Raw genomic sequence first — 288358 nt, 5'->3', positions numbered from 1 at the left:
AACTCAACAATGACGCTACATTTTAAAACAGATTGTGTGGTAGTTGTGTTGCCTTTAGAAGGCTCAGCTCAGTCTCTCCCCACAGATGATTCTGTTCTGTGCTTTATTGACAAATATTTGCTCTTAGAGACTAGTACTCATACCCACAGGTTATTTACACTCTGACAGAGGCAACTGGACACTTTATTTACATAGGAATGACAGTAAAAAAGAGAGAGAGAGAGAGAGAGAACATAAGAAACAGTACAAACAAAACCCAAGATGCATTCCCTACAGAACAGAAGTACACGCACATGCCAGTGGGCAGATGCTTGGGGGTGCTTGTTCTTGTGTGTGTGTGTGTGTGTGTGTGTGTAGAAATACATGTGTGTACATATACGTGTGCATGCAGATGTCTGTAAAGCAGATGCTCCTATGCTAATGATGTGTGTGAAGCACAGATCATGTCTGTATGAACGGGAGTGTTTTTAGCTGTGCTAGAAAGAAGTTAATCTAGAGCAGCGGTTCTCAGCCTGTGGGTTGCCCCCTGGGGGCTGAACGACCTTTTCACAGGCGTTTCCTAAGATCGGCAGAAAACACGGATGTTTACATCATGGTTCACAACAGTAGCAGAACTACAGTTATGAAGTAGCAAAGAAAATAATTTTATGGTTGGGGTCACCACACATGAGGAACTGTATTAACGGGTCACAGCATTAGGAAGGTTGAGATCCACTGACCTAGAGGCTTGGGGACCCTGATCCGGATGCAAAGGTCGTGTTAAGCGCAGCTGAGGAAGGCAGCAGGGTTTCCTCCGACTCCTTCCTTTCTGCGCACTGAATGTGGCCAGGAGCCCCAGCGCCGTGTCCATGCCTATCGGAGCCTGCTCCTTGCTCAGTTCGGCTCATGGCATCTACTCCCGGCAGAGTCTGCTCCCTCTGCTCACTTTCCATCTTCCAGGTTTTGACCGTCAGTTGCTGCCCTCCCTGTGTGATGTCATCTCATAAGGCCTATGGTAACAGGGCAAGGCTGGGAGATTCGAAGCTTTCATTGCTTATTTGAGGGTCCGAAGAAGCGCCTACAGAGACCTTGCAATGCTGAAACAGAAGGCAGTTACCAAACCGTGGGTGGCCTGTTGGTATAGGCACGGTTATGGTTGTCCTTTGTCAGGAAAAGTCTATGCTTCCCAGAGCATGGAGCCCTGTTAATCATTAAAATTAGCAGCACAAAGTAGATTTACCTGAGCCTTTCCTAGGAGCCCCTTCCTTCTCCTTCACCTCCTTCAGGACTGGTATCCATCTGCAGAATACTGGCTATTGCTTTTCGTTTTGTTTTATGATGGGGGTCTCATCTAGCCCAGACTGGCCTCAGACTTGATAAATAGACAAGGATAGCCTTGATCTAATTCCTGATCCTCCTGCCTCCACTTCTATTGAGCTAGAATTGTAAGTTTATCCTGTACTGGGGATTGAACCCAAGGCTTCATGCATGCTGGGCAAGCGCTCTAGCAACTGAGCTACATTCTTAGCCCAGCACAGGGCAGTAGCAGCATCACATGCCTTTAATCCCAGCACTCAGAAGGCAGAGGCAGGAGGATTTCTGAGTTCGAAGCCAGCCTGGTCCACAGAACAAGCTCCAGGATGGCAAGAGCTGTGCAGAGAAACCCTTTTTCAAAAAAATTAAAGAGGAAGGAAGGAAGGAAGAGATCGTTTCCTACCGAAGATAAGAGTTGTCCAAATCTGTGTCAAGTGAAGATGGCCCAGGATAGACTAAGTTTCTATGCTTCCTCCTTACCCTATGAAACCATTACTTGGCTGTTTGGTTCTGATTTAGTTCTCAGAGCACGGGAGAGAAGAGAGCCAGATCAAGGAACGAAGGGCATGCACTTGAAATAGGAAAAGCCGATAAACACACTTAAGAACACCCAAAGAAGCTCTGCCTGCCTGCATCTCCCACAGCAAGGAGGGCACAGGCTTTCTGAGGAGCACTCCTGATGGGTGGGGGTGTTAAACAGTGCACAGAGCTTACCACAGGCGGGGCGCACTATTTCTGTGGGTCCTGAAGCTTGTACAACGTCGGGGACAAGGAGATGGTCTGGTGCACAGTCTGACACCTGAGCACAGATCCCTGGCACCCACGTAAAAAGCTGCACGTGGAAACGCACGTCTGTAATCCTGGCACTTCTTTGGGAGATGGGACATGGAGATGGGGAGATCATCCAGAAGCTCCCACTGCCTCGCCTTTAGGGCTGCAGCAGAAACAGCAACGGGATGAGCTAGCCTAGAGGACTGAAGGCCAGCGTGGAGACAGCAAGAGAGGCTGAGTCTCAGAGAAGGTGGAAGGCAAGAACAGATGGCGGAGAGTTGCCTTCGAACCTCCACACGGAGGCAACCTGGGCTCGCTCTCCCCTTCTCCATACAGACGCCATGAAACACACACACCGTGGATTTACAGAAGCTCATATTCAGGGCTGGAAAAAGTCCTGTGCACTGTGTTACCCTCACAAGGAAACTCCCCTCTATGACGTTAAGGCACAAGGAAGCCAGGTCCTTGTTTCCTTCAGGTTCCAGCATCTGCCGAACTTCCGTCATTGGGTGTGTACATGACTGTACTTCCCTTCTGCTGCAGACACCTCAGCCACCGTCTAGCCAGGCTAACCCGTTTGGTATGCTTGTGGATGACAGTGAGGGTGTGGCTTGGAACTGGAGATGGCCAGAGGCTACAGAATCAGACCTTTGCCAGGGGAGAATAGACGCCCCGAGGCACTCACTCACTAGTACCGCAGTAAACCCCGGGACTGGACTGGGCAGGGTCCTAACCGGCGTCATGACACCGCCCATCTCAGGAATACAAGAGGCAACACTGGGTTGTGAAAAAGACCGCTTCCTAAACAGGCCATCCAGCTGCCCTGTCTTCAGCTCATCGCTGTCTACAGGTGCAACCCCAAGCCAGCTTGGAGAGCTCCCTGCACACAGCCGAACCGGACAGCAGTCACACCTAGAGTGGACGTGCTGCCGGGTTCACTTTTATTAAAACCAAACAACCACAACTACAGAACAGTGCTATTCCAGACAGAGAGCCACCTTCCTCCGCCTCCCCGAGTGCTGGGATTACAATCGTGGACCGCCACACCCTCCTGAGGTCTGAACTCTTAAGTGAACAGTTCTGAGGCTCGAGTGTTCTTTTTCTAGAGCTGGTGGGAACTCCAGAATGACCATTTTGTCTCCTGTTTGTAAACCCATCTCATCAAAGGCTCAGGGTTCCCCGTGGAATAGTTCTTCGTAGTAACACTGGAAAAAATATACTAATCAGAAATCACTAAGAGAAAACACTGTGTGTATATATAAAAAAAAATTATATATATTTAATAATATATATCAACTATATATTATATAAATTATATATTATATAATTGTATATAAATTAATATACATATTATATAAATAAATATATTTCATTGACAGAGAGAAGGTCTTATACAGTAGCCAGGCTGGTCTTGAACTCATGAAAATCCTATCTCTGTCTCTGTCTCCCTCGTGTTATATTTACCATCATGTGCCATCTTGCGCAGATGAAAACACTGTTTTAAGGCTAGGTCATCTTGATTTCTTTTATCAAAGAAAAAATAGTTTCCTGGTTGTTGATTCAGATAGTACCAAGCGTGCTCACCCAGCATACCAAGAGTCTTTCTATGACTTTCTGAAGTTAAACAGGAGGCTGGCCACCTGTGAGTGACACACATGACTTTGCCAGGCCCCCACCAATGCCTGAAATTTGAGAGCTCTCGTCCATGGTTATATGCCCATCCTTATGCTAAGTAAACTGATAGCAAGTTCTCCTTACTCCTGACGACAACTCCCTCTGAGATGTCATGGTGAGAGGCACTGTCTTACATGATGGGGCTGTTTCAGGGTACAGAACAGACCAGAATCCCTACTCTACGGACCTGACCTTCCAGTGAATAAGCACAGTAAATAAGAGAGATAAAGGATATTCATCAGCGGGAAATGCAAAAGCACTGTTTTATACACGATGCGATGCAGTAAATTAGGGCAGGGCACGGCTTGATGAGGAAAGTAAAGAACAGAGAGGCCCCATTGTGTACCAAGGTCTTAAAATGGAAGGTACAGTAACATGGCTGGGGCCTGACGGGTGGGGTGCAGTCAGGTAAATGGAGTGGGGCGCACAGTGCGGATCCTGAGTCCATTATGAGAACGTTGGCTTTTCTTCAAAGCGAGCTGAACGCCATGAGAAGCCTCTATGACAAGTGAAGACATGACCTGAGCTATATCTAGTAAGAGTCGGCTGGCAGCTGTGTTAGCAGAAACCAAAGGCAGGAGCCGAGATCAAAGCTACTCAAGGTGACTCTATGATGGAGGCGGAGGAAGCGGCCCTGCGCTGCCTGTCATCTGAGGCTAGGGTGAGGTAGCAAGGTTTACTCTAAAAGCGGAGAAGGGTCAAGAATGATTTTTTAAGGGCTGGGGTGAAGTCAAATACACATATGCATACATAAGTACATACGTGCATGCCTACATAAGTGACTTTCAGAGGATTAGAGTGAACAAAACCAGAAGGATGAAGAAAACAAAGGCTGAAGTCTAGAGGTGGGGAAAGCAGGAGCTGAGCCTTGTATGTTACCGGTGAGATGTTAATTGCCCATCCGGGTGGAAACTGCAAGCAGGTGGCTGAGTAGAAGAGCACAGGGACCAGAAGAGCTCGGTAATCAGTCTCAAAACACAGTCTTGAAAATCACCAGGTGACACATGGAAATTCATGAACCTAGTTGGGAGAGCCAAGGGCGTGTTGACAATAGACAGAAAAGAGGTGAGGCCTGAGACCCGAGCCTTGAGTGACTTCTTAGTTCTGTAAGCAGAAGTCAGAAAAAGAGGGGAAGGATGAAAAGAGGTGACCTGTGACTGGAGGAAGGGCTCTATGAATTGGCAACCAAGAACAAATGATCCATGACTTTCAATGGTCCTGGTCAATGGGAGAAGATATCTGAGAGGCTTTGAAGTGGGTCTTGGGTTTGCACAGAGGTCCTTGAGACCTCAGCAAATACAGTTTGGGTGGTGTGGTAGAGACTAGTATAAATTCCAGTGGCTGGAGAGATTGGATTTTGTTGGTTTTTTGTTTGTTTGTTTTTTGAGACAGAGTCTCAGTGCGTAGCTCTGGCTGGCCTGGAACTCGCAGAGATCTTCCTACCTGTGCCTCTGGAGTGCTGGGATTAAAGATGTGTGCCTTTAGGAGAGAGCTCTTGAAGTCTGTTTGGTTTCAGGAATGATCAGATGCCAGATGCAGTGGCACACTCGTGTGAGCCCAGCACTTGGAAAGGCAAGGCAGGAAGATGACAAGTTCAAGGCCATCCAGGGCATGGGATGATGAGATACTGTGAGATACTGTCATGGGGTGGGAGAGCAGAAAGAAGAGCGAAATGGGGAGGGGGCGGGGGAGCAGAGATGAAGGGGTTCCGTGGATTATAGGCCTCAGGAGCTTGAGCTATCATTAATGCCTAGAGCCCTGAATGAGCATCACACACGAGGTGACCGAAGCAGAGACTTTGAAGAGATGCAGGTGCTCCAAACGGTAGCACCTGGGTAGCCGGGAGTGGCTGAGGGAGGGCGTGCTTACAATTCTAGGGAACTTAGTTAAGCGGGCACACTTTTGTCTCTTAGTTCTTGAAGCTACTTCAGTAACTCGGTGAGAAGTTTTGCTTTTCAAATGAAGCCTAATGAAATCTTTGCCTCCTGGCAGCCCGTAAGTCATAAATGACACATCATGACACACTGTGGCTCTTAGCATCCTGTTCACAGATACGTTAGGAATGCTTGGTGAGGCTGATGCAGAAAGAATAGATTTGATCCCCAAATGAGCCCCAGTGTACATACTTGGGGTTGGTGAAGTATCCTTGAGTAACTTCTGGAAAGCTAGTGGTCTGCAGAGGGTATTTAATTACTGGATTTCCTTTTGTGGTTGCCCCGTGCATTTGAGAGAGCTGGGAAACCCCGTGCCCATGAAGCCTTAATTTGACTGGACTTTTCTCAGTAGTTAAGCCAACTGGGAAGGGAAATACCTCATGAACATAAAGTCCTATTGACAATCCTATTTAAAAGGAAAAAAAAAGTTACCCTGAATTTCCATTAAGGCCCAAGAGTAAGCAGAAGCATGGTCTACACTGCTAAAAAATACAAAAACCAAAACCAAAACCAAAAAAAAAAGAAAAAAAATATGGTTAAGAAGGAATGAGCTCTAAAATCCCCTGAAAGACAACAGCAGGCATTTGTTAGGCATTATGGGGACACAGAGGAAGCACCCCATGTATTTGTGAAAGTGAAGAGCCACACTTTAAAGAAATTATTCATGGGCTCCAGTTGACCTGAAGCCACTTTTGGCCCCCGTGTCTTTTTCCTGGAACCTTCTGTTGAATCAAGGCCGTTCTTACTCACTCCCCCTACAGGTAGTCGGAACCTGACCCAGCTGAGCTAGTCATGATGGCTCTTTTTGAGACTAGTCACCCAGCAAGCTTTGGGACTGTTGGAAGAGTTGTTTGTTTTTTCCCTTTTTTCCTTTTCTCTCCCCTTCCAACCTTCAGTTCATTTTATTTACCTCTATGTGCGTTGGTATTTTGTCTGCATTTATGTTGTCTGCATCCCATGTTGAGCGTGTCAGATCCCCTGGAACTGGACTTACAGGCAGTTATGTGCTACTGTGGGGGTGCTGGCAATTGAACCCAGGTCCTCTGGAACAGTAGCCAGTGGTCTTGCCTGCTGAGTCATTGCTCCAGCCCCCTCTCCTTTCATTTTAATGGCCTGAGATCATAGGTCAAAATGAAGGCCTGTCTCCCTCAGGTGAGTGTGAAAGCTGGGCAGAACAGGACAGGACAGGAACCACGGCTGCTACCGCTGGGGAATGCGGTTGCTATAGACCGAAGAATGGGTAGGTTTCCAAAGAGATGTGTCACAGTCCCTGGAATGCTGTTCCCTGGGCAGAGCAGGACGGAAGGGGCACAGCAGATGTTTTCCTGCTTGGAGGTAAGCTTTGGAGAAATTTGCCAACACCAGCTGACTTCTGCAAGCCTAAGCTTTGGAGGACTTTTTAAAAATTTTTTGTTTATTTATTTATTTTAGGTGAATGGGTGTTTGGGATGCATTTATGTCTGTACCACGTGCATGTCTGGAAGGCGGCATTGGATTTCCTGGGACTGGACTTACAGACAATTGTGAGACACCGTGTGGTTGCTGGGAATAGAACCAAGGTCCTCTGGAAGAGCAGACCGTGCTCTTAACTGCTGAGCCATCTCTCCAGTCCCCTTTGGGACAAAAAATTGTGTCACTTTCACAGGAAAAAAGAAAGGAAAAGGAAAGAATCCTGGTAGAGTAGAGGTGATGGTGTCTACAGTTTCATCTGAGAGAAATAGGGAAAGAAACTTTACAGGCAGATCCAAGAAAAATCCCCCCGCCCTCCCCGACACAAGCACCCCTTTTATCCTTGCCTTTTCCCTTTTTATTTTTTTACATATTATTTCACTACCCAGTCCAGTCGGGCTGGAACCTCCAATCCTACTTCAGCATCCCAAATGCTAGGATTGCAGGAGGCATGTGCTGTCATGCTTGGCCGCTCATTTTCTTATAAATGAACAAACCCGAACATATTCTTTCTAATTTGAAGCAGATCCTCTCTCTAAAGAGAAGTTCAAGCAGATTTTTAGCTATTTGGCAAATTACAGTGATGCCGAGGTGTGATTTTTATGCTTGGGCTGTTGCTGGCCTGCGATTTTAGAGAGCTAATGCTAGGCCCAAGTGTGTTTTAGGAGCAGCATGAAGATAGTCTCCATCCCAAGTCGACGCAGGATTCCTGCCAAAAAGGGTGCCGATGGCCTGAAACCCTGAAAGCACATTTTCAGACAGGCAGCGGCACCAGTTCAAACTCGCCAGAGATGCTTTTCCACATGGCTCATAGCTATCCATTCATATTGGTTTTGACCATCCTACCTGTTTGGTTATTTTAATTCCGTATTCATTTTCAGGCCCTTCCATATAAGGTTAGCACAGGAATCGCTGACTCCAAAGCTGCCATTTGGAACGTTCAACTAAAAGATTAATTCAGGTTTTAAAAATCCCAGGCCGGGGGGGGGGGTGAGGGGGGAATTGCCATCTGTTTTCCCCCATGCCCAGCTTAAGGTTACTGTATTCATACTGTATTCAGTTTCTTCAAATTAAGCAGACACTAATGCTTAATCGTGGAAAATTCCATCAATGTGGAAGGTGTTGCCTTTGGATTCGTTTCCAGCTGTGTTGGGTAAAACTAAAATCAATTCATCTAGCAAAGACGAGAGGAGAAAGATGACCTGAGAAGGGGAGGGGGGGACATTTCTACTGCCAAAGAACCACAAATAATTTTATGTAGCTATTCTGCCCAAGACGCCTGAATGTGTTGTGGGATGCTGTGTGGAGCAAAGGGCCCTGCGGAGGCCTGAGGGGTGGAGCTCGTTCTGAGTGTGGAACGCACGCTCAGAATGCTGGAGTCCCTAGGTTCAAGCGCCAGCAAACAGACAGGAAAGACACGAGGTTAAAAAATAAATATCTTTAATAAAAAGTGAAGACAGGGTGAATTTTAGTTCCGATACTGGTTTATCAATTGTGAGGTACACGGCATGTTAGCGTGCGAACGAACAGGGACCAAGCATGGGTCATTTGAGAACTCCTCCTTACAGCCTCAGGTTTCTTTCGTCTACAGCTGCTCTAGAGGTAATAATAATAATAAAGTCCCCACGTGGCATGCTGGGGTTGGCTACCCAGAGGCTATTTAAGCTGTGGGCTGGCTTTCCCCAGGGTCAGATGATTGTTCAAGGTTCCTGAATAAACTGCATTGAAAATAATTATAATAATAATAAAGTCTACACCGGGCTTCTTGGTGAAACGCCATGATCTCAGCTACTCCCGAGACTGAGGCAAGGAGGATTGAAAGTTCAAGACGTAGGCAGCTGTAAAGCAGGGGCAGTCAGGGAGACTTAGCTGATCCATAACTCAAAATTTAAAACCTTTGTAACAAAAGGGTCATGGGGAATACAGCTCAGTGAAAGAGCACTTTCCTAGCATGCAAGAGGCCCTAGGTTCGATTCCTAGAACGATAACTAAGTAAGTGCATTTTTTAATTCTATTTAAGGAAAACACTATTCAACTTAAAGACAAAGCCCGCTGCTCTCACTGAATGAGTGACCCAGAAAGTCTGATCATAGATTAGACAGGTCTGGGTAGTTGGAACCCTTTCACTGCAGACTAGTGGTTCTCAGCCTTTAATGCCGTGACCCTTTAATTCAGTCCCTGTGACATGGTGACCCCAGCCATAAAATCACTTGTTACTGCTTCATAGCTGTAATTTTGTTAGTTACGAATCATAATGTCAATATCCGATATACAAGATAATCTGATATTCGCGACCCTCAGAGGACCCACAGGTTGAGAACCACTGTAATGCTATCTGCATTGTGAAAGGCTTGCGTTGCAGGCCCCACTTCCCCGTGCTGGACCCCTTCTCCTCGCACGGACCCCAGCTAACACCTCGTGTGTCGTGCTATATTCTAGAACATGCATTTCCTTCCACCATCATGCTAACCAACACTATGATGGAGGCAAGGGTTTTGTCAGCCTCATTTTATCCACCGTGGAAATGAAAGTTAGAGAGGTTAAGGGCTGTGCTCAGGTTTACTTTGCCTGAAAGAGTGGAACTGGGACTCTAATTCCCTAGCACTGGGCCCAGAGCTCTCCCTATTATCTATGCATGCTCCTTCCCCATCCCTCCTTCTTTTCTGGTCGTTTGGGTGGTGGGGGGATGTAAGGGGCTGTCTGCTTAGCAGGAATTGCCCTCAGGACATGAATAGCAGGGTTTCTTGCGACCTGGGGTGTTAACTATGCTGCTGGATTCCAGAGTGGAGCAGTGGAGGTGGGTGGCGGCAGCAAAGCCTAATTAGAGCGCTGGCACTCAGAAGGCTGCCAAATGCCATTCTGTGGTCAGTCCTGACCCACCTCCTGTCTCGGAAACAGCCCCACCAGGCTCAATTTCTAGAATGAACATCGGCAATCCCACTGGTGGGTGTAAATGAAGCCTCCAAAAGCCTGAGCAGACTTTCCCAGCCCTGTATTTCAGGAAGATTGGCTCCCTTTTTACTTACAAAATAGAGTAGAATTGTATGTACCAGTCCAAGTGAGGAAAAGGTAGGCCCCCTTTCACGTCAGCGAGAGTTTTTAGCGACTTCCATGTGCTGAGTCATTTAGGACAGTAGCCTCCATCTTTGCCTTCCCCACAGGTTTCCTTAAGTAGAAAGTTCACGGTTTAATAAAGATTTTTAGAAAAGATAGTCCATTAAGTAATTTCGTAAGTATAGGGGCTAAAAAAACAAATCCTTCATTATGACTTCCTGCTGGAAAAGTCAAGGTCAGTTTAGACAGCTTGCAGGAAGAGTACTTACTGCCTTCAGAACGCACTGATGTTGAAAGACTGCTGGCCAGGGATGGGGTGTGAGGGACGGAGACAGGCTTGTGTTGTATGTGTGTGTGTGTGTCTGTCTGTCTGTCTGTCTGTCTCTGTCTCTTTTTCTGTGTGTTGTTTCTCCCTCTCTCCACAATACCTCCGCATATAACTCAGGTTGTCTTTAAAATCACAGCCCCCATCCTGCCTCTGCGGCCCGAGTTCTGGGATTACCACCATCTGTCACACTCTGTTCTTTTTTCTTTTTCCTCGCTTCACAGAAGTGAGGTCTGTGTTCCAAATGTTTCCACACTGAAAATGCATTGCTCCTCTCATAATGAAAACTGAGAAAGGCTAGGGCAAACGAACAGGGCTGGCTGCTATTTGGGCCCTGAGTTTATCATCCGGGAAATCATGGTGGGAACGTACGGAGGGGACCTTTTGGCTGCACATACTGGGCACTGCCAAGCAGCCCTCCCCTGGTCCTCACGGCCGTCCATTCCCACTGAGGCAGACCTGATGCAGCCAAGCAGTGAAGCTCTGGATCTAGGATTATTTCTTCTGTGACTGCAGCAGGATTCTGAGACAGGTCACCTAACACCTGGTGGGTTGACCATCCAGCAGTCAGTCTTAGCAGTTTGGTTCCAGGGAAAAACACCAACACACCCAGACTAAACAACAACAACTGAAGACAGTTCTACCGAGAAGACAGGGCCAGGGCTGGAGCGGAGGCACAATGCAGGCGCTGACCCCGGCTGAGCTTCAAGATCAAGAACCACCTTAGAGACTTCTGTCACTCCCACCCTTCTGCTTTCCCTCGTTGCACCGTGCCTTTAACATCTCGGGAATTAGGCAGGGAGGGTCCAGGCTAAGCTAAGGCAGGGGTTTGGCAATCTTCAGTGGTCTCTGCCATAAGTACTGAACTCGGTGCAAATGTAGCCAAAACCCACATGAATTGGAAGATGTTGGCTATGTTCTGACAAAAGTTTCCCAGAGCATCTGGCAGGCGGGATGTGGCCACAGTCAGAGGATTTCCGGCCTCAGCCGATCATAGCCATTCTATGCCTCTAGCCCAGGGATTGGCAGGCTTAAACCCACCAGCACAGAGAGTTCGCTAACGGGATTACTGGACCTGAACTGTGCGTATGATGGTTGGCTCACTGAGGAAGGGAGACTGTTTCTGCTTGGTGTTTGTAGACAGTGTTTTGTGTTTCCCACCTACATGGACAAGGAAGTGAGGGATCCTGATGGCTCTTGCAAGCAGTCCACAGCCAGGAGTGAAAACAGCCTTCCTTTAAGATCTCTGTTAGTTAAACACGTGTATTCCGGCTGATATAAGACTTTAAAATGAGTTTATGGCTCTCAAAGTTTGCAAATACTGGAATGAGTTATAACACATACTGCCGTTAAATTTTCCCCACACCCTGAAAAGCAGCAAATAAAATCAATATGACTCAGCAGGGTACGGTGGAGCACACTGTAATCCCAACAGGCAGAGGCAGGACGATCACAAGTTCAAGGCCAGCCTGGGCTCCATAGGAGGAGCTTGTCTTAAAAATCAACAAACACAATCTAACAAAATCTAAGCTAACCAGCTGTGACAATGGCTAATCTTGGAGGTCAGACTGCACTGGAACCAAGCAAAACACGAGAGGTTTTCTTGATCAGCTTATCTGAAGCAGGAAGTGAGCCACCTTCCATGTGTGTGGCACCTTCCGTGACAGCCCAGACGGAGGGTCGAGGAAGAAGCAAACTGCTTTTTGCCTGCTAGCCCCCCTCACTCTCCCTGGCAAGCTCACCTACGCTGCAGCATTCTCTCACCAACATTAGAACCAGCTTCTTTGGAATTCCTTGTAGACAGAAGACCAGCAGCTCCCCAGGAGTCGTGCAGGCCTTCAGTGCAATCGGGACTGTAGAGACATCCAGCCTCGTGGGCTGAACAACTACCAGATTTTTAGGACAGCCAACAGTCGGACATTCTGTTAGCCAGTGTAATAACACACACACACACACACACACACACACACACACACACACGCACACACGCATGCGCGTGTGCGCATTCTACCAGCTCTGTTCCTTTAGAGGACCCAACTAAATACACCCACTGACTAGCTAACTAACCAAATATACTGGTGTGGTTCTTCTTGAATTATCTGTAATAATAGTTATGAACCTTCTTGGTTCACAGAGACATTTTCACGACACGACCTTCATGGAGCTATGTGAAGAAGCCTTACTGTCTTTGTCTCTTCTCCCCATGTCTCTCCCCTCTCACTGGCCCTTCCCCCACTCACTGTCCACTTTCTCTGAGTCTTCAGGGCAGGTTTCATAGGTCTCGTCCCTTGCAATCTTATTTATTTATCTGTTTGTTTGTTTTTGTAGCAGAGGCTGTCCTTGAACTCACAGAGTAGCAGAGGTTGGCCTTGAAGTGACCCCTGCCTCCACCCCTGAGCACTAGCTTCTCTTTGTAAAATTTATACCCTAAATGTAAGGCAGTGTTTTTCTTAAGCGTCATCTCATTTTGAAGAATACTTTTTCTCACACCATTCTTCTTTTAGCTTCACAGCATCCTTTCTTATTCATTCTAATCTCCCTTCATTGCAAAGATGCGTGAGTTCACTGTATTTTACTTAAAATAAGAACACTTGGGCTTGAGAATTAGTCTTTCCTCCAATAAGGTCCAGTCCGTATAGTATTAACTCAGTTATCTTCCTGACAATCTTAAGGGGCAATTTAGATAAAATGTAATTTCCCTCATCACATTAATGTTTAACCTGAACTGAAGAAACGTGAGTGATTTCAGCTTTGTAGAACAAGACTGAACATGTATAGTCCATTCACTCCAGCAGATGATCCTGAGGGCTTGCTAAGAGGGAGGCTTTGTGGTGGGAGCATGGGGCTCGCGGAAGCAGTCAGGAGTCAGTATTCAGAACGAGGCTCTGCTACAATCCAAAAGGCTTTCTCCCTAGACCTACTTCCTCTGGCAAAGCTCAGCCTCCTAGACGTCTCATAGCTTCTCAAATATTGTTGGAAACTGGGATTAAATGTTAAAACACCTTGGCCTAGGGGAGACAGTTCACACCTAAACCCATAAACACTTACTGATGAAGAGATTTTTCTATGTAGAACTCAAATAGTGTGTGTGTGCATACAATTTTTAGCATAAATAAAAGCCATTCTAAGATGTGACCCTATTCCATATTGAGGGTTGTAAAGCCAAGTAGCTACATTCCGTGGACTTTAACAGAGCTTCTAAGTAACTTCTAAGGAACATAGAATTGTCTCAGCCTCAAAGAGCACTGGCTGCTCTTCCAGAGGACCAGGGTTCAATTCCCAGCACCCACATGGCAGTTCACACCTGTCTGAAACTCCAGTCCCAGGGAATTTGACATCCTCTTCTGACTTCTGCGGGCACCAGGCATGACAAAGTGCACTTACCTGCACGCAAACAAAACACTCATGCACGTAAAATAATAAAATAAAACTAAAACATTAATTAAGCAGCTTCTAAGGGTTATGTTAACAGAAGACTCTGAGCAAAGACATCCATAGCTTTGATGAAATAATGGCAAACTTTGTTTGCTGTCTGCATACAGCAAAAATCAAACCATGAGTGCAATTGTGCAAATCTTTCAAGCCTACAACGTATTTACCTAAAATAACCAGCTCCTCCAGGCACATGTATCAGTGAACTGATTAAGTGTCTTAAAAATTCATCTGAATAGACACAGTGAAGCTGGGAGGACATTTTAAAGTAGAGACGCGTCTCTAGCTTCTCCGCTGACTCTAACAGCTCTCTGCAGTGCAGCTGGGCAGTTCCTCCTTTGAACCCAAATCAGATCCAGTCGTCTGTTAGGCTTCTTGCAAAAGAACCACCCGGGAATGTTTGGGGATTTCTGTGCAGCCCAGCCTTGGAAAAGTTGTGCTCTGTGGTATAGCTCCTAACTCCTTGAGCTTCTCCAGGTTGCTCAGGCTCTTTCCAACTATGCTAAAAATAGCTTAGGGTTAGTCTAGAGAGTTAAATGGAGTTATTTTGATACAGTGCTCTTACATCTGGATTAAGGTATCAGACTCTGAGAGAACCAAGAGCCGACTGGATGAGACAGGAGGATGCTGTGTAAGATCTGACGTCACTGTACCCTGAGGATTGACTAGAGGTAATACGGGAAGGAGAACGTACCCGAGGTAGACAAATCTTATTCACTGTTGATTTTGGGAGAAGAGTCACTGTAGCATATCATGTATGTAATAAATATCAGGCATTTCTTGTTTTACCTGATGTGTAATGCTTTTGTTGTTGTTGCGGGAGAGGGGTATGTTTATGATGTAAATTATTAATAATTCTCTAGCAGTGGTTCTCAGCCTTCCTCATGCTTCAGCCCTCTCATTCAGTTCCTCATGTTGTGGTGACCCCCAACGGTAAAACTATTTTCATTGCTGCTTCATAACTGTAATTTTGATACTGTTAACATAATGTGAATATCTGGGTTTTCCAATGGTCTTGGGCAAACCCCCGTGAAAGGGTTGTTTGACCCCCCAAAGTGGTTGTGACCCACAGGTTGAGAACCACTGCTCTGGAGTGAGGTATCGGTGCGGATTTGGGAATGGTGCTTTGTGGGGATGGTGACAAGGAGCACACTTCTTCATGCCTGTGCCGGCTCCGGGCACATCAGCATCCAGTGCAGTCTGGTTGGCCGTATCGCAGCTGTCAGAGATACTGCTATGACTTTAAAACGAGGCCAGTGTTTTCTGTTTAAGACAGAGCTTTGGACTCCAACAGTGACAGAGTGTTTCAGACTTGATCATTCAAGCTAGGAAAGGTGGGGATGCTTCCCGCGTAAATTCGGAAGAAACATCTTTTCCACCTTCCCTGAGCAAGATGGAGACACAGATGAAAGGGTAGCCACCCTCACTTCCAACTTGCCTTGTCAGGCTTGCGGGGGCTCAGTCATGAGCCCACACAGGCACCATGGTAACACGGGAAAATGTCACCAAAGTGGGAGCCTTGCCTCTCTTTCAAAGCTGTGTTTGAGGCCCCGATAGAAAGATAGCAGAGGAACTATTAACTACTGGCGTGTGCCATCTATTCTCTCTCCAAGACTGTTTACCCTCTGGCTTGGTTTGGGTTTCTTTGTCTGTTTTTGCCAATCTGCCTGTGTTTCCTCAGTAGGTGTACTGAAAATGAATATTCCTGTCTGAGATACATCAAAAGAGATGTAAATAAGGTGAGTGAGTGTGTGTGTGTGTGTGTGTGTGTGTTTCCTACCACTTCCCCTGGCTGAATGTACCACCCACCAACCTCACACAGAGTCGACCACCTCAGGCTCTGCTCTGGCTTCAAGGGAGCTCTGAGAACCTGCTGAGGGCACTTCCTATATGTTGCTGCACAAAGTAGAATTGTGCCACTTCAGCTAGGGTTCTGCTTGAGGGAACATGGTTCCCTGGAGTCTGGCCAGCCTCGGAGAATTTATGCAGCCGATCCAGGAAATGCCGAACCATTTCCATTTAAGGGCATTTTCCTTTGCCCATTAAGAACAAAGCCAGGGTTAGTTTTGTTTTTGTTTTCTATTTTCTCTTAACCACTGCATTTTTACATTTAAATTTTTAGTTTGAATGGCGATAGGATTAGAACTTCCTGGGGGAAACATTTTGGAGGGCGGGGAATTGGGGCCCACAAGTCGGTCTCTATAGCTGGCAAGCTCATAGCCAGTGCTTCAGTTTTTTTTTTTTCTTGTTTTTTTTTTTTTAAATCATAAGTGACTCTGAAAGCGGGTGACATGCCAGGCATTCCTTCGAAAAGTTAACTAAGGTAATGATGGAACTGGAGGCAAAAAAAAAAAAAAAAATCAACATGTCACTTGTAATTCTCTTTGTGGCTCTGGGGTCTTGGAGAGGTGACAGTTCTGTGAGATGATTTACACAGCATTGTAAAGAGAAAATTTCCTTGGGTGATGACTGACTTGAAAGTGCAACAACAGAAGAAGGGGACTTCCAGGGCTCAGCTGTGCGGGCCACACCCAGTGGGAATGCCCCAGACCCTTCCGGGACTGTGCCTGGACAGACACAAGTGAAGGTGGCAGCTCTGGGAACATGAGGCAAAAATCTAAGAGGCAATGGAAAGGAGAGTCCTAGCTGCTTTCGAAATTTAAGCAAATTTTCTAGAGAGGCATGGCTACCTTTAGAGGTCACCGAAATGAACTGGTTTCTGGAAGAGGGGTCCTCCCGCCGTTCCCAGATGCCATTTCTGCCACAAGGACCGAGATGGGAGCTTAGAGTTCCTCAGAGCAGCTGAGCTGGCTTCGCCACATCTTAGAAATTTGCTTATCTGTTTCCAGCACTGGCTCTGCTCTTGTACATTGGATTCTGATCTCATATTTAATGCGCAAACATAATTTTTATAGGCCCCCCTTCTTAATAAAATGAAATAAAATAGCCTTATTTTATTTTTATTTTTAATCTGATGTCTGTGTCTGTGGATCTGTGTGAGTCAGTGCCAGTGCCCCCAAAAGGCCACACATGTCACATATCTCTGGAGCTAGTGGTACATATAGGTTGTACCTTGCCTGATGTGACGCAGGGAACCAAACTTGGGTCCTCTGCAAAATCAGTACACTCTCCTAACCAATGAGTTCCCCCTCTAGCCCCACCCCTTTAAGACCCCTTTACCAACACTTATTTTACATACAATCAAGTTTGCCCATTTTTGAAGCACAGGGTGTGTAGCTACTGAATAAAACGTTTGCCTACCATGTTCCATGGTCAGAACGGCAAAAACTAAGTAATAAACGAGCAAGCCAAACTCACTGATGTCAAGTGTACAATGACTTTGCCTGTGTGTGTGTGTGTGCTCGAATGTGTATGTGTGCTTGGATGCGAGTGTGGGGTGTGTGACTGTATTTGAATGTGGAGGGCAGAGGACAACCTTGGGTATCGAATCTCAGGTGCCAGCTATTTTGTTTCTTGGGTTAGGGTCCCTCATCACCTAGAGCTGGCCCACTCACCTAGGCTGGCCATAGAGTCCCAGAGATCTGCCTGTTTCCACCTTCCAATCTTGGGACTTCAAACCGGTGCTACAGGCCTGGCTTTTTTATGTAGATTCTGGGAATCAAACTCAGGTGCTCCCGCTTTCAAGGCAACTACTTTCCCCAACGGAGCCACCTCGGAAACCCTTAGATTACTTTGGACTGAAAACGTATTTCAGAATATTTCTTTCATCCCCAAACAGTTTTCCTCATGTGCTGTTGCAGTCCGTCCCCGCCCGTGACGCTATTATCTGCTTTCTTGTCTTGCTAAATTTGCATTTTCTACAATTTCCTATTAATAGAATTGAATAGATTCTTTTCTTTCGTGTCTGCTTCCTTTCACTTGGCACAGAGTGTTGAGAGCCATCTGTGTTTTACAGTGGATCATTCTTTTCTATTGCAGAGAAGTATCAGTTCAATTTTCGTTTGATTTGAAAAACAAGAGACATTTCTGTGTCAAACAGAAAATCAAATAGGTTATATTGCCTTTTTGAAAAAAAAATCACAGGCTAGGCTTAATCATAAAAATATAGTGAAATCTAGCATCTCTTTATATTTCTCTTGAAACGTAAGAGCTCAGTCCACCTTCAAACTAAGCTCTAAATGGAAACAATGGACCTTTGGCAAGCAAATCTATGTAAGGGATTTCCAGCTTTAGGAGGAGGAGGTGTAGGCAGAAACATCTGGAGTCTCAGGGCATCCTTCCTTTCACAGTGAGTTCGAGGTGAGCCAGGGCAAACGGGGAGGGCAGACAGCTGCACATACGGTGAAAACGCAAGTCAGTCAACAACGAAGCAAATTTGGGTGATCTAGACATGAACTGGGATAAGAGGGTGCCTGGAGCTCGAAACTAAAATTAACATCAGTTAGCCAAAGTGTTGAAGCAAGGCATTTACCTTCCTCGTGAGGTATTTGTTAGCGAAAAGGGAAGACTGGCTGGTGCTCCGTCAAAGGTCACAGCAGCAAAAACACTATTTCACTGCAGAGAATGGGATGTGTGCCCGGTGCTGGGAGCCCGAGCTCTGTCACTAGCTCATCTACATTTCTCAGCAGCCTTCTACATAACTGCTGTGTCAGTACCCCCACTGCAGAGCGGAAGAAACCAACGCTCAGAGAAAACCAAATACCTTGCTTTGATAACGGTGAAGGCAGGATTCGGATTCTGGACCCAGAACCTTGATCTTGACCACTTTTAGCTCCAGCGATGCCCTGGAGAATTCTCACGTTGGAAAAGGGGACGAATGCTATTCCTAAGGTCATGGAGCCAGAGCAGAGGACTCAGCCCAAGGTGAAGGGTTGGTTGTTGGCACAGGTGAAGAGGGAGAAATGGAGTCAGCTAGAGAGTGCCTGCGTGACGGGGTGGAGTCCTGTAGCATCCACAGAAATGAAGGGCTGGTTGATCTGGACCAGGGACGCTTGCTGCCTCCTGGCTCCTCTGTCCAAGAGACCAGTGGGTCCTTTCAGAGCTAACATCTTGGGGGACCACAAGTGCTTGTGCAGAGTCCTATGTGGTTTTCTGGATGTACGCCAACACTCCACCATCCAGCCATGCCATGATGGCTGGTTTTGATTACACACTCAATTCATTCACTACTGTGAACTTACCTTTATGGCACTTTGTAATCTGGCCATCAAAGCGCTTCTGAGTTGTGGAGCCAGATCGCCTGGCTTTGCATCTTGCCTTTACCATTCTTAGCAGGTTACCTAACTTTCCCTGGCCTGTGGCATGGGGAATGAGTATATCTCATTCACAGGGTTCTATTGACTGTTTTAAAGGCTACTATATATAAATGACTTACAGCAGTAAAGGACAGATGGGTCTCTTTGCTATTATTTATTATTATTATTATCACTATAGAAATGGTAGTAGATGAAAAATATTTGTCCTAGCATCTGAGATGTGATAAAGGATGAAAATCTGTGCCAAAAGACAAATTTTGTCTTAAAGATGCTATTTTTCAGGGCCCTGTTCCTTGCTCCTCTAGCACTGTGGGCGTGGGCTTTTCTGAAACAATTAGTGTCAATGTTTTTCTGTGGGTGGTAGACAGAAAATTATCAAGGCACCCAGAAACAGGGTTTCTCTCTCTCCACCATGTAGCAGCTACTGGAAGAAAAAAAAAAATTCTAGATCCCTGATCTGAAGGAACTGAAGTGTTAGCAGTAAGTAGGACACTGATTTTGAGTGAGAAGAATCTTGCTGTAGGTTGGGCAGAGGAGAAGGGAATTAAGCCTGGGGTAAAAAACTTAGAATGTCCTTCCTATGGCTCATTTTTGCGCTAGATTTAGCGGGGATATCTGTGGCGCTCCATCTTGCCCCTGCTGTTACTCATTGCTTTATTCATCCACTTCCTGGTTACAGCCTGGCATCTACTTCAGGCTCCGTGTTCTATACAAAGCCATCCAGAGCTCTCCCAGTTGGCCCATGCTGGTCACTGTCGCGGGCAGAAACGGGAACTCTCGTACCTTTTGACATTCCGTGTGGATTACACTGATAGTTATCTTATGTGTTAGCGACAGAACTATCTATAGCACAGTCATTCGTTTAGTCAGTGACCAGGTGTTTATTGAGGGCCTTTGCAGTCCTTACCATGGAAAAAAGGGAGTGGTTATTGGTTGTGATGGATACATTGTGTCTATATAAATACTGGTAAGTCAAATCTCTAGCAGGAACCAAAAGCCTTCTCTCTCAGTCACTTCTAAATTATTCTGCTTAGAAGTCTCTGGAACATGCTAAGATTTTCACCCCTCCCCCACTTGTTACTCACGGTCAACTAGCACCGTGGGCTTGGCTGATACCATCCTGCTTAACATTTTTTTTTCCCCAGCAGGTCCAGAGAGAATGGCATGAGAAGTATGCTGTGAGATGTTAAAAGAGTAGGACATCATGGTCCTTTTTCTTTCTTTTCCTTTTTTTGTTTGTTTGTTTCATTTCATTTTGTTTTGTTTTCCAAGACCGTTTTCTCTGTGTAGCCTTGTCTGACTTGGACTCGCTTTGTAGACCAGGCTGGCCTCGAACTCACAAAAAACATCTGCCTGCCTTTGCCTCCCTGAGAGCTGGGATCGCAGGCGTTCGCCACCATGCCCGGCTCATGGTCCTTTATTTTTCCCCCCTTATGAACAAAGAGCTTGTTGAACATCAATTGTAAACTAGACACTACATCTATAATAGGGTCAACCTAGTCTTCCTGGGACACTGGCCTGCCAACAGTTAGTGACTTAGGGAGTTGCTAGCTCTAGGTTAGGGGGGTAGGTAGACCCAGCCGTTGGTCCACCCTGGTGGTGGTGATGGTGGTGGTGGGAGGGCGGAGGAAATGAGGTGTGAATAGAAACAGGTGGTGGGTATATGTGCTGTATCTCAGGGGGAAAAAAGTTTCTCCGAGAGCGAACAGCACACAGAGGGTAGGGGTGCAGAGTGGAGAGGGGGGCTTGGGGGCAGGCGGGGGATGGGAGGGGAGTGCTGTGTCTGACCCTTGAGACCCGGCTCCCCCATCTCTTTGAGGAGGGGGCGGCCGTTATCCACCAGAGTTGAGTTCTGCCCTGGAGCACCCCGGGAGAGAAGGGCTGTGGCCCGGGGACGTGGCCCGCAGCCCCTGCACCACGCCCACCCTCGGCGGGGCCAGGTGTGCACCCCGGCGGCGGAGGGGGGAGCCGAGGCCGCAGCGAGCGGGTGCGCAGCTCCGCGGGCGGCGCGCTGGGTGTTTGTCTGCCTCGGAGGGCTGGGTCCTCCTTGTTCACAGGTGAGTCACGCCCCGAGACACCGGCTCTCTTCCTGTCAGGACTGAGTCAGGGAGAAGAGTCGATAAAACCACCTGATCGAGGTAGGAGGAAGGCACAGCGGGGCGAGGACTCCAGCGGCCACCGCGGCGGAGAGCGCTCGGCCCGGCCATGCCCGCGCTCTGGCTCAGCTGCTGCCTGGCGCTCCTGCTGCCCGCGGCCCAGGCCACCTCCCGGAGGGAAGGTGAGTGCTCCCACCGCGCCTCCAACCTGCCCTTCCCTGCAGGCGGGGACGGCTTGGCTGAGCTCCCCTCCAGGGCTCCCGCTTGCTCTGCACAGCGCCCTTCTCCCCGCCCAGGGCTCCTGCAGAGATGGGCTGCAGAGTGACAGGAGTTTTCCAGAAAGCTCCCGGAGCTAAGAACAAAAACCCACGAAGCCTGTGGGCTGTGCCAGACAGGGCTTCCTCGCCCTGAAGCCATTCCTCTTTCGGTTCCCTCCCCCTCTTTTCTTTGACCCCTCCACGTCGGTTCCATCGGTGCCATGCTGGTCTTTAAACTCTCCTCTTGCTGTGATTTACCAGTGGGAGTTGGGTAAGAACTTTTCCATGCCAGGCAGCACCTCGCAGACTAAAAGAAAAAAGAGCTTCCGCAATCCTCCGTTATCCGCGGCGTGTTTTTGAGATGGAGCGTGAGCTCTGAAGCGTTCTATTGATACCCCGAACTGTGAATGTTACTCCTTTAAAACGGTTTTCACCTCCCAGATAGCAGACCCAAAAATCAAGCACCGTTTGCTCTTACCTTGAGCACCCGGCGGCTGACAAGTCTTGAGGCGTTAAGTTCACGTAAACAAAACTCTCGGAGAACCTACCAACTGTTTTTCATACGCATGTGTCCTGTCGACTAAGGTGACTCGGTGTGTGTGTTTCCCTGTCACTCAGCAGACGTGCTTTCCTCTAATTACCCCGACTTTTCGCGTTCATGTTTGCTGGTGCTTCCCATGCTCGGTGCCATCCCAGGCATCAATGCCATGGATCCAAGGGCACAGTGCATTGATCATGTACAATTGTCACCCCAAAGGGGTAACTGCGAAAGGATAGACATCTCATTTTCTTGACTAGAGTAACCGTTTCACTAGTTGCATCAAAACTTGTTGTGTACCTTAGATACGTAAAACAAACTTTTTTTTTTAATGTATAAAAGTGGTCATGTAGAGTGGGTTTCCTTTGAGTCAGGATAAACTAACCTATCAAGAATTGCAAATGCAGTCTCTGGATTAATTAGCATTAAAAGAATGGATCGACGACTAAGAAATCCTTTGACTGAAAAGGTCAAACAGTTGGCAGTGTTGCTTGCACAAGGCCACCCAGGCAGCCATTGACAGTGGCAGAACCTTTGATCCAGGTGTTCTCAGCTTTTTTGATCACGTTCTAAAAGTAATAAGAGAAAACTATATTACATTATGTGTTATATGTATGCCTTTTTCTTTTACAAGACAGGTAACCATTACAGCAATTTCCCTTTGGCTATAATGACGTGTGTGTGTGTGTGTGTGTGTGTGTGTGTACTGGATAACTAAAACAAATCTGTAGGATACCATCGATTGCTCACTGAAGTCAGGCTCAAGAGCTGTGCTCTCACAGCAGACTCTGTAGCCCTCCATTTCATCCAGACACAGAGTCAGACGCACCCTGTAGGCTCACTTTGGCACTTTCCCCTCCCTTAGAGACAAATTGCTTGAGGTACCATGTTCTCTCCAACAAAAGACTTTCTTTATCTGGGAGCCAAGTGAGACTATGAAAAGCTTGCCATCATGGAAGATCATTGATGTTTTTCCATTCCTGGAAAACTCCTAGGACTGGGATGTACCAGGAGTCGGGCTAAAAGTATGGTACCCGTCCTAATCCAAAGTGACCTGAATCCAGGGGTCCTCTGGGCTGCACCAGTGGGCTGTGAAAGTCTGAAGTCCTGATGTTGCTTCCTGGTTGCCTCTTGCAGGTGAAATTATGGTTAGACTATAATTACCAAGACTTACAGGGTTGGTCTCAACTAAAACACTAGCTTTAGAGTCAGCCTGACCTGGCAAAAAAAATTTTTTTTTGGTTTATTCACTTGTTAACACCTGTCTTGGTTACTTTTCTATTGCTGGGAAGAGACACCGTGACCAAGGCAGCTCATAAAAGAAAGCATTGGGGCTTGCTCCAGTGTCAGAGGGAGAGTCCATGATCATCAGGGCAGGGTGCAATAGCTAAGAGCTGACATCCCGAATCAGTAGGCAGCAGACAGAGAAAGAGAATGGCTTAGCTAGGGGTTTTAGAAGCCTCAGAGCCCACCCCTAGTGACACGCCTCCTCCAACAAGGCCACACCCCCGCAATCCTTCCAAAATAGTCCGCCAACTGGGAACCGAATATTCAAATATACGAGCCCAGGGTGGTCACCCTAGTTCGAACCATCCCAGTGCTCTCTCAGTAGCTTTTCGGGCTCTTCAAATGCTTGGAGCCTGCTTATCCATCTGCTAAATGAAGGCGCGAGTGCTGTGCAAGAAGGGAACGCTGTTGTGGACTGCCTTGCACAGCTGCGTCCACCTTTCTTGAGAGAGTCCAGAGGCTGTACAGGTTCAGATGACCAGTGAGCAGTAAGAAGCACGAGGGTTCCCATTTGGCATATCGCAGCTTGGGGAGAGACTGTGGCATGTGTCCCTGAAATGTCTGGATCATATCCCTGGGAGAAGGCTGGCTGGAGATGAGTGAGATGCGGAGAGGAGTGTGACAGAAAGGTAGCTGTGAATCTGGCTGTGAAGAGCTTTATGCTCTTGGTTGTATACCTAGGACGGTGCCTTACAGGCAAAGAAGAGTTGCGGAGAGTTGGTAAGCGGGAATGGCGTGACGGCGTTCAAGTTTTAGGAAGGCCACTGCGGCGTTCAGAGGGTAGAGTGAAATGGGGATAACCAAATAAAAAGCCATTGCAGTAACCCGAGTGAGAGCCGATGGTAGTGAAACAGCCAAGAAAGCGACGGCAGAAACTCAGAAGGTACAATCTAAAGAACTTGGCAACTCCCTAAGTGCGTGATAAATCTGTGAGGCCCTGCTACATTGGGTCTCCAGGGACACCCAGGGCTTTTCTTCCATCTTCTTTCAACAGTCCAAGAAAGGTGCTAAGGAATCAGTCCTGTTCAGGCTGACCTGCTCCAGGATTTACCCAACAACAAAGGTAAAATATTAGACAGAACTTAAAGCCTATTAGGATTTCAACACTGGCTCTCACGTCGGTCCTCCTTGCTTTTGGTTGTTCACAGAACACATCACATACTGATGATCAAACCTTCTGCTCCCTAGAGCATGTCCAAAACATGAAAGGCAGCCCTGCATTTTTGGATGGAAATTGAATCTCTCATCTCGCCCTAAAGAACAGCTATCGGGAAGCTTGATTCTGAAAACATTTAGTGGTGCATATGTGGTAGTTATCTGTCTCTTCATCTTTAGTACGTGAGTCACAGAAACATGTTTAAAGTCATATAACGTCCAAAGCGATGTGCTTCATTTCGATTTTTGTTTGCTTTTCATGAAATAGTTGCATTCGTAAACTAATTTGTACTCATCCTCAGAATTCAGGTTCTTGTCTTCTTAAAGCAACTTTTGCACAATTTCTTACTTCAAATAACTTAGATGTAATTCCTTTGGATTTTTTTTTTTTTTTTTTTGAGATATGGTTTCACTGAGTTGTCCAGGTTGGTCATGAACTCATGACCCCATTGCCTCTGTTCTAAGTGCTGGGGATCTAGGGATGAGCTACTGGCTTTGAATCTCTTTCTGTGGTCAATCAAGACCAGGTTTTCAAAAACAGTTAAAAGGTTTCAATACTTCTGGAGCACGTTGTGATCTTCACAGCACAGTCACCTTGAACTTATTTGTGATGTCTTCCAACACTCATGATCGTGAGCTAAGGGACAAGGAGTTACGTTAGATGATTTGGCGTTCTTCTTACTGGTAAGTATCCAGTGTATTGAGTGAGGTCATTCTAGCTTAACGTCTTCCCCAACAACACTTAAGTCATTGACGAAGTGCTCTGTAGTGTATAAGATTTTTTTCCTTTAAATTTTATTTATTTGTTTATTACAGTTTATTCACTTTGTGTCCCAGCTGTAGCCCCCTCCCTCATCCCCTCCCAATCCCAGCCTCCTTCCCTCTTCTCCTCCCATCCCCTTCCCCAGTCCACTGATAGGGGAGGTCCTCCTCCTCTTCCATCTGACCCTAGCCTAGCAGGTCTCATCAGGAGTGGCTGCATTATCTTCCTCTGTGGCCTAGTAAGGCTGCCCCCATCCTCCAGGGTGAGGCGATAAAAAAGCCAGCCACTGAGTTCATGCCAGAACTCAGAACAGCCCCTGTTCCCCTTACTAGGAAACCCACTTGGAGACTGAGCTGCCATGGGCTATATCTGTGCAGGGGTTCTAGGTTATCTCCATGAATGGTCCTTAGTTGGAATATCAGTCTCAGAAAAGACCCCTGTGCCCAGATTTTTTGGTTCTGTTGGTCTCCTTGTGGAGCTCCTGTCCCCTCAGGTCCTTCTTTCATAAGATTCTCTGCACTCTGCCCAAAGTTCAGCTATGAGTCTCAGCATCTGCTTTAATACCCTGCTGGGTAGAGTCTTTCATAGGCCTTCTGTGGTAGGCTCCTGTCTTGTTCCTTGTTTTCACCTTCTTCCAATATCTATCCCATTTGCCTTTATGAATGAGGATTGAGCATCTTACCCAGGGTCCTTCTTCTAGCTTAGCTTCTTCAGGTGTAAGTAGATAAGATTTTTAAAGGACTTCAATGTGCCGCTCCTCCCCCCAGGAATCATTCTTGGTGAGATGAAAAGTCTATATGTACAGTAAACAGGAAGAGAGAATTGGGGCACAGTGTATGCGGAGATGTCCTCTGGGGACATTGATTTTGGTGTTATAAACTCGGGCAGTTGATTTAGCTCTAGTGGTGGATGAGACTGTTGATTTACGATTGTGTTTATGGGAAAGTCAGGGTCTGAAATTACCCTGTTGAGGCCATTCTGGGAACGTTTTTCTGTTTAAGACGTTAGTAGTGCAGCCATTCTGACATTTGTTCTTTTCCTGGGGAAATTGCAAGGCAAGGGAGAAGACCTGAATCATCTCTCTCAGAGCAGTGCAGAAACAGGAGTCCCGTGACTCTGGAACTCTCTAATTTGGTCACAGATGAAGCTTAGCAGATTACTGAGGCATTCCTGGGGCTCTGTTGTAACATAAGCCCCAGATAGATGAGGTAATGCTTGAATCACCTCCAAAGCTAAAAGCTGTCTTTTTTGGTGTCTGTGGGTGACTATGTGTCTGCAGACATCCCTCCCTGAAGAAAAAACATATGCTTCTTCACATCACAGCTGAGAAAGTAGAAGAGTGTGGCGGCTGTACCCCACAACAGCAGCCAGCACAGGGCTGGAGTCTTCCCCTTCTGTGGCACGGGAGGAGAGGTGGAGATCATGGAGAAAGGGGTCTGTATCCCGGCCTTCCTCAGGCACTGCAGATCCAACACGGAACCCCAAGTGTGTCTCTTCCAGATTATATTTTTATTTACCATGGGAATACAAATTTTCATGTTGGGGAAAAAAAAATCAAATTGCAGCCAAATGAACTCAATGTTCCCACAATAAACGTGAAACAAGACAGATTATCTAGACGTTGAGCTGTGCTTTATATGGAAGACTTCTTACAACAAAGGTTGACACGTCTCTGTTTTTTCCTAGTGCTAAATGCTCATCTCCGTCCAGTGCAGGACAGCACAGAAGCAGGAGCCCCATTCCTTCTGGAGTAACCTTGCTTAGTCCCACAGGGCTGAGTGAGAGTGTATCAGACACTGTGAGTGTATGGGACACTGACTGAGAATGTGTCAGACATGGGCTGACAACGTATCAGACGCTGACTGAGAGTGGACCGAAGGGGTCACTAAGCAACCTCTTGTCTTATAAGAGAGGGTAATGATAATCAGGAAGGTAAAATCAGTGCCCGGATAACCATCACTGGGCATAGCGAAGCTGGGTTCAACAAATATAATGCACGTATGACAGGGAAGCTGAGAACCAAAGATTGTCTTAGCTAGAACACCACAGTTAGTAACAGGGCCAGGATTCACTTCTACATGAATGTTCAGTTCCCGAGATGGCTCCTTGACCTCCTTGGACTTCTCATTCTTAAAGCAAAAACAACCCCCCCCATACCCATTCATATCTTTTTTTTTTTTTTTAAAATAGGGGATTATGAAAGCTCTTTTAAAGATTTTAAAAGTTCGTGTTTGTGTGTGTGTGTGTATCAGTGAGTACATGCCACATGATTGTGTGGAGTGGAGAAGAAGGTGTCTGATCTCCTGGGACTGGAGTTACGGCAGTTGACCCGGGAATCAAACTCGGGTCCCCTGGAAGAGCAGCCAGCGCTCTTAACCACTCAGCCATCTCTCCAGCCTTTGGTTTCTCGTTCTTGTTATATACATTCATCTAAATTAATTTCAGTGGCTGGAGAGATGGAACAGGGCTGAAGAGCATAAGTTGTCCTCCCAGATGCCCTGATTTCAGTTCCCAGGACCCCTGTCGGGTTGCCTGCGCCTGCCTGTGACTCTAGCTCCAAGGATCTGATGGCCTCTTTTGGTCTTTGGGAGAAGCTGCACACACACGGCGTACGTACACACCCGTAAAATTTTTATTTTATTTTATTTGTTTGTTTGTTTTATTTTCCGTGTATGGATGTTTTGTCTGCATGTGTGTCTATACACCATGTGAGTACCTGGAGCCCTTTGTTCAGATCTGTTGTCATAGTCCCAAAGCAGTTGGGAGTCGACGCAGTGGCTTCATCAGAAAAATGAAATAAAGAAGAGAGTGGGGGTGTAGTTCAGCTAGTAGAGCACTTGTTTGGTGGCAGGTCGTGAGCTTCAAATATCTAGAAGATAGCCAAGGATGGTAACAGGCCTTTCTGTTTATACAGCTCCCTCCTCCCCCTCCTTTTCCTCCTCTTCTTCCTCCTGCTTCTCCTGTTGATATTTTGAATCTGTATGTGTATAATTGTGTCTAGAGGAGTCCTCCCCCACCCCCGGCTTTGAAGTCTTTCATGGACAGGCCAGTTTCATGGCTAGAGCACTGACTTCATAAATGTTACACAGATGGGTCTTTCCCATCACGACCCCCCTTGGTTTTGGTAAAAGTGGATTCCCGATGTTTAAAAATTCTTTCTCGTCTCAGCCAGATTGTCTCTCCCACAACAGTGGATCCAGCGGTGATCCTAACCCGTGCTCTCGCCTTATCCAGGAAGCAGGGCCAGGGTAGGAATCTTTGCCTGCTGAGCTCTGTGGAGCTCTCAAGCAAGGCCACAGCCCGTGTGATTAAGAGGCAGTAGCGGAAAAGCAGCATGCTCACCGCACTGACGTATAGGACAAGTTGCTTCTACCACCTGGTGGAGTTTTTATGGTCCATTCTCTTGGGATATTTGTTACTTCCCTTCGTGGGTGTATACATGTAGCTGGGCCCGTAAGAGCCCGTTCACGGATTCTTCTGACCTCAAGCAATACAAGTTTCTATTTTTCAAGTAAGGTTTTTACAGAAAGCCATCTCACGAATGCACCTCATGCACATTTTCCAAACCTCGTAAGCGTACAATAATTACAGCCATTCCTTTGATAAAGTTAAGAAGCATGACAGTTCGTGGTAGACGTCTACTTTTTTCTGTTTTTGTTTTTGTTTGTTTGTTTTGAGACAGGGCTTTTCTGTGTAACAGCTCTGACTGTCCTGGACTCACTCTGTAGACCAGGCTGGCCTTGAATTCACAGAGCTCCACCTGCCTCTTCCTCCCCGAGTGCTGGAGTTATAGGTGTGCACCGCTGCACCCCTCAATGACACATACTTAAGTGTATATGTAAAGGGATGTAGTGATACCTTAGAAATTGTAGCTGATATTTATTATGAAAATTTATTGCTCATAAAAGCAATAAGAGGTTTAGGAGGAACATTTGTCGGCTTGGGCTTTGGCGTCCCTGGGGGGTGCTTTGGGAGGTACCCCTCAGGTGAGAACTCCAGTTTAGCAGGCTGAATCAGCTGCAAGCCACATGTATGATTCCAAGCCTAAGTTGTGTCAATATGTTTAATGCGCTGAGAGGGAAAGTAGAAGCCTTATTTTAGCTCATAGTTATTCAAAGGAAGAATGTGGTGATGGGCATTTCGGTGTCTCGTGGTCACTTTGGACTGTTCACAGCTGACGAGATTTGCTCATGTTCTATCGTTCAGAATTGCTGACGTGATTACAGTCAAGCCCTGTCCATGCTCTGTAGTGCTTCCTACTGTGGCCTTAACCACACTGCATGGGCAGCACATGGATCAACAAGGGATGTCTCAGCAGTCTGGCTATGCTGGCTTAAAATGAAACTGAAAAGAGAGAGAGAGAGAGAGAGAGAGAGAGAGAAAGAGAGAGAGAGAGAAAAAATGAAATGAATTTCAATTAAAGGTCTCCTAGTGTGGGAAATAACTATTCTAATTATAACCTAACTGGTGTCATGCTTTAAAAGGGTTAAACTGGAAACAGACAGTCACACAACTGAGCCCTAAAGTTCAAGACAAGTTTGAATGATGAAATATTCATACTTTGTTTCATTTACATAAATTGAATATTTATTGAATTGTCAGAAAGAGACATCTCATTAAGGAGATTTTTAAAGCCAGGAAATCTTTGTGAATGTCTCATCATCACACTTAAATATAGTAGAAAGTAATATTTTCATCTTAAGTAGCTCAGATTTGAAGACTGAGTTTTTCAGACAGGATCGGAGATTCTGATGCGGCTGGTACCTAGTGGCAGCTGATGGTGCGTTTTGCTTTGGGTTTCATAAGGATTGTGTGATTTGAGCATTTGTAAATACATTTGTAAATACATTAAAATACATTTAAGAACACATTAGAGTAGATTCCTGTTGAAAGGACACCTTTGATCATTGCTTTTGTGCTGCAGGCAGCCTGTGGCAGGTGTTTTAAAAGTGAGTAAATGTTCTCAACCTAATCCTTATTCACCAAGCTTGGTGCAGGCCGATTTCTCCCTGCGCGACCTCATGCTGGGTGAGTTCTCAGAGGTGGGGATGACAGTTGTCTCTGCTTTTAATGTAAAAGATTGCTACTTTACAGGACAGCAGTCCTTTGACTCTGAAGTCGGGGTGGGGGGGAGGGATGGTGTCCAAGATGATAAATTAGCATCTAATGTTTAGTGTAATGCCTTTGAACAAAGGAAAGAGCTGTTTGAGATTTTCTTTTTTTAATATTAGTTAAAGTTTATTCACTTTGTATCCCAGCTGTAGCCCCCTTCCTCATTCCCTCCCAATCTCACCCTCCCTCCCTCATCTTCTCCCTGCCCCTTTCCAAGTCCACTGATAGGGGAGGACCTCCTCCCATTTCATCTGACCCTAGCCTATCAGGGAGATTTTCTTGCCTTAACTCACTGCTCCTCCAGTGATGGTTTCTCTTTATGAAGCAAGAATTGTAAGAAGAAGCAGAGAAAGAAAGATATCAACTAAACAGTATAAGCCAGGCAGATAGAAGTCCTGTAAACCCAACTCTCAGAACAGTGAGGCAGAAAGACCACAATTGCCAGGCCGGCTTGGCCTAAAGAGCAAGCGCAGGACTAGCGTGGGTAAGGGGCATGACCTTGTCAAAATAAAAGAATGAATGAAAGAACTGAGATTGGCTCAGTGTTAAAGCAGTCACCCAGCTGTCTAGGCTCAGTCCTTACTACAGGAGATACATACATACATAGAAGATAGATGAAATATATATAGAGAGAGAGATACATACATGCATAATACATAGAAGAAAGAATATAGATGTATATATACACATATATTCATACACATATATACATGTATGTTCATATATGTGCATATATGTGTGTGTTCAGTTGAGAGTTATATGAAACTAGGCTGGAAAAAAAATAGTACCAAATCATGTTCATCCTTGTAGGCAATGTAAATTGTTTTGTTTTTGAGATAGGGTTTCTCTGTGTGTAGCCCTGTCTGTCCTGGAACTCACTTTGTAGACCAGGCTGTCCTCAAGCCAGAAAAATACTGTCAAAATATAAATATTCTCAACTCCTCTATGTTTAAAGCTCTCTAATACCATTATTTCCTCTAATATTATACATTAGAATTCCTTCACCAGCACTTGGGAGGGAGAGGCAGGCAGCGCTCTGTGAGTTCGAGACCAGCCTGGTCTACAAAGCGAGTCCAGGACAGCCAGGCAGGGCTCTTGTCACACAGAGAAACCCTGTCTCGAAAAAACAAAACTACAACAACATCTTCAAGAGAGAGTTGTAGAGGGAGGGCTCAACAAGGCTCAGGACTGAGTCCTTAGAAACCAGTATTTGGAGATGGGGAAAGGTCAGGTACGACAAGGCTTGGTTGCAGAGATGAAGTGTCAGGCGGAAACCTGATGGCATGACCTCATACTGCCTGCGAGAAGAGGATTTGAGAAAAGCAGGGCGAGGATGTGGTGTCTTGGCATGGCAGCCAGAAGGCAGGTTCGGAGGCGGAAGGCAGGCACCTTTCCCCTAAATCAGGAGGACAACGCAGTGTCCGCCTCAAATGTTCCTACACGGATTCAGTCCCAGGCTATTACTGTAACTCACGCAGACCTGCGCCCAGCGGCTGAAACGGCCCAGCGAGGCTCGCAGAAACATCGGCCAGCACACGCCGCCGTCAGGTTCAAACTTGCCGCTGGGATGCCTAGCTCCTGAGGTAGTGCTGCTTACGGGGCAGGCTGCCCCGTCAGGGCTGCTGAGCTCATGCCATCCCGTCAGCCTGCTGCACGCCCCTGCCCCTCCTCCACACAGCCGTTGGCTCGCTGCCCAGCTGTGGCTCCTGTCTCAGAGGCCAGGGAGAGACGGTAAGCCTGGGACAGAGAGAGCTCCGCCGGTGCTAGCGGCAACCTGCCAGAAAGTTCCAGACCCCCCCCCCCCCCCTTTAATTGAAAAGGCCTTCCTAGCTGCATTCTTTGCTCATCCCGCTGTGGACGTTTTGAAATATTAGCCACAATGCCACACAGAAGCAGCAACCACAAGTGTGTATTGCATTGGGGAAATTTCTGTGCAGTTCCTGGGGTGAAACCTAAGGGTCTTCGTGTGCATGCTAGTAGGTACTGAATCACCAAGCTATACCTCCAGCTCTACATTCTGGAAATATCAAACTGCATTCTTGGACTTCTGGGAGAATTCTGTAGGTTCAGGTTTTTATTTGGCTTTTCTTCTTTTACACGATTTGCTTGTGTGTATGTGTGTGTGCATGTGTGTGTGTATCTATGCACATGCATGGCAAGCATGTGGAGAGGTCAGAAGACAACTTGAAGGAGGTATTTGTCTCTTTCCACCATGTGTATCTGTGACTTGAACTTGGGTCTTCAGGTTGGCAGAGCTCCTCTACCCACTGAGCCATGCCCACCAGCCCCTGATGGCTTTTCTTCAAGTCAGACTGCCTATGTGACACCCTCCCTCCCCTTTCTCCTGCTTCCTTTTCTGCGGTCTTACTTCTCTCTGTCCATCCATCCCCTCTGTCTTAGCAACGATGGTGCCAAGCACTGGAGCAGGTGCCATTGGAATAGAGAAGAGAGCAGTCCTGGACATGACCTGGATAAGGCCCACAGATGTGATGTCTATAGGAGCAGGGAGCTCTAGGGGTCGTGTGTGGACTGCTTCCGGCATTCACAGAGAAGCCGCTGCAGGTCCTGAGCATGGACGTGCATAACCTGCTTTATGTCTCTTAGGGTGCCCAGCCTGCCCTGTGGAAATGGTAGATCTGAAGGCCAGAGGCGGCAAAGAGCTCAGGGGTCTAGAATTCAAGCAAGGTTCTAGATGTAGAGGCCCGGGGGACAAGAGAACGGGAGCTGAAGGAGGGGCCACTCTACAAGGTTTTTAAAGGAGTTTGTATATAATCATCTTGTTACTGTATTGAAGGCACCAACAAACACAGCGATTTCGCGCACCATGCCGAGGTGAAAATTAGATTGCCCTGGTGAAAAGCTGTGTGTCTCTATTATTTGTTTTTGTGGGGTTTGTTGTTTGTTTGTTTGTTTGTCTGGAACAGATTCGGCTATGTAGACCAGGCTCACCTCTAACTCCCAGCACTCCTCCTGCTTCCGTCTCCTGATTGTTAGAATTACAGGCGCGAGCCCACACCTGGCTCAGAGCATGCTTTTAAGTTTAGCACAATAGAGAGAGAGGCTTTTTGTAACACGGGTGACCAAAGGTATGCCAAGTTATTATGACTTCTGGTAGCTGCTTGCTCCAAAGGTGATCTGGGAGGTTTTAACCATTGCTGGAAGAACCTGTGCCTGCCACTGCTGATTCTCCCCCAGCCTTGCCCCAACTGCAGCCCTAGGAAACATTTTCTGTTTCCTTTCATTCTCCTAAGTCTACGACTTGGAAACAGCCTTTGCCCCTTGGCTTCCTGTCCTGACTTGTCAGAGGCCATGTTTAGTGAGGGGTGGGAGTGCTGGGAACAGCCCAGAGGGATTCCAGGCTCCATTGTTTAAAGAGGCTTTCCAGCTCCTTTGATCTGCTCTCCTCAAGAGTGTGGGTGGTAGTGGGCGGACCAGCCTGTGTCTGGGTGCCTGGTGGGCCTCTCCTAAGAAGCACCTTGAGGGTCAGCGACCGAGCTATTATAGTTATCGTTATAATACACACTTACGCAGCAAAGAAGCAGGCCCCCAGCACACGCAGACACAAGCGCCGCCCACGCTTCTCTAGACTTAGAGAAATATGTGACAATCTTTGTAAAATGATTCCGGTTCAGAGTGTTTATTTAGGGCTGGAGGTGAACTTGATGAATTGCATTCCTTTATCCGTGGGGAGGACCTGGCTGTCTGTCAAGAGCTGGAGTGAGGGGACAGAGATGCAGATGAAATCTGAAGAGGTGTCTCTGGCTGGGAAACAGTGTGGTGTGAATGAATACGCAAAGAAATGATGAGTGAGGTGTAGCAACAGACAGTTTAGTTTGAGCCCCGTGTCCAGGGTTAATTGTTCTCTCTCTCTCTCTCTGTGTGTGTGTGTACCTATAAATACCATAGCCAATATATGTAAGTCAGAGGACAATTTATGGGAGTCAGTTCTCTCCTTTCACAATGTGGGTTCCAGACTTGGAATGTGGGTTGTCAGGCTTGGTGGCAGAGTGTCTTTACCTGCTGAGCCATTTTGCCAACTCTGATTTTGTGTTTTCTGATGCAATGTTTCATATCTCTTATCTATCTATCTATCTATCTATCTATCTATCTATCTATCTATCTATCTTTTATCTATCCATCTGTTTGTATGTATGTATGCATGCATGCATGTATGTATGCATGCAGATTTAAACTGAATATACGTGTTTCTCTGCACATCGTGTGTGTACTTACATGCATGTAGAGATCAGAGGGCAATATTGTTCCTCAGGAGCTGTCTTTTGAGACTATCTCTCATTAGCCAGAGACTCACTGGTTAGGCTAGGCTAGCTGGCCTGCAAGCCCCAGGAACCCAGCTCTGCCTCCCCAGTGCTGGGATTTCAAGTATGTGCCAGCAGCACACCCATATTTTTAATTTGGGTTCTGGGATAAAACTCAGGTCTTCATGCCTGCGTAACAAGCAGTTTACTGATTGAGCTGCCTCCACAGCCCCCCGTAATGACATCTTAATGCTGACTCCCGGACCCAGGCCTGCTCATTGGGAAACTGGAAAACATGGGTAATGTGATAAGTGCTTAATAAATATATACAAATTATATAAGTTTATAAATATATTTTATAAATATGAATAAAGATGATGTTGACATTCAACATCATCTTTGGAGAAATATGTTAATAGCTGTGTTATAAAATCTTACTGGCTTGTGAAGTATTAGTGTCCAGGTACCTAGTACAGCCTCCCCATTGGATAAGAAGTGATATTTATTAAATCAACGAAATAAAGCCAGGTTTGGTGGCTCACGGGTGCAATCCCAGCAACGGTGGAAGCTGAGATGGAAGATTGCCATAGTGACACACACACACACACACACACACAAAATCAATGAAGTAAATATGCATTTTCTTGATTAAGAACATAAGAGAGAAAAGAAGAATCAGCAAAACCAGCATCTACCAGTGTGCTGGGGTGTGGTGGCACACACCTGAAATCCTAGCACTCAGGAGGCTGAGGCAGGAGGATCTCAAGTTGGAAGCAGGCCTGGACTACACAGTAAGCTCTATCTCAAAACAAAACAACAACACAGTCTACCAAAGAGGAAAGAAAGGACTTGCCAGTAGGGGTAAAGGAAAATCTATAGTCTGCAATAAAATGATAGGGAATAATTTTATATGTTTCTATGTTTGAGGTCATTTACTAGAAAGTCGCTGTACCCAGGAAATAAGTGGGCAGAAAACATAAGCCAGACAAGTATTGATTAAAAAGAAAAAAAGAAAGAAAAAGAAACAGTAACTAGCACATAACACTTTCCAGCCTTCCCATCTTGCCTTATTCTCTGTGGTATCTTTACACGTGTTTATGTCTGCTGGCTTTTGTGTTTCTCCTTAATAAATATCACTATCCTAATATGCTCTCTCTGTGTTACTCATTTGCCTTGGTTATCTGCCTCCCAGACTCTCTCGGCAGCTCCTCGAGGGCTGGGACTCATGCAGGTGTTGTTTGCTGCCGGGTCCAGCGCCTGGACTAGCCTGGCGCACCTCAGATGCTCAGCGTGTATTTGCTCAGCGTGGAGGATTGAAAGGACTGTCAGTAAACGGCCTGCTGCTGCCTCGAGGGGTGCCCGAGAATCTTGTCTTACCTGCGCTGTCATCACTGTGTGCGTCAAGGCCTCCCAGTGAAAGCTCGTGGCATAGTTACAAGGTTTGAGACCTCGCCAAGCTTGGAAAAACAGCAACAGATTTGAAAAATAAAAGTGAAAAAAAGTTTTCCAGGCATAAAATCAAACACATCTCAACACTGGGAAGGAAAGTGTAACAATAAAGACATTTTTAGCATTTCTTCTTGTTTCAGAATCTAGTGTGGGCATCCATTTAGATCTGTTTCTCTAGGTAGACTGAGCTAAATCGGACTCCCATGGAGAAGAATAGGCCAGAGTAATTGCTAAATTTGTATTTTTCAATACGTGTGCCTAGAGGTGGGGATAAATGGAGCCCTTTCAACGGTAGAAGCACAAACATCTGTCTCCAGGGGAGGCGCTGGGGTCAGGTGCTTTCAGGTACTTCCAGGCCTTCTTATTCAAAAGCCTGAAATCAAAGCTCACACAGATCTGCCAACATAGCAAAGAAACACGATTTAAAGCAAAACAGTAAAAGAGATGAGAAGACATGGCAAGGGGCACCGAACCACACGAGTGAAGACGCTCACAGCCTGATTATGGTTTGGAGCCTCCTTGTGGAGTTCAAGAGGAGGAGGAATTTGGTTACTGGGGGGAAGTAGCAGAGGCAGTTTCCTATTTAGACTGATTGGATCATATAATCATTTTTCTGTTGTGCATCTCTCTTCCCATACGCATCTGATTTCAAACACATGCCTGCCAATATGCATAGACATAGGATGGCAAATAAAAGATTTTCCCTAAAAATTCACCTGAGGATGCAGTTTGCCTTCTTGTGTATGCTCCGAACCCAACCCAGGCTGAATCAATTTGCACTCCTCAGACCTGGATGCATTTCCAATAGAGAATGTATTTGAATAGACGCTGTCTCAGCGTGATGGCTGTTAGGAAAAGAGAAGTCTCTTACTGTCCAGAGAAGGGGGTGCATGTCCTTTGCTGCAAGGGGTGGAGCAGGGTAGCTGGGTACGTTGTTTGGAGAGGGTTGGGTTTACATGGTTTGTGCAGGTAAAGGAGCAAGGCTGCCACGTGCATTATTAGGGGAAGGGGGGCGGTCCATAACCCAAACCAACCAGAGTCCCAGATTACTAAGCTTTTACAGGCCTCCTTCACATCTGGAGCCAGTTTGCTTCTCTTTCTCTCCCTTTCCTTCTTTTCTCCTTCCTTCCTTCCTTCCTTCCTTCCTTCCTTCCTTCCTTCCTTCCTTCCTTCCTTCTTTCCTTCCTTCTTTTCTTAAGACAGAATCTCATTCCGTAGCCCAGGTTGGCCAAGAACTCCCATCGATCCTGTCTTAGCTCCCCAAGTGTAGCAGTTACAGCTATGAACCACCGCATTCAGCAACAGGGTCCCTAAAATTAGAAAGAGCTTTCATTTATTGGTTCATTGGCAAAAACTTAACAGCTGCTGCGGACCAGCTTCTAGCCCTGTGTGGTAACCCAGAACTCCAATTTTCCCATTTCCTACGTGTTGGAAGTAAGAAGCAAAGTACAGTACTTTGCCCTTAACACAGCTTTGTTTCAAAAACAAACAAACAAACAAACAAAAACACTTTAAAATATTTTTGGCAAATATTTAAAATTCAATAGATTTTCTACACAAAGCCAGATTTCTGTTTTCTTTGAAAAGCATAAATGGAAACCTTGACTCCAGCAGCCCTTCACCCTGGCTATCTGTCTGCTGCTGTCCTCTGAAGGGGCATAGTCACTCTACTTGTTGGCCTGCCTCTAGCCTTGGGGTGCCCTGTGGCCACCAGTGAGCTCTTGGTGCTTGTTAGTAAGAAATGACCCCAAATGAAAAAGAGTCACACAAGCTGCGTTATACTCATATTATTAAGCCCAGTTGTGAGAATATTTTAGAATTTAAAACAGGACTTTTTCCCACTCCCAGTTGTGAGAGTGAGTAGTCATTGGTTTTATAGACATCAGTCTAAGGAGAAATTTTGAAGGGAACCATGGTTCAAATATACACCAGGAGCAGAAAGAATAGTTCCGTGCAGAGAAACAGGATAAGTTTTCCTCTCAAGTCTGGATGTGAGTGTTTGATGTTTCAATGTTATATCAGTACAGTTCATGTAATCATAACCCAGTCTGGCGGCTGCAGAGGCCAACAGGCAAGGCAAATGGGAGTATTTGCACAGTTCTCAGGCAATGCAGGCCCTCCAGGCCAACACGCTCCTCCGGTGAAGTCTGTCCATGGGATGTGGTGGTAACTATCCCAATGCTTGGGAGATGGTCAGCACAAGGTCGTTTTCAGCTCACATTGAGTTCCAGGGCAGCCTGGGCTGCATGAGGCCCCATCTCAAAGACAGAACAACAGTATGCCTGGAACTAAAGAAGCACAGCGGAGTGTGTAGTTGCTTGGAGACCGCTCTGAGGAAGTGTGGAGCAGAAAGGGCATGGGATGGCACGGTGGAAGAGCCTTCCAGCAACGGCTGCCTGGTATGCATAACTCGTGTGATGGGTGTACCCATTCCTCGGTGGAAATTTCACAGCTCATGACAGCTGTGTGGCACATCTGTTGGAGATTTAAAAAATCCGTTTCACCAGCAGTAGTTGGGAAAGACTCAGCTTGGCAATGGTTCTGTGGGAAAAAACAAAAAAACAAACACCTCCGGCAGTTTGAACGGGGGACAAATTCAGTACACTGTAAACTTAATGAAATGTTGGTCTTTGTCTCTGGCATGAAGGTGTCTAGTCTCAGAACAGGACTTTGTTATGAGCTGGCTTGTTTAGGCCTTGAAGTACCATAGGCAAGTTTGCCTTTTAAATAAAGAGATTGAGAAGTTGGCTTTGGGCCAGGCATGGTGGTGCACACCTTTAATCTCAGCACTTGAGAGGAAGAGGCAGGTGGATCTCTGAGTTCAAGGCCAGCCTGGTCCTCAAAGTGAGTTCCAGGATAGCCAGGGCTACACAAAGAAACCCTGTCTCTAAAATAAACAAAGAAAGAAACAAATAAAATGAGATGAATGAAATAAATGAAAAAGGGAAGTGCGTGTGTGTGTGTGTGTGTGTGTGTGTGTGTGTGTTTTGTTTTGTTTTCCAAGGAAGTACTGGGGATGTAAAAATCCCAGAGAGGTAGACTTAAGACTCTATTCAGAAATGACTTGTGGGCCAGTGAGAGGGCTCAGTGGGTAAAGGCTTCTGCCACCAAGCCTGGCAAGGTGAGTTTGATTCCAGGACTCACATGGTGGAAGGGAAGGACTGACTTCTGTAAGCTGACTTCTGGCCTCCACGTGTGTGTTGTTGAATGTGGCACACACACATACAAATGTATAAAATGATTTGTACAGCCAATGTATGTGGTTGGTGTGTGTGTGTGTGTTTTACTAGACTGAAAGAGACTCCGGAAGAGGCCGTAGAAACCCCTGTACCAGACTAGATTCTTGAGAAGGGGAAGAGATGAAAAGACAGAGGCTTTGCAACCACACAGGCCAGCCATCACATTCTCCTGCTCTGCCACTTAGCTGCCTGTGTACCATAAGGCAAGATGCACGTCGCCTCTCAGCATTCATCTTCCCATCCCCTAGGCTGAGAGAATTAACTGAGTGGATTGCCGGAGCCAGCCGGGCAGAGTCTAACAGTTCTTAGAGTTGGGAGTGAGGATTAAAATTAATAAAATAAACAGACAGCACACAGGAAACTTTTTAAAGGTCCAGACTCGACAGCCACAGCAAAAGGCACAGCAAAAGGCAGGCTGCTTGCAGCAAGCAGTGCCAGCAGCAAATCTCCAGTCTCTGCCTCCTCCTCTGCCTCCTAGTGCTCTCTTCTCCTCAAGCTCCTCCTCCTTCTCACCCCTTCCTGTCCTCTGGCTCCTCCCATTGCACAACATTGTATCTAGTTGCTTTACTTGGGTCCTGTTTACACAAGAGTTGAGACAGGATGCTTGGAGCATCATCTTCAGCCTTCTGCAGTAACTGTCAGCCTGTCTTTTTATTGTAGAGTTTCTAAGCCAGAGTAGAAACATCTCAGAACAATGGTTAATTTGCACAAGGAGCCTGAGGAAGAGGTGTAACCCTCATAAGCTATCCCACCTATTGTCACAAACAAAAGGAGATGGACTTGCAAGTTCTCCTCTGCCATTAGTAAAGGCCTCCAAAAAGCCATCTCTCCGACGAGATTAAAATATCAAAGCAGGCCACTGAGTCATGGCTCCCTACAGCGGATGGATGTAAAGTCCCTAAACAGAGCAGCTTGGGTGTCAAGGTACCTCAGTAGGTAAAGGCACTTACTGCCAAGTTTGAGGACCTGAGTTGGATCCTTGGGTCCTGTGTGGTAGAAGGAGAGGAACTGACGCCCGAATGTGTCCTCTGTCCTTGACACGCATGCGGTAGCATGTGCACATAAAAGCATGAACACCGATGACAAAATTTAAATGAAAAGAAGCAGGGTGGCTCTGGGCTGCTGCTACATATTTAGGGAGCCAACGGGACTGATGAAAATACTACCAGGCCTGCACAGAACAGCTGTTTGGCACATGGGGCGCCCTGGCTGGCTTTATGGTTAGCACTCTGTTTGAATCTTAGTTCCAGACACACCAGAGACAGCTTCAGACTCACCAAGGCTTTGTGTCATACACCGAGGCTACATGGCCAATGAAGACAGTGTGGAAAGGTTTGGCCGCTTTATCGGGTCAAGTTTCCTCACCTTCAAGTGCTGTATTTAATGTTTCTTCTGAGGGAGGAAAAAGAGCTCATGCAAGAGTATTGGCTGGTCCTAATTCAGACGGATGCTCTTAAGACCCATTTCACATTTGTAGAAGAGAAAGCAAGGAGCAAAAGTCAAAGCGATTTGCCCAAAGGGCTGAGGATGAGCCCACAGGGATGGTGCTTGCCTGGTATATATAGAGCTCAGGGTTTGAGTCGAAGAAGCCACATACCCAGAAGGAAAAAGAAATTTCTCAAAGAAATGTTTCTGTTCTTTTGATTTCTAGGCTCATCACTTTTTGTAAGCCACGATTGAAATGTTGTGAGTGTCTACTGTGGGTAGATACTATGTCAGTTAGGGCTGTCATTTAGGCCCCTCCCCTCCATTCACACACAGAGTTGGCTGATGCTGGGTGATGATTTTCTTTGACAACTGGCTTTGGGAGGGACCTACAAGACACGAGTGAGGATGAGAAGGACCTATCCAGATGGTCATGTCAGGCATCAGCACTGACACTGTTGTATGTCTTCCCCAGTGGAGCTGCTAGCGTTGGATGAGAGCCCATGACTGGCTGTTCTTCTTCAGCTTGTTGACTTGTTCTGTTGGTTCAGACAGTGAATTCTCTGCAGATATTCAAATACCATTTTCATATGAAAGCATCACCTAAGCTTTTGGCTTCTTCTTTTGGTGACCCTGAATCCACGTTCCCCAGACAGTGATCACCCCGCACTATGTAACTGCTGCTTTCTTTAGGTGGAAGAAGAGTCTTCATTATTCCCCAATAGCCTGTGCCACTCCTTTCCATTGGCTGGTTTAAGTCAATTATGATACTAACCATCCGGGAGATTGTTCTGATTGTGTTTGTTTCTGACGGTGTCTCTCTTCCTTCTTCCCCAGTCTGTGATTGCAATGGGAAGTCCAGGCAATGTGTCTTTGATCAGGAGCTCCATCGACAGACAGGCAGCGGGTTCCGCTGCCTCAACTGCAACGACAACACTGCCGGAGTTCATTGCGAGAGGTGCCGGGAGGGGTTCTACCGGCAGCGAGACAGAGATCGCTGCCTACCCTGCAACTGCCACTCAAAAGGTAGGTGGGAAGAAGGCAAAGGAAGGAGAGAGAGGAGACAGGGGGAGAGAAGAAGGAAGGACAGAGAGAAGGAAGGGAAAGAGAGAGGAGTGGGAGCAAGCAAGCCGAGAGAGAGAGAGAGAGAGAGAGAGAGAGATGTTTTATAACTGGGTTCTCCCCTCCCCAGACATTAGTCATTTTAGCAACTTCTGTCTGCAAGGAAGTGTTTTTCTTACAGTGGGGGTAATGGAAGGAGCCAGGGTCATCAGAGCCAGCTGGTTTAGTTCTAGCTCAGAGGCTGACATAGTTTGGTTTTGGTACTGAGAATTTAACACAGAGCCTCGTATGTGCTGGGCCAGTGTTCTACCGTGGAGCTATACCCCCTTCAAATGTTTATAATTTTGAGATAAGCCCCTAAGTCCTCTAGGCTGGCCTCACATTCTTGATCTTCCTGCCCAAGGGTTAGCTGGACTTACAGAGAAATGCTACCACACCCCGGAGAGTTAAGTTGTTAACTTTTCTAGGAAGGTAGGTTAACTTTCCTATGGCCCAGGGAGAAAGAAAGTTTGGTCTCTTCACTCCGCCTTTGCTCTGACAAGCCTGGCAGAGGGAGACAGCTGGGTGTGGTGACATCTGCCTATAATCTTAGCACTTGGGAGGTGGAAGCAGGTGGATCAGGAGTTCATATGGGCATCCTCAGACACACAGAGAGTTGCCAAGGCTACATGAGACCCTGCCTCAAAGCCAACCAACCCAACAAAAAGGAATAAAAAGATGGATTGTAAGGACGTGTTTCTGCGACTGTGCTGTGTGCTAGTAGTTCAGAGAACCAACTGAAAAGCTAGAGAAAGACTAGAGCTGTTGACGGTGCTGTTAGCAAGAGCACACACCAGATAGGAAGCTCCTGTCTTGGAGGTGGATTCACAGAATCGCTATTGGTTTTATTAATTCTGTCTGTCTATCTATCTATCTATCTATCTATCTATCTACCTATCTATAAATCTATCATCTATCTTTCTATCATCTATATCTATCTATCTATCATCTATCTATCTATATCTATCTATCTATCTATCATCTATCACTATCTAGCTATCCTTCTATTGATTTTATATCTATCTATGATCTATCTATCATCTATCACTATCTAGCTATCCTTCTATTGATTTTTGGTATCTCCTCCAGTGCTACAGTCCTAAACTTTAGATGTCTGCTGTGCACAGAGATGTCCGCAGTGGGTCTGGTTCATCACGGGTAGACAGGGCATACATATTAGTAAACACATCGGGGGAAGCAGAGGGCTATAGGTTCGCTGAGGATTTTATCGGTGCCTCATTTGTCTAGTACCTTTCCTGGCACTGGTGCATCTTCCTGGTGGAAAGTGTTTAAGAGCCTACTGTGATGCACCCTCAGAGGGAAGAGTCGCAGCGTGGCCCTGCCTCGATGGAGCTTTGTGGAACCCATTCACAGCTGCAGCTGGAAGAATCTGAAAATGAGCAAGTTTAGGGGCAGCCAAGATGAGTTGTTAGTGGAGTGTGTCAGGAACCTTCTAGAAAACTGGAATGACCTGGAGTGATATAGATTTGGGGTCAGTCCCAGGTTCAGCTGGGTTTGCTGTCACAATGTGGTCTGAATCCAGCGTGTTTAGTTATGTGTTTACTTAACCCAACACCCAGAACCTCTTAGATTTATCAGTTCTCATCATGAACCAAAGGACTTTATAAAGAAAAGCAAGAGAAAAATTATTCGATGTTAATGGGTATTTGAGATTCTTGGGGGAGCCAAGATCCCCATAAAACATGCAGCTTTGCTGCACATCACTGGAATGGAGTTGTCCCCACAAAACAGTCAGCGAGAATGTAATCACTGAGGATTTGTCCCCACAAAATAGTCAGAGAGGATGTGAGCCCACAGAGACCCAGCGGGCTCCCCTCCAGAGCTTGGGCAGAATACAAGGTTCTAATTCCAGAGGAGATGCAGAATGAGCCGCTGAGCAGCAAGGGTAAGGAAAGGCTCCTCACTTGTCTCTCTGTATGGTTCCCTCTTGCCAAGCACCGGAAAGTCTGTCTCTTTCTCTGGAGCCATCTGGGACTTCACGGGATCCCGGTGGGAGGTTCAGAGAGACACGTGGTGATTGGCATCTAGCATGATGCTTTTTATGCATCAATTAACTTTCACAGATAACCTGCTGAACGGGGTTTCCATCTCAGAAACGAGGGGAGAAGGGATGGGAATACGCGTGTGTGAGGTGGTGGAGCTGGGGGTGGGGTGCAGAGCAAAGACTTTAGACTAGATTGGCTGACACCGCAGCAGATCGCAGAGGGCTTGGGAGCCGGACAGCCTGGTTCTTTGCTCGCCAGCGTGGCTCCCTCTGAGTCACTCGGGGCACACGGTGTGACCTTACACTGCACCAGTGTCCTCCTCAGATAAAAGGTCACCTGGATATTTGCATAGCACTGTAGTGCGAGAATAATCAAGCGCACGACAGACAAGTTAGTGAAGTGTAGTCAATGATTGATATTCTTACAATGATGGGGGTTGAGGGCCCGATTTCCTGGAACACTGACCTTTTATAAAATGATATCCTAACCAGGTGTGATAGCACAAGCTTGTAATCCCAGCACTTGGGAGGCAAGAGAATCAGGAATTCAAGACCAGTCCCTGTTACATAGCAAGGTCAAGGCTAGCCTGGTTCACATGAAACCCTGTCGACAGAGAAAGAGAGAGAGAGAGAGAGAGAGAGAGAGAGAGAGAGAGAGAATAAAATAATATCCTGGAATGACAGAAGCCTCATTAGTAACCATATATATGATTTAAAATGATTTGTTAACATTTTACTCATTATTAAAAACTCCAGTGTGTACTGAATATCTGCAAGTTTCTTTCTTTTCCTTTTTTTTTTTTTTTTTTTTTTTTTTTTAGAGAGACAGGGTTTCTCTGTGTAACAGAGCCCTGGCTATTCTGGACTCACTTTGTAGACCAGGCTGGCCTCGAACTCACAGAGATTCCACCTGCCTCTGCCTCCTGAGTGCTGGGATTAAAGGCGTGTGCCACTGCACCCGGCTGGAAGTGTCTTTTAACAGTGGAAAAGTTGACCTAGAAAGTTATTCAGTAGCCTGAAGTCTCCCAGGAAGGTACTTCGAGAGCTGCAAATGTAATCTAGGTCTTCTGTCTCCGGCTCTTTCCCATCCCTTACATATGAATGAAAAAACAAACAAAAAACAAAAACAAAAACAAAAAAAGCCCTCAGAATACCGTGTTTAGCTCCGAGGCAGACAGGTGCTCCCCTCCCCCCAAAACCTGGACTTCCTAAGGGCTGACTAATGCTTTCTACTTTCCAAAGCCTTTTCCTAGCCTGGCAGGCTGTGCGTCACACACCCACACTCCCTGCGGAGAGATGAAGAATCCAGAGCTTTAGGGTCCAACTGCCTAGGCTGAGGGATGATGCATTGGTGGGAGAGTCTTTCCACTGCTTGTTGTTCTTAACTATAGCCAGGCTTTGCAGATCACTAACCAGAAACCGGGCCTCAGGAAGGAGCGTTAGAGCCTGAACCTAGAGCCTCGGGCTTGCTGGGCAAGCGCCTTGTCCCTGAACTTTATCCCAATATCTCTTTGGATTGCTGTACTTTGAGACAGGCTCTCATTAAGCGGCCTAGACTGTCCTTCAATTTGCTCTGTAACCCAGCAGGCCTTGGGATTGCAATCCTCCTGCCCCTGCCTCCCAAGTGGGTGGAATTACAGGTCTACTTTAAAGTTAATTTCCTATGTAATTTCATAGCCTCTCAATCAACTGCAAGAGCATTTCCATTCTTAAGTAATTAATTGAAAGAATTTGAAATAGTTTCAAATGCAAAAAAAAAAAAAGTCTTAAAAAAGAAAAAAACTGCCATTATTTCAAGTGTGGTAAATGAAGCCAACAGTTGAATGATGTTCAGTGTAGTTTGGCCTTCATACCAATTTCTCATAAGTTTAGAAGTGAGCTTACTATTTTGCACCTTTGTAGTGTACATGTGTGTGCTCCGTAGTGTGTATATGTGAGGGCGTGTATGTCTGCATGTATGTAGGCACCGGAGCGTGAGGGTTGGTGTGCACGGAATGGAGGCCAGGACTCAATGTCGGTGTCTTCCTTGATTGCTCTCCACTTTATTTCCTGAGCGGGCCCAGTCACTGAAGAGGAACCCGTAGATTCAGCTAGCCTAGCTAGCCAGCCGGCTTGCTCCCAGGGTCACCTGTGAACAGAGTGAGTTCACAAGCAGCGTAACAAGACCTTGTCTCAAGTAAAACAGCATGAAGAGGGCTTGAGATCCAGCTCAGCCTCCCGACCCTGGGATTATGGTCACATGCTGGAGATTCAACCTTTGCTCCCTATGCATGAGCGCTTTATCTGCTGACGTCTCCCAACCAGAAGTGAGCTTATTTTGGGTGATGACTTAGGGGTCCTGGCCACAGTGCTGAGTGGTCATCACTTCCTGTATTCACATATCTAAGTCCTGCTGGCCTTTCACAGATACTTCAAAACGCGCTGTGTGTGCTTGCTTTTTCCTCTCGTGGCACCCATGGCACCCAGGTTCTTGAGCTGTGTGGTCATAAGCATCACTGGGCTTCCTTCATTACTTTTTTGCATATCTATGACACAGTATTACTCAGATTAGCACATTTCAATTCTAGTTTAAAACCACTTTAAATATAAGTGTATATGCATATGTGTGTGTGTGCTTACAATGTTGAGGCTTGAACCCAGGGCCCTGAACGACTGTTCTTCTAGTGAGTCGTAGCGCTTGTTTTTAAACTCTTTTATTTGGGGTTCCTTAAAGGCAGAGGCTTTAAGGAACCCGCCAACCCGCCAACCCTAGGTAGGAGAGGGAAGGTTAGTGGGGGGAGGGGTGCAGGCCTCCTTACTCCTGGGGCTGTTTAGGGTCAGTGAGTTCTTTTGGGAGGGTACATCAATCTCTGTCCTTAGCAAGCGCAGCAAGCAGTCTTCTCTAAGATGCTGCACCATGAAGTGTCTCTCCCAAGTCTCCCCAAACTGCCACACGCCACATGCCACCTTTTCTCTCTCGGGGTTCTCATAGTTGGATCCCTCATGTTTATATTTATGTCCTAGGCCACGCCCCTCTCCATGCTGCATGAGGCAGGTTGTTACCAGCTGGCAAAGACCATGCCTCCAGGGAGGCACTTATCAGCTGTGGACAAACTAAAGTCCCAAACTAAAACCCCACACTTGGGGTTAAAATAAAAACATATTTACATAACATAACATAACTGAGATTTTAAAGAAACCCAAGCTTCCATTACACTGAGCTATATCCCCCCCCCAACACACACACGGAGGGAGGGAGGAAGAGAGGGAGAAGACTCACATAGACACTGTTTTTGGCTAAATCGCTTCTGACACTTCCTGCATCCTCGGATGCACACAGAGACTGTCTACCTGGGCCCTGAGAACACTCCCTGAGAACCCTGGACCAGGGAAGCTGTTCTCCATTGATTCCTTAAAGCCAGTTGTTGACAGTCCCAGAGCCCAGCTTACAATGTAGACACTGGAGCAGGTGTTTGCATCCTCGAGAGGCACTTCAAAAACCCATTGCTGTTGTTTTAGAAACTCCAGAACGTGAATTAAATTAGTCATGTTTGCATCTGGAGACATCAAACAGCCCCACGCCAACTTTGAAGGCCCGAAGGCTGCCTCGGGGGTAAATCAACTAGCACAGCATCAGCGCTGTAACAGTCTATCAGTGCGGTGCTGACTGCAGTTTTTAGCCTCTACTAAACGGGAGGCCCTGGATTAGGCACCTCTCACATATCAGCTCTTAGTCTTACTGCAGCACCACAAGGTACCTGTTTTCAGTTTTCATCCTCATGTAAAAGGAAGCACGTGCAAACAGTTTGCCCAGAGACAAACAGCTAGAAGGGCCCCGTGTTTGGATTGAGATCTGCTGGACTCAACGCTGGGGTTGTTTTCTTCTTCCAAGCCTTGGTTCTCGGCCTTCCGAAGGCTGCGAGCCTTTACCACAGCTCCTCATGTTGTAGTGACCCCCCAACTTCATAGCTGTAATTTTGCTACTGTTTTAAATCATAATGTAAATATCCGATACACAGGACATCTGATATGTGGGACCCCTGCGGGAGTCACAACCCACAGCTTGAGAACCCCTGTTCCGTAGCGATACTCTGTAGGAAGGGTTCTGTGGAGATAGGGTCTCTCAGGCTAATAACAGGTATTGACATGAAAGTTTCAGATAGTGTTTGAGAACGCTGGCATTGAGAAATCGAAGCACAGGGGCACTGGAGGTTTTAACTCAGTGGTAGAACGCTGGCCTGGCACATGCAAAATCTTGACTCCATCCCCAGTACTCTAGGTATAATAACAGAAACAATTACTGCTTCCGGCACATTGAGTGTATGATGTTATAACTTCTCGAAGGCTTGCTAGTCTCCATTTTCCACACTCTTTTGAAAATGTCATGGGATAGATAACATTAGTGCCTCTTTAGAAGAATATTCTAGAGACTAAAATTTGGACTGTTTGGGCCAAGCCTAAGCAAGGTTCTCTTTTCTACCTTGTGATTATTATTTCTCTAAATGTGTGAGGAAGATCTCTTAATTAGTTTACATTTATTCACTTATGGGGTGGGTGGATTGGAGGGGTCTGTTCTCTTACCGTGTTGGCTCCAGGGATCGAACTCAGGTCGTCAGTCTTGATGGCGAACCCCTTTATCCGCTGAGCCCTCTTGCCAGCACAATAACAATCATTGCTGAGAAATGACTGGGGAGTTTTCTGAAGCTGAAAGCATGATTAACATTAATCTGAATGGGATAATGTTTGGAGATTATCAGATCATCCATTTATGTTTAAAAAAAAACACAAATTTTATTACAGAGGGACTTCTGTGTAATGCTATGCACCAGAATTCCAATAGGAATTTTCTTCTTTAGCTCTGTGGTCTGATTACTTTATTTTTCTAAATATTGTGTCTATCTCAGGCTGGCTTCAAACTCCCAATGTAGGTGAGACTGGGATTGAACTTCCGATCCTCCTACCTCAGTGTCCTGATTGCTGCAATAGAGCATTCCAGACTGAAGGAGCAGTCAGGGCAAATGTCTGTGGGGACCAGCACGCATGGAACCATGCTCTGCTGGACCTGAGGGAGCAAGAGGTGATGAGGAGGAAGGCAGGGCCTCGCAGGCCAGGATAATGGAGTTTGCATCTGATTGCTTGTTTCCGGGACTTAAACAAGACGTGATCTGAATAGTATTTTGCAATCATTCCCCATGGTCCTCTGGATGGAGGCCGAAGTGTGTCGAGGCAGAGGGGAGGGGCACATATGGTTTAGGTGAGGGAAGGTGGTGAGGCTCAGTCTGGGGTGGTAACTAAAAGTGGTGAGATTCCATCAGGCTTGATACCCCCGTCCGGAGTCATTCTCTGTGGCCATCTACATGCAACCTCCGAGGACCCACTTATACCTCAGAGCATGTCTGTGGGAAACTGAGTCATTATGATACTGCGTGGAAGCTTACCTCTGAGATCAGCCTCCGTGCCGGCAACAGAAGAACGTGGTCTATGTACATAGTGGAGGTATATTCAGCGCAGGAAGAGTGAGCTTGGGTTATATACAGGGAGATGGGCAGAACTGGAGCTCATATCAGTCCTAATAAGAAGGACACAGAAAGGCAAATATTAAGTTTTCTCTCATACATGGAACCTAGGTTTATATGCATATGTACATATGTATGACATGACTATAAAAGGAGGACTGTTTGGGAGGCGGAAGCAGAGTGGTGGAAGGGAAGAGTTGGGGCAGGTGGGTGAGTGTAATTTGGAATTAATGTGGTCGGAGGCATGACGCTCCTGAACAAGAATGTCATTGTGAGCTGAGGTGTAGCTCAGTTGGTAGAGCGATCGACTAGCATGCATGAGGTCCTTGTTCAGTCCCCAGCACCGCATAAACCAGGTGTGACATTGTACACCTGTAACCCTAGCACCTTTGGGAGCTGCAGGAAGGCCGGGTATCCAAGGCCGTCCTTGGTGATATACTGAATTGTAAGCAAGCTTCATACACATGGAATCCTAACTCCAGGATGTCATTATTAAACTCATCAGTGTACACAATGAATATACACTGTTTAAAAACAAATGAACAAGACTTCTGTAAGGCGGTAACTGCATGTTGGCATTTGGTTGCTAGATACAAGGTAGAAAGTTACTCACTCTAATATGCTGCTATGCCCATTCGTTGAGCTTTCTCCTTGAGTTTTCAAAGTCTTGAACAGGTTTTGAACTCGCTATGTAGACCAGGCAAACTGAACTTGCTGCAGCCGTTTTACTGCAACCTCCAGAGTACAGGGATTATAGGCATGCATCACCAGATTAAAGTACTGTGTGTTCCCTGAAGTCGAGCCGGAGCAAATGTGTAAATAGCAATGTTTTGTGAGTCGCTCTCTTCTCTCTGTGAGGCAGCCATCTTCAGGTGTCAGAATGCCCCATGCTGAGTAGAGGCTCCTTATCAAAGGCAGTGGATAATGCACACCCAGTGGGGCTTGAGCACCCAAGGGGAATCAGTCATTTTTTATTTATTTATTTATTTATTTATTTATTTTTTTTTTATCAGTTACATTTTATTAACTCTGTATCCCAGCCGTGTCCCGATCCCTCATTCCCTCCCAGTCCCTCCCTCCCGAATCAGTCACTTTTTAATGTCTTACAAGTATTTCCTCTTCTCTTCTTCTCCCCACCTTGTGGCTCACAGGTTCTCTCAGTGCTGGATTTCACTTTTTAATGTCTTACAAGTATTTCCTCTTTTCTTCTTCTCCCCACCTTGTGGCTCACAGGTTCTCTCAGTGCTGGATGTGACAACTCCGGACAGTGCAGGTGTAAGCCAGGTGTGACAGGACACAGGTGTGACCGATGCCAGCCAGGCTTCCATACGCTCACTGATGCTGGCTGTACCCGAGACCAGAGACAACTGTAAGCATCTGCCCTGGTTTGACAACTCGGGGTGGGAAGGGTTTGTTGTATCTTTCACTTCCAAGTAACAGTCCAGTCAGTGAGAAAAGTCGGGGCAGGAACTCGAGGCAGGAACATGAAGGCAGGAACACGAAGGCAGGACCTGAAGCAGAGACCATGAAGGAACACTTTCTCGGCTTGTTTTCCAGGTCATAATCAGCTACTTTTCTTATACAGCCCAGACCCACCTGCCTGGGAACGGTATAGCCTACTGTGGGCCAGGCTTTCCTACTTCATCAATTAGGCATCAAGAAAATGTCCCACAGACTCGCCCACAAGCCAATCTGATGGAGAAAATTCAACTCTTCCCACCTCTAAGTTGACAACCAAGATTAGCTGTCCCAGCATCCTTGCTCCACCATTGCTGCTGCCATAGGAACAATGAAACCCACAGGGTACCAAAGACTGTTGAGAATTCTTCACGTGGGGCTGCCTAATTTAATCCTTATACAAACACGGAGCAACTGGGATTGTCACTCATTTTAATAAAAGAGATACTTGAACTGTAAAAATGAAAATGCTCAGGGTTACTGGTGATGATGTGCCCGTTTTGGAGACTCAGAGGTTTGCCACCTGGAAGCATGTATTTGGCCTTCCTTAGCGAACTAGGTAGGAGGGCAGCTGAGTTTTCCATATTCCAATCGGGGACCCATCCGACCTCAGTAAACTTTGTGTGGATCTTTTTATTTTTGTTGCTGTTTTTTTGTTTTGTTTTGCACATTGGCGTTGGACTGCACATATGTCTATGTGAGGGATGGGTCTCCTGGAACAGGAGTTACAGACAGTTGTGAGCTGCCATGTGGGTGCTGGGAATTGAACTTGAGTCCTCTGGAACAGCAGTCAGTGCTCTCTTAACTGCTGAGCCATCATTCCAGCCCCATCTTTTCTGTTTGTTGGTTCCTTTCATCTGAAACATCTGCTTTCCATTCTTGGCTTCTTTTTGGAGGGAAGACAGAGACTATCTTTCTTCAGTGTATACTGTGCATCACAGAGCAATCACAGAGATGCAGAGCTGAGGGGTAGCAAGGGGAGCTTGGTGGTGAAGATGCCTCTGAAGGGTACTGACAGAGGAATTTCTGAAACTGTGGGAAAAGCTAAATAAGCCTCCAGACTTAACCTGCTTCATCTGCTGCTGACAGCCCATCACCTGCCTTCAGGTTCTTCTAGACTTCACCTGCCCTCGCTACTGTGCTTGACTTAGCCCCTAGCTGTTGCTTTTCTAAGACTTGATCTGTTTAGCTACTACTTTTCAAAACTCAACCAGTTCTTATTAATTTTCTAAACTTATCTTGCTCTTCTTTATTGCTTTCCCAGACTTAACTGCTCCTCTTTACTTGCCTAAGTTGCTTCTAAACATCACCCGTCTTTGGAAGGATAGGTAACACCTCTGTATGTGAGGGTTGTTGGGGGTCAGGAGGGCAGCAGCTGACAAACATTCTGACCATGGACTAACTTCCACAGCCTGTCCCCGTACCTCAGCCCGTAAATATCTCCAAAGTCATTTCCACATGTGACTGCCTCCTGAATAAACTCTTCCGTAAAACTCGCCTCTCCAGTGACTGTCATACTGCATAGCAGGCAAAATAAGCTTGATTTGGTAATAACCTGGCATGCGAGCCGAGAGCAAAGTCCAAATAGGATCCTGGCCGGTGGCTCATTGGCTGTTCGCTGGTATTGAAATATTGTTGATGAGTCTAGGCAGCCGTCTGGGCCACTTATCTCGGGGACTGTCCCCAAGCCCTTTCCTGGTCTGGCTCTGTTAATGTTGTATGCTTCACTTCACTTTTGCAGTAGAGGAACTGTCTGTGTTAGGAAGAGGTCTCCTTCAGTGAATGATTTCAGTGAAAGTTTCTCTTTTTGTCTCACTCACTCGCTCTCTGACTTTCATCTGTTTCCATCTCTCTCCTCTTCTACATTCTTCTCCTCTCTCCCTGTTTTTTTTTTTTATTTTTGTTTTCTTATTTTTTTGATGTTGTATATTTTATTGTTTTTGTTGTTGTTTTTTTTTTTTGTTTTGTGACAAGGTCTTGTTGTGTAGCTCAGGCGGGCTTCAACTGATCCCCCTGCCTCAGCCTTCACAGAGCCAGGCTAATAGTCTCAACACCCAGGTTAGAAATTCCCATTTTTTTCTTCTCTCTGGTTAGCCTTCACTGTGAGGGTCCTGGTTTGAGGACATGGACATTAGAAAAAGACTGGAGTATCACCATTCACAAGTCCGCTTGATCCTTTTTAGTTCCTGAAATCTGGTTCTGGCTTCAGCATGGATAACAAGAAATCCCATGCTCCTGGCCAGCTGTTTGCAGCAACGGAAAATGTTAATTCTGTCTCTGCATATAGACCATTGGATCGCAGCCTTCAAACCTGGGTGACCTTAAGCTGTGGATTCATGGAATGGAAAAAGAAGCTAATTATCTCTAATACCAGAGGGCTATGAAATTCTTTAGACTCCAGAGAAAAACAAAATGAAAATAGCCCAGACTTGATGGTATCACTTCCCTAATACCCCTATTACAGTCCCTTGCCCAGATAGGCACATCCTCCTGGCCTTACTGGCACTACCCTAGCTGTTGTCTGGGTTTTCTTTCCTCTGGGCGTTTATATTGAGTACTCTCTTCTAGCCTTCCCTGACCTTTTTAGATAATTTTCTCATCGATTTCCTGGTTCCCACACTCTAGCCACAGCCCCTGCTTCAAAGGAATCAGGGTGCCTAGCGTTCATCCCTTTTCCTAGAAAGCTCTGAAGCCCTTCAGGGGCCTCATGCATCACTGCAGCTCCTCTGGTGCCTCCCCCGCCCCCCCCCCCCCCCCCCGCACATTAGGACTCTGCTTTTATTTTGGCTCTGTCCTGTGCTAAGAGCATCTCTGTGTTCCTCTCACTGGAGCTTTGTCTTGTTCATGGCTGGGTGCAGTGCCTGGAGGTGAGGAGGGGGAAGGGGCACTTAGGGGTGTTTCAGCAAGGCTGTGGCTGCCATTATATACCACTGCTGTGGCTGTTCCTCTATCTGACCACCTTGAAACCCCAAGAATCAGACTGGTTCCTATTTCTCGTTGAATCCCTGGCTTTTAGAGCAGTAGACACTGAGAATGTGTTTGCCGGTTGGCCCAGATAAGCACTTCGGAGGAAGCACAGTACAGACACAAAGGAGGCCGTGGGAACCGAAAGACAGAGACTGGGAAAAGGATTCTGGATGTGGGCCTGGCTGGATCTAGCATTGGTTGGATGGGGAGTGTGAAGGTGAAGAAGTCAAGCAGGCTTTCAGGTTTGGACAGGATTCGATGGGGTCATAGGACAGGCAGAGGGGAACATTGTTCATTCGTTCTCCATTATAAGGTCTTTGAGGAGGCGGAGCGGAGTTTGGTTAGGAGGGAAGAGCTAACAACTTTGGTTTTAGAGTGATGAGGTAGATACGTGAGTGTGTGCCAAAAGGAGAGATGGAAAACAGTGCAAGTCATGAGACAGGATTAAATGACTGCACCAATGCCTCTGGTCAGTGTCTCACTACCAAGGAAAACAAAAGCCAACGGAAACCCAACAATTGCACTCTTAGGTATGCATGCGCGATAGATGAAAAATCTGTAATGTGCACAAAGCCCTGTGAGCTGAAGTTCATGGAAATGTCATTCGTTGTAGCTAAGACCTGGAAACAAACGAAACAGACATATCAGCTAATGACTAGATAAACAAACTATGGCAAATCCACACAGTGAGGTTTAACTCAGCCATCAGAAAGAAAATGGGCTCCATGAAATGACATGGGCAGACCCTGAAAATTTAGGACATAGGAAATAAGTCAGTCACAAATGGCCACATATGGTATGATTTCAATTACAGAAAACATCTGGAGTAGGGCAAAGGTCCATAAGTGGCCACATTCGGCTGGGGGTGAGAGTGAAAGGGAGGAACTGCATGGCTCTTTCAGGAGCAGTGAAAATGTCTGGGATCTGTTCTTTGCGCTGACGGCCAACTTTGAGAACTGATTACAGACCAGTGAACTGTTTACAACACACGGCTGAATCCCATGGCATATGAGTTCTATCTCAATAGAGGCCCTTACCGAAAGGAAGAACCTGAAAATAGTGCAATCACAAGGAGATGGACTCCACCATCCTAAAAGATTTTATTGAGTTAGACTGTATAGAAAGAAATTATATATCTGTTACTAAACAATTTAGTAATGAACTTGGCTTGTGCTCTGGCACGATCTTCTCATTCCAGGTAGGTAGCAATGGGTTCATCATTGGCCGCTGCCCCACTGGCTTACATAATTGAGTTGTTAAAGCCATGAAGGGTTCAGCACGGATGTGACTGCTGGAGAAGCTCCCTGAAGAAGGGCATCGCCAGTGGGATACCACACCCTCGGGACAGCTGACTTCTGTGTGTACGACCATGAGGCATGGAAACCTGCTCCTAACTTTCTTTCTCCCTCTTTCTTTCCCCCAGAGAGTCCAAGTGTGACTGCGACCCAGCTGGCATCGCTGGACCCTGTGATTCCGGCCGCTGTGTCTGCAAGGCAGCTGTCACTGGAGCTCGCTGTGATAGGTCTGTGGGCTTTCGAGAGAATGCCCTGGCACTTGGCATAAGGATTAATCCAACAAGTCCAATTATGGAAAGTGGATTCTGAACAAATGTTAAAGACATCTTATTTGCTGTCCTCAAAGGCTGAGTTTAAAACAAAACAAAACCAACCAACCAAGGACTGAGCTTCGTTGCAGTCCATTCCCTACTTTGGGTCCCTTTCTCTTCACTGTAGCGGAGGCAGAGGGCCCCAGAGAGTCCCCTTGCCAGCTGGCTGGGACTCCCAGGTGCTTGGATGCAAGGTGGTATGCAATAATGAGGTCATGTGACTGAAGTGGGTCTTGGGAAACGCCTGGCCTAATTAAACAAGTCGAGGAAAAACCTTGTAACTGGGACTATGGCAGCATATGGCCATATAGAACCATCCTGTACCGAAAAGGAACCTCCCCAGGGAGGGGATGGCAGTGACATGTACACACATGAGCTGGGCACCACGTCAGAGCCCTTTGGGCCTGGGCCATGTTGGGGCAGGTGGAGTAGCGAGGAGCCATTTGCCCTCAGTTGCTGCCCTCTGGACATCCCTTGAGTACATCCCTGTGTTCCGGCTAAAGGCTCCTCTCCCCGGAGATGGCTGTGAGCAGAGGGGCTACGAGGGTGGCCTCACAGCTCAAAGCCTCCTTCTCAATTCCTTAAAAGAAAGCAAGCGTTTTCCTGGCGCCCCGCCAAACACTTCTACCTGGGCGGAGGAAGTGCCAAATGCATTCCCAGCTTGTGTTTTCGGGTTGGTTTATTTTTTTTTTCCCCTCCTGCTGAAGAGGGAGTTAGAAATAAATAGCTTGAGTGTTAGGAAAGCAGCCACTTTTTTTTTTTAACAGCTCTTGTGCACATGCTGGAGGGAGGGACGCTGGACAGATGTCTCACTAGTTAAGACTGCTCACTACTCTTCCACAGGGTCCCACCTGGCTTCCCTGCATCCTCGTCCAGAGGCTCACAGCTGCCTGAAACTCATACTCCAGGGGCTCCAGTGCCCACCTACACATGGTTTTTCTTTTTTAAGAAAACATTTTGCAGCAAGGGGTGGGGGAGCAGAGGCAAACTGAGACAAGGGACTTGCTCTCTAATAGAGGGTGGCCTAGAACTCATTACTTAGCCGGGCTAGCATTGAAGTCATTGCAGTCCTCCTGCCTCATCCTCCCAAAGGCTAGGATTACACCACTTCCTGCTTGAAAGTATGTTTATTTTCTGTTTGTTTTTTTTTACTGTTTTAAGAGGGGGGGTTAGAACTTGCAGTAGCAGAGAGTGACCTTGAACTTCTGATCCTCCTGCCTCTATTTCCCAAGTCCTGGGATTACAGACATGTGCCACTAAATCTGTCCTTGGAAGCCCTTTTAAATCTAAAATATGAAATGAAATATAAGCAGCTATATAAAGCAACAATTGCCATCACCACAATTTGTAAATCTCTGCTAAGAATATGCTGTCCCGATAGCACTGGTTGGTAGCGGTGATCCTCGCTGGCCTGCAGGCTAATGGTCTTTGCTTTTCTTCATCATTAGTTATTCTCCAGCATCCTAAGGTGGTCTTCCAATTTCACATGTTTCCTTTCCGTCCTTCATCCTTCCTTCTCCGTAGGTTTGAATCTTGCCTCAGCCCTTCTGTCCTCCTCATCTAAGAGCATCAGAAGTAATTCCTATCTCATAGGCTTCAGGGGAGATTAAATGAAAGAATGGACATACGGTGCCTGGAGCAAGCCAGTGCTCGGTAAACAGTCACGGGGGCTGTTCTTGTTCCATGTGGAGAAAACAGGACTCTTCTTCCCTGAAGCCTCTACAGCTCAGCCTTGCCTGGCAGTTGTCCAAAGAGAAGCTGCCTGAGGGCTTGGACTGGGAGCAGGGGTGGAATGCCAGCCTACAGTTGGCTGTTCTAGGGCATTTCTAGGCTTCTTTTTCATCTGTTTTATGTCCTTACTGGCTTTTTCCTCCATGGGCCAGGACTAGGCTATGATGAAAAGGATGCTATTAAATACTCAAAGGTCTTGGGACAGTTGAATAGGGGCTGAGGTAAGAGCCTTGCTTTCTGGTCCCCACTTCCTTCCATTAAATACTTGCTCCAGGGTAGGTCTGCTCTGCGTAATCTTGTCAGGTCTCCCTCTGTACCCCCCATCCACCTCCATCCATTACCAAGAAAGGGTCGTTCATCAAGTTTCCAGACTGCGAAGGTTCTAGTGAAGGCAGAGAGAGAGTGAACACTTTCATTTGTGTGTGTGTGTGTGTGTGTGTGTGTGTGTGTGTGTGTGTTTGGGTTGGGGTTGTAATTGCCCCTCTGGTGGTCTGGAATGGAGGTGGCATGTGAACCCTGCCTCTGGGAATTAATGATGCCAAGCAGGAGAGAACACAGGAAGAAGCAGAATCAGCTGTGGTATTCTCTACAGAGTAGGAAATAGCCATAGCGTTGTCCTGACTTCTACAATTCTGCTGCAGGTGCCGACCAGGCTACTATCATCTGGACAGGGCAAACCCTGAGGGGTGTACCCAGTGTTTCTGCTACGGGCACTCAGCCAGCTGCCACAGCTCTGCAGACTTCAGTGTCCACAAGATCACTTCAACTTTCTATCAGGGTAAAGTATCTCAACACAGGGCTTTGCTTTTTTTTTTAAGCATTGTACAAGGACCAGTGGCTTGTGTTTGCTGACAGTGGCTTTCCTGCTCACAGGATAGCTTCTCAAGTGATCATTAGCAATTCTCTTATTGGTGTTTGTTTGTTGAGACAGGCAGAGTTCAGACTGGCCTTGAACTCTACGTGCAGCAGAGGACAACCTTGAACTTGTGATCTTCCTGCTTCTACCTCCCAGGTTCCTGGAATTACAAAGCTGTGCCTTCACACGCAGCTCGGTTCTGTGCCGGAGAAACCCCAGACCCAGGGCATGCTAGGCACCTTACCAACTGAGCTACATCTCTAGCCATCTTGAATTGTTTTTTAATGTGCATTATTTTGTTGGGATAAGAGAAACCATATGTCTTGAAAAATTACAGCTGAACAGCATAGAAGTAACTTAAAAATAACTACAAAGAGACCAGCTATTTATATCCCTGTATTTCCCACCCATAATATTTCTAAACTTTAAAGAATCATTCATGTGGAAGAGGAGTTTATAAGAACATCCCGGAATCCACATTCACTAATAATATCACATTCACATACATTGAGTTTATATATCTCCTGTAAAAGCAACTTCTATTCTTCTGAGGTAATTATTGCCTCTGAGGCTTACTGCCTCTGTCTACTAACTTAGGCCTTGTCCTGGAAGTTTCTAGCCTCCATACAATCTAATCTAGGCCTAGAATGTTTTCAGCCTCTGACACTGCTGAAAAAGCTCACTCTTTCTAGTTCTTTCTGAAGTCTGACCGGCTGGCTCAACTCATCTGTTTGGCTCACAACTCCTCTCCAAGCTGACTGATTCAAACTGTCTTCTCTCAGCTTCTGGCTGAGTTGCTCTGCTTGGCCTCATGCTAATTTTGGCAATGTATTCTAATCTTTTGGTTCCTTCTCATTCTCTGGCTCGTTCTGTCTTTAGCTGTGTCTAGTTTGTTCTTTCTGCATCTTGTCTCTGTAAAACTGTCCTGGTAAAAACTGCCTCTGAGTTCCACAAACTGAACTGTCACAGATTCAGCTCCATTGCACTGCCTCTCAACTCCCTGACTCACAGAACTACATGAACTTAACTCAGAAATCTGTCTCCTGGGTGCTGGGATTGAAGGCATGTACCATCACACCTGGACCCAAGCTTTTGTTTACCTGAAAATTGCTCTATACCCAGCTGGCCTTGACTCAGAAACCCGCTTACCTCTGTCTCCTGGGATTAAAGGCATGTTCCAGCCAAATGACACAGACCTAGAAGGTCTTTGGATGTGATCTTTTCCCAGAGTAGCCATGTTCTGAATTAAAATTCCTCTACCATCTCCTTAGGTAGCTTGCTTCAGAACACTGTAAAAATATTGGAAATTAATATTATTTCAGCTTGTTTGAGTTTCTGTCTCACCTCATTAAAGCCAGATCTTGTTTTTGTAAGTATGATAAAAAGACATATCACAAGCAGGTGAAAACAAGCCTGGAATCATAAGCCTTAATCATAGGAGTCCAAAGATAAGAGCCAGCCAAGGATAAGGCAAAGGGCCAGTGATAGAGCTCAGGAGTGAAAATGCATTTGCCACTAAGCCTGAGGTCTTGAGTTGGATTCTTGGGACCCTTGTAGTGGGTGAAAAGGACTTTTACAAGCTGTCCTCCAACCTTCGCACATACACACACCACATGAAATAAATACAAATTATATAATATATTATAATTATATATATTATATTTAAAAGCCAAAGCAGCTGTGAAGAAGAGCTGGTGGATAGAAATGAGTGGGGAATTCTGAAAACTGTAAAAGAATGCAAACATGCTGAGAAAACCCCCTTTCCACTCTTTCTAGGACTTTTTGGCCGGCAGGTCTTGCCTTGCTTATTTCAGGGGCCGAGGGGAGATGGCTCAGAGTGGTGTCCTTGTCTTGCAGATGCTGATGGCTGGAAAGCAGTTCAGAGGAACGGGGCTCCTGCAAAGCTCCACTGGTCGCCTCGCCACCAGGACGTGTTCAGTTCTGCCCGAAGATCGGACCCGGTCTTTTTTGTGGCCCCTGGTACGTGAGGGGTGATTTCTATGGAAGCCAGACTATAGGTCTGCAAAGCTAGCATAGAAAACTGAGTTGAAAATTGTGGTGCGGAATCTGCCCCCTCCCCGGAGCTGCAGCTCCAGTGGGCAGCGGGAGCTTAGGCCCGATTTGATAAGTCACCGTGCCCTGATACTGCAGCCCAGGCATCCTGGATGTCGGCCCCAGCTGGGTGTGTAACACCCCCGCCCATGCCTGTTAGCCAAAGGAGCGGTTTCTAGATTTCCCATCAGGGCATGAAATCAGATGGAAGAGCAGAAACAAAACATGTCTTTTTGAAAAGCTAAAAGCTTTAATGTGTGTGTATGGATGTGTCTGCGTGTGGAAATGCACACACGTGTGCAGGTTCCCTCAGAGGCCAGAAGAGGGTGCAGCTGGAGCTGGAGCTGTCTGTAGTTGTGAGCCAGAGTGTGTGTGCTGGGAGGCAGAACTCCATTCCCCTGCAAGAGCTGGGAGCACTCTTTAACTCCAACCACGAGGCACGTGTTAAAGCTTTAAAAATAATTGCCAGCTTTCTGAGCGGCAAAGGTCCGGCTGGGATTCGAATCCGAGTTCCTACCTCTTAGCTAATGAGCGCTTTCCAAGCAAGTTCTTTTAGTGTCTCTGAACTCCAGTCCTTTCAGCTAGTAACTACAGCGGGCCTGCTGACCCATCCAGTGTGTGCTGGGGAGCTGGGGCAATCAATAGCTTACTCCGTGAAGTGTTGCAGTGCGCGCATGGCCCGAATCTGAAGGCTAAGCACTCAACACGCGGCGCTGGCCATAGCAACGCTGGCCATAGCAACGCTGGCCATAGCGGCACGCACCCGTAACCCCAGCACTAGGACAGCGCGGACACGAGACTCCCTGGGCCTGGCTAGCAGGAGACGTTGGCCAAATTTGTGAGTTCCAAGTTTAGTGAGAGACCACATTTCAAAAACTAAAGGCGGGACATGACTGAGGAAGACACTCAACTTCCATATCCGGTCTCCGCATGCCTGTTCACATGTGCGCGCACACTGGTGCTCATCTGTGCACACATACGCTCACACACATGAACGCATACAAACAAATATGATGTCTGCTAAGCGGTCTCCAAAGTAAAACAACAAAACAAAACAAAACCACTCATATATAACAAACAGCACTCTCGTGGGATCACCTTGGATCATTGTACTTCAGCCTCTCTGTAATGGCCACGTCATGAGTCATCTAATAGGTAGAAATGTCTCATGATGCTCTTTTTCCCAGCCGAAATATCACACCCACGGCCCCTGTGTTCTGACTCTCCTGGCGGGGTGATCTGGGATAGAAGGGTGGGTGGGTCACGTGGGACTCTCACAGAAATCGACAACACTAATTTAGTTTGTTCATGGATTGGCCCTCCCAGAATACCACTGATCATTTGTTTTTTTAAATCTATTTCCTAGGCAAATTTCTTGGTAATCAGCAAGTGAGTTATGGGCAGAGCCTGTCTTTTGACTACCGAGTAGACAGAGGAGGCAGGCACCCGTCGGCTTACGATGTAATCCTGGAAGGCGCTGGTCTACAGATCCGAGCTCCTCTGATGCCGCTTGGCAAGACGCTTCCCTGTGGAATCACAAAGACTTACACGTTCAGGTAAGAAAAGAGGCCTCAAGCACACCCCAGGGCGAGCCGGGAGCTGTTTGTTCTGCGTCCATCCAGGCATGCATGCCGTCAGTAAGCTGTTCTGGACCACATGACTGACAAGGCATGGTGGCACCTGTAGACTCAGGATGCGGTTCCTTCCCCCTGGTAGCTGGCAGGACTGTGGGCATGGGGAGGAAATGATGACAGAGCAGCACCTAGGGTGACTGAGGTGACAGGGTGGACACAGGTGTTCTGATCACAGGCTGCGCGTACAGCTGCCCTGGGATGCTGGACAGAGGTGTCCCGAGATGAGGCAAGTGTGGAGAGAGCAGTCTTGAAGGAAAGGAAGAGGAAAAGGGTAGCAGGCAGAGGAAACGTGCTTGGAATTACCCGTACTTGAATGTGAGTGGGACAGGAAGCAGGATGACAAGAATGGCGAGGACAGTGTGTCAGAGAAACTGCTGTAGCTGATGTTGTAGAGACTGGATAAATCCTGTAGAAAGTGGCTTCGGGATGGTGTGTTCAGAGCGGCAGGGGAAGGAAGCCGTGCCCACTCAGTGGAATAAGATCTTGGTCCTCCAAGAGCTTGTGACCTGGTGAGACAGGTAACACAGCTCAAAGCAAGTACACACAGAGATGCCCTGTGTCCTCAGAGCCCAGAAAAGCTGTTGGATCCCCTGGAACTGAAGGTAGATGGTTGTGAGCCACCGTGTGGATGCTGGGAACCAAACCTAGGTCCTCTTAACCACTGAGCCATCTCCCCAGCCCCACAGAAGGTGTTTTGCTGGACCATAGCGTGTAGAAGGTGTCCTCTGACCTCTGCATGTGCCCTGTGACATGAGCTGCCCCCCCATGCACACACACATGCAATAATAATTACAGTTTGTAAAATTTATTTTCAACTGTGTATATTTGTGTGTGTGTAAGGGGGTGTGCACTTGTGAGTCTAAAAGGGGGTGTTGGAACCCCTGGAGTTAGAGTCAAGGCAACTCTGAGCTGCCCCATATGTGTGCTGGGAACCAAATTCTGGTCCTGTGCAGGAGCAGTACACGCTGAGCCATCTCTCCAGCCCCAATTATAAACGTATGTGGTGTCACCTGCACCAGGATGGCCGGAACTCAGAGAGCTGCCTGTTTGTGCCCTCTCACTGCCTAGCATAATTGCTTTAAAAAGCCTGTACGTGTGTAGATGTGTGACGTGTATGCACACTTATGTATGTGGGTGTGTCTGTAGGTATATGATGTGTATGCACATTTGTGTATATGAGTGTGTGTGTGTAGGTGTCTGATGTGTGTGCACATTTGTGTGTGTGTGTGTAGGTGTGTAATATGTCTGCATATTTGTGTGTGTGCATGTGCGGTTTGGAGGGCCACCTCGGGCTGGCAGTCCTCGCCTGAGACACGCCCTCTTTGCCGTTTGCAGTGACATACAATCACCGTCTGGCCACAAGAGCACTGTGATTACAGGCGTGTGCTACTGCGCTCAACTTCACATGAGTTCTGAGGGTCCGCAGCCCTGGGTAGAGTCCTTAGCCACAGCAGCAGAAGGCACTCACAGCCATCAGTGAGGGAGCTCGGGGCCAACCTGAAGTAAGACCAGTGGGCCCAGAGAGAGGCAGACCCACAGCGCACACTCAAGCTAGGCCCTTGAATAACCGCTGCTTGTTCTGATGCTCTGTCCACACCCTTCCTGACTGGACTCTCATGTCTTTGCTTGGTGAATTTATTCTTCGGGGTTTGGCTTACACACTTTCCTTGTATGAGCTCTCCGAACCCCAGGCAACGCCTCAGACATGTCACATGCTTCTGTGGTGTCCTGTTTGCGAACTGCTGACAGCACTTACGGCGTCTCGGTGTTACCATTCGCCCAGACTCCTTGGCTGAGTGTTAAGCAGCTCCGCCTCGTTTTCCTGCCCTCCAGTCCCACTATTTCTTGACCGAGCCGGGGGCACAGTCAACTTTGATTTTCTGTTCCTTTCACTGATTCACTCATCTCTTGTACTGGGATTGAATACAGGGCTTCCCAGGTCAGGCAAATGCTCCACCACTGACTTGCATCCCCAGCCCTGCAGGGTTTTTCTTACAGTCGGTGTCGAGTAAGAAGGAATGCGAAGGTTACCGCACCTACGCTAGGTAAAGGCACGTAGGCATTCCAATGGCAGACGCGGCTCAGTGACAGGGCCCTTGGCTCCTGTGTGTGAGTCCCCCGGAACTCACAGGAGGACTCGGGGAAGGCATGTATATACTCAGACGGGTGGAGAGAATCAGTGAAATGTGCTCAGGTGACAAGTGGATCAGTTAAGAACAAAACTAAGTGTAGCTCTTTGTCTTGTTTCCCGCCACTTTGGGGGTTCTTCTGACTGTCTCCTGACAGTGTCTCCTCTGGCCTGCTCTTCTAGCTCCACTCAATCTCCTTTCTTTCTGCAGCAGCTGTCTTCTCCACCCTACTCATCAGCCACCTTGACCCTACTCCAATCCTACCCCATCTCTCTCAGCCTCTGCTGGCATTTAAAAAAAAAAAAAAAAAATATATATATATATATATATATATATATATATATCCTCTCCTGTTCCCAGAAGTTGAATAAGCAAGTGGCGATCTTTTAAAGGGCCAGGCACACAAAATAAATCATGCTACCAGCAAGAATGAACGGCAACCCTTGGGGGCCAGCACTTGGGGAGGTCAAATGTGTTTATTCTTGGGTTATGCTATAGCTAAAAACACAGCGTGTCTGAGGGCTTGGGACCAGCTTTTCCAGTGACCCCCAGAAATACACACAGTAGCACACGGCTTCCTGTGGAAGGGAGAAAACTCCAAGCTTCCGTCTCCAGGGAGTCTTCCTCCAAGCGCGGCTGCCAAAGCTTGACTGTTCTCACGTTCTCAGGCATAACTTGCTATCAGGTAGCGCTGTGGCATGACTTGGATTTGTAAGCATTGAAAAAAAAAATGTTCAATTGTGCAGATTAAATGAACACCCAAGCAGTCAGTGGAGCCCCCAGCTGAGCTACTTTGAGTATCGGAGGCTGCTGCGGAACCTCACGGCCCTCCTGATCCGAGCTACGTACGGAGAGTACAGTAAGTGACTGCGAGAGAGCCAGAGACCTCATCCCTGGCTTTAGAGCTTCACCTGCCTCAGCACTCTGGGGATGGCCGCAGGCTCCAGTCAGGGAGATGGGTTTTCACTCAGTGATCCCTCGTCTGAGTTTTATTTTCCTTTTTCCTAAAAGGAATGTTTCTGTGGAGAAAGGTCAGTTCTCACGAAGGTCGGATGATGCTTCTGTGTTGAGAGTTCCTTCAGTTAGTGTACGTAGAGGGGACGATCTACAGCTAATGACCGCATTTCCTCAGCTCAGAGAAGGCATCACCACAGCCCTGTTTATCCCTCGAGTTGTTAGGCTCATGGCTACCGTGTTTGGACATGTCTTCTGTTAATTCCCTTTCTAGCTGGGCCTTCTAATCCCACCTGCAGTTATTTAAAGAGAAGTTCTTTACACTCCTGAACAGTATGTCTGAGGAAGCGTGGCTGACCTGCCATGTCCTTGTCCCCAGTGCCACAGAGACAGCGAGGAGCAGGGAGGGTGGCATTGAAATGTTACCATTTTCCAGGTAGATGACATCAGGTTGTGTCCCATTGAATTCTCACAACACACTAAGGGGCTAGATAGTACTATCACTTCTCTTCTAAACTGAGGATATAAAGTCTGGAGAGGTCAAGGAATTTGCCAATTTCACGCAGCTAATGTGGGTCCAGCCGCAATTTAGATCCTAATTTTCCCGACTCCAGAGTTACAGACACCGACTGCTCTAACTGTCCATGTGTGGACGCCACCTAGAGAGAGAAAATAAAACCCTGACTGGCCTTGAACTCATAAAGGTTGGCCTTGAGTTTGCAAAGGTTCTCCTGTGTCACCCTCGAAGTGTGCTGGGACTATAGGCCTTGGGCCAGCCACCACTCTCAATTGTGGTTTTAGACCTTGCCACGTCTAATGTCTGCTTTCTGTTGCAGGCACGGGGTACATTGACAACGTGACCCTGATCTCAGCCCGCCCTGTCTCTGGGGCCCCAGCACCCTGGGTTGAACACTGTGTATGCCCTGCTGGCTACAAGGGACAGTTCTGCCAAGATTGCGCCTCTGGCTACAAAAGAGATTCAGCGAGACTGGGGCCTTTTGGCTCCTGTATTCCCTGTAACTGCCAAGGAGGCGGGGCCTGCGATCCAGACACGGGTGAGTGGAATGACACCTGGACCAGGTGTCTGGGGGTAGAGGCAGGCGAGTGGGTCTCCTGCAGAAGCAAGGGCTGAGGAAGAAATCCCATGCCTGAATTCACCTAGGAGACGGGAGAAGAAGGGGGAGCGTGGGACCGAGGTCAAGGGAGACAGACTTGGTGACAGTATATACATGACCCCTTTCATTACGGGAATTCCATGGGTTTGAGAGAAAAAGGTGCCCGGTTACAGGAAATGACTGTCATGTTCAGCGCAAGGTGGGGGGGATTGGTGTCGAGTTTCGGGAACTGTGTGGGGAGATCAAAGGCAAATCAGGGTCTCAATGAGGGGGCCGGCAAGTGGTGTGAGCGTGAGGGACAGGGGAACGGTGCTATGCCATGGATGGTGAGAATGTGTGTGTGTCTACTGAATGCAGGGGTTCCGGTGACACCCAAGGTGGTGGCCGTGTTTATGTTTAATTCAAGGGTGGAGATGAACTCCAGGGTTCAGGCGCCGGGGGAAGCGTTGGGAAGACCCTATAGTCTCGTCCCCATGTTGCATCCATGCTGAAGGAAACATGCTGTCTGACTCTGCCATTTCTCTCTCCTACCCTCCAGGAGATTGCTACTCGGGGGATGAGAACCCTGACATTGAGTGTGCTGACTGTCCCATTGGTTTCTACAACGACCCACACGACCCCCGCAGCTGCAAGCCGTGCCCCTGCCACAATGGGTTCAGCTGCTCAGTGATGCCTGAGACGGAGGAGGTGGTGTGCAACAATTGCCCCCCTGGGGTCACAGGTCAGGCCTTCTTCCTGTCCCGACGCTGTGGACCTGTGTGAATAGCTTCCATCCTGGAGAACTTCTGGGTAGTTATAGTTTCTTTGGGTTAATCCTCATGTGCACATCCCAAAGGGAAGTACTTGTGGTGCCCAAGCTGTGCTCTGAGCAGGGGCTGGTGCAGTTATGGAGGGAAAAGTGTAGCGCTGGTTCTGTTGGTACTCTTCTGTATTTATTTAGGAAATGAAAGCTTCAGACCAAGTACATGATCTAAGTCCCCCTGACCCTCTAGAGTCTTCTGTAGCCCACGCTGGCCTTGAGTTTGGTATTTGAGGATGACCTTGAATTCCTTTTGAAAAAATATTTTTTTTATTTTTAAGTGTGTGGATGTGGATAGGGTATGTGTACATGAGTGCAGGTACCCACTGGGGCCAGCAGAGGTCGCTGGATCCCCTGAAGTTAGTCATATGTAGTTGTGAACAATCTCATGTAAGTGCTGGGAGCCTAACTTGGGTCCTCTACAGGAGCCACAAGTGCTGTTAACCACTGAGCCATCTCTCCAACTCTGACCTTGAACTCTATTCTCTTGCCTCCTCCTCCAAATGCTGGATGTATAGGTGTATGCCACCATATCTGATTTTATGCAATTGTGGGGAATCAAACCCAGGGTTTTGTTGATGCTAGTCCAGAATCTACCCTCTGAGCTACATCCCGGTCCTACTTTATGTTGTTTTTTAACGAACTAGGGTAAGAAGGAAAATGCAATGACCTCCGACTGCCACGTAGCATTGGGCAACAGCCTTGATGCCACTGACATTTCACGGCCTCTGCATCCCCGCTGGCCTTTACCCAGCTAGCTAATCAAGCCTCTCTCTTTGTGGGGCTGCAGTATTCTAATCTGTGGTGACCATGACCATGGAGTGGCAGTCTCAACTCCTGTCACATGCACTTGCTCCAGAGGTTACTGTCCGAGGGGTCTGGGATTAATACGTATCTCAGTTGGGGTTCTATTGCTGTGGAGAGACACCGTGACCAAACCAACTCTTATAAAGGAAAACGTTTAATTGGGGCTGGCTTACGATTTGAGGGGCTTAGTCCATTATCATCATGGTGGGAATCATGGCAACATCCAGCCAGATATGGTGCTGAAGAGGTGGCTGAGAGTGGATCCACAGGCAGCAGGAAGAGACAGTGACACACTGGGCCTGGCTTGAGCATCTGAAACTCAAAGTGACACATTTCCACCAACAAGAACACACCTCCTCATAGTGCCAGTTCCTATGAGTTTATGGGGCCATTTTCATTCAAACCTCCACAATGCCTTTGCCTGTTTTTGGTTTGTTTTTGTTTTTGTTTTGTTTTGTTTTTTGCCTGGTGCCTTAGGCCTCTTCTCCAGTCCTACCATCAACAGGGACCAATCTGGATTGATCACATGCTCCTTCCTTCCCAGGTGCCCGCTGTGAGCTCTGTGCTGATGGCTACTTCGGGGATCCCTTTGGGGAACGTGGCCCAGTGAGGCCTTGTCAGCGCTGCCAATGTAACAACAACGTGGACCCCAGTGCCTCTGGGAACTGTGACCAGTTGACAGGCAGGTGTCTGAAGTGCATCTACAACACAGCTGGTCTCCACTGTGACCAGTGCAAGGCAGGTTACTTCGGAGACCCGCTGGCTCCCAACCCAGCAGACAAGTGCCGAGGTAGGACCAGACCCTAGACAAATTATGCACCTATCTCTTCCTCTGTGTGTGTGTGTGTGTGTGTGTGTGTGCGCGCGCGCACGTAGTAAAGACACATGAGCTCGCTTTAGTGTATTCATGAAAGCAAAGGCAAGGTCAGCTAATATCATGAGGCAACCGATCCCTTGCGCAGCCTGACTCCTGAACAATCTGCTGCATTCACCTGCCGAAAGCCTTAAGACCCGTCTCCCCTGCACCAGATTCTGAAGACAACACTGGAGGCTCTCAAATGGTTAAACCTGGGTGGAAAAAGTTAAAAGAAAAAAAAAAAAAGTCAGGTTTACATTCCTGAGTGAAAGAGCAGATAAAGTGGGGCCACGTCGGATGCCCAACCCCAAGGCAGGTAGGCAGAAAGGAAGCTGCCAGCAATCAATGACTCGCCTGAACAAACCGAGGTGGGGCGAGGGGCAGGCCGCAGAGCCGTTTAGAGAGCCCTCTCGGGAAGTCGTGCTCGTGTGCGAAGGTTAACCACTGACACGTCTCCGACTGAGCTTCAAAGCGGCCCTCCCAGGGGGCTGCTCAGATCAAAGCCTGAGTGTGCATGCGGGTGCACCCCTCAGCTCAGCGCTCCTCTCAAACCTCTGCACGCCTTCGAGTGCAGAGCCACGCTCAGCCCCCACACACGGGCGCGCAGAGGCTCCGGAGGACCCCGGTGCCTGCCTGAGGCTGAGGCACAATGATCCTGAGTGAGGGGCTAGCCTGAGCTACTGAGCAAGACCTCGGGTTTTGTTTGGTTGTTTTTGTGTTAAAGCAAAGAAACACACGGTCCGTTGTTTTAGGCATCATTAATATTAGACAGCGTCCTTCACTCAGCCGCCTGCCATTGGCCTGCAGTTTGCACCTCAGGACTAAGGCAGCAGTGATGACCAAGTCCTAGCTCCCCGGGAGTCCGCGTGTTAGTAAGGGAAGAGGCATGGCAAGCACGTGCGAGCGGTGGCAGAACACGGAGCTCCGGGCTCTGGGATCTTTAGTGCAGCGCCTTGCCCACTGGTATGCCCCTGCCTCCTGAACAGAGCCTGGCACGCAGCGGGGCTCCGGCCTCCTCTCACCTTTCCTGTGGTGTGAGGAAAGAACAGTGGCTCCTCTGGGCTCCCACGGCTGCTTCCCTTTATTTGTTCTAGGACCTGAGCAAATTATTCAGCTGCTCTGAGCTCACATTCCTCATCTGTAAAACAGAGGGCAGTGTTTACATCTGGCTCAAAATAGGCCCTAAAAAAATGCACTTTACAAGCAAAATCAGGATGCCAACAAAGTACCCAGTAGGCTCTTGGTTCAATGAGAGGAGGAAAATTCTAACCATCCCGGCACCTCTCACACACACACACACAGACACACACACACACACACACACGTCACACTTGTGTGATTCCTTGGGCATCTTGTACAGGGATGTGCTTGAGGCCACAGCCACGGGACAGATTTGACACAGTATGAGTGACGGGGTGGGACGCTTGTTCCTCTCCCTTGCCATAGCTCCCTTTCTGGGACGAGCTGGCTGGGAATGTACCATTCATCCCACTTCTCATCTCCAGCTTGTAGCTGCAACCCCATGGGCTCAGAGCCTGGAGAGTGCCGAAGCGATGGCAGCTGCGTCTGCAAGCCAGGCTTCGGGGGTCCTAACTGTGAGCCCGCAGCCCTCACCAGTTGTCCTGCTTGCTACAATCAAGTGAAAACTCAGGTATGCCAGCTCCTCCTTCCCAGCCCCCAGCCCAGGCAGTCAGACTCTGAATGGCTCTGTGCCCCCATCCCTCACAGGTCTGGGCCCCCCAGATTTCCTGGGGATGGCTATTGGTGTTACTATCTTAAACATGTGTGTGTTTGTATATATGTGTGCATATACATAAAATGAGAGTTCAGTGCCCAGACCCCATGTAAAGGTAGACAGACAACTCCTTGATCTTGCCCTCTGACCTCCACAAGCGTACCCTGGCATCCGTGTAATGCACATGCATACACGCACGCACAACACTCATACACATATGCACACAATAAACACAATAAAAATTTTTAAAATTTTACTAAAAATATTGTGCATAATAATTTCACAGTAGGTTTACATTCTCATCTATAACCGTTTTCAGGATCTTCTGGCAGATCCTGTCTCCCCTGGTACTCGTGACAACTTAGTGAACCTGGGGAATTAAAGCATTCTAAATTCAGTTTTCAAGGGCTCGTGTCTGAAAATACTTGCAGTGTTTTTCAAAGTGGCATGGCCACATGGCACTGGGGGTGCCACTCATGTCCCCCACAAGTCCAGTGCTCTTTCCGTTTGTCCTGCTTCGATTCTTTGTTTCTTTGTTTGTTTCTTCCTTCCTTCCTTTCCTTTCTTTCTTCCTTCCTTTCTTCACTTTCTTCCTTCCTTCTTTTCTTTCTTCCTTTCTATCTTCCTTTCTTTCTTCCTTCCTTCATTTCTTTCTTCCTTCCTTTCTTTTTCTTCCTCTCTTTCTTCTTTCTTTCTTTCTTCCTTCCTTTCTTTTTCTTTCTTCCTTCCTTTCTTTTTTCTTTCTTCCTTCCTTTCTTTTTCTTCCTTCCTTCCTTTCTTTTTTCTTTCTTCCTTCCTTTCTTTTTCTTCCTTCCTTCCTTTCTCCTTCCTTCCTTCCTTCCTTCCTTCCTTCCTTCCTTCCTTCCTCTCTTTCTTTCTTTCTTTCTTTCTTTCTTTCTTTCTTTCTTTCTTTCTTCCTTTCTTTCTTGTGAACTTGAAACAAACTAGAGTCATCTGGATTGAGAATCCTCAGATGAGAACTTGCCCCCATCATACTGACCTGTAGGCAGGTCATCCTCTTTATTGATGATTAATGTGGGAGGGCTAAGCCCATGGAGGGTGTTTACCACCCTTGGTGGTCCTGGGCAGTGTAAGAAAGCAGACTTCGCAAACCATGGAGAGCAAGCCACTAAGCCGTGTTCTTCCGTGGCCTCGGCTTCAGTCCCTGCCCGGCGTTCCTTCTCTGGCTTTCCTTTGTTGTGGGCTGTAAGCAGTAGGACGAAATCAATCTTTTTCTGCTTTTGGTCATGGTGTTTATCACAGCAACAAAAAAGCAAACTAAGACCCCTCGGGGATGTGCTTCTCTCCTGCTGGGTTCCCTCCCCTCCAGAGGTGTCCTTATGCGTCCCAGAGTAGATCATGGTGGCTCATATCTGTAATCCCGGCATGCACGTGGGGCAATCCTGGGCTAACTAGTAAGTCCCAGACCAGCCTGGGCTACAGAGTGAGACCCTGTCTCAAAAGATAAAATGACAAAATGAAACTAAAATTTAAACTTCAGAGATGAGCGGACTTGGTGTTGTTAATTACTAACAACTCTTTTCTAGAGGGGACCATGAGGGGCAAGTTAAACTTCATATGTAGAACACACTCAATATGGTTTTTTAAATGTTTTTTTTTTTTTTTTAATGTGTGTGACCCTTTTGCTGGCATGTATGTCTGTGAAACCCATGTGTGCCTGCTGCCTGTGGGGATCCAAAGAAGTTCCTTTAGGACTGGAGTTACAGTCGGGCGGTGGTGGCCCACGCCATTAGTCCCAGCACTGGGGAGGCAGAGGCAAGTGGATCTCTGCGAGTTCGAGGCCAGCCTGGTCGACAGAGTGAGTCCCAGGACAGCCAGGGCTATACAGAGAAACCCTGTCCTGAAAACAGCAAACAAACAAAAAGTTTCAGATGGTTGTGCGCCACCATGCGGGGTTAGGACCTGACCCTGGGTCCTCTTCAGGAGCAGCACATGGTCTAACCACTCAAAAGTCTCTCCAGTCCCTCAATCTGGTTTTGTTTGTTTGTTTGTTTTTGTTTTTGTTTGGATCTTTAATTTACATAGGCTATTTAATAGCCTATGGAAAGCTAGTTTGAGACAGGGTCTTATGTAGCCCAGGCTGGCCTTAGACTCCCTATATAATCTGAGAATGACTTTGAGCCCAAAGGCTGAGATTATAGATAGATGTGTCCCATTTTGCTAAAAATATTACTTATTTTATTTTTATTTTTATTTCTTTGTAGCAGTAAGAACCAAAGCCCACATCTGCTGGGCAAATACTCTAACACTGAGACGTAGCTCTGGCCTCCGTAACCTTCTCTGGCAATTTCTTGGTGGCAGGCTCTGATCTTAGCACTCTCAAACATTAACCCACTCAGCACAAGGAAGAACCGTATGAGCAGTATGTTTTTATCACCCCTATTTTATAGATCATCAAATGACTTGCCAAGGTCACTGGCTAGGACAGCGGGCCAGGATCCGCCACAACAGACCAAGCATGTCCGGCTGCTGTCCCCGATATGGGCTGCAGCCCTGGGGGTGAGCTGTGTTCTTCACCCTCTCCTCTGATTCCTTTCCTGTGTACTTTCAGATGGACCAGTTTACCCAGCAGCTCCAGAGCCTGGAGGCCCTGGTTTCAAAGGCTCAGGGTGATGGTGGCACAGTCCCCAGTGCGGAACTGGAAGGCAGGATGCAGCAGTTGGAACAGGCCCTCCGGGACATTCTACGAGAAGCCCAGGTTTCAGACGGTGAGAAAGGCCAACTCTATCGGCCAGGAGATTCGTGCCCTAGAAAGAACTGTGATACTGGTCATAGACTCTTCATGGCATCACCTCTGTGGTATCTGTGGCCAGCCGTTGTCTGAAGATTGTCTGTGACATTCTCCTGGCACGTGGACGGCAGAGTGAAAGAACTGTCGCAAACATTTGTCACTGCTGTTTTTCTCATTTAACACTGTCAGTCAGCCTCATGGGTTAACTCGGGGCTTGTTTTCCTCTTTGTGTGCAGGTGCTAAGAGAGCCCTCAGTCTCCAGCTGGCCAAGGCAAGGAGCCAAGAGAACAGCTACCGGAACCGCCTGGATGACCTCAAGATGGCTGTGGAAAGGGTCCAGGCCCTGGGCAGTCAGTATCAGAACCGAGTTCAGGATACCAGTAGACTCATCTCTCAGATGCGGCTGGGCCTGGCGGAAAGCGAAGCTTCCCTGCAAAATACTGTATGTTTGCCTGGTTACAGTGTCTGCTCATTGCTGCATGTTGGAAGCTGCCCCACAGGTCCCACTGTCTCTCTCTGTCCCTGGATTTCTTGGTCTATCTGGCAGGTAGCTGGCTTTTCTTCTTTGTAACAGTCTCATTGTGCCGTTGGTCGCTTGAAGTGACATCATGGAGACCTGATTCAGATCCCCAGAACCCAGTAAAAGCCAGCAGTGGTGGTATATGCTTGTGACCGCAGTGCTGGAAGTGGGAACAGACGGGAAGATTCAGGGGAATTGCTGGGCCTCAGTTCAACCCAAGCGGCAAATTCCATGTGTCTCAAAAAATAGGGTAGAGAATAAAAAAGAAAGGCATCCAAGATGAACTTCTGGTGTTCATGCATGTGCAGGCAATTATGCGTGTGTACATGCAGCTGCACACACAAACACATATGTGTATATATTGTGTTTTTTTGAGGCAGGGTTTTACTGTGTATCCCAGGCTAGGCTCAATATCATGATCTTTCTTCTTCTTCTTCTTCTTCTTCTTCTTCTTCTTCTTCTTCTTCTTCTTCTTCTTCATTTATTTAATTTTATCTTATTGGTATTTGACTGCATGTATGTCTATGCAGGGTGTTGGATCCCTGGAACAGGAGTTACAGACAGTTGTGAGCTGCCATGTGGGTTCTGGGAATTGAACTGAGGTCCTCTGGAAGAGCAGTCAGTGTTCTTAACAGCTGAGCCATCTCTCCAGCCCCTAATCTTCCTGCTTCTGCCTCCAAAGTATTATAAGTGTGCACTACCAAGTCAGAGAAATATATATGCTTTCAGTTCATCTGTATTTTACATAAACTTCTTTTGAAATTGAATTGAATATCTACTTTGTTCTTGCCAACACACACTTTTTTTTTTTTTTGTATGGGTGATCATGGTGACTAGGGACCTTTGGTATGTCAGGGTAGGAACTCCTACATAGCTAGTGAAAAGTCCTTCTGGCACTTCTGTTTAGGCTCCAAACTCAAATGCAATACTTTAACTGATTCCTTTTCTTTTTCTTTTTTCCTCCATAGAACATCCATTCCTCAGAGCATTATGTGGGGCCAAATGGCTTTAAAAGCCTGGCTCAGGAGGCCACAAGATTGGCGGACAGGTAAGTGGCAGTGTTTGGCACCTCTGCTCGAGGCACGACTGTGGAACATGAGGACTCAAGCACTCCATTTGCCCCACTCCAGGCTCCTCTGCAGCCATCCCTCGCCTGGAAGCCAGTTTTGAGCCATTTAGCTTTCAGGGTATGTCAGGGGACAGTCCACAGGGCTGTTTGGCAGGAGCTGGTGAAAGCGTTCTCTTCCCAGCTTCCTCTGTGACGCACAGATGGCTTTAGGACATGTTTGATGTGAGCCTCCTGGCAGTGTGAAATGAACTAGCCGCTGGAAATGGGTGTTTGCAGCTTTCAGGGACTCCTCAACTCCCACACCAGGCCTGAGAACAAGCAGCAGCAAGTTGTTGGCTTGCTTTCTGGGGGCCGAGTATACAAAGAGCCCTGGAAACCAGCTCTGTAGGAGCCCACGGATCACAGGCGGAGCTCCCTTGGTTCTGGCTTTCCACTAGGAGTCCTACCATGTTCTAAAGCTTTGCTAGGTGGGGTGGCAGGCTCTGCTAATTTTGGGTGAAATTCAGTCCTCAGAGGGGCTGGCCTCTGGTTTTGTACTGTGAGCTGCCTCCTGAGTCCTGAGCCCATGGTTTTTGTTGTCTTAATGCTACTTCGTAGAACCAGGAGATCAGAAGTTCATAGGAGACTTTTATTGACTGACTTTCCCCCTGAGTTATAGACCCACTCTAAAGTTCCAGGGTAATTGGTAGGGAGCTGGACACTAAACCTTGGGAGTTCTGCTTTCAGGAAACAGCTCATAGACACAGTGGTCTGTCATTCTGAGCAAGCACTCACCTACTGTCTTCATACCGTCTTGGAGTATGGCATAAATAAAAATGACCACTGAAGGGCAGCAATATGAGGCTTACTCTCAAAACAAACAAACAAACCAACAAACAAAAACACTTGATTCTCAATGGTTCCTCTAATCCCATGCACTCAAGTCAGTTCTGTTTGGCTCTTACCAGCCAAACCACTTCCTTTATTCTTTTCTGAGTCTGCAAGAGAGATTTATGTTACTTACCTGTGCTAATTTTTCTATGAAAACCCTAATTCTCCACCTTTAATGTCTCCAGCCATGTTGAGTCAGCTAACACAATGAAGCAACTAGCAAGGGAAACAGAGGACTATTCCAAGCAAGCGCTTTCACTGGCCCGCGAGGCTCTGAGTGGAGGAGGAGGAAGCGGCATCCTGGACAGCTCTGTGGTACAAGGCCTTATGGGAAAGTATGTTCAACCTAGTCCTCATCTGGGTGGCCATAAAAGCAGAATCCTCCCAGCGTGTAATGCAAACAACACTTGAGAGGCACCACATTTCTTTGAAACTATACATTAAGTATAGTTAAAAGGGTGGTCTGTGGGGAGCCACGATTGTGGGTTTCTGTTCTTCGGGATGGTGGGCTGTGAAAGTTGTCAAGAATAAGGCCTACTGTAAGAGATAAGGCAAGCTTCCTCAGAGCTCAGGGACAGGCTGCTGAGAGCTAAGGCCATTTTCTATGAAGATCTTTTTCATAAAGACAATAAACTTACTGATCAAGCAAAATTAATAATAACAGCAGTAGTAATAGGGACTAGAGAATGAGTATTACTTTGAAGAAAGTAAACTTTTTTTGTGTTTGTTTGTTTGTTTGTTTGTTTTCCCAGACAGGGTTTATCTGTGTAACCTTGGCTGTCTGGACTCTCTTTGTAGTCCAGGCTGGCCTTGGACTCACAGAGATCTGCCTGCCCCTTGCTCCCTGAGTGCTAGGATTGCAGGCTGTGCTACCATGCTCTGTTGAAAGTAAACATTTTTAAGACAAAAGGAAAGCTTTTGAAAGCTAAGTGAAACTTGTGTTCTGACTGAGACATGGCAGTACAGGGAGAAATGGTTCCCCTTTGGTTTATGGGGGTATACAGAAACCCATCTGACAGGGCTGGCTACAGAAAAATAGTATTTATATTGTCAGCACCTGGGAAGCTGGAGTTGAATTTCTCTGACCAAACCTATACAAGCTTTAAGGTTATTTTTAGATTGTAAAGAGTCACATATTTGACATATAACCTAGCTTCTTTATCCTGCTCATTCTAACTACATGTACATGTGTGTACATCACATGCACACTTTATCCCCAGAGAAAAAGAGGGAGGGGGTGGGAGAAGGAGTGTGAATTATCATGAAGCCCTTGCTGGAACTTACCACGTAGACCAGGCTGGTCCTGAACTCACAGAGATCTACTTTTTCACAAAGAATACATTCTGCCATATGTGGTTGTACATACCCACAAACCTAGTTCTTCGAGGCAGAGGCAGGAGGATTGCAGTAAGTTTCAGGCCAGCCAAAGCTGTATCATGACACCCTGTCTCCAATATAAAAAAAAAAAAAAAAAAAAGAAAAAAAGAAAAGAAAAAAAGTAAGTTCTCAAGGCTTTTCCTCCATTATTACTATTTTTATTATAATTATTGACCATCTACTTTTCCTCCCTACAGATTAGAGAAAACCAAGTCTCTGGCCCAGCAGTTGTCAAGGGAAAGCACCCAAGCCGACTTTGAAGCTGACAGGTCTTATCAACACAGTCTCCGCCTTCTGGATTCAGCGTCGCAGCTTCAGGGACTCAGTGATCTGTCCTTTCAGGTGAGGCCACCAAGCCTGTGCACATGACACACAGACAGACTTTCTGAGGCCATGAAAACTTTCTTCTCTAGGGATTTCGTAAGGTTGTTCAAGCCCTCAGCTTCTTCTCCACGTTGACTGTATCAGTCAACATCACGTTACCACAAAGCACTATCTGAGGTAACTGACTTATCAGGAGAAAGGGTTTCTCTAGCTTAGTGTTTCAGACAGTTAAAGACACCGTGCCTGCATTGGCTCTGTTCTGCCAAGGGTGGCAGAAGGTCATCTCCAAAGGACAGAGGCAAGTGTGACCAATTCCTCTTGAGATCACATGGCCTAAAGACCTCCTCCTACCCCCACAAAGGCTCCATACAACCCCATGCTAACCAGATGCTTAATTCATGGGTGATGACTCCCATTCAAACCATAGCATCAACTTTTGGCTTTGTGGTAGGAAGAGCACAGGTGCTCCCCATCACCCATTGTCCTGTTGTTGACCCCACTGAACTCTGAAAGGGGAAGGGACTGGATGTTCCATCTTGACCCTGTTAGTAGAGGAAAGTTCCATATCTCCTCCCCAGTTCTGGGGACCCTCAAATTGAAACCAGTGGGGAATTATCATGGAGTTTGATGCATTTCTCCGCACTGCCAACAAGAAGACTTTTGCTATCAAAAGGTTCGCGTTTTGCCAGGAGCCGACAGTCATTCATATCTTTGTACCCACAGGTGGAAGCGAAGAGGATCAGGCAGAAAGCTGATTCTCTCTCAGACCTGGTTACCAGACAAATGGATGCGTTCACTCGGGTGCAGAACAATCTGGGGAACTGGGAAAAGGAAACACAGCAGCTGTTACAGACCGGAAAGGATGGAAGACAGGTACCTTCTGTTAATCCATTCACTCAGTCAAGAAGCGTGCACTGAATGGTGACTGTGTGAGTGAAAATGGCCAGAGCCACTAACAGAAACCCTCTGAAGGTCATGATGCCACTGGCTACAGAGGGAGTGACCAAGATTGGAGTTTTGATGAAATTAGCTTCACCCAGTGAGTCAGCATTTGAGCCTAGGAAGGGGACCCAGGCATTCTAGGAAATACCTAGTGTTGAAAATTGTGATTTGCAAAACTCTTCCCACCCCAGTGATGGGCAGGAGTCCAAGACTCTCCTCTCAAAGGCATGTGCTGTTGACTTACAAAGTTCCTTCCTGATCCGATTGTAGAGGGCTTTGCTCCAGCACCCCCAGACTGCGGTGAGTCACAGCACTCTGTGTCACGGAGAAGTTGTGTCAGGGTGATTGTGCTAGCAGGAATGCACTTATTCTAATCTTGCTCTATTTACAGAGTTCAGGTCAGCTGCTCTCCCGTGCCAACCTGGCTAAAAGCAGAGCGCAAGAAGCACTAAGTGTGGGCAATGCCACTTTTTATGAAGTTGAGAATATCCTGAAGAACCTCAGAGGTTAGTGCCATGTGCCCCAGGTTGGAATTTTGAAGGTACACTCATGACTCATTCAAGTCCTCATTTTCTGCCTTAGGGGTGGGTGTACCTCCCGGGTTATTAATAGCTGCTCAGTCATTGTTTTTCTAGGTAATAATGATCTCATTAATACTTGATGGAAATATTTCACCTAAGTGCCAGGAGTCTTGAGTTCTGATCCTTACTGGGCCCTATAACCAGGTCAAGTTCTCCATTTCACCTTTCCTGATCTTTATATCCTTCTTAAGGGGAACAGGAGACCTCTGAGGTCCTTCTTATCCAATATGTCACTACTGCGTTGATATTCTTTTCTTGGACAGCCTGGTTGGTTCCAATATGGGTTGCATGGATATAATATTTGGCTCCGAGGGGCTTTGGGGTGTGCCTTGAAGACATTTGGTTAAAATTTCAGCATTATTCATTAATAAAGAAAAGGGAAGTCTTCAGATTCTCTTTATAAAAAGTCCCTCTGACCACACTCCCAACTCTGCGATTACACTCCAATTCTGTGACCACACCCTAACTTTGTGGCCACACCTATACTGATCTGCTTCAGGCTTTGGCGAGTTACCTGCTCTTTCTCCCCTTTGCTTGTTGAAATCCTCGCAGTGGCAGGGACTTAGGACAGGCAATAGCTACCACAATGGCTCCTTTGAGAGATTCTTTCTCCTGGGAAAGAACAAGAAACCCCGGCCACAACATCCCACATCCCTAGCCAGTAATTATCCCCTTTCAGATTTTTTCCTCAAAACATCAGGCTCTCTCATTCAGTTTTAACTTAATGTCCTTGTCTCTGTGGCAGTATTTTCTTTTCTTCATTTCAGAGTTTGATCTGCAGGTTGAAGACAGAAAAGCAGAGGCTGAAGAGGCCATGAAGAGACTCTCCTATATTAGCCAGAAGGTTGCAGATGCCAGTGACAAGACCCAGCAAGCTGAAAGGGCCCTGGGGAGTGCTGCTGCTGACACCCAACGGGCAAAGAACGCAGCTAGGGAGGCCCTGGAGATCAGCAGCGAGATAGCACAGGTAAAGAAGCATGGATGTACAGGCTGCCACAGGCAGTGCCCAACATAGCCTTACCATAGGGAGAGAGCTTCAGCTCAGTTCAGCCCCTATGGCTCAGAGTCCTGGAGAGTCCACAGCAGTACCACACCACAAGCCCACATTTCTGCTGGATAGATCCAGTCACTGGCCAGCAGCTAACACACCATATTCAGCGCCCTCTTTGGACAGCACTGTGGGAACCAGCCACAGCTGTTCACTGTGGAGATTTCTAAGGCTGCTATCAGAAAATACTTTGTTTTGAAAAGCAGAAACGACTTTCTCACCATAATGGAGGCTAGCATCCAGAATTAGAGAGTCAGCAGGGCTATCCTCTTGATGCCTCCGGGGAGAATTCCTCCTTTCTTCTTCCCAGCGTCTGAGGACAGGAGTCTTTGCTTTTCCTTGGCCCATGGCTCCATCAGCATACTCTCTGCTTCTGCGGCCCCTGTCATCTCAGCTCTTTCCTCCTCCTTCTCCATCTGTCCCTCCTTCTTCCCCCTCCTCCTTATGAGAAGACATCCATCAAGCCAGCCGGTAGCGTCAAGAGCTTTTAATCCCAGCACTCAGGAGGCAGAGACAGGTGGATCTCTGTGAGTTGGAGGCTAGCCTGGTCTACAAAGTGAGTTATAGGATAGCCAAGACTAACCAAAGAAACCCTGTCTCAAAAAAACAAAAGGCATCAATCATGTTGTTGAAGGGTCCACCACTATACTCCAGTATAACGTCACTGTGGATAATTACATCTACAACAGTAAAACAGGCATGGTGGCTCACACCTTTAGTCCTAGTATGGGGGAGGCAGAAGAAGGCCTCTGTGAGTTCCAGGACAGCCTGGTCTACAAAGCAAGTTCCGGGACAGCATGGCTACACACAGAGAAAGACTGTCTCGAAAAACAAAAAAGAAGAAGAAAAAACAATCTATAACAGTCAGTTTTCAAATAAGGTCATCTTGTGAGTTGAGAGAGAATGTGCAAGGGACAAAGACTCCACCATATTGAGCTGGGTAAGCCCTTTGCAACAGAGAAACACCTGTAGCCGTTAGAACTTCAACATCTGATTCAGGGTGCTAAACTTAACTTGTAACAGTTATCGTGAGTGTTTTGCTTCTCAATATGAAATCCTGGAGCTCCAGAGCCCTCTCTGATCTCTGTCTGAGCTCACCCTCTTGCTTTGCCTCTGTCCTCCACTGTGCATGCGTGGTGCTGGAGACAGAGATAAGAGAGATCTAGTCCCTTGCTTGAAAGAGCACTTGGGGCAGTTGGTCTTCCAGCTGTTCTTCTGCTCTATGCCTAGAGCCCACGTTATCAGCTACAGGGGAAGGAATGCTTCTTGGTGGAAAGAGAGCTCCTTTGCACTTAAGCACAACTTCTAGAGAGCTGGTGCCACTCCAAACACCTCCTGAGGGAGCTCTTGGTAGCTAGACTGTTTGACCTCAATTTTAAATCACTTGGTAACCCACAAAAATAATTTCAAATAGTTTCCCTTGTTTAATGTACCTTTTTTATACAGCATCAAGCATTAAGAACTCCTGCAATTGTTTAATTGCAGCTTATGCATGAAGGAATTGCTGAGCCTTTTCCCAGCAAAAACAAAACCCCACCACTATAGCCGATTCATTTGTTGTCTGCACTCCAAGCACGACTGTCTTACGACTGTCTTAGGGTAATCCTTGTAAAGTTGTTATAGTTGTTCCAAAGATCAGGGCAGTAATGGACCATGACAGAGAAGGATGTTTCTTGTCCTCTGGATTTTCTCAAATGCTTTCCTGATCATGTTAAAAAAAAAAAAAAGTTTTCTAGGCACTGAACTGAAAGGGAAACAGTGTTTCTGCACTGACCCTCCTACTCTCTAGAGAGCTAACCTAGAACTAACTTGCTTGAGGCCCAGCCTGGGGAAGGGAGTGTCCTCAAGTCTGACTCTCTCATTGTTCATCTGGCTTACTCCATCAGAGCCAGGACTGCAGCTGTATTTTTTCTACAATTGTCCTCGGGATGTTTTGGGCCTCACCCTCTCCCTCCTTCCGTCCCTGGCTCCCTTTATTTTCCCAGGAGATTGGGGGTCTGAACTTGGAAGCCAACGGGACAGCAGATGGGGCCTTGGCCATGGAAAAGGGACTGGCCACTCTGAAGAGTGAGATGAGAGAGGTGGAAGGAGAGCTGGCCAGGAAAGAGCTGGAGCTTGACACAGATAAGGACAAAGTGCAGCTGGTGAGTGATGGCGTCTTCCCACTGTGAGCTCTCTGTAAAGTTGCCAAGCCGAAAATAACCTCTCAGAACACCTTTGTACTCATTGTCCTCAGGTGATTACGGAAGCCAAGCAGGCCGATGCCAGAGCCAAGAGTGCCGGAGTTACAATCCAAGACACGCTCAACACCCTGGACAGTATCCTACAGCTGATAGGTCTGTGCAGCAACCTCAGCTTTTCTGCTCAGGGACTGTCCCCAGAAGACTGCATGTTCTTAGTCCTGATGGATGGGGATCTCAAGTTCCCCTAAGAACATCTGGAAATCTGCTTTGTTTCATGCCCAGACACTTGGGTCAGGCTGCTTTACGTCTTCTCTGTTGGTAAACCACGTCTAAGATGAGTCATAGAGTACTTGTTGTATCTGGAAGTAAAGGTCTGTGAGTCAGAGAACTGGGTGTGTCCCAGGAACTTCCCAGAGGACCGGTCAGCTTGAGGGGCCCTGCTAAGGGTGGGGGAGCAAGCCCTCAGGATCAGGCAGTTTTAAGTAGGAGAGTGATGTCATCTCTGCTCTAGGGAGGAGAACTTGAAGGGGGCTTAGACGGAAGCAGAGAAGGCCACCTAGGGGAACTATTGGCAGCAGATCAGGAGCTGGTTATGAGGCAGCAGAAGTGGGGAGGGGGAGAGCGTGGAGGAGAGGGCTCCCCCATCTGCTGAATCTGATGCTGTTCCTCCCTAGACAAACCTCTCCCTGCTATGACCAACTGGGCAAACAAGAGCCTCCTGGATAGATAACCCGGGGTGCGCGTGCGTGCGCGCGCACACAGAGAACAGGAGATACTGTGAGACACTGCAGATTTTAGGATAGATTTATTAGCACAGTATGGTGGGGAATCAGGTTTCCCCATTGTTGTCTCCCAAAGAAAACGGGTGCTGATTGAAAGTGTGAGTCTGGGAGCTAGAGAGGTGGCTCATTGTCTGGCAACATTTGCTGTTCATTCTCCCAGGGGACTCCATTTTAGTTCCCAGTACCCGTGTTGGGTGACGCATGACCATCTGAAACTCCACTCCAGGGGCATCCGGTACTCTCTGACTTCCACAGGCACCCACACACATACAATACATAAACACACACATGTACACACACATTATGCACACACCATTTTTTTTTAAGTCTAAATTTAAGTAGTTCATGGGGGCCCTCATCAATGGAGACTGCAGTGAATAGGGAATAGGAGCTGGGCTACCCATATTCATGACATCAGGGAGAAGGCCTGGCTATGCTTCACCAGTTGAGTAGAACAACTCCAACACCTGATTGCCTGGTGGAGGACTGTCATCACACCGAGAGTCCGGTATCGTCTGTGTTGTTACACGGATGGGTGTGTTTGTGATCCAGTGAGCCCAGAGGGAGAAATGTCCTTAAAGATTAAAGATACAGTCTCCCTGGTGAGATTTTTTAGCAGCATGGCTTAGCATTCTAAAAATGGTAATGGAATTAATGGAGCCTTTAAAGGGAAACAGGAGGGAGAGGGGGTAGCGGGGACTGCTAAACATTTACTGTATGTCAGGTACTGTGCCAGGAGCTCTCATGGCATAACCATTTAAGTCTTGTTAGTGGTCTGGGAGGTGGATTTTATTACTTTGTTTTACAGGGAGATAAACTGAGGCCTCAGAGCACACAGCAAACAGTGGGCAAGGTTTCTGCTGAGATCTGTGTCTCCCGTGTTCCTTCTTTTTCTGAATGTGGCTTCCCGTTTGCATGTTATTTCAGTCCCAAACTTGTTTTCTGTGCTTGTCACAGAACCCTCAATTCTTGAATTTCCCCATGAAGGGACCATTGGGTCAATACTTTCATTATGGTGTAATTTTTACTCCAGGCACTCTCTTGAGCTTTGGGATGATAACTCATTATCAATAATAACTTGTACTGTAAGCTCATGCATTCAAATACTACCCCTGGGCTTGAGAGAATTGACTCTCACAAGTTTTCCTCTGACCTTTACACAGGTGTGAGGCAAATGTACAGAGACACAGAGACATGGACACACAGACACATATACACAAACAAACAAACAAATAAATGTGATTTAAAAATTTGGAGCAAACAAATCCTATCACTGACGCTCATAAACATGAGGCAGTCTGACCTTGAGGAAGCTGTTCAAATCTGCTTGAACTAAGCACATATGGCTAGGCGCCCTCATGCTGACTAAGGCTCTGTATAGTGTATGGGTAGAATACACCTGAATGAATGCAGTGACAGCTGCCATTGGGAATAAACAGACATGTAGCCTGATTGATTCCCATTTTTTTTCAAGCTAGAATGAAGTCTTCCACCATTCTCCAGCAGCTGGAATTCATCTCCCAAACAGCTAAATATACCTTGGCTTCTGTAAACCCTGAGACTCAGCCAGTTTCTAAAGGTCTCCTGAAAGGAAACAGCAAGATGGTTCTTTGGGGAGATATAGGAAGCATGTTTGGAGTTGTTCAGATCCCAGGGGGGGGGGAGCTGTGTCAGGCACCATAGACAGTGCTCAGCCCCCATAACCTTTAGCCTCTTCTCGGAGCACGAAGTGTCATTTCAACCAGATAGAACTCCAGACTTACTTGATTGGCTGCACAATGGAGCTCAGTCTTGAACTCAGCTGTTCATAGCACAAATGCTTGCCTCCTGTTCTCAGAAAGATCTCTACTTTATTCTTACCATAAAGCAATCTCAGTGTGTGACATGCTATTTCCTCGGGGCAGGTGGAATCGAGACTTTGTTAAGATTTCAGAAGTATACGTGTGTTCCTCAAGATCTCGCCACATCTTTTCTCTATTAACCCTTTCTCATTCCTTCGAGTAGATCAGTCTGGCAGCGTGGATGAAGAGGGGCTGCTGCTGTTAGAACAAGAGCTTTTCCAAGCCAAGACCCAGGTCAACAGTCAGCTGCGGCCCTTGATGTCTGAGCTGGAGGAGAGGGCGAGACAGCAGAGGAACCACCTCCACCTGCTGGAGACAAGCATAGATGGAATTCTGGCTGATGTGAAGAACCTGGAGAACATTAGAGACAACCTGCCCCCAGGCTGCTATAACACCCAGGCGCTTGAGCAACAGTGAAGCCGCCATAGAGATCTGTCAACTGCGGTGAGGGACACAGACCTCCGGAGTGAGGAGCCATCTCGTGTGGATGGGCTGGGCTCAGGATATTTGAGGATGTTTAATGGGTTTGTTCAGGTCTATGGGACCCAATTCCATCCCTGAGACCATGGGTACATGAATGTTTTCCTGTACCAATATGGTACTGTTTGCTTCCTGATGCTGGCAAGGAAGCAGACAGCACCAGGCATGAGACTGATCAAGGACCAACTGCACCATCAAATGTTGACCTCAGAACAGTCATACACTGAGTCCTGGGATATAGAAAGTTCTGCTGCATATGTCAGGACAAGAAATCTGATCCCACTGTGGCCGGTAGAGTACTTCGGCTTCACCCACTATCAGTTGTGTTGTCCAGATTTCCTCCACTGCCCACCCAGAGCATGAGTATGTCCTCTGCTTTCAAGCTGAGTGCAGTGAGCAGTGATGGGCACATGGCCTGGAAATCTGGCCCATTTGGAGCAATGGTGCCTGCAGCCACCCTCTCCCCTTCATGCTATCAGCCTGAGTGTGACATCCTTTCCCCTAATGATGCCAGAACAACTTAGAGACTCTATTTTTATGAAAGCACGTTTTTTTGTTTTTGTTTTGTTTTGTTTTACCAGCCAAGCAATCATTGGAAAGGTATCTCCTTTGAGTTTCAAACTGATATAAGAAAATGTATCTTGGGCATTAAAGGAAGTAGAATAATTATCTAAAAGATATGTTAATCTTAATCCAATCCTCCTTTGCAAACACTAACAGTCATAGACATCTGTGTGCTGTATGTTATTTTCTCACTCTCCCTCAATCAGGGATAATCTATCCTTCTAACATGTATTTATTGAGAGCCTTCTATGTGCCAGAGGTGAGCGGGACAGTGCCAACATCATCTACTCTCACGGAATCGGCTGTCTGGTGAGAAGGACAAGCACTAGGCATAATAAATGGAGACTCCCAAGCCTTGTTCATCTCCAGTGATATTTATTGCAGTCACCCTTTGGTCTGAAACCTCTTTTCTCCATAGAACATGTGTTGCAAGACAGCCCCATGGGGATACTTGAGTTAGGGCAAAGCTGAAGTTGCTCTGAGTTGTACACATTTCTCTGTGTTCCAGCCGTCCCTCCACCCCTTCCCACAACAGACTGTTGCGACAGGCGATTGCATCACGCCAATGCCGGCGGGAATTGCTGAAGGAACCCGAGGCACTTGCACCTCGGCTTGGAAGACCTCTGTACTGTTTCACTCTGCATTTCCTCATCCTGTTGTGGATATGTATTAAATAAAAGAAGGAGTGTTAGATGCTGGGGATGAGTTTGTGGTTTTATTAAGCTCTTAATCTGGAGGTGGAAGCACCTCATGAGTGAACTTGCCGTCCCGATTCGATGGCCCCAGAGTTAGCATCTTCAATTCCTCGGGACCTTCCTTCGCCCTTTCCAGCCACGAGCGAGCATCTCTTAAGATTTAGAAGATGCTGCATCCTGAGCATGAGTAATTATTTCTAGAACAACCCAAGCTGGGTGGAAGCCATAATGAACATTCTTGCCGTTTTCATGTACTACAAAATGAAGGTAAAATCAGTAGTTCATGGTATAGCATGATGCTGCCTGATACATTATAGTTCAGTAAGTTAAGGTCTGAGTTGTCTTTAGCCGAAGGGTTGAGGAGAGGATTCTGCTTTGTCCTCAAAGACCCCTAAGTTCTGAGTGGTCTGACGACGGGTCCTTTGTGGAAGTAATCTGATAATTCCATTTTAGCATGCTCAGTTCCATGGCTTACAAACTTCCTGCCGTAATCTAAGCCCTGTCATCCATAGTATGTGATTTCTAAGACTTCCTTGGGAGGGGGAAGGAAAAGAAAAAAGAACAGAAATGACACACCTGGGAAGCTTCTCTAGGCCAGGATGGGGAAGCCTTATGCTCTGGGTTTGTTGTTGTTGTTTGTTTGTTTTATTTTTTCCCAAGCCTATTTTATTATAATTTGTAAGGGGTTTCTTGAAAGGAAGCCATTTTTCAGTGACAAATCTACACTATGAAGGGGAAGCACACACTGTTGGTTTAGCTGTGCCTGTGAAATCATAAAAATCCCCTCACTGGATGGATGGTTAGGAGAGTTATAAGAATTAGGGTGGGGATGTAGCTCAGTTGGTGGAGTTCCTGCCTAGCATGAAAAATGTTCAGGATCTAGTCCCCAGCACCAGATAAACCCAACAGGCCATGCTCACCCAGCTGAAATCCCAGGACTCTGAACGTGGAGGCAGGAGGATCAATAATTACCATCCTTGGCTACACAGTGAATTTGAGGCTAGCCTGGGATACATGAAACCATGTCTCAAAAAAAAAAAAAGTTATAAGGGTATCTTTCTGGGTAACTGGCATCAATCTCAGTAGAGATGGGTAGTGAGAACTGACTGTTGGGACTGCTAAAATAGAAATGGCATCCTTGTTTTTGAGGGCTGGGAAAACTGGCCCTAAGGAAGAAGAAAGGCTCTAGCTGAGAAGTAGCCTACCCGGAGCCTAGGGCTGTAAAATAGAAATGGCATCCTTCTTTTTGAGGGCTGGGAAAACTGGCCCTAAGGAAGAAGAAAGGCTCTAGCTGAGAAGTAGCCTACCCAGAGCCTAGGGCTGGTCCTGATCTGACCCTGCCAGTGGAAAGGATGTTTTGTTTTGTTTCCTGAGTTCTTGTCATCATTCATATTTCTTATATGTCTCCCCCGGGGGGTTCTGGTAACTGTGCTCTTGGTAGACTATCACACCCAGCCTTATCTCCTGTGGCTCGGAACAGATGGGAGAGGAGCAGAAACGAACCTGCCCACAGATGCTGATGTAGTTCTGATGGTCTCTCAGCATGTGGTTTCTTTCTAGGACTCTGCGGAGGCCAGAGAAAAGGGTCAAAAGATATCATTCCTGTCTGCTGTTTGGAAAAAATCTCAATGAGCACGACTGTGTTTATCAGTCCTCTTTTAATGTTCTGCACGCTCGTGGGAATGTTAGGGGCTTGTGCTGTGCTTTAATTTCCCCACTTGGGAAACAGAATTTCTTTCCACTTTTTTTATACTATTGGCCACTTAGAACTTCTTGGGAAATTCCAAAGTATAAAGCTTCATGATAGGTCATAAGGAAAGAAGTGCATGTATTTCATATATAGAAGAAGTGCTTGTATTTCACACACACACACACACACACACACACACACACACACACACACACATATACATATTTTTATGTTGGTATAAGTTAGCAAATTAAACCAGTGTTTATATTTAATTTTAAGCACACTTGCTGTCATGCACTCAGGATGGGGAAGGTGCTGTGGTTAGCTTTGTGAACAAAACAGCAAATATAAACACAAGTGACCGGTTTACAGGGTATATATATATCGTTTCCTTAAGATATGACGTGAAACCCCACATGAATACACACAAAGCTGGCTTCTCTCAGTTCAAAGAAGAAGGAGGAGAAAGAAGAATAAGAGAAAGAGGAGAAGGGCAGAAAGGAGGAGGAAGATGGGAAAGTGGAGGAGGAGGACCTAAGAATCTTAAAACCAAAATGATCACAGAACAGAACAAAGTGAATCAGACAAGTATTTAGACACTTAACTTGGGGAACAGGGAATTGCAATTTCATCTTCTGAGTCACAGATGATGGTTGGGAAATAACCAAGGACACCTTTCAGACCCAGCCAAGCTAGACATGCTATACTCAAGGAGATGAGAGCTGATCTCGCAGCAGGAGCCACCCATGAGCAAATCATTCTGTTTTGCTTATTTACACAGCCAAAGGAAATTGTGAGCTTGACCATTCCTTACTGAAGACCTTTCGTGCCAAGAAGCTAAGCAAGTTTTTAATTTTCACAAATATATTTTTGCTTCACAAAGTACTAATTTTTTTTTTTTTTAAAGAACTGAAATCGCCAGTCACGGTAGCTCACCAACAGAACGTGGTGCTTGGGAGTTTGAGTCAGGAGGATCAGGAACTCCAGGCTATCCTCAGCAACAAGGCAAGCTGGAGGCCAGCCTGGGCCACAGAAGGCTGTCTCGAAAAACTGAGCAATCAAACGACTGAAATTAACCAAGAGTGGGACCATGTGGATTAGGATCTTACGTTTAATTTTCTAAGCTATTTTTTTAAGTGTTTATGTGTGTATAAATGAGTGCATATGTACATAACTCATGTACATACATGAGTGCATAACTACAGCACTCGTAGAAGCCAGAGTAAGGCATTGGACACCTTTGAACTGGAATTACAGACAGTTGTGAACCACCGTTAGATGGTTAGATCTGGGGAATTGAACCCTGGTCCTCTGTGAGAGCTTTAGTGCTTTTGCCTGATGAATCACGCATCTCTCTGCTCTGTAACGTGTACTTTTTGTTGTTTTGCTTGTTTGTTTGTTTGTTTTTCAAAGCAGGGTTTCTCTGTGTAGCCTTGGCTGTCCTGTACTCGCTTTATCCACCAGGCTGGCCTTAAACTCACAGAGAACCGCCTGCCTCTGCCTCCCTAAGTGCTGGGATTACAGGCGTGTTCCATCATGCCCAGCTTGGTGTACTTTTCTTTTCCTTTTTTTGTTTGTTTTTTAAGGCAGGATTTCTCTGTGTAGCCCTGGCTGTCCTGGACTTGCTTTGTAGACCAGGCCAGCCTCACTGGAATCTGCCTGCCTCTGCCTCTCGAGTGCTGAGATTAAAGGTGTGCGCCACTGAGTGTGTGCTTTTCTTAAACTGAGAAAACTTAGGCACAATTTACAAATTTGCAGATTATCCTTCTCTATATTGTGTGCGTGTAGACATGTGTGCAAGAGAGAGAGAGTCCTAGGCTGACTTTTTATTTGCTGGGGGAGGCTTGTGTACGCCGCAATGGACCTGTGGAGATCAGAGAACAACTTGCTGGAGCTGGTTCTCTCCTTCAACGGTGAGGATTCCAGGGACTGAACTCAGGTTGTCAGGGGTGGTGGCAAGCGCTTGGCTTGCTGACCCCTCTTGGCTTGTATCACCCCTGTGGCCCCAGCTAGACCAAGCAAAACATCACATACTCTCAGCACATTTTTACAGCTGCCCGCCGAGGATCAGTAGGGAGAAAAAGTGATTCCTTCTCAGAGCAACGCACAGGTTCCGGACAAAGACACAGTCTCTAGTAGCATTGTCAGATTTATTAACATAATTGGAACATTTTGCTGATAAAACCCTTGCCTGTGACTATTCAAGCAACGAAACTCTACTCAAAAATATTTCACTGTGAAATGGCATTGCAACTCGAATGCAGTTTGTATTAATGAGTTGACTTCCATAAAGTAAATTTCACTCTTAAATTAGCCAATGATATGATTTTTTTAAAATAATAATAATAATAAAGGAAAAGAAGAAAAAATTTCCTCATCCCTATTCCAACCCCATGAGGCTCAAGCTGAGCTGTGGACCCTGGGACTCCACTGAAGGAGCTAGGAAAGGGCTGTGACTCAGTTCTAACTCACCGGAACAGGCCACGAGGACTCATCCAAATGCACACTACACAGAAACCACAGAAGGACATGAATTCACCAGCTGGCTCACAGGAAGGTGCAGGTTGGATTGGCATGGTGGAGCATACCTGTCCACACTACCATAAGCTGTCTTAATTACATGAGCTACAAAATCATCCCATCTCCATCCTCCTCATCGCTTCCACTGCCCCTCCCGCTGTGATCTAGGAGGAGCCCCTGAGCTTTCCCTATTCTGTCTTTGCATTGCTGTTTTTGTTTTGAGACAAGGTCTTATGTACCCGGTGGCTGAGCCTCAACTCCTGATCCTCCTGCCTCCACCCCTCAGGGCTGGAATCATAGGCATGTGCCACCACACGGGCATTGCATTACTTTCCCAATAGAAACAAAAAAAGACACAGACGTGCCTCTCTTAGTACCCCAAAAGCGTGTGAGAGAATATCAGCATGGGTAAGCGGATCTGGGCTCCCTGTAATCTTCTGGCTTTTGATGCAGTTTGATTATCGAGTTTTACTTCCTACTTATTTGAATAGAGGCTTCATTAATTCCTTCAAAGATTCTGAAACTCGAGACCAGAACCTGTGGCCACGCCACAACAGGAAGACCAGTATCTCTAAAACTTTAGCTGTGATTTCAGGCACTTCAGGAAGAGACTTCCTTTGCTGGCCCAGCGTACATTCAAGGATGATGAAAGCCAGGGGTCCAGAGGCTACCTGTGATTAGGAGTGTGGGACTAAGACTAGCAACACAGGGGCCCCCAGCCTCGGTCCTTGAGGAGAGCATTATTAAAGTTTTTCTTCTGTTGTATCAGCCACTTAAAAAAAAAATGGCAGGGACTTTTTTCTCCGGCAGCAGCAAATGATGGGTGTGCCTTTATCACCATCTCCGGGCCATGCCAGTAATGGGCTGGGCTTCACTGAAAGCAGTGGGTCCCCAAAGACAGGTCAAAGCCCAAAAGTTACCCTGATGACACCTGAAGGACCACTTAAAACTATTTTTTTTTCTGGTGTTGGTCGGTCACAGTCACACGTTCTGCTCTGGGTAGGCCGAGGGTTGGAGGGGGAGTTCTACCAGTGCTCCAACAAAGGGACGAAGAGACAGGGAAGCGAATGGAGAGTTCCAACCAGAAGGGGACTCACTTCTGTTTCTTAAAGGAAAACCATTCTAACACACCTCACCAAGATAGAATCTGCCCACTCGCTTCCCAGAAAAGCACTTCTGTGCCTGTTCTCTTAGCCCACCTCCCTTTCCTTCCCTGCTCTGACCTGTTGCCCCCTGAGGGTGCTGGGCTAGCCTGGCTCCTTATAACTGGCTGAGGACTAAGTAAAGCTTGACCAGAGTTCAGAGGAAGAGCACAGCGAATCAAAAGAACATAAGAATAGTAGTCTTTCTCAGGTCTGCTCCTGTGAACCCTTGTCAGCTCCAGAGCCTTCAAGACGCCATGTTTCCCAAGGCAATCCAGCTCCTGCTTTTCCTTTGTCTAGGAAACACCATTCATTCCCATCACACTTCCCAGGATGTGCTGAGCGATCCTGGACCAGACAGTGACTCCCCAGGGTCTCTGCTCCCAATGTGTTCTTCAGATTTTCTGTTTTTCCATGACTTTGAGCCAAACGCTGGACCTCTAGATTACAGAAACGGCCTCCTCGCTCTGGAGGTCATCTCTACAGTCTAAAGAAGAACCACAGCTCCAGGCTGCTCTGCAGCTTCTGTTGACTCCACTTCTTCCTCCTGGAGTTGGGGGGGGGGGTTGGGGGGGGCTGGAGGGAAACCCAAGGTAAAGAACATCATCCGTAATTCAGTCCCACTTGGGCCTGAATGTTAGAAGTTAAAAGTAGCCTGATACTCAGGAGCCATTCCCCATGAACCACCAAAAAATCCAAGAGCCAGAGGCTGGATGGGAAACACAAAACACAGAAGTCATTTCCTACTAGCTCTCCAGGCAGGACATGAGTATCCAAACTGTCTTCAGAGGTAGAGAGAAGGGGAGGACGTTGGGGAGAAATGGGTGAGACAGCTCATTTGTGAACCCACTCATGTCAGGCAGACCTCTTAGGGCATTGGCTGCTGTTGCTGGGCTCTGCAGGAGACAGACAGGGCCAGCTAGGGGGAAAGGGCTGGTCATTTTGCAAGAAGGCAAGGGCTTTGGGCACAGCTGGGCAACCTCAGGTTGAGTGTGGGGAGAGGATGATCATGAATTCTCCTCAGGGTAACAAACCTCATTCTCCCAGATCATCCTGGACTTATAGTTCCTAGCCAAACAGGTAACAGATAATCCCAATTAGCAAAGCATCTCTCCGGTCAGGTGGATTCTTAGCATGTTTTCAAAAGAAATGAGTGGATTATCAGAACTTGGTTGCTTGTGTGATTCTTCTTACTAGCAGAAACACGCCTTACCATGGCTTCCAAGGGCTTTTGCTCTCTGGAAAGGCCTGGTTGGCGAGGAGCCAACACAATGCCACCAGTCAGACACACAGCATCAGGACTGTGGTCACCTGAAGCCAGAGACTAAAATTTCGGAGAAATCCTGCTCGTCCCAGACTTGTATATCAGGTTTCAGAACCTGAATGTCTTATTCCTGATCAGAGGGGCCTGGGGATGCCACTGCTGCTGGTATGTGTGTGTGCGTGTGTGTCTGTGCGTGTGTGTGTGTGTGTGTGTGTGGGAGTGTGTGTATGTGTGTTGGAGAAGCAGAATGGCTCTGCCTTCTTTCCTGGGTGTGGCCCTCACGCACTTATGAGTGCTGAGACTGGCTATAGCGTCCTCTCAGAAGGGAAGGAAACCACAGGACAGCATCAAAACTATAAACATAAAAAAAAAAACCACACACACTGATTTCATCCAAGTTCTACAAGGGGACAAATAAAAAAGAAAAAAAAATAGCCCTTTGTGGTAAAGGGCATGCTGGGAAGGCGAGAGCCTGAGCCCCGTTCCCAGTGCATGCTGGGAGGATGGGCACCAGAGCCGCCTCTCTAGAGCATGCTGGGAGACGGACACCAGTACATCTCCAAGGGCTGCACTCCCCCACCTCCCACCCTGTTCCCTTACCCACCCCCAACCCGGAGACTACAGGAAAGTCATCTTTGTCCAAAGATGACTGTGGAATGGGGAATGGCACGGTTCTTCGCAGGCCCCCCACACTGTGGGGGTTAAGTCAGCCAGTGGGGAGAACAGTCAAGGTGAAGACAGAGAAACAGAGAGGCGGGAGAGAAACCGGGGTGACTGGAAACAGTGACTGGAGGGGCCAGTGTGTCGGCAGAGGACACGGGGAGAGCAGAGCAGCGCGCTGGGTGTCCGCTAGCCGGAGGCGTTGATGTACAGCTGACTCTTGAGGATGTAGTCGATGACTGGCTGCGACAGGTAGTCCACGACATGGCCGTCCCCGTGCTGCAGGGCCAGCCTGCATGAGAAGAAACAGCAACCGAATGGGCAACCACATCCAAAGGCCACCAGCGCCCCGGTCTGCCCCCTGCCTTCCCGGAAAGGGTCTGCAGGGCCCCGCCCCCAGCACCCTACCAGCAGCCTTTGCTTGGGTTGAGTGAACAGTTTGGAAAGATCCTCATCACCACACAAACTGTCCCTCCACCCCCAGTGACACCTTCACCCTGTCCTACCACTGGGCAGCTGAGAGGCCTTGGGCAAGGTTTTGTTTTTGTTTTTTTCTTTTCTTTTTACATTTATTTACCGTGTGTGTGTGTGTGTGTGTGTGTGTGTGTGTATGTGTGGCATTTGTGTGGAGATCAGAGGGCAATCTGTGGAATTCAGTTCTGTCCTTTACCGGGTGGGTCCTGGGGATTGAACTCAGGTCGACAGCCTCCCGAACAAGCTTCTTTATCCACAGAGCCATGTCACTGGCCCACTGGGCAAGGTAGTTAAGCCCTTTTCTTCAGTGCTTCCTTCAGAACAAGTAAAGCAGCATTTATACCAGCTACATCTAATTACTTAAAGGATTAAATAAGTCACTGGGTCATCATACCAAGCATAGGGTTGACATTTTGGGGGTCCTTTTTTTTTTTAAACAAACTTCTTCATGTGTGTTTTGGGGAATTCTTATTTCATCCCTTTGGGATTCTCTGCATGCCCGTCTCATGAAAACTGGTCTTCTGGAGCATTCTTAGGCTTACATTCACCTTTTGGGAGCTCTTGCCTGTGAGCCCATGGAGAGCCAGCAACAGGTGGAAGATTACAGGGACAAATGGATCCCTGCACAGTTTTCCTCTGGCCTTCTGCTCTCTGTTCATTTCTCATACAACAGTCTCAGGATGTCACTGAGCCCAACGTGGTGACCCTGTGACCGGCAGAGAGGTTCTCTGCCATTTTAATGCAAGCCCCACCTTTCCCGTACAAGGTGTGTCCTGAAGTGTCTCCCTGAACAGCGAAGCTTTCTGAAAAGTGGTCTCCAAATAACAGTCCTAACTTCATCAGACTCGGCAGAGGATCAGAATCTGAGTCCAACCAAGAAAATCCTAGGCCGGGTCGAACCAAATGAGACACAGAGGTTTGTCTGGCCTGGAGTCTAAGGAGCAGCCGTGCTGGAGTCAAAGCACCCACTGCCCTACTGGCTGCCACGCTTGTGGTTATCTCCGTAGCTGTCTTCCAAGGGAAGGAGTCCAGCAGACAATGGGGGTCCCTGGTTCGTTCGACTTCTCTGAAGCACGTGCCTAGATGCCAATGCTCTCCACCTTTGGACTCTTCGTCCTTGCTTATGGGGGCTTCTAACTCCCCCTCGGCCTTCCTGTAAATGCTATTAAGCTTGCCGTGTGTCTGACGGCTGCTTTCTAGTCACTGTTTGACTCTGCGAGTTCATCCGGATCTGGAATTTTTTTTCTAATTAACTACTATGCCCTTTATGTGTCATCATGTCACAGGACTTTTCCTCTCGGGGTGTATGGAGGAGAATGTTAAGTCTCTAATATTAATTTCTGTTTCTTTTAGTTTCGTTTTAGCTCTCTGGCTGCCAGGCATTAAATTGTGTTTTCCAGCCTCCCTTCATCCATGAGCCAGTGGGATAACAAAGGAAATGGTATGTACAACCCTGGGTTACTTCATTATTTATTATTTTCAAGATTCATTTGGTCATATTTTATGTGTATTGGTGTCTGTTTGTGCTTCATGTGTGTGCAGTGAGGGCAGAGGCCAGAAGAGGGCACTGGATCTTCCGGGACACAGTTTTCTAGATGGTCATGAGCTGACAGGTGGGTGCTGAGAATCCAATCTGCTTCTTCAGGAAGAGCAGCCAGGGCTCTTAACCACTGAGACATCGTCCCAGTCCCTGTTTGTTTATTTTTCAGATAGGCTCTTGCTATGCAACCCAGGCCAACACTGAAGTTTTTATCCTCCTGCCTCTGCCTCCCGAGTGTATGTATCATAGCGCCTGAGTGGGTCACCTTAAAAACAAAAAACTCCTGCCTCGGGCTTCGCCTTGTTCTTTCCCCCGCTGGCTGAGAACAGTGTTGGCAGTAAATGTGCCCCCAACAGCAGACGCTTCCGACTGAATAGACTAGATTCAATTCCTTCGTACTTCTATGAGTGAGAACTATACATACACTTTATCCGAAACTCTTAATATTGAGTCCTTTTTAAAATGGCAGCCTGACTTATACTTTTACTAATAATTCATGGCTTAATCAGCACCCAAAACTAAGAGTTTATAATTAAAACAAACAAACAAAATCCTCTTCATCCATCAAGTCTACCAAGACCAGTTAATGTACCCTTTCCTCATTTAAACGTAAACAGCTGGGTGGTTGGGGCCCATGCCCTCGAATCCCAGCAGAAAGGCAGACGCAGGCAGATCTCTGATTTTGAAGCCAGCCTGATCTACAGAGTGAGTTCCAGGACAGCCAAAGGCTATACAAAGAAACCCTGTCTTGAAAAAAAAAAAAAAAAAAAGCAAAACAAAAAAGTAAATAGGGATAAATACCTGAAGTCCCAAAGCTGGGGCAGCCAGTGTGCACCGAATCTAAGAGTTGTGGGGTGGTTTTGGTGAGAATTATTCCATAAGCTCATATATTCGAATACCTGGCCCCCAGCTGGTAAACTGTTTAAAAGAAAAGATTAGGCGGTGTGGCCTTGTGGGAGGAGGTGTCACTGGGGCGGCCTTTGAGGTCTCTCTGCCTCATGGTGGTGGCTCAAGATGTGAGCGCTCAGCAACCGCTCCGGCCGCAGACCTGCCTGCCTGCTGCTGGGTCCCCTACCCGACGGTCTTGGACTGGCTGTCTGAAACTCTAAGCCCCAAATCAGCTTTTCCTTCTGTTAGTTGCCTTGGTCATGGTGTCTTACCAGAGCAATAGAAAAGCAGCTAAGACGGGTCGCCTTTGACTGAGGAAAGCTATGGAAACGTTTAAAGCAGTTTGGCCAAAGTGTCTCTGACCGTTTGTCAACCATACCTGCTCTTGGTGGAGCTGACTACAGACATGGGGTGGTTGATGTCATCCTTTACCACCATGATGTTGTTCTGGAGACAGAGCAGAAAGAGCAGGTCACCGATCCCTCTCACGGGCTACTTTCGCTTCCTCACTCTCCCGGTCCCCCAGAACCCTCAGAGACGGGCTGCACACAGAGACACAGCAGCAGGGGACAGAAAACTCACTTTATATTTGCGGAGTATTGAGGAGTGATTCATGATTCGGTCTGTGTCGGCTGCATCCCGGGGCACCACCACGATCCCAAAATCCCCGACAATCACCTCCATCTGAAGAGAGGGGAGGAGGGGGAGAGGGAAAGAACTGGTGAAAGCGGTCATCCCCTACCTCTTTCTTACCAAGCGACCACAGAGTAGGAGAACATTCCATTGTTCTTCCTGGAACTTCAAACATTAGTTTCCAGTCTGCCCTCTCAGCCCCATCAGTCAGAACCTGAACTACTGACAGTAGTCCTGGTAGAATGAGTGGGAACCTTCTCTGCCACAGAAGATGCTTAAGAAACACTTCTAGAATGGATGAACACCCCTTTGCCTGTGCAAACAGGCTCTTCATTATCTACAAAGCTCTTATTTGAGTTCACAGCAGAATAGCATGGGTAGCCAATAAATACCGTCACAGGTGAAACTGATTCCATTGTCCAGCACGTCTACCTCAGCCCAAAGCAGGGCAGCATGACAGACTGTTTTGCTCCCTTCTTCCGTGTGGCTCCCCCCTATGCTGTGGGATTCCAGGGCAGCCACAAGCAGAGACACACTCAGAATAACCCCCTATGTGTACAGGTAGATGGGGACGATGGTTAACTCCTACAGGGGTCACTTCTGAGATCAGCCTCTGGCAGAGGCTTTTTTCCATATGAGCAATAAAATCCTTTAATTAGAAACAAACAAACAAAAAGTAACTTTTGAGGGAGTATCGCTGAGAAAGGATCTTGATACATAGCCTAGGCTAGCCTCAAACTCACCATCTACTTGTCTTAGCCTTCAGTATGCAAAGTGACAGGTATGAGACACCACACCAGCTCTTTTTATTTTTGTTTTTTTCCTAATGGCAGATATAATACAAGCTTTGGAAATACAAGGGGATAAAAAGAAATCAGTCTCAACCACACTGTCCAGGTACCCACAGCTGAGCTTTCAATATATCAAAGTACTTTGCTTTCTCTGACCCACGTTAGCACTAGACTGTGCATGCCTAGCCACGCATGAGGCCCTGGCTCTGATGCCACACACCAGAAAAAATTAAAATAAAAGATCAGTTGCTTAAGTAGTAATTACTTGCATTCTCTTCTTGATTTTGGCAAGACTTATTTTGTTTTCAACTCTGTGAGCGCGCGCGCGCGTGTGTGTCTGTCTGTCTCTGTGTGTATGTCTGTGACTGTCTGTCTCTGTGCATGTGTGTGCGTGTGCATATGTTCAGGCAGTCCCGCGCCTGAGTGCAGGTGCCCATGAAGGTCAGAAGCAATCCCCCTGGAGCTGGATTTACAGACAGTTGTGAGCGGCCTGGCATGGAGATGAGGAATCAAACTCAGGTCCTCTGTAAAAGCTGTTCACTAAGTCATCTCTCCAGCCCCCGCTTGCACTGCTTTCATTCGGCACTGGATTGCGAGCATGCCGTCACATCATCATCACGAGGACTATTTGAGGGCCAGATGCATGGTGTAGCAGGCAAAGGCGATGGCCTTGAATCCATGCCTGGAACCCACATGATGGAAGAAGAACCAACTCCTGCAACCTGGCATTTATGCCATGCTCCCACACTAACAGATCATTAAAAAATACGTAGAAACACGGGTTTTTAACCTTCTCCATATTTTATCATAGTCATACAGTATGGAAAGTTTATAGCTACTTCTGATTTTTTGCAACATAAATTTTTGTACATAACACTTTGATGACTATCTTTAGACAATTTTTTTAAAATCACATCTCTATTTCCCCAGGATAAGACGTAACAGAATTGAATGAAAGGATGTGAACTGGAGGGATTTCAAGCTCTTGAGACATATTACCAAATCACTTTCTAGAAATGTGCTGATACTCATTTACAAGAAGCTTGGAATTTACAAGCTCAGAGCAGCTTTAGATGCTGCCAGTTACGAATCCCACAGGAGGAGGAAGGATGAGGCTTATAGGCAGGTCAACTCACTGAGCAAGATCTGCTTTGGGGTCAAAGGACTTGGAATTCCCCCCCACTCTCATAATTCCTGAAAACGAGTTTCACAAAAACGGAAGATGAAGAACTGTGTTCCATTCTTCTCTACCAGTAAATTCCACACTGTCAGAATGCCATTGTAAGCCTGATTCAGTGTGTGTGTATGTGTTGTAAATCCTTGGGTGTTTCCACCCACTTTTACTCTGCCTTCTCTATTGCTTAACAACTGCTTACTATAAAAGGCTGGCCTTGAGCACCCTAGAGAGTGAGACATGCAATATCAAAGCCTCCACCAGATCTTGTCTTGGAGATGGAGAAGCAGGCAGCAAGACCCCCTAAACTGCCTGTTTCTGTAGATGTTTTAGGATAATCTGGTGTGAGCACTTAATGGCGGGCCTGCTTCCCACTGCTTGACTCTAAGGGCCATGTGATGGGTGCTCTCTGTCTGACGTGTGTGGTAAGGGGGTTATTCAGAGCGAGCGTTCTAGTTTAAAGCATGAACAGAACAGCTCTGGATGGCAGCTGGCGCTCACGAGGGAATCTCGCTTTGGTGACATCAGTTCAGCTGTTGCTTTCCACTCAAGACCTAATGATCTGATGCCCCATCAATAACTGTGCCAAGGCCTGCTGGGTGGCAGGCAGATGGAGCCCTTGCTGCTGGCGATATTTTTCCTTTCTAATAAGGGGTGACAGGCTTGCCCCTGGGAACCACAGATTAATAGTCTTTCTTCCTGGCTTCAGGTCAGACCCTAGAGATCACCTCTGCTGTTTTGGGCGGTGGCTTTCAATTTCATGCCAGAGAGTTTGTGGGTGGATGGAGGTATGAGAGAGCAAGTTGTCCATCCTGGGAGAGTTCAGCTGGTTCAGGCTCCCAGCTGGACCCATATCTCCTGGTTCTCCTTCTTCTGTGGATGCTCCTTTTGGCCTCTGTGCTGATTCTCACGCCTCTCTGAGCTTGAAACACTCGACTCCATCAGGCTTCTCTGTCCTTGGACCTTATATTCATACCCTTAATTATTTCATCCCATTTCAACATTCATATAAAAACACACTAAAGCCTCTCAAATCAATATTTCCATCATAGCGTATATTTCTATCTAAATGTGTTCGTGAGCCTCTGGACCTGCTATTATAAACAGGCCGTCCCTCATAAGCTCAGATGTTTGATCCCTCGGTCCCCAGTTGGTGGAGCTGCTTGGATAGGTTTGGGAGGTGCGGCCTTGCTGGAGGAAGTATGTCACTGGGGGTGGGCTTGAGGTTTCATAAGCCTTCTGCTATCCCCAGTGCGCTCTCTCTGCTTCCTGCTCTCTGTTCAAGAGGAGAGCTTGATGTTCCAGCCGCCATGCTTATTGCCTCTGTTCTTCCATCGTGCACTCTAACCCTCTGGAACCAGAAGCCCTAATTAACTCTTTCTTCTGTAAGTTGTCTTGGTCATGGCATTTTACCACAGCAATAGAAAAGTAAGTAATACAGACTCCCTCTCTCCCAAAGAAGTGTTTTCTCGTGGTCGTTTCCTCTTATAATTGTACTCAGCAAAAGTCCTGCCATTTTCCTTTTTTCTTCTCTTTCACATCTTATGTATAGCCTATGATGAAATCCAATTAATTTCGTCTTCAAAACTAATGTAAGAGCCAGGTTTGGTGGTGAATGCCTTAATCCCTGCACTGGGAGGTGGAGGTAGAAAGATCAATAAATGGTTCAAAGCCTAACTGGGCTACATGAGACCCTGTCTCAAAACAATAAAAGAAAACAAAACCCATATGTGACTCTGCTCAGTTCTCACTTATACCCAGGTCCAAGTCTCCACTGGTATAGTGACACCCCCCCCCCAAGAAGATCCAAGGTCAAACCCTGAAATTTGTGATGGTTCCCTTATATGATTAAACTGAGGGAAATAATCTTGAGATTATTCTGGTTAATCTGGGTGGCCCTAACACCAGAAACAAGTCTCCTTCTAAGAGAGAGGTAGAGAAGAATTGGATATAAAAGAGAAGATGAAGTAAAGACTGATCCGAAGGGGGAGGAGAAGGAGGCCAGGAGCTAGGAACACAGCACAACACAACTCCTTGTCTAGAATAGCTGGTCGGCCGACTGCCCTACAGCCTCGAGGAGGGTAAACAGTCAGTGTTTATAACTGTGTTCATAACTGTGAGAGACTAGTCTGAGTCTAGGACCACCAAGTTTGCTGTATCGGGGTGGTCCTTAACACAATCCTTCTCACCTGGATCCTTCTGGCTTTGCTTAATCTCTTGTCTTTGTCAGTGTGTTCCCAAACATCCAGATTTTCACTTTTGGGTGAGACCTTTGCTCTTGTGTTATCTTAAACTTTCGTCCTGGGGTGGGGACACAGCTCAGTGAAGGAGTGCTTGCCAGGCATGCACGAAGCCCCAGGTTCAATTCCCAGTGCTGCCTAAACCAGGCACGATAGCGAACACCTCTCATCCCAGAATCTGAGGTGGGGGCAGGAACCTTAGAAGCTTTGGTCATTTTTAGCTATTCAGGGAGTTTGAGGCAGGCCTGGGGTACATGAAACCCTGTCTGGTAAACAAATAAACAAAATAAATAACAATAAGTGACTAAATGCCCACCCCTTATACGTGTGTGCTACAAATCTAATTGAGAGGGTTGCATTTCAGCCTTTTTGGATCTGAGCAGTGGCAAGATCAAGTGAATTACAAACGACAGTGAATGGAAAGTCAAGAAGAAAGGACTCAGTCCATTCCCTAGGAAGGAGCAGCATGGTGTGACAGCTCAGTGACATTTAACAGAGGAACTACTGGAAGTTTTAGTCATAAGGACTTGGGGACTGGGTGTGTGAAGTGAGCCTTGCTGATCTGAAAAAAGGTGAAGTTGTATTTAGAAAATTACAGCTAATTATCGGTGACGGTTATAGCAAAGACTGCTTAGCTAAACTAATGTCCATAGGCCAGATCTTACTACAGACATGCATGGTTAGGGCGGTGGGAGGAAAATGCCGCTGAAGTTCTTGTTGGTGCCAGTTTTACAGTGCTCATTGTAAAGGTGACCAAATTCCATATTTACAGTTTATAAATACAGAAAGCCTCTGATGGATGGTACCTCTATTTTGAGAATGAAGACCAGAGGGGACACAGCCAGATGCTGGGGAGGTACATATGGAAAAAGTAGTCCAAACCTGATCCCACTCATCACAGGAAAGAACGGAGGAAAGGCTTGCCAATCCACCGAAGCCTTCAGATGCACTCTATGAGCCCTTTGTTGGGAAAGAAAAATGCTAGAGGAATCATGTTTGACTAGGAAAACTCAGGCGGCTTCACGGTGAAAGCATTAGTCCTGGAGAGGACAAGAGGACAAGAGGGGTGCCAGAGCTGAGCCGACTGGGCCAGTTGCACAAGAGTCTGTTTAAAATTCAGACTTTTACATCCTGACAAAAAGTCTTATTTGTGAAAAGCAAATCAATAAAGTAAAATGAACAACAAGACAGATTCCCTAGACCTTGCCACATGGGTAGGGATAAAGCATGCATCAAAACCAATCCTAGGGTTGACAAGATGGCTAGGTGGGTAAAAGCACTTGCTACACAAACCTGATGGGTGAGTTTGGTCTCTGGAACCCACAGTGGAAGGAGAGCAGAGACTATCAAAAATTGTCCTCTCATTTTCACGTGTCACACTTGTGCACCCCCAGCACATCACACACACACACACACACACACACACACACACACACATACACACACACACACGATGATGATCATGATAAACCAATCTTAAGCTTTCTTACGTACTTGCCTTTAGGAGTTGTCACTTTAAAATACAGGGCACTATGCTGAACCTTCTGATGGAATGGGATGTGGACAGGCACCTTAGCACCTCTGGAGATTCCAGGGAGAATAGATATTCGTCTGTGTGGTGAGGAAGGATTAGCTCACACATCTAGTACATCTGACTCCAGGACCCCAAGGATACTGAGCTCTGGGACTGAGCATGTGTTCCAGCTCTTCCTGTGGGCCTGGCCCTCGGGCATAGAGAGATGGAGTGAGGGAGTAGTTGGACAGGGCAGACATGATTGTTAAATCTCACTCCAGATGTGGCCAGTGTGCCCTCACACTGCCAGACCCCAGAAGACAGGATCACAGTGGTCCTCTCATTTATCTCGGGCCGTTGCGTCGGGCCTCAGAGGTGGTGTCCATAACTTTCATCCTGCTTCAACATCCTGCCCAGCCCAGCTTTGATCCTATCTTTTCATCTTCTGGTTAAAGTTTTCCAGGGGAGATGGAAGTTGAGAGGAAGAGAGGAAGTAGGTGGAGGTAGACCCTGCTTCCCCAAGTACAAGGAATCCGAGAGAAGGATATGAGACATGTCGAAGCAGGAAGCTACTTGGCCTTGGGGGAGAGAGTACTTATGACCCAGAAGGCAAAGCTCTTGGAAGGAACGTGGAGTCAACATCGTTCCTCCAAGAGGCTGAAGTCTAAGCCTGCCCTGCTGGCTTTCAGGGATGCTTGGTTAGATTGTGCTGTGGTCAGATAACTTACTAAATACTAAGGGTGTACAGCTGAGAAGACAAACTTTATCTTTTGGATAGGTTACCGTCTAATGACTGACATTAAACAAAATATTAGTAGCCCCCACATGGGTTACAGACCCAGCAGACAGAGACCATCACAGAAAGCCACAACTAAGGTTGGCGGTGGTGGCACTAGTCTTTAATCCCAGCACCCAGGAAGCAGAGCCAGGTGATCTCTGAGTTCAAGGCCAGCCTAGTCTATAGAGTGAGTTCTAGGACAGCCAGGACTACACAGAAAAACGCTGTCTTAAAAAGAAGGGACTGGAGAGATGGCTCAGTGGTTGGGAAGGCTGTCTTCTCTTCCAAATGGACCTGGGTTCAACTCCCGGCATGCACATGGCAGCTCACAACTGTCTGTAACACCAATTCCAAGGGATCTGACACTTTCACACTAATGCACATAAAATACAAAAGAAGAGGAGGAGAAAGAGGAAGAAGAAAAGGAAGAAAAAGAAGACCACAACCAACCAGAATGCAGAGAACATGGGGTGCCCAGCCCCAATCCATACATCTACAACACAACCCCTACACCTAAGGCTCAGGAAACATCTCAGGAGAGGGGTTGGGAGATTGTCAGGGCACCAGGACATATGTAAGACATTGTGTCTTATACACAGGACGGAAAAGCTGCACCCGTCACATCTCAACAGTGTGGCTGCCTAAACAAGACCTGAACAATGCCAGCACCAGTTGACCTGCCAGTGTGGATGGGGAAATCTTGAGGCTCCCCATCCCCGGATGACAAGCCTCGGGCAGTTAATGACTGCCAAGAGGAGAAGCAAACCTCCCCTGAGACAGGTCGCCTAACTGTTTATCTGCTGCCAAGTGGTCAGTACTGTATGCACTCAGCAGACTATATTATGTGTATGTATGCATGTGACAAAAATTAAAGAGAAAAGAACAAGGCATTTAGAATAATTTTAAAAAATGAATTGAGAGGTTAAACAGAAGATCATTTTTAACTGCATTGCCCCTGTGAAGGCCATGGGAGTTAATGTTTGGAGAATCACATCTTGTAGTGACTAACACATTATGAGCAGCTGGAAAAAGAAAAAAAGCCAAATAAAACAAAAGAAGCCCAGATTATGATGGTGGTGGGTTTCATCCCAACACAGAGGCCCACTAGCGTGTTCTAATCAGAGGGCTCAACTTCATTAGCAATAGGACCCAATATGCATTGACTTTCCTGGAAGTCCTCAATGGTGTGGTCACTCTAAATCAGGCCTCAGGACCCTGCCCTCTTTCTTCTCAGGCTGCAGTGCATCGGTGCCTCCGTGCACTTCCGTGTCTTTTTAGACAGCAATCGGAGATGCACAGGGGCCAGTGGTAAGCAAGGAGGAAGCATTTACCAGCGGCTTTGCCAGGAACAATCCTCGGAGCTTTATCATCACATCATCCTTCTTCCGAGATGTGTGTCCCCATTCTCACTCCTTAGCCAGAGGAACCAACCTGATGAGACTCAGGAGCCCATCCAATCTACAGAGCTAGCGAGTGAGTCTGAACCCTCTTAGGTTGGCCTTGAAGACTCTTTCTGTTGTCTCACACTTCTAGATCCATCGGTAAATCTCCTATTTTAGTGACTTGAAAGGTCTTCAGTTTAAAAAGACCACAACTTGAAAATATATGTGGTGATGTGTGGTGGTGCACACCTATAATCCCAGGACTCGGGGACTGAGGCAGGAGAATCATGAGTTTGAGGCCAACCTGGGCTACACAGCAAGATCTTGTCTTTAAAATGAAGGAGAAGAGGAGGAAGAAAAAGGAAAACCGTTTGTTGCTCTCTAGCACCCCCTAGAGCATACAGTTGTAGGCACTTCTAGGTGGGTAAAGATGAAAGGGGGGAGCTGCGTAAACCCCCTCCTTGGAGACCAGCTAAACCATTCCCCAGCAACCATCCTCTGTACGGCTCTGGCTTCTGTCCCAGTCTGGAGGGAAGGCTGGGCCAGGGCTGGTGTGATCAGAGTCAGGCAGCCAGGAGCGCCCTTCCAGGATGGCCCTCAACACAAACGAAAGTTCCTTCGGTGGGGTTTCCCAGAGGAAGCCAAGCCACTGCACTGCCAGCTTGATTGGGAGTGTGGGAAAACCCAGAGTTCCGGCTCATGTCAAAAACCCGAAAGCCAAATCAACAGCACCTTTAGCAGGAGAACCATGAGCAGGCCACAGTGCCAAATCTTGCACCCCTGGGTCCTTCCCTGTGAATTGAGCTTGGGTCTTAGCAGTGTCGGGACCTAATCCCCAGGGGTTGGGGGCAATATGGAAGAGTCCCGCAGGCTTCCTGCTTCCTGGCTGAAGTTAGGCAGTTTGATAAAAAGTCATCTGAGCCTGAATAACCGCATGTTTGTCTTTGCTCCATTTATCCCGGGGCCCTGGGATTTCTTCTGGAGTGGTTAGTGCCCCCGGCTCTTCCTCTGTTTATTTTCTTTGGTTATTTTCCCATAGCTGATGGATGTAGGAAGCGGTTACTCCACTACTGGTTGGCTGGAGGCACGCAGGGCACAACCAATGAAAAGAATGTGAGGCTTTGAGAAGAAAAGAAAACAGTTTCCTCGTTGGCCGATTTCTGGTGTCCAGAATTACACCTTTAGGTATTTAATCCTCTGGGTTAGACATTAACTCTTGCTTGTTTCAGATGCCAGGGTCCTGAGACTGGTCCATACAGGGTGATCATTACACTCAGTGATCTCAGCACACCTCGTCGAAAATCAGTGCCTTTCCGAACGAAATGAAGACCAAACTCATTTGCCAGCCATCTCCCCGAAGTCTTGTTCCCACTACTGGGTCTTTTGTAGCCTCCTCCCTCCATGAAAACCTCTTCTCTCGGTACCTACTTAACCTAGACTGGAGCATGATTCCATGTCTAGCTTGCGCCCTCACCTCGGCTTGCCTTGAGGGATGTCTTTTGTTATTCCACTTGTCTGTTTTACCCAGGTATGCCTGTCCTGACATTCAACAGCTGTACTATCCAGAACAAGTCCCAAACTGCTGAATCCCCCTATTCTTATTTATTTTAAAATTCTTACATTTATTTAATCAGTGTGTGAGTGAGTGTGTGTGTGTGTGTGTGTGTGTGTGTGTGTGTGCATGTGGAAGCCAGAAGCCAGCTCACTTGAATCAATTCTCTCCTCTTCCCAGGTGGGTTGAAGAATGAACTCAGGTCATCAGTCTGGACGGCAAATGCCTTTACCCACCAAGCCATCTTGCCAGCCCCCTTTTCCATATTTTTAACATGGGAATAGAGGTTCCACGTCACAGGGGTTAAACCAGATACTCTATGAGCTACAGCCAAATACAATTCATTTGTTGTCTGTCTTTCCCACTGAAGAACACAGCGAGTAGCCAAACATTTTGCTTCTATCTGTTCTGCTGGCCATAGGCTAGTGATTGTTGTCCCATAAATATTTCAGAATAAAAGAATGAACCGGCCGGGGGTGCATCCTTTAAACTCTGCTGCTCACGAAGCTGAGGCTGGAGGATCAGCAGTTAAGAAAACTTGGGAAGACCCTGCCTTTCAAATGAAAATCACAGGCTGGCAGGACAGCTCAGCAGGTAAAAAGTGCTTGTCACACAAGTCTGACAACCTGAGTTCGATCCCTGGCACCTACGCAAAGATGGAAAAAGAAGCAGCTGCACAAAGTTGTATTCTGAGTTTCGTGCTCTGACTCTTGCACGCCACATAATGCTAAATAAAACAAAAGAATTTTTAAGAAAAAAAATACAAAAAGAGACAGGGATATAGTTTAGTGGCTAGTATGCATAAAACCACAAACTTCAACTCCTGGTAGTTAAGAGCAACAGAAAGAACGATGAAATAAGAGCCAGCAGTTACTGAGAACTTATCAGCTGGGTTCCAAAGCTTTTCTACACTTCCTATATGCTTAATTTCATGTTGGAGAATGAAGTAAGTATTCATAACTAGGGTATTTTTAGCCTAGAAGAACCTCGTGGGCAAATACATGCTATGTTCACAAGGGCGCCATTGAAAGGTTGATTGAAGGGAGGAATGCTGAATCAGAATTAATTTGCCTGCCTTCCGCTAGATGATGGATAAAGCACCCATCGTTGGCAGAGCCCTGCACAGCAGGCTGGGTTTTGTTTAAGGGGGGGGGGGGAGTGAAGAAACAAGTTTCAGCCCTGTGCAACCCTGAAGCCTTTGGCCTTAATTTAATCTAGCTTCTGATCCCCGTGTGTGGTTATCTGCACAGGTGTTTCTGTCAGGATGAACGGAGGACTAGGGCACACAAGGGACATGTCAGCTCAACGGGATTCAGGATCGCCACGGAGACACATCTCTGGCCATACCCACGAGGGGGTCTGCAGAGTTTAACTGAGGAATGAAGGTGGACGGTGTCATCCCCCCAGACTGAGGAGAAAAGGGAAAATCGAGCACGCTGCCACCAGCATCCGCCTCTACCTGCTTCCCAACTGCAGACTTGCTGTGGCCAGCTGCCTCATGCTCCTGTCGCGATGCCCTCTGTGCAAGCATGCACTCCGCTTTCAAATTAAGCCTCCTGTGAGCTCCTTCTGTCAGAGAGGTGAGACTGCAAACCAGCAGAGGAAACTAGCCTGCTAATGGAAGTGAGCCAGGCATGGTACCGGCTCCTGGATCTTGATGCCCCTCCCCAGAAAGCAAGAATGAAAATGCCAACTGGGAGGCCACAGCAGCTCTTTTGTGCTCCACTGGAGAGAAACTTGATGACTATGTACGGAATTTTCTCTCCATGGAATGTGAGGGGACGGGTGTGTCAGTGGTCACAGAAGGTCAGAATTCACTGCGGACTGATACATCTTTGTGCCTGATAGACACTGCCACTGGGGAACAGGGTGGCTGGGTGTGGAATAGTCGTTGATGGAGAGTTTTGGTCCAGGACTTAGAAGCAAGTGACATTGTCTCTGTAGAGGACTGGAAGCACCTAGGAGAGGCTGCGGCAGTCAGGCTGTGGGGGAGGCCCACTCAGCCAGTTTCCAGACGATGTGAGCAGTTTCTGTTTACCCAGTGAGGCGGCTCCCCAGCCTCTTTGAACAGCTCCTGTTTCTTCCTAGATCTGTCTGAACCGGGATTCTCTGACTTCAGGGCCCTGCATGCTTAGACTGGGCACAGTTGGGAAGGAGCATGAATTGGCTGGGTGGCATCCAGATGTAGGTGCTCTAGGCTGAGGGAGCCTTGGGGTCTCATTAACTCCAACCCCACTGCACCCTCTGGGAGCAGCTAGGGTGGATGTCTTGGATCTCCAGGGTGACCAGGCACCCAAGTTGTTAGCCTGAGCCTGGGGATGTTCTAAGTATGTAGGACTTTTAGGTTTTGAATCTTTTTCTTTTTCTTTTAAGCGTTTCATTTTCAAACAGGGTCTCCTACATCCCAGGCTGGTCTTGAACTCACTATGTGGTACAGAATGACCTTGAACTTCTGATCTTACCTCCACCTCCCAACGCTGGGATCACAGTCAAGTTTAATTGGTGCTGGAAACTGAATCTATAGTTCTACGCATGTGTGGTAAGCTGGGCTGAATCTCCAGCCTCAGGCTTTGGATTTTTGTTGGTTTTTGTTGTAAAGTGCTGGAAATTCCTCGCAGGGTCTCATGGGTTAAGGGAAGCTCTCTACCACCATGCTGTCTCTTTGGCCTTGGGATTTTGCATGACATTCATCTAAGTCTTAGGAAAAGTGAGCCTATCTGGTCCTCCTCCTTGGTGCTGGTGCTGCCACGAGATGTTCCAAAGTCACCCGTCTCAGAGGAGGGACTGGAAAAGAGATGGGGCATCCCTTTGTTTCTCCACACAAGCACCCCTAAGAGTCTGGAATTCTCTGACTAATCTCAGGCATCCAGAAAGTCAAACTGGTCAGGACCCGTTTATGTGAGGACGCTGTCTCTCCCACATAATCAGGGGAATACAGACAAAGACTTCACTGTAACATTTATTTGTGTGTGTGTGTGTGTGTGTGTGTGTGTGTGTGTGTGTTTCATATGAGTACGGATGCCCTGGGAAACCAGAAGAGGGCATCAGATGCCCTGTGTTAGGAACCACCCACATTCTACAACAAGGTTCTCCAGGCTTCAATGAGTCAGTGCCAAACGTGACACCATCCCACTGTCACCGCCGTCCTGTATGCACATGCTCCGTGTCCCCCCATAAAGCCTGTGCCATAATAACCCACTTGTCGTTCTCTCTCTCTCCCCAACTCTCTCCCGCTTTCTGGAGTTACAGGTAGTTGTGAGAGGCCAGACATGGGTGATGGGGGCCAAACTGAGGTCCTTTGCAAAAACACCAAGTGCTCTTAACGGCCGAGCCATTCTTCCAACCCCTTAAACCGTGTTTCTTAATCAGCCATTTCGGATCTCAGCAGGAATGACCGAGGAGAGCAAGAAAGGCCAGAGGTGGGGTGGAAGGTTTGGCTCCCTGGTCCTCAAATATTGGCATCTGCCAACACTCAGAGCAGCAGGTAGGAAATACGCTCTACCCTGTAGAGATCCAGCCAGGAGCCAGGAGAGAAACTGGCCAGGCATCAGGGACACAGGGATCTACGTTTCAGGCTCCAATAACCTACTTCAGGCCCTCACACTGGAGGCTCCCCTCAGGTCCCACTTGGCAAACAGCTCCAGGGATTTCCTGCTCACAAAAGTGGCTCTTCAGACTCCTGCCCCAGCTGCCAACCTCGTCCTTCTAAATTCCCTGACTGCTCAGGCCTCCCAGGAGGGGCCCCAAGCAACTGGTCAGCTTTGTGGAGATCTCTGCCTGGGACTTTTTACTTTCTTAGCACCTAGGAGAGGGTAGAAGGCAAAAGCTGGTTAAGCCACGTGGTCCCAAACCGAAAGGAAGCTGAAAATTTCACCTGCAGGAAATTGTTCCAGGGTTGCACGTGAAGAGACGGAGGACTCAGAACCATCGTCTCCTACCACCCCTCCCCTGTAGCTCACAGCCTACTAGCACGCACGCACGCCCTTTGCCATCAACAGCTCCTGGGATGCAGCAGGATACTTGGTTCACATTAGTTGAATGACCTTAATGGCATCTGTTACAAGTCAGGCATGGTGGTGCGAGTCTCACCCAGCACTCGAGAGGTGGAGGCAAAAGGATGGGAAATTCAAGGTCATCCTCAGCTACACAGCAAGTCTGAGGACAGCCTGGGCAATAAAAGACCCTGTCTCAAAAACCAACACAACGGTGGGGTCTCCTGTCAACGATGTGATAGGTGCTGCTCCACGCCCTTAAAGAGTGTCCTCTGACTCTTCAAAAACCACGTGAGGTAAACACTATCATTATGCCCATTTTAAAGACAGGAGAAACTGGAACTCAGACTGTATTTTGTCAGTAGATGCGTTGGAGTAGAACTGGAGTATAAGTTCTGATTCTAAATGTCCCTTTTCTCTAATGAAAGAGTCCATAGTTCGTCATGTCTGCCAACACTTACTGGCAGAGGCTATACCACGAATTTCTTTAAAATCACAGGCCACTGTCAAATAACACACCACAGGTTAAGAAAAACAACTGACATCCAGAGTGACACTAAGGGAAAGGTCAAATTAGACCTCTTGCTTTTGTCTCTTGCTTGCTTTGGGTTTGGAAGGACCTTATTTCCTTTTGCCATTAGCCATAGGCACCCTCCCCATGGACCCCTATTCTCTTACTAAGGGGAGCCTAGGGTAGTAGCCCCTACCTCTGCAAAGGCGTCAAAGGAAAGCAAATCACACCTCTAGGCTTCAAAGGGCAAAGTTTCTTCTTAACCCCCCCCCTCCCCCGGAAGCTCCCGGTAGCTTCAGCAGTACACAATTCCTGACTATGGGTCACACTGACAGCCGTTGCGCGAGTCGTGTTTCAGGAATCGGAGGTTTCAGAAACTAGTTGAAACCGCTGTCCTGTGCTAGTATCCAGTCAGTGACCCTGTGACATCAGGTGGCTAATGCCCCGCCCTGAGAGTCTGCCAACGTCACTATTTTCTGAACATAGCCCAAGGAAAGCTTTGATGGCTCACCTGCAGACTGCTCTACTTTCTTCAAGTCAGTCACCTAGCCCATGCCTCAGCCCCTGCTTATTCCATAAATGCCCCTGTTTGAGACCTGGGGTCCCCACCTTTTCACATCTGGCTGCCTTGTCAGTAAACTAGTTTTTTTTTTTTTTTTTTTTTAAGAATGTTTGCAATCATTTCAGTGACTGACAGACTGGCATGCAAAGCAGTGGGGGAAACAAGCCTCATTTGGTAACCAGAGGAGCTGAATGATTGACGCAGTTGCCCAGCGAGTTTCTTTTAAAAGAAGCACGAAGCCTGGCATTGCTGCCAGCCATGCACGAAGGCAGGAGGATTGCCAGGACTAGAGAGCAAGACCCTAACTAAAAAACAAACAGAAAAGCAACTTGCATGGGGACCCTGGTTTAGCTCAGGCTATCCCATGAGCGAATGAATAAAAGAGCAAGAGGGAACAGTAGTGGGCTGACCATTAGACCATGGGAACCTCTAAGCGGCTTGAGCTCAACTGGTTCTTCCCTCTATGCCAAATCAGTCACCTAAAGAATCCTATCTACCTTTGCCATCAGCCTTTTGTGCCCCCAACCCCCACCCCCCAGATCCCTATTTTCTTGCTAAGGGGCTCACAAGCCTAGGGTAGCAGTTACTGCCTCTTCAAAGGCATCGAAGGAAAACAAACCACACCTCGAATGTCCAAAGGGCAAAGTTTCCTCTTAAACCCTCCCTTCAAGTCTCCAAGGCCCCAGCATGCACGCCCCAGGCAGCACTTGGAACAAGACATTCTATAACTCAGAGTGCTTTTTTCCCAGGGTTTCCCGGGGTGAGGAGGAGGGGGAGGAGTGTGACTAAATATGCAGTAGGAGATAAAGCCAGGGGAAGGTGAGATGTTTTCGCCACAGTCATGTGGATGAATTGCCCTCCTGGGAACTTTGAGGAGGCAAGAGATTCCAGTCTGCGCAGGGGAGGGAAGACAGAAGCCAAAATCATGCCTCACCCATCCTCCCACCTCCTCCCGAATGTGGACTCCAAACCCTGGCTACTCACATCTGCCTCGTTCCAGAGTCCCGGGATGCAGAAGGACTCCAGCAGGTCACTGCCACACAGCAGCAAGATGCGCAGCTCTGGGGAGGGAGAGCAGAGTGTGCGTCAAGCCGGGCTCTGGGAGACAGCCCTCAGCCTTCTTCCCTCGTGAGCACAGAAGTCTTGGAACTATACGGCTCAGGTCTCTCTGACAACCCCACAGCACGGTGTCTGTAGTTCAACATCCCCCCTTCCCCATCCCTCCTACCCCCTCATCTCCGGTGGGATTTCCACATGCAAGGGGAGCAGTGCGTGGAGGGTGGTCAACTGTCCTGCCTACCCCAGACACAGGCCCAGCCCTTTAGGGCCAAAGCTGGATGGCTGGGCTCTCTAACAGACGCAGCTGGTTACACACTTTGCTTAAGGGTTCAGACTCTGTAGCCTAGGCTAGACTCAAACGTGTTATATAGTCGAGGCTTGAACTCCAGGATCTGGTCTCTCAGCCTACCCTGGTGCGGGATATCAAGCACTTATTTCTGTCTTCTCTCATGGGATGGAGGGGGACCACCGACTGTGCCAATGAAATATCTGAGTAGATCGCTGTGCACTCTTTCTATGGCCACAGCCCTCAGCAAAGGGCTTGCAAAGCAAGGTTGGAACCACCTGCCCTTTCCCCTCGGTGCTTCCCGCCTGTCCAAAGTGGTTTCTCTTCCCTCATTAAGCCCAATTTGAATTATCTCGGTGAGGCCCATCGCCATTTAAAACCAGCAGCAAACGGTCGTTTATTACGGGGAAGAATCTAGATCTTCTTGACATTCCACAGAGTGTCCTACATCCAGGGATGCGAGTGAGGGCCTCAGGCCGCCCGGTTTCTGCCTCAGCCATTGTGTTGTGTCTGAGACACTAAGAGCGCTTGTGCGGGGCCGACCACCGGTCTTCCGGTCACAGCTGCTGCCGTGGCCTTTGATGCTGTGAGTCCAGGGCTTTGCCAAGGACTGAGCAGGGACTCTCAGATGTCAGGCTTGTCCCTGCTCAACAGACAGCCTCCAGATGGGATTGAGGCAGGTGGAGCATTCAGCCAGCATCTCATTGTCCCTGGATCTGCACGCCCCACCCACTCGGGAGCCCAGTCAAGGCTGAGAGCATATGCTGCTCATTGATCTCTCCAGGTCCAGAACCTCAATTCGTCTTTCCATCTCTGGGGCCCAGCAGGGACTGGCACGCAGTGGGTCTCAGACGTGGTGAGTAATTGAACCAGCAGAGGACGTGGTTACAGAGCTACACAGGCTGCCTGAGAACCCCTGGGCAGATTAGGGGCAATTTCGCCATGTCTGGTTGGCTTGTCTGGGGAGAGAAGTGTGTCTCAGGCACCTGGTGGACAGGTGCTAAGTAAGCGCCCCACTGTGCACAGGGCTGCCCCACATCACAGAATTGTGCTGGCAGCACCAAGGCTGAAAACCCTGAACTGGCCTTTCCATTCTTATGCTAGGACTGACTCTCTTGTCCAAGAATAATATGAGACTTTTAAAACGATCCCAAGCACAGAAAAGGTAGGGAGGAAGCCGTGACCCTGGGAAGGGTGTGTGGTCCCACATCAAGCCACTAGAGGGCAGCAGTGATTTCCATATTTCCAGTCCACTAGCCCTTGAACTTGCAGCCCCCCCAGGAAAGCAGCCAACTGCTGGAAACAGAATAGGATCACTGATGCTAAAACAGGTAGGAGAAGGTGGCTTTTTCTTGTGTGTACAGGGGGTGTGTGTGTCACTGAAGTACTCTTGTGAGTACCAGGGCCCCGCAGAACACAAGGGTCAGGATACAGGCCCTTTGCCCTCCATCGGGCTCTGCCTCCCTCCCCTGGTCATCTCCATCTAGGGCCAGCAGCCAGAATTAGTATTTTCCCTCTACACTCCCTGCTCAGGAATTCCAGCTATGTGTTGCCCTGTGGCCCATCCCAGCTCTCACGGTCTACCAAGGCGGTTTCGACCTGTATCACCTCCAACCCGGAGTCTGTCTGTCAGCAGGGGCTACATGGCTCTCCTTTCAGAAACCAAGAATTCTTCATTCCCTCCCTGTCAGGCACTAGGGATCCTTTTCCCTTCCAGAGAGCAAAAGGAATCAGAGGTGGCCAGGCAGACTTAGGAGCCAGAGCGGATGTCCCCCTGCAGGGCCAGCAAAGTCTAACTCAAGCCCGGGGGCTGGGAAGACAAAAAAATAAAAAATAAATCACAGAATTCCAATAGACAATAGAAAGTCTGTGAAACATGGAGGAGGCAAACTGGAACACAATGGAAAACCAGAGGACTGTTCTGAGCCCGCTGGGCAGGGAAGGTATACAGGGCTTTGAACCCATCCTGGCTGCTTTGCTCCATCTCCGCCTTTGGATCTCTGGGCTTAGAAAACCTGCTTGCTTTGTGGGGATTGGCCAGAAAGCCAAGTGCCCGCTTTCCTGTAGACCTCAGAGCAAATAAAGCTGCTAAGGACATTAAAGTCTAGAAAGGGCACCAGGACATGAAGCCCTTGTGTTGCTTTGGTTTGATGCAGGTTGCTTAACTGTGGGCTACCAACACTTGATCTTCACTAACGGCATCTAACACATCTTTACAAGTTAGATCCCCATCGGTTGGATGCCAGGTTGCCTCTCCTACAGATCCGCGGAGCCAGCTCCAGCTCCAATCTGGCCTGTCTCTGTCATCCTTTTCCAGCTGCAGGCACTTGAGTCCCTCCCCGTCTTTTTGGAAAGGCTTTGGTTTGCTGATTTGCTTCGATTATTTACACAGCTGTCAGCTCCTTCCCGTCCCCACAGAGGTTTGTACCCAGCTTCCACCTACCCTACTCTGGACTTGGGTTGGGCAATGGGGTCTCACACAGGCAGGGGGATGCCTCAGCTTCAGCCAAGGCTGCAGGCAAGCCACATGGTGACTCCTCCTCTACCTTAAAGCACTGAGAACCGGAAACTGCCTTGTTTCTGTGCGGTACCGGTGGGTGAAAACAATGGTCTCTCTCACTAGCACTGACCCTCGACTTTCATTCTTTTAGACAGGGAGGGGAGGCTGTGAAGGGAAGATCGTGGGCAGATCCACTCCTACTGGGGAGTGAGTCTAGTCAGAAGATGTTAAATGGGAGAGAGTATGCCCTCCCTTCCAGAGGGAACATTTGGACAGTAGACCCTCCCATAAACCCACTCCAGGTTCCAAGCCTCCGCCCTGCCCATTGCTGCTTCCATATAATTGGGGGCAACTCACCGATCTCCTCATACCGCATCACTGTGCCCAGGTTGGCATTCTCATCTGTGGGGAGAGAGGGAAGGAGGAAGGAGGGAGAAAATGAAGGAGGGAGGGAGGGATGGACAGACGGACAGGTGAGAGAGAAAGCATTAAGTTGATAAGAGCCTCCTCGGGGATTGTGGCTGGAGTAGGATGGGGAAAGATGTACCAATCGGCATGAAGTATCCCCTCCCCACCTAGGCAGAGAAACACATTTCTGGGATTTTCATTATCAGAGGATCTCACTGGGGAAACCAATGACAGACACACTCGTGTTGAGTGCCTTCTATTTCTGTAGCCTAGGAAGGCGGCCCACAAGAACTTGTGCCCTCGGAACCTGGGACATAGGACTTGGGGTCACAGGAGGTGGCCTCCTCCCTTTCAGTTGCTTCCTGGTCTAAAGAACCAGCAACATTGGGATGTCGAGCCATTTCCTTGATGGGACGTCGCAGAAGCTGGGAGGATCAAAGGAGAGAGCCTCTGGCGTGTGCTCCTGGTGTGCGCTGTGTGCTGGAGGTGCTCAAGGTATACGCATGTGCACACACACAAATCTACAGATGAGCTGCCTTGCCCCTGCCCCTGCCCCTGCCTCCTCACAGGTTCCCTCTCAATGTGCCCCAAACTGGAAACCTCTGAAACGGCAGAAGGCAGGCCCAAAGAACAAAGGGAATGACTTCTCTTCGGCTCTTTGGGGACTCTTCTATACAGTTAAATTTGGGGTTAGCGGGGACGGGGCAGGGGAAGAGCCCCGGGGCCTGTGGTGTTCTCACCCATGCAGAATCTCTGGGAAGGACCCAAAAGACAAAGGGAAACCAGGGAGAGAGTGCATGCCCACCAATGGCGAAGGAACAGGCTCTGTCTAAACTGCTCTACAGGATCCAAAGTCCGTGGGAACATCCAGTGTGTAGACATATTTTATGGAGGAATGAACACACAGGCGGAGGAGGGAGATGACCATGAAAGGCCTCCCAGGATCACCACATCCACTTGACACTGTAGGTCTGACACTCCTGCTTGCCTCTGGTGTCTTTTAACTTCTGCTCTGCAATGACCACCCCGCAAAAGGAGGCCCTAGCCCGTTCTAGCTGTTACAATAATGCCATGAGTGGGGTGACTTTTAAACATCAGGAGTTGACTCCTAGAAGTTCTGGATATTAAAAGCCCAAGAGGAAGAGGTCAGCATGGGTAACATCATCTCCTTGTGTCCTCAGATGGTAGAAGGCATGAAAGGGCTCTGCAGGGCCTTTTCTTAAAAAAAAAAATCTAATTACATTTTATTTGTTTGCTTATTTATTGTTGTGTATGTGGGGTTGGGGGTGTGCGTGCAATCCACCCTCATGATTGTCTCCTAAAGACCTTGGTAACCATTCAGGGGGTTAAGGCTACTTGCTGATGCATGACGGGAGGTGACTGGGAAAGGAAGCCCTTGCTGCCTTACCTACAAAGGTGAAGCGCTCCACGGGTGGGCGTACACAGCAGATCCGGCCGAGGCTTTCTCCCACCTTCCCTAAGATCTTGGCTGAGGGAGAGAATGAGACAGACAGAGACAGAGGGGAAGAACCATTCACAACTGAACACTAGAGTCAGCCCAGCGTCAGGGCCACTGTAAACAACAGAGGTGTACTGGAGAAGGCGGGGCTGGAAAGCGGAAGGCAGGAGGACAGAGGGTGGAGAGAAAGCACAGAACAATGACTGCCAGTTCTTCCTCGTCATCCAGAGTCCAAGGCACAAGCATTTTTGAGTCATAGATGGCAGTCTACTTTCTGGTCACACTGATTGCATTGTTGAAAAGTGCAAAATAGGTTGCCAGGTGCAGTGGCGCACGCCTGTGATCCCAGCACTTGGGAATCAGAGGCAGGCAGATCTTTGTGACTTCGAGGCCAACCTGGTCTACAAAGAGAGTCCAGGACAGCCAAGGCTACACAAAGAACCATGTCTTTAAAATAAATAAATAAATGTGGAAAATAGAGAAAAGAAAGATATATAAAAAGAAAAAGAAATAGCATCTACAATCCCACCTCTAGAGATAACTACTGTCTTGGTCTATCATTCGTTCTCTTCCATTAAATGAGTATAAAGTACATACGTTGGGTTAGTTCGCAAACTTAAGGTGCCCTCATACTGCTCTGCTCTTCCAATTCTTAACTGCTGAGCCGTCTCTCCAGCCCTAGGTTTTCCAATTCTTAATGTTATGGTTTGAATCTTAAATGCCCCCCCCCCCCAAAGGCCATGTATTGAAGACTTGGTCCTCAGCTGATGACGCTGTGGAAGATGGTAGAAGTTTTAGGAGGTGGAGTCTAATGGAAGGAAGTTAGGTCCCTGGGGGTGTGTCCTGGCTCCTCCCTTCCTCTTCTCTGCTTCTGGTCACCACAAAGCGAGCCACCTCCATCCCTTACTCCCAGAATGCTGCATGCTTCCAGGGCATCCAAACAACATGCCCCACTGCACCTGGACTAGAACCTCTGGAACTTGAGCCACACTGTTTCCTTAACGTGGATTCTTCCCAGGCATTTTCTCACAGCAATGGAAAGCTGCTGTGACTAAGACATTTCTCATGAGCTCCTCAGTGGGTTTGTCCCAAGCCAGTCAGTCCTCCTGGACGGTAGCACCCGAATCCAAGGAACCTCAGCCTGCGGCAGACTACACGCTGGAATCATCTCTGCTGGGCCAAGGAGGGCACGCTTGCCCACGCAGATGGTCTTGACAGTAAACAGGCTCCCTATGTGGCTCTTCAGTGACCTACTTCTCCAGCTCTTGGTCTTTTTTTTTTTTTTTTAATAATTTATTTTTATTTTATGCACATTGCTGTTTTGCCTGCATGTATGTCTGGGTGAGGGTGTTGGATCCTGGAATTACAGACAGTTGTGAGCTGCCATGTGGTTGCTGGGAATTGAACTCGGGTCCTCTGGAAGAGCAGCCAGTGCTCTTAACCACCGAGCCATCTCTCCAGCCCCCCCTGAAACTTTCTGAGCACCCAGCGTAACTGCATGCAGACTGGGAAAGGAAGCTCTTGCTGCCTTCCTTACCTACAAGGTGAATCTGAGCTCTTCTTTATGAATTACTATGTTTATAAAAGGCCAGTAGGATAACAGTGTGTGGCCTTGAAAAGCAGTGGGCATCTGTCTCTTAGAATTTGGATTTGGTTATGTGTTGTTCGAAACAACATCCAAAGCAGTCCAAACTGGCCTTCGGCTTCTAGCCCTTCTGTTTCCACCTCCCACGCAGCTTCATCTCTTGGAATTGACCTGGGAGAATCCTTGCAGTGGTTCTCAACCTCCCTAACGCTATGAGCCTTTAATACAGTCCTCATGTTGTGGTGACACCCAACCATAAAATTATTTCATTGCTGCTTCATAACTGTAATTCTGTAAATATCTGATATGCAAACCCTGTGAGGATGGCAACCTACAGGTTGAGAAGCAGTGCTTTAGGGCATGTGCCTTGGACCTGCTGGCTCGTGTACTTCTGAGCTGTGCAGCTCAGGCTAATCACAAACTGTCTCCGAGTCTTCATTTTTTTTATTTGTCAAAGGAAAAACACCATGCATGTCACAGAATCACTGCGTTACGCAAGCGAAGGACTGAGCACACAGCACTGTAAGATACACAGCGCTGGTGTAAGAATGTGTTGGTGGCTTTGTTCTCTGCTGTGGAGGAGGTGGGCTAAGAGCATGGGCATTGTGTGTGTGAGGCGACTCATGGCCATGCTACTTCCTCTCTGTGACCCTGGGTGAGACCCTCAACCTCTCTGAACGAGGCAATGAAAAATGCCCCCTTTCACATGTTAAATCCTAACTTAGAGCAATTATATTTATATTTAAATACTTGAGAAGGCATACTGTTCTCTCCCTTTCCTCTCTTCTTCCCCCCTCTCCTCTCCTCTGGCTCCATCTCCCCCATGTCTCACTTCTCATCTCTATAGTGAAAATGATCTTTACCAGCTGTAGATAGTTTAATTCTGGAGACTCTGTGGGGGGGTGTAAACGGGAGAGAGCCCTCAGAGGGAGGGCCAGTGACAGCTGCTGCTCCCCCTGGGCCCCCCTCCAGCCGCTGTTCCCCTTGCTGCTGCTATTTCATCCTGTTGCTGTATTCTGTTTGCTATTGCTGGATTGCTGGATTGCTGGACTGCTGGATATTCTGACAACGAAGATTGGAACCCAACATCCCTAATCATCTCAGGAAGTGCTTGTAGAAGTCTATGCCCCCTTTCCCCTCTAACCTTCTTTTTCTCCTACCTAGTGTTCGGGGGTTGGAAAGGATTAGTGTGGAATAAGAATTGGAGGGGAGGTTGAGATATAAGAACCCAATAACATACCATATACATACCATATACATGCCAGTACTTCTCCCTTCTCTTGCCTATGCTTAACTCTCTTCCTCCTTGCAGCCTGACCAATTCAAATCCTGGTGACTCTGAAGACTAAGAAGTTTATCCAGTGTCCCTTACCTGCAGTGGGCTTGGTGGTCACATTGCTGTTCTGGTAGATGGGCTGGGTGTTCTCATGCTGTGGCTGACCAATCACAGGTGTCATGGATGGCGTGTTGACATTGGAGAGGATGCAGCCAGTAACCCTCTGGGGAAAAGCAAAAGCACCAAGTCAGTGTCCTTAGCCAAGGGACGCTGAGAATCATGGCCCAATTTCCCCCACGGACATCTGTCTCAGCAGAGTGGGTCAGCCTCAAGCTGGTGGAGGACCCTGGGCTTGCTTCTATAGGCAGCTAATCACATGGTCTACCCTGGCAGAAAACAGGGGAGCTCAGCAAGAAAAGCTTGGGAAGCAGCATCGCATAGCCCTGGACCCCAGTTCAAACGCTCCTCCTTCTAGCTAAGTGACCTGGAATAGTCAATTGCTCCTGAACCTTTATTTTAAGTCAAGTCTGACAATATACCCTCTCCCTTTTTTTTTGGTCTGATGAATCTCAGGCTGGCTTCAAACTATGTAGTTGAAGATGACCTTTTTCTTTTCTTTTTTTTAATATTTATTTATTTTGAGAAAGGATTTTTCTGTGCAGCCCTGGCTGTTCTGGAATTCAATCTGTTGACCAGGCTGGCCTTAAACTCAGAGATGCACCTGCCTCTGCCTGCAAGTCCCGGGATTAAAGGCCACTACCACCCATGACCTTAAATTTTCTATCCACCTGTCTCTACTTCCTGAGTGCTGGGATTACAGTCTTCAGCCATCCTTTGCAGAAAAAAATAAAAATAAAAAAAGAATCTACATCTGTGCGGAAGTCAGCTATCTTCTTCTCTCTTAGGAAGGCAGGCCCACCTTTTGCCTCTTTGACTTTTGGCAGAAGTACTTGAGCAGGTTTATGTGAGGTACCTGACAAATGCAGGGCTTTGTGTAACCTTCTCTATGTCACGACTGTCCGTGGTCCCGCCTGCTTCATGGGGGCAGAATGAGATCATATCTGTCGGGGAGCTCTGCAGGCTTGGGAAACGTCAGGCCAACCATAGATGTCATCACCACCTCGGCCTCTGCCGGCCAGACACAACAGTGACACGGCCGGCTAGAGAGCAGGACGTATTTGTGTCACGGGAAGTGTGGGTGAGTTTCAAGGCCCCGTGGGCCTGTGCATCACATATCAGAGCCGCAAGGTGACTTGAGACACATTATCCATTAACCTGTGTTATCAGGCCCACTGCTCCCTCCAGCGATGTAGAATATATGGGGCTGAGAATGTGGCCTTCTCCACAGAAGAGCAGGAAGCAACTCTCCTTTACCCGGGGTCGGAGGGTAACGGAGAGCCACAGGACTAAGTGCATATTCAAGGTCCCTTTCCCCCAAAATCAGCCTCTCCAGGGTTGATGGTGCCCATTGCATTTTCAGGATTGGAGTCCTGCTGTGAAAGGGACCCTCAAGCCCTAGGGATAAGCCGAGAAGAGGTTTTCGGCACAGCTTCTGTGGGCCACCCTGCAGGCAGGATGCCTGGAGTTTTTCTGAGCCCTAGAAGAGCAGCAGGCATTTGGTTTGTGAGTTCATATGTCACTTCTGTCTACTCCTAACACCAGGTCACAGTAGCATCCAGCTGCATCTGTGAGGCCGCTTCCCAGCCTGCCTTGTGGGCCCCTCTGCTCAGCTGTGGCTGATGGAATGAAAGGGTGATCTATGCTCTTTCATTATTATTTTACCACCAGAAAAGACAGTGCCACATTGTCCCTTAATGGCTGCTCTGTGGCCAAGGAATTTCTTCTCTGTCCACAGACCCCACCACTGCCCGTGCCCTGCTCAGCCCTCCACGGCTCACCCGCCCTCAGCAGTTTTTACATGCCCAGCCCCAAGTGGCCACCTCCCTGACATGTTTAGCCTCCACGCCAGGAACACCAGCCTCATCCCAGGACTGGGAAGTGTGGGGTTCCCAGGAAGCAGCTCTGAGCCCTGGCTGCAAGGCTGGAGACCATCTGTAACCTCCACTGTCAGCCATCCTTTGCGGGCCGCTGCTGCAGCTGGAGCTTGAGAAGGCCCTTCTCTGGCTCAGGCTCAAGCTTTGGCGTGAGTTAAAGAGGAAGCGCCCAGAAAGCCCAGGCATTTGGACAGCCAAACAATTGCCAGGCTCTATGGCCATGATAGCCAGGCCAGCGCTCAGGGATGCTGTCAGGGTTTCTGTCTCTCCCTAGGCCTCTGTGTGACTAAAAAGAACACAGGTTCCCAGATGACACTCCACTCCCCAGCTCAAGGGGCAAGGGTGAGAGATAAACTGATGTAAGTCACTGGTGAGTTTATTTGTTACCACGGCACAGCTTCACTGAAGACAGAAGGGAAGATTGGTTCTGTTTCATTCTACAGAGGAACGTAATAGACCGGAGCAGCAGTCTGCTGGTCCTCCATGCTCCTCTCACTCCTGGTCCCCTACGGTGTTCTGGGACCCCAGATCATATGTAGTAAGATGAAGCCCGGCTGTGTGGTTGGTTGCAGTGTGGGGAGGTCAGGGCCTGCCCTGTGAAGATGGCAGCAGCCCCTCCCTCCAACGGCAAGGGGAGGGCAGGGATGCAGGTCTCTTCGGATCAGAATGATGTTAAGGGTATTTAGAGCTGGGGGCCTCTCCATGCAGAGTGTGGGGAGATGACCACAAAGGGCAGTTTGCTCTATCTGTCAGCCTGTCAGTCAGGTTTTTGGCCATGGATAGGGCTGTTTTTCATCCTGTCCCTCTTGATTTCGTGGAGGGCATTCTGCCCACGTTGCGGCTGGTGCTGCTGGCACACAGCCGGCCCTAGGTCACTGGAAGTTCTATACTGCAGTGGGGAACACAGGTGCTTTCCTCCATCCGTGGCCAGTAAATGTCCACTGTGTGTCCTCGGGTACACAGACTCCTCTCTCTGCTTCCTGTTACCCCATAATAAAGCAGGGAGCAGGCACTGTTGTCTGTGAGGTTCTTAGATGGAAGAATGCATGGGGATGATGGAGCATTGATCCTTAGGCATGGTATCTTAGCCTCGGACTGGGATCCTTTGGGTCCCTAACAGATGGGGAAGGAACCCGGCAACTTGTACCAAGTCTAAGAGGACACTATTTTTTATCCCAGGCTAATGACACTGAATTTATGATCCTTCAGCCTCTACCTCCCAATATAGAGGCACACATCCCCACATCCAGTTTTTATCTGGCGCTGGGGATCAAACCCAGAGTTTCACACATGCTAAGCAAGCATTCCAGTAACTGAGCTACCTCCTCAGCCCATAGGTACATCTCTTCCCTTGCCCAGCCCCATCTTCTCCTCACTGAATTCTTACAACTCTAGTCTTCTTCATCCCTCCTTGAGCTTGCTTCTCCAGCAGAGGTCAAATCCAGCCCTGACAGCCTCTTAGCATCTCCAATCCGGAGGACATGTCAGAGAGTCGAAGGCAGGGAGCAAGGCTGGTCCTAATTCACTGTTTTCCCTGGCACTCGACAAGGGCTGGTCCACCTCACAACTAACTGGCAGGGAAGCAGGAAGCAGGAAGGAGATGCCAGGCCAGCAGGTCAGCAGGCCAGCAGCAGCCCTCCCCTCCCCCTCTCCCGTACCCTGCTCATCCGCTCACCCTCAGCCTCGGCCCAGCCTACCTTCATGAGGTCTCGATGGTGCTCCAGCACACTGCAGGTCGTCTGCCAAGTGTCCTGGTAGCATTCCCATGGGTCCACCCTGCCAGCACACAAGAGGTTGTCCTTACTGTCCATTCCAGGCACTCCCTCCTCCCTGCTTCCTCCCAAGGCTCAGGGAGTTTAGCAGGCCGTGGGCTTAGATCTCAAAGCGGGTTAAGCCAGGCTGTGAAATATGTTCCTGAGCCTCAGTTTCCCTCTCTGTAAAATGGGAGGAATCTAGCGCAGGTGTGTAAGGAAGATGCTGCTGTCAGCTTTCCTGAGTTTAACCCCAGCTCAGCACTCTTGAGCTTGGGGAATTTTATATGCAGGATAGGTTGTACTTATTCCCCTATGGAGATCTCCAGGCTCTTACAGAATTGTGATAAGGATTAGAAGAGCCAGGGGCTCATCAAGCTGGGACTGAGGCTCTCCTTGCTGCAAGCCCTGGCGAAAGCCCCATCAACCTCAACTCGGCAGCACAGCGGCACAGTGCCAGGAGGCTGGACAGTGCTGTGACTGCTGGACTGGAGGGTGCAAACCCACAGGCCAGCTCACTCTCCCTGAGCAGGAGGCTGGGAAGTGAGCAGGGATCCTGCACCCAGACTCCTGGTGCCTCACTTGGCCTCAATTGCCAACTTAATGAGCTGCTAAATTGAGAGATTTCTGAAGTGTTCTCTTAACGTTGAGCAGCCCTGGCTGCCCACTGCCGTGAACATGCGCCTCAGGTTTCCTGAGTTGAGATCTGACTAAGTGAAAAAGGAAGGGGTCTGACCAGCCTCACCAGGCTCTTCCTGCCCTGCCCCTGTGCACACAAGGATGGGAGTCAAGCAAGCCCCTCTCCCTGGCCTCACCAAACAGGTGTCCTGGGGCAGGGCTAGCTTCCAAGAGCTCAACCTCAGGCTCCTTAGACATCTCAGTACATCTCAGTTCTGTTTTTCCCAGTGAGGCAGGCAGTAAGCCCTCAGCAAGTAGTCATTGGATCAATTGTGTTACTCCACGATTTTCTGAGATCAAAGTAGGCGCAACCTTCTGGCCATTGTTTTCTCCCCTAAACTCATTTCCCACAGGCAGTTAAACATTCACTACAGCTCTCAGAGGTGAGGTTTCTAATCCTGACTCCATCATAGATGCCCTGTCCTCCAGCACTGGGCTTCTTGGGCCCATTTAACCTAAATCTTTTTTTAAGATTTATTTTTATTTATGTGAGGGTGCCTGTGGAGGCCAGAGAGGGTGTCAGATCCCCTGGAGCTGAAGTTACATACAGGTAGTAGTAAGCTACCTGCCCAAGGTGGGTTCTGGGAACCGAACTCATGACCTCTAGAAGAATAGCAAGTGCTCTTAACTGCTGAGCCATAGTTTCAGTCCTCAGTTGGAAAGAAAGGCCCTCAAGGGTGAGGCTTCTCGTACAAATCACCGTGCAGGCCCCCATGGACCACTTCGAAATTATTACCATGGCTTCCCCTCACTGCCTTCAGCTCTGCTTGCCCATCCCTCCTGGGTTAACTGCAGCCCTTAACTCACTCTGAGGTCAGTGCCCCTCCCCTCCTGGAAGCTTCTAGGTGCTGCTTATTTTTCCAGCGTAGGAAATTAAAGAGCAAATGATGTGCCATTATTTTTTTTTTAAACACCATCTTCTCATGCAAATTATAACGGCAGGAACTGGGGGGACATAATTAGCATAATTAGTGGAAGCTTGCTTTAATTACACTGCTGGCTCAGAGCATGGGGAGCGCTGCCATTTCAGTGGAAGAGCTAGTCTAAGGGGAGTGGGGAGCGCTGATCAGGAAGACAGCTCTAGGTCTGACTTGGTAGGGAAGCCTTAGAGGGCGCTGCTCATAGATCCCACATCTTTGTCCAGGCGTCACTGTGGACCTCAGAAGGACACCGATCTCAGAAATGGGCAGGAATCGAGTAATTGAGAGGAGTTGGGGACCAGGCCCCTCCCCCAGAGATGTTTTTGGAAACTCTAAGATCACACCAGCAGCCACAGATGGAACTCCTTAAGCCAACTCTTTAATGTTGTGAGCCTGATTGTTTGGTTCAAAAATAAAGTTATTCACGGGCCACCCCTGGAGACCTACCGAATTCCAGCCAGTTACAGGGCTAATATCTCTCCTACTTCCTCACCCTTGGGGGTTCCAAGCTACCGACTCTTCCTCTTTTCCATCCCATCCCAGTGAGCCCAGGGCCATCCCAGCCCTACCTGATCCAGTCGGAATTCTGGACAGCCAGCTGACACATGATGAGACGGTGCCGACTCGACACAAGGCCCTGGGAAGCAACGAGACCCTCAGTCTCCCACGGCACCCGGAAACGCCCACCCAGAACACCCCATTACAAAGCATGTTTGATGGTGAGAGGAAACGAGAGACGCGCTGTCCCTCTGCCACACACACAGACATTGGGCGACAAGGGGAAAAAGAAAAAGGGGGAAGGATATGTGCCATGCATCCCACTGCATCAGAGTCTGAACTAGTCAGTACCCGCTCTACATGGATCTAAGATTTGACCGAGTTGAGCTTGGTTAGCCTGGTTTGGTGATTGGAGTATCCATGGGAGAAACGGGAATGACTGAGAGAGTGCCCACATTTTTTTGAGGACTGGTAGCATATGATAAGCAGCACTGGGATGCTTCTTCCAAAATACAATTCTTAGGAAATATTTGTCCAGTGCAGCTCAACCCATGACCTGCTGCCAATGTGAGTGCGCCTGAGCAGGCACGCTCCCTTTTCTCTGTGAGCAGTTGGCTGTGGTGGGCGGCTGGCCATCCAGCGGTGGCCACACACCCAGGTCTGACAGTGGTCCTGGGATGAAAGCCAGATAGATGCCCACTGTCAGGCATTTACCATTTCCAGGAATTTCCTCGGAGAGGACAGGGGGGCAGTTTTAAAAGCTGAGGAGGGAGGGCGAAGGGAGAGCAGGCCAAGAAGGGAACTCACCTGTTTGCCATAGGAGTCGTGGACCGGAGAGACAATGCCACCAATCACGATAAACCTTCCAGTCTTGTGCAGATAATCCCTGGCTCTTTCTAATTAAAGGGAGAAAACCGAACGTTAGAAGAGAGGAAAGGTGTGTCTTAAAGGTGATAATTGGAATCACCCGCAGCCCAGGTTAGGTACTTGCTATTTAAGTAGAAGGCGTCAACTTTCAAAGCGTCAACTCAAAGGTCGGGGAGGCAGACCTTAGCCTCAGACACTGAAGGATTTAGAACTTGAAGGGTTTAATACAGTGGTGAAGGGTCTGTGTTGGAGAAGCCACAGTAGCTTGGAGGGGTTTTAAAACAAGCACCTCATTAAGAGGCCTTAAAACTGCTGATTGGAATTTGCTCCTGTTGTCGCTTGCAGAAATTCCAGTGAGGAGCCATCCCTTAACAGAAAAGGTAAGCCTCCTTAGAATATGAAAGATGTGCTGATTGCCCCATCTAACTGCCAAGACGGAAGAAGCAGGAAAACAAATTTAAAGGGCCTTGTACATAATCATAGGGAATTAACTATCAGCCTAGAGTCGGCATCATCAGAGTTGCTTGAGAATAAAAAACGCCCAGCCAAACAAAAGCCTCCTTGAGGGTGTCATATAGCTTATCCAAACTGATGAGGCGAGGCCAGGTTCACTTTCGGGAGAAAAGCGAGTGAACTAGAAGAGCTTAAAAGTCTAGTCCTAGAGTCTGGAGAGATGGCTCAGTGGTTAAGAGTACTCTCTGCTCTTCCAAAAGACCCGGATTCAATTCCCAGCACCCACATGGGAGCTCACAATTGTCTTTAACAGCAATTCCAAGGGCTCTGACACCTTCACACTAATGCACATTAAATAAATTATTAAAAGAAAAGTCTAGTCCTGTTTTATTTCCAAGGGAGCCCATTAAACAGATTCTATCAGTATATTTTTTAAGGTGTGTGTGTGTGTGTGTGTGTGTGTGTGTATGTGTATGAGTGTCTGCGCATGTGTGTATGCAGACGCCTGAGACAATCCAGGAAAGGGCGTCAGATACCTTAGGGCTGGAGTTACAGGAACCTGTGAGGCCACATGTGGACGTCGGGACATGAACACGGGTCCTCTGGAAGAATAGTGTTCACTCTTAATCTCGGAGCCAACTCTCCAGACCTCTCTACTTTATTTTTGAGACAAGGTCTCTCACTGAAGTTCATTGACTTTCCCTCAACTAGTTACCAGTGACCCCCTGCCTCATCCTTCTGTCTCTGCTTTCTGAAGTACTGAGGTAGCCATACATGCTGCCATGCCTTTGTTTGTTTATTGAAGAAAGGGTTTCTCTGTGTAGCCCTGTCTGTTCTGGAACTCACTATGTAGACCAGGCTGGCCTCTAACAGAGATCTGCCTGCCTCTACCTCCCAAGTAATGAGATTAAAGGTATGTGCTACCATGCTATGCTTTTTATGTGTATGAGTGTTTTTGCCTGCATGTATGTACACATACCATGTACATGCCTAATGTCCTCAGAGGCCAGAAGAGGGCTTCAGACCTCCTGGATGGCTGCTAGTTGCCATGTGGGTGCTGGGAACGGAACCTTGGTCCTATGTGGGAACAGCAAGCACTCTTAACCATTGGGCCATCTCTTTAGCCCTCACCTGTCTTTTTAAGTGAATGCTGGAGATCGAAGCCGGGTCCTCCAGCCTCAAGTAAACGCCTCACGGACTGAGGCAATGCTGAGGCCCCAGGCGTGAACATCGTGGTTGGGGAATCAGTGAGTGAAAGAAGAGCAAAGGCAGCAAGGCTGGTTGTAGATTTTACAGTCAGGTGTTCATGACCCTGGTGGCTCTGTCAGCATTTAGAAATAATTCTCATCACAGTTGCTGCTTTTATCCCTCCAGTGAGAAAGCCTTTTAGAAAAACTAACTGGCCGTTTTTAATATCATTTTAGATTTTTTTCCCCCAAAGTAAATGGAGAGATTATACTTATAATTCAATAAACTTGGCTCCATTCCTTTTACTCCCCCCCCACACACACACAGGGTCCCCACCCCACAAACAACCTTGCACTTGGGAGGCACATTGGCTCCACTCCATTAGCGGCCGTGCTTGGCCTGCAGAAAGATTCATTCTGTGCTATAGACTTCCATAGGTTTTGACAAGCGTGGGACGCACATCTGTCATGAAACACCCAGGGTTTGACTGCCCGAAGTCTACAATGCTGTGCCTGCTGGTCCCTCCTTCTCGCCTGGCCTCTGCCAGCCATGCTTTCTTACTATTTCTTGAGATGTGCTGCTGCAGACTGGGTCCTTCCATTAAACACCACGCACTTAAGTTCTTCCTGTCTTATTGTGCTGGTAGCTAGTTTTATGTCAACGTGACACGAGCTGACATCATCTGAGAGGAGGGGCCATCCATTAAGAAAACACCTTCAGGAAAACCTACAGAATCAACTCACCTGAGCTCATAGGGGCTCACAGATGCTGAACCACCAACCAGGGCACATACGTGGGACTGACCTAGGCCCTCTGCACATACACTACAGTTGTGTAGCTTGGCCTTTTTGTGAGACTCCTAACAGTGGGGGTAGGGGCTGCCTGTGGCTCTGTTGCCTTCCTTTGAATGCCTTTCCCCCTACTGGGCTGCCTTATCTAGCTTCAGTAGGAAAGGTACCTAGTCTTACTGCAACTTGATATGCCAAGGTTGGGTGATATCCATGGGAGCCCCCCCTCTTCTCTGAAGAGAAGGGGAGAAGGAGTGGATGGGGGATTTGAGGGGAAAGGATTGAGGAAAAGGGAAGGAGGGAGAGAGGGGAAACTGTGGTCAGGATATAAAGTAAATTAATTAATTAGGTAATTTTAGAAAGTTACAAAAACAGCTCACACACTGAAATTAATCAGGTCTAGTACCATAAACTCAATGAATTTCTATATATTTAAAGTAGCCATCCAGAGCAGAAGCTGTAAATTTTGTAATTGCAGTCATATTTTGTAATTTCAGTATCAAATATATTTTTATGAGCTATAAAAAAACAGAAAGAAAGAAAGAAAGAAAGAAAGAAAGAAAGAAAGAAAGAAAGAAAGAAAGAAAGAAAGAAAGATATAAGAGGCAAGCCCATAGGATGTGGAAGGGCCAGCCCATAGTGGGTGAGGTCATTCCAGAGCTGGTGATCTTGGGTTCTATAAGAAAGCAGGCTGAGCAAGCCATGAGGAGCAAGCCAATAAGCAGCACCTTTCTGTGGCTTCTACATCAGCTCCTGTCCTATTTGAGTTGCCATCCTGACTTCCTTTGAACAGAAATATGGAAGTGTAAGCCCAATAAGCCTTTCCCTCCTAAGTTGCTTTGGTCACGGCGTTTCATCATAGTATAGTAACGCAAATGAAGACACTTACCATGGTTAAATAGTTTATATCTTGCCAGGCGTGGTGGCACATGCCTGTAATCCCAGCACTCTGTAAGCAGGGGCAGGCGGACCACTGTGAGTCTGAGGCCAACCTGCTCTACAAAGTGAGTCCATGACAGCCAAGCTCTTTCCCATGTCTAACAAGTCTGGTCTGACCATCACGCTCTTCCTTTGGACTTAATTGCCTAGCACTTCACTAGGTATCCAGTTTAGAGGAGCAGGGGATTCTCTCAGCTCCTCTCCTGTTTTACAGATTTCTCAAAGATGGACACATTGCTAAAGGTCAGAATTCCCAAGTGCACAGCCAGAGTGCGGGTGGGGTTAGCATATTGCATGAGAGGCAAACTGGACCGAAGATGATTCACACTAAGCTGCATGTAGGCCAAACAATATTGACACTGCTTTTGAATCACTGTGTGGGTGGCTCCCAGTGGAATCTAATCTGACACCCATGCCAAGGCTTCTTCGGTTCTTAAACACCCAGTGGAGTGACTTGTCTCTTGAGCAATAGGTACTCAGTAAATGTCCTTGCATAGGAAGCACGTGAAACCCTCAGTGCTCTCCTGCTCCTGAAGAGTGTCCTTCTCTAAGTGACCCTGAGCTACCCACTCTGGTCCTTAGACTGCACTCATAATATCCAGGGAACACCCACTGTACCTAGGTAGCTGTCACTCTTTTCTCCTGGCCAAGATCAATGACTCCTTCCCCTTGCGATTCCCCAGAGCTCATTGCCTCGGACAGAGGCAGCTTCTGACAGGAATCTCCCAACACTAACCGAGTCCAGGCAGTTCAACCGGAAGTGTTACTGTGATCACGCGGCTCAGCTCAATGTAGGAAATGCTTGTGGAACGTAAAACCCACCATGGCTGCTGGAGGGATGTGAGGTTGAAGGTGACTTTAACACTCTCTTTACTGGTTGTGTGCATGGGGCCTGTGTGCCTGGAAAACGGTTTCACGGCAGTCTTTCCCAACCTGTGTGCTCTACAGTCTTTCCAGTCGCTCTTCTGAAATGATCCCAGAGCCTTTCAAAGAAGGAGGTGTGATGTAGATGTCTTATTAAAGGCCCAGCTCTCCACGGTCCCCTCTTCTCTGCGGTCTGGCTAGCTGCGGGGCTCTGAATTAAGTGTCATCCACTGCGGAAAGAGTCCCGGATTTGGACACTCAGCAGTTCTCGCACCCTGCTCTTCTCTACCTTGAATAGAACATCGGGCAGAGAAGAGTTTGGCAGGCCCCCAGACAAGTGGCCAGGGACAGGTGGAATCATTCTCTGTTTTCCAAGGAGAGTCCAGTGTCAGAGACGTCTGCCGAGGATGACACCAGAGCTCTGTAGGAGCCATAGCTCCGTAGGAACCACACATACTGAAGGTATCTAGATCAAAGTCCACTCCCTTGATTTCTCTGAGCCTTGACTTGCCTTCCGTGTATGATTCATACAAGGACCAGCTAAAATCACAAATATTAAAATGCACAGAGCTAACGGGGGCAGTGGCCCTAACACTTGGGGTAGTCCTAACACTTGGGGAGGCAGAGGCAGGCGGATCTCTGTAGGCCAGCCTGGTCTACCAAAGGAGAGCCCAGGACAACCAAGGCTACACAGAGAAACCCAAACTGCACAGAGCTATCCATAATAGGTCATGCCTGAAATCCCGGCACTTGGGAGTGAAGGCAGGAGGATCGAAGATGAAGACTAGCCTCTGACATAGAATCTTGTCTAGAAAATAAAGTTTCCAACTCATCCTAGGAAACTGCTATGATCCTGATACCCAAGCCAGAAAAAGATAGTATATAAAAGAAACTGCAGACCCATATTGTTAAGAACATTTGTACAAAAATCATTAACAAAATATTAGTAAACAGGATCCAGATGTGTGTGTGTGTGTGTGTAGAAAGAATTAACTACAGGGGCCAGGAGGCTCATATCTCAGGGAAGGTAAGCCATCTTGATATTTGAAGTACTATCCAGCCAGGCAGTGGTAGCAAATGCCTTTAATCCCAGCTCTTAGGAGGCAGAGGCAGGAGGATCTCTGAGTTCAAGTCAGCCTGGTCTACAGAGTGAGTTCCAGGATAGCCAAGGCTATCCACAGAGAAACCCCATCTCCAAAACAAAACACAACAACAACAAACCACATACACCATTTTGTGTAATTCATCATTGTCCTAATTTATTCTCTATTGCTATGATAAACCAAAGAAACTCAGGGAAGAAAGGGTTTATTTGGCTCATATGTTTGGATCACAGGCCATCACTGAGGGAGGCCGAGGCAGGAACTGAAGCACAGACCGTAGAGAACGACCACTTACTGACTTGCTCCCCCCGACTTTCTCAGCTTGCTCCTCTCTCTCCACCCCACCCCCAGCTCATCAGTTTGCCTTCTTATAAAACCCCCAAACCACGTGCCCATGGGTGGCCCCATCCCTAGGCCTTCCCTCATCAATCAGTAATCAAGAAAATGCCTCACAGTCATTCTAAGGGAGGCAATTTCTCAATTGAGGTCCCCTCTTCCCAACTGGCTCTAACTTGTGGCAAATTGACAAAGTACAACCATAATTAGCAGGCCAAAGAAGAAAATTCATCTCATCCCATCCATGTGCAAAAAGTAGTTGAGAAATTCACTCTTGCCTTGACATAAGACCTGAATAAAGTAAGAACAGAAAGACACTCTCTCTTTTTTTCTATAATTTATTCAATTTTTATTTTATGTGCCTCAGTGTGAAGGTGTCAGATCCCCTGGAATTGGAGTTACAGACAGTTGTGAGTTCCCATGTGGGTGCTAGGAATTGAACCTGGATCCTTTGAAAGAGGAGACAGTGCTCTTAACCACTGAGCCATCTCGCCAGCCGGAAAGACACTCTCTTAACTGACAAAGAATATCTACAAAATTCTATGGCTAACATACGTTAAGTGGGAGAGACGCTTTCTCCCTAAATTCAGGAGCAAGGCAAAGATGTCTGTGCCCATCACTGTCATTTGACCAAGCACCATCATTGTAGTGAGTACATGAGGCAAGAAATCCATAAAGCAGCTCCTAGAACTAATTAATGTGCTGCACTCAGCAGTCACTGACCAGATTCATAGAATTAAACTAAGTTAGTTCCTCTTCTCTTTCTTTTTTTCTTTTCTTTCTTTCTTTTTTATTTTTTGAGACACATAGTCTTGGCTGTGCTGAAACTTGCTCTATATACCAGGCTGGCCTCAAACTCACAGACATCTGTCTGCCTCTGCCTTCCAAGTGCTGGGATTAAAGGTGTGTGCACTATCACTGCCCAGCAGAAAACTAAGGCATTTTTATATGCCAGCAGCCAAAATAAAAATACAAGAAATTTGTATAAGACTCAATATAATAAAGATTTTTTTTCAAAATGGTATCTAAATTTAATGTAATTCATATCAAAATCCCAGCAAGACTTTTTAAAAAAGATTTTATTATGTATTTTTATAATATATATTTAGAAAAAATTTTTGAGGATATTTGTATTATGTATTATTACATATACAGTGTTCTGAATGCATGTATGCCTGTACACCAGAAGAGGGCACCAGATCTCATTTTGAATGGTGTGAGCCACCATGATGTAGTTGCCGGGAATTGAACTCAGGATCTTTTCAAGAGCAACCAGTGCTCTTAACCTCTGAGTCATCTCTCCAACCCTTTAAAGTGAAGACTTTTAAAAGTGAAATGTTTAAAATGTACTTGGAAAGGCAAGGAACTAGAATAATTCATAGAAGTTTTATTTGTAGGAACCAATAGAGGAGACAGCCGAAATGTCCTACAATCTGAAACCATTTCACACCGCAGAGTTCTGCTCATCAATGGGAGACGAGGATAAAAATGGACTCAGCAATTTGAATGTGTTTTAGGCAGACTCCTCAGCACTGTGACAGGCGCCCAAGGGAACAACTAAAGGAGGGGGTTTTATTTTGGCACACAGTTTCAGAGTTTAGGTACAAGGTTGGCTGGCTCTATTGTTTCCAGACCATAATAAAGCATCACGGCAGAGGGTATGAAAGGGCAAAGTCCACTCAGCTCCTGGAGGTCAGGAAGCAGAGAGCAAGGGTTGGGGTAGAGGTGGGGTCTGGGAAACATATTTATATTCCTTTAAAGACATATCCCAATACTTCATGGAATGGGTCGACCACAGTTTATTTAGCCATTTCATTTGTTTGTTTCTGTATTTAGCCCTACCTCTGGAAATTCCTATCACTTATCAAGAACATCATTAAATTATAAACCACCTGTGGATTATTCCATTGATGAGAGTCAGGAAACTGCTAAGGTTGCAGGCCACAATGACCACAGAGCCCTGAACTCAGTACAAAAATGGAAGACTTCTTTGTCATCAGGGCTTCCTCTTCTCTGCCTGGGGAGCCCAGATCCCCACATCTACCTGAGGAATGTCACCTAGGCCCAACTCCCTTTCTCCCAATAAGCACCTGGAAGGCCTCTTCATGCAAATGAGGCATCCAAATACCTTAAGCCCCCAGCCACTGATCTATATCCACCCAGAATATCCCACCTTTTCCCAAAGTTCTATAGAAACCCTTTCCACCCAGAATAAAATTGAACTGCTTCACTGAAGCTAGTCCGGGAAGTCTGTCATTTCTGTTCGTGTTCATGGGCCACTGAATCGAATCCCCAGTTCATCACTTCTGCTCCTTTTGCCCTTATGGTCTGATACTGACCTGACCGGAAAGGAAGGTTCACAGTGAATCAGAGCCCTGATGATCCAACCCCTTCCCAAAGTCCCACAGCTGAACTCTGCTTGCACTGGGCACCAAGACTTCGATATCCAGACACTTCATATCCAAAGCACAAGAGGTGCTTAGAGGAACAATTTTAAGCTTAGTGAAAAAAAAAAAGGCAATCTGAAAAGTCGATAGATGCATGATTCAATGTATGTATATTAAGTTGTCTAAAAGATTAGCCATTGCCAGGGGGGTAGGGCTGGGAGGAAGGGTGATGCGGCTTACAGCGCCAGGGAGAGTTCTGTATAATGGTCCAGGCTTTGTTTTGTTGTCCGTGTGTGTGTGTGTGTGTGTGAGTATAGGTGTCCACAGAGAGCAGAGACATCTGATCACCTGGAACTGGAGATATAGTTGTTCTTGAGCCACTTGACAGGGGTGCTAAAAATCAAACTTGATCATTTTTAACCGCTGAGCTATCTCTCTGACCTTATAAACCAGTTCTTTTCCATAACTGTGTTGGTTATCGAAATCTATACTTGAGGTAAATTGGCATATCCTTGATGCTCATATACACACACAGCTGTGCCAGTGCCAAGGTCTTCATTCTGACACTATAGTTCCACTAAATGTGACCAAGCTGCTGAATGTTTGTGGCCCTCCCAGATTCATTTGTTGAATCCTAAGCTCTAAAGTGTTGCCTATGGAGCTGAGGTCTTGGACAGGTGATCCATTGTGAGAGCGGAGCCCTCAGGAATGCCTGTGCCCAAGGGAGATCATTGGTTCCTCTGTTGCCTTGCCACCCTGTCCTCACAGGGTGCTGAGTCTAGGAGGAACTCAGTCTCAGGAGCTGAGTCTAGGAGGAACGGATTCTCACCAGACACTGACTGTGCTGGCACCCTGAGGTGGGTCTTCCCCACCATCCAGAACTGTGATCAATGTATGTATGTTGTTTACAAGCTTCCCAGTCTCAGGTTTTTGTTACAGAACGTCAAATAGACTAAGACAGTAACCACTGGCAGAAACTAGACGGCCACAAGAATGGCTGTCTTATCTTTGCAACTTCCTACGCATTAATTATTATTTCCAAACAAACTGCAATTTTAAAGCTCATAGTAAAACCACCAGATGTTACACTTTTAGGACAGTGTTGAGCAAATCCAGGCAAATGGCCAGCAAGCTAGCCCCATATGGGTACTTCGGGAACTTTCCATTTTGGCTGCTGTTTGGATGTGACAGTACTGAGACTCTCAAATTTCCGTGTGCATATCTAGAACCAGGATGCCATGGAGCCAGTGTCTGGTGAACCTGTCCCTCCTACGTGGCACCTCCTGGATGTATTCATGTGGTGGGAGAGCAATAAAGGAGCAAAAGTGCTCCCTGAAGCACAAGCCCTTCTGGGGTCTGGGCTCTCACAAATAGTCAATTCCCTAAGATCTCACCTCCCTACCCGAGACAGTGGAGAATAGGAGTCAATGTGTGAAGTTTGGAAGGACTCACATTCGGCTCCCAGCAGTCACATTTTGTACACCTATGGTACAGTAACCACTGATGGAGCTTGTCAGAGTCTAGACAGTGTTGACTCTGTGGGTTGGATGGAGCCTGGCATCATCAGATCCTGCCTTTACGTAAAACATTGCTATTTTGTTCATCTGAGTGTGGATTGTGTGTGTGTGTGTGTGTGTGTGTGTGTGTGTGTCTGTGAATCACTTTTGATGTTTAAAAATATTGTTCATCTGCTGATGAGATGGCTCAGCAGGTGAAGGGACTTGCTGCCAGGCCTCATGACCTGAATTTGTTCCCGGGATAAACACACGCAGTGTCTGTACACTCATGCACGCACGCACTCACACACACTAAACAAATGGGAAAATATTGTTTATATTGTTTATATCAACTGTCGAGCCTAAGAGTGCCCCTTAAATTTTTCACTGTCCTCAACTAGTTTTAGGATATACAACAAGCTCCCAACTAGACCAATACCACAGCTACACTCTTGCATGTGTGTGTGTGTGTGTGTGTGTGTGTGTGTGTGTGTCTCCTGTAAGGTTAAGATACAACCTCCCTTCCCCCCTGCCGACACACACACACACACACACACACACAGAGCTGTCCACTTTCATCCACTCTCCTGCAACCTTGCATAACAAGGCCCTTTCTGGGTCTTGGTAGAAAGCCAGTAGTCCATTGGCAAAGATGTAGCTAGGGCCCTGGAATTTAATTTCATGCCAGGCCTCCCAAAATGCATTCTATTTTCATCCATATACCCCAGGGAAGGAGCCAAATTGCTCTGAAGTTTACACTCTGCTATCCTGGCTCTTCTTCTACTGTCATGGAGGAGGAGACCAGACTCAACAGCTCCACTGTCCTTTTTCTGTCCTTAGGGCCATGGCTCCTGGCTTATTTCAGGCCACTGAGACCCAGGAAAATCTCTGTCCTGATCAGCTGCTGCTAGACTGAGCTGAGGACAGAGACAGCACAGGTGATCTGTCTGTTAGTAAAAATTCAAAAGACGGACCTACCTAGGGCTCCTCAGGGAACCTGGCTGACATTTGTAATCTGCTCTTCCCTTGCAGGCAGAGTTCGTGGAGGGGAACACTGCGTTCAGGGTGTCAATACTAACTCAGTTTTTCCTTTTGGGTTGCAATTAGAAATGACTGCAGCCTGTGTTCGCAGCTGGAGCTGCCTGGGTCTTCCTTGTCTGTGGATTGCACTGACTGTCTGGATTTGTAAACATTCTAGATTGCAGAAAGATCAAAAATTGGGTAATAAAGAACTAGAGCTATGAGTCCCTCTAGGCAGCATTATTTCTGCTTAGAGATTATGAAAAAATGTTTTATTTTCTTTCCTTTTGTATTTGTTTGTTTGTTTTGTTTTTTGAGTCAAGGGTTTCTCTGTGTAATAGTCCTGGCTGTCCTGGCCATCCTGGACTAGCTTTGTAGACCAGGCTGGCCTTGAACCCACAGAGATTCACCTGCCTCTGCCTCCCAAGTACTGGGACTAAAGGTGTGCAAAAACAGAATTCTTAAAGGAGTCATCCCTATGGCCTTCCATACTGACCCCTGAGCATTCTCCAGCAAAATGTGATGAGATCCTTTTTTGCCTAAGGCTCTGTGCCAGCCGCTGCGAGGAAGCTGGAGAAACACCATGCAGTCCCCATCTCCAAGGAGTTTGGAGGTTTTGAGGAGTAGAACAGCATTAACAGTAGCAAAAGAAGCAGGTCACTTAAGTGGCCAAGAAGGCTGTCAGGGCAGTCATCACAGTGGATGGGATATAGTGGCCAATGAAGCATTCCGAGAACACATGACCTTGGCCAGGGAACTGACAGCAGCAGAGAGCCCAGTAGCTCACACCTCATCATCAGAGCCCCGGAAGGCTGAGGAAAGAGGAGTGCCCTGAATTTGAGGTGAGCCTGGGCTGCACAGTGAATTCTGGCCAGTCTGGGCTAGAGAGTAAGACTCTCTCTAGAGCAGCTGCTCTCAATCTTCCTAACGCTTCGACCCTTTAATTCAGTTCCTCAGGTTGTGGTGACCCCAACCATAACATTATTCGCATTGCTGCTTCATACCTGTAACTTTGCTGTTATGAATCATAATCTAAATAACTGATATACAGGATATCAGATATGTGACCCCTGGGGAAAGGTGAGAACGTTTAACAGGTTGAGAAGTGCTGGTCTAAAACAAACAAATATCCTTATTTTCTGTGTTCCTGTGCCCTGACATGGAAGCCTTTTCAGATCCTGAACAGACAATTGTCTCTGTTTTGTCCAGTTCCTAAAAGTCTTCAACAGTGGGCCTTTTGGCACAATCTTTTTGCTTTGTTCTGTTTTGTTTTTTGTTTTTTAAGACAGAGTTTCTCTGTTTAGCCTTGGCTGTCCTGGGCTTGCTTTGCAGACTAGGCTGGCCTCAAACTCACAGAGATCCAGCTGCCTCTGCCTCCTTGAGTGCTGGGCTCACAGGTGTGCACCACTATGCCTGGCCCATCTTCTAAATGTGGTCACTAAGTCTCCATTCATAGCACCCCAACACGGTGGTATACACCTGTGATCCCAGGGTTCTGGAGGCTGAGGCAGGAGGATCACAAATTCATGAGTTAGAAACCAATCTAAAGTACATGGTAAGATCCCGTCTCCAAGTAAGTAGGCAAGCCAAAAAACAGAGGAAGGACATATGGGCGCTCAGTCCAGGCATGAGGCAATCAAGCCAAAGAACTGAAGGCTCCATTTCTTCCTGTGCTTTCTTTATAAATCAGTAATCCATTAAAAGGAAGAAATGCTAGCTCCTGGGACCTGATCTTTTCACATTGTATATGTGTACCAGATAGTCACACTGTATAAATATCCACAACTGCGTCTCGGTTAAAAATGCTTGAGGAACTGGGCTCAGTGGTGCAGGCCTGTAATCCCAGAAATCTGGGAGGCAGAGGCAGATGGAGCTTTGTGAGTTCAAGGCCAGCATGGTCTACAAAGCGAACCTAAGATAGCCAAGGGTACACAGAGAAACCCTGTCTCAAAAACAAAACAAAAATGCTTGAGGGACTGGAGAGCTGGTTCAGTGGTTAAATGTATTTGCTGCTCTTCAGAGAACTTGAGCTCTATTCCCAGACCCATGTCAGATAGCCAATATCTGCCTGTAACTCTGGGGGATCTGATGCCCTCTTCTGGCTTCTGAGGGCACCCACTCACTCACACACATGTATGCATACACACACCCACACATACACATAGCTAAAAATGAAATTAAAAGAAGAAACTTGAAAATAATGACCAGAACATAAAAAACAATCATTACGTCACTGTTACTCATTGTTCTCAGGGTGTTTTATTCTCCCTCTGATCACGTAGGGTTGTTTACCCTGTGGGCAGTCTGGAGAAGCAGAGGGCCGGGAGATCACGTTCTCCTGGTAGAGGAAACACATGGTCCTACCAGTCCTCATGAACACATCCATCCCATAGCTTTCAAGTGACATTTCTACTCAAACCTGAAATGAGAGCTGGGCAGGGAAGGCAGCTGACTGGCAGAGTACTTGTCTAGCATGTAAAGGTCCTGGGTTTAATCCAAGCTAGTTCTGAGTTTAATCTCGGGGAGCCACTGAGTTCTCTTCCTCGCCTGGATTGCCATGGACAGCTGCATGTCATCAAGTTGGATGCCTGCTTCACAGCCTTCACCACAACTACAGACAAAGTAATGGAATAATTATTAAGTCCTTGAAGTAAAAAGCTTTTTTTTTTTTTTTTAGGCAGGGTTTCTCTTTGTATTCTTGGCTGTCCTGGACTTACTTTGTAGACCAGGCTGGCCTCAAACCCAAAGCAACCTTCCTGCCTCTGCCTCCAAGAGTGCTGGGATTACACGAGTATGCCACTATGGCTGGCCCTAAAAGGGTTTTTGGTCCTATTTTCTGCCTCAGGAAAGCAGGGGATAGAAGCTAGTTTTCTGAGGGCACAATGGGGTACCCAGATCTTGTGTGTTTTCTTCTGCAGTCTGTGTGGCCAGTGGTGGAGCAGAGGGGTAGTCTGGATCTGAATGGAGGTGAGAACCAGGCTGAGGAGCCCAGTCAGAGGGCAGCCTGCAAGGACCTGCCTCTGAAGTTCTGAAGACCGAACCTTTCTCTAGCTATCCAAGCCTCCCTCTGACTCCCAACCTAACACATTGCAACTCAAGCTGTCCAGACTCATGAGAGAGACTAAGAAATGCTTCCCAGAAGCCCCTACTGCCAGGATGTGGTCCACTTCCCGATTTCCATTTCTTCGTTAGCATTGGCAGCTGTTCCCTGCAGTGCTGTGCTGACTTTGGGGTAATGCAGATGGCACTGACGCCCCCTGGCTGACGCTGGCCTGTGTTAGCTTCACTGACTTAGCTGAGCCCCTCTGTCTTCACAGCTGGGAAATGATTTATGACTCTCACTTCCATAGTTGTCACTTTCAACAGACCTCAAGGAGGGAAGTTCTCACAGTCCCCCAGCCAGCAGGAGCCATCCTAGAAACCTGGCCCGATTTAAAACTTTCTCCTGAGGCCAGCGACACCCCCACCCCCACCCCAAGCTCCCTAAATCAGGCTCTTAGCTAGTCACAGCCCATCATGCCTGTAATGCCAGCCCTCTGGGAGGCAGAAGCAGGAGGATCATCAGCACAAGTCAGAATCTAGCCGGGCCACAGAGTAAGGCCCTATAGCAAAAAAAAAAAAAAAAAAAAAAAAAGACAAAAAATATCAAAATAGTAGAAATGAGTAAATACACCAATAAATAAATAAATAAACAAACAAATAAACCAGGCACTTGGCTAGAATTCAGACATGTGCTTTGTTTTGAAGACAGCCATTTGCTCTCTGTAGGCCAGGCCCGTCTCAAACTCATGATTCCCCTGCCTCCTCCTCCTGAGTGCTGGGATTACATCATCACCAAGCCCAACCTCAAAATTCATCCATTTCAAAAATGATAAAATGATTTTTAGTCATAGAAAGCTAAATGTGTACACGTGTCTTTACATAAATATAAAGATATATATATATATATATATAGTTTGTGTCACACAAACTAAATATAAACATAAAAATATGGCAAAAATGTTAAAGGCTGTCTCGTTAGTGAAACCCCAAAACACTTTAGAGAATTATGTTAGAGCCCTACAGACTGTAACACTAAACATAGTTGGGTGAGTGGCCAGGGGCAGGGGACAGAATCCACGGTGAGGGGACAGACTAAAGAGCCACCAGGGTTCAACGTTAGGGCTCAAGCTCAGTCCTTTCCACAGAGTCAGGGGACACTTTAGCCTGCCAGCCTGTCACCCCCACCTTTCTGACCTGAGCATAGCTCACTGCAGGCTTCTTGCACGGGGCAGTGGAGATTCTGATTGGGTTTACCCGGGAAGTAGCTTTTTTTCTGCCAGGTGATGCAGGTGGATGGTATTAAACCATTCCTTTCAGTGAGGGCTTGGTCATGCTGAGAGAGTGATGGGGATTAAGGGCTCCTTTTACGCTAAAGAGTTCTGTTGGGGGGCGAGGTTGCTGGTTTAGGAACTAAAGAAGCTTGCTACACAAGCCTGGCAACCCAGACTCAATCCCCGGAACCGGCATAAAGAGGAGACGGTTATAGGATAGGTGGAATAAAGGCCCTCTGAGAACACCCACCAGGAGCCTGCGACATGGAACAGCAGACTTTGCTGACCCTGTCTTTTATCTGGGTGGACCCCATGTAATTCTCCAGGGCTCTAGGAAAGGTCAGGATCTGAGGAAAGTGACAGTGGAAAAACAGAAATGAGCAGATCTAAGAGAGAGCCCCAAGGCTAGTGGCTGATGTAGGCTGAGGGGCCAGGAGATGAGGAATGCAGATGGGCTCTGCATTCTGGAAGAAACAGATTCCTCCCCGGGGCATCCCACAAAGAACACACCTTGATTTTAAGATTTTGTGCAGTGCAGGACCACAGAAATGCCGGGCCTGTGACGTGGACGGCGAAAGAATTTACCAAGATGGGAAATTTGTGCTGTAAGCACACACGTTTCCGGCTTTTTTTTTTTTTTCCTAAGACAGGGTTTCTTTGTGTAGCCCTGGTTGTCCTGTAACTTGCTCTTTAAACCAGGCTGACCTCAAACTCACAGAGGTGCACCTGCCTCTGCTTCCTGAGTGCTGGGATCAAAAGCATGCGCCACCACTGCCTGGCATTACTTCCGTAATTTACCTTTTTTTAATTTTTAAATATTTATTTATTGTATGTATACGAATGTTCTGTCTACATGCACACCAGAAGAGGGAATCAAATTCCATTACAGATGGTTGTGAGCCACTATGTGGTTGCTGGGAATTGAACTCAGGACCTCTGGAAGAGAGGTCAGTGCACTTAACTGCTGAGCCATCTCTCCAGACCCTACTTCTGGCAATTTGTAATAACAACAGTAGGACAGGAACACATTTAGTTGGTCGACCCCTCTCTCCCCAGATCAGAGTGTCCTGTGACCAGTGAAATATTCATGCATGGAACCCGAGTTCTCTGAGCTCAGCATAGAACAGAAGAACAAGTGCTAACCACAGCAGATGTGGAGAAAGGAAGTCAGCTCACAGGAAGTCTACCATGTGTGGGTTCTTTCAAGGACACAAGGAACACAATTTTAGGATCGCTCCACGGTTATTTTTATGTTCTTTTGGAGGAAAAAAAAAAAAACAAAAAAACAAAAAACATACAACTAAAACTAAAACTTCACAGGAATTTAGCAGCCCCAAATAAAACCTTTGCAGTTCTTCCAGAACTCCCTCCTGGGGCTGCTGAGCACAATCCTGCTTTCAGCATTATTAGCCAAAGGTTACTCCCCATTTACACAGATACTCTAGCTGGCACACATCTCTAAGCTGGAGATCACGTATTTGACTTGGAGGGTTGTGATTTTTATTTATTTGTTTATTTTCTTTTTTAAAGCAGGTTTGTTTTTTTTTTGTTTTTTTTTTTTTTTCTGTGCAGCCCTGGCTATCATGGAACTCACTCTGAAGACTAGGCTGGCCTCAAGCTCACAGAAATCTACCTGCCTCTGCCTCTCCAGTGCTAGGCTTAAAGGTGCATGCCACTACCATCCAGTTAGGGGGTTGTGGTATTACTAGAAAGAGCTAAGCTAGGTGCTGGGGTACTGTAGCTCAGTGGTTTGCTGCTTCCCTAGCATTTCAAGGCTCTGCCTGAGTGTAGTTCCAGAACCATATGCCAAAAAACCAAACTAAACCCCCTTAACAGCATACCAGCACTCAGGGAATGTTGGCCCTATCTTTAGTTTCTGGAGCAGTCCAGAAACATCTGTGAGGAGGAAGGCAGAGTGGGACAAGGAAAACTTAAAAAAAGAAAAAAATCTTTTAAAAAATATCATAGCAGGGGATGGTAGCTGAACCCAAGAGACAGAGGCAGGTAGAGCTCTGAGTTTGAGGCTAGCCTGGCCTACGTAGTAAGACCTTGTCTCTATAAACAAACAGGCAAGCCAATAACAGCAACCGATACTCTAGAAGAAAGAGGATCCCATCCAGGAAGTCTCCCTTTGGGACAGGAAGCTTACTGGTTGCCCTAACGAGGTGACTGTCCTAGTGCTCTTTGCCTCTTTTGTCCGCGGGCCCAACACAGAAAGAGTTAGTTGTTCCCTAGTGGAACTGGGAAGCTACCTGCAGGGCCAGAGGCCAGAGTCTTACCAGACCTGCCCTTGATTGATGCTTAATTGGAAGGAAACAAAGGGTTCTGGGTAACATCAGAGCAGACACCACTGGGGATGGCGGCAGGTGGTGCTTGAGTAGATGGATGGGCCTGAGAGCCTCCGCTTGCAGCTGAGCTACCAAGTGTGTTTGGATGATGGATGGGAGAGGGGGCAGCATGCAGGATTTGTCAGGCTGGACCACGTTAACTAGGTTATTGATTGAGTTCTGTTGGTGTAGGATGTAAGGGGTTTTTGCTTCAAATGGATGAGGTGACTTTGGAAGGTTTGATTTGTCTTCTGAAAGTCTCACAGAGGTTTTGTCGCTTCTCCCACTGCAGACCCAGGAGACACCACTAAGAAAGAGTATTCGAACAGCCTGGCCTTGTGGTGTGGCTTTTGTGTGTGGATCCAGGTGTTACTCTGAAGTACTACTGAAGGCAAATCTTTAAAATGGTATTAATAAGCATCACTGAGGATGAGGAGCAAGCAGGCATGCTACCCCCAGAGCTGGTGGGAGGATAAATTGATGAAGCCTTTTAGGAAAGTAATGGGGCATCTAGTATCTATCAAAATGACAAATGGGTACAACCTTTGACCTGGCAATTCCATTTCCAGGAATCTCTGCTGTGGGGAAAAATCATGAGTGTGCAGAGATGTGCTCACGGAAACACTTTATGTCAAGCATGATTTATAATAATTAAAAGTCAAAACCAGAGGAGGGAGAGGCAGGCAGATCTCTGTGAGTTAGAGGCCAGCCCTGTCTTTGGCCAAGGCTACACAGAGAAACTCTGTCTCGAAAAACCAACCCAACAAACAAAAAATAAAACAGAAAAGTCAAAATCAAACAAAACAAAACTTAAAAGCGGGGGCTGGAGAGATGGCTCAGAGGTTAAGAACACTCACTGTTCTTCCAAAGGTACTGAGTTCAATTCCCAGCAACCACATGGTGGCTCACAACCATCTATAGTAAGATATGGTGTGCAGGCAGAATGTTATATAAATAATAAATAAAAAAAAAATCTAAAAAAAAAAAAACTTAAAAGCAAATAAGAAAGCAGTTAGGAAACCAAGTCACATACACTAAAAGGAATACTACGCATCCATTGAAATGCATGAGGTGGGCCTATCTAGTCTGGCATTGGAAGCTTTCCAAATCACGCTGTTAGGTGGGGGGAAAAGCTGAGTCACAAAACAATGCCAGTAGAACAGGACGTTTAGATAAAACTATGCGACAATCAAGTAGCTTGAGATGGTAATACAAGCAGAGAAGAGAATCAGAGGGAGGGGAGGGGCTGGGTGGCATGGGCCAACTTCTCTGACTCACACCTCGAACAGCAGGGAAGAGCAGGGAAGAGCCCAGAGGTAGCAGAGCGCTCTGGGAGAGAGCCAGGCCAGGTGGCTGCAGCGTAGTGAGAACCCTCAGGGTGACTTCAGGAGGACACAGGAAGTGACAGGAAGGAAGAAACTTGGGATTGTGGGTTAAGCCTTTAGAGCATTTTGAGCAGGAGTTCTGAGGAGAATGCTTTGAGCTACACTTCTGAAAACCAATTGCAGAAAACCAGGGCAGAGGCAGTGAGAGCAATTAATTAAGAGAGGACTCCAGGAATCAACAGAGCAATAGCAGAGGCAAATGGCCAATCTCCGTGCCTCATACCATTTTCCTCTAAATTAGATCGGCTGATATGTAAAATAGTGAGTGATAAGAGTTTTATTCTTTTCAACCCTGTGTTAAGCAGTGAGGTTGTAACTGCAGAGCACTCTACCCCCATCATTCATACATTCTATGATTTCAGCCTGTAACCCCAATACTCAGGAGACAGAGGCAGGAGGATCAACCTAAATTCAGGGCCAGCTTGGTCTACATAGTGAGTTCCAGCCCAGCCAGGGCTACATAGTAATAACCTGCCTCAAAATCAACCAACCAACCAACAATATTGGATAGCGAGGTGCTCCTTTAGCTGTGTTAGTTTATATAAGTAGATTCTATGATGTTTGCACAGCCACAGAATCGCCTAAGGATGCATTTCATAGACTGTGTCCTCATTAACTGGCATAAGACTGCATTACAATAGGATCCAACTGTGTTACAGCTCATTGCTTATGTAGATTTGTTTTGTTAGGATTTGTGTGTGAGCTGGGTAAACTGTGTTTGCAAAACAAGGTAGTTTACTCCACGGTGTGACAGTGGTACATTGTGTGCGTGTGTGAAATAAGTGGCCTCACTGTCTCCCCAACCTCAAAAGGCAAGAGGAGACCTCAGGAAGCACAGCCATGTACGCAAAATCCACCAGGGGAAGCGTGCTCCCGGAAGTTAAAGTTTGCTCCCGGAAGTTAAAGTTGCAGCAGACCAGACTATTTTTCACTCTAATCTAAAGCGTTGCAAAGATGGTCTCCCCTGTGACCCACATTCAATCTTCAAATGTAAAAGATGGACGCTATGTCGTCTTGCCTAAAGGGGCTTTAATTAGCAGAGAAAGGTGGAGGGACTAGGTAAATCTGGAGAGCCAGCCCAGGTGGGACTCGGACAGATGCTCCAAAAACCTTCTTAGGATGCCAGATTCCTCCTTCTAGTTGATTAAAGACAGCCTGGCAAGCCAGCTCTTTATAGCTGTAGCTTAGCTTTCTGTACTTCAGGATCCTAGCTCTGCTTTCAAAAACTCCTTACACGAAGCTGGGCCTGAGATTCCGGTACTCAGGAGATGGCCATGGGTTGGAGACCAGCCCAGGCTGCACGTTAAGAAAGAGGGCCAGTGTTATGGCACACACCTTTAAGTCCATAGCTCTGGAGGCGGATCGGATCTCTGTGAGTTTGAGGTCAGTCTGATCTACTGAATGCGTTCCAGGACAGTGAGGTCTATGCAGAGAAACTCTGCCGGAAAAATAATAATAATAATAAAAATAAAAAGGTAAAAGTAACAAACAAGAAGACAAAGAAAAGCTCCTGAAGAACCAGTATGACATGCCTCTAGTCTCCACACTCTGAATGCTAAACTGTCATCTAGCAGACTGTGTCGTTAGGATGTCCGAAACATGGAATCCTAACAGCTTCTCCCTACTAATTTGAGTCAAGTGCATTCAGTCTACTCTGATCCCCTGCAACCTCTGAAATTTCTCCTAAGATCAGAAAGACTGTTCATAAGCGGTTTCAGACTCAGCATCCTTAGTGAGGATTGGCTGAGTCCAGAAACACATTTGGCAACATCTGCATGTGTTCTGGGTTGGGTCAACCAAGATGAGTAAGTCCTGACGTCTAAGAGGTAGAGGCCAGGGATGCTGTTGAGCATCCCATAATACACTGGATAGCATTCAGAGTGAAAAAAATTTTTTTATCTGTTCCAAAGTGGGCCTGGCATCCGAGGCTTGCAATTTCAGCTATTCTGGAAGCTGAGCCTGAAGGGTCTCAAGTTCAAGGCGAGCCTGAACCACTTATGGAAACCCCTCTCAAAAATTGTCTTTTTTAAGCAAAAAAAAAAGGGGGGGGGCTGGCAATAGCATGCATGAGGCTCTGGGTTCAATCCTAAGTACCTTTTCTTTCTTTCGATTTTGTGTTTACCTTCTTCTGGCCTTTTTCCCCCCCTGTCTATAATCCAACCTCACCTACTTGGCTCATCAGAATACTTCCATTTTTATGGAACAGAGGGTTACTGGGTTTTGGAACTGAAAATAAGGCCAATTAGGATCTGTAAATTGGGGCTGGCAAGAAGGCTCCGTTGGTAAAGGCTCTTGCAGCCAAGCCTGAGGACCCAAGTTCCATCCCCAGGACCCACGTGGTGGAAGGAGAGAGCTGACTCCCAGAAGGCAAACTGTCCTCTGATGGCCACAAACTGCTGTAGCACGTGTGCCCTTCCCCACCCCCAAGCATACAATAAATCAATAAAATAGTAATAACATTTCAAAAACAGATTCTTGGGTTGTTATAATTCTGTCGTTTGACAGGTGATGAAGCCTGGTCTAGCCCCATCTGAAAAGTTCAGCAGTAACTAACGATGTTATTACAGGTGGAAGAATTATGGTCACAGACAGTAGGAACCAAGGGGCCAGTATTTCATACTGCCCTGGTTTTAGCACAAGAGAAAACTATCGGAAAAAGTGACCAAGCCAAGAGCCAGCATGGTAAAGGTGTTTCCTTTATAGGGAGACTTACAGGGAGACGGCAGGAGCTCAGTTCTAAGGTCCCTGCTTAGCCTTCCAGCCTACAAGGGCTGTGAGCCAGCACAAGCTCTGCACCTGCATCCCCAGCTCTCCCAGCTTCCTTCCCTCTCTTACAAGGCAAAAGGCCAGTCTTCCGTCAGGCCCCAGGCTTCAAAAACCCTCCTGCTCCAACAGAGGAATGGCTTCTGTGGCCAACAGTCAGAGAACAGGCTTTGGGAATGAGCAGCCTAGGCCATTGCGGGGGAATTCCTGGCTGAGGATCAGGATTGACAAGTCCTCCTCACAGGGCCTAATTAATTAATTGGCTCTTTATGCAGAGCTGTAAGGGAGTGATTACGACCACCAGCAGGGAAAGGATTTTTAAGCAGTCTTGTATTTTCTAGATCCAGAAGAATGTTATGTAATAATCAGGCGAAACTTATTGCTCTGGCTTCCTGCCACTCTGCTGGTAAGGATTTTTCCCCCTCCTGGAAGTTCAAACCTCAAGGACCTCTTTGTACTTCTCGGCAGGGGGTGGACAAAGAGGCTTGTCCCCAGCCAGGCTCTAGGCAGGCCCACCCCTTGCTTCTCTCAGAAGGGTCTACTTTATAGCCCAGATGACCGACAACCATGAAATCTAGTTTTGTGCCCAGTGCTAGAGAAATGGGCCTCATCTAAGCCCCCCCCCATCCCACCCATGCACACACCTCTCCTCCCGGCTGTCCAATTTAGCCACAATAAATTTAGAAATCTTCAAACACCACGGACTAGAAAAAGCAGATTTTTTTTTTCTAGGCACATTAGTCACAGGCTTGGGTGACTTTTTGTTTGTTTTTAGATGGAACATAGATTTATTAAGGAAAAATGAGAATGAACTCTTGAGACTGGGAGGGGCCCAAAGGGAAAGAAACCAGTAACTTCTTCTATTTTCTTTTCTTTTTTAATTTTCGGACTTGGGCGAGGGAGGTGGCTCTAGAGATAAAAAGCGCTTGGGGTGATCCTGCGACCTGGGTTGGATTGCTGGGAACCTCAGGGTGGGAGGGGAGAACGGACTCCTCTAAGTTGTCTTCACACACACACACACACACACACAGTGTGTGTGTGTGTGTGTGTGTGTGTACACATACAACATTTGTAATAAAACATAAAACTCTAACACTTTCACTTACGGACAAGTTAAAGTATTTCACGGCTTTCGCAGTCAGTCCGTTCTGCCCCTCCCCCAGCTATGCCTTATCTGTTTGGTGTGCATGCCGTCAGGGTGGGGTGCCAATGCACATCCCTGGAGGAGAGGACCATGGACAAGCTGTCTTGTGGGAACTGTTTCTTCCACCTTGTGTGTCTTAGGGATGGAATGGAGGTCGTCAGCCTTGGCTGAAAGGGCCATCACCCTCTCAAAGCTATCTCGTCTGCCCAGCGTTGCCCACTTGTTAATCTCAACACACTGACTTTACCGTTTTTTTGCTCTCGTATCTTCATATTAAACTATTTGGTAGTGAGATGTTCTTTTTTTTTTTAATACTTCCATGTTCATTTCCTGAGGAAGAAGACACATTCATAACAGTTTATCAACTCTTATATTTCTCATTAAAGAAAGGGCCAACATTTGGCCTAAAATCTGGGCCAAGAGAATGAAGTTCTTCCAGGTTCTCCCAGTAAAACTGGGTTCAAATGTTGACTCTACTGCCTTCCAGCAATGTGACCCTGGCCACTTCATGGAGATGATGGCAGTAGTGGCTTCTTCAATGGTCACTGTGAGGACAAAAGGAGCTAAGTCACATATGACATAGTGATCAGAATCAACACAGCTTCACTTTTAGAATTCCCTCCAACTCTTTTTGTTGTTGATTTTTGTTTTTGTTTTTTCAGGGTCTCATTAGCAAAGGCTGGCCTCAGACCCGAGGATGGTCTTGAACTCCTGGTACTCTGGTGTCCACTTCCTGGGTGTTGGGATTATACTACGTGCAACCACACCTGGCTTCCTTTTCATTTTACTGTTATCACTCAGGCTTATTCGTTTTCAACATTTCTCCAACCAGTGTTCTTTCTGATGAGACCGGGACCATTTTTCAGTGTCAGGATGGTCACCGAATACAGTCTCCTTAACTTCTCTCTCCCGCTGCCAGCCTCTGCTCCCTCCTTGCTCCCCTAACACACAGGCATCTTAGTCTTGTGGGAAGTTAGGATAGGAGCCTATGGAACAGAGAAGAAAGCTGTCTTTTAACAGTGTGAAGCACCCATGCTTTAAAGCGCGGAGCCACAGAGAGTCCGGCATGCTTGCTGTCATACCTTCCCCAGAGCTGTGTTCAGCTGAAGAGGAGGGAGACCACACCTTCCAGTATTTGGGCCAAGCAGCTAAACTCTCTTCCCAGGCGTGGATCAAGTGGGAGTTCGGTTAGTAAGGAACAAGAAAACATATGTTTAATAGCAACTTGTCAATATTCCTGGCACTCTTCCCAGATGCTTAGATATCTTCTCTTTTAAGCATTTCTTTTTTTGACAAATAGGCCTCTTCCAATCTGACATCAATGGCATGGGACAATTAATCACCAGTTATTACTAGGGCTGCCCCTAAGAGGAAGGCTGGCATAAGGACCTGAAGTAGAGCATCTTCTGTCAGGAGCCCCAGCTCCAGCTGTTTTTTTTGTTTTTTGTTTTCCCCAAGGACCTGCTCGGTATGCAAATGTGGACTCAGAGGGCTTTTGAGGTGTAGTAGTAGTTCAAGGCACACATTTGTGAGGCAGGCTAGGCTGACAGTAGTCACAGCTGGAAGTCCAGGCACTCTCCCACGTGGAGCCTTCTGCCCAGTTCCGAAGCCAGCCACTCACCCTCTCGCGTCCTTGCAAACCTTCCATGACTACTAGAGGAGGCCAAGCTCTGAGTACTACATTTGGAGGGCTCTGCACATCTGAGCCCTTTGGCTCGCTGCTTTCCCCTCTGACCCCATCTCCCAGTGACCCGTCCCTATATCCGCTAATTCCTTCAGCTTGAACTGCACTACTCCACCTTGCCGATAAGAGCCAGCCCTTCAAAATCCGCCCCCTGTGCCTCTGCCCTGAGCTGGAAGGGTGGAATCCCCTCCTTCCGCATCTTTGCATGACCCCCCCAGGATAGGTTTGACCAGTGTTCCCATGAGGGAAACAGCATGGTCAATTTCATGTCTTCAGTCTCTGACCAATCTGGACCTAACCAGTGCTCAGCTAGGCTTGGCAGGGTTAATCTGAAGGGAGAGGGGTATGGGGCACACTCAGGACAAGGGTGGACCTGTGTCAGCCCTTCCTGATCAACTAGGCATTTGTTAGCAGTCACAAATGTGTGTATTCCTGGGCTGAGCGATAGCATACTTGTGAGTAAAAGCATGAGCATTTTAGAAGCCTGAACGCCCGGAATAAAGATGAACTTCTTTCTTATAACTGCAGTCACTTGTAGCAGGAGGGTAGGATATGGTGGATGCACTGCTCTTAAGAATTTAAAATCATACCAGGTGCACCTTTAATCCCAGCACTTAGGAGGCAGAGGCAGGCAGAGCTCTTGAGTCTGAAGCCAGCCTGGTCTACAGAGTGAGTTCCAGGACAGCCAGAGCTACACAGAGAACCCCTGTCTCAAAAAACAAACAAACAAACAAACAAACAAACAAACAAACACAATTCCTAATTCCATCTCACATAGACTTTAAGAGAAGAATGAGATAAATAAATAATAATAAAAAAGTAATAAACTTGGCATGGTGGCATATGTCTCTAATCTCGTAAATTGGGAGGCAGAAGCAGGTAGATCTCTGTGAGTTCCCAGCCAGCCTGGTCTACATAGAGAATACGAAGCCAGCTAGAGCTATATACTGAGACCCTGTCTCAAAATAAATGAACAAATGAAGGAATGATAAACAAACATGATTTAAAAATTTGGCTAAGTGTGTCGATGCATTCCTAAAATTGCAGCCATCTGGGAGACCGAGGCAAGTTCAAGGCCAGCTGAGTCAACACAGTAAGGCCTCTCTCTCAAGACAGCTTTTTTTTTTTTAATTAAAAAAATGTTTAAATTATACTTTGTCTTTATTTTTTGGGTATGTAGGAGAGTGCACTGGGACACTACATGTGTGGAGGTCAGAGGGCATCTTTATGGACTTGGTTCTCTCCTTCCCCCCTGCGGGTCCTGGGGATTGAACTTAGGTCATCAGGCTTGACAGCAAGCACCTCCACCACACGCCTGCTCCCCACCCTGCAGATTTTTTTTAAAGGCTGGCAGTGGCAATTAGTGCTTCTCTGAGCTCAGAAAGAAATAATTTTAAAAAATCATTAAGTTTAGAAAACAGGTATGGGGCTGCATGCTTGTGATCCCAATACTGTGGAGGCTGAGGCAAAAAAAAAAAAAAAAAAATTGACATGAGTTCAAGGCCAACCTGAGCTACACAGTGTGAAGAAGCCCTGTCTTAAAACCACAACAAAAAGCCCAAGTTGACACTCCATCTTAGTATTTCAACCAATTGCACATTTTTTTCTTGTATAGATAATTTTACCTCTTTTACCCTTTTCACAGTTTATCTCTGCAACACTGTACAGGTGACAATTAGGAAACAATAGAAGCATAGTCTTTGGGCTGTCCGGGACACTGTGGTGGCTATTTGTGCCACACTCCAAAGTCAAGTGCAGGAAACAGAGTGTGCTGTGCTTTTGGAGAGCTCCCAGTTGTTTGAACAGGATGAGAAATGAGCACAAAATCCAACGCCCACAAAAAAACGTCTCCACACTCCGAACGCTCAGGCACGGCTCATGAGTGCTGAGCAATGGGTCCAGCAATTACTGTAAATCTTTCACAGGGTGCCGGCCACAGAGAACACACGGGTATTTAATTCAGTCCAGTTACAGCATCACAAACAAAATTACTTTTAAAATATTACAGGAACGGAGCAAACTACCGAATTCAGAGACTTCAGAGTTTATCTTCCTAACAACTATTGAAATAATTTGCCACCCTGGGGGATGGGCAAGCTGGCTTCCTCCTCTTGGGCTGTTTCTGGTTTGCACCCAGCATGTGCACATTAGATTATCTCTCAAGAGCGATGGTGACATCATAGGAATCCCCCCGTTTAGCCCCACAGGTTCTGGTTCCCAGGAACTTTCTTTCCTGGAATCTGGTATTCATTTTGGCACAGGTCACAGGAGCCATGTGAACAATGAAGAGGAAGCGGGTGGCAAGCCAAGTGTCTGTGTCACTGCGGGCGTCTGTGGCTGTGACTCCTTCCTGAGATCAGTGGCTGCTCTGTGTGATGTGAGCAGGAGAGGGCTGGACCCTTCTCCCCTCCCGCCCTCCTGCTTGAAAAGGGAGCAGATTCATCCCACGCATAGGCGTCTCTACATGCATTCGTAGCCTCTTTCTTGTCTATGGAGATCATAGGCTGAGCTGAACAGGTGACTTCCTAAGGCCACTGTAGCACCGGACATCCTGGGCCTCAGGGCTGGCCGGGCACAGTTGTGTGAAGCACTGTCCAGGGATGTGGGGTGCTGCCAGTTTTCTGGAGGACAGGAACGGCCCCCCCCCAGCTTATTGCTTTACCGGTCCACCCAACACCCACCCCCAATGCCCAAGGCTTAGCGGAGCACCGGATATTGCTGACACTCAGCAAACGCTGACGAACTGAACGAGTCCACACAGTTTCTTACAGGGTGTGCTGCATGCAGAGCGAGATCTGCTGGAAATCACCATTAGCCGATTGTCTCTTTCCATGGTTAGAACCGGGCCTTTCTCCAGCAGCACAGAATCCTGATGCTGGTTTCTGGCCTCCAATCCTGGAACTCAGATTTGGCATCTTGGCAATGCCCATCTCTGTGCCCCAGTCCTTAGTCTTTGCTACTTAATAACCCAGCACAACAGACATGCATATATGCTAAGCCTTACCTGATAAACACATACTTCTTTTTTAAGAGTCTCATGTAGCCCAGGCTAGCCTCAAACTTGCTATGTAGTTTAACTCCTAATCTTCTTGCTTCCCAAGTGCTGGGATTATAGACATACATCATTATGCCTGGCTTTGTGAATCTCGGAGGAATGAAGAAACCAAGAAATGTTGGCTCTGTTTTCCTCTTTTAAGTAAAGGCCCAGAGACTAAGAGAACTCAGTGGTGAGAGAGAGGAGCGGGGAGAGACAGGGGGATCCCTGGAACTTGTTCCGGGTCCAGCAAGAGAACTCATCTCAAAAAAATTATATCCATAATTGAAATGAATTGAGAAAGACACCAGACCTCAACCTCTGGCTTCCACAGGCACTCGCATATACCTGCACCTGTTCATGTATTTGTGCAAACGCCAGAATTAATTACAAGTGGCATAACAACAACAAGAATTTAATGTGCCAGTCATTGTTCCGTGGGGCTTAAGGTAACTAACTGGTCCTTCTGTGGCCTAGCTCTGTACCTGTCTGTGTTCTGGAAACTCAAAGTTCAGCAGGCAGAGTGGGACACTGAGTTCTCCACTCAGTTCAGTTCCTGGCCTGAGACCACCTTTGTCCTTCTTTCCCACCAAGGCAGGGACTCTGACAGATCTGTGCTGGGACCACTCTGGGCTCCCAGGGGCAGTCTGGGTGTCCAGCCTGACACTCTTTGCCGTCTGCAGACCTCAGTCGTGTGTAAGGGGAGAACATCTCGGCTGGATGACAGACCCGGCCTCTGTGGCCAGGGGTGGAGGAGGGGCTGCAGACACCCACAGGGAAGGAGGGCTCCATCTGGGCTCTGTGCTGAGAGTCAGGGCAGATCTGAGAGACTTGTTCCCAGGCAGTTTTGAAAACAAGCGAAGAGAGGTCATTTTGTTCTCCCCGAGAAAGGAAATCCTCTAAAGAGAGCAATGGGAGGAATTTCTGAGGGCATAGAGTCTCCAGAAGCCAAAGGGAGGGTCAGGGAGGCCAAGGCAGTGAAATCATTACACAACCCCCTCTGCCTGGGAAAAGCCCAAAGTCCTTCCCTCCTGGAGAAAGCCAGAGGCCACTGCTCCATCTGCTGTGGCTTGAGGAGACAACGCATCAAAGAAACCAGACTACTGGTCTCTCTCCATCCGTTCTTTCTCTTGCTGGATGTCCAGCAGAGGGTGCCTGAGACCCAGATACACACCCATGTAGACTGTGGGTGGGGAGGCTAGAAGGACCGAAGGGCAAAGAAGGACAAATGAGCAAAGAGGTTTTTGTTTGTTTGTTTGTTTGTTTTTAACTCACCTTCTGCCACGATTACTCAAGCAATCATCAGCTTGACCCCATTGTCACATCAGTTGCATGGGGGTCGGAGGCACTACGCACAACTCTCAGGACATGCTCAGGGCTTGCTCTCTTCTCCTCCTCCTCTTCTCACTCCTCCTCCCCTCTTCCATCACCCTCTTATTCTTCTAAAAACTATGTCTAGTCAGACATGATGGTGTATGCCTTTAGTGCCAGCACTCAGAGCAGAGGCAGGCAGATCTCCGTGAGTTCCAGGCCAGCCAGGGTTACATGGTGTCTCGCACAACAAAAAGAAATACACAGAAGATTGTGTCTACGGGTATGTGTGGAGGGTGGGGGTGTTGCGCTGGATAGTTTGACACAAGCTGGAGTTATCTGCAATGAGGGACCCTCGGTTGAGAAAACGCCTCCATGAGATCCTGCTGTGGGATGGACATTTTCTTAATTAGTGATTGATGGGAGAGAGCCCAGCCCACTGTGGGAGGGGCCGCCCCTGGGATGGTATTTCTATAAGAAAGTAGGCTGAGCAAGCCATGAGGATCGAGCAAGTAAGCAGCACCCCTCCATGGCCTATGCATCAGCTCCTGCCTCCAGGATCCTGTTCCTGTCCTGACTTCCTTCAACGATGAACAGTGAGTGATATGGAGGTATAAATGAACTAAACCCTCTCCTCCCCAACTTGTTTTTTGGTCATGGTGTTTCATCACAGCAATAGAAAGCCTGACCAAGACACCTGTAGAGACCAGAGGAGGGTTCAGATTCCCTGGAACTGGAGTGATGAGCAGTTGTGAGCCCTCTGATGTCAGTGCTGGGATCTGAACCTGGGTCCTCCGCAGGAACAGTAAGCGTTTTGACCACTGAAGCATCTCTCCAGCCTTTAGGGCTTATGTCTATGGGTGTAGAAAGAGTGACACTAGGTCTACACTCAGCCTGTGCACTGCCCTTGCTGCCACGCCATCACTTTGTGGGGTCACAGGTGTGTGTGTGTGTGCCCCTGCCCTTCCTGGGACCTTCACTGTGGAAATTATGCTGAACTAGAAGTCTGCATCCACTGGAAAGTGGCTCTGGCTTTGGACTTCAGGAGGCCTGATTGTATTAAAAAAGGGGGGGGGGAGGAAGGAAGGAAGGAAAGAGGGAAGGAAGGAAGGAAGGAAGGAAGGAAGGAAGGAAGGAAGGAAGGAAGGAAAAAAAAAGACCACCTCTGCTTATATATATTGCATCAAACATTGATCACCTACTATGTGCCAGTGGGGAAAACCGAGTGCAGGGGACACTAGGGTTTATACAATGAAAGTTCAACCTGGAGAAGTTTCCTAACAGATCTTTCCATACAATGCCCACCTGCTCAAGTGGCTGTCTGGTTGGACTGACATGACACATGCCCATGTCTACCAAATCCAAGGATCACCACGATTTTCCAGATGCACAAGGAGAACCAGGAGCAGGGTGAAACACGAAGAATATCTCACACAAGCCCTCCCTTCACAGCAGGTCCTCCAGCACAGAGGCTGGTGTGGGGAGTGCTGCCTGCCTGCTTCCTGCTTCACCTTCCTCCCTCTTCCTCTTCCTGCTTCACCTTCCTCCCTCTTCCTCTCCCTCTTTCTTTCCCCCCTTCTCCCTCCCTCTCTCTTTTCTTTCATTTGTCTTCTTTTTCGTCCCACAATTATGTGAGGGAGTCTTCAGCAGGAGAACCGCCAAGATATTTCTGCTCCATCAAACAAGAGTCACTGGGAACTCCCAAGACACTGAGGATGGGATGTCATCTAGGAAGGTCTCATGAAGGAGTGACCCCATCTTTCTGCCTTCCGGCTCTGCTGCTGGGAAGTTCCTTTGCTCTCCTTCCTCCCTTCTGGCTTACCCTGTTTTCCAGCTCCATTAACAGTCTCTGCCTTCTCTGATCTTCATAGGCATGATAGGATAGCTTTCTTCCAGCCAAATGAGTAAAGAAACTGAGAGTGCGGTGGGGAGAGACCTCAGACCAGCAAGACTGATGTCCTTGGGAAACAACGACAGGAGGCAAAGGAAACAGACCTCAAGAGTGAAATGGGAGAAGAAAGATGAGAACCTTCTGTGACTAGAGCTCTTAGGAGTTGGAAAGAGGTGACAGCATCTGAGAAGGAGAAGGGGTGGGATTAAGTGTTGTCATGGTTTGAACAGACCATGGTGCTTGTCAGTCTGAACAGCAACAAGAGACACCCTCCAAAGAAGACTGAGGTTGATCTGGGAACAGTGGACCATGCGATAGGAAGGTATGGTCCTTGATGACCAGGCAGGAAGTGTTCAAAGGGGAAAATAAGGAAGCTTACATAAGATATTTTGAAACAATACTTTGAAGCAAGAATGAATAACTAGAATGAATAAAGAGGATGTCATCAGCCTGGGGCTGAATAGAGGGTCTCTGGACAGATGTGCTTGTAGGTATATCCTTTTGGAAGGTTGTGGCTTTGGCAATCTTCTGTGTTTCTTGTTAACACATATATTTGTGAGAACCCCTTTTTCATTACACCTTCCTCCCTCCCTTCTTTCTCTTCATTTCTTCTCTCTTTCTCTTTCTCCCCACCCTTTCTTCTTTCCTTCCTTCCTACCCCACTTTCTTTCATCTTACTCTGTAGCTCTGGATTAGCCCACATGGAGGAAATCTTGCCTCAGCTGGGCTTATAGACATGAGCTATGAGACCTAGCATCTTTTCCTTCCTGTCTCCCTCCACTTCTCTTTCTTTACACTCCTCTTCTTCATTCATCAACCCTCTCTCCATCCTCCCTCCTTTCTCCCTTCCTTCTCTCTTTCCATTTTAGTTAGGGCTTGACAAAAGTGGTTCCATTACAGTTCTGGTGACTTTGTCGTGTTCCTTCAGAGAGTTCAGCAGAGACTGAATCCCTCCCTCTCTAAGTTACTTTGGGGGTGTCTGGCAGTGTTTCTCCGAGCACGTGGCCACGTCAGCACTAGGTCAGGAGGCAGCTGTGTTTTCAGTGGATTATGCCAACATTCACAGAATCTGATCCGGCGCCATCTGTTCTAGCCTCTTTGTTTTACTGGGAAGGAGACTGGGAGCCAGAACAGGCCCAGTTCTTTATGCATTTCCTGACCAAAGGGCGCAACTGTCCCTGTCCTACTGTGGGAAGGGAAGATGGGTGAGAGGGGAGAAGAGGGCACGTCCTGCATCTCTCCTACCTTCGTGTTGGGAAGCAGTCCTGGCCTTTGGTAAAGCATTGTGGCTTCAGCCACATCACTTTGTATCTGAACCCTGGGTTACTCCCATTTAAAACTGGACTCATAAGAATGTACTGTAGACCTGGGAGTGTCCCGGTGAGTGCAGCATGAGCATGAGGACGTGCAAAGCCAGGCATGCTAACACACTTATAATTTCAGCCTCGGGGGAGGGGCCAGAGATAGGAGGGACCAGTCAGCCTAGCTCATGCAGCAGCAGACAACAAGAGACCCTGTCTCAAACAAGGCAGAAGGTGGGGACCAACACACAGTTGACCTCTGACCTCCATGTATGCACTGCTCTCTTACACACGTGAACACACACAGAAAGGGAAGAAAGAACAATACTGTAAGATGCTGAAAAGGTTCAAATGAGATCATACAAGCACAGTTTGACTTAACAGTGGGAGCTGATGCTAAAATGCCCATCACTTCATCTTTCTTAATTCCACATACCCAGGATGACATTGCTCCCCATAACTTCCCTTATTATATACAGACTGTCCCTGAATTACCACGGCTGTTCTGGTCATTGCATTTTTAAAAAAATATTTTTTTTTTGTTTTTATGTATATGAGTGCTCTACCTGCATGTACACATGTATGCCAGAAGAGGGTATCAGCTCCCAATATGGATGGTTGGGAGCCACCATGTCGTTGTTAGGAATTGAACTCAGGACCTCTGGAAGAGCAGACAGTGCTATTAACCACTGAGCCATCTCTCCAGCCCCTACTTGTCATTTCTTGACAAATCAAATTGAACTATAATCTGGTCTCTGGTCAACAGTATGTCCTATAGGCTACATGCATCTTTCTGTCAGTCCCATGATGACAAAGGCAGCGACTGTATTGGGTTTTTGGTTTTGTTTTTGTTGTTCGTTTGTTTGGTTTTGGTTTTTTGAGACAGTGGTTTCTCTGTGTAGTCTTGGCTGTCATGAACCCGTTCTGTGGAACAGGCTGGCCTCGAACTCATAGAGATCCACCTGCCTCTGCCTCCCTGAGTACTGGGATTAGAGGCGTGCACACCTGGGTCTGGCTAAGTATTGTGTTGCTAAACTACTATGCTAGTAGGTTAGGGGTATTAAATGCATTTCAAAGTTATCATGTTTTCTAGTTAAAACAGGTTTATCAGGATATAACGTAGAAGTAAACCAAGGAATTTCTGTATATAGAAATCAAACCCATATCCATAATAAAGGGAACAAGATGATGAGAAGGGAGAAAGGGGGGAGGGAGAGACAGAGAGAGAGTGAGGAGATAGAAGGAGTAGGAAGGGAGGAGGAGGTGAAGGCAGCAGCTATGGATTGTTAGTCAGGTAGGTTAGCAAGGAGGAGCTGGAATGGGGTTATTCAGGTAGGGGTGGGCTTGAAGTTGGCGATGCCAGAGCAGCTGTAGTGCCTAAGGTATGTGGACAAAAAGGGAACCAGAATTTAATTAATGCTACTCTATACATTTGAATGCCTTCAATGCCCTTGAGGGAATTCCTTTAAGTTATAAGGGAAGATTGAGCTGATTTTCCTAAATGTGATGCCTTCCAAGAGGAATGCCTGTGGCTTTGTGAGTTTAGAAGGAAGACACCTATGCAGGATACTCCCACCTGGTTCTGAGAGCCTCCAGGAGAGATCATGTTCCGTATTCCGGTGTGTACTTCCGGGCTCTCCTTGGGCCAGGAAACAGTGGGCTTGGACCTCTACTTTCCTTGAAGAAGGATGATTAACACCATCCAGGTCTCAGCACCTCATTCTCCCCTGGCAATACGTCCTCACCCACACCATTCAGCTGTACAGGTTCCTCCCCCTTCTGTTCCTGCTCCTCAAAAGCTTGAGCCTGATTGCTACGCCCAGTTGGGAACTGCTACCCATCGCCAGGCTAATCAAGTCTATAGACCAAGTTGCAGCAGCTGTCAGGGGATCTACAGTCTACCTAGCGTGCCCTACAAGCCCCTGGAGCCGCCAGCGGGGAGCCAGAGCTCTCCTCTTCATCCAGTTCATGGGGGGGATAGTTTAGGACCACACAGCAGAGCTTCAGCCCCGCCCGAACCCTCTTGACTACACGAGGTCCATTTCATCATTTAGCACCATCTGTCTGCTGACATCTTCCAAATTGATATCACCTTGTAGATCTCTCCTCTGAGACCTAATCTCAGAAATCTAATTATCTGCCCGGCATCCCTCCCTAGGAAGCCTCTCACAAACATCTCAGACTTAACGCGGACAAAACCAGGTCTTGATATTTGTCCCCGAGGCTGTACCAAAAGGCTGTAGTCCGTAGCAATCATACTGCCCAAGACTCAGCTGCTGAGGGCCAGAAACAAGGGTGGCTTGGCTCCTCTACTCCCACAGCTCTATATCCCACAGCCCCTACGGTCCACTTAATATCCACCATTATCATGGTATTTCACAAGCCCTACATTTTGTCCAGACAATGAGGGGGTAGAATGAGACTAGCTTGAGAAGCAGAATCATCACGACCGAGATGAGAATCCTTGGTTGGAGGGAAGAGAGCAGACTCCAGACATGCAGGACGAGCAGCTGAAACCGTATTTCTGATGCAGAGCAACTGCATAACAGGTGTCAGGAAGAGACCTGGGAGAGGACCAGCCCCAAATCAGTGGGGCCAGTCTCCACCCACACAAACCAGGCGTGGGAGCAGAGACGGCAAACCCACCATCACTTCCCAGAGTCCTTTTTGTAAATGGAAAAGCGGGGGCAGGGATTGGGAAGGCAGTTTCTTTCAGTTCACACAGCACTTTGTGGAATGTGTTGACTTAGCACTGCTGAGCTAAGAAGCCCATGGGCCATGTTGGCAGCCATCCCTTCTCATCACAGCCACACTCCAGAGCTTCCTCCTGTCTGCGGTCCAAAAACGCTTCCAAACGTCGAATAACTTTGGACCATGAAGGGACCAGTAGCTTTCAGGGCATTCATTTGCCGTGGACGAGTGGAAGGAGTGTGAGGAGGAAGAAGAGTCGAATAACTTTGGACCACGAAGGGACTTGTAGTTTTCGGGGCATTCATTTGCCGTGGAAAGTGGAAGGAGTGTGAGGAGGAAGAAGAGTGAAAACATTCATTCATCGGCACCTACACACTGGGTGACTTCTCATTGTCATGAGGACATTTCTAAGTGGCTCAGGCAGTTCTCTTGGGAGAAGCGCCTGGAGATTTGGAAATCAAAATAACCTTTGGATGCTGGTCTTCTCCCTGTGCCCTGGGCAGCAACTTGCTTGTCCTGCTCCTCAGCTCCCTGGCTCCCCCATTTTAGAGGCACTGGCTGTCAATGCCTCATATCCCCACTGACATCCTCTCTAACTCTGCGAGAAGCTTTCCTGCCAAACCTCTAACAGGTTGAAGCTCATCCCATCAGCAGTCTCTGCAGGTCTAGTCAAGGAGGTAACTAACTACAGCCAACACTCCAGCCAGAGGAAAGGGAGCAGGGTGTTCTTAGAGAAGAACATCACCTACTGTCAGAGCTGCAGACCACACCGAGCTCCATCAGCACCCCCGCCACAAGAGCACACAGCGTAGTCAGGGCATCTGGAGGTAAGGGGCCAGATGTCACAGGCCAGGCCCTCACTCCCTGTCCCCTTGCTCTACTCTTTCTCACCTTCAGTGAGAAAGGGCTATGCTTTCTTTGGAGAGCAGCCTGAAGCTGAGATCAGCAGACTCTGAGTGCTCACAGAGCCGTTCTCAAGAGAGAATCCTCGGTGTGCTATCACAAAGGTTAACGAGTTTTTCTGAGGAGAGCCCTCTGGTGGAATTCGCCATCTCTGCCTCCTTGGGCAATGCCCTTGGACAATAGGCCTTTGTTCTCTAGACCCTTTGAAGGGGCGTGGAGAGCAGAGCAAATCCCTAGCCAGCCTCAGGCTGAGTCAGCAAGGGCACTGTTGACAGACATCAGGCGTGGCGTGAGGAGCTGGTGCCTTTCATGGCTCTAGTCCAAGGTGCTTGCTTCCCTCTGCCCTACCCCCTGACCTCCCCAAGCCACACTAGTACCTCGTGGCTGAAAACCACTGTCTCCCGTGGAGATCTTGGGAAATCTTGACCTATAATATTTTTATGTATTGACCTGGGGGCCCACAGTGGTAGGAAACTGGCACCAAACTTGTAAAATATGACCCTTTGCCTACCCAAACCTTAGCTGACAGGACTAGATGAACGGATAGAAATCCTGCCTTGGCTATCTGGATGAGAAGCCAGAGTGCGAGGGAAACTAGCAGATAGCGCTGAGGAGTTCTGAGGGGCTGCAGTGAACCATTTTTGAGCTGTCCATGAAGAGGAAACAACTGGGCAGAAAGAACAATGAATGAGATACATAGCAAGAGGCAAAGATGAGAGGTCAAGTGCTCCAGGGGTTCCCCACTGCTTCCTAGGTTTGGGGTTCTGGCTTCCCTGAAGCTCATTTCTGCCATATTTTTTTTTCAAGTATAATACTTCTTGCTAAAATGATTTTCATCTCAAACACCCTACAAATAAGAACAGCAACAACGCTAGCATCATTCATTAATCCTAACAGGCAGTGCTAATTTGAACTTTGTCTCTCTCTGTGTGTGTAAGGGTATTAAACATCAATAGCCAAATTGGTGGCATACATCTATAACCCCATCACTCATCAGGCAGAGGCAGAAGAATTGATGCAAGTTTGAGGCTAGCCAGGGCTGTGTAGAGAGACCCTGTTTCACCAAAACACAAAAATCTGTTTATAAGACTTACTCCACCTTCACAAGGAATGGACTTAAAAAGCTTAGTCACAGCATTAAGAAAATTGGCTCAGTCCTAAGCTTCCTCTCTGGTCCTGAAAAGCTTGTTTGCTTCAGTTCTGACATGGGATCTTGCCCGGTGCCTCAGACTGGTAGGAGTTACAGGAGATGCCCTTGCCTCTGCCTCCTGAGTGCTGGGAGTCCAGGTGTGTCCCACCATACCCTCAGTCTTAAGCAAAACAGTGCGTTTTAACCTGTTAATTTGGTTGTGTGTGTCTCCTGCTTAGTCAGAGGGAGCCGGAATCTGTTCTCACATGCATGGGAGGGGACTTACTTGGGTGGCCTTCGGCCCATAGTCTATTACAGGACCTGCCATGGAGAGGACTCTGCTGAGATTACTATCCAATGCCTTACTGTCTTCCTGTGGTGGTTTAAATAGTTGTAGCTCCCATAGACTCACGTGTGTAAATGCTTAGCCCATAGAGAGTGGCACTATTAGGAGGTGTGGCCCTGTTGGAGTAGGTGTGGCTTTGCTGGAGAAAGCATGTCACTGTTGGGGTCGGCTTTGAGGTCTTCCAAGCTCCAGCTACACGGAGTTTCCTTCTGCGGCCTGTGGATCAAGATGTAGAACTCTCAGCTCCTTTTCCAGCACCATGTCTGCCTGGCGCACGCTGTCATGTCTCCTGCCATGGCGATGATAGGCTAAACTCTAAACTGTAAGCCCGCCCAACTAAATGGTTTCCTTTCTAAGAGTTGTAGTGGTCAGGGTGCCTCTTCATAGCAATAAAACTCATCTCTCTAGCTTCTCCTCTGAAAGATGTGGAACCAGACCCACAAAGACATAATAAGAGCACTAGGTGACAGTACACCCCGGAACAGAGATCATGCTTTTTCACCCCTAGTGTGTGCTCCAGTTACGCTGCCAGGGCTCCTCCTTACCGCCAGGTAGCAGAGGCTGTCAGGGTGCAGCAGGCACCCTGAAGGGGCTTCCAGGAACAAGAAGCTGAGCGGACACAGAGCTGGAGCAGTTTGTTAAGGGACAGTGATCTCCAAGCGGCCGGAGCAAAGACAAGGTATGACAACTCAGCGCAGCGCTCGGTTGCTTGGGGCTTCCCTGTCACGTTGTGGAGGCTTTTGTGCTTGCTCCACCAATTACGTGTAGCTCTCTACATACAACTCCATTCATCACCCACCTCATTATCATATGAAATCCCCACCCAGGGCTGTTTGTTTTAGTATTATAACGAGCCACAGGTACCCTGGGCCAGAGTGCAGCCAGACTGGGTCAGCTGGGATGGGTGATTCCTTTCTCTTTGACTGGTTTATTTCATATGTTAATTTCGAAGCCTTCGCGCAAGGACCTTCAGAACCTTGCTCTCTGCCCTACTCCCCCCCCCCCCCCCCCCGGCTTTAGCTCCAACCCAATGAGGGGTGACTCCTTGCCTCGCAAGGAAATTAAGGGACAAAGAGAGGCCTGTTGAGAGATACAGCGTGACTGTGATTGAGAACCTGTGTCTGAAGCCACACCAGGTTCAAATGCAGAGCTACCACTCTCCAGCTGTGTGGCTGCAGGTCGGACTCCTAACCCGTGCTGTCTCTATTGCCTGCCAGGAAAAGTGTCTTTCACACAGGTTCGGCGTAAGCGTTGCTTTAATGAACATGAGGGAAGCATTTTGAATTCCGTCCCCCTACGCAGTAAACAAAGCCAGCAGGGCCAGCAGAGCCAGGCTTGGTGGCACAGGCCCGTAATACCAGCCACTCTGGGGGCTGAGACAGAAGGATGGGGAGTTCAAACAGAAAGGAAGTAGAATAAAGGCTAGAGTCATGCGGACAGTGCTAATGTGGCTGCCTAGTGCCCTGGGTGTTCACCCGCTCCAGAACTGAATAGAGAAAACAAAAGAAGGAAAAGGAAGGAAGAGGAAAAAGCAAAGGTTCTCATAGGCTTATTATCTGGTGAGGAGTGTTTTGCCATCCTGAGACATCTGCTGAAAAACGGTCCCTCGGTGCCAGGCTGTAGGCCGTGTTACAGAAGGCAGACAATGAAACAAGAGGGAGGGGTACGAACTGGCTTGTGGCTTGAGCTACTCCAGAATGCTTCTCCGCCATTCCCCCCTCCCCAGCCTTTCGTATTTCTCCTTGGCTTGGCTTCAGCGAGTGGAACCCTGAGAACAGAGTGGTTGGCCGTATGGCCACATACCACTGGACAGTTAGCCCCACCTCCCACAGCAGGGCCTGGTAGGTGAAGCTGGGGGGTTCCTACAAAAGGGGCATCAGGATGTCCCAATGAGGCTGCTAAGTGTAGAGCTGCCGTCACAAAGGCAACAGGAAGGAAACTCTCAAGCAAATGAGGCACTTCTTACTGACCTGAGAGGGAGCATGCATGTTCTTTTTCCAGCACGCATCTTTAAGGGTTAATTCAAGTAGGGTCTGTAAAGTGAACTTTGTTCCAGTCAGCGGTTCCCCCCCCCCTTCGTGGGTACTCGGACAGAACCCCAGAATGGTTCCCCCTCCTTCAGGGCTCAGAACTCCCAACCCTTGTGTAAAGAAACAACCTCTCCCGGTGGCCTCTTCCTGTCCTCACACTCCCCCGGGGTTTATTCAAGGTCCAGGCTACATTTCCAGGCTCCATGTCAGTTGGGATCCTTTTGCAGGGAAAGCACAGAGAGACGTGGAAGACTGTGGGGGCCATGAGGGTGGGCTGGGGGTGCAGGGAGGTTACAGAGCACTGGAACTGGAGAAGGCAGCCATCAATCTAGCTGCCAGCATAAAATATGCATGAGAGTCAGGGGAGGGGGCTGGAGAGGACTGCTGAAATCTATTCTTCAGCTCACAGCTGGGGACTTGAGGAGGAGGAGGAGGGCTGGTGGAGAGGCATGATGGGGAAGAGAGGGCCGGGTCGGGAGGAGCTGGCAGAGTACCCCAAGATGAAAGGCGAGGAGCTCTCAGGAGCTGTGGGGAGGGAAAGGCCGGCAGAGACAGGTTTGGCCTCTAGGGGCAGCCAAGAGAGTCAGGGAGTGTGGAATGTAAACGCCTTTTTCTCCCCATGAAAAGGCCCCGGTTCTCTTTGTCAACTCCCTTCTTTGCGAGCTCTCTGTCAGGGAATTGTGACAGGCTCCCGAAGGCCACCTTCACGTCTCAGGCTTGAGCTTTCCAGAGAAGATGACACAGTCTTCCTGCTGCTAACTCAGAGGCTCCCCACTTCCACAGGTGATCCTCCAGCCTGCTGAGTACACCCAGCCGTGTCCCATTCCTGACTCTGAAGATCAAGCCCTTATCTTTAGATATGGGCTCTGCCAAAGCCTAGCGCCGGCTCTGGTCTGTTTGAGAGCTATTTATTTATTATACCACAAAAAAGGCAGTGATCCTTTTCTATTTGTTTGTTTGTTTTTGTTTTGCAAGACAGGGCTTCTCTGTGTAGTCCTGGACTCTCTTTGTTGACCAGGCTGGCCTCGAACTCACAGCGATCCACCTGCCTCTGCCTCCTTGAAGGCTGGGACTAAAGGCATGCGCCACCCCTCACCCATGGCCTCTATTTTTTTTTTTTTTTTTTAATTTTAATTCAATTTGACTTAAGCCTGTGTGTAGCTGTGTTTCGGGGCTGGTATACGTGATGTGTGTGAATGGTGGTACACATGTACCAGGGCACCTATTTGAAGGTCACAGGACAACCTTTCCGGGTATCAGCTCTCATCTTCCACCTCGTGAGGGGCAGGATCTGTTGTTTCTGCCAATGCACAGCTTATGTACTCCTGTCTAACAGGCCTGGGCGCTTCCTGGGGAGGCCCGTCCCTGCCTCCTACCTCCCTATAGTGATAACTACTATTATAGATGTATACTACACGCTGAACAGAAAAATAGATAAATGAAAAGGAGGACATGATATTCGGGAGAGCCTGAGGGGAGGAGAGGTGTCTGGAAGAGTCCAGACTGGACCTTGCAGCAGACTGAGCCTCAGGCTACGGGAGTAGGGGGAGATTGGAATTCCTGGAGCAGTGGCCCAGGGGCAAAAGGGCCGAAAGAACCAACACGTCCAAACCGGCTAAGTTATATAGGGAGAGCAGCTGGGGGACGGGCAGGCAGCCCTGCCCAGTTCTTGGGCTGGAGAAGTTCAGGGTAGGGAACAGGATATGCTAGCCAGCATTAGAACAGGGAGGGACTGAGGAATTCTGGGAAAAGCCTGGCAGCCTTGTCAACTTTGATATGTTAATAAGCACCATAGTTTACCATGTTTGAGACGTGACACATGCATCTAGGGTTTTACCTGGGTTCTGGGGATCCAGGCTCAGGCTTCTGCAGCAAGTGCTTCCATCCGCTGACCCAGCCCTCTCTCTACTTTAGGTGTGCAGGGTTCCCGTGCTCACAGCGCGGACCCTGCTTCTTCCCGTAGTCTCTGATTTCGCTAGTTAAGGAGCTTTCTTCTTTTTTAATTGACAGCCTTATCTCGCCTAACTGTCTTTTGGGGAAAATGATAGCCCAGGATGCATGGCAAAATTAAATTACAAGAAGCAGGATGCAATATTAATCACTGAGAGTACTCAGTCGGGAAGAGTGGAACCAAAGGGAGGGAGGAGCTGAGAGCAAGCACAATGAGGAAGAGATGAAATAAGATAAGGTCTGGGATCTTTAAGGCACAAAGTGACATTCAGTAGGAGCTGGTTACCAGCCAGCCCAAGACTAGAAAGGGCCTGACTGGTTCTTAAAAAGTAAGAGACCTTTAATTGCCTTTGGCCTGAATGATAGCATGTCAGGATGTAGATGTGAACAGTCCTGCACAGGCTCCTGTGCCCGGAGCTGGAGGTCATGGAACAGCCAGGAAGTAGGGGCTAGATGGAGAAACTGGGTAGCTGAGGGCAGGGGAAGGGAGGGAGTGGGCTTCTGAGGTATAGCCCAGTTCTGGTTCCTGCTTGACCTCTCTGCTTCCTGGCTGCTGGTCTGATATCACAGGACCCCTCCTGCCACAGCAGTGGGCTGAGAGTAACATCTGCCACCATGCCTTGCCCACTGTGATGGGCAGTGCCCCATAACCCATAAACTGAATGTACATCCTTCCTCCCTTGATTTCCTTCTGCCAGGTGTTCTGTCAAAACAAGAAAAATCCAGTGCCAGGAACATCACCCCCAAATCGCTTTCAAACTACTCTGGACCATAAGAAAATCCTACAACTTCCTTGGATGGGGATTTACCATAGAAAGTTCCCAAGCTCACCCAAGCACGGCCACCTTTCTTCTGCCCCCCTGCTGGCTCCCTCATCTCCCCTAGCTTACTTTGCTGCCGTTGTGGGCGTTATTAGTCAGGGAACACGGCTCAGAGGCAATGGTGGAAACCCACAGTGCAGCGTCAATGTCCCTGGCAATGACACGTGCCCTGGCCCAGCGCCAAAGATGCATCTGGCTCCAGTTGAACATGCCAGTCCGTAATACAAACCCTCTGTGGGGAGGAATGAGACTCAGGAGGAAGCCAGCGCCCTAAGAACTCTCCAGTGGATACTCCGAGCAGCTCGGAGAGGTATTTACTAGGAGCAGGCGAGGGTGCAGTAAAGCTATCACTAGCTCACTAGCCACTCCATGGGCAGAAAGGTTTATTTAGAAAATTCAAACTGCCAAGGCTATCTCTGCAGGTGGGGGCGGGAGGCAGAGAGAACAGCAAAATGCCAGGGAAAAGCTTGACGGTTTTAAGGAAACAGGTTTGCAGTGGGAGGAGGCATGTAATCTGGAACAGCCCGGGACTACAGGAGCGACAGGCAGGGCTCTAGGGCCAGAACAGCCTGGGGACTTGGGTATGTCTCAGGTTTGTGTGCACTAACAGAGAACGAGCTATCCAGTGCAAGCTGGGTAGTTGGCTGTTGGGGCGGATAAGGGAAGAAACGGCTTTTTCTTTTTTGATAAACAGAAACCCAATTCACAAGGTTTCTGAGAAATGCTGGTTTTAGGCTTTTGTTTCTTTCTGTTTACCAGAGTCTAGTCTGGGCTGCGTCATTTACGACATTGTCAGCAATACTCCCGTTTTGGAGGCCTGTCTTGGTTAACGGTGGGAATCTTCAGACAGGAACACACATAGATGTGTAGGTTAAAAAAAAAAAAACAAACCAAACATTCAAGCCACCCACATGTCATAATGTCAGAGGGGGCAGACTTGCCTATAGCCTATAAGACAGAATGGACAAGGAAACAAACCTCTCTCTCCCTTGAGGCTCTGAAAAGAAGAGCAGTCCACCAAACTCAGGTCACACTTCTGACCCCCCAAACTACAGGATGATATATATATATTTAAAGATTTATTTATTTATTATGTATACAATGTTCTGTCTGCATGTACACCTGTACACCAGAAGACAGCACCAGATCTCACTATAGATGGCCGTGAGACAACATGTGGGTGCTGGGAATTGAACTCGGGACCTCTGGAAGAACAGCCAGTGCTCTTAACCTCTGAGCCATCTCTCCAGCCTGACAAATTTATATTGATTCACGTTTGTGGTGATTTGTTAAAACGGCACCGGGAAACGCCCACACTCACTGAATGACCCGACTTCTCCACTGCTTGAGCTGTTTCCGAGTAAGCCTGCAGCATAGCACCTTCTTTGTGATCTGTTCCTACGTCTCCTTCCTGGCGTAAATGCTGCCATTGGTTTTGTCATTTCTGTCTGGGAGCTGCTTCTTCTGGGCCATCTCAGGGACCCTCCTGTTCAGTTTAACGGTTTCGGTGAGCACGAATGTTGAAAGCAGGGACTGATACACGGAGACGCCGAGGCTTTGAAGCATGAGCAGTGCCCTAATCTCACAGAGGATGTCAGGGAAGGATCTCCTCGGGTTTTGGAACAGCATCTCCCCAAGAATAGCGCCTCTACTGTCCCTCCCAGCTGCCCTCAGGGAAAAAGCACGCGCATGGGCATGCATGGAGATTGTCCTTGCAGATGGACACGGCCCGGGCTGCCCCCTAGATGTGCTGCAAGGTCAGGCTGGTTATGTGATTCCGGCCTCCCGATCGCCAACTGTCACCTGAGCTTTGTGGTTGAGCCAACTTCAGAGGAGCCCCTTCTGATCCCTCATGGCCTCCTGCAGGGAACAACGCTTGGCTCTGTCCCCCTCTGTGGAGGCTGAAGCTCTGAAATAAAGCATGTCTGAGCTCACCTGGTGAAAGCCAAGCTCCGCTGCAGCCTTCCCACCGTAGGCGGCGGCTCTCAGCCCTGGGCGCCCCACCAGCAGTTGCTCCCGCTGCAGAGAATCCACATGCTTTCTAAGAAAGCCTGCTGAGCAGGCAGAGGAGATGGCTCAGGGCATAAAGTGCTTGCCTGGCAGACACGAGGGCCTGAGTTTAATACCTAGAACCCATGTGAAAGACCTGGTGTGGTGACATGGATTTGTCATGCCAACACTTGGGAGGCAGAGGTAGATGGACCCAGAAGGTCCCCCGGCATGTTGGCTACTTATTCTATCGACTTGGTGAATGACAGACTATCTCAAAAAAAAAAAAAAAATGTGGATGGCACCTGAGGAAGGCTGCCACTTGAAGTTATCATCTTCTTTACATGTATGTGCACATGCATGCATACTTTTACACACACACACACACACACACACACACACACACACAAATACCTATTGAAGTTGAAAAGCCAAATTCACCTGAATTCTTTTCAAGACTTGCATCCATCTGTGTCTGCACTGACACAAAACAGCCAAGGGGTGTTAGACCACCTACTCTGCAGATGCCCTGCTGAGGAAGTTCTGGGCTCACTTCCTGTCTGCTCCGGTCAGCAGGTCCAGAAGAGGTCACATGATGTGTTCCTAGTGGAGACAATGGCAGGACGGAAGCGCAGCCTGGGAGTGCGGGGGCTGACTAACTAACAACTACGGAGAACAATGCACCGGGCACTTTACAGATGTCACCTCAGTCCTCTCAACTATTCCATTACTCCTATTTTACCGGGCTTCTGTGCAGCCACTGAACAGCTACCGTGAAAACGAGAACTCCAGGTCAGCCTGGTGGCGAGTACTGCAAGCATTCTAGTGGCTCTTGGAGTTTGAGACCTGTCCGAGCCAGTTCCAAGCCAGTTCCAAGCCAGCCTGGGCTACATAGCAAGATCCTGTCTCAAAACAAGATAATTCCCCAAATGACAGGTTTCACCCTCTGCTTTAGGCCCCATATCTGTTAATGGCTGCTGCCTCCACTCAAATGCCCAGCTTAGAAACATGGGCTAGAAACTGTGTGTTTCGACCTACATTGCATTTCCCCATTATTCTGTTTCCGCTGACTGGAAAACTGACTGGTCACGTGCAGGTGTTTAGTTTTTAGTATAAAATGTAAAAGAATGACCGATATGGCCACCGTCTGGGTCTATATTTGTTAGACCGCGAATCTGAAAAGTCCCTGCGCAATAAGCTCATAGCAGCTGGTGCTGCTATGTGGGGGGAAGCTTTAGGACATGGGGCCTGGCTGGCAGAGGTGGTCCTGGAAGGTTATGCCGGCCCCTGGTTCTGTCTTAGTTTCTTCTGTTTCCTAGTCAGCTGCCTGGAGAGGACAAGCTGGCTTTCGGTCCTGCCACCAGGAACTGAGCTGGTCCTGCCATCCTGCCTTCCTCAGCGGGATGGACTACAACTTCTTGGAACCAGGAGCTAAACGAAATCCATCCTCTCTTAAGTCGCTTCTACAAGGATTTTTTGTCTCAGTGATGGGAAAAGTAACTAATGTGATACCGTTAGCGTCTTTTACTGCCAACATAAATTTTTCAAGGATTACTTGAGAATTTCATACAATGCACCCCATCACAGTCGATTCCCATTCCTCTCCCCAGGCCCACCCCCCAAAAAAAAAGAAAAGAAAAGAAATATATATATATACACCAAGTCCAATTTATGTTGCGTATATACTCATCGAAGCTTCTTATTATTGTTTAAAGTTCTGGGGATCAAAGTCAGGGCCTTGAGTCAGTGGCCACCCACTGTGCTACAGCCCCCAGTTCTTACAGTGCTTTTAAAATATTTGTTTTGTCAATTCAGTTATAGCCTCTCAGCGGTCAGGACCATTACTAATTTTTAACCCCTAGCTCACCAGTGCCCATTATAGATATTCCACAGAGTTGAGTAAATGATACATGTATACAAGCTAGCCTGTTCTTTAGGCACAGGATGAATAGGAGGGGAACAAGTAGGCGAGGGGAAGACTTTTCACAAGTCTGAACTCAGTGAAACTCCCTTCCGGGAATGACAGAAGACGAGTAGGATATCTGCCCTAAATTTATGTAATTTTTTATCCTACCGACTTTATGTCCTGGAACAGACGTCGATGGTTTCCTGAGTCAGCAGGAACTTGGTTAGGTTAAAGCAATGCTGTCATGGTGGTGATCCCATAACTGGCCCTATAGCAGACCAGCTTAGGAATAACGCCATGGAGACTGCGCCAAACATGGCAACTGGCAACCCCGTCAGTCACTGGCCCCTTCGGGTTTCACTTAATCCTCATTCTAGATTTCTGTTACTTGTCTATCATTTCCGTTCCATTGAATTGCCACTGACAATGGCAAAGGCATTTGTTTTAAATGAGGAAAGACAGCAAGGACCCCACAATGAGGGAAGATGACTCTAGACAAAAGATGCCTGCACAGTTTTGAAAAGTTTTTAAAACATGAGTGTTAATTGACTTGGCAGAAGAGAGAAAGAAAAAAAAAAAGTAAGCACTAAAGAAGGGAAGCTGGTAATAAACATCCTAATTTGCACCATCAGACCCCAGAAGGCTTGGAATTTGGAGTAGGGAGCTGAATATGGAGCAGTGGATGAAGTGGGTCTGTTGCTCCTCCTTGACTCTGGCAGCCGATGGCAATATTATTGTCCAAGAGGTTCTAGACCCAAGGAAAGCAAGTGAGAGAAAGTGCTCTTAGAACATGATGGAGATTAAATGAAAGCCCCTCCATAACAGTGAGGTCCCGGAGCTCAAGCAGGCTGGCTTATGTTCTTCAGTCAGAAAGCTCAGAGTGTGTCTTTAAGGAAATGGAAACACTCAAGAGAAAATACAGGTGGATATTTATAGAAACACCTTTACATATTCATAATACTCCCTAGTAATCAAGTCTGTCTATGATTCAACAGTGAACCAACCGCCTGGGATCACCAGTCATTCGAAGAAAGCCCCTCACATGAAAGGGCAAAACCCAGCTAAACAAATGGGGAAGAGAATCTGAGGACAAAGGAAAGGGAGAACACAGAAATTCTTGTTAAGAAGCCGAGCATTCTTCTTGCCCTGTGGAGAGGCTGGAGAGATGGCTCCGTGGGTGAATTGCTTGCTGTGCAGTGAGGGCCTGGTTGTAGACCCCCGGCACCCACAGAAGCAAGTATCTACAGCCCCAGAACAGGGAGGGCAGAGACAAGCAGATCTCAGAGACTTGCTGGCCAGCCAGTCTAGACAACTGGTGAGCTTCCAGATCAGGGAGAGACTGCTGTACACAAAGAAAGATAAAGTGGGCGGCAATGCAGAATACACAGGGGAATGAACCCCTGCCACACACATGTATGCACGCACATGCACACACACACACACTCACGCACACACGCATGCACACACAGGTCTTGTGACCATTTTGCTACAAAGAAGAAACAATTATTTGTTAACTCATTCATTAGACATTTTCTGTGCCTCTTTGTACAAGGAACTCACTATTCCAGGTGACAGAGACACAGCAGCTAACACTAGTGTGCAAAACACTTACACATCCTGCATCCATGAAGTTCTAGTGTGTGCCACTAGACAAGTAAAGAAGTAAGTTAGATATAATATGGGAGGTTAGGATAAATGTCAAGGAAAGGCTGGGGGCAGAGCAAGGAATGGGGTCATGGAGAGCTAGCAGGAGAGATTTTATACATTTTACAGTGACCAAAGAGGGCCTCACTGGTGACTTGAGCCTCAAGCATAGACACAATGGACGCCCCGGAGCAAGGAGATGAATAGGAACTTGCCTACTGAATTCATCACAGCCAAACTTGAACCTTCTAAGAACATCTGGGCACACAGCTGAGGAAATCACATAAAGTCCATCAGGGAGACAAAAACAGGAGAGAAAGAAAATAAGGGACATTAACGAGGAAAAAGGCTTTACAGAACTCCCAACACACACACACACACACACACACACACACACACACACACACACTGACATAGACAGACACACACACACACACACACAATTTGAAACAGACACAGACACATGGCTGCACACTTAGGGAGAACTGACTCTCACAAGAGCAACTCAGCAGAAAGAGTCTTTTCAGTAAACGCCATGACACAAACAGAGAAATATATGGGAGGAAACACCTCCACTCTCTTCTACAACATTCCTGAAGTTCAGCTGGAAAAGTATAACACGCTAAATGTCCTAGGAGAAGAGTCAGGAAACTTGTGATCTCAGAGTAAGCCAAGATGTTTTAGTTAGGATAGAAAAAGAAATATATAAGTTAAATGTTAGGAATGAAAACCTCAGCTGAGCTCCTGCATTTCGTTTGTCCGTTGGAGACAAGACGCTGCCTCGGGCTAGTCTTTAATTTTCTCTGCAGCCAAGAACGACCTTGAGTTTCGGATCCTCCTTCTTCTACCTCCTGCGGACTGGGACTACAGGCTTGGACCAGCCACTGTGCCTAGATTGTGTGGATGAGGCTAGAACCCAGAGCTTTAGGCATGCTAGGCAGGCGCTCAGCCAACTGAACCCCAACCTGTGTGTTCATGGGTGTGGATGTGTGGGTAGGATGTTGTGGTATGTGGTGTGGGAGGGTATGGGTGTGAGTGTGGTAGATGTGTGTGTCTCAAGACCTACTTAAAATGTATAAAGAACTCCTACAATAAAAATATAAACAGCCTAACTGAAATATAATATATGAAAATGGGACAGAGATTTCACAGAGGGAGATAAATAGGCTAAAACCCACAGGGAAATGAAAAATAAAACAGCAATGAAACACACTTCAGTTCATTTTTTTTTTTAAACAATATTGTCTGGGCATGGTGGCACAATGCCTCTAATCCCAGCATTCCAGAGGCAGAAGCAGGCAGAAATTCAAAACCAGCCTGGTCTCAATAGGGGGTTTCAGGGCAGCCTAGGGAAACAGAGAGACCCTGTCTCTGACATCCAAAACCAAAAAACAAAAATAACCCAATATTTTTTAAACACTTTCAACTTTTTACTTATTTAGGGGTGGGGTCTGTGCCACACACGTGTGGAGGTCAGGGGACAACTTGGTGGATCAGTTCTGTCCTTTACTGTGTGGGTCCCAAGGATTGAACTCGGGTTGTCAGAGTTAGCAGCAGGTACTGAGCTCTCATCAGCCCTGGAAAACGTTTTCAGTTGTAAATAAATTGTAGATTTATGGGAAGTTGCGAAGGGAACAGATAGTACTCGTCACTGTTTCCCCTTCTGATTACATCTGGGTGTTGTTTGCATTGAGACAGGATCTTCTGTACTGACTGCGTCAGCTCCCAGGCCATCTGGTTCTATCTCACAGCATTTCAAACCAACGAGAAAGACATATCACCAAAGACACAGACAGGACTGCAGTTCTTGCGGAGAGGGACGCCCGTGTAGTGGATGGGATTGTCATTACAATGCCTTCTTTGGGAGTGCATTGGGCAGTCCTGCAAAAACTCAACAAATACCCGATGACGCTGGTGATCCCATTTCCAAATGCTCACAAGATGAAATGGGAGAGAAATGATAACAGCTCCATAAAAAAATGCTTCCACAAAAAGGCTTGTACCTTATGTATTTGCATAAACCCAAATTTCCATTAACAGAAACACAGGCAAACAAATAGTAGTGACTCTAAGGAGGGAAATAGAGTTCACCAATAAAAGGGCACACTATGATGTACACTGAGCCAGGTGTGGTGGCACAATCCTTTAGTCCCAGAACTCTGGGAGGCAGTGGCAGGAGGGTCTCTGTGAATTCAAGGCCAGCCTGGTCTACAAAGCAGTCCAGAATAGCCAAGGCTGCACAGAGAAAAACAAACAAACAAATTAACAAACAAACAAACAAAAACCCAACAACAAGACAAAACAAAACCCAAAAGTTCAAGATCATCCCTGGTTATGTGATGAGTTCAAGGTCAGTGTGGGCTTACCGGAGACCCAGTCTCAATCTAAACCAAACCAAACCAAACCAAACCAAACAAACCAAACCAAACCAAAATAACTACAAAAACTGATGAATCTCAAAAACATTATGCTAGTACAGGAAGCCAGGGGAAAACAGTCTACCCTGTGTGCTCTCATTCATCTGGAGTTCATGAATCTAAAATGAATCTGGGTGACAATAACAGAGCAATGGCTACTTGTCAGGGATAAAGACTGCTGGGTGAGGAAACCCCCAAAAATTCGAGGTGTTTGGAGAGTTCTGAACTGCCACTTTTAGAGTCTGGAGCTGGTAGGGTGAATTTATTTTTAACACATCTCAAGTATAGATTTAAGCTCTGTGCTTGCCATTCTTTGTTTATTCTTTTCATCATTTAAAAACATTTTCGACCGTGAGAGAGATAATGAGATAATAGAAAAATTATGAGAAAGAACACTTCTTACCAATCAATGATACTATACTTTTAAACCTGTAGACATGTTTTAGTCAGATGAAAACACAAATTTAATTCTACAGTCTTTATGCCACCACTTGACATTATTATATCATATAATAATGATAATTATCATTATCGCAATATTGATTTTTATAAATAAAAAGCCCATGACATACAAGAGCAAGTCATTTACCGAAAAATAAGACCTTGAGTGTAGGTCTTCTTCCTGACAATAATTATGACCGCGTGCTCTGTGAGCAGACACACACCGCACACTCCGAGAATCACTGGTGAGAGCAGCGCTCTGTCAAGGGGCTTTTAAGATTATGACCTTAAGAATAATGGACCGGGGAGTCTTCGAAGCTTCCTTCTGCCAGCAGCAGTTATTTCCTGCCTCGCATTTAAATTCTTAATCACTTGATACCTAGTGCCGCCAGTATTCTCCAGCCATTTGTGCTATTACTGCCGTCTTCCCAGAGTCTAAAGTCCTGGTTGATGCCGGAAGAGGCCACAAGCTTGGATTGTTATGTAGAGAAGTTGCTGCTTCAATATTTAATGCACCCACAGTGGGGATGCTGGGATACACACGCTTGTAGGCGTCCTTTATTTGCTAGAAGACTCTAAGAAATGAGCTAGGCTCTCCCCGCCATCTCCTCCCTCCCTGACAGAGTCTTACGTAGCCTAGGCTGGCCCTTTGTAGCTAAGGACGAGCTTCAGCTTTGGATCCACCTCCCTGTTGCTGGGTCTGCAGGCGATGTCTCCATGCTTGGCCTGTGTTTGCTGGGGCTGAATGCAGGCAGGGCTTCATGCACTCTGGGCAAGCACTCTACCAACTGAGCTGCATTCCCAAGCCAGACAAGAAGTTCTCATTATGGATTTTTAAATAGGCTTCCCATCCCCCGAATGAAATGTATGCCAAAGACTATCAAATGGAAATGTCACAGAAGGCAGATGGAAGATGGAAATGACCCTAGAGATCACAGTCCTAGTACAGGTGTCCTAAGTGAGAGTTCTTGAGATGAATAAGATTATTGGAAAAAGAAAAGTCAAATTATACTCTTCCTTGGAGCTACAAGCAAGCACAGTGACCTCTTATTCCAAATGCTTTCACTTTACATATGAAAATGGGAGAGGTCAACAGTGTGAACATAACATTAGAATTTCTGTTTTAAAAACCTCAGTCTCTGTCCTGTCTTGGTTTTCACTTATTAGAGGGACAACCTTGATCACGGGCTTAATCTAAGCTTCTCTTTTGTAAAACGGAAACAGGGAATCAGTCTCTGTCGCCTCCAATCTTATGAAAATCAAGTTAAATAGAGGTTTGGGTGGCTGTTATGTCAACTCCCTATCAATGCTGGCTTTTACTGTTGTCCAGGCTATTGAAAAGGCTTAAAACCAGTGTTCACGTCCCCCAAGGCAGCTCCATCAGTCTGGAAACTGCTTTGGGCCTACACAGGCAGAGGTCTATTTTCACCAAGGACAACACAGTGACTACAGTTTCTGGGACAGCCTGAAGCAGCTAGAAACTGGGCTGTATTCAGAGGTTTAGTCAGGAGTTAGAGGTGATAGTCCAGACTGCATTCCCAGCACTCAGGAGGCTGAGGCAGGAAGGTAGTGAGTTCAAGGCCAGTGTGAGCTGCACAGTATAAAGAGAGGCTGGCGGGGAGAAGGATGAGGAGGAGAAGAAAGAAGGGAGGGAGGAGAGGGAAGAGCAGAAGGGGAAAAAGAGAAGAAGAAGGGAGAGAAGAGCGGGAGGAAGGGAAGGAAAGGGGAAGAGAGGAGAGGAGAAGAGAGGGAAGGAAGGAGAGGAGGGGCAGGGGAGGAGAGAGAAGAGGAAGGGAGGGAAGAGGACAAGCTACAAGCTATAAGGGAAGGAAGGAGAGGGGAGGAGAGGAGAAGAGAGGTTGAGTTTTAGGCTAGAGCTGGAAAGGAAAAAGTAGGGAAGGCAGGAATTAGAGGACTAGGAGAAGGAAGCATCAGAGCCAAGCACCTCTATTCACATGTCCTGCAATTGGCTCTCTGCAGTGGCTCCCCAGGCAAGTGTCCCATCATGGTTAGGCATGGCAGCCGCAATTCCTGAGACCCTAACTCTTCGGGGATGAGAGCCCACTTAGAGCAAGTGCTTGGAAAGCACTTTTGTAGTCCCTTCTGTATTTTGGAAGAGGGGTGCAAGCGAACAGCCTTATGTGGGAGAAGGCCAGCCACGAGGATGTTGAGCATTTGCAAGTTAAAGGTCCTTGGGCAGGAGACATCCTTTGACTAAGCTCCACAGAAAGAAAATTTTTAAAAGTAGGATGTTAATACTTTCCTTATATATTATCATGAGAAGGGTAATAGTAACGGTCAATGTTAAGTGAACACTATCTTCTGGGTACTGCTCAAAGTTCCTCAGTCACATTATCTTGTTTAAATCATCACACAACACATTTGTGGTTGCTAACTGTCTTGGCAGACAGAAGGGGCCATGTGTAACCTTAAAATTGAGGTCCTTTTGAGCAAACACTGTTATCTCTGCCTTCTAGGTGGCCTAGCAAGAGGTTCTAAAAAAGGCATATCTGTGCAAGGCTGTCAGAAGCTTTCATTAATGCCTAAAGAACACAGGCATGTCCTGGACTAATAAGGACAGTGCTTATTAAAGACCAAAGCCCTGAGGAAACAATGACACAAAGGGAGGATTGGCTGTTCTAGACCCTTGAACACAGAGCCCTTTTGGCTGGTCACCATGATTAACATGGGCAGAGAGCTTGGTTCCATCACATTCCTTAGATCAACTGCCAACCAGCCTTGAAAGAGTCTCAGGCTATAGAACATAGCCTTCTGCAGTGGGCCAAAGCACCAGAGAAATCTGTCCTTGTCAATCCAGACTCTCATACTGCCTTCCACAAGAAATGGAACTCACAACAGCTGGTACCCAGGTGACAAAATGGCTGGTGGCCATTCGAAGTGCTTTGTTTTGTTTTGCTGAGACAAGGTCTCACATGGTCCAGGATGGTCTTTGAATCATTGTGTAGCCAATGACGACCTTGAACTTTTTTTTTTAATTTTATTTGTAGAGCTGAAGAGATGACTCAGCAGTTAAGAAGGTGTACCCTTCTTGCAGAGGACCCGAGTTTGGTTACCAGCACCCACATCAGGCAGCTCACACCCACTTGTAACTCCAGCTCCAGAGGCTCCATGGAAACTAGTACCATCTTTTTTTAAATGAAATTTTTATTCATGGGTGTTAGTGTGCGCAGGTGCCTGTGTGTGGAGCTGTGGAGTATGGAAGGCAACTCCAGGTGCCATGCTCAGGGATGTAAACCATCTCTTTTGAGACTTCTCATTGGTCTAAACGTCGTCACTTAGAGTAGGTTGGCTGGCCAGGGAGGTCTAGGGATTCTCCTGTCTCTGCGTTTCCACTGCTGGCATTCGTAAGTGTGTGTAAGCACTTTACCCACTAAGGTAACTCAGCAGCCCAACTGTGACTTTCTTAACCCTCTGCTGGGACTTCACGTGTGTTCTGCCCCTCCACTTTATGGAATGCCGGGCTTCCATGTATGCTAGGCAAACACCGATCCAGCTGGGCTACATCCTCAGCCCCTCATGGTCTCTTTTAATGCTGAAACTATTTCCCCTTAGTGGCTGCTTCTCATTGGCAGCTAGACTGGGAATCTGCCTGACTTCAGTGTGAACATACCTGGCTGGGTGCTGCGAGGTGTCTGTCCTCCCAGGCCTGCCAAAAGGAGCTGAACAGGCACAAGCCAAAGGGCGTGTTCTTGACCCAGGGCTCCTCCCAACAACCTGGATTTACACTAGGGTGGGGTAGTGGCTATTAATATCCTTCACTTAAAGGGAGGCTGCAGTATGCATAGGCATTAAATAATTAGAGCTGATGACAAGCTATGAACAAAAGCAAAACATGGCCTCATTCTACCAAGCAGGCAAAGGTTCTGCCAGGCCCTGTGACTACTCTGTCCCTGCCAATGCCTGGTACTTGGCTCTCAAGTGGCTGCAAGCTGCAGGTGACTACCTTCCTGAGACCTGATCACTTCAAGATCCTGGGAATACTGGGTCTCTATCAAGCAAGTGGTGAAATGGCGGCCCTGGAGATTATTAAATAATAGAACCACCAAGCCTTGTGGAACATTTGGCTATGCATAATGGTACCCAATAAATACCTTAGTTCTGGGAAACTGTTTCCTTCAGTTCAGGTTACTTTTCAGACTGTGCTTAAGACTCTTTAATCCCATTAAATGCTCGCACTCACACAAGTGTACAGAAAAGCATCCAAATACATAGATCCTCTCTGCTCTGTTAATGTGTTTTCCTTTGAACACACAGTAAGCAAATTATTGGTGAAACCTGGGTTTCATTCCTTTTCATTGGCCTTTACTTTGGGGTAAGATCCTATCTATAAGCTCTCTTTTGGGGAGGGGTCCCTCAGAGATGACTCTAATGATGTGACTGTCCTACCATCCATCCTCACAGCCACCCCTCCTATTGCCTAAGGGCCCCTGCCCACTGCTCCAGCTGCAGGCCAAGCCCACTCCATAAACTTCCCCGAAGCAGAAAAGCCTCAGCAGTGTCTCCTACCTCTCAGGCCAGCACTTCACAGCAGAACCACATAACATCCTCTCTAAATGGGCTGGAGAAAACCTGGACCTGCCAGGGAGAGGCCATAGCACACACCCTTCCTCTCACCTGCTAGGTTCTCCAGGGCTGTGTCCTCCACTGTCCCTATGCACTCTTCCATGGTGGAAGGAGAGAATCAACTCCCTAAGCTGTCTCTGCCAACAAACACACATGCAGGTGTGGGTGCACAAACCCACAATAAGTGCAATTAAAAAAAAATGTTAAAGTCACTTCCAATGGCCTCATCCTCTTACCAAGCCTCTTAAAATGTCACTAATTCTGCCCCTGGGCAAATTCCCGACTTTAAGTTTTTGTTGTAGACTGTAGCTGTAGCTGTTCAAGGACGTCATGATGGGTGCCCTTCCCGGGGGAGGAAGGAGGGACATTGCCCAGGCTATTTTCTGTGTTTAACAGACATTTCCTTGCTATTTTACCCGGCACAGCTCTACTCATTCTCCAAGCCTTAGGTGAAGTTGTCTCTCCGAAGCTTCCCCAAATCCAGAGGCAAGTAAACGTCACTGTCGTCACTAGACGCAGCTTCGCCATGATAGCTTTTGTGTTAGTGCTGTTGCGGTTCGTGCATTTACTCCTCACACATTACCAAACAGTAAAATAAACATAGGGTAAACATGTGTGTTAGTTAGATAAGACAGTAAAGTTCATGGGGGTTAAATAGCCAACTCCAGACAATACTCTTAAGGAGCACACAGGGGTTCCAAATCCAGGGCTGCCTAGCTCCAAACAAGCCCCTTTCAACCATTAAGCCACATGGTTCCATTTGTCCATTTTTTGAAGACAGGCGTTTTACTATGAAGCTCTGGCTGGCCTGGGACTCATTCTGTAGAGCAGGCTGGACTGGGGCTCACAGAGAGGCACCAGCTGTCTCTTGAGTGCTGGGCTCACATCTGGGAGCCAGGAAGCCGAAGTCCTGTTTCTCTGGCTGGACTTTGATGAGAGCATCCAGCTTATTTCCATGAAGCTGGCAATGGCATGTCTTTCTCCTCACGCTGCTCTCAGATTGCTGAGTGTACCAGCCTGCCTTTTCCTCACGCTTTCAGACACTCTACTTAGAACGGGTACCTAGAAGTGAGGGCTGGCCAGATGGTTCATGGGTTATAGCATTTGCCTCCAGGCTGGACACCTGAGTTTAGTCCCTGGAGAAAGCTGTCCTCTGACCTCCAAGCAGGCACAAGGCATGTTTTTCCTCTCCCCTTCACCGTACACAATCTTATAAATAAAAATTTAAATATAAACAAATGAATGAGTGGATTAACAAAGGCTTTCTGCCAATTAACATTTTGGATGGGGTAGTTGTTTGTCGTGGGGGATATTCTGTGTGTCATAAGAGCATTAGAAACATCCCTGGCCTCTGTCCACCATATACGAATGCTCCCCTACCCTACTTGTGATAACAAAAACTGTGATCTACCTGGGTGTGGTGGCACACACCTTTAATCCCAGCATTCAGGGAGGCAGAGGCAGATGGTTCGATGTGAGTTCGAGGACAGCCTGGTCTACAAAGTGAGTCTAGGACAGCTAAGACTACATAGAGAAACCCTGTCTTGATCTTGAAAAACAAAACAAAACCTGATGTTGCCAAATGCCCTCAGGGAGAAAACCCAGCCCCCAGGTGAGAACTGCTGGCTAGGGAGGATGACCAGTGGTCAGCCAAGAGCTCAAAGCCCAGAACCTTGTCTAACTGCAGGTCCACCTGATGCCCGCATGGTTGTGAGCGAACCATGATCTGAAAAAGCAGCTTGTAACTGGAAAGCAATTCTCTGCTTACTTCCATACAAATACCCATGCTAATGATAATGAGATGGATGCCCTCATAGGATCCTGCTGCTGTCCACCACTGGTGAAGCTAAACTCTACTCCCCTCTGACTGACTGCTAGTGATGGGATCCAGCAACGCTGGGGAGAGAAGTCCTTTCATCTGCTTGGATTTCCCTCTGGGACAAAGAGAGAGCAAACACTTCCAGACAGTGCTGAACGGCATAGCTAGAGCCCCTACTCGGTGCTGTGCGCTCTCTCTTGTCTTTAACTGTATTTCACAAATAAAGAAGTGGGGGCTGGGGAAGGTGGGCCGTCTTTCCCTGTAGAGCGTAGCTAGTGAGGACTGAGCGCTGGCTTCCTGAGTAGCTGGAAATGCCCCAGCTACTCTGTGTCTGTTGTCAGATGATTCAGAGCACCAACCCGAAGGAGCTGTCATGTCCAGTCACAGCAGCTCACGCTAGACCTGTGGTTCTCAACCTGTGGGCCTCGACCCTCCGGGAGTCATGTAGTGGCTATCTACATTAGGATTCATAACAGTAGCAACATTACAGTCATGAAGTAGCAAAGAAAATAATTTTATGGCTGGGGGGGGGTCACCACAACATGAAGAACTGTATTAGAAGGCCTCGGCATTTGCAGGGTTGAGGACACCGTCCTAGAATCTCTCCATTCTACCTGTAGGAGAGCTCTCTCCGTACGGCTTGTTGTCGACTAAATGTACCCGGCCGACACAAAATCTCATCTTTTCATCCACCCCACGCTGCTCCTGGCTGACTGGCTTCTATTAAAAACATCAGCCCCTTTTTAAAGTTATTCATCCTTTCCACCGCCTGCTGTGCTTTCAATGTGAACGCCCTGCTGCACCAAGGCTCCGTGTGCTTGAAGGCTTGGCCCTGAGCACGTGGTGCGGTTGGAGAGGTTTGGGGATCCCTTCGAGCATGTCCAACCCTTGTCCAAGGGTGGCATGAGATCCAGGCGAGCTATGAACGGTAGCCCAACACAGAATTATATAAACTTGGCTAAAACGTGAGGCAGAAGCGCCGCGCTAAAGATGCAGCAGCACCCATGTGTCACACAGCAGCCAGCCACTCGCATTACGTCTGAACTTGTTTTATAGAACCGTGGGATGTACGGGGAGTAGGAGAAACCAGGATCACTCCCTGCTACCATAGACGTCTTCACCAATGATTCAGGGGCAAAGCCTTGCAACCCACTACAGCTTTTTCCCATAGTGCTTAGGGAAGACGGAACTCTATAGGAAGTCAGTGCTTAGGGAAGACGGAACTCTATAGGAAGTCATTGCCAGGAGAAAAGACACCAGAGCAAATCCTGGGTGCGCTCACTGCACAAGGCCACCCCTATCTTGTCTGTCACAGAGACAGTGTCATCTCTGAAATCCAGCCCAGGTGCAGGCCTTGGTGGGCTCAAGGGACCTGATCGCTTGCAAGCTGTCTATACTATCCCATGAACTGCCTCAGCTCTTCAGAAACAGCCCAGGTGAAAGCTGCCACATGGATTATGTTTCCTCAAAGGACAGAGCTGGGCTGGTTTGCCATCCCGGATCATCGATTTAATGGCTGCACCCTGCAAGGTAGGATGGCAAGTGGATTTGGAAATGTTTGCTGCCAAGCTTAGACACCTCTACTCCTTTCAGCTGCCTAGGAGGGAGGAGCTTTCCACATTCACAGCCAACACCAGGAAGCCTTTGCCTGCTCACAAAAGGGCCAGTCAGTCATCCTTAAATGGTCACAGCGACGGAGAAAAGGCTGAACAACTCCCAGGCAGCTTGGATACAAGCTGAAGGCAAGGGAAGAAGCTGAAATGAAAAGATGTTAAAAGCCTCTTTCAGCCCACTGAGAATTTTAAATGCTTTTTCCTCTGGCATATTCGAAGTCTGCGTGTTATCGTCTGTTTAACCTACCCCCGCAAGCCTCTGAGGCAGGCTCTGGGGTCAGAAGAGCTGAGTCTTTGAGCGATTGCGTGTAGTGCTGAGTGTGCTGCTGGCACTTAGAGCAGCAGGAACCAGCATGACTAAAATCAGTGGCAGCCAAGGTGGCCCGGGTCCAGAAGGCATGCGCCAGTGGAGAAACGTCCCCTTGAGTTGGTGTGAAGGGGTGTAATGTCTCCAGAGCCGGAAAGCGATGCTGGAGGAGGACATCACCTACAGATGTCTTCCTAGAAATGAGCACTGGCCACGCACTGGGAGAGTCAGGAGGCAGAGGTGGGAGGCTCAGGCTCTGGGGATGAACACTCAGGAGCCATTCTGCTGCTGCTGTCGCCTTAAGACACATGTCTCACAATCAGATAGAAGGTTCCCTTGCTGCCACTGAAAGAGCAGAAACTCCAGAGCCAGGGTTGGTTCTGAAGCGCAGAGGGGGTACAGTTCCATGGGATATGTGTAGATATAGATACAGACATATTCGTACACACACACACACATATAGACATGCATATGTGTATATATGTATATATATACTTGTATATGTATGTATAAATACATATATGTATCTTTTTGAGATATTATGCCACACACACATATATGTGCATATATATATATGGAGAGAGAGAGAGAGAAAAAAAAGAGAGAGAATGTATGCAATGCTCTAGTTTGAATCCTGGGCTCACGCACGCTGGGCAAGCACTCCAGCAACCGAGCCACACCACCAAGCTTTTCCCACACATTTCTGTAGTTTCTGTGCCTTGAGTCCAGCTGCGCACCCAGCACGAGCAAGCACACGTGGAACCTTTAAAGATGCAGAAGGCACATCCCCCCCCCCCCCCAGGTAACAGAACAGGATGGGAAGAGTTATGAGCTAATTAATTGAGAGACCTGACGGGTCCTTCCTTCCCCTTCTGTTCCCCATCAAACAAGAGTGATTTAGAGTGTCCCAGAGGATAACCAAGTCCCTGGACCTACTCACCCACCAAGATAAAAAAAAAAAATTGTCCTGGTCAGTTTGGGAAGAAGAAAAAAATTGAGAAGAACTTACTCAAAGATATCCTACAGGCTGATACCAGAAAAATGGGGGTGGGGGTGTTAAGAAGGCAAAGGAAAAGAAAATGAGGTTCCTGTTCAGAAAGAAGACAATATTATGAGCACATGCAGGTATGTGACTCATCTTTAGTAAGCAATAGGGAGGTCTGCTTTGTTTATGAGAGTTTGGAAAAGCAGCTGCCTGGAAGAGGGAGGGAATCATGATCGTGTCTGTTGGGTTAGTGTCCAGAAGAGCAAACTATGTTCAGAAACGGAAGTCTGCAAGCAGCTGCATGGTGGTGGGGGAGGATGGTGGGGACCCTCCTCAGAGGGAGTGAGGAGGTCCTCAGTGTTGGCATGCTCCGTAGAAAGAGGGGAAAGGAAGCCCCGTGCTTCGGAAAAGTGAGCTGGCTTCACAGCGAGCCTCTGTAAACACTGCGGATCTGACTTGTAAAGGCCGTCACAAGCCCATTAACAGCTCTTAGACAGCTTAATGGCTCATTCCCGAAATCCCAGCACAGGGGAGATGAAGATAGGAGGATTAGCACAAGTTTGAGGCCAGAGTGAGTTCCAGGGCAGCCTGGGCTACAGAGTTGAACTCCTGCCTCCACAGCAGCAGAATCAGCTACTGGAATGATTGAAGAAACCATTTTATATCTTGATGAGCTCCTTGGGAATGGAAGGAATTCTTCACTGACAGGGTTAAAGGACACTGCTACAGATACAACAGGACAAGCAGTAACTCCCATTTCATGCCTGTCACGTGTTACACCTTACAGGTCCGTTCACCTGGAATACAACTTGCTGGGTAGGCAGCTTTACTTCCTCCTTTTACAGTCAGGTAAACTAAGGCTCTGAGAAATGAAGTACCTTCCTCTGGGACAGCAAAGCCACCAAGTGGTTGAGGTGGAATTCCAAGCATCAGCAGTTCATGGAGATGAGATGGACTGGGAGGGAGAATTCCCCACTTCCAGATTTGTACAGGTAAAATGGCAAGAAAACCTCACCGAGGAATCTGGCACTGGGGATTGGGACAACCTTGGTAGTCATGTCTTATCACCATCTCTAGCCAGCCCACCATGTTCCCAAATCTCTCGTCACACTCCAAATCAAGGGTTAGCACCCGGGCCCTATTTTCTTAATGCTGTTCTTTTTGTTCAGCCATTTACATCTTCCTGTTAGTAATTTAATGGAAAATGATTTGCCTTCTGGATTTATATGTCAACTTATCACAAGCCTGCTAATAAACCAGTCTATGAGAGTAGACCCAGGGGACACTGTGACCATGCAAACCCTCTTCCTGCAGGGAGGTCCCTCACCTCATGAAAGTGTACATGGCCTCAGGTAACTACGTGTCCACCCCTCTCTGTGGTGACAAGCTTTCTAGTTCTGAGATGTGAATTCTCCAAAATGGAGTACTAGGGTGTCTGAGGGGCCTGGGACCACATGTGATGAGATGAGTGAGGGGGTCTGAAGAAAGGGGCTGGGCAGGAGGCCCTATCCTTCTCTGAATACATCCTCAGGAGAGAGAAGAGCCAGTGCAAAGACTGCCAGAGTTTCTTGGGAACCAGCTGAATAATTCCATTCATCCTTGCCATCTACACATGTAAAAGTTGGGAGGTTTTTTAAATATTCTGAGCAAGTTTCAAGCCAGTAGGAAATCTCATGTCATCAGAGCCTTAAGGGGGGGGGTCACCGCCTATGGCTTACACAGAGATCCAGGGGAAGGATATACGTTCAGCTGGTACTGCTTGCCTTCTGCCCTAGACCAACTCGCCCTATGGAAAACCATTGGAAACTCCATCAAACGCCAAGCACCTAGTCATATCAGGAACTTCCATTCTGAGTAATTGAGGAAGTGCTAGAGGTTTTCAAACTGCAGTTGACTTGCCTCTGTATTTCTGGGTTGCTGGTCTAAAAAAAAAAAGAGGTGGTATTCCCATTGCCATGGAAACGTCTACTTTGACTCACCAGCATTCAGACCTCCAGCTGGGAACATCCTGTCCCTGGCCTGGTTGCAGTTCATGATCTAGTTCTTGTTTGAGACACCTGGGAGGTGGGAGGCCTCAGTGCCACTGACCACACTCTGGAATTGTCTCTTTCCCTCTCTAAGAGAGAGCAAGGCACATTGCTTCATCCAGTGTTACCATGGTTAAGCCGGATGACATTACTGAACTCTCTCTGGTGACTGTGGTTCAGGTTTAGGGGATAAAGGACTGACCACGCACCTCCGTTGGTAGAGCACCCACATACTATACACAAAGGCTTGGCTTGAATTTCCCGGCACTGCATAAACTAGGCATGGTTGTGAAAACCTGTAATTCCAGCACTTGGACGGTAGAGACAGGAGGATCAGGAATTTAAGACTGGTTTGGGGTACATGAAACCTTATTGGGAAAAAAAAAAAAGGTTAAGCAGACTAGAAAAGATACAGAGTCTGGGCAAGCCTGCTTCCACTGTTTGCCAGATGGTGAGCACAGGGTCTTTCTCAGACTTGCTAGACTGAGCCTTGCTCTTATCTCTGGAAGCTTATTGTCCCTGCAAACAGCAATTAGCCCAAAGACAAGCCGCAGAGCAAGTAAGCTGGCTTGAAGACAGAGATCAAAAGGGAGGGAAATGAGGGCGACAGCTGATTGGCATCTAGGATGGGTGGGTATGAACATCCTTTCACTTCTTCCTCACATCTGGTCTGCTGCTGTAATTCCATCATCTTCCCCAAGAACCGTCTCTAACTTCCTTCTTTCCTCTCTCCCTAGCAGCTGACCCATCACTAAATTCTACCAGTTTCATCTCAGTCACCACAAGAATCATTTACCAGCCAAACTACCATATAGGCCAGCACTGCTGTGAACGCTTCACAAATGCTCTCTCACCCCCTCCCACCCCCGCGCCTTTCTCTCATCCATCCTTTGCATGGTGCCGACAACTCACATTTGAAAACATAAATCAGAACATCATTGTTCTGCTCAGTGAAGCCCCCCCACCTAGCACAGGGCACAACCACAGCCCCTACTGTTCCATGGGCCCGGCATAGTCCATCCAGCCATACCCTGTTGGTGTCACAGTTCTGCTGACCTAGTCTCTACCACACTCTTGACGTGTCACCAGTCACCAGTCCCTCAAGTCACAACTCTCTTTCCTCACTACATCTTCCCCTAGCTCTTCCTCGTGTGTGCAACCTCAGAGCATGTTTTAGAGCTGTTTCCTCAGAGAGGCCTCCTGAGAGTCTGCCCATATGAGTTAGGGCCCATCTTGCTCTTTCAGAGTCCTTTATCTCCTCCCCTAGACTGATCACAGTCACTGGTGGTCCCCCAGGTTTGGCTCCTAGAGCAGCAGCCCTGGCAGCACTGCAGACACGGGAACACAAACAATGAGGGCTCCCCTCAGATCCACTGCAGCAGAAAAAAAAAATGGTGGCCCATCACCTGAGCTCTCGCTGACCCTCTGGGTCAAACCGATGCCCACAGAGGCTTGGGGACCAGTGCCACCACCTGTGGCAGATTAGTCGGTATCTGACTCTCTGACTTGAAAAGTATTCAATTTCATAAAGCCTCAAAAAAAAAAAAGTCATGAATGGGCTATCTCTCTACTTTCCATATACATGTACATAATTTAAAATTTGACACAGTATCTCACTGTGTAGCCTGGTTTGGCCTTGAATTCTTGATCCTCTTACCCTAGCCCCTCAAGTGCTGGGGTTAGAGGCAATAACCACCACATCCAGCTGATTCTAAAACTATGTTTATCAATTTGCTATGTAGCTGAGGGTAATGTTGAACTTCTCATCCTCTGGTCTTCAGTTTCCAAGTGCTAGGATTATAAACGTGCTCCAGATTTTTTTTTTCAATTAGCCATGAAGAGTATTTTGTCTTACATTATTCCTTCAGTGGTGGCAAAGCCAAAAATTTTAACCCAGTTCTGTCTAAATAAATTCACTGTAACCTCAGAGCTATACTGTTCCACCTGAATTAGAAAGATCCACAGAGTCGTGAGCCACTTCCGGTGTACAGCCAGCATCGGAATGAGCCAGGGTACTTTGTACCACCCATCCAGGTGTGCGGTCCAGCACGTGCTTGCTAAATCTCAGAGCGTGAAAGTGTAGTGCCACGGCCACGTACATCCCTTCTGGATGGCAAACGGTTTTGTTTCGGCTTGGGCTTGGATCTGGCTCCCAACAGATCCCTGGTGACCTCACCAACGTCACGCCGGAGCTAAGACCACCTAGACAAAAGGTAGGTTCCACATGACTGGCTTTGACGGTGTGCTTATGATAGACAGGCAAGCTAAGTTAAGTAGGAAGGAGGCGACAGGTGTTTACCTCTGGAAGACAATGGCATTTTGTCAGACTGCCAAAGCTGTTTCTAGAAGCAGAGGATGGAAGTTTCTGGATCAAATTAGATCCATCTGACAATGAGCCTCTTCAAACCCAAGCAACTTCTGACTAACAGGGTCAGGTCTACTGTTAGTATTCATGGCCCTGATTTAATTTTGAGTGCTGGCAGTGGTCTGAGTCTGTGCTGTATTCTACAGAGCATAAACTTGAGAGCTGGGGATATTGCTCAGTCGGGGGAGCGCTTGCCTGGCAGGCATTAAGTCCTGGGTCCGATTCCCTACCACCCAGTAAGCTAGGTGTGGCAGTGCACACCTGTAATCCTAGCACTTAAGAGGTGAAGAGAGGAGAATTATAAATGCAAGATCAGCCCCACGTCAGAGCAAGTTCAAGGCTCGAACACATGCCTTTTTTTTTTTAAAAAAGGCACAACTACTTTCCTCAAAAAGCTTACGTTTACGTCATGAGGTGAGGGAAACATATTGAGAGTCTTGGTGAGGACAGAGGCAGAATGTAATTCACAAGGCAAAGTGCTTAGGCGGCTCAAAGAGAGCTACTAAGTTCAACAGAATACTCCAGGAACCCCTGCATAAGATGCTTTTCTGAAGGACAGTGAGGAAAAGGCAAGGCTCAAGCAAAGGTGTGAAAGTAAATACATCCTACGGCGGCGCCTTGGCCCAAGTTCAGATGGAGACAGAGAGCTGATGAGCAAGTCAGGAGAGACAGGAAAGGCAGCGGTTACAGAGGGGTGCTTGCTTTGTCACTCCACCCCCATGGGCCCCCCCCATCATCAAATTCAGGTTCCTAAATCTGCCCGTTTCTAGAATCTATAAGCAAGCCAAGAGTATGCTGCATTCCTCTTCTGCCTTCTCATAGCTGTGTCTTTACCAGATGGCAATAAGCCATGAGGTCCGGGGTGCACACTTAAGCGGATGCACAGAGATGTTCCCTGCAAAGCCACTCCTCTGGCCTCGCAGCAGGGACGCCCCCAGCAGCAGCAACAGTCTTATAAGTCAGAGCTAAGAAACTGACCCGGCTTTCCTTGGTGAATCGTCCGAACACACTTGATAAGATTTCCTTTTGTGTTAGGTATTTTTTATGGTCGCTTTGACCAAAATCCCCGACAAGAAGGGGGAGGGTGGAATGGTTTGTTTTGCCTCACAGCCCATCCTGGCGGGAAAGACACACAGTGGGAACATGGGACTGGGATTCCTTACAGCTCAGTGGACCTAGAAACAGAGAGTAAGCCTGGAGCTCACAAATCCCATCCCACGACTCAGCCAACCACTCTCCTGAAGATTCCACAGGTTCTCCAAACAGGGCATCAGCTGAGAACCGACTGTTCAAACATGCGAGCCTGTGGGGGACATTCTACATGTAGGTGATAACTTTCTATCTCGACCATAAACAAACAAACAAACAAACAAAACCTCGCCAAAACCTAGTACCATTTCAGAACACACAGAAGTGTCTATTATCATGTAGGTAGGTGATCGTATCGTGTTTTTAATAAGCCCATCACATTTCCAAAAGCAGACCCCTCTTTCTGAGAGTTTGGGCTAGGATTTACCCTGAGTCTCCTCAGGCTTCCCCAGCACCACATTCATTACCTAATTACCTGAGTGAAGTGAGAATCTTTCCAGAACCCACATCCTGTGCTGCCACTGGAAGAACCAAAAAAGGGAAACTCCCCTCTCTCCCTTGCTTTGGGAAGCAGGAGCCATATTGCAACTCACCCATGCTGTCTGCTTGGATGTGGAAGGAGATGGGGGCAGGGAACCTGGCTCTCTGGACTTTCTGTCCTATTTCATAACTTGAGCCATGTGACCTCTGAATCTACCCCTCTTCTGGGTGAAGCTGACTGGCATGGGTACAGAACAAGAAGGAGGTATCTGGTCATCTTAAGAGATGTATGAGACAGCTCAGGCTGGGGGCAAGCAGAGCCCTCTGGGCTGCTTCCATTCTGCTACCTTGCCAAGGCTTGGCTCAGCAGGAAGCAGGCGTTTGCTCTTGCAGTTGTAACTGGATATAGAATGTTCTAGTTTTTCTTGTAGAGAGCCCCATAAGACGATAGGGTTTGTTTATTTTATTGGTCACAGCTTTCGAGAATAAATATTCATTGTGCGTCCTTGATGCCTGCTCCGAGCACAGCCCTTATATAAAACTAAATAGGAGACATTTTCTTTTGTTGTTGGCTTTGAACTGTGCTCTGGAGGCTGCTGGGTCGTTCTGTGAGTTTGGGGATTTCACACGCTCTTGAGTTCCTTCAAGTCCAGCAACCAGTCACTCAGCTGTGGCTCTGCTTCCCCCCACCCCCTTCTCCATCATGAAACAGCCCCTCATTTGCTCCCAATAGAAGAAGTTTCAGGCCAAAGCTAACTAGATTTTCCTAAAACCTTTGAACAAGGAAGTCTGAAGCCCATTCCAGAGATAAGAAAGCTGCATCTCAGCCAAAAGCAAATAGCTTTCTAAACCATCTTTGTAATCTCGGAGCTGGGTAAGACAGAACCGCACAGCGGCACTGGGCTGAGACAACCCCTTCCATGCCTGGTTCAAATCCTCAGGCTCTCAGTCCCCAAGTCTCCCCAAGCCACCCACAAAATTCCTCTCGGAATCCCAGCTTTCTGAGAAGTACCAACAGGAAGGCAGATCCGAGAGGTATCCTGTGCAGAGCTGAGGGTTAGAGCGTCCGCCAGGCCATCAGTCAACATCAACTGACAGTAAATTTGCCCATAATGGAAAAACAGGCTGAAGAAGCAAAAAGCAAATCTACAAAACTGGCATCATGCCCTCAACTGCAAAGACTGTGCTGGGGCTTACAGAGACAAGACTAGAGTCTCTGCGGGTCTCTAAAACCTGAATAAAGCCCAGGGGTTGGCTTTTCCGACGCGTTCTTTAGTCGGTGGAAACATTTTAATCAGCTGCATCTTAAGATGTCATGGATGATTATAAGCACTTCCATGCCGTATAAAGGGAAGAGAGGTCATATTTCAGTGGTACAGTGCTTGCCTAGCAAGCGTGAGGCCCCGGGGTTCACTCCCCAAGACCAGCACTACGCTCCAGAGCCCCAGCTGTAAATCCAAGAGGCTTTTCCATCTTAGTTTTAGTTCCTATCTTCAGAGCCACGATCTTCAGCATGTGCAGATAATTTATTAATCTGTGTTGAGTGCCCTATACGTGCCACGTGCAGTTGTGAGCCTTCTTGCGTGCACATGCTTGTTAAAGTGGGAGAACATCCTGGTGAGGTCACAGAAACAAGGTTCAAGCTCAGGCATGTGATCTCAGAGTCTGGGGGGAAACCACTCCTCCCTCCCTTCCAGGCCTTGCTGATCTACTAGCTGTCCAGTCCTGAGTCTTGACCCAGCTTTTTGACCCTTACCTTGGGGTCAGGGAAATCTTGGCACAAAATCTGTCTCTACCACTCACTAACTCTGAACCTTTCAACCTCTAAGAGCTTTGGCTTTCTCATCTATGAGACTAGTTCTCAATGAGGCATTCGTGAGGGAAAAAAACGGAAAAAAGTAACAAAGTCAAGAACCCTCTAGATGTCCCATAATATTTTACATAATTTGTACAATTATTTGTTTGTGTGCGTGTGTGTATGTGTGTGTACATGCCATGACATGCCTGCGAAGGTCAGAGGGCAGTTTGCTGAAGTTTTCTTCCACCACGTGGGTTCTGGAAATTGAACTCAGGTTGCCAGGCTTGACAAGTGCCTTACCTGCTGAACCATCTTGCCAGGCCCCATAAGCAGCTCTTTTTGTTTTGTTGTTTTGATTTTTTTTTTTTTCCGAGACAGGGTTTCTCTGTATAGCCTTGGTTATCCTGGAACTCACTCAAGATCACCAGGCTGATCTTGAACTCACAGAGATCCTCCTGCCTCTGCCTCCTGAGTGCTGGGATGAAAGGCGTGCGCCGCTACCACCTGGCCCATAAGTAACTTTTAATTATTGTGATGTTTTTATTTCTGTGTGTAGAGGTGTTTTGCTTGCCTGTACGACTGTGCACCATGTGCATGCAGGACCCACAGAGGCCAGAAGAGGGAATTAAATCCCCTGGGACTGGAGCTGCAGATGGCTGAAAGCAGCCGTGTGTGTGTGTGTGTGTGTGTGTGTGTGTGTGCTGAGACTCAAACCCAGGTCCTTTGGAAGAGCAGCCAGGGCTTAAATTCTGAGTCATCGCTCTAGTCCCCATGAATATTTTTAACCAAGTGAATGTATAAATGTGGCAATAGCTGATCTCAATACTAAAATGACATTATATACTGTAAATTCTGTCCTTGTCACCTATTAACTGTGTGCTCCCTAGCACCCCGATCTCAATGAGATTCCTTAACACTACTCATGTTGAGTGAAAAGTTTTCTAGAAAAAAAAACAAAAGAAGCATTCTTTCTCTTGTTGGCATGTTTATGCAGGACCACACTCCCAAGACTTTTACATCCCTAGTAAACATTTTCTGGGTCATAACTTTTTCCTACCTGTTTTGTTCAATATAAACTTTATTTACTATGTGCTTTCAAGTATTCAGTTTGGGGGTGTGGTGGGTTGTTTGTTTGTTTTTGTTTTTGTTTGTTTGATACAGGATCCCATTAGCTTTGGCTGGCCTGGAACTTGTATAGTGTTGTTTAAAAAAATGGAAATCCCAACCGTTCTATTTTACCAATCAAGACTCAAGAGCCAGATGCTGGGGTGAAAACCTGCTAGTTCAGAGAGGCAGAGAAAGTCTTAGCTAACCTTCCTACTCAACTCAGGTCTGGATGGGAAAACAAAACAAAACAAAAAAAGGCTCACTAGAGCTCAGCTGACAGCCCAGGAAGAAAAAAACAAAAAAACCCAAGGCCAAAGCCTTGTTAGCTCAAATCTCAAAAAGCCCCAAAAGCCAGATAGCTAGAGAGCTGAAAGCTCCTTCTACTTCTACTTTTTAATCCCTGTCAGCTGTTTTCTTGCTGTGCCTCTTGACCTAGGGTTAACTTTATTTAATCCTGTGTACAGAAAGCTCTTGGATTAAAGGCATGTCAAAGGACTGAGTGAACCACACTGTAATCCCCTGTTTTCAATAAACAGAAAGTTCTAGGATTAAAGGTGTGTGATATGGCTCAACCACATCAAACAAGAAACAGGGTTTTATAGTTCACAGCTTGGGGGTTCACAGTGGGGTCAAATATTCTGCAACAGTGTAGATCAAGCAAGCTTGAACTCTCAGAGATTGGAGTGCTTCTGCCTCCTGAGTGCTGGGATTAAAGGCATGTGAATTTGGCTCTATCAACCCTTTTGATGGTTCAATTCTAGGAGGTCACCTATGTATATATATCATAGAACAGAGCACCAGTTTTGAGGTGTGCAATTTGGTGGGTCTTGGTGTATTTACACAGCTGTGCACCCATCACCTCTAAACAATTCCACAACATTTCATCACCCCAAAGAGAAACACCAAACTCTTTAGCAGCCTCTTGCCATTTTCCATCTTCTTATCTCCTGACAGTCATGAATTTGTATATCCATACATTTGCCTGTTCTGGGAAATTTATAATAATAGAATTATATAACAGAAGGAGTTTAGGGACTGGCTTCTTTCATTTAACATAATACTTTCAAAGTCTATTTACATTGTAGCATGCTTCAATTCTACGTTTTTTTATGGCTAAATAATATTCCGTTTTACAGATATACCACAATTTGTTTCTATCAGCTGCTGGGATTTGATTATAGCAGTGAATAAAACTGCTATAACTATTCACCAACAGATTTTGTGTGTGAACATGTCATCAGCTCTCTTAGCTATATAACTTGGAAGTGGTCTTTTGGGGGCCTACAGCAACTCAGTGTTTAACTTTTTAAGGAAGTGACAGACTGTTTTCTTAAGCACCTGTACCATTTTCCATTCCATACCAAAGATGGGGGGGGGGGTTTTCAAATTCCCATACATCCTCTCCAGTGTGTCTGTTGTCTATTCTAGTGGATGTAAAATGTTTTTCATTTGTATATCCCTAATGAGCAATGATATCAAATGTCTTTTCATGATCTTACTGCCCAGTTGTATATTTTCTTTGAAGGGATGTCTGTTCAAATCCTTTGCCTACTCTTAAATTGTTACTTTGGATATTTTAATCCATTGGAAAATAAATAAATTATGTTACTTATTGACTCCAGATATTTTTATTACTGTGGATGCATATGTGGCATGTTAGAGGGATCACGAGCTCACGAATATTTGACCCTGGATGTATTACTTAGCTATGTGACCTCAAGGAGGATGAATCTGTTTCTCAGAACTTTAGATTTGTTGTCTCTAGCGGGGGAGAGGCAGCATATCTCTCTCCCAAAGCTGTTGTGAGGGAGAAATAAGACATACAAACATCAAGCACACCACACTTTGCCCCTAACAAGCCCTGGACGTTTTAGACGTGCATTCCCTCAGGGAGCCAACCGTGACCTTAGTGGACCGGTTTCAATGGGAGCAGTGAGGTAGAATGAAGCCAGACAGACAGTGAGCACATGACTGCACATCCTCTGCACACACAGTGCCTCCTCTTTGAAGCTAGGGGTGATACGGCCAGCTGACCTCAGCATTACACTATCAATACAAACGACCGTCTCAGCAGCTTGAAAATGAGGAGGAGAATGATGGTTGGAGAAGGGGCATTCTAACCCTTAGCAAGCACTGCAGCCTGTGCAACTTTGTACAGCAAGGCCGTAAGAGCAGGCTGGCTTGAGAGGGTTGGGCAACAGGACATTCAGTCTGGCTTTCCAAAACAGTAAGTCTGGCTCTTGCTTATTAACAGTCTAGTAATGCCCAGGCCTGTCATTTGTTCTTTCTCTAATGAATGGATAGGCTGTTTTAATTTCCTGATAGGCAACCTAGTAATTTTAGTCTCCCACTCCGAGCCTTTGTCTGGCTTGTTCCATGTGTATAAAAACAACTTTCTTCCTCCTGTTATGGTGTGCTGGCTTTCTTTCCATTACAGCTCAGTTCCAAGGCTGTTTCCCTCTAAGGCTTAAGTAGTCTGTCCCAAGTGAATGGTCAGATACCTGCACTCAGTCATGTATTTATCATTAAGCTTGCTCTGCGGGCAAGACGTAGGAATGTGTATCAGGAACATAAAAGAAGAATACGATACCGTCCTGCGCCCTGGAAGAGCTCATAAGATGTAAGGGTAAGATAGCTTGGAATCTCGGTTAAAGAGATGCTTACAAATAAAAATCACAGTTCGATGACTACCCTACAGCAGTTCCTGTCGTGGGAATTCAGAGAGAAAACATGTAGCAGACGCTGAAGTCTTGCCTTTCTTCGGGTATCTGTGGATGAGCCCTCCGCGTCCATGCAATCAGTACCCGGGAAGAGTGGGGCAGCTATCTCGTTCCGTCCTCGTCCTGTGTTAAAGCACACACTGGAGAAGAAAATGAAGGGAGAAGAAAGAAGAGGAAGTTCTGGGGACACAGCTCTGTGGCCGAGGTCCTGAACTTGATCTCTGGCACGAGATAAGAGACTAAGGGAGGGAAAAAAAACGAGTGGGGAGGAGGAGAAATGAGAAGAGCAGATTTCTTTTCTTTTATTTTTTTTCTAAACATAAACACAGGCACAATCATAGACATTAAAATCAGTTTGTGGGAGCTAGAGAGATGACTCGGTGGCTAAGAGCACTTGCTGGTTAGGTTTTGGTTTTATTTGTTGTTGTTGTTTGGTTGTTTGGTTGTTTTTTTGGTGAAGTTGAGACAAATTCAGGTCATCCGTGCGGGAAGAGGGAACCACAACTGAGAAAAATGCCTCCATAGGATTGGCCTATGTAGGGACATTTTTTAAATCAGTGCTTGATGTGGGAGAGCCCAGCCCACTGTGGGTGATGCTGACCCTGGGCTGGTGGTCCTGGACTGTATAAGACAGGTGTGTGAGCAAGCCAGGGAGGGCAAGCTAGTAAGCAGCACTTTTCTATGGTTGCTGCTTCAGTTCCTGCCCGGACTTTTCTTCTTGACAGACGGTAAGCTGTGTGATGAGAGAAATGCTTTCCTACCCACGTTGCTTTGGGTCATGGTGTTTACCACAACAGAAAGCAAACTAGGTGACTGAGGAATAAAAACGTTCAAATCCCAGCACCCACCAGAGCAGGCATCCTGTGCCCTCTGAGGGAGGCTGAAAACAGGAAACAGCTTGTTGGCTTTCAGCTTTGCTGAGAAAACCCAAGTCCCGGGATTCAGGTAGAGACCCTGGATCAAGAGCAACAGGCAGAGATGGTATAAGAGGACTGAGTCATGGTTTTGTGGCCTTCCTATGACTGGACAGGCTCACATGCCCAAGTCTCCATGCGCGCACACACATGCACATGCACACACACACACACACACACACACACACACACACGCATACTAAATTTATCTTTTAAGAAATTAGTTCAGCCTGGGGGTGATGGCACATGCCTGTGATCCCAGCTCTCAGGGAGGCAAAGGCAGGCAGAGTTTTGTGAGGCCAGCCTGGTCTACAAAGCGAGTCCAGGACAGCCAAGGATACTCAGAGAAACCCTGTCTCGAAAAAAAAATTTTTTACAAATAAAAAGAAAGAAATTAGTTCACAGTTTCATTTTGTTACACAAGAGCAGAGACTGCCAGAAGAAATTTAGGCAGGGGAGAAAAAAAATCCCATTTCCCACTCCTCAGAACACAACAAGAGATTCTATTTGATCTGTGCCCAACACACAGACTCCTCACCTTCCTTTTGCTCTAGACCTCCTCCTGCTTATGTTTGAAACGAAGACATCAAGCCAGCATGTCCTGAAGATTCCTTGTGGTTCCACAACCTGGGAATGAGGGTAGGCTGTTTGTGTCTTTCTTTTCAGCTGGGAGAAAGGGAAGTGGAGCTGCCTTAGGACAGCCTTGGTCACGAAGGGTAGTGAGGTGAAAGAACCCTATCACTGCGGTCTTCTCAGCGGTGAGGGTAGAACCAGTGGGCTGTGGCACGCAGCCCTACAGTGAAGGAGAGGGAGCTGGGAAAAGCAGCGCCAGGAAGACAGCAAACAGGCTCAAGCAGCTTTGTCGCTCTTCATGACAGAAGGATGTAAATAAGAGGAAAGGGCTTTTTGTTTTGTTTTGTTTTGTTTCTCAAGCTCTGGTCTTGAACTCTGGATCAGCCTGCCTACACTGTCCGTGGGCTGAGAGTAGGTGGCTACCTCTCTGCCAGCTCAAAAATAGATTTTTAAAATAAGGAACATAACAGGTGGCATAGTGCAGCACAAACCCCAGGTATGTGGCTTCCTGGGGACACTTGTCATGATGCTTTTGTAGCCAGGGCTGGAGAGGCAAGACGCCAACATCCCCCCACAGGCACAGACCGCAGGGAAGACATCCTGACCAAAATAGTACCTTGAGCCAGTCAGCTTCCTTTCCTTCTCCATCAAGAATGCTTAAAAAAAAATTTTTTTTTTTAAATTATATTCATTGTGTGCGTCTGTCTGTGAGTCTGTCTGTTGGTTGGTCTGTCAGTCTGACTGTCTATGTACTGTAATATGGGCTAATTTTAAATGTACGTAACGCAGGCTAAACACTCAGCTGCTAGGAATTCCACGATGATTAAGTCTCCATCGCTCCCTTTAGAGAACACAGAGCAGCCAAAAGCAGTACCCTTACAAAAGAGCGTTGCCACCTTGTATTGAAAGGAAACTAAGACACAGGAGGCAGAATCAAACAGACTGTAACAGAAAGCATGGAAGGGCGAGGGAAGGGTGTGGCTAAGGCAGGGACAAGGAAGAGAAGATGCCATTGACACTGAGTGTGAATCGACCGAGTGACACTTGCAAAGCAGGGCGGCTGGGCAGAGCTTGCACGGAGCTGAGTGATCTGGATTATCGACGTCAGTTTGGATTTCACAGGAAGTTAAACATCCATGAGGGAATGAGATGTCCCAAAGACCCCCAGCAATAACTGCTTTTCTATTTTTTTTTTTTTTTTCTTTTAGGACTGAAGTTATGGTTAAGAGTACTGGCTGCTCTTGCAGAGGACCTGGGTTCATTTCCCAACACCTATATGGCAGCTCACAACTGTCTATAACTCCAGTTCCAGGGAATCAGATTCTCTCTTCTGACCTCAGAGGCTACTAGACACACATGCTACACACACACACACACACACACACACACACACACACACGCAGGCAAAACATTCATCACATAAAAAATTAATTTTAAAGTGATTTTTTTCAATTAGCATGTACATATTTCTTTATCACCTTTTACCCGCATATACCCCTGCGCTTTGCTTATACTGGAGAGGCTGAGGGCAGCAAGCTTCCCTTATCATTGACCACAGAATTTCTGCTAAAAAGATGGAGACAGCTCACCATATATAATTCACTTGTGTATAAATTATTTACAGGTGGTAAGTCACTATTGAAACATGCACAGAACTACAAGATACAATAAACGTAACAGTGGTCTGGAATTCGGTCCAGCCCAGGCACAAGCCATCTTGTTACGGCTCTATGGCACAGGTGCACACAAGCACAACAGTGAAGAGGAGCAGCCACCTGGAGGCTTCAAGCTGTGTGAGTGAGTGGGTGTGTGTCTGCTGAATGCTCTAATTTGTTTTCAAAGGGTCTTTAATCGGGTGTGGCAGCTCACACTTGTAATCCCAGCTGAGGAGGCTGAGGACGGAAGAACACCATAAGTTTGAGGCCAGCCTGGGCTATATAGTAAGTTCCAGGTTAGCCTGGGCTGCGGAGTGAGACCCTGTCTCAAAAACAAAATGAAATCAATCAATCAAGCAAGCAAGCAAGCAAACAAACAACAACAAATCATGGTGCTAGGGAGATGGTTCATTGTCAATAAGCTTGCCACGGAAACTGAGGGCCCAAGTTCAGGTCCCAGTACCCATACAAAAGCCAGGTGTGCAAATGCTAGGTAGCCAGATTAGAAAAGGATTCCTGGAATGTGGTGGCGGTCACTTTGGCCAAACCAATGAACTCTGGGTTTAGTAGGGACTTTTCTCAAAAAGTTAAGTGGAGAATGATCAAGAAAGTTAACGGATTCTGAACTCTGCCATACCAGCTAACACAAGTACATGAACACAAACACATATGAACACACAAGTGCGTGCACACACACACACACACACACAGTCCTTGTACTTTAGATCTGTTTCTCATTTCATTTTGTCCCGGCTTAATTTTTTTTATTATTTACTGAAGGAATTTACTAATTTGTGTCTATTATATAAATATATTAGCCTCAGTGTAAATTGGAAATAAAATAAAGCAAAATAAAAATAAGGTCTTTCCCCTCCTGGGCTTGAAAAGTGTCTTAAGAGTCCACAAGTCGGGCTGGAGAGATGGCTCAGAGGTTAAGAGCACTGGCTGTTCTTCCAAAGGTCCTGAGTTCAATTCCCAGCAACCACATGGTGGCTCACAACCATCTATAATGAGGTCTGGCGCCTTCTTCTGGCATGCAAGCAGGATATTGTATAAATGATAAATAAATAAATCGTTAAAACAAATAAACAAAAGAGTCCACAAGTCTTAGCACCTCCACACAGAGCATCAGAGAACAAGTTATACAGATAGCCAGGTCCTCAGGGTCCAGCCATGGAGACTGCAGTACACAAAAACTGGGGGGGGGGGAGCACTCAATAGGGAGAGGGACATCTCTCCTCCCTGCCCTGCCCCTGACAGGGCTGTCTGCCCTCCCCTGAGCTCCCAGTCCTTTTCACACAGAAAGCACCCATGAGAACAGTGTTTGGAAGGATTTCCTGCACACAATTTGAAGATCGAAAGAAGTCAGCCCTTTTCTAGGTAGAGGATCCAGTCCCTGGATTACTGCTGTGCCTTCCCTTCTCAGCTCCACACTCAGCCCTCCGTAGTTCCTGATCTGACCTCCAGGAACTGCCCACCTTCTCCCCATCCCTAGTGACACTCCATAAATATGGCTAGCAAGGCCACTGAGAACGTTCGCACACCCCTCTCTTCTCAGACGCAGTGTGTGGAGATAACTTAATTGGATGTTTTCCACAGTAGGTCTGTCGCTCTTTTTATTCTAGCATTAACCACCAGCTTCAGCTGCTCCTTACAAGAGGCAGCTCATGCAGGGAGTCTGTGCAAAACAGGGCAATTTAGTAAGCAGTGTTCCATTTATAAGCCTAATGCTTGCCGCGGCAGCAGGCTCTTCTGCATTTAAATCCACCGTCACCAGCCCCTGTCCTGACAGCTGTCTCATCATGGAAACAGGGAACTGTTCCAAGACGCTGCTGTGAAACCCCTTCTGAAAGCAACCTCAGCCAAGTGACAGGCATGCGCTACAAAGTTCTGCCAACTTGCCGGCCTTCTGTGGGAGGCGTCAAGAATGGGGCCTGCACAAGCTCAAGTTCAAGGAGCATTTACTGTGGTCCAAAAACCTAAGACCCTACCATGCAGAAGGTCGGTCTGCACCCAGGAAACCTAAGTCCTGGTTTTCCCTGCCTCTAGCCTCTGGCAACTACCATTTTACCTTCAGTTTCTATGGAGTCCCAATTACCGAAGAGGAAGCTTGAGCAGTGTCTATAACTTGCTCAAGGAAAAGCCACTGACGAAAGGAAAGCTAAGATGAGAACTCAGAACTCTGGCTCTGGAGTCTACAGGGCATGCTGAAGGAAAGGGCATGTTAATAAGAGGAACCAGTAGCTTGTTCCCTAGGGTGTCACATGTCCCAACACATGCCCTCAGCTTGCCCAGAGCAAGACGATATACGACATATCTGTCCTTAGAGAAGTTGGATGTGCCTTTCTGGGCTTTCTCTCTCTCTCTCTCTCTCTCTCTTTCTCTCTCTCTCTTTCTTCATCTATGTGAGAATGGCATGATCTACCTCCCAGGTAGTGCTGGGGATAGGGGCAGAGTGTTCACACAGAAGAGAAAATCCCTCCCTCAGTGTGAGCTCCTGCTCCCATCCACCTTCTCCAGTCCTGCTTCCCTGGGAGGAAAACTGAAAACCTGCCATGACACACAGGGCATGACCAGACAGCCTGGAAGCTCATCTCCACAGCCAGTATGGTTGCAAGTCAGGAGTGAGGAAGAGGAAGAGGCTGTGAGAAAAGAGGCTGGTGGGGAATGGAATAAAAACCCTGGAACGGGCTGATGAGATGGCTCAGTGGTTAAGAGCACTGTCTGCTCTTCCAAAGGTCATGAGTTCAATTCCCAGCAACCACATGGTGGCTCACAACCATCTATAATGTGAACTGATTCCCTCTTCTGGCAGGTGTAAATGCAGATAGAACACTCATAAATAAAATAAATAAATCTTTAAAAAAAAAAAAACAAAACCCTGGAACATCACACATAGCCTTGACATGTTGAAGGTTGTCAAGAAAATTGCAAGCGAACCCTGGCGCACTCCTAGTAACACTGATGGCATGAAGAACCGGTCCACTGCAGGCAGGCAGGGCCTGCCCGTCTGTAATCTCAGTGCCTCATGGGGTGGGAGGTAAATTCACTACTGACTGAGTTCAGAGCGCCTGAAGGCAGTGCCTACCTAGGAAATAACCTACCTGGACAGACGTTCAGCTGTGTTTCCCCATGCCCCCCACAAGAAAATAAAAAAGCATAGGGGACTGATTATGACTGACACTTCTGGCCATCAAGAGCACGAGGCAAACTTCCACACTGCAAATCTGAGGAGTTTAGATCCAGATGAAAGAAGCCAGCTGAAGAAGGTTGTCCCGGTGATTTGAAGGTGGTTTGTCCTTCTGAGACTCATGGCGAAGTCCAGTCCCTGCTGAGGGGCTAGGAAGGTGAAAAGGTCATCCAGCTACAACGCATTAGGCGAAGCCTTTGGATGGGAACTAGAACTATGCTGTAAGTGAGGACAGTCGGGGTGGCTTTACCGGAAGTGGGAAGGACCAGGGTATGCACACCTGTTCCCTGTCTCACTGGGTGATACAGTTCGTCATCATGAGACTCTGCAGTAAGACGTCCACCCCAAACGCAGACCCTTGACCTTTGACCACAGGAACCATAAACCAAACCAGCTCTCTCTCTCTCACTTTCTCTCTGTTTTTAAACTTAAATCTATGATACAGTGATTCTGTTCTGTTGTTGTGTGCTTGTTTTCACCACACTGATGTGTGCTTGTGTGTGTATGTGTGTGTGTGTGTGTGCGCGTGCACAGGGGTGTGGAACTCCAAGCATCACAAATGCCAGGCAAGTGCTCTGCCACTGAGCCACATTCCGCAGTCGATACCGTGCTGTTAATAGACAGTTACACACACTGTATGTTTACCTCCTGTATGATTCAAACTCTTGGACATTCTGGAGAAGACTCGATGGTGGCGACCCTGAAAACGTCAGTAGAGTTGCCAGGGCTTGAGGGAGGGAAGGATGACAGAGTGGGACGGCACTGTGTGACACTATAATGGTGGCCACAGGTCATTGCCACTGTACATTGCCCAAGGCCCTAGAATGTATACATCCAGAGTGAGCCTGAATATACTCTGTGGTTTCTGGGTGGTGACCATGTATGGATGTAGGCTCAGCAGATTTAATAAGTGTACTGTCCTGACTGCGGATGTTGCTATGAGAAGGCTATGGAAAAAGGAGAGGGATTATAGTATAAATCTCTATACCTTCCTCAGTTTCACTGTGGGCCTAAAACTGCTCTAGGAAAGAAAAGAAAAGAAAAAAAGTTCTTTTCCTTTCAGAAAGGAGTGTGGTGTGACCCAACAGGGCAGCACATGCCTGTAACCCCAACACTTAGGAAGTAAAGGCTAGAAGATCAGGAGTTCAAGGCCATCTTCAGCTACACAGGGAGTCTGAAGCCAGTCTGGGCTTTTTGAGACGAGGTCTCAAAATAGATGACTAGGTAAGATAAGATCGGATAGGATAAGGTAAGGTCAGGTAAGATCAGCTAGGATGAGGTGAGATTAGGGCCCACATCTGAGGTGTTCTGAACCCTGCTGGTAGCTGGAGGGTGAGGAGAGAGGCCAAGGTTGTACTAGCCAAACTGCCTCCATCCACTGCAGCGGACACGTTAAAGGTGAACTAGACCTGCTCCTGGCGGAAGGGGTGGGGGACAAGGGACAGCCTCGAGGGACACTCGAAACAATGAGGAAGTTTCTGAAAGACAGACATGCCGGCAAGGAACCGGACCACTGGACATTGGTTAGTGGAAAGACATGGAAACCAGATCAAGAGTGAAAGATAGCACCCCGAAGGGGTGTAGTTACAGAACAATGAACTCAGAAAACTCCACCGCACATCAGGGGAGGGAGGGGAGACCAAGGTGAGAGCAGCTGAGCCAGCAGAGGCCCAGCCCAGGGGAAAGTAAGAGAGACCAAAAACCAGCCTTGGCTCTTAGTGACAAATGGTTAGCTGTCATCTGCATGGGGCCACCTGTGCAGACGAGCAGATGGAGCCCCAGGTCCTGACTGTTCCTCAGAATGAAATAGATTCTCATTTGCATGAAATTAATGCTCAGACCCACTGAAGAATTGCCTCATCTATTGTCTGCTACTCCTGCAAGCAAGCAAGCAAGCAAACAAACAAACAACATGCCTCTTTCTCTTTCATTTCTTGGTAGGTAGTTTCCAAGGGGGCTTTGACAAACCAAAATGCAAAAGGGAGCCTGGAGAGCGACCAAACTGAGCCGCCAAGCTTAAAGAGATGTGGTTACGGAGTTATGATACTTTGCCGCACCAAAAAGAACTTGGCCCTGGTGCCATGTGGTCAGCTCAGCCTGGGAAGTTGAGGGACTGAAGGTAAACACCCACAGCCTGCAGGTGGGAGGCACTCTCCATGGTGGCTCTCTGTGAACCGGAAGGCTTGGGTATCTTTCATTTTCTCTATTCCACAAGAGAAGGACCAGCCGCCCCCTCCCCGCAGGGAGCCATGAAGTCGGGCCTAGATGTCCCACTCCTAAGCAGGAAGACTCTAACAGCTAGACGCTGGCTGGTTTTCTGTCAACTTGACACAAGCTAAAGTCATCTGAGAAGAGATGACCTCGATTGAGAAAAAGCCTCCACAGTGTAGGGCTGTAGGCAAGCCTGTAGAGCATCTTCTTAATCAGTGATCGATGGGGGAGGGCCCAGTGCATTGTGGGTGGTGCCTTCCTTGGGCCGGTGGTCCTGGGTTCTGTAAGAAAACAGGCTGAGCAGGTCATGAGGAGTAAGCCAGTAAGCAGCACTCCTCCATCACCTCTGCATCAGCTCCTGCCTCCAGGTTCCTGTTCTGTTTGAGTTCCTGCCTTAGCGTCTCTCACAGTCGGGAGGGATAGGAAGTCAAATAAAGCCTTTCCTCCCAAACTGCTTTGGTCATGGTGTTGCATCACAGCTACAGAAGCCATAACTAAGACAGCTACGAAACCTGAGTGTCTGGAATGCTGCCAATCAGCCGAGGCACTGGGGTGTTCTCCCAGTGTTCTGCTTTAGGTCTGCCTAGCTCCTTTCCGCTGTGAGTAGCTTCTCTGATCACTGCTATCCATCCCAGGTGTCATTTCCTGGCCATTTTACGAAGGATAAAAGGTAAGGCAACCTTGTCAAAAAAACATCTGAGTCTCTTTAAAAGGCTAGCCTTGTCTTTTACTGTTTACAGCTCAGGCTGGCATCAAACTCAGGGCCCTCTTGATTCAACCTCCACAGGGCTGGGATTATAGACATATGCCACCAGGCTTGGCCAAGAATACTGACTTTTAAGTCAGGTGTGGTATGCATGCTTTGAATTCCAGCTCTGGACCCTTAGTTCCAGGATAGGCTACAGAGTTAGACCCTGTCTCAAAACAAGGCACCATTCCCTAGGTGACTAGAGTACTTGATTAATGTCCTGTCTGTGGGGCCTGTTTGCAAAAGGGCGGCTTACATGGGTCATATCCATAAGCACAGGTGCTACCTGAGCTGACTGCCATGAGCAGCAGCAAGTCTCCTTGGCTCCTTCTGTGATAACCTCTGCTAGAAAAGCTTCAGGACAACCACAGACTTCCACAGTCATCAGGGAAGAACCAGGTGTTTAGAACAAGGGTCTGCACCTCGGTAAAGAGGTTCGAACTTTACTCTGTATCAACAGTGAAGAGAATGCCTATGTATAGAAAGCTCATTATATGCCTCTTTTACACACACACACACACACACACACACACACACACACACACACACACTGACCTAGAAGTTGGCCTCTTTTGTCAGTGGTTCTCAACCTTTGGGTCAAGGCCCCCACAGGGTGGCTTATCAGATAGTCACATTAGGATTCATAACAGTAACAAAATTACAGTTATGAAGTAGCAATAAAAATGGTTTTATGGTTGAGGAACTCTAACATGAGGAACTGTATTAAAGGGTCACAGCATTAGGAAGGTTGAGAACCATTGCTCTAGCTGAATCCATAGTGAAGTTGTGTTAACTGTTCCCAAGGTCAGGGCTCTAGGGAGGGAGGCTGAACCTGCTAGCCTAAGCCCACCGTTAGCAAGTACTCTATCATGGCATTTAAGAACTTCAAGAAGCATAAATAAATAAATAAATAAATAAATAAATGAAATAAAACCCACACAGTTGATAGTTCATCAAAGGGAAAGACAGACTCCAGAGAGCTCTTCTCCTATCTGTGGCCCTGGGCAGCCTCACCTGGATGATCCCAGACCAGGCCATGTGTCTCAAGAGACTGCTCACGCCTGAATCTCCTACTCCAGAGAGAACAGCCGTTCCCTCCCCATTGTGGGGGGATCACGTGTAATCACTCACTCCAGAAGGGGCTGTGATTCACATCTGAGCCTCAGAAAATAGTGTTCGTTTAATTTAAAGGGGAAACAGAAACAAAGTAAGTGCTTGGGTGCTGACAGATTTTTCCAGACCTTAATTTGCATTCATTTTGCTTTCTGAACATTTGATTTGTTTTTATTTTCAAACTGTGTTGTACCACATGCTAGGAAAATAGATTTACTTAATCTGGATTCTGTGATTTCATTGTTTATCGATGTCAATACCAAGGAGATGAGGAATGTTAGGGAAGCATCAGATGGCTTTTCTTCTTCCTTCTTGAAAGCAAAAGTGAGAATAATCAAAGCCCAGACGTTGAGAGGCTGGGATAGCCATCATGGCCAACAGCCACACCAAATGTCAGTTCTCAAGATATTCCCATGCAGCCAGGCTGACCTTGGCAGAAATGCAACCGAGAGACCTCAGTTCCTCCCCTAAAAATAGGATGTGTGTTGATGTTTCCCAGCGTGTGTCTAAACTTGCCCTGTGTTTAGCTTGAGGGCTTACATCCACTGACCCATAAACATTTCAAAAGAGAGGAAGGATTCCAGCCTGGCTTTCATGGAGGCAGGGAATCTGGAACTGCAGCACCTGGCCACAGAGGTCTTTATTAGGTTTCTCGTCACTGTGCCCCACCCCCCACCACCACCACAAAATATATATATATAACTGACAAAAGGACCTTAAAGGATGAAGGAGCCTGGGCTCAGAGTTTGAGGAGAGACAGCCTATCCTGTCATGGCAAGAAAACCATGGCAGCAGCTGTGGCTGCTTAGGTTGCATCTACAGGAAGTAGAGGCTCATCACCAGGCCCCCTTCATCTGGTCTAGGCTCCCAGGCCTTTGGGATGGTTTGGTCCGCATCAGGGTGTGCCTCCTCTACTTAGTTAAACCTCTCAGAAAACCCCTTCTCTGACAGGCCCAGAGGTGAGTCTCCAAGGTGTAAATGTAAGTTGTTGACAGTGGGGAATAATCATCATAGAGGCCGTGGACCGATCCCCATAGCTTCCCCTCCCCCCATGTGCCTGCACCTACAGAGCGTTCCCCTTTGTTCTTCATAAAGCTTCTCCATAATATGATTACACAACCTCCCTACTCAAAATTGTTCTCCACTGGCCACCAAAACAAAACACCAAAACACTATGTCCAAGACCTTCGTTTATATACGCAGACTTCTCAGTCCCTGCTGCTCTGGGCTGGCTCATTTGGCTCTGACCTCCCACCCTCCCCAGCTGTGCTGCCCTCATCTCTCTTGTCCCTGAGACTTCACAAGACTTCACTCATTTTTATTTTTCATTTATTTTTGAAACAGCCTTTTATTGTGTAGCCCTGGCTGGCTTAGATCTAGCTATGTAGACCATAGTAGCCTTGAACTCACAGAGATCCACTTGCCCCTGCCTTTTGGGTGCCGGGACAATTCAACTGCTTCTTTATAAAATGTTCTCATATTTCCTCAGGTCTGCATTAATCAGCCTGTGCCCACCTACCACTGCCCTATACTCGGGAAGAGGCTATTCCTTTCTCTGCACCACCTGACACTGTCCCACAAGCTCCTCTTACTTCCTTACACTACAGTGCTGTTACTCATTATCATTCTTCCACAGTCCATCTTCTCCTCCTTCCACAGAAGTCCAGAAGACAACAGCCACTCGGAGTATTTATGAGAAAACAGGCATATGAACCCTCTCTCTTCTGTCCTCATGGGCCTCTGTGTTCTTTTTCTTTTCTTTTCTTTTTTTTTTCCAAGGCAGGGTTTCTCTGTGTAGTCATGGCTGTCCTGGACTCGATTTGTAGACCAGGCTGGCCAGGAACTCACAGAGATCTGCCTGCCTCTGCCTCCCTGAGTGCTGGGATTAACCTTCTGTGTTCTTAATTGGTAATATCCTGCTTCGTGTTTTAAACATAATCAGCATAGACTACTCAGAACAAAAATTTTGTCTTTATATTTGTCTTGTGAATCTTCAAAAAGCTTTCAGCAATATCTAATAGTGGACCGCATGAACTACTGTTAGGATGGAAGAGAGTAAAATTAAAGTCTCTTCAGGTAAACCTCCGGAAGGAACCAATGGAGAGCTGGGGGTGGGGACATGCCAGTCAGTGCCTGTTCAGTCTGGCTGACATTATTAGGGAGACTTATGATTAAATTAATTAAACATTACTAAAGTAATGGTAATGACAACCTGAGGACTGACAGAGCGTCCACTAGTGAGACACATTTGAGAGTTCAGTTAAAGAAGAAAAGATAAATACAGCGTGATCTGGATTTCCATAAGGTCCCTGCAAGAATACAGAAGACAGAATCCCGTGAGAACCCACCTATAAGGATGTAAGCCCAGCACCTGGGAGGCTGTGACAGGATTGCCATCACAGTAATGCCATTCATGCCATCCTGGGCTACACAGTGAATTCCAGGCCATCTAGGCCTACATATGTCAAAATTCTATCAAAAAAAAAAAAAAAAAAGAAAGAAAGAAAGAAGGGCACAGTGGCGCATGCCTGTATCCCAACACTTGGGAGGCAGAAGCAGGAGGATCTCTGTGAGTTTGAGGCCAGCCTGGGCTACAAAGTGAGTCTAGGGCAGCCATGGCTACACAGAGAAACCCGGTCTTGAACAAGAAAACAACAACAACAAAACACAAAAACAAAAACAAAACAACCGTAAAATAAATAAATAAAAATTTAAAAAGAAAAGAAAGAAAGAAGAAAGCTAACTATAGAAGCAGTTCAAGATCTGAAGTAATCCATAACTATGAAGAAAGGAAGAAGGAAATTAAGTTCACTTAAACAATTTAATATGCTAAATTTAGCCATAGCTAAATATATGCCAAGTAAAGGATTGTTGACAGGAGAGTGTCCTGTACTTGGGTTGGTGTGGGTGTGGGTGGATATATTCAGTGTCCCTTTATATGGGAACAATGTGATAGCGGGTGGGTAGCTTCAGCCTGATAATAAAAGGTTGAGAAAATAATGTAGAACCTCTCAATTTTAAAAACTTTTTTGAGACAGGCTTGTGTACCCCAGGCTCATCTCAGACTTGTGGGAGCTGAAGTTGGCCTTCCTGCTCCATCTGCTAACCCCTAGGGTTACTGGCATGCAGTGTACTGTGTGCCCGGCTCTCGATTAATTTTTATTTCTATCACTTTCCCTTAAACCCCAAACTTAAGAGTCCACTGTTCCTTTGTGCAGACCTTGAACCTGAGGATGTGTTTCTTTATGTGCTGGAAAGAGTGAAAACAAGCTTTTTGCCAAGAAATACAGTGTTCGGGAGCTATAGCAGTCCCTTCCCCGCAGAGGGGAGCAGGCCTGAGAACTGTTTTTAGGAGCCTCAGCTTTCACGAAAGGAGTCAACCCCAACCAGTGAATGTCAGCACCCAACACTGAGGCTATTTGTTTGAAGGCTTTTCTTTTAGGAATGCCATCGGTGGCTTCTAGGAAAGAAGGTTCCTGTGGCTCTGGCTAGAATAGGTGCTGATAAAAACCTGCCTGTCTTCCCAGTGGAAGGAAATACCCCTTGAAAGGCAACACAACTATATAGGAACAACGATGAGAGTTCCCACAGGCCAGCAGCCAGAAGCCTTGTAAGCAAGGCAATCATGGAATGCCTTCCTGTGATGTTTTCTGCTTTGGTTTCCTTTTGGTTTTGGTGTCCCAGGGATTGAGCTCCGGCTTTGGAGACACAAGACTTGCTGCATTACCCAGACTGGTTGTGTGCTCAATGATTCTCTTGATTCAGCCTGCCCAGGAGCTAGCACTGCAAGTATGGACCACTGTGCTCATGCTAAGAGTGCCATTCTTTGAAAAGAAGAGAGAGAAGGAGAAAAATAAGTAAGGAAGAAAGGAGCGAAAGAAAGGAGAGAGGAAGAAAGAGTGGGGGGAGGTATGGATGGAAAAATGGAGGGAGAGAGGAGGGGAGGAAGAAAATATTTCTTAATTCATAGTTCTACAACCAGAAGAAGCAGCTTTCAGAGTGAGGGAGAAACAGACTTCCTCTAGCAAACAAAGCCAGGTTACTCACTGGTGGTTTGAATGAGCATGGCCCCCATAGGCTCATAGGTTTGAATGCTTGGTCCCCAGCGAGTAGCACTATTTGAGAACAATTGGAATATGGTGCCTCATTTGGAGAAAACGCATCACCGAGGTGAGCTTTGAGGTTTCCAGAGCCCAAGCCAGGCCCAGTGTCTCTCTCTTTCGGCTGCCTGCAGATCTGAAGTCATAATGCTCAGCTCCTTTTCCAGTACCATGTCTGCCTGTGTGCCACCATGCTCCCCGCCAAGACGATAATGGACCAAACCTCTAAAACGGCAAGCCAGCCCCAATTAAATGCTTTCTTCTATAAGAGTTGCCATGCCTGTTGTGTCTCTTCACAGCAGTAGAACATTCACTAAGACACACATTAGCAACAGATCTACCCCACAGGAAATATTAAAGGAAGTTTTTCAAGCAGGAGATATATAAGACAGAAGCATGAACAGAGAAATGAACAAGAAAAATTAAACTTTTTTTTTCTTGGTTTTAATTGTTCTAAAACGCACCTGTTGGAAGCAGAGAGGATAACAATATGTTGCATGTTCACGGTACAGGTGAAAATGAACTACATCACAACAGTCCCACAGGCCGTCTCATCAGCCCAAGAAGCTTACTCTAAATGGAAGACACAGCTAAGGTGACAGGAAATAGATGGAAAGAGAGAAATGGGAGAACACTAACTAAAAGCCAGCTGAAGTAGCTACGTTAATTTTAGACAGGGTAGACTTCAATCCAAGGGATTTAACCAGGAGTAAGGAGAGGCACGATGTAAAGATCAAAGAGTCAACTAGAAGACCCAACCATCTCAAATCCACAGGCAACTAACAACAGAGCTTTACAACCAAATGTCTGACTTTGATTCGAAACAGTAGTACCTGCACTAGAGGGCTTTCCCACAGACTTGAGCTTTCTCAGATAGTCACAAGTGTATTCATGATAGTCAGTAATTCCAAGGATTACCTGAAAGATAAACAGTCTATCGATTTTAAATTGTATTTTCTAATCTAGTCAGGCCATTAGAAAACTGTTCATGACAACTGTACTATTTTAGGACCTCACAGGACTGTTTTCATGATTGCACTTTGATATTCTGCCAATGACTTGAGCAAAGACATGCTATAAGAAAAGCCCATATGACTTCCTATTGCTTTTAACACAGGCTTATTGTTGGGAAAGTCGTCAATAAATCACATGATGTTCTCTTCATAAGAACCTACAAGAGAGATTTTGCTCAGGTTTCAAAACCTTGGACATCTCACTTTCTCTTGTCATAATTCTCAGTTTCCTTTGGCAGATGGGAAAATCAGAGGGAGGTTTTTAGCCCATGGAAATTGTGTGTTATGTTTTTCTATTCTAATCTTAGCCCTGAATTCTTTTCACTTTCCCATTCTTTTTATTCTAGTTTTTCTGTTTATTTTCATGCTGTTGATCTTTTGCCATGTCTTTTTGTTTTTAATGCAATTTTAAGGAGGTATAATTCGCATGAAATAAATGAATCCGTTTTTGGTGTATAGTTTAATGTGTTTTGGCAAATGTTACCATATCAAACTTGTTAACCATCTGAAAGGTGGTTGGCAAGACATAAGAGTAAATACAAGCTTCATAAGGCAGTCTGAACTAGGCACTGTCAGAGAGAAACAAGTCTCCATGGGATGAGTATATGAAGAAACAGAAAATCCTGGCTGGAAAGGTAGTTGGCTCAGAAAAAACTCTGAAGCAGAAGCTTCATATTCAAAACATAATGTTTTGGGGCTGGAGAAATGCCTCAGTGGTTAAGAGCACTTGCTGCTCCTTGAGAGGACCAATGTTCGGGTTCCCGGCACCCATGCTGGGTGGCTCACAACCGCGTGTAACTCCAGCTCCAGAGAATTCAGTACTCTCTCCTGGCCTCCAAAGGTTCCCACACAAACATGGCATACACAAACACATAATATGAAAATATATGAGCCAGGACTTCAAGGCTAGCCTGGTCTACAGAGCAAGTTCTGGGGTAGCCAGAGCTACATAGCAAGATACTGTCTTAAGAAAAAAAAAAAAAGAAAAAGGAATGAATAAATCTTTAAAATATTATCAGCCAGGTTTGTGGGGCATGACTTTAACCCCAGCACTCAGGAGGCAGAGGCAGGTGATCCCATCAGTTCAAGGCCAGCCTGGCCAAAGAGTAAGACCCTGTCTCAAGAAACCAAGCAACAACAACAAAACAAATTTCTGCTAGGCATGATACAGATGTCTATAATCCCAACACTTGGGAGGTGGAGGTAGGAAAATAAGGAGTTCAAGATCATCCTTAGGTACAAGAGAGTGGGGTGCCAGCCTGGGATACAAGAAACTTTGCCTCAAAACAAAACAAAAACAAAAACAAAAACAAAACACCCCAAAACAAGAAACAAAACAAACAAACAAAAGCCTACAAAGAGCATAACAACAAATAGTAATAAGGTGATGATGGTCTCTGTTTAAAGTTAAAAATTCTTTTTATTAAAGTGGCTAGAAAGACAATTTGGAACTAAAGATAATTCCAACTAGGCAAGTTGGAATGTGAAATGAGCTCTCTTCATAGGGAAGAAGGCTTTCAGAGCCAAAAGAAGTGTTCTTGTATCACTGTGCAGGCTATAGGGAGCCGGTCCTAACTTTCAACAGAGAATGCTGTGGGCAGTGTTTTAGGCACTGCTTTGGAAGCAGTGTGAGAACTGGATGGGATATTGGTGAGGGTTGGGGAGGCCTGGAGAAGAGAGTCAGGAGTCTTCTTTAATGGTTCTACAGTAATATAATGACCTGAACCAGCCAGCTACTGTGAGAACGGGGGAGGAATGAAACAGGATAGACCGTGGCAGGGAATCTCCAGAAAGGGTCAGACAATGGCTATAAGGTTGCCCGAGAAGCAGAATGATGACATGCATAGACGGGGAGATGAACATCATCATGATTGCCTGTCTTGGGTGGAAGATGGACGGGACCTGGAGCTTCCTGCTCCCAACAATGCTCAAGCAGAGAAATCTCAAGTTACCAAGCACACACTCTTACCTAGCCAGGAAGGAACTAAGTCAATTTGGCGTGGCCATGATAGTTAGTTCCTTCCTAGCTAACAAGAGCCAACATTAGTTCCTTCCTAGCTAACAAGAGCCAACATCTCGTTTACTTATGATCTTGGCTTTTATGAGGTTGGGACAGGAGGATACGTTTAATGTGACCCTGTCTTCAAACAATTGGTTTGCTTGAAAACACCAGATAGTGGGGCTGGAGCGATGGTTCAGCAGTAAAGAGTGCTTACTGCTCTTGCAGAGGACCTAGGTTCCTAGCACACACATGGCTGCTCACAGCTGCCTCTAACTCCAGGTCTGAGGGAATCTGACACTTTCTCCTGGCCTCCATGGGAACAAGGTACGGAATAGATAGATAGATAGATAGATAGATAGATAGATAGATAGATAGATAGATAGATAGAAGATAGATAGATATAGATATATATACACATATACACACAAAACACTTATATACATACAATAAAGGAAAAATATCTTCAGAAAATACATATCAGCTGTGTGACACACTACATAAAACCGCAGTGAGCTAGGAGCTGGTCAACAGGAAGAACTGGGCCACAGACAGAAGGAGTCTGTTGCTCTAGATTATACGGATGATAAACAAAATCTGAAACAAGGATTGATTCCAGAGTCCAAGCTCTCCGGTCTGCTCTAAAGCTTATCACCTAGGACCTGCTAACGATTTCTCACACTCATCTTCAAACAGCATCTCTCACTGCCTTTAGCCCCCTGGCTGAAGATGAACACAAATTAAAGAGGAGTCACTGGTATTATTTATCTTGTTCCCTGCCAGTCACTAAGCATGACCAAGCAGAGAGCCAGGCCCGATGTTGGCTATTCACTGTGATCAAGCCCATTGCAGGATACAGACTAGCTGCTACAAAAATCACTGAAAGAAAAAAGAAAGAAAAAAAAAAATCACTGAAAGAGAGACAAAAATCAGTGCTCACGTATGTGCATGTGTGTGCTCAGAAAATGTGAATGGCTGACACACGGCTAAGTCAGGACAGAAGCATGGCCTAAAATCCACAGTTGCCAGAACTCCTGAAAAATAAAAAAATCACCAGCTCTCTAACCATCTAAAAATACACCCCTAGCAGACAGGAAGAAGGCAGGCTCAGATCTGGTAAAGATAAAACAAAACCCAAGCAGATTTCCAATCTACAGACACACTGAACTTGCATGTCTTCTGTGAAGACAAGAAGCCTGGCACACTCACAAAACCAAAGCCTTGCATGTAAACAAGCAGACAGAGCCTGGATCCTTTTCAGAAAAGCCCCCGCAGCCGTGCAAGCAAGCCTTCCCCGAGCTGCCTCCGTCGCCTCCAGACTGAGACTCGGCCTCCCATACGTTAAGGCAACAGACGGCGACTCTCGGAATGTGTGTATATGGTTGGAATCAACAAACGTGGAAGTCTGCATCCATTTGAAATCAGCACCAATCCTCTAAGATACCGGCATGCTTCCTTATCACGTGACAGCGTATGGCTCTTCCTCTTTACATTCCTGACTATGGATTCGTGCCAGGGCCTGAGGTAAAGTCAAGACACAGTGTCTTGCCTTTGGGACAGTTATTATGTAGTCCAGTGGTTCTCAGCCTTTCTAACCCTTTAATACAGATCCTCATGCTGTGGTGAGCACCCCCCCCCCATCATAAAATCATTTCCGCTGCTATTTCATAACTGTAACTTTGCTGCGGTTATGAGTTGTGATGTAAAGATCTGAAATGCAGCATATCTGATCTGTGACCTCTGTGAAAGGCTGTTCAACCCTCAAGGGGTTGTGACCCACAGGTTGAGAACTGCTGCTCCGGTCAGCAATTTGCCTAAATTTCTAAATGTTACTGAAATCAGAGCATAGGAGGTCAGCTGCTAAGAGCCCTCAGGGGACAGGCCTTGGGTACTGAGAGTACAGAACAGCACTAAGACATATGTCGGGAAAATGGAGAAGAGACATTAAAAAACCGAGATCCGGTGTCCATTGGAAAGATGGCGAGAGGGATGGGAGTGCAGTTCAGTGAGAGGGCTTTCCTAGTGTGAACAAAACCTTGTGTTTGATTCCAGTATAACACACACACACACACTATACCCACTTGGAGATGATTAAGGCTGTATGTAAAGGGCCCACAAGGTTATTCATTGTCAATAGGAGAAAGGAGACTCCTTAAGTCCAAATATAATTTGAGGCTGCCCAAAATATTCCTCCTGCCCCAAAGTTATATCTTATAAAGATCTTTATGTACCTGGGGCCAGTAAAATGACTCAGTGGGTAAAGGTGCTTGCCACCAAACAAGAGGACCTGGGTTTGAGCCCCAAATGGTACAACTCCACATAGACTGTCCTTTGACCTCCACTGGCACATGCACGCATGCACTCAGGCACACACAATAAAGAAATAATTTTAAAAATTTAAATCTTTACAAAGGCTGTATTTTGAAGCGTTCTTTAATTACAGTTACATACCATTTGGCAGACTTAACATTAACTTCAGACATCTCTCTTCCCATTTAGGCATCTCTAGAAAACGTCTGATGAGATTAACAAAAGGGGAAATCAGACAAATCCAGCATTAATGTTGTAATTCTTCCTGGACACTGAACTCACAGTGGCAAGGGTGGACACTGAATATGAGATTTTTTTTTTAAATAAAAGTAACCGTTTCAGATGTTGTTTTTTCATAATTGAGGTTATGTGATCTTTCTATCGTTATGTACCCTGCCTTTTCCACTTGAAGTCACTGTGCCAGTAATTTGCACAAAATGAACATTTCTTTAGTAATTAAAAAAATGGAATATAAGTTGGACGTGGTGATGCACACCTGTAATCCCAGCACTAGGGTGGGCAGGCGGGGGCAGAGGTGGGCAGATCTCTGTGAGTTCAAGGCCACACTGGTCTACAAAGTAAGTCCAGGACAGCCAAGGCTACACAGAGAAACCCTGTAAAATGCAATGTAGCATTTCATTATATAGTAGACATCATGTGTGTGATAAAATTTTACTTTTGACTACAAATTTGTATAAGATAAAAAAAAACTTCAATTTTTATTTATGCTTTAGCTAACTTTTCTTTTTTTTTTTTGAGACTATGCTGCCCAGATATATCTCTAACTCATGATGATCTTCCTGGCTTATCCTCCCAAGGGCTGGTATTACAGGCATACACCACCACGCCCTACAAGAAGTATCTCGTGTTAGACAGCTAAACCATGAATGTAATCACTTATGCAAATCCGTACTATAGAGAACTATTCAGAAATCTTTTGATGGTTCAAAAATCCACTTTGCCGTTGACAAAGACATTGATTCTGAGAATGTCTTTGATGAGTTTGAATAAAACTATCTGATGAAATGTACATGAGGAAGAGCAATGTTTAAGGCTGGATGTGCAGTTTGGCATTAGAGTGCCTCATGAGCACGTGGGAAGCCCTGATTCACTTCCTCAGCACTGCAAAGGGGGAGGGGCAAGACTTAAAAATTATTACATTATTTCACAGGATGTACAATTTCTTTAACCTGTGGAAATAGTTATACTCATAGACTAGATTTATTTCAAATATCATCTGTATGCCCTGAAAATTTATGTATGTAATGAAAAAATCCTTTATATATATATATCTTTTTAAAAAAATACGGAGTAGTTTGATTTAGGTAATTTATTTGCTTTCTTGGCCATTTCCTGGGGAAAATCTAATAGATAGACAAAACTAGATAAATAATACATTAGAAAAGTTTTTTTTTTTTAAATATATAGCTCTAAGTCACTTAGCTTTGGGGTAATCAGCACCTACACCCAGACACTTACATTATAACAGAGAAAAGGTCAGTATCCTTCCAAACCCACAACAGTTCCTTATTTACCTACAAAGTCACCGGCATCCTTAACATTCGGTTACTTCCATACTTCGTGAAACAGCTTCCCTTGTTTCCACAGTTATCTCGTAGTCTTGACTTTGTGCATTCAACATTCAGATAAAACAAACAAAAATGAAGCAGCGTTTCAACGCCAGCCCAACCTCAGGACTTCAGTCCTGCTCACAGTGTTTTTCCTCTCGATAGAATGGCCTTCTCCTCCCCACCCCCCATCCCAAGGTCCAACTCAAATCCACTTCATTTCAGTTTCATTTGTCTCAGTGAGAAACATGTCTCTTTTTAGTCATCCTAATTCAGCAGTGGCCCTTCTGTTCAGGTGTAAATGAGGGACTAAGGTTTTCATCAAGGGGAATCTTGGTGAGACTGATTAACACCAGGACAGAAACAACCAACTCTAACTAAAAAGCTTCTGTGCCAGGTAATTACTCATTTTAGGTATAGTATTGACTTTGGTCTTCACAAGAACCTCATGAAATTGGTTTAACATTAGGGTCTATAGTTAAGAAAGCTATCACAAGGAAAGTCACTTACCAACGGTGGCTCAAGCTGAGAAACTGGACATAGGCACGATGCTCCCTACCTATCTTAGTGAAGACTAGCAGGAAAAATGATGATCTGTGAGCAGGCAGACAGGTGCGGAGGCCTCCACCTGTTGGAGGTGGTAGTGATAGAGAAGCATTAAGCAGGGAGAGACCGAACCAAGTGAGGCCACAGATCGGGGTGAAGATGGGCCCTGAGGATTTTTCCCTCCCCTGGGCCAATTTGAAGGTCCTAAAGAAATGTACCTTGGCCAAATACAGTATAAGGTTTATTTATTATGGGTACGTCATTTCTTCTTAAATAATAACAGGCCTGTCACATCTTTACTATTGACCAAGTACACTTTGAAGAATATCCAATTCACTTACTGTACCATCAGAACTGGACTTTGCACTGATCAATAAAGCTCTATTAAACAGATGTCCACAAACCATTAGTCCTCTAATAAGTAGATACTTGTCAAAGATACTTAAGGAGACATTTATTCAACATTTAAAAATTAATTCTCCATTATAATTTCCTTTATAACACGTTGATGTATTGTTTGTTTTTAAGTTGCCCATCTCCCTCAATTAGGAGATAAGCAATACTGAGGGAAAAGACTTTATTTTTGTTTTAACATACTATTTCTGGCACCTTAAAGAATGCCTAGCACTTAGAAATAACTGAGTAAATATTCATGAAGTGAATACTTGAAGAAGAATCTGCTCTGAGGATATTCACCAGATCATTGTGGGTAGCCTTCCTTCTTGCCAGCCCAGTTTGAGTCAGCAGACAGTTTCACTTCCTTCATGGCCTAAAGCATTCGTGTTTGGGAACACAAAGAAAAGGAAGAGCTTTGCTGGACATCTTGGGAGACAGGTGAAGGATGGAGAAAGATGAGTGAAAAAAAAATGAATAAAAAGAAGACATGGCTGTTCCCTGGTATGGTGAAGGAGATGGTTCATTGTAGATAAAAGGGAGTGCATAGCCAGAGGCATCTGGGAGAGTCCAAAGTGAACATGGCCAGACTGAGCCAAGCTATGTGTGTGTGGGGGAGGGCAATAGAGGAGCCACTGACCAAGAGGGGCAGCCTGGGCCAAGAGACTGGTCAAGGGGTTAGCATAGCCCAAATGACTGAGTTCTATAGAGGCCAGAGAAGCCGGGGGAAGAGAAAATCCAGAGCAGCCCCTTGGGCTGGAGTTTAGGATAGGGAGTAGGGTGTACCAGCCAGGTAAGGATGAAGGGATACTGAAAAAACCTGGAGGCCAGTGTCCACTTTGGTATGTTAATAGGCATCCGAGTTAGCCTTTTGTCCCGTGCCTGAGACCTAACAAAAGAGATGATGTCTCACAAAGCACAGCTGTTCATTCCTCCTCAGGAACTTGCCTTACTCACCAGCTGGCCATCTGTCCACCCTCTCACACTGCCACCCTCCTCTATCGCAGGTCGCGGCTGTCCTCTGTTCCTCCCCTATCTCTGCATCCTTCTTGTCATTGTGTGGAGAAGAGTCTAAGGTTGGCTTCCTCCAATGTGCCATCCATCTTTAAAGGGCAAATGACCCACTCATTGCAAAACATTCCTCCTAGCTCTGCAGAAGGAAACATGGGAATTCAAAATAAAGTTTTTCTCTTACAGATATTATTATGTTTCCTGTCACATACAAAGATCTGTATCTAAACCCAAGATTTTGCCGTTTTGTAGGTGCATGATGTTGGTCCAATTACATAGGTCCTTACCACCTGGGTCTCTTCATCTTATAACATGGAGCTATTCTGAGACTTGAACAGAACACAGTGGGCAAGAGCATCCAGTGTAGAACAGACATTAAGGAAGACATGAGTGTTCTCTTTGTCCTTGAAGTAAACTCTTGACGGTTTACAAGGCGCAGTGAGTACAGAAACTCGAGGTTCCACCGGATAGTGCAACAGAGGCCCATCACCATTCAACACATCACAGTACCTGGGGCTTGAAGTGCATCATTTACTCTAGGCAGTCCTCTAGGACCGCAGTGTCAAGGGGCCTGGGGAGCACAGCTGAGTTTTCTCTGTGAGTTTACGATTCAGAAGTTAGGGGAAAGGGTGAGCTGTGTGCCCATCACTGTTAAAACTGCTACCGGGAGAGACTAGAAATGCAGGGTGGTGCATACCTGGAAGAGAGAAGGGAGGGAGGGAGGGAGAGAGAGAGAGAGAGAGGCTGGGTCTGGCATGGGCTTTTGAAACCTCAAAGCCCACTCCAGCGATTCACTTCCTCCAACAAGGCCACGCCCCTTAGTCCTTCTAATGCTTTCAAATAGTGCCGCTCCCTGGTGTCTAAGCTTTCGAATACATAAGCCTATGGAGCGATTCTTACTCAAACCACCATGCCATCACATCCTGACCCTGTCACCACCCCTCAGCCCTCGGTTTCCTTATTATGAGCAGCCGGGCCTTTGAAGCCATCCTTCTCTGCCTCCACTCACATCGCCAACAGTCAGTATGTGCATGCCATCACTGTGCGAGGACTCTCAGCCAGCTGCAGTGTAATCTCCTCAGGAACCCTGACCAACTAATCCTAATGCTAGTTATAGACAAACGATACTTAAAACCCTTAGCTTCTACGTAGAAGGCTGTGATTTCAGCAAACAGGAGTAATTTAAAACAGGGCCTGCAAAATGGCTCAGTGGGTAAAAGTGCTACTAAACGTGATGACCTGTGTTCCATTCCAGGGACCCACATGGAAAAAGGAGAGAACTGACTCCTCCAAGTTGTCCTCTGACCTCCACTCTCGCACCATGGCACACATACATCCACACAATAGATAATAAGCAAATGTAATGAAAAAATTAAATACATAAAATAACTCAGGCTAGGAATCCCAACCCAGATAGACCAAAGTCATCTTGTCATAAAGAAATTTAAAGGGAAGCAAATTTGTTCAAAACTGAAGGGAAAAAAACCTTCTTTTCCTAGGCAAAATTGACAATCTAGTGATAGTAGGGCAAAATCCAACTACGTAATGCTGCAAACATTTGGAACATTTGGGAGGTCAATTTAGGGCAGTGCATACATGGTTCTTTTTTTGTTTGCTTGCTTTGTTTTGTTTTTGTTCTGTTTTGTTTTGAGACAGGATATCACTCTTGGCTGACCTGGAACACTCTGGTATAGCCTTGGCTGACCTGGAACACTCTGGTAGACCAGGCTATCTTCAAACTCATAGAGCTCTGCCTGCCTCTGCCTCTTCCTCAAGTGCTGGGATTAAAGGCATGTATGCCTGCCTATGACATCAATGTTTTAAAACACTTTGACAGTTCCAAGAGCTCTTAAGCCTGAAATCCTTTGGCGTGATGAACTGATGAATTTTAAACAAGACATGCATAAGTTTGCACTGGTCTGAAGAGTGCCCTCCCTGAGTGGAACCCCAACGCACTTGGGGAAATGTCAACAGTACTACATCTCTTAGTCTCTGTCCATGCTGCATTTACCTATTCCTCTTCCTGCCTCAAATCCATCCCTCCTCCACACACCCACACACTCATTCTGACTCTGTAGGGACGACCTTGCTCCCTGTCTCATTGAGAGAAAGAAACTCTCAGGAGAGAACCCCCCTGCTGCTCCCACATACCTGTCCTCCTAGTTACACCTGATCCCACATTCTCTACTTCCTCTTCTTCTAGGTCAGTGCTGGCAGACAAGGCCAATTCACCCCTTCTGCTTAGACTCAAGGATATTTTCCCAAGATTGGGCTCCCTCCATGTCTTCCACAGTTGGGTTTTCCATATCAGTTAGATGGTTCCTATCATCTTGCTAATGACTTATTTCTCCTATCTTGAAAAGCAAAACAACCTATAGCCTCACTCCACTCACTTTCCAATTAACACTCCTTAATAAAGTGTCTAAAATATGTTCTCTACAATTATATTTTCCTTTCCTTTTTTTGTGTGATTTTTTTTTTCCAAGATAGGATTTCTCTGTATAGCCTCAGCTGTTTTGGACTTGCTTTGTAGACCAGGCTGGCCTTGAACTCACAGAGATCTGCCTGCCTCTGCCTCCCTGAGTGCTGGGATTAAAGAGGTGCACCACCCCACCTGGCCTTTCCTTTCTTTTTATTCTATCTATCTATCTATCTATCTATCGCCATATAATCCTCTTGGTATCTTACACCCAGGCCAGTCAACTTTCTGTCTCCCACCCTTCTGTTTCTCTCTGTCTCTCTCTGTCTGTCCGTCTCATTTGGATTTTGAAACAGGATCTCACTTGACCATCCCGGGACTCACCATAAAGACAATGCTTGTCTTGAACTCACAGAAATCCTCTAGCCTTCCGTGTGCCAGGATCAAAGGTGCGCACCACCACATCTTTTTAAAGACATCCATAGCTGGGACAGTGGTGGTGCCCTCCTTTAATCCTAGCACTAGGGGAGGCAGAGGGAGGCAGATCTCTGTGAGTTTCCAGTCCAGCCTGGTCTATAGAGCTAGTTCCATGACAGCCAAAGCTACAAAGAGAAAACTCTGTTTCAAAAAGACAAAAAGAGAGAGAGAGAGAGATTCACAGCTTTTAACTATTGCGAGAGGGTGGTGACGCCGTGGAGGGGAAGATTAGAAATCGGTGCTGAGCAGAGCAGAAGCCACGTCAGATATCTAGGAATAAGCTATGGATGTGCTGGTCACAAATCCTGTGTCTAATCCAGAGGTGGATGGTCCTTGGGATTGCTGGCTGAGAATGCTACAGACGTATAGCATTTTGCATTTGGGTCTCCAAATGCTTGAGGATCCCAGTATGGATGGTAAGGATTGGGCTATGGTAAAGCTAGAGGAAAAAGGTTGAAGTTCTAGAGGCAACACAGAGACTAACGTTCAGGAGCACAGACTTTTTCATGGCTTCAGATGAGCTTTCTAACAAACGAAGCCACCCAGCAATGACAGACTGGGAGTGAGCTCAGGGTATGGACAGTATCCAATAAGCAAATGCATGACCTCTGGACTCTTCCCCCTGCAGATCTTACTGTTTTCTGTTTCTGTGGAGCCTCTCTACTCTTTGATTGTCAATTCCAAGGAGAGGTTCCAGAAAAGTGAGGAAAGGTGATGGGGCGAGGACAGGCACAGAAAACTGGCTCAAAGCACAGTTCTTTTGCCAGCACTCGGGGAGGGAGGCTGATCATGTCACACTGTCCCCAGCGCCTTCCAACAAGTAGCAAGACCTGCCTCTGCTGCAGGAGACCTGGCACAGCCTTCCCTGAAGGACCGAACAAGGGTCTGAAGATAATCCAGGTCCTCTGCCCACAGGGCACTGGAAATTTCTTTTCCTACCCCTTGGTTCTGACAGTTAATCCCACAGTGATAGCAAAAAGAAGAGCCAACGGCCCTCTACGTGAAGCTGCTTCTTTGGTGACAACGTGGACATGACCACAGGCCTTCTGAGGTCCTGGCCAGCTTGCAGCACACTGGATGGCAATCACCGATCCTTCTTTGCCTTTCAGCCGTTTTCTCTAACTGCCTATGCACCTGGGCAATTAGAGCTCTCCTGTGACAGTGTGCTGGCCCTGGGCATGACATCTGATCACAGACATTGGCAACAGCTACCAATACCACCTCCATTTATCAACCGCTTACTATGAACCAGTCACTAACAGCGTACTTAGGAATGCCATATGTGAAATGATAGGCTATATAATCCTAATATATGTGGCAGGGAATCACCTAGAGAAACATAGCCAGTTAGAGTTTCACGGGCACAATGGCTTTTGATTACTGCAATGGAGAAAACTAGTTAAGGGATCTAGAGAGATGGCAAAGGTAACAGGGACATTCAGGATGGGGAAGCCGGAGTGGCTTGTAGGGAAAGCAGGGCAATGCATGGAAGGAAATGAACCCAGTCCATAAAGGGAGGTACTAACTTTCTTTTCCCTGGAGTTGATGACATTATGGAAATGGTGCTGTAACTGTACGCCCCCCCCACCCCCACCCCTGAGCCTGTATCCTACTCTGCTGAGGAAAATCCACGGCATTTCTCAGTGCTGTAGATCTGTTTTGTGATTTCACAGGGATTGCAATAAAACACTGGGGACAGACAAGTTGGAGAGGTGCGCACCTGGAGAGGGAGGCAGGTGTCATACACAGCTTACAGGGTATGCGGAGAGACAGGCTACTGAATAATTCTCTGGGAACCCTCTTGCCGTTCACACTGTTAAAGAGGGCGAGGATGGTAGCTCAGTGAACATTTTACCAGGCATGTACTCATTTCTTATCCCTTTTCCCACCTCCCAGCTTTGTCATAGCTGAAGAAATACATTTTTTTTCCATTTCTTTAAACAAAATGCATACAAAATGCAATAGATTGAAATAAACCAATCTGCATCTGAAAGAAATTGTGTGTAAGTGCAGGTACATGTATGACCGGGGCTGAGGGACAAGTGGAGGGTCCTATCTGCAGCAGCTGGGTTCATCTCTACCAACCATCATTCCTTCTCCATCCATCAGAGTTCAGTTCAGATCCCAAAGAAAACCACAAACAGCCAACTGAAACAACACCAACCCAACCAAGAAGGGCAAATCTCAAGGCATAGAGCAGGTCTTTTCATTGAATATTCAGTCATATGATTCACAGGGAAACTCAGGTAGGGGGATTAAACCCTCTCATCCGGGCTCTGGGCTCTTTACTCACTACATTTAAATGCAAATGTTAACAAAACAGCTGACAATATACTGAAAAGTTGATTTAAAGCAGCAGAAAGGGAGGATTAAGGGACAGACAAAATAATTTTATTTTAATTTTATACAGAGCTTAAAGTCAAGCCAAACAAACCAAGGATTCCAATCTTTGCCCGGAGCCAATTTTACCACCAAAAAGGATTTGTTTAATTATTCTCCTCTTGTGAGGAAACAGAGAACAAAACGTTGCCTTTGTTTATCAAGGGCACCCATGAAGCAGCCGGATATAACTCAGTTGCTACAGCACTTGCCTAGCATGCAAGAAGCTTTGAGTTAGGTCTCCAGGACCATGTAAACCCGTGTGCTGGTTCATGCCTGTGATCCCAGCCCTCAGCTGTTAGAAGCCAGAGAGTCAGAAGCTGAAGGTCTTCCTTAGCTACACTAACAAGAAAGAAACTAGACTGGGTTTCATGATAACCTGTCATTAAAACAAAGCAGAAAAAAAAAGAAAGAAAGAAAGGAAAGAAAGAAAGAAAGAAAGAAAGAAAGAAAGAAAGAAAGAAAGAAAGAAAGAAAGAAAGAGAGAGAGAGAAAGAAAGAAAGAAACAACAACAACAAAAAAGGTATGCGGGGTTCCTAGCCTGAACGCATGAGAATGTACAGTTGTTTCAGCCCGGGGGTCCAAAGCCATTGATGCAACAAGTCTTACTAGCCAATGTGCAAATTGCTCTATGTTTTGTATCAAGGAAGAATGGTCTCTTGTGTCCTACCAGTGGGAGCTGCACTGGAGGGAGGCCTCAGAGACCTCCTGTGACGTGAGAAAAGAAGGGAGAGCCATAAATCCTGTGCTCTCAGGGCCGAGCTCAGATGTCACCCATGCTAACGAGTGGAGGAATTAAGCTTCTGTTACAGACACTGTCCTCACACCAGCCCCGACAGCAACTCAAAGAATCTAGCAAGCAAATGAAACGGCAAGAGGGAGACCTGGCTGGGAGAAGGGGTCAGACAGACAGAGGCAGTTCTGCTGCAGCTGGAAGGGCCTCCCCGTGGAGTAACACAAGGCAAGGCTACTGAAGGTATCGTATCAATAAATCAAGAGAGGCAGCAAACGGATCATTACCAAAACCAGGCCAGGCTGAGAGTTACACCAGCGTTTCTAACAGCATTCTGTTCACTTTTGTATCTGTTTGGAATTTTACAAAATGGCTTTAAAAAAAACAAACAACAAAAAAAACCCCATGAAAACAAAACAAAACAAACAAACAAACAAACAAAAAAAAACATAGTCTCACTATGTACGAAGCTACTCTGTAATCTTGGCTGACCCAGAACTCAGTGTATACCAGACCAGCCTTAAACTCACAGAGTTGCACCTGCCTCTGCCTCCCTGATGCTGGCTGTATCATTTTATGCTATCATCTTCTATCTTTTCTATTCTTTTTTCCTTGTAAGATCCCACCTTTCTTACTTAAATGTGACATGGGATATATGTTGGAACCAACTCACCACCACTGCCATTAAGTACTTGAGAGTTGGGCAGTGCTCTGGGCATGACCAGAGTAAGTCAGGGTATTCCAACATGGACAAGAGTTAGTTGACTTGGAATCTCAGCGAAACCCACTTAAAAACAGCCACCTTTTCAGTGAAATTCCAAGAACTTGATACATCTAAGCCTGCCATGGTAGCAGTGCATGGCTGTAATCTCAGCACTGTGGAGGTGGAGGCAGGAAAAGCAAGAATCCAAGATCATCTTCAGCTACATGTAGCCACCCTGACTCCAGAAAGGAAAAGAAAACTGATAATTCCAGAATTCAGAAAGCTCTGCTCTTGATGCTAGCAGACTTGTCTCAGTGACAATAAAAATGAAACAGAGGGGCCAGCAAGATGGCTCAACAGACTGCCAACACGCCCGATGACCTAATTTTGATGCCAAGGGCACACATAAGGGAAGGAGAGAAACGGCTTCTGAATGTTGCTTCCTGACCTCCACAATCACACAACAGGAAGAGAAGTAAGGCTTTATTGGGGGGGGGGGGGGTCACTGGGTTAGGCAGAGTTTGGTAATTTTCAAACAGTCATGATTCTAGTATTCATAAAGAAGATTGTTTCGCATTTGAGATAGAGGTCAGCGGTCAGTTTGTCCTTGGAGCCACCCTGGTCATTATAGTGCATCTGTTCCCTCTGTTCCCTGTAATGGGAGTAGGAAGATTGGGAAACACAAGCACCACATATCACTAAAAAGTTAGAAAAGAGGAAAAAGAACAGGCCTAGATTAAGGCCTCAGAGTCTATCAGCTCATCGTCATGGTGGTCTCTGACTATCTAAGCTCAGCCCTGAGACTTGGCAAGACATCTTTTTTACTGAACAGCTTTCCCAGAGTGTGGCTGACAAACTCATAGGACTAAGCGTATGGATGCTGCCCTGCACAATTCCAAAGACAGCATGTCTTACCAACACAGCAGTTAGATTGCTTTCATAAATTGGAGAGGTTTACCAGTTTAATCTACCTAACTGGCCAAATAGCCAAGATGTTGGGATATTTTAGCATGTAGGTATCCATAGCAGAGACAGCTGCAACATCACAATTTGGAAAGCATCACCTACTGAGCACAGCTCAGTAGGAAGTCATCCAGCACACCTCAGGCCCTGTCAGAATGCTGGGCATGAACGAGGTGTACCATTTTCAAAGAGATACAGACAATGAAAGAAGGTTAAAAGATGAGCCAGGGCACTATGAAAACTAGAAATGTGGCTATCAGTGGAAGGAAGCCTAAAGAGAAAGCTGGGGACAGATTTGGTTGTATGGATGTTTCACAAGTAGAAGACAAACTAGACCCGCTCCCCGCGACTTGGATGTCAAGAAAAAGAACTAAGGCCAACTAAGGAGTCCCAGGAAACCAGCATCAGCCCTGAAGGAACATTTCTGAAAAAAATACAATAATGCCAGGCACTGTATGTGCTATGTAATAGTTTCCTCTGAGAAAGAAACATTCTACCCTACAAGGAAACTCTTTTAGCAGAAAGGAAAACAATTCAAAAGAGCTTCAGGAAGTCCCTGAAACTGACCAGATTCTTTATGCCTCTCCCTGCCAGCATAAGCAGTAGCTGCCAGCATAAGCAGTAGAAGTTGAGCATCCCTCTTGGATGTAAGAAGCCAAGCTTCAAAGATGAGACCAGCTTCCTGGAAGAAGCATAAACCAGTGGAACTGCCTAGAAGTTTAGACCAACTGAGGCACCTGGGAAGGACTCTCTCCAACCTGTTGAGCTGCCTGCAGACTGTACAGTGTGTTCCAAGCTCTCAGTTTTGTGAGCTCTCACCCACGCTGAGGTGGACTTCGGCAATGCAACTGTCTCTGACTCTATTCTGCTCTTAAAAGTAATCCCTCTCCCACATTCCTGAAACCCCGGTAAAAACCCCAATTGGCTCACCAGGTTGGATGGGTTCTGTATTTATAGTCTGTGGTGGGCTCCCTACAGGGGCTGAGTAGATGTGCGTTACATCTTCCCAGGAAAAGTTTTTGTCTCCCAGCATTTGGCTACCCAGGAAAACAGTGCTTTCTCTGGAACTGACAAACCTTGAGTGAAGAGAATGGACAGACCCTGGGAAGCCATTTTGTAGAGGACCCAGGACTAGATGCACAGCCGAATGGTTTTTGAAGTCTTTCAAGGAAGATTCTGTGATTTCTAAACATGAAAAACTGACAAGCCATGTGGCATTTTTGCTGCCGTTGTTTGTCTTGTTCATTTTTCTGAAGTAGAGTAAATAAGTTACAAGGCTTCCCTTTGCCTGGTGCCACGCACGTGAAACCTTTTAAAACTGTGAATAAATCAAATACTCGTCCTTTCTCCTCTTCTGTCCAGCTTTTACCACGCTGAGCACCCATGCCTAGAGGAGTGCTGCATCTGACCCAGGCTTCCATTGGACAGGATCAGCATTCGGCTCCACACTCAGCACCACATTTTCCATCCTACCAGTTACATACTGAGCTCCCAGGCATGACCCTCCCACATACGTGGGAAGACTGTATTCTGGGAGGCAGCTCCTCTTCCTGGAAGCCTTTTTGTCTTTTGTCTGTTTGTAATTACATTGATCTGGGACACACAGCCATGTGGAGGCTAGAGGATCGCTTGTTTCCTTCTATCATGAGGGTCCTGGGGTTTGAAGTCAGGTTACTAGGTGGTTACTAGGTAAAGAGCCTTTGCCAGCAGGGTCTTTTCCTCAGCCCTTCTTTGCTTTTGTTTGTTGGTTGACAGTTTCATTCCGTACCTCAAGGTTAACCTCAGATTCACTATGTAGCCCAGGTTGGCGTCAAACTCATGGCAACCCTCCCACCTCAGTCACAAGTCACCAAGCCAATGTGCGCATTTTCATTTTACAGCAAGAGCTATCTAGTAGTGCCCGAATAGCTTTATTTCTTTGCTCCCAAATACGTGTCTTTTCTCTAACCACCCGTTTTACCTAATGCTGAGGTGCTGGGTATCTTTAGCAGCTTAATGATTCCTTCACTCATTCATTTGCTAAATATCCAGTGCATCTTTCATGTGCCTCCAGAGCGACAGAAAGTCAGATGACCCTGGCAAGGTCCCAAGTCCGATAGGGGAAAAAAAATGAAGTAGAGGCATAAATAGCTTCAACAGAAAGCAAGATGTGCTAAGTGTTATAAGAGAGGTACAAACCAAGTGCTATGAAGGCCCGGAGGGAGGTGAGAGGCTGCAGATGCCGGCCAGAAAAGCCTGCAGACTCGTGACACAAAGGAGGCTGTGTTTTAAACCTCCCAGTGTAAGGGAGGTAAACACGAACTTAAAAAAAGGAGGTAGCTGACAGCCAAGGAAGGGGTGAGTGAGTTCTAAGAAAGCACCTCCATGTTCAATGGCCGATGGATGCCCCACAAGGGCCAGAGCTAATCAAGGTCCAGCATAAGCCAGAAGCCAGAAAATCATCCACCCCGTCCACATGACCTTTTGCCCAGGTGGCCAGAAAAACTACAGTTGTGACGTTAGAACTACACTTGCTGCTTAAGTGAGTCTTTTCAGAGATTCAGTCAGACTGAAAATGGTTCATTAAATGGATTCTCTAGGTAATGGCCTTAAACAGCACTTCCTGCGTAAGGACCCTTGAGCCTTGCTGTCATTCTAACCCCCACAGGCAGACAACCTATTTCTATAAATGCCCATTTTAGATTTCTATGTTTTTCAGTTTCTAAGCTGTCTGTTATAACTGCCCTGTTCCGCTGTTTTAATGGAGAAATATTCATAAATAATGTGTATGCGAGTGAACCTAGCTTTGGGCTATTCGCCTCATTAATGAACACTAAAATTTTAATGTCAAAACACTTTGACATGTCACAAAATAGTATCCTGATTTTATATATATTTTTTCAACCATTCAAAAAAATGCAAAAGGCACTCTTAACTTTTGCACTTTACAAAAGCAGGTGGGAGGCCACCTTTGTCCATAGGTCACTGAGCACCAGCCTCTGAGCCAAGTGGATCACCCAGTGTTACAGATGAGGAAGGTGAGGCTCCAAGAAAGAAGGTGCATTTGCAAACCAATCATCAGGTGGCTTGTTGTGTGAAAGAGAGAAGGTGCCTCTGGGAGGAAGCTCAGTCAGTAAAGTGCTAGGTTCAGTCAGTAAAGACGTAGGTTCAAACTCCAGGACTCAAATAAACAAGAGGGGGAAGGGAGAAAGGCAAGCAGATGTTTGGTACTTTCTAGCCAGGTACGTGGTCTAGCCTATTCAGCCAGCTCCAGACCAAGGAGAGACAGCATTTCTACGAACAAGGCCAGTGACAGCATCTGACTTCTGTACTTACAAATACATGCATCTGTACACACATGAACACATATGTGTGATGTATATTATACATATATACACATACACATATATATACAGATATGTAATGATATGCATATATATATATACACACACACACAAAGAAAGAGAATTTTAATAAATGACAAAAATGGTATATTTACCTACTTTGTTTTTGTTTTGTTTTGTTTTATTTTTTTCCCAAGACAGGGTTTCTCTGTGTAGCTTTGGCTGTCCTGGACTCACTTCATAGACCAGGCTGGCCTCAAACTCACAGAGATCCACCTGCCTCTGCCTCCTGAGTGCTGGGATTGAAGGCGTATTTGTGCCACTATCACCCGGCACGTACCCACTTCTTTATCGTTCACAGCAGGGAAAAATCATATATTATACATCAACATTGACTCCCTGGAGCAAAACGAGTAAATAACTTTTTAATGATATTTAGCAAGATTGGTTCATAGTAAATAAAGTCATTGTGACTTGAATTTATATGTATGAGATTGTATTGTCTTAGTTCTAGTTCATAATGAATGACGCTCTCCTTTGTCCTATAGAGCTTGCCGTTTATGTGATGAGTCACGTGCTGGTAAACAGTCATCAGCACGTCAATGTTTTCACAAACAGCGCAGAGAGTTATTGATGTGGCTCAACTGCAGCACTTCATGGAATGAATATTCCACTTCTCTGCGGGCACCAAGATGAAGGGTTGGGAAAAACATTGAAAAATAAAGTATTGTGAAGCCCAGCCCCTCCCTGGAGTGTCATTTACTTGAGTATTTAAAGATGTATAATAATAATTTTACAGCCAAAGAAAATGAGTTTTATACCAAGAATGGAAATATATTGTTTGTTTAAGGCATCCCAGACAAATTAAAACAAGTGTCAAAGGAAACTATTTGCTTTTCAATTAAGTGGGGAAGAGAGACAGCATATACCCAGATCCTTCAACATCATAGTCATAATTAGGGCGCCGTGAGCCCTGGGAACACCGGGTCAGCGGGCTCATCCACTAAGGTACGGCAAGACAGACACTGTGGACTGAGGTGAGTATCGCTTTTCACCAGGAAAAGTGAGATTTTTTTTTGTTTGTTAATGTCTTACAAGTTTGTATAGCAGTATATTTCATTGATAAAATGGTTTGTACAATGTACAGTGATTTCATTTCAGAAAAATCAATAAATATGATCATGATAAAAAAAAATCCCAGTTCAAGAGTAGTACAGAAAAAAATAACATTAAAATATTTTCCTAATGCCACAGTCCCATATCTCTACTGGGGGGTGGAGGGGCTAGTAAAAGAAAAGCTCACATCTGAGGTGCAGGTCCCATGAGTCTGTCATCTAGCCCTCTACCCATCTCCCCTCGAGGGCTCAGTTAAAGCTCTAGATTGAGAATAATTCTGCTTGCTGCCAAAACTGACAATTTGAGATTGATCCCTGGTGTTGTAAGATATTTGATCCTATCGTGAAGCCCAAAATTGTGACCTGTAAAACCCTGTTTCTTGTTTGGTGAGGTTGAGCCCTATCACACACCTTTAATCCAAGAGCTTTCTATATACATGATTTAATAAAGTTAACCCTGGGTCAAGAGGCAGAGCAAGAAACCAGCTGACAGGGATTAAAGAGTGGGGGGGACTTTGAGTTGAAGGGTGTTTAAGACAGCCTGTAGAAGTAGAAGCAGCTTTAGCTCTCTAGCTCTCTGGCTCTTTGGACCTTTTGGGCTTTGAGCTAGCAAGCCTTTGGCCTTGGGTTTTTTGGCCTTTTCCTTCTGAGCTATCAGGTGCGCTAGTGAGCCTTTCAGGCTTTTTCCATTCGGACCTGAGCTGAGAGGGAAGGTCAAGTGGATGCTTGCTCTGCCTCTCTGAGCTAGCAGGTTTTCACCCCAGCATCTGGCTCTTGAGTCTTTATTGGTAAAATAGAACAGTTGAGATTTTCTTTCTTTCTTTCTTTCTTTTTTTTTAAACAACACCCTGGGGGTCCACAGGGTAGAAAGAGAGCTAGCTTCCATAAGTTATTCTCTGACCTCCACGTGCATCCAACACACACACACACACAAATGAAATTTTAAAAAATTAATAAAGGTGCTGAATTTTGTCTGAAGCCCTTGCACCTCCCGCTGCCTGATTTCTGCCTCTTCTCTCCCTCCCTCCCCTGTGCACACAGTTTTCCTTATAGCCATCTTCCTGGACATTCTTTAGTGTGCCCCACTGCTGGGGGCCTTCACACTCAGCTGCTGTCATCCCCAAAAGCCAGTCTCCACCCCTGGGGAGCCCTGACTTTGACTTTCGTAGCTATTCTTACCCACACACGGCCCACAGGCTCAGGTTGAGCATCCCTGGCAGAGTATTCTTCTCTGCAGTCAACACCAGGGTTCTATCCAGACCTGCCAGCCGACCCTTTACAGTGGAGAAAACCAAGATCAGGAGATGAGACGGCTAATGGTTGTCCGGCTTGCTGTGTTTACTTTGCTTTTCTCCAGAGATCATCCACAAGATGGTCTTCCTGAGGTACAGTGGTACCTCAGGAAGTACAATGTACAATGAATTTCCATATTTCTAAAGTCTAGCTCAGTGCCTGGGGCACGTTCTTGTGACTCCACCTGAAGTGAAAGTTCCTGCTTTTCTTGAAGATTCAACTTTGTCATGGATGTTTTCCTGCAAGCTGGGCCCATGATGTTTGGCTGGAGATTGGCTTGTGGGAGGGCACGTGATGTTTTGCGGTGAGCTCTCTCCTTCGAGGGGCGTGACTTTGGCCAGCTGAGAACATCCGTAGGTGGACTCTGAGGAGAGGAAATATATAGAGGCCCACGCATAGTGAGACATCGTGCTTTGGATCCACATTTCTGCGCTGATCTTCGTGCTTCCACACTTGACTTCGAAGACAGAAATGTTCCAGAGAACTTCTCGGGGCAACCCGACTCAGTCCTGTTACCTTCATTGATTTCGTGTTGCTGCTTGGTGTTGGCCCTTGGACTGAACGCTGGTATCCTGACAACTGAGTTTGGTAATCCCCTAAAGACCCATTGACCCAAATCAGCAGGAAGTAGATAAAAGAGATCTGCAGACTTTTCCCTACTAATCTCCTGCCTGAGGCGGAAGGGGGCTTTGGAAGGGAGGTAAAGGTGTTTAAGAACCCTAAATAAGGTAGGTTTGGTGAAAAATCTAAGCCTACATCCACCTTTACTAACCACAAGCCTAATAAAGACTTGAGATAGGGGGTGCCAAGCTGACTCATTTGTTGCTCTCTCTCAGGACTGAGGCACAATTCCCAGCATCCATACAGTGGCTCACAGCCATCAGTAATCTAATTCCAGGGTCTCTGAAGCCCCTTTCTGGTCTCTGAGGGCACCAGGCACACTTAGGGTACACAGACATTTATTCAGGAATCACAGTCATGTGGATGATAGTAATAGTTCATCCATTTACTCATTCAACAGATGTTGGCGAGGCCCTGTTCTAGGAGTCCAGGCAGTGGAAACTAATACAAGCGAAGGTAGGTCTCAGGCCTCCAGGTGATCAATTCTCTTCTAGAGAGACAGATGTTAGATAAACAGAACAAACAAGGCAAAGCTTTGTGAAAAAGTAATAGGAGACTAGGGGAAAGAGATACAAGTAAAATGAAAGTAGGAGAACTGGTAGTATGTAAAGTGCAGTTTCAGCTGGTCTGTGTGGGGGAGGGGACTTGCTCAGCCCAGGGTAGGAGGTTTTCCATAGAGAGGGCTTTGCCTGCATGTATGCATGTGCACCACACGCGCGCAGTGCCTGTGGAGGCCAGAAGAAGAGGGCGTCAGATCCTCTGGATCTGGAGTTACAGATGGTTGCTACTAACCATATATGGGCGCTGGGAATCAAACCCAGCTCATCTGGAAAAGAAGCCGCTGTTGTTAATCTCTGAGCCATCTCTCCAGATTCCCAAAGCACTGGCTGGCTCCCTGTCCAAGACTAAAGGATACTCTGCAGTAGGTTTAATGAAAAGTAGTTGGATGGCAGCAGGTTTTTAAAAGCTAAGGTCGCGTCACAGTGAGGATGATCATGGTGACGGCGGTAGAGGGGACTACACTTGCCTTTGCTGTAGAATTCACAGACTTTAGAGAAATTGTGAAGTACAAAAGGGAGAGAGTCAATGTCAAGAGGGTAGCCTTGGTCATACCACAGGCGCATTGAAACATAGTTTAAAGCTAAAATACTTCTGAGGCCAGCTGTCAAAAAGTATCAAAAGGAAAAAAAAAATGTGATCTATGGTGGCGAATGCTTATAATTCAAAGATTTCTGGCAGTGGAAACATTCCTTTGTTATGAACTAATGCTGCTTTTACATATTTTGAGATAGGACATGATTCTCTAGCAAAACACACACACACACACACACACACACACACACACACAACTTCTCTTTCATGGGTTTGTTGCATCAAATCCCAAGGAATTATTCCAAATGCCTTCAGTGAAGCAAACTTGTGTATGTTCAGAATTGTAAAACAAAACAAAACTTACATTGAAAAGATATTTAATGCATTTCTTTGTTTTGCTCTTTGGTTTGGTTGTTCTTTTCTTTCGCTTTTTGTTTTGTTTTGTGATTTTGTTGGGTTTTTACTCTTTGATTTCTGAGACTGAGTTTCTCTGTGTAGTTCCCTTTTTCTCTTGTTTTTTGAGACAGGGTCTCTGTCTTTTGTCTTTCTGTCTCTGTCTTTCTCTGGTTTTTTGAGACTGAGTTTCTCTGTTAGTCCTGGGTGTCCTAGAACTCACTCTGAAGACTAGGCTGGCCTCAAACATGAAAATCAGCCTGTCTCTGTCTCCCAAGTACTGGGACTAAAGGTGTGTGCCACCACTGCTCTGCTTCTCTCTCTCTCTCTCTCTCTCTCTCTCTCTCTCTCTTTTAATGTATCTCATTGAATATTTGGGATATTTTTCAGCAATCTGGAATATTTAAAACTCTAAAGTTAAAAGAACTGCACTAAAAAGTATACTTTGCAGTGCTGCAAATATTCATTAATATTAATATCAATATTAATATTAATATTCATTAAGCTGTTACCGCCAACAGGATGATACATTGGTGGCTGGAAGGCAAATGATATAAATAAATATATTATGATTAGAGTTGAACCTTAGGGCTGATGGGGGAGCTAATGGCACGACACTTGCTTATTAAAAAAACAACAACAACAAAAACCCTTGAGCCCAGCATGGTAGCACACAACTATAATCCTAGTACTAAGGAGGTCCAGGTTGCAGGACTACTGCAAGTTCAAGGCCAGCTTGGGCTACACAGAGTGTTCTAGGTCAGTCAAGGTTACATAGTTAGATTCTGTTTCAAAGCAAAATTAAAGATGAATAAATGAGAGGGGGAGAAAAGGAGATAGAAAGAGGCAGAAGGGGAGAGAACAAATGAATATTTCCAAAGAAAGTTGTTGTTTCTTTGGATGGTTCCTTGTTAATTTTTTATTTGGGCTTTTTGGTTTTTTGTTTTCTTTTTGAGTTTTGTTTTGGAGACAAGCTCTCACTCTGTATTCAAGGCTGACCTGGAACTCACTGTGTAGTCAGGGCTGGCCTCAAACTTGCAGCATCCCCCTGTTTCCACCTCCGAAGTACTGTGGGATTGCATATCTGATTGCTACCATATCTGATTCAAAGAAAAAGAAACAGTTTGAAAATTGGGTTTTCATTCTTTGCTCCAGTCATACACTGACTACTTTTACAGCTATTGTTTTTTTTGTGATTTTGTAACAGAAAAGTAACTTCACATATATACACATATATGTTTCTGCATAAACACACACACACACACACACACACACACACACACGCACGCACGTATCCTCTTTTGTATTTTCCTCTCATGGCAGAGAGTGTCTTAAAACACAGGTTCAAACTTGTGCGTTACTTTGTGTTATTTTCAGCTGTTCATTTCAGATAGTCTAAAATCAGAGATTTGTGTATAAATATTTCTCTGATTCATAACCAAATAAGAATTCAGTTCATACTAAAGAATTCAAACAATTTTGACCAATAAAAACTGTATTAGTTATAGCGTATAGTGTAAGAATTCAATATATGTATGTGATATACAATGGTCAGTGATGAACACCTCTTTCTCCTTAAACAACATGTGTGTCAGGAAGCATCAAACTTGTTTTGTTTAGACAGAGTCTAAGCTGTCCTTGAAAACTCCTTCCTCTAACTCCCAAGTGCTGAGATTGTAGCTAGACACTACAACACTGAATTCTCAATTGTTTCTTTCCTTTTCTTTCTCTCTCTCTTTCTTCTTTCTCTCTGCTTCTCTCCTTCCTTCCTTCTTTCTTTCTTTCTTTCCTTTCTCTCTCTCTCTCTCTCTCTCTCTCTCTCTCTCTTTTTGACAGGCTTTCTCTGTGTGTAGTTTTGGCTGTCCTGAAACTCACTCTGTAGACCAGGCTAGCCTTAAACTCACAGAGCTCCTCCTGCCTCTGCCCCCCCCCCCCGAGTGTATCACCACCGCCCAGCTCTTAATTGTTTCTTACAGGGCAAATGAGCCTCTTAATTATGTGAGCTGGTGTATGTCATATATGCATGTGTGTGCATGTTTATGCAGGTGCACTTGTACTCCTGATGATGAGACAGGGTCTACTACTCAAACAGGAACCGACAGGATCAACCAGGATGGTTGTTAATGAGCTTCCAGAATCCACCAGTTTTCACACTCACCCACCAGCCACCACACCCACCTCGCTTTTGATATTATGATAGTTCTAAGAAAAAAAAGTGAGGGAGGAGGCTTACATACGTAGAATGTGATCAAGGAAAGCAAAAAGAAATAGTTCTTCATTGCAAAACTCTAAGAAAAACCAACCTTTTGGGTCACAGCCCAGAGATGTTTAAACTGGGGGGGGGGGGGAACACAACCTCAAATGGGACCCTGTGACTGAATGTGCTGAACTGAGAAATATTTGGCCACAGTGAAGGGGTTCTGATGTATAATGACCAAAGATTAATTCAAAAGCAATCCCATAGTGAGTCTGAGGTCTTTCTGGAAGCACTCACCCGTGATGTATGCGAGGACCTCACTGGAGAGCACTCAACAGTCACAGCGTGCACTGTGCAGGCCATCAAGACTTGCCACACAGATAAATGCTGCCTGAAACACCCGGGTCCGATCTAAGACGACGGGACTCTGTGATGCTGTACAGGAAAGTTTTCTGCTCACAGAAACATAATGATCGAACTGCAGAAAGCAAAGACTTTTAATGTGTTCTTACTGTCATGCTTCAGCAGGTAAGTGCCAAATTAGTCTCTATCTGGATTGTGTTGTGTTAGAATTTTTATGAGTTGCTGGCTTGAGTTTCATAAAATATTGTTAAATGATTTTTTTTTGTCTTGGGGTTCCAGTTTGCTTTTTGTTACCGCGATAAATGCCATAACCAAAAGCAACTAAAGAAACAGTTTATTTAAGTTCACAGGTTACAGTCTGCCATGGAGGGAAGGCAGGGCAGATGCTCAAGGAAGGAACGGACGTAAGGGCCTAGAGAAAACCTGTTTACAGGCATGCTTGCCCTACTGATTTCTCATACACTAGCCCACCTGCCCAGGAATGTTACAGTCCACAGTGCGTGAATGTTCCCGTTTCAGTCGGCAATCAAGAAAATGCCCCGTAGACACAAACATAGTCTAATTTGATGACCACACTTTCTCGGCTAAAGTGCTCTCTCTCTCTCTCTCTCTCTCTCTCTGTCTCTTCGGGTATGTAAAGTTAACAAGTAAGATTAGCCATCACATATTAGGACATTTTCTGAATTTACAACCGTTTCTGCAATGGCCTAAACATTCTCCTGCCTCTGTGTGTATGTGAGGTGGCATGCTCAGCACCGATGACCATGACGTTAAAACAGCAGTAGCTCTTAGAAACATGAAGATGTTCTGCGTCCCATAGTATCAAGTGTTCAGTCAGGATTTAATTCCTTGTCTTTGTTTTGTTTTGGGTTTTTTAAAACAGCTTTTCTCATGTAACTCATTTTGCATCTGAGGATGACCTTGAACTTCTAATGCTCCCCATACGATCCCTGAATGCACCCCTGAACTAGAGTTATTTGGTGCTAGAGATCAAACCCAGGGCCCATGAATGACCGACAGACTCTGTACCAAGTGAAAGACATCCCCACCCTCAAGGCTTAATTCTCTATGTAAAAACAAACACATCCATCTCATTAGCATGCAAACTTGCCTTCATCTGTAATAAACAACAACAGTACATGTATACCAAAGAGCTGTTTTAGAATAAGTTTTTCTATGATTTATTATCAGTAAATGTTTGGTTTGTACACCTATTTTATATATTTACATAACCAGGGTTGGGTAAAAAAAAAAAAATGTCTTAGGTGAAAAATGGATGCAGGGAGAAGATCTTCAGAGGCCTTGTTCTAGACTGTCTTTGGCGTGGGGTGAATTCTGGATGGGAGATTTGCCTTAGTGTCAGTTCCTGTTCACATGGAGGCAGCTATACATTCAGCAAGGAAACACCTATCAAGTTACCTGTTTGTACCAGCCCTGTTTTCCTGTGTCATGACACACACAGCGCCTGCCCTCGGAGCAACCACGAGAGCCCCACGTAGACCCTTCAGTAGACCTTCAGCTCAGCAGTGTTCTGTGGGAGTCCCTGGCCCTGCTTGCTGCCATTACTGCAGCCACCAGCTCGGGGATGGGCAGGTTTGGGAGAATTTTGTGAACTACATTATATCGGCTGCTCTGATTTCACAGCATCCACATTAAAAAGGCAATCAATTTAAGATCTTGATTATCTTCCAATTTCATACTAAAAAAAAAAAAAAAGAAAAAGCTTTTGATCTTCTTAATTTCCCTAATGCTGGTGAACTTCAGCATTGTTTGTGAGTGAAGAACTTTGAAGAATGTGTCTGGAGCCTCCTGGGAGCTTTCGTTACAGCAATCAGATATGGCAGGCTACAGAGCGACTTTGAACTTAGCTATTTCCTGTTTTAGTGCTTGGTAACAACATATATTTCCTAAAATTTGGAGTAAAACCCACTCATATTTGTCCACCAGCTAAAAACCTGCTTCTCCTCTGGTGTTTTCTCTTATCTGTCCTGGACAGGGACGGACCGACCGGCAAAGTGTGAACTTCTTTTTTTCCTCCTCGTCGACTCTCAAGTACACTCACTGTCCTTCCCTAGTGGCCAGGCCAGGTGCCCATCTTCCATCTTAATTCTGTATTGCTGGAACATGTGCCTAAGAAACCACCACATCCTTCCCCTTCACCAGCCACCTACGCTCAACACTCAATTCCCAGGGATGAAGATACCAGGGCTTAGAGGTTCAGAGTGCCTGCTGCTCTTCCAGAAGATCTGAGTTCGGTGGTTCCCAGCACCCATATCAGGCAGCTCTCTCCTAGCCTCCTGGGCACACACATACAGATGAATAAAAAACAACAAACTCTTAAAATCCAGCTAATTATCACTTTTAAAGATGGCTACTTTTTTTGCTTAAGAGCAATACAGTGTCTCTTCACTGCCATTGGGTTGAAGTCTGAATTCTTTAACGTGAGTCACAAGTTTTCACAGCTGCCTAGACCTCACCTACCCTTTTGGCATCTCTCCTCTCTGTACCCTTTTCCATGGGGCATCTTGAACTTTTCCTGAGTCTGCTCTCTGATGACTCTGTTTCATGGACTCGGTCCATGAACGTGCTCAGTTCCTCTGTGTGGCACATGATTTTATACCGTCATCTTCTATTTAGTCATCAACTGTGGTGGAGCACCTGCTCTATGCTACATATTAGGAACCAGTCAGTGATGAAAACACACTGTTTCTCCACTTACAGAAATTCAATTGTTTCATGGAGTTTGAGATGAAATGGAAGTTTGATGTGAAACAAGAATTATATCACTGAAATAGCATCAGAAGGTATGGAGCAAATGTCAGGGAAGCCAGACTTATTTGGGAGTCAGCGGGGGTTCTCTCGAGAAAGTACTGTTGACACGAAAATCTAAAGGAAGAAAGGTATCAGTTGAAGGAAAGAGTGGGAAGGGTAGAGAATGTTGGGGGAGGTGGCAGAAACGTTAACATTGGAACTAGGGAAGTACTAACGGAGTACTAAAAAACAAGCAGAAGATCCCTCTATTGAAGATATTTTGTGGCCTGTGTTACCACAGAGGAACAGATGGAAGATTCTCCTCATCCTCTGCTGCCAGCCAAGTATCGACGGCTCCCTCTTTCGTCACTGCTAGATGTCCTCGATATCATCCTTACAATCATAAAGATGGGGATGAAAAAGTATCGTGGACTCAGGTCTGGATATCTGAAAACTGGTTCCTTCCTCATTTTTCACTTACGCCCTTGGTCAAATGACACACTTGTCCTTCTGCTGTGCTATCTGTAAAGGGGGTGATACGAAGTTCCAGCTCAGCCAGGCATGGTGACGCACAGCTGTTAATTCCAGCACTTGGAATGCTAAGGCTGGAGGACAGTAAGTTCAAGGCTAACCTGAGCTACACAGCAAGCTGTAACATAACCTATGCTACACAGTGGAAACTTGACTCGGCCTCTCCCATTTCTGTCCCCACCCCCTTATCTTACCCCAAACCCATTCTGTCTCATAGAATAGCAAGCAAACGGAGCACTACGTTGATTTAGTGACTGTTTAATAAGTATTTCAAGCACATTAAATGCCTCCACATAAGGTTTTTGTTGTGTAGCTCTGGCTGACCCAGAACTCTCTATGGAGACAAGGCTTGCCACTTGAATGCTTTCTTACTTTTGGGCAGTTCCCTGTCAATGAACCTCAAGTTCATTTCCAGCTGTACCAGCAGAGGCTGCATGACATCTGCACACACAGAGAGAACAGAATCAGACGGCACTCTTTTCAAATGATCCAGTAGCTCAAAATGAAAGCATTGGAATAGCAACACTCAAAAATCTAGCTATTTTATAGTCATCCAAAAGCAGAATATATTTCTGCTGATTAAATCATCCCATTCTTCTATCTTTTATGCCCAAACTAATCAATCAGCCTTTTTAGTTTTCTACTCAAACTTGCTGTTTGATTACTCAATGATAGACTTACAAAAAATCAATATAAATATTTATTATTATTATTATTATTATTATTGAGACAGGGTTTCTCTGTGTAGCCTTGGCTGTCCTGGACTCACTTTGTAGAGCAGGCTGGCCTTCAGCTCACAGAGATCTCTCTGTCTCTGCCTCCTGAGTGCTGGGATTACAGGCTGCTCCACCATGCCTTGCTTTGTTATTACGAATTTTAAATGATTTTAAGTAGAGATTACACATGACTATGCTAGAAATGGTATTTCAGTATAGTTTTCTTTGAAGTTATAAAAACTAAAAATTTACATAAAGGGCTTACAAGCTTCACATGGCCTTCTTTTGAAACAGAGTTTCTGTGTTTCTGTGTGGCCTTGGCTCTCCCGGAACTCACCGTGTAGACCAGACTCACAGAGATCCACCTGCCTCTGCCTACTGAGTGCTGGGTTCAAAGGTGTGTGCCACCAATGCCTAGCCTTCACGTTGCCTTATGGAGTGAGGTCAACCCATGAAAAGTGGCATCATTAGTTCACGAACTTACTTTGCTAAAAGCTCTTTATTCATCCCTGAGAACATCCCTGTAAAAGAGAAAGTATCAATTATCTTAGTCACAAATACTATGTTTTCCTATATTTCTGTAGCCTACATAATTTCAACTCCCCTTTCAGCGTAAAAGAAAGATTCATTCTAAAATATTTTAAAATATGCAAAATTATACTAGGTGTAATTTATAGAAATGAAGAATGAAGCTTGGAGAATGGCTTCATCAGTAAAGTCCTTTCTTTGCAAGGACCTGACTTCAACCCCCATAACCCAATTAAAAAAAAAAACAAAAAAAAAACCCTTGTGTCGCTGGCACTGCAGAGGTGGAAAAAGCCTATCCCTGGGACTGTAAGGGAGAGGCCCTGTCTTAAAAGGGGCGAGTGGCTCCCGAGGATGACACCCAAAGCTGTCCCGTTCATACACATGCCCCTGTACACATATGTGCTCCTGCATACACGTGAACAATATACACACACATTTAGAAAAAAAAGAGTGAATTCTTTAGTTCTTAATGTTTATTTGGTTTGTTTGTTTGTTTATATCCTCTCTCTCTTTTCCTCTAATAAGCCACTCGATTTTGAAAATACAAGTGTTGGCTCTACAAAGGAAGTGAAGGTTTTTGAGATATGGACTCCTGTAGCACAGGCTGCCCTTGAATTCCTGATCTTCCAGCGTCTGCATCTAGAACTCTGGTTATAAGCATGTACCACTAAATTTCACACACCTGAAGGAAGTTGATAATAATACAATTATGTTAAGTACTTATGTGTTCTTGGGGAGAAAATCTTCAAGTCATTTAAAAAAATATAGTGTGTGGATACGTTGTCTCTTTTGCAATGAGAAAGAGCTCTTAAGGAAAACTCACAGAGAATTCGGTAAGCTGATAGTCAATTTTACTCTAATTTTGATAAGTTTAAAGGAAATAGGGTTCACAAGACCACCCAACCAAATTCACTGAGCACTTCTTCCTGGCTCATGCACCACTGGCAGTGCAGCGGTGTCTGTGAGAGGGATCTGAAATGTGAGGTTCAAGGTAATTCAGTCAAAGGAGTACTAGTGTACTCATGTAATCCCAGCATTCAGGAGGCAGAAGCAGGAGGGTCAGAAGTTCAAGGTCACCCTTGGCAGCACAGCCATACTGAGATCAGCCTAGGGTATTTGAGACCCTGCCTCAAATCAAATAAATCACTTTGTTACCTGTTCAGTCTCTGGAAACCAGTTTTCCACTCACAAAAGAGATGGTGATATTTGTCTTGTAAGATTATTAACATGAACAAGTTCAAAACATGCATGAAAAGCTTTAAACCAGGAACTGTCATACAAAAATAACTCATAAAGCCAAGCATGGCACCTCGTGCCTGTTCTAGTGCTTGCAAAGGCTGAGGCAGGAGAATTACCATGACTTTAGGACCAGTTTGGACTAAGAATGAGAGCTACTACCAACAAATATAAAACGAAGCCAAGCATGGTGGTACACACCTGTAATCTCAGCACTCAGGAGGCAGAGGCCTGTGGCTCTCTGTGAGTTGGAGGCCAGCCTGATCTACAGAGTGAGTTCCAGAACAGGCAAAGCTATACACAGAGAAACCCTGGCAAGAAGGAAGGAAGGAAGGAAGGAAGGAAGGAAGGAAGGAAGGAAGGAAGGAAGGAGAGAGAGAAGAAAGAAAGAAAGAAAGGAAGGAAGGAAGGAAGGAAGGAAGAAAGAAAGAAAGAAAGAAAGAAAGAAAGAAAGAAAGAAAGAAAGAAAAGAAACATAGGTCATTTTAAGCCTATAATCCCAACACTCACAAAGCAGAGGCAGGTAGATCTCTGTAAGTTCAGGACTGGCCAGATTCACATAGTAGGTTCTAGGCCATCTAGGGTAATAAAACTGAGACAGGCTCTCTGAAAGTAATTAAACAAGAAAACAAACAAACAAAATTTTTTTTCGGGATTGCTAAAATGGCTCTGAAGACAAAAGTGCTTGCCATGAAAACTGACAACTGGAGTTCAGTACCCAGTACACACACAGTAGAACGGAAATTCTCACAAGTTGTGCTCTGACCTCCATACGAAAATCTGTGGCATACACACACACACACACACACACACACACACACACACACAAATAATAAAAAATAGATGTCGTAGAAACAAATTGCAAACTGTATCAGAAGCACAAAGATACCAAACCAAGATTCTACAACATATAGTTTAATATCTATTTCTGTCTTCCTCGTCTTGCTTCCTTTTCATGTATTTATGTACTTTTAAAAAAAAAGCCTCCATTAGGTAGGTAGCTTCCTCAGCCCGCAGGGATCACATCACATCTTTTTCCTGTGTTCCTCTTTAGGTTACGCTTAATGGACACTCAAAGGGCTTTCTTGACAGTCTCGACTGGCACTCAGTGCCAATGGGAGTGAATAATGGCCACTGGGTCAACAGTCCCTTTTCATTTTTTCTAGATGGAAAACCTTCTGCTACGACCTGTGCCTGCCCTCACATTCTATCCCCGAAGCTCCTGGAGAACTGGAAGGAACCACCTTCATCACTGCTACCAAACTCTCCGGCCGCAGGGCCGTGCCCTTGCTCTCCATCAAAATCGGACCCACTTACAGCAAGCAGGGTTTTCCACATCCTTGGTCCCAGAAGGAAAGGAGGAGCACCCACTGGCCCACTAAAGATTCCTAGAGCTAAAGAGTTCCCCCCGGCCAAAGGAGAGGGAAACAATCTCGACTTGAGGCGTACAAGGGAAAGACCCTGGTCTTACAAGAAAGTGAAAAGTGGTGGATGCCTGGGTCGCTGCTACTTCAGACCACTGAGGAGGTGGCCAGCCTGCTGCTGGTCTATCTTGAAGCTGGAACAAAGCCCGCTGTTGAACAGGCAGGCTGTTCGCCTCTGAGTGAACACTTTCCAAAGCTTACAGAATAAAGCGGAAGGGACGGCTACTTCTCGGGCGCCCTCCTCCCTTTCTGTGAAGGCGACGACCGGATATGCCCTGCGCGCAGGGTAGTTTTATAACCTTGTCATGAGTTGTTTTTTTTTTTTTTTTTTTTTTTTTTTTTTAATCGTCAGGCCCAATTCAGATTCACCTTTGGGAGTCAGAGGCGAGTCTTTTTAGCTTGAGCGTTTGGGGTGGTCGTTCCGGATGTGCAGTGGCTTTCATTAAACAGCCCAGGGAAGCTCTGGCGGTCCTCCAGCCCTGGGCTAACACGTGTGCCCGCAGCCGGTGGCCGCGCGCTGCGTTTCAGCACCGCGGCCCGCGGAGAGCGCCTCACCGCAGGGCCGGAGCCCAGCCTCTCACCCCGCGGCTCTCCCTTCGCCCGAGCCCCGGGATGGCTCCCCGGCTCCTTTCCCCGAGTCCCAGGAAAATACAAACTACAAATGAAAAGACGAAAACGCCCCCGACTTCTAACTTCTCGAGTGACCTCCGCGTCCCTCCCTCAGGGGGTCTAGACGCGCACGCGACCTGCGCCTTTGGGTGCTGCGGGAGCAGCCTCCCCGCCAGTGCGGAATCACTGGCGGCGAGATTTCCAGCCTGCGTGGACGGCCACCCCTCGCCTGCCCCTCTGTCGGACCTTACACACGCACCCAGACGCCGGAGCTCAGTGCCTCTCGCTGGACGCCCCAAACCTCAAAAGACAAACTCGCGAGGACGCGTCCCTACCCCACACGCGAGCCCTCCCGCACATCCGCACACCAACCCTCGACCCCCAACACCGCAAGGCTGCCGGCTGCCGTCGCCGCCCTGGGAAGAACCTTGGCCAACTTGGGCCCGGATCCATCTCGCCGGCTCATGGACCACCTCCCGCAGCAGCCGCCCCGCCCCCTCCCCTTCCCAGGCCGAGGGAGGCAAACCTCGGCCGGCCGGTGGCACCCCTCCCTTTCCATCAGTCAGCATCCACCGCACTCGGGGTCACCACGGCTACCATCCCCAAACATTTGTCCCTTGCGCCTCCAGGAAGCCCCAGTCCCTGCCAGTGGTGTGTCGTGTGCGAGTGTTTGCGTCTCCGAGGCACATTTAACTCCTTCAAGCTTCCTGCCCATCCTAAACAAACAGCACGTTATCTCCAGCCTCTCTCCTCCCTTCCCGACCTCTGCCCCATCCCCACCCTCGCCCGCCAAGTAGTCAGACCTCCGCACCACCGCACTCCCAGGCTCTAACCTGGAGCCCCAACCCGGCCCCAGAGGACACCCCCAGCCCCGCACCTCCCCCACCCCTGGCCCTCGGCGAGGCGATCTGGCCCCGGGCTAGAGGAGCCTGGAAAAAAAAAAAAAAAAAAAGCAAAAACGTAGTGTGCGTCGGCTCGCGCTAGCGGGGATCGCAGGGACCGACTGACCTAGCCAGACCAGCCGGCGCACCCCTCCGGAGGGGCGCACGCCTTCCTGCCCGATCGCCCTGGAAAACCCTGGTATTGGCGAGAGTAAAGCAGCGGAAACAGCCTCCGGGGTGGGCGGGAGGACTCACCGAACATCTGAATATGCCCTTTAGTGATGGGATTGAAGCTGCCGCAGGCCAGCAGGATAACGTGGGTCTTTGTGGTCTCGGTCATGATGGGAAGAGGTCCCTCGCACTGGTCCGGGGTTGCCTCTTTTTGTGTCTCGATATGTCTGCAGACGGAGAAAGGAAGGCGAGGCTCCGGCGGTGGATGCTGTGGACTCCTAGGAGCCGCTCTAGACGCAAACCGCGTCATTCCCCGCCTCCCTTTAACGCTTGCAACTCCGGCGAGATCCGAGGCTGCTTTTGTATTGCTCTCTTCTCCTCGGCTCTGTTCAGTCCTACTTCCTCTGTAGCTTCTTTCGCGTCACTGGTCCTGGTGCCAGCCCCTATCATTTCTATCCTCCCCATCCCACTTTCCTGCATCTCGATTTTTCTACAGGGCAGAAAGTGGTACCCAAACCCCAGAGCCTTGCATTCATACGGCATGGTATGCTGGCTGTGTTCTCTCTCCTTCAGATTCGGTTTTCCTATCTCACTCTTTTTCTCTCCCCGCCTACAGTCTCTAACATATACAACTCCAAAAATGCTTGATTTTGTGAATTTTCTTTTCTCATGGGCCTCAATATTTTAAGTGACAAATGATAGTTTTTCTTTCCAATAATCTTCATTTCAGACTTTCTCCCTCCCTTATTTAGTGATTCTAAACTATTGAGTGGAATCCAAATCTTGACCTGAGGGTACTAAGAAATATTGAGGGTGAGGGCCCTCCTGTTAACGTTGGTCCTTTGTGTGGGTTCAAGAAATTATGGATTTGAGCGAACTGAATGAGGAAATTAGTAAGGCTAGATATTAGGCAGTTCCTACGTCAGCTATCTAAGTTGAGACAGTTATCATTCCATCTTTATTTCTGGAGTGCAAGCTCCAGGTGCTGTTATGAACTCCACTGATAGCGCAAAGCAAAAGCAAAGAATCAACTCACTCTCTGACAGAGCAGATTGGACAAAGAGGTGGTCTGAGAAAGCCTCTCTGGCTTAAATGCCATTTAAGGTGGGCTACTTTATATGATGCCTTGCCAGTGTAGGTATTTGGGGGACAGGGTGGGGCTTTCTGTGCTTGTGATCATGAAAGGAGGCCCATGGAACCAGAAGTACTGTCTTTCACCACACCAGGCTGAGGGAACGGGCCAGAAGTTTTCCTGAGTCACTGATTTACAGTGGTAAAACAAAAGGAGGCCACTGAAATCTTCAGTCAAGAGAGCACTGTGTAATTTACGTTCTTATGAGGTCTCTGGCCATTGGGAGAAAACGGCAAATGGGGAGATAAGAATGTAAGAGAAAGCTGGCAGCCTTAGACAAGCGGTACTGTCCTGGACCTTACAGGGGTTAGAGAGCTGGCAGGGAGGAGATCAGGCAGTGGCAGGATAGGTAGAGTGGATTTCGTAGCTTATAGTCTTTACAGATGGATGGGATACAGAGAAGTGCAGGAAAATACCCTACAATTTGAGTTAAGCAAATGAGTGGGCTAAGACTTAAGAAATTAATAGGGGGAGAGGGAAGTTTAAAGAATGGTCAAGTGTTCTGTTTGGATGCAACCCAGAACCAATGATTAGCTTAGTGATTCAGAAGCACAAGTATAACTTTCCAGCTCTTCAAGTCACTAACAGTTCATTGCAAGAGTCAGTTCTCTCCCTCCTCACTGTGGGTTCTGGGGATTGAACCCAGGCCATCAGCCTTGGTATTGAGCACCTTTGCCTGGTCAGCCATCTCACTAGCTCTGCTCGTTATTTCTTATCTAAGTGTGCAGTGAATATTTCTTAATTAAGTAAATCAATCTCTACTATGGAGAAAATGTCTACTTTATTAAAATGTTTATTGCTTCGATGTGTGCACATGAGTATACACACACCCACACACACAAATAATACGGCACTACTAGAGAGCTCAGAGGACAATCTGAAGCAGTCATTTCTCTCCTCCCTCAGTGTGGGTCTCTGGGATGGAACTCAGGTCTTCAACCTTGGTGACTCGTGCCTTTATCTGATAGGCCATATCACTGGCCCCAAAGTTTCAATATAGGAGTCTTAAGAACCAGTGTAATTCATAAAGAAGTTTGTATCTTCCTAACATAAGATTAGTGGGGTAGAAAGAGCAAGAGAGTTTAGAAGCTGGGCAATTAACGTAATTATAGTTAAGCAATAAATATTTATTGAACGCCTGCCACCTACCAAGCACTGATTTAGGGGTTGTGAACAAGATCAGGTTCCTGCTGTAATTCAGCTCACATTCTAGGCAAAAACAACAGACGATGAAAAAATGAATAGAATCGTTAGTAAACAGACCGTAGAGAAACGTAGAACAAACAGAAAAGGAAAGAGTCCTCTCTCACGGGGGTCAGGGACAGACTGGCTCTTTGGTGAGATAGTATTTGAGCAGGGCCGGGCAATCACACAGAGGGTCGGTCATGTTGTGGTGAACATCGGGGGAAGGACACACAGAGCAGAACGGGAAATAGAAAGGGTCTGGGGAGCAATAATATTTAGGGTTGCTCAACAAACAATAGCAGCGTGGCTGAAAAAGAAAGTGTGGGAAGAGCTGAGGGATCATCAGCAAAGTAGGGCAGGGTGTGTAGAGCCTTACGGAGCCCTCAGTGGGGCTCCGATTACTTCAGTGAGAGGGATGGGAAGCCTAGCAGTGATTCTGAGGATTGAAAGTGACATGGGCAGGCTCACATTTGGAGAGATCGGTTTGGCAGGAGACATATATTTTGGAGTCGTTAGTATAGATTATATTTAAAGCCGTGGGACTGAATGAGGTCACCTAGGGAGAAGAAGACAGAAAGAAAAGACAGGAGGCCCTCAGAATTAGCCCAGAGCACAACAAACAACAGTGGCCACATTCACTTTTTGTTTTGTTTTGTTTTGTTTCTCTTTGTTTTTTGAGACAAGGTTTTGCCCTAACCGTGTAGCCCTGACTGTCCTGGAGCTCACTCTGTAGACTGTCCTGTTGAACTCACAGATCTGACTGCCTCTGCCTCCCCAGTGCTGGGATTAAAGGTGTGTGCTTTTTTTTTTTTTTTAATCTTTGTTTACTTTTATTGTGTGAATGTTTTGCCTTGCATGTATGTCCATTCGTCATTTGTGTACCTGGTCCTGTGAAGATCAGAAGAGGGTATCAGATCCTCTGTAACAAGTGTTACAGTCTGCTGTGAGCCACTGTGTGGGTGCTGAGAATACAACCTGAGGCTTCTGCAAGAGCATTCAATGCTTTTAACTGCTGAGCCAACTCCCTAGCCCATCAGATAGCAAGTTTTAATACAGTTCAATAAGCACATTTTCAGCTGCATAGGCTATTTTAAGCAGCAGTTAAAATTCTAACCTTAGATTTTTGTCAGTTGGTCACATTCCGTGGGTGACTTTAGGAAGTGGAATAAAATTGTTTGGAATTTTTAGTAAAAAAAAAAAAAATCTAAACTTAAACTAAAGGGTCTCCTTTTAAAGTACCTTTTATAAAACAGTGAATAGTTTACATTTATTTATTGGGGAGAGGCAAGGCTTGCCTGTAAAAATCAAAGGACAGCCTGTGGGAATGAGTTTTCTCATATCATGTCGGTTCTGTAGACGGAACTCAGATCATCAGGCCTGTGTTAAACGCCCTTATCTACCGAGTCATCTTACTGGCTCTGTAATAATCTCTTTTCACTCTTCATGTTCTTGCACATATTCATATATGCTTAATAAGGGATCTGGGATTAGAATGTGAAAAGGTGGAGGCCGGAAATAAGGATACAGTTCAGTTGGTAGGGTTCCCATGCCACACGTATGAAATCCTGGGTTTGAGCCCCAGCATGACATAAACTGGGTGTGATATACATAGTGGGTGCAAATTTTAAGCCAGCTTGGGATATATGGAACTCTGTCTGGGGGGGAAAAAAAGAGCAGCCAGGCAAAGTGGTATAGATCTGTAATTCCAGCACTCAAGGAGGCAGAGGCAGTTGGATCTCTTGAGTTCAAGAACAACCTGGTTTACAAAGTGAGTCCAGAACAGCCAAGGCTACACAGAGAAACCATCTTGAAAAACAGACAAAAAAGAAAGAAAGACAGACAGACAGACAGACAGACATTAGAGGGTAGGATGTGGCTTACAGGCTCAGTCACTTGTTAATAATATGGCTTTGGGCAAGTCCTGCATTGTTAACCCTTCATTTTCTCAAGTGGAGTGGTACCTATTTCTAGGCTGATAAGATAGCTACTATAACAAACAGTAAGATTGCATAGGTCCTGCCTAAACACATTAAAAATAATTTCACACTATCATCCAAAAGAAGGATGTGACAGTGTATGGTCTGTGAATTGCAAGGTGGGTCAAAAAACGAGTAAAGGATGGTTTACTTTTTGTTTGTTGATTTGGTTTTGCTTAAGGCATATTGTCAGCTTTATGCCAAATTGCAAACTTCTTAGATATGAAACACCCATAATGTTTAAGTGTTTTTGTTTGTTTTTTTTTTTCTATTCATAGCTGTAAAGGATGCTTCTGGAAGAAACAATCATAGAAAGGAATGGCTCTGAGGGTGTGCCAATAATCTGCCCATCAACCAGTGGAAGTAAATAGCCACAGACATTAACAGTAACAGTGATTTCAACACTGGCTAATAAGATACAGAAACAGGGAAAATGCAGAATCGGGGATACCACTTCTTGCATAATGAATGTACCTTAATATTTATAGTGCTCTATTCCAAGGGTGCTTATTTTAACTTAGGTGGTATAATTTGGTCTAATATTTCAACTTTCTGGCAGCTGGAAATTGCCTTTGGCTGAAAAGGAGTCAGTCACTCTCCCATCACCTGCATCTTGCAGTCTGCTGGAAATGGTGAGCCTCCAAATGGCTCAAGGAGGCTTGTCCACCCAGCACTTCTCTACTGCGACCCCCACTCCAGCAGGGCAGGCTTGCATGTCTACTAAGTTTGCTATGAAACATAGGTGCGTAAAGTCAGCTCATGCATCCTCATTTATTTCCTTATTTCTCTAATGATAATTATTTCTATACTTTATTTTTTTAAAATATTATTTTAGTTAGGTTTTTTTTTTTTTCAAGACAAGGTCTCTCTGTGTAGCCTTGGCTGTCCTGGCCTCACTTTGTAGACCAGGCCGGCCTCGAACTCATAGAGATCCACCCGCCTCTGTCTCCCCAAGCTGGGATTACAGGTGTGTGCCACTGTATCCAGCTCAGTTTAAGATTATTTTATTCTTAATTCTATACATGTACAGATTTGTGCATGTGAGTTCTGGTGCCCGGGGTGGCCCAGTGGAGCTTGGCCCCTTTGGAGCTGGGGTTACAGGTTGTTATGAGCCACCTGACATGGGTGCTGGCTGGAAAGTGCACTTGGTCCTCTGTGAGAGCAGGATGTGTCATCGCTCCAGTCCCAATTCACATTCCCAGAACAAATAATTCCGTGTTTATGAAGATGACTTCCAAAAATGATACCAGGGATCATCTCTTGCAATCAGAGCAAAATGGCACACCCATAATGGAGCTCCCACAGTTCCTGGGATCAAGTCTTACACTGCATATTTATGTTTTTCTGGTAGAAACGGAAATGTGATTCTGAGAAAGCATCACCTTTTAGGGTTCTCCGAAGTTGCGCCTTCTTCTTTGTGCTCTAGACTTCTCTGCACTGGGAAGGCTAACAGGACTGCCATTGTGCCCCCCTCTCTTTCTCTACAAGCAAACACCATTATTTATTCCATGTGATACAAATGTCTCTAGAGCAGGATTGTCCTTTCTCCACCTCCAACCCTGCCTCAGAGCTCACTCAGACTCGTAATTTTTCTAATTGTCCAAATCCTGTTTCACAAATAAACTATGTTTCTAAATTTAAAACCTGGTCATCAGCTTTAAACAGCAATATTGCCAGTCCTATAATGAAAGAGGAAAAGTCCTCAGGTCCTACAACCATCACTGTCTCCTACTAATACATTTGTTCACCAAACTCAGGTATTTGCCAGCCTTTTCTCCTCTGCTCCTCTCACATATCTGGGATGGGACAAACATCACTTCACCAGGAGGCTGAAGATACTTCTATTTCTTTTTCCGAGAGCTGAAATGGAGCTAGAGAAATCCAAGAGGCTTGGAGAGAAGTATAATTGATTAAGAAGTGAAATTATTCCCTGAAATGTCATCTGAGAGTGTCTCTGCCTCCTGCCTTTAAGTCACTGAAATGGAAAACACAGACTCAAGGGGGTAGTAAATAAAGGACAGGGAACTGAAAGGCGAAGCGGTTTTTTTTTTTCCATTAGATCAATGCTTTGTGTTACATTTAAGTCAGGCCTAACTTATAACTTCATGCAGTGACTCTGAGCATATCAGAAGACAACTGTCTCCTCAGCCTCTGAGACAGCGGTAACCTCGTGGGAGCAATGAAGCTTACTGCAGAGGAAATGGAGTAGTAAGAAACGGCATGACTACCAGTCTCAGAGTTTACTCTCCTCCTATGGCTGGGGCAAGGTAGAATAAACTTCGCAACTCACATTTCTAGACTTTTATCTCTTTGTATTATGCAGAACTAGTCCAGAAGCAAATAGCAGAAGCTCAAAGTAAGGTTTAACCCAAAGAGGGAAATTTGGTCTATGAGACTGGGCAGGCTAAGGGGGTGTTTCTAGCGTTAGCCACAAGGATTCAAATAGACATTTATTTTTTTGTGTGTGTATGTGTGTGTGTGTATGCATGATTTTATCTGACGCAAGATCTGACTCTGTAGCCAGATTAACCTGAAGCTCTTTATGTGTAGGGCAGGACTCCTGCTTCTGCCTCCTACATGCTGGAATGTGCTACTATACCCAGCTAGGGTTTCAGTAATCTTAAGATTCTGTTTATTTCTCTCAGCATCTCTAGCTTGCTTTTCTCTATGACTGCTTTATTCTTGGAGGCAAGACCTCCATATTAGAACAAGATGACTACTGACAGCTTTGCACAGCATTATCTTTATGTGGGTCATGATCTCATGGACTCAGACAGCATCTTTCCCAAGAACAAGAGCAAATTTATCAAGAAAAGGGCCTGGGGAGATAGCTTGGCAATTAAGATAACTTGCTGCTCTTCCAGAGGACCCAACCTCAATTACCAGCATCACACATTAGGCAGCTTATGACTTTAGCTCCATGAGATCTGATACCTTCTCTAGCTCACACAGGAACCTACACTCATGTGCACATTCGCAAGGACAAACATGCACGTGTACAAATAAAATAAAAAATAGTAAGTCTCAGAAGGTTTTCAAGAGAGACTGCTTAGTGTTGACTTGAAAAGGAGCCATCCCTGGTCAGACTCGGTAACTAGAAAGAAGAAATATTCTAACTGACCAACCTAATGAGGAAAGAGGGCCTACCTCATCCAAAAAATTTAGACTGAGCCGTACTGTAAACGCAGAGTAAAGAAGCTTGGCTAAAGTATATCCCCAATGTTATAACAAGAAGAAAATGTGCCACAAACACCAAAGCATAATTAAAATCAGAAAACATCTTGTTGGTATTGACAAATTCTAGTACCAAGCCGGAAAGATGGTTCAACAATTGCAAGCGTGTTTTGATCTTCCAGAGAACCTACATTCAACTCACAGTAGGCAGCTCACTATAGCTACAGCTCCGCGGATCTGATACTATCTTCTGACCTCTCCAGGTGCCTGCATTGATGAGCACACACACCCTTTTCCACCTGGAAGCCGACTGCACTTGGACCTTCCTGTGGGAGAAGCAAGAAACTTTCTGGGCCTCCCAGAAAATACAGAATGACAGTGCCGGGAACTGAAACTTGGGTCCTCTGCAACTCTGCAAGAGTATTACATGACCTTAACTACTGAGCCACTCTGGCCCCTGTACATTCAAGAGCCACCAAGGCAAAGGCACCAGCTTTTTTTCCCCACCCAAGGCCTGATATTGGAATAATGTTAGATTACTATGTGTACGTGTGCTTCCAAAGACTAACAGGCCAGATAGCGCCATTGTCCTAAGAAAATAACTTATGGAAGGATTTTTGTTTTCTAATTAAAATGAATAAATGTGTAATCTTAGCAGCTAGAGTGGGTCTGAGGTTAGAGGATTATGATTTCAAGCCTGGGATACATACTGAAACTCTGTCTTAAGAAAGCAATAAGATAAGATTAGATGGATGAATAATTGTGACAAAGGGAATAAAGAAAGATAAAGGATAATCTATAGATCACAACCAAGAGCATACTTCATTTTCAAGCTGATTACCTGCTGAATGCTTCCAGAATGGCACCACTTAATCTTTCTGCCACTCCCCAAGTTCTCTTTACTAAAGTCTGGTTAGACTTCCTTACCCTCAGCTATTGCCCATACCCCAGACAAAGAAATATCTTCAAAAGTAAGAGTCAGATTAAGCCACCTTTTGGCTGTAAATCTTCCAGTGGTTCATAACTCCCCTCACAGTTAAAGTTAAACTCTTTACAAATCTTACCGACCACCCCTCCAGTCTGGATCGCCGCAGCCTCTCATCCTCACCTCTAACCCCCTTTACTGCCAGCTATACTGAGAGCTGCTTTGAGTCCTCAGGTAGGACACAAAGGAGCCAGATACGGTGACATGCATCTCTGATCCCATCTGGAGACCCTAAACAACTTTTTCCACCAGTATAGTGGGTAAGTGGCAGAGCTTGGCCTTGAACCTGAGTGGTAAACAGGCAGTTTAATATTCTACTTTCTGAAACCCTCCAGGATTTTTTTCTATTTTGTCTACTACTATATTTATACTGTCTGTCACAGTCTGGCACACAGCAACCGTTCAAAACATATTTGTTTAGTAAATGTGGATATTATTATTATTATTATTATTATTATTATTATTGCTTGAGCCAGTCTCCTTGCACATTTTAAAAAATTCTTACTCTGGGTTGTATTGAAACTTAAGAAAATGCAGTAATAATCTAACATGAATTACAACTATGCAATCCGGGTATCCGCTTCCTTGTGCCCTGGAATCTCTCTTGGCTTTGTTGTTCCTGATCTGGAAAAAACAGAGTTCTGTGGGGCTTTGCTGGATTAGGTTGAAGTCTGACGTCTCTGCATAACCATTTGTTTGCTAAAATGGTGGACTCCCTTTCCTCAGCAAGGTTCTAAAAGCCCCCCTGGTCTGGGTGGCCCCAGATTTTGTAAAGAGTGTCACATAGCCATCAGGACAGATTACAGACCCTTTCCTGATATGAAAACTGCTCCAACAAGCATCTGGGAATATCTAGAAATACCCAGCTCTGCTAAAGATCTTAGTTTTCAGCAGTGACCTTCAATTGTACTTGGAGCGTTTCCCCTCACCCATAGGATAATTAAGTACTGTATTTTCCTTCTTTTGATAGGACCCTGATACTACATGGAAAAGGAGGCACATGTAAATCAAGTATTCCTAACCCCTGGACCCCATCAGAATCAAACACATTCATCCTAGAAATCCTTCTCACTGCCTAAGGTTTATAAATCTCTGATATGAAATAAGTGTGCTGGGGGTGGATGCAGCTTCTGGGGTTGCATGCTGCATGCTAAGATGAGTCATTTTTCCTTCAGCAGGCCATGTCTCAGTAGGCCTGCACTCTGGTGTGATGGGCCTGGGCCTCGCTGGGCCTGCCATCCAGCCTGCTGGGCCTGGGCCCTTACCTGAGCCGTCCTCGGCGCAGCAATTTAACCAACACTTTGGCATCGCCACAGGCTTTGGAAGGCCCAAGTTTCCACTGCTACAGGGGATCATATCTAAAAGAGCTAAACCGTTAACACTCCGGTGGAAAAACCTTTTCCACGCCCCGGCTTACTACAGTGCTCTTCCTAAAGTGCTCTAGCTTCCCCTGAGAGAAACAGAACTCTCATTCTCCATCCAGAAACCAGTTCCAGGCCCCTGCCAAAATCCAGGACCCCACAGAGCAGAGAACCACAGAGTTCCTTTTATTACATGGGTTACCATTTGTTCCCAGACCCTCCTGTAAGTGTTCTAGAGCTTTAGAAGGCTAGAAACTTTGAAACTTTGTTTCTCAGCTTCTGCAGCTAGATTTCTGGACACTAACTAGATTGTATCAGGACGTTGCCTTTGCAGGGATTTGGCAGGTATTGTGAGGTGGAAATCAGTGCCTTTGTTGATACGTGTTTGAGACCAGCACCTGTGTGCAGGTAGCTGCCTAAGTCAAGAGCAACGAGAGGCAATTTTGACAACCGATTTCCGTAGTTGTCATGGTGCACCCTGCAAATATAATTTCAGTCACTTTATCCCTTTATTAGTATTTAATTCATTGTTTTTAATCCCTTTCTTGTTGAAATGCCTAGCTGTGTCTGTTTCCTGAACTGACACGCCCCCTTGATCGCCGTGTTTACTATATCTACCTTTTATGCAGGGAAGGTAAGTATGAAAACGCAGTTCTTTTGGAAATAGAAACATGGGGTGGCTAGGACAAAAACCAGCCAGCAGGAATTAGGAGAATGGGTGAAAGAATTACAGTATTTGTGTGCGCTCGTGCGCTCCAGTGAACGTCAGGCAAAGGAGAAATTTGAAAGGAAGAATCGAGCAGGATGAGAGAAATGCCTGGAATTAGAGTGAGAAGATGATCAGAACACCCCAGGGTTCTACACGAGAATAGCAGAGCTGATTTGGAGTTAGTAATAAGTTACTATTATTAACAATGTGGGGGCAGGTGAGATGGCTCAGCGGGTAACCACACAAGCCTAATGACCAGAGCTTGAGACTTGGAATCCATGTAAACCAGCCTGAGCCACATAATGACACTCTGTTTTAGACAAAACAAAAAGACAATAAAAAGAATGTGGGGAAACTGAGGAATTTAGGCTGTTAAGGATAAGAGGCAGACGGGGTCTGTAACCTGAATACAAAGGCTGCTGGGACCTGGTGCAAAGATCCTCTTTTCTTGGGACTAAGAGATGCCTGTATTTTCTCTTTTCTGTGACTAGTCTCAGAGAGGAAGAGCTTTAGTGAATGGCCATGGAGCTAAGGAACAAAGTGGAGATGATCTTTGTGTTGGATGAATAAAAACCTTGGCACCATACAAATAGTCTAAGAGGGCACGTGAATTGTCACCCCATACTGACAATTTTGAGACTGGCAACTGCTTTAAAATCTGACTAACACTTCTTGACTTATCAAAGAGTACACTAGGGTAAGTAAGAATAAACCTTCTTTGCAGAGAAACCTGGTGACCTTCCACACGGCTTCCTTATAGTTCTCATACTTATCATCTGGGTCATTCCTACTTTAAGTATGATGCAAGGAGAAACTTTTTTGGGGGAAAAGAACAAGATGCTTCTGTTGTGGAGCAATTTCTTTAGGACTTAAAACTGGAGAGGGAGGCTTGTTGATGCTCATGAAGTAAAAAGAATTTCCAAAGCTGTGAAAATAAACAACTCACAAGTTTCAGTGTTGGTATAATGTTCTTGTGGAATGTATACAATTTACCTTTGTTCATTCACATGCTGATTTCTTTACCCTACTATCTGGTTTCAATCCAGACATTGTATTGTGATGCTAATTCTGAGAATCACCTGTCTCAAGTTTGTGTAAACACACCACCATTTGTTCTCTGTATTGTCTATAAAACAAACAGCCAATGCTGAGCAATGGAGAGAATAGGGTGAGACATACTGGTCCAGAGGGGAGGAGAAAGAAGTGAGTGGGAGAAGGGTTCAGAAAGGAGAGATCTGAGAGGAGAGGAACTGGGAAGAAGCTATGCAGGCTTGGAAGTTTAGGATGGAGTAATTATGGCCCAACATTGTGCTCTAGGTTAATTAAATAAATCCTAGTCTCTGTGTGGTAATTTAGGTATACAGCTAGTTTAAGAATAACCACTGTTTAACTAAAAGCAATATTAAATATTGCTAATCAGCAACATCTCAGGAAGTTCCTAAAACTGAAATGATTTACAAATCCTTTCCTCAAGGTTATAAAAGCAGTAAGGGCAGCTGCCTGTGGAACTGCCTGTGAAGTATTCCAAACAGCTCCAGGGAAGCCACTTTCATGTATTGTCAGCCATGCTGCAGTGGGCCTTTGGTAATATAGCTGCTTCTGCGTCATTCATAATCCTGTAAGTAACCCTTCACTCATACTCTATAAGCAATCCCAATAAGTTGATTAGTTCACCAAGTTGGACTTTGATAAGATTGCTGTCGTCAGTGTCTTGGGTGAATAGACGTTTGTTCTTGTCTCCTGAGGAAAAGTCACATAAGAGTCCTGTGGTGTTTTGACTAGGAATAGACCCCATAGAATCGTGTGCTTGAAAGCTCAGCCTACAGGAAGTGGCAATACTAGAAGGTATGGCCTTGTTGAAGGAAGTGTGTCACTGTAGGCAGGCTTTGAGGTCTCATACCTTCAAGCTAGGCCTAGTGTGGCACACAGTCTTCTTTGCTGCCTGTAGTTTAAGACTAAGACGTTAAACTCTCAACTTTTTCTCCAGCACCAGGTCTGCCTGAATGCTGCCATGTTTCTTGCCATGATGACCATGGCCTAAACCTGTGAAACTATAAGCTAGCCCCAACAAAATGTTGCTGTGGTCATGGTGTCTCTTCACAGCAAACGAAACCCTAACTAAAACAAGCCCTCACCATTTCAGTGTCAAAAACAAATAGCCATTTAAAAGTAGTTTGGAGGATGGAAGGATGAACCATCAGCCTTTGAGGGGGTAGCAAGAAGAACGGGCTCTGTTTCTTATTTCCTCTGTCTGTATGGTACTATCTGGTCAGGCAAAAAGAAGAAGGCCATAACAAACAGGCACAAACACACAACCCATGCATCTGGTCCCAACCTTGGAATTATGGGACAATGAAAACGTCTACTTAAGGTGACTGTGTAGCAAGCACCTCCCACTCTTAGTCAGGTTTGGCTGCCATTTGACAGGTAAATCCAGGTGACAGTCACCCTGGGGCCACTGGGCCTGGATCTGAGCTCCATGGAAAAGGAAATGTAAGAAGAAGAGAAAACTCTGCTAGCAATTGTTTCTCAGGGAAAGAAGGTCTAAAGAGGAGGCAATAAACCAGGAGAGTCTGAGATTGAGGGTTGCAAGTGTGTATGCATACATAGAAACTTCTGAACTTGCGTTCAGATGTATGCTGGACATTTGGTACAGTGGGCCTGACAGCATATTGGCTGTCCGCAATACCATAACATCCTCAGTCTTAAGAAGGACTGGCCTGTAGTTGTTCAAGCTGAGAGTGAAGAGACATTGAGAGCCTGTGAGCTCAGAAGTCACAAGATTTCCTCATGCAGCACAGGTGACTTACTTTTGTGGATGCTTTTGGTTAATGTTTTGCTAAACACGCATCAGCCTGCCTAGGGGAGGTGGCCACACTTTTTCTCCCATTGTTTCTCTAGACAGGGGCGCGTCTCACTCTCCATACTAGTGCAAGGAAATAAGTTCTCAGGAGAAGGAAGAAAATGAATCTATGAGGAAACTGAGAAGTCGGGTGCCTTTCTGTTTTCTCTTCTCTCTCTCTGCGTCCAGAAGAGACTTGGAGGGATTATCATCACATTTCCCAACGAGGAGAGACTCCAAGAGTTCAAATAAGATTGCCTAAGCTCATTCATCCATCTTGCATGGCAGAGCCGGGACCTTAGCTAGGTCCTCCTGAATCCAGGGCTTTTTCTTGCCAGCAGGTCCCAGACTGCCATTAGGAAGGGAGACTTGCCTCCAAGCCTGCCTCTCATGGTCCCAGGACGAGGAATCCAGCAAGTGTCTTTAACTGTTTGTTACCTTTGAGTACTCTTGACTCTCAAGTGTGACAACTAGTCTAAAGGGAGACAAAAAAAAAAAAACAAAAAAAAACCTCTCTGCCACCCTCATTGACTTCAGCTGGAGACCCACCAGAGTGAACCCCAGAGCCACAAGTGTAAGGCAGGTCAGCACTGGCTGTGGATTGTCATCAGTGCCTCCCCCTGCTATTCTCTGCCCCTTCACCCCCCGCTCCTGAGGTTCCTGCTGCCCACTCAGCTGTGGGACTTCCTAAGGTGACAGTAGGGAGACTTTCTTACAGAGGTAAAGGCAGACCATTTGTGCCAGCAATGTTTCAAAAGTTTCCTTTAGGCCAGTAAGGTGGCTTCCAGATGATCTAGTAAATTCATCTCATATGGACACATCATACATACATAGCAGAAAGTTCATTTCCCTATAGAAATGCACTGAAATGTTACTTTGAAGTAATCACACTTGGTATAATTAGAAACCATGGGTCTTTTGCTTTGTCAGCCTCTCTGGAAAAAGTGCGGGGGCCATAATGTGAATTCAAATTAAGTATGCTACCCAAAAGGAGGGGAATTCTCAGTGCTGTGGCAAGAAAGTGCCTTAACGGCAAAGCTGAAACACTGCTCCTTGGGCTCTTACCACACTGCTCTTTGGCACTTCCAGGGCATGGGAAGAAACAAAGTACTTTTCTCATGAGAATAGCCCAGCACAGGTGTTCATCATCTAGGAAACAGGGCTGGGTCAAGGTGTGTGTGTGTGTGTGTGTGTGTGTGTGTGTGTGTGGTGTGGTGTGTGTGTCTGAGAGAGTGCTTATACCTGTTCCTGAAAGCTCCCTAAGGAAGAAGGCAAGTTAGGGCAAGACCAGACATAAATAGAGGTTTGATGCGTCCATGCATGTGTGCTCGCTTGGAACAGAGGGGAGTAGGGAGAAAGGGAAAGAAAGAGAAAGGGGAGGATGAGGATGACAGGAGCAGGAAGAGGAGTCCACTGCTCTAAGGGTTAAGAGTTCAGCATAGCAGGGATAGAGAAGTAGTTCAACTATTTAACTACTTATAAAAGCACTTACTGCTCTTGAAGAGGACCTGGGTTCAATTTCCAGCACTCATGTGCATCTCACAACCCTTTGTAACAGAAGCTCTGTAGAGGAATTTTAATTCAGAACATGGCTCCTCTGACAAGAGCTCATATCCAAAGACCTTCTAGGTCTGTGTGATCTGCCTCGAATGCAGACACACTGGGCACATGACTTTAACTCCAGGAGACAGGCAGACAGATCTCTGAGTAGAAGGCCAGCCTGTATAGAGCAAGTTTCAGGTGGAGAAAAGTTTATGTTCAGGCTTGGTGGTACACATCTTTAAACCCAAACAATAAAGGCAAAGTTATTTTGTAGAAAGTTGAACCCATGTTTGAAAGTGATGTCTAATTGAGTGGAAGACAAAGTGATGAATCATAGAAAGTTTTAACAGAATGAGAGAGTGAGAGGGAGAGGAGGCAGTTTTACAGAGATAAGTTGAAGAGAGAACAAACTAGACACAGGTGAAGATGGAATGAGCCAGAGAGTGAGAAGGAGCCAGAATATTAGAACAGATTGCTAGATTTAGCCTGAAGCCATGCAGAGCAAATCAGAGAAGCTAAGAGAAGCCAGTTTGTATTAGTCAGCTTGCAGAAAAGTTTGAGCCAGAACAGCTGAGTTGAACCAGCCAGCCAGATTTCAGAAAGAAAAAGAAAGGGTGAGCTTATTCAGCAATAAGTCTTGGAGGCTGAAAACATTCTGGGCCTAGATGAGAGGCCAGTGTGGAGGCTAGAAGCTTTCAGGACTAGGCCTAGGTTAGCAAACAAGCAGTAAGCCTCCAACACAGTAATTCAATCAGGAGAGTAAACGTTACTTGTCCAAAGCTCCAGGAGATTCAATGCATCTTCTGACCTCTATGGACTCCTGTACACACATTGTGCACATACATATACTCAGACACACATACACATAAAATGAATATATTTTTAAAAGATTTCAAACAGGAATGTTGGGGCACACATTCACGTCACAGCCATGAGCTTTAGGGATTGATTTATTCTTTATTTTGGTTTGGTTTGTAGTTTTTTTGAGACAGGGTCTCTCTGTGTAGCCCTGGCTGTCCTGGAACTCACTTTGTAGATCAGGCTAGTCTTGAAGTCAGAGATCTGCCTGCCTCTGCCTCCTGAGTGCTGGGATCAGAGGCTTGCACCATGCTCCTCCCCCACCACATTTGCTCTTTATTTATTTATTTTTTGGTGGAGGAGTTCAAGACAGGGTTTCTCTGTCTAGCTTTGGATGTCCTGGACTCACTTTGTCTACCAGGCTGGCCTTGATCTCACAGAGATCCACCTGCCTCTGCCTTCCCAGAGTGCTGGGATTACAGATGTGTCCTTGTTTTCTCTTTAAACTATTAGAACAGTGTGATGACAGTTTTAAAAATCAGCACGTTGTCAGTCTCACAACCCCAGTTTCATTGTCCTGTCAGTGGACACTGCTCTCCAGAGTGCCAAGGTACGATGCAGAACTGAGTCAGGGGCAAGGTGACGGATCTGCATAGACACCCGACTTCACCATGTAGGCTCTAAATTCACCAACACAGCTTTCTGAGTCTGTGTTTCGAGGCTGTCATCAGAAAATAAACGTGTGTGAAAATGAGGTTACTTGAAATGTATGGCAGACACAGACCTTCCCAGTAGACCTATATCAGCCACATCTCTGACCTCAACAGTGGTCAGTACAGCGAGGGCCTGGGCAGTAGTGAAAGTCAGCTGTGGAATACAGACTCATCAGCTGTTTGCTTTCTTACCCGAGCTCTGTTCTAAGTTAAGGTGCCCAGAGGTTTCCCTCTCGTGGAAAACGTTTTGTAGTTCTCTCTGGCTGAGCTCTTTCTTGCTCAGTAGCTTTTGTGAAGCTGCACCGAAGTCCTCTTTGCTTATCATTTATGCTTCTACCTCCTTCCAAAATGCACCTGAGATGGCTGATCCTGCAATCGACTGTGCTAATCACAGCCCTTCATTCTTCCTCGGACCATCTGTTTCTCTTCACCATGAAGCCATAGCACTAAATCTGTGACAGCACAATCGTTTCCATGGCAACAGGATATGGTCCTTACCACTGGATCCTGATTTCACTCTGACCAAAAACAAGTGACAACAGGATGATTTTCTTTTCTCATTGTGGTGACCAAATACTTGACAAGAAGCAACTAAAGAGAGGAAGGGTTTGTTTGGCTTGTAGTTTGAGGGGATGCAGTCCACCATGGGGGGAGGAGGTGTGGCACTGACTGCCCCATGGTGTCAGGAGCATGGGGGTGGGGGTTACATTGTATCCCTAGTCCAGAAGCAAATATTGGACAGGAGATAAGACCAAGCTGTCAAACCTCCAGGCACACCTGAGTTGCCCACTCCCTCTAGCAAAGCTTCCCCATGCTTCCAAAATAGCATAGCCAGCTGGAGAACAACCATTCAAACCCTTGGACCAATGGAGAATATTTCTCTTTCAAACTATACCTGAAACTATATTATTTTCTGCTTTTCTCCCTTTTCCTGTCATTGTTGCTGTTTCATGTTTTTGTTTTTGAGACAGGGTCTCAAGTAGCCGAGGTCGGTCTTGAACTCCTAGGATCGCCTCTTATGTCAGCCTCACGTGTAGGTGATAGGTGTGCGCCCTTAGCCTCAGTTCTTGTTTTTTTGTTGAATAAAATTTTCACTTTTGACTGTGTACTCTCGGTTTCAGCCTGAATGTATGTTTGAATACTTTATATATGAAGTATTTGTTCAGCAAACAATTAAGTATGCAGCCCAATAATAATAATTTTGAAAAAAAAAAAAACCCTTATAAACCTACCCCTTCCCCACACACTGTACTATGAATCTTGATTGAATGTGCATGACTAGCTCACAGCCTTATGGCTTGGAGAGAAGAGAATGAGGAATCTATTTAATAGACATGAAACTTCTAAGGCTAAGAAATGGGCTTTGATGACCGATAAGGAGCGGAAGGCAGCTGACCTAGTTCCCACTCAATGGCTTTCTTATCATGCTCAGCACAAGAAAGACACAAAGGGTCTTTTTATCTGACTTTCAGATTATCCAGCCAGAGGAAGATGGATGGGAAGCTTTATCCAGATAATGGACCAATACCTGGATATTTTGTTCATTCGCTTTAATCTTATGTGACTTAATTACTGCTGGGGGGGGTGGAATTCTAAACATCACTTGCTATGCTGTGATGTTGAATGGATGTATGAATTTTTAAAATGAACCAGCTGCAAGAACATTAAGAGCAATGTCTTATTGGCCCACTAATTTGTCAGTCTTTTAAACAACTGACAAGGACGGAGTAATGGCACTCTGCTGGCTATACGAGATAATGCACAGATAATAGATACAGACGGTAACCCATTGTACTGTATAGGATATACATATAAATATTTTGTATAACAGCATTGTAGGTCAGAGACCTGCGTATAAGAATTGACCATCTTCTCCCTCCTATTCTTCTCCTTGAGAATGGACCACGAGAGGGTAAGGTAATGCGGTGGGGCGGGTGATGGGGTAGAGAATGTTAGAAGAAAAGCTAAAGTTTAAAAATAAAAGGAGGAAGAAGAGGCAGAAAAAGAGGACAGAGCTAGGTGGGTAACACACACCTATTATTCCTATCTGGGGAGGGTCAGAAGTTCACGGTTGTGCTCTGCAGCCATGTCTCAAAGAAAAAAGGGAGGAAAAAAATTTACAGTGAAAAAGATCTTGAAGGAAGAAGAAAGGGACAGGAAAAAAAAAGGCAGGAAAATGTGAGATGAACAGAGTGGCCTCAAAGCAGAGGCAGGATGTGAGAGGCAGCTGCTCTGTGGGCCTTCAGCGGAATGAACAAGGCCTATTGTTTGCTCTGCACTATGCTTCGGTATCTTGCTACTTTTTCCAGAGACTGAAGAATTATTTTCAATCTTTCTAAAGATGGCTTTGCAATTGTTTTTATTTAAATGGGGCAAAATAGTCAGATGAACACCAAGGCGGAGAAAGCCCATATTCATATTCTGTCATCAGTCCCCTCCTCCCCACACATACATGTACACATGTATGCTTGCATGCTTACACATTTGTCTTTGTTAAGATTTTTGTCAATTTGACACAAGCTAGAGTTATCTAAAAGGAGGACCCTCAATTGAGAAGATTACTCCACCAGAGTGTAGGCAGGAATACTGTGGGAATACTGTCTTGATGATCCATCAATGAGGGAGGGCCCAGCTCAGTGGGAGCACCAGCTCAGTGGGAGCACCATCCCTGGGCAGGTGGTCCTAGATCGTATAAGAAAGCATCCTGAGCAGCCCTGAGGAGCAGACTACCAGTAGTCAGTGCTCCTCCACAGCCTCTGTTAAGCTTCTGCTTCCAGATTCTTGCCTTGAGTTCCGGCCCTGACTTCTCTTCATGATAAACTGTAAGGTGTGAGGTGAAATAACCCTCCCCCGCCCCCTTTTTTTCCCCTCTCCAAGTTGCTTTTCTATCGTGGTACTTAATCATAGCAACAGAAAGCAAACTAAGACATTCTCGCTCCACCCACCTCCCCAGCCCCTTCAAACACTGACACAAGATCAACTTCCATTTCAACAGTCTTAGAGACTGTTGGCCCGGACTGTTTCACTCTTAAATCAGCTTTCTATGGTCCACAACCTCTAACTAATGAAATTTAATTTTAACCTCAACAGATTTAAAAAAAAAAGTTTTAGGTGAATTAAAGAATTTGAGGGAGAGAAAAACCAAAAACAAAACAAAACAAACAAAAAAACAAAAACAAACAAACAAACAAACAAAAAACCAGTATAATTTCTTCAGAGAGACCTCAGGCCAAATCCGATTTTGAGGCCTAAGAAAGGCAGGATAGCATTCTGGAGAGGGCCATGGTACCCAAAGACAGGCTTCACTGAGATTCAAGATGCAGGCCTGCTCCATTCTGACACTGTCTGAGTCTAGCCTATCATATACTGTGATTACTTCAGAAGTCACAGGGCCTAGCCAGGACCTGGGCCAGTCTGGGACCTGGGCCAGTGAGACTCTGTCCCCCAAATCCCCAAACCAAAAAACCAGAGAGCCTCCTGCTTAAACCCATGCAGTGGAGTGTGGTTGTTAATGTCAAAGGGTTCTGCCTGAAGGCTTCCTAATCACTTAACATCATCCGTATCAAGGCATGAGCCATCCTACAGGGTCTGTAGTCATTCAGGCAAGGCGAAGGTGACTATCTGGACAGACATGGGAAGGGAGGACAGAGTAGGCAGTAACGGTAAATCCAGTGTCCCAAACAACAGTCTGTGCACGACGTTGTCGTGAGAAAAAGTTCTTTGGGAAGACAATTTCTGGTGCACTGGGCAAGTACACACTTCTTTGTTAGCATCTCCGTGACATAGCGTCAAGAGGAAAGCCTACTTGATCTGCTGAAACGAATCGCTCCTGGGAACACATGTTATGTTAGCAACATTACTAACTCTACAAGACACTAGTATTTTCAGAATACGTACGCATCAACATCTTTGAAGTAGATGGCACATATATTTTAAAAAGCTTTATAATAGGCATACTCTTATGACAGCAGCATCCTCCAGCCCCTGCCCCCAACACACACACTCCTCCGAAATATCCAGGGCCCTTAGGATTTAATCACTGCAAATTTTGACCTTTCTAGAATTTCAGTGTAAAGCTTCACCCCACGGTAAGTCAGTGCGTACTTCATAAATTTGTATCTGACACCTGTATGTGTTTTCTTTTTCGAGACAGGGTTTCTCTATACATCTCTGGCTGTCCTGGGCTTGCCTTGTAGAGCAGGCTGGCCTAGAACTCACAGAGATCCACCTGCCTCTGCCTTCCTGAGTGCTGGGATCACAGGCAGGTGTTCTGTACACATTTTATCATTTCCTCAGTTTCTCCTAAATGCTTATTGTCCTCACGGTAGCTCTTGCTACCCAGGAAGTCCCATGAGAGAGGCCTAAATGTCAGTTTCTTTGTGAGAGTTTTTTCCATCTTCCTTCCAACAGTCTAACTTCTTTCCTCTAGAAAAAGCTTGCTTCCAGAGAACCTGCAAATGAACCCACACTAATGTGATCAGATGTGCCATGTTGAATATCTGTGGCAGAACACAGGCTTCTTGAGGATGGAATGCTCACTTTTAAAAAATAAAATAAAACGTGAGCTCTCAGGACTGGAGCAAACTAACAGGGGAAATGTTTTGGGTTAGATGGTCCCCTTGTGATCCATTAATGGTATCACCTGGGAAGTGGCCTCAGTTGGTTAGGTAGGTGAGTACCTAGGTAGGTAGGTAGGTAAGCAGTCAGGTAAGTAGTTGTAGCTTTCCAACACAGGGTCGTGTGCAGGCCAGACTGGCTTTGAATTCCTAATCCCCTCCTGCTCCCACGTGCTGGTCACAGGCATGAGCACCATGCCTGGCTAGCCCCTTCTCTTCAGACCAGGGAGAGTTAGCCTACAGGATGATGTTCTCTTCGAAGGCTTTTGCTTGACTGTGTGGTGTATTTCTTCAATTGCTGATTCATAAGTCATTTAAGTGCTTGGGGGTGGCGGGGTCTCTTTTAATGTAATGAATAAGCAAATGGCCATCTCAGACTTCAAGCAGATTTTTATGTTAATTTTTGTTTTTTGTACATGTACCACCCATACACAAAATCAAAGGCAGAAAAAGGCACATTATAAATTGCATTTTTTCCCTTCTTATTCTGTTCCATGGCAACCCTGTTTTCCTTTCCACGTGTAATGTCTATGACCAGTTCCTTGGATTCCCTTTATCAGTGTTCTGTCTTCAGAAACATGCATGCCTTCTTTTCTTCTCACAGACAGTACCCAGTAGACACACATGTTTGCTGGTTTTCTCTATCATAGACGTCATCTGCATGCAGAGTGGCAGCGAGGCTCTTTTATCAGCTATGTGGTTCTCATGGAAAGCCTGTGAGAACCTTTAGTTCACAACTGCTTTGGAAGGTATTGTTGCCATGATTTCATATTATTAGCAGTAGGTTTGCTGATAAACTCTCACAAGTAGGATTTGTGTCTGTTAGAGACACATGTACTTTTATTTTGAAAGATAGTTCCAAACGACTCTTTCTCCCTTACATAGCCATCAACTATATTCTCTAAACCTGTTAGCAAACCAGCATTTTACAAAAAGTTTGATCTTTGACAGTGTGGGAGTGAGCACACACTCCTTGAGGCAATTTTTTTTTCTTCTCTCATTTCCAGATACCATTATCGTCCAGCCTTATCTCAAGCACAAAGTAATGGAGCCGGCCAGTCATAGACAGAAACCTCTCGAAAGCATAAACCAAAGTAAGTATTCTTTCCTTTAAGAGATCCTCTCTGATGTATTGGTCACAGCTACAGAAAACTAACTCAGGAGCCAAAGCCCTGGGGATTTATAACCCAGCCATGGACTCTGTCTTTTCCATTGAGATTGACGGGCAGATGTTCTTATATTCTCAACTCAAGAACCTATCCAGGTAGAGAACAGAATTTTTAAAAGTGAGCAATAGATCAAAAATAGATTACTTCAAGAAGTTAAAGACTTTTTACATCAAGACCCCTCACATCATCTCACTTTTGGCTCTGACAGTTTGGAAGGGACAGGGAAGACCAGACTTCACGGGACTTTTCTAACCTACAGGGAGCAGGGCATTTTCATGGCCAACCCAGCCAGCCAGGCCTGATAGAGCCAAGAGTATGGTTTATAAGACAAACAGAAAACATTTATTTTGGAGATTACTAAATATAAATGAGAAGAAAAAGCTCTCTCCAGTGAAAAACCCAGTTTTCTTCTCTTCTGCTTCATTCCAGCCTCCTGGCCCTGGGGCCACCTTTGGGACCTTAACTGAACTGGAAGCATTTGGATAACACAGGGTTTTGGTTTTTCTCCTTTCTCTTTCCTCTTTCTTCCTTCCTTCCCTTCCTCACGGCCTTTTTTTCTTTCTTCTTTTTTCTTTTTTTCTTAATTTCAAAAAAGCCAGATTTACTCCCTTTCAATATTTGGCCACAACTTCTACTCTAATGAATATTTCATTTCATTACTGTCAACATACTTGTTCTTTCATTTCCCACGTTTCTCTCCTTCCTATGCAAGACTACCCACACCTATATCAATACCATCCATGTGGTTTCTCTTCACATCTCAGAAGCACAACATAAAGTTACATGTTTATAAATTGCTTTATTTTCCTTTGTACTGGGAGGAGGGGCACAGGTGTGCAGGCAGGCGCCTGATGTAGGCCAGAATCTTGGGTGTTGTTTCTCAGGAGCTTCCACCTTGTTTTTTTGAGTCGGAGTCTCTCTCACTGGCTGGAGCTCACTGACAATGTTAGACAGGCTGGCCAGTGAGCCCCAGAGATCAATCTCTTTCCAGGTTCCCAGGAAAGGAATTTTAAGTGCATGCCACTACACCTGGCTTTTTTATGTGGGTCCTGTGGAACTAGTAGGAACCCGGGCTCTCATTCTTGTGTGGCAAGCACTTTACCAACGGAGCTGTCTCCCTAGCCCCTACATGCTTATTCTATGAATAAACTCAACTTTAGTTTTTAGTCTCCATTCTAACACTGGCAGAAATAGATTTTTAGCTAATTCCTTTCCTCTCCCTGAGCTGTGTCTAAAGTTTAGAGTTTGGGAGCTGAGTGATATCACTGGGATTAGATAGGACTTAGGCCCCTACACCATGTGTACTGCAACCATTGCATATTAATACAACATGATGCTTGGTTTAGATAAGAGCTTGACAGATATTTAGTCACTAAGTAAATGAAGTATTGTTTTCTCATGCATAGTCAGTGTTTATCTGGATTTTTAGATGTCTCTGTATTACAAGGATTTTCACCTAAATAAGGTATTTCTAAATCATTGTCCTAAGTAGTTGTGCCAATGTATAGTTTCACCTACAACACATGGTATATTTTACTTCCCTGGAGCCTTGTCAACACAAAAAGACACCAAGTTTAGAAAGTTTTACTCTCTGAAAAGTATTTGATTTTTGCATTTTTTTAATTATTAGTGAGGCTAAGCATATGTTATTAACTAATTTTCTACTGGGGTGTATTATCTTCCTTTTACGATAAAAGTGATTCAAATTGTCTGCATGCCGCTTTGTCTTCCACTTATGATGGTTTAAATGGGAGATGTTCCCTATAGGTTTGTATGCTTGAACATTTGGTCCGCAGTTGATGGTGCTATTTAGGGCAGATTATGAAACCTTTAAGAAGTGCAGCATTGTGGGTGAAAGTGTGTCTCTGAGGGTCAGGCTTTAGGGAGAGCAGTGATTTCAATGAGAATGACCCCTGCAGTCTCATAGATTTGAATACTTGGTCTCCAGGGAGTAGCACTATTTGGAAAAAATTAGGAGGTGAGGCCTTGTTGGAGGAAGTGCGTCCCTGAGGGTGGACTTACAGGTCTCAAAGAGCCCATTCCAAGCCCGGAGTCTCTCTCTTTCTGCTGCCTGCAGATCCAGATGTAGAACTCTCAGCCACTTCTCCGGTGACATGTCTGCCTGCCTGCATGCCATCATGCTCCTGCCATGATAATAGACTAAACCTCTGAAGCTGTAAACAAGCCCCAATTAAAGGCCTTCCTTTATAAAGTTGCTGTGGTCATGGTGTTTAGTCACAAAAATAGAAACACAAGACAGAAGTTGGTACCAGGAAGCAGGGCATTGCTGTGACAGGCCTGACCATTCTGCCTGTTGGTGGAATCTAGACTTTGGGACTTTGGATTAGGAAAGAAGTTGAAGATGTTAAGTGGGGCTTAATCAGTCACACTAGTAGGAGCATAGAAGAAAGTGGTGCTGAGAACCACATAGCTTATCATGGTCCAGCTCAAGAGGTTTCAGAGGGGAAGAATATTCCAGAAGTGGCCTAGAGACTGTTCTTGTGATATTTCGGCAAAGAATATGTCTACTTTCTGCACTGTTACATATATATATATATATATATATATATATATATATATATATATATATATATCCTGAGGCTAAATTGAAGAGTTTGAGATTAATGGCATTGGCAGAGGAAATTTCAAGGCAGCCTAGCATTGACTCTTGCATGGTTATTAGTGCAGATCTGTTATGAAAAGAAGCAATCTGAGCAAGAAAAATAAATATAAAAGATACAGTTTGAGGAGAAAAGAAGCACCAGGAAGTATATTGGAGCTAAAGTCTAGTGTCAAAGAGATTAAAAAGTTTAAATAAAAGACTGATGCTAAATAGGATAAAGAGAGTGGGGACTTCAGGAGAAGACCCCACCCAGCCACGCTTCTAACTTGTAAAAGGAATGAAAGAAAAGCGTAAGTAGCGAAGGAAGCTATCAACAACAGAAAACTGATGCAGACATAATTGAACAAGGGAGCCAATTTACAGACCCAGCAAGCTGCAGAACTTGAGAGCTTTAGCTTCATAGTTCTGGCTTTAGAGTCAAGGAGGCAAGAAAGTCATTATGGAATCTTCCTCTGCAGCTAAGGAAAGCTGCTCAGGCCAGGAGTGTGTCAGAGGTGTCCCTGTGTGGGGGTCCAGAGAGGTCATTGTGTGAAGCTGTGAAAGTGAAACCAGGATTGGGTTGGGGACCCCAAGATATTGCATACACTAGAGTTGTGGGACACCTGCCAAGGAAAGCTGCAGACCACGCGTGGAAACATCCCGAGAGAGAGGTGTTCTGCATTCGACACAGGTGAAAGGAGCTGGAGCTCTGAAGAGCACTCTGACATCAGACATGGAGATGCAGACTTTGGGGTGTGCCCTGCTGGTTTTCATTATTGCTTTGGTCCAGTATTTGCACACTGTGCTCCCTCTCTCCCTTTTGGAATGTTGGTGTAGAGTCTGTGCCACTGTGTGTTGGAAATATGTGATCTGTGTTCTGATTTTGTTTTCACAGGGACCACAGTTAAGTGACTGTCTCGAGTCTCAGAAGAGACTTCGAACTTTGGACGTTTAAATAGTGTTGGGACCATGGTAGCCAATGGATGTTTACTGTTCTAGAGTCTGTGGGACCTGGGAGATAAATGAAGCAGACTGAAATCTCATGCAATAGCCAACACTATTCAGAGCATCAGACAATTTATACTCTTAGGATTAGGAGTCGTATAATAAAGTGTCCAATCACAGGGGTAAGCCATATGTGGCAGGCACAGAGGCATGTGAACAAGTAACAATTGCCAGTTGTAAGGAATAATCTAAAATAAACTCATTCCTGTCTGCTATGCCTGGTAGGAGCACAAAAGCACACCCCAAGAACGATTATTTGTTGTTGAGGAAACTGAGGCCACAAGACTCTTGTCTTGTTTTCTCGAAATTTTCTCGTCAGCACTCAGAATTCCTATTGTATGACTCCATTTTTGGACTGTGTTCTGACAATGGTACTTTTGAAGGTGAACTGAATGTATTTTGGATTATGATACAGTCTTATGGGGACCGGGGAGTGGGATGTGGTGATTTGAATGAGAAGTGTGTTACTCGGGGTGGGCTTGAAGGTTTCAAAAGCCCACTCTAAGCCCAGACTCTCTCTTTCTCTTCCTGCTGACTGTGGTTCTGGATGTAGAACTCCCAGCTACCTCTCCGGCAATATGTCTGCCTGGGTGCCACTATGCTCCCCGCCATGATAATGGACTGAACCTCTAAAACCGTAAGCTGGCCCTAATTAAACGCTTTCTTTTATAGAGTTGCTGTGGTCACGGTGTCTCTTCACAGCAGTGGAACAGTGACTAAGAAGGTTTAGAGTCTTGCCCCACTTCCTGTTTTCTCTTTGTGTTCTCTGCGAATGATGAAATGGACAGCCAGCTTCCTTCTCCTGCTGTCATGCAGTGGCTTCCCCTGCCATTATGAATACTCTACCCCTCTGGAACTATAAAGCTAAAGCTAAAGTAAGCTCCTTTTTTACCCTCAAGTTGTCTTTGGTCATGGCATTTTATCACAGTAAATTACACAGAAATTGCATTCTAAGAAGAGTGAGGTTGTTGCTATGAAGAACCTGATCATGTTGTACTTTGAAGGACTGTGGAAAACTTTGGAATTTTGGGATAGAAAATCTTTTGAACACCATATGCAGAACTTACTGGGCTGTTCTGGTAGGATCCAGGAAGACAGCAGTGGTGAGAGAAGTATGGGAAAGGGAGTCTGGAGGCTCAGCTTACAAGGTTTCACAGAGCAACAAGGACTAGATTAGTAATGGAGCCAGGAACTTGATTAGTAACTGAACTGATATGTGGCAAAGAATCTGGCTAGTTTCTGCCCGTACCCTAAGCACTTACCCAAGGCTAAGTTAAAATGGACTAATTTCTTTGGCAGAGGAAATTTCAAGATAGCATAAAACTGAGTTTGTGTTATGGTTATTTCTAATTACAGTGAGGAGGAGAGAAAGAGGGATTGGAGGGAGAGAGATTGGGCACGAGAGCATGTAGAGCAGATTTTTTTTTTTAAGTTCAGCATGGCAAGGAAAAGAACAATAGGAAGCTCACTATTGCAGCGACATCATAAACTACAAAAGAGGCTGCAATTGTTAAGGAGATTAGTACCATTAGAGAAATGTCTTCTGCTCTGCAATGGGATAGAAAAACTGTTCTCAGGGGCAAGACCCCACCAGCTAAAGCTTCAACTTGTGACATAAAAGATGTCAAGGGGTCCTCTGCCCCTAGAATACAACTGCTACCATAGCTTCTGCAACTGTGTTCAAAGGAGGCCGCTGTCCAGCCCAAGCTGGCAACCAAATTTGGCAGTGTCATCCATGCCGTACTGGTTTTGGATGCATGAACAATGAAGGCATTAGGTTTGGATTCTTCCTCTGTGGTTTCAGAGAGCTGCTGAGGCTGGGAATACACACAGTGCTGGAGTCACTGTGAGTAGCCACTGAGAAGCCATAGCATGAATCTCTGAAGGTGAAGTCTAGGTTTCCATGGAGAACTCAAGATGCTGGAGACACTGGGGCCGTGAGATAGCTGCCAAGAGCTGCACACTGAAAGCGGAACCAGCTCAAGAAAGAGATGTATCTTGCAAGCAACAGAGCTGGAGGAGTGAAGCCGTTGAAGTTCTTTGGAACCAAAGGCCCACATATCAGATATGGGGCTACAAGATTTGGCATTTGCACTGCTGGATTCTGGGTTTGCTTTAGTGTAGTGTTTCCTTCTTGTGCCTCTACTCCACCCTTTTGAAGTGGGAATGTATATTCTGTGCCATTCTATATTGGAATTGTGTAGCTGTTTTATTTTTATCTTACAATAGGGTCATAGTTACAGAGATTGCCTTGAGTTTCAGAAGAGACTTTAGCCATTTGAGCAGTATGGAGGCTTAAATATTACAGTGACTTTTTAAGTTGAACTACAAGCATCTTACATCATGAGATGGCCATAAAACTATGAAGGCTGGGGTGGAGGTCAAACGTGCTTTGAATGAGAACTATCCACTATTGGCTTGTGTGTTTGAACACTTGGTCCTCAGTTGGTGGGGTGGGGCTGTTTAGGGCAGATTCTGGAACCTTTAGAAGGTACAGCCTTGCTGGAGAAAGTATGTCCCTGGGGGCAGTTTGGAGTGTTGTAGCTTTGCCCCACTTTCTGCGCTTTCTCTACTTCCTGTATACAGATGAAATGTAATCAGCCAGCTTCCCACTCATGCCAAGCATTCCTGGCTATGATAGACATTCCATGCCTCTGGAACCAATTTATTCTAATATTTGACAAAGCTTTTTTTCTTTTCCAGGTTTAGAGATTTCTTTTTGGTTTGTTATTAGTTAGCTTGTTTGTTTTTTAAGACAGAGTTTCTCTGTGTAGCCTTGGTTGTCCTGGAACTTGCTCTGTAGATCAGGCTGGCCTCAAACTCAGAGCTCTACCTGCCTCTGCACCCCCCCACCATGTGATGGAATTAAAGATGTGAACAACCACCGCCCAGCCTTAGATATTTTTTATTTAGCTTTTAGTTTGTAGAAGTCGTTTTTAAGTTGTAATGTGAAGAAATTTGGAGTCCCTAAAGACTTTTTCATGGGCAAGGCATTTTCATATCACTAAGATGCTCATTTTCATGTCACTAAGATGCTCATTTTCATATCACTAAGATGCTCTCCTTCCATTCTGACTCCTACCCTAGCAGTGGAGTCTCTTGAGGCTTAAAAACATGTAATGACATCATCATTCTGATAGACAGTGAAGTGTGTGTTATCTCGTCATGTGATTCATCTATTCGTTTTATAGTATAATAACTATCAGTAGATATAATTCATGTGACTGAGTAGCTGAGGGATTTTAAATCAGTTTTTAACAAAAAGTCTCCTGAAACCAGTTTGAAAACTCCCGACATGACACATAGATACTGATGTAGTTTTTTTTTTTTTTTTTTCTTAAGTTTTCTTTTTTTTTAGGACAGAAAGTCAATATACTCTGAACCCACCAGGCTTATGATGTCCCTCTTATCAAATATCAAGGCTCATATTAATCTGTGTCCTACTTCAAAGCTTTTTTTAAAAATGTTGATAGATGGTAGGATCTAATTACCGTAATTCTACAGTGAATTTCCTTCATTGGGAAGAGGGGAACAAACTACACTTCATTTACTTTTAAAGGCTGTTTTGGCATCTCTTAGACAATTTCTCTATGTAAGTGACCTTAGTGCCAGTCTGCCAAGTCACACATGCAAAAATCTTGTTGGGATTTTGAAAGCACAATGTACTGTCGAGGATTATAATCCTTATCCTACTGATTGATTTTCTGTTCTGGTTTGAATATTATGTACTATTTGTTCTAGTCCTTTTGCCCTTTGGTACTGGAAATAATCTTCACGGAGGTTTTGCACACTCTTGGTTAGGTTGCTAAGGGTCTATGACTATTTTTCTGTTATGATTGTAAATGAGATCTTGCCCCCACTAGTGCACAGGTGTGTGAGTTTCCTGTTACCATGGAATAAAGAACCGCTGTTGATCCACACTTAGCAATAAAGCTAAGACAGGTACCTTATTTTTTCTTGTTGAGTCTCTTGTAAGAAATTATATTGTCTAAAGATATATTTTACTTTTTGGTTTGTTTATCCTTTAGTAGCTGTTTTTCTCTTAAATTCAGAAGGTAGAGTTTGTGGAATAATGTTTAACTACACAGGCCACAGCGAGCTTGCTGTGTTATTCTAGCAGGAATATTCTGTGACCTATTTGTACTTATTTTTAACTCTCTACACATTGTTCTACCATGTTAGGTCAGAGATTTTATTTTATTTTTAATTATGATACTTAAAGCTTTAATGTTTTGCTTCTTTAAACTTTAATTTACATTTTTGTGTTTGGTGAGGACAGCGAGGTGAGGTGTGTCCCAGTGCACAGGAGGAGGTCAGAGGACAACTCAAGGGAGCTGATTTTTTGCCTTCTGCTATGTGGGCCCTGGGGATCGAACTCAGGTTGTCAGGCTTGGTGTCAGGTGCCTTTACTCACTGAGCCATCTCCCAGCCCGTAATTCTTTATTTCTACCAGTTAAGAAAAGCTATAGTTTCCTCATCAATCTGATGATAAGGTAGCTTAGATAGTTCTAAATAAAATAAAATAAAAAGAATTGCAGTACCATCTTTACCTTTGTGGTAAACTATTTGTCTTTGATACATTATTTTATATTCTTTTTTGGAGTTGCTATCACAGCTCTTTTAAGGGTTTTGTATTTGGGCTATGAATGAGCTTCAGAAAGCCTTTTTCTCTTAAATAGAGAAACTGGAACTTGCAGTCTAATGTTTGTAGAGAAAAGCTTGCCTCTTGTACCCAAAGCCCTAGGTACAGTTCCTAGCAATAAATAAAACTGAGTGTTGTAGACCTGTGGCCCCAACACTCAGAAGGTGGGAACAGTTCAAGGTCATCCTCAGCTGCAGTAAAAAGACAGTTTTTCAAGACTGGGGGGTTGGGGGAGGGAAGGAGGAAGGGAAGAAGGGGATGTTCACAAGTGAGATTCATTTTTAAAGCTGTCCTGTGTGTGTATGTAGTGTGTGTGTGTGTGTGTGTGTGTGTGTATAGTGACACAGTGTGTCTGTGGAAGTCAGAGGACTTGTTCTGTCCTTTTAACATGGGAATTCTGAGATTAAACTTTGGTCAACATGCTTGGCAGTATGGAGCGCCTTTATCTGTTGAGCCATCTCAAGGGCCCTTTCATTGTCTTTCTTTTCTCTTTATTTTCTTTAATTTTGAGGCAAGATCTCATGTAGCCCAGAGACTAGGCTGGCCTTAAACTTTCATATGGTGGCTTACATTTGTAATCTTAAAACTTGGCAGGATTACTGCCTATCTCAAAAAAATAAAAACACAAAACAAAACAAAAAACCAAGAAGTCCAATCACCCTGAAGTCATTATGATATGATGAGATTCAGACCACTTAGAAAAGTCACATGGCAGCATTCCAACCCCGCCCTTGTCACTCCAGCCTTGTCCTTTAAAAACTCCCCAGCAATTTCAAGTTCGTGTTTTTTTCTTGTGACATCCTGGACCTTGTGAAATGGAGACTAATTATGTGTGATACAGCTATTGAAATTCCTATTGCACGGGATCTGTAAGCCCAATAACATGGCTGCTGCTTCTTGCCAGCGTGTTCTACAGAAGATCCTTACACAGTGACACAGAGAACACAGTAAGGGCATACCTAATAGTGTTTTCAGAAAAGGAAACAAAGAACACAGTGGTGGATGTAATAATCAGAGATGATATTGAGAAATTTCTAAGATTCTTAGATTGCATATATGACCAGGAGAGGTATTGGGAATTGAATTCTAGTCCTATGGAAGAGCAGCAAGCATGCTTAACTCTTAGTCTATCTCCCCAGAATCTAAATTTTGATTTTTAATTTTAAAAATACTAAAGTATGTGTTGCAACTAGGAAAGTAAATTTAGAATGAAATTTTATCATAGATAAACAAATGGTAAACAAAAATCGTTAAACTATGTTTATAAAGTGAATTCATTGCTTGTGTAATGGTTTTATGACCCTACAAATATAAAATTAACCTCTGGATGAAAATAACGAATACATCAAGTGGATAAAACATATCTTTTGGGGTGTGAGGATAGTTGTACTTTTTTTAAACTTTTAAAACTGTAAGGAAAAAGAAAGAATTAGGTATGCGTATCAGAAATTTAGGGATAGCTTTTAAAACTATAGACAAAATGTAATCTACAGGGCCATTGAGATAGATGCCTTGTTGAATAAAGGTATTCTAACCAATAGCATGGCACAGCTCAGTAGCAAAATTACAATCATGAAGTAGCAATGAAACAACTTTATGGTTGGGGGTCACCAAAACAAGAGGAACCGCATTAAAAGGTCACAGCGTTAGGAAAATGGGGAACCATTATCGTAGAACATCCTGTTATTTTACCTCTCTATTAACATCCTGTCTTAAAATATTGTTTTATCTCCTCTTTAACACCTGTGTCTTAACAAGCTTTCTCTCAAGATGGAAGGCTGTGATTTAAGAGGACACTGCTATAACCTGAGAAGCTGAGGCAGAAGGATTGCTGTGAGTTCAAGGCAAGCTTGGGCTATACACTGAGAACTTGCCTCAGGATGGAAAGAAGGAAGGAAGGGAGAATAGTAATGAGGTCTAAATTGTGAAGAGGATGTTGAAATTCCAAGTACAAGCTCATAGAAATCACATTTTTACTATTTTTTCCTTGGCACTTTGGATATGGGAGTCTCTGGTGTTTCTTAGCATCAGATTTCTTCTACTCTCAAATGCCAGAAAACTATCAAGAATCTTTGTAAATTTCCCCAGAACATCTGGCTTGAGGTGGGAGGCAAACTAGAAAGCTTCCCCTCCCACCGTAGCTTTCTTTATATACCAACCAGAGAAATTACTATGTGTGTGTGTGTGTGTGCGTGTGTTAGAAAGTAATCTGATGTATCATTCTTGGTCCTAAATGTTTGTAGTCTACAAAGTTTTGTGATCTTTTTTAAAAAAGTATGTATGTATGTATGTATATATATATATGAGTGCCCTGTCTTCATGCACACCAGAAGAGGGAATCAAATCCCATTACAGATGGTTGTGAGCCATCATGTGGTGCTGGGAATTGAACTCAGGACCTCTGAAAGAGCAGTCAAGTGTTATTAACCCCTGAGCCATATCTTCAGCCCCAAAGCGTTTTTGTTGTTTTATTTTTTGAGACGAGGTGTCTCTGTGTAGCCTCGGATGTCCTGGAACTCGCTCACTCTCTAGACCAGGCTAGCTTTAAACTCATGAAGATCTGTCTGCCTCTGCCCCCTAAGCACTGGGATTAAAGGAGAGTGCCACCACACCCCACCCTAGTTTTGTAATCTTATAATGTAAAATCACTCACAAAGGATGCAGGCTCAATAGAATTCCACCAGAATAAAACTGTGTTTTTACCTCATTGTTATCCCACCAGAGACGGGCTTTCTGTATCTGCATTCTGGCACCTCTTCCCCCTCACCTTCCCCAGAGGCCTCATTACTGTCAGTTAGTCTCTCCCATCTTTATTTTAGTTTATGTTGGTTGTTTCCTCTGCCTTTTGATAAGACAAAGCCCCTCTTCTCCCTCAGTAGGAAAAGTCGTTCAAATACTCTTCAGTTACTATCTTACATGCTGAAGACCTCCAGATTCACAAGCTCTCTCAATCCAGAAAAAATGCAGCTGGAGTGTGAGCGAGACAGATTGGTCAATGGGTAAAAGCTCTTACTGTATGAGCCTGACACCTGATCCATCCCAGGACTGACATAAAGGCTAAAGGAGAGAACGGACTTCACAAAGTTATCCTCTGACCTGCACACGGCTCCAGCCGAACAACACACACAGACACACACACACACACACACACACGCACACACACGCACACACAGTTTTAAATGCAGTTCAATATGTCCAAAATGAATGCATCGTCTCCATATCCTGCATCCTTCCAAATCTTCCTTCCCTTCAGCTCTCTACTTTCATCCAGTTTCCCAAGCAGAAACCTGAGACTTTTCTTGATTCCTTCTCCTTCCTTCCCAATCAGCAAGTTATTGGTTATTTTATTTCATTTAACAAAGGTCTGTAACCACAAATTTACTAAGTACTGTTACATTTACCTAGATTTGGCCTGAGAGTGACTACATACAGGATTCCTTACTTAATGAATGTCAACCTCAGCCTATAAGCGAACCCAAAGTTAAGCTTAGGTCTATACATTTGTAACGAGTAGCAGGAGTCTCAGCCAATCACAGAAGCCAAATGCAGTGACCCACTGTTGAAAGCTCAACCGAGGAAAAAGCTGGCCTGCAACCAAGCCACCTGCCTCTGAACCTCACTTCCGTTTTCTATCCACAAACTCCCATTCATTGCAGCTCCGAGTTCTTCAAAGCTGTTCTGGCTCAGTGGCTGCCTGATTCTAGAACCATGAGTGAAAGCCAATTAAGATCTTTCATTTCGTTATGACTTTTAGAGTTACGGACTGAGCACCGCACACCCAGATCTGCAACCCTAGTCCTCCCAAGGAAGATGCAAGATTGCTATGAATTTGAGGCCAGCCTGGGCTATTTTGTTAGGGAGAATAGTGTTCTTTTAAATGGTAATGTCAGCAGCAGGGGAGAGGGGGCAGGGGTCACAGCTTCAGAAAGACACCTATAGCAGCCTGAGGAGGTCTACAGAGAAATGCCTGTTAAGGTGAAGGCAGGCTGTTGACTTTTCGGAGAACACAAAAACAGAAACAAAAACCTCACCAATTTCCAAGATGAGTCATATGAAGTAGAGTTGGTGTTTATTAAAAGAAACGTTAATGAAGATTTAATCACAGGGATTAATAAAAAGAGAGGCCCTGAGGGAAGGGATGTGACACAGTGGACATAGGCTCCTCAAGAGAGTCCTATTGAAGTGTCCTTATAGTAGACATTTTTTGGTTTTGGTGACTACTGAAGTTACACCTCCAAGGATTCCTAAGGGTGTTTCTGGAGGAGCCTTGGGCAAAATTACCTGACAAGGTGAAACCTAGGTCATAAGGACTACCCAAGGGAGTTAAGATACCTTTTTACTGCAAATGAAATAATAATATAATCTTGTGAAATGTCCTGAACATTGCAGGCCCACATCTGGGAAGAGAGTAAGGCGGTACTTCAAAGACATGCTTGTAGTTCTTAAGAATCCTTCACCAGTGGTTTAACACCATCCTAGAAACCACTCCGAATAAAACTAGGCATGGTGGTGCAAGCCTGGAATTCCAGCACTTGGGAAGTGGAGGCAGGAGATTTAAAAAGTTCAAGGTTGGGCCACCAAGATGGCTCAGAGGGTAAAGGTCCTCGCCACCAAGTCTAACAACCTGAGTTTGATCTTTGGGACCCACCTGGTGAAAGACTAGAACAGATACTTGGAAGTTGTCCTTTGACCTTTTCACACGAGCACACACCACACACACACACACACACACACACACATTTCTTTTTTTGTTATTGTTTTTTGGAGACAGGTTTTCTCTGTGTAGCAGCCCTGGCTGTCCTGGACTCTGTGATTTTGTAGACCAGGCTGGCCTCAAACTCACAGAGATCTACCTGCCTCTGCCTCTCCGGTGCTGAGATTAAAGGCATGCACCACCGCTCATGCCAGGAGACCCTGTCTGAAAGTAAATAAATAAAAAGAATAGCATCGCGAAATGTAACTAAATAAAGAGAGCATTGTCTCTGTACACAGCCTTCAGAGCAAACTCTTAACTCTGCTGACAAGACATTTGAGGGAGATTCTGGAGTGAGGGCTCTTTCCCTTTCCCAATTGTTCTTGGAAGAACAACTTGTTCTTCTAGGCTCCCTTATCAGTGCTGTTGCTCAAGGGTATGTTGTTCAAGAAGCTGCAGGCTTCTTGAACTGGGTCATTCCTAGAAGCATTGCTACCACAGATTACAGCTAAATGCCCCACTTGGAGCTAGAGACCGTTGAGTCTGGATGTGCGCTCTAGAGACCATAGCCCCTTCTGCTTCTCTGGAAGTTAGTGGATCCAGGTTCTTAAAGTAGATTCTAAATGACGGGGGCTGGGGGGAGGGGCTGGGGAAACTACTCTGTGGGGAAAAGCTCCGGCTATGCAAACACGAGGGCCTGAGTCTGAATCACCAGCACCTGTGTAAAAGGTGGAGTGTGCACCTCTAACCCCAGCACCATGGAGGGGACAGGCAGATCTTTGGGGCTGGATATTTTCAGGTTGAGACAGACCCTGTCTGGAGGAAATAAATCTGGCAAGTGGTAGAGCATGGGTGTCCATATAAACACACACACACACACACACACACAAAGCTCTGTAGACTAGGGTGACCCTGAATTCAGAGGCCTCCTGAGTAACTAGGATTAATTGTTTGTGCCACCATGCCCTTGCTCTTATTTTCTTTCTGAATCATGAAAACTCGACAACAAGCAAACACTAAGGTTCCTGACTAGTTACATTCCAGAGAAACGAGGAAGTCCATGCTGTTAGGAGAGGCCGCAGGCATGCCTTAAACTTAAGGGAGAAGAGAATTACAAAAATTAAGAGAAGGCAAAAAGGTTAAATAAAGACAATAACCATCAAGTAAGACTTACTCAGGGTATTACCATTACCCGCCTCTTCTCTTTCTTGGGCCGTCATCTTTCTCAGCCTTCAATGATTCTAGGAAGTGAATTGAAAATCATCGAAGACTGTTGGTCAGTTGTATATTAGAACAGGATCAGCCTGTAAGTATCAGCGTGAGATGGCTGCTAAAAGCATAGGGACTGCCTGGAATAAGATCCTTCAGTCATCAGTATTAGTTTTAGTCCGGCTTCTTCCCAGTTTCTACTCTTCCAGGCTTCTGTAACACAGCAGATAGTTCAGGCATTTAGAGAAATAAGCTGGGTTGGGCTATCAATCAGTGATAGAATATTGTCTAGAATGTATGCGGCTCTGGATTGTAGCTCTAGCTTCACAAAACAAGAAGGAAATTCCTAAAACAGCAGCTACAGCAAAGTAAAACTGAAGCTAAGTGTGGTGGTGTATAGCTATAACCCAGTCTGAAGAAAGCTGACACTGGAGTGTCAGGTCTCAAGGAAACCCTGGAGGAGTCTCATTCAGTATCTGAGGCTCCTCCCTGTTCTCCCCCACTCCCTACCCTAAGCCCAGAGGGTGGGCTTCCCTTTCCCTTCCCCCAGCTTCTGATTCCTATATAACTCAGCCATTTTGGTTATGAGCCCCATTGGCTCCTGGCTGGCTCTATTCCTGGATCTCTCTTGGTCAGCTTGCCCCCTCTTTTCTCTTGTTCTCCTCTTCCTCTCATGGCCTGGTTCAGTCTGCTGGCTGTGTTCAGTCTAGACCATCCCAGATGCCTCTGGCTATGCTCTCCCTCATATCTACAGTAAACCTTCTCCTCAACCATACCTAGGAGCAGTTACGTCCTCACTTTTCATTCAAGGTGGAGTGTGAGTTTAAGACCACATCTCAACAAAACAAGGAAAAAAGTAAACTAAGATGAAATCAGCTATTGGGGCTAGTGAGAGACATCAGAAGATATGTGGACTAAAAGCTACGCAGAGATAGTCTGTGGCAGAAATAACTGCTATTCATATTTTATTACATTCTCACCATTTTCTTTGTACAACCATTTCACAATAACACTTCCAAGTATACTTTAGCTACTTTAGCACATGACACTACAGCCATGAAAAATTGCTACCTTCTGAAAGTTTTAATTATATATTTTTCTCTTTCAAATGAGAAATAAAATTTGAAAGCATAAACTCCAACATCTCATTATTACACTTTTGGTCTTCTTCATAATGCTTCTACTTTTTTTTTTTTTTTAGGGTCTCTATTATATAGCCCTGGCTGTCCTGGAACTCCATTATGTAGACCAGGCTGGCCACTTAAACTTACAGAGCTCTGCCTGCCACTGCCTTCCCCTAAGTGCTGGAGTTAAAGGCATGTGCCACCATGACTGCCTTTGTCTCTATACTTTAAATTAGCAGATGTTCTGGTATTATAATTTCTCAGAGGTGTTTGCTTATTGGTAGTTGTGGAAAATCTTTGGAGATTAAAATTTTTCTCTAGCCAACACTAGGAGAATGTGTGTGGATGCTTGTGTGTACATTTGTCTGTGCACATGTACAGAGGACAGAGTTTGATGATGGATGTTTTGATGCCTGCTCAGCTTCTAAAAGTCATCATCATCATCATCATCATCAGCATCAGCATCATCATCAGTTCCAGGGATCCAAACTCCGGTCCTTATGCTTGTTCAGCAAGAGCTTTATCCACTGAACCATTTTCCCAGGCCCCAAAATCAAAGGTTTTTAATGCAGACTTTGGATTATCAAGCTTCACAACTATTTTTTCAGGCTAAATGACTGTTGTGAATAAATGAGTATATGCATACTTGGTAAGTTCCTCAGTGAAGGCTGCTGACCCCTGATCTAAGAGGGCCTGAGCTTACATGTCAACATGCAGCTGACTCATTATTTGCAGAGCATGAATCACTCCTTTGACTGAATTAGCTTTATGGCTTGAGGTGTGGCCCTCAGCAACACCAACCAGCTCATGCGTACCAGATATGTGGATGTGCAATTGATAAATTCATCTCATCAAAACAGAAACAAATATATTAATGTCCAATTTGTGTGTATATGATTTGGAAGCATTCAGAATATGTAGGCTAAATGTTAGAATAAATTAGTACTTGTTAAAGTCTCATGCAATGGGTGAGAAGTCTATTATTATAAACAGGGAGGAGGCTTGCTATGTATTAATTGTCGGGTTATGGAAGCTCTGGTTTTAGTCCTATGAAACAGGAATGTTAAGAGTAGCTTCTTGGACTCAGTTCAAGCTCAGGCCACTGAGAGTCTGACCATGCTCCAGTGAGAATCTATATAACGCAGACTGGACTCATTTTTAGTTTTCTATTTTTTTTTTTAATTCTTATTTTTACTTTGGTTTTGGTGGGGGGAGGTTACAAGGGTGGGCGAGGCAGGCATGGAAGGACTGGCAAGTGTGTATGATCAGCATGCACGATATGAAATTCCCAGAGAATCAGTAGAAATGTGATATTGAAAAAAAAATAAAAATAAAGAATAGCTTCTTAAGAAGTTTTTAGTGTTTGGTGGAGAACTCACTTCACCACATAATTGGGCAAATGGTTATGTTCAGCTGTTTGGTAGTAATAAAGGGTTTCAAATATCTAAAAAGGGACTCACTGCTTTGGTGCCATGTTCTTTTTGGTACTCAGAAACATGGGTGACAAAAATCTATATTCTAGCACTGAGGAACAGTAGATTTGAGAGTGCACTCAACTCTATGAGTGTCACAGGCAACAACTAGGGAACTATTTTTAAATTACTTTATAAACAATTTTTATATTGCAGTGTCTCTAAGTTCCTCATTGTATCTTGATATAAAAGAGCAAAACAACAGAAAGAAAGTGGACATTTACAAAGGGCCAGCATTATATATCAGACAGTCAGAAAATCGCATGTATCACCATTAAAGCTTACAGGAGGTCTATAACAGGCAAGTTTTCAGCAAAATGGAATTCGGATACTGAGAGGCAGAACCGGGAGGCCCATTCAGGTCGGTCAGCTTATGAATTTTCCAAGGGATAGCTTAGCCAAGACGAACTGAACAACTGTAATAGCAGGTCAGGTTAATGAAATGAGGCAGCTGCTCCGAAACTTTTCACTTAGTTTGGGTGTAATTTATACCTATTAGTGGCAGAGTAAAACTTCCGCAGAAATGTTCATAGTCTATAGTTCTACTGATTTTTTATTCTTTGAGAATGGTGATCAAGGTTATTTATTAGATCAGCAAGAAGAGAGAAGAATATGTACAAATTCCAAGTAGTGTTTCTTTCTTTCTTTCTTTTTTTTTCCCTGAATCTACCAATTTTGTTTCTTTTGCTGTTGTTGATTTGCATAATTTTAGACAGGTTCTCCCTCATGTAGTCCTGACTTTCCTAGAACTCATGTATACAATGTGCTGGCTGGTTTTGGGTCAACCTGACACAAGCTAGAGTTATCTGAAAGGAGGGAAACTCAATTGACAAAATGCTTCCAGGCGGTCTGGCTATAGGGCATTTTCTTAGTGACAGATGCGGGAGGGCCCAGCCATTGTGAGTGCTGCCATCTCTGGGCAGGTAGTCCTGGGGTTCTAGGAAAAATAGGCTGAGCAAGGCACAGGGAGCAACCCAGTAAGCAGGACCCCTTCATGACCTCTGATGAGCAATTGCCTCCAGGTGCCAGCCCTGCTTGAGTGCCTGTCCTGACTGCCTTCAGTGACAGGCTATGATGTGGAAGGGTAAGCCAAACTTGCTTTTGGTCATGGTGTTTCATCCCAGCAATGGAAAACTAAGACAACCAGGATGGTTCAGACTTGTAATGATCCTCCCTCTAATCCTATCGACTTTTAAAAATAATATTAAAAATAGAATCATTGTTTTAAACTCTGTAAGACATAAATATTACCATTAGTCTATCTACTTAATAGGCATATTGCAAATGTTATTGAAGAAGCTTATAAAAGTCTTTTTTTAAAGATTTATTTATTTTATGTATATGAGTGCTCTATCTATATGTACACCTGCATTCCAGAAGAGGGTATCAGTTCCCAGTACAGATGGTTGTAAGCCACCATGTGGTTGCTGGGAATTGAACTCAGGACCTCTAGAAGAGCAGACAGTACTATTAACAACTGAGCCATCTCTCCAAGCCCTCTTATAAAAGTCTCAGGAAAGCTGATATAAATACAAAGTTTATTTCTGACCTCATCTGTGTTTCTGTTTTGTTCTTATTTCAATTACCAAATCCATCATTTTGCATTCTCATCACT

The 288358-nt window shown here is 46.3% G+C and overlaps 2 protein-coding genes across 3 annotated transcripts; one reads left to right on the top strand and one right to left on the bottom strand.

Moving 5' to 3' along the window:
- The first annotated feature begins 21243 nt into the window (after positions 1-21243).
- Lamc2 (laminin subunit gamma 2) lies at positions 21244-86061 on the top strand. Its single transcript, XM_021632876.2, has 23 exons — positions 21244-21426; positions 41566-41754; positions 50563-50698; positions 55178-55276; positions 57733-57869; positions 59805-59927; positions 61366-61555; positions 64509-64621; positions 65553-65771; positions 66370-66552; positions 67982-68227; positions 69799-69944; positions 72601-72757; positions 73017-73222; positions 74269-74348; positions 75425-75574; positions 76814-76958; positions 77664-77813; positions 78274-78388; positions 79231-79430; positions 81497-81655; positions 81748-81847; positions 84481-86061. Exons 1-23 carry the CDS (start codon positions 21354-21356, stop codon positions 84732-84734), a joined length of 3570 nt encoding a protein of 1189 aa, XP_021488551.1. The 5' UTR covers positions 21244-21353; the 3' UTR covers positions 84735-86061.
- A 3816-nt stretch (positions 86062-89877) lies between these two features.
- Nmnat2 (nicotinamide nucleotide adenylyltransferase 2) lies at positions 89878-248119 on the bottom strand. Of its 2 annotated transcripts, none has more exons than XM_060364458.1 (11): positions 247879-248119; positions 126584-126672; positions 125848-125915; positions 123627-123705; positions 120032-120158; positions 117024-117104; positions 115565-115609; positions 112347-112423; positions 96817-96918; positions 96614-96681; positions 89878-93624 (listed from the first exon to the last, which is right to left on the bottom strand). In XM_060364458.1, exons 1-11 carry the CDS (start codon positions 248102-248104, stop codon positions 93522-93524), a joined length of 1065 nt encoding a protein of 354 aa, XP_060220441.1. In that variant the 5' UTR covers positions 248105-248119; the 3' UTR covers positions 89878-93521. The 2 variants fall into 2 exon arrangements, with proteins under 2 accessions (XP_060220441.1, XP_060220442.1); XM_060364459.1 differs by lacking the exon at positions 247879-248119 and adding an exon at positions 247269-247326.
- Positions 248120-288358: the final 40239 nt, after the last annotated feature.

Source organism: Meriones unguiculatus, chromosome 11, assembly GCF_030254825.1.
Source record: "Meriones unguiculatus strain TT.TT164.6M chromosome 11, Bangor_MerUng_6.1, whole genome shotgun sequence".
Classification (NCBI taxonomy): Eukaryota; Metazoa; Chordata; class Mammalia; order Rodentia; family Muridae; genus Meriones; species Meriones unguiculatus.
Note: the sequence above shows the minus strand (reverse complement) of the source record. Positions and strands in the feature narration are given on the sequence as shown.

Bases quoted from the DNA above. Each gene is read 5' to 3' on its own strand.
- Lamc2 (XM_021632876.2), top strand. From the start codon at position 21,354: ATGCCCGCGCTCTGGCTCAGCTGCTGCCTGGCGCTCCTGCTGCCCGCG. The intron at 73,223-74,268 runs GTATGTTTGCCT...TTTCCTCCATAG, and splicing joins AAGCTTCCCTGCAAAATACT to AACATCCATTCCTCAGAGCA. The intron at 75,575-76,813 runs GTATGTTCAACC...TCCTCCCTACAG, and splicing joins GTACAAGGCCTTATGGGAAA to ATTAGAGAAAACCAAGTCTC.
- Nmnat2 (XM_060364458.1), bottom strand. From the start codon at position 248,104: ATGACGCGGTTTGCGTCTAGAGCGGCTCCTAGGAGTCCACAGCATCCA. The intron at 120,159-123,626 runs GTAGGCTGGGCC...GCTTTTCCCCAG, and splicing joins ACCATCGAGACCTCATGAAG to AGGGTTACTGGCTGCATCCT. The intron at 93,625-96,613 runs GTATGGTTGACA...CTTCTCATGCAG, and splicing joins GTCAGCTCCACCAAGAGCAG to GCTGGCCCTGCAGCACGGGG.